The sequence below is a fragment of the Microtus pennsylvanicus genome, chromosome 6, assembly GCF_037038515.1.
Source record: "Microtus pennsylvanicus isolate mMicPen1 chromosome 6, mMicPen1.hap1, whole genome shotgun sequence".
In the NCBI taxonomy this organism is placed as follows: Eukaryota; Metazoa; Chordata; class Mammalia; order Rodentia; family Cricetidae; genus Microtus; species Microtus pennsylvanicus.
In genome coordinates this window covers 36,968,726-37,257,083 of record NC_134584.1, presented here as the reverse complement: position 1 = coordinate 37,257,083, position 288,358 = coordinate 36,968,726, and the positions used below count along the sequence as shown (strand labels likewise).

General features: G+C 40.4%; 1 protein-coding gene and 2 pseudogenes across 2 annotated transcripts; 2 read left to right on the top strand and 1 right to left on the bottom strand.

Moving 5' to 3' along the window:
* Nucleotides 1–69,226: 69,226 nt before the first annotated feature.
* Nucleotides 69,227–270,715, bottom strand: LOC142851892 (large ribosomal subunit protein uL1 pseudogene; annotated as a pseudogene).
* Nucleotides 220,949–223,860, top strand: LOC142851888 (elongation factor 2 pseudogene; annotated as a pseudogene).
* A 124-nt stretch (nucleotides 270,716–270,839) lies between the features above and the next one.
* On the top strand, nucleotides 270,840–282,276 carry Mocs2 (molybdenum cofactor synthesis 2). 2 transcript variants are annotated; one of them, XM_075976045.1, is made up of 7 exons: nucleotides 270,868–270,937; nucleotides 271,834–271,955; nucleotides 273,035–273,179; nucleotides 276,836–276,963; nucleotides 277,749–277,899; nucleotides 278,925–279,048; nucleotides 281,153–282,276. In XM_075976045.1, the coding sequence occupies exons 3-7, from the start codon at nucleotides 273,082–273,084 to the stop codon at nucleotides 281,219–281,221; spliced, it is 570 nt and encodes a 189-aa protein (XP_075832160.1). In that variant the 5' UTR covers nucleotides 270,868–270,937; nucleotides 271,834–271,955; nucleotides 273,035–273,081; the 3' UTR covers nucleotides 281,222–282,276. The 2 variants fall into 2 exon arrangements, with proteins under 2 accessions (XP_075832159.1, XP_075832160.1); XM_075976044.1 differs by lacking the exon at nucleotides 273,035–273,179 and having other exon boundaries at nucleotides 270,840–270,937.
* The last annotated feature ends 6,082 nt before the right edge of the window (nucleotides 282,277–288,358 follow it).

The window sequence follows — 288,358 nt, the reverse complement described above, 5'->3', positions numbered from 1 at the left end:
GAATTCTAATGACTCAATACGCATAAATCAGTGTATCTCTTAAACCTCATCAGAGAGACTTCTCCTTGCAGTATACAGTAATCAATACAGAGACCCTTAACTGGTCGGCAAGAACTAAATAAGAGACTGTGGAGTGCTCAGTCTGAAATTGGATACACACACACATATAATGTATATATATGTATGTGTATATATATCACTCCCCCACTGACAAGACTCAGGGTTTCAAGGAAGAGAGGTTGGTAAGATTATAAGAGCCAGGGTTGTGGATAATCTGAAGGAGATGCTGTTTCTTGAACACAAGAGAGCAGTTGCACATATGAACTCACAGCAATCATGACAGTATGCACAAGATCAACTAGCCCAAGCCAGACAAAGTCCCCGCATGTGGAGGAGGGCATGAAACCCCACCATTCGCTGAGGAGCTATTGTCATTTAATAGCTGCTGAGAGAGAAAAAAGTTAACTTTCTTTAATGGTGTGACCCATGATAGGTTGACCAGACTCTAGGGTAGGCCCTTCTCTCAAGAGTAGTTGGGCAACACAAACTGGACTTGATGGGAGGAAAAATGAGGAGGAGGAAGAGAAGAAGGAAACAACCATGATGGTGACCATGACAAATCAAAGTTGGGTGGGTAGGGAGGTGAGGGTGGAGAGTGTTGGATTTGGGAGAATCTGGGAATAGTTTGACTGTGATAAAAATATGTTGTATAAAATTATCAAAGAGTTAATGAAAATATTATTTAAAGAGTCCATGTACTTGGAATAGACCAGACAAGGAGGGGAATATGGGAGGATTTGGATGGAAGAAAGGGAAGGGAGAAATGATGTAATTATAATTTAAAAAAATAGAAAAATTTCTACTTCCAAACTTGTGTTCTATGATTACATTTGAGAATGCTGTATATATACTGGATGTATTTTCCATAAATATGATTTGTATTATTTTTTGCAAGTCTGCCACTTCTTTCAAACTCTTAAATGTCTGTATCAGAGATTTCTAAAAAAAATCATGAATCACTGTCATATATTTTAAAAAATTTCATTACTGTGCTTTCAATGTTATAAGACAAAATTCTTTGCTTAACTCAAAGTTAAAGTTTACCTTATATTTTATTTTAAGAACAACAACAACAATAACAACAACAAAACCAGGGCAACTGATAGGTTTCCCTTGCTCTAATGGTTGACTTCACACACACACACACACACACACACACACACACACACACACACACACACACGAAACAACACTAACAGAACTTAGTGAGTTATTCAAAATGATAATGATAATAATTATCACAATAAATAAAAATAAAAAGGACCTGAAGTTGGCTGGAGGAATTTGGGAGGAGTTGGAGGGGAGATATGGATATAGATATATGAAAATATTTCACTGTATACCTGTATGATATTCCCAACAACAAAGAAAAAGTTTTGAAAAGATCCTCTGCTGAAGATGTACATACCTTGGTTGTAATATGTAGAGATGCTAGGGTTGAATGGAATGCTTCTTCCCTGCTGGTTGGCTTTCTAAGTATCAAATGATAGCATGCTGTTGGAAGAGAGAAGGCATCCATTTTCTTACTTAGCTGTGACTCCTAAAAATCAACCTGTTGGGCAAAGTGCATCCTTCTTTGCAGCAGTGGCATTACTCTCTGATTGGATATGAGATCCACTCCATGGGCGGGAACTCATGGCTGGAATTGTAAGCATGGGGAGATCATAGGCCCAAATGTGGAACTGACTACTGATGTTAAATTATGTACTTTGCCATCTATATTAGCAGACCAAACCTTTTCCTAAGGTCTCCGTCAGTTATGGTGGACATTTTCTGGAAGCAGCTTTTGTATTTTCCATTGTCCTGTTCATAGAGTCAACTGTCTTTGTGCTCCTCTGGTCTGTTGTGGATGCTTTCATCTGTGGATATTTTCTGGGATTGGGCTGTGCAATGTTTCACAGTACTGAGCTACTCTTGTGACATGCCATAGCTTATCTCACCAGCAGATGAGGTGGTGTCTGATAACGCTGAGAGAACAACTGGGTGCTTAGGTTGTTGTTCTGAGGCAGAGGGCTGTGCATCGAGAAGGGAAAACCATATGTTCATCCTACATGCTTCTCTATAAGTCCATTCTATGTGCTTCTCAGTATGTCCATCCAATGTATTTTTTGGTGGATGGAGATCCGAGGTGGGGCAGTTGTGTTGGGCTACAGACAGAGAATATACAGCTGAAGCTTTAGGTCACTGTTTAGCTTAGTCTACCCCGCAGTGATGTTTGCTATCAAGGTAAGTCTTCCAACATCACAGGAGACAGAACAGTAGGAAAGGTTGGGGATCTGAGGAGAAGTCCTCCAAGAGGAACAAGTAATATACCTTTGCAGTGATCTTCTAAGATTTAATTAGAGGGAAGCTGTGATGGCAACAGTGTTAGCCTGTTACTTTCAGAGCTCCTTCTCTGCCTTTGAAAGGATAAAAGTTCTCCTTCCTTCCACAGTTCCAAGAATGGGGGCTCTTCCAGTTCATGGCTACTATTGGAATTGGAAGGAATGAGAGACAAAGGCAAAGAGCCAGCACTGGGAGAATAATAAATTCAGAGTTGAGGGGTAAGAAGACAGCGAAAAACATGAAACTCATAATGGATCAGAAAGAGTATAACTCCAAAAGAGGGAAGAACTGATATTAGCCAACTTTCTTTGAAAGATACTTTCAGGTATATATTTGGCTTTTGGACTCACATCTATGTAGGACACTGATCTAAGAATATTCATGAGAACAATATAGTTTCACATGTGCTATCTTCTTGGCGTGTAGAAGAGTCAAGGTGAATTGATAAAATTGCCAATACAGTGAAGGAATGACTAGCAGGATATGTGGCTGGGCTTATTGATGAAGGCTTCAAAGAGCTCATCAGAACAGAACTGGGTCTTTATATAGCAAGAAAATATGTAGGGTTGGATGATGTGGTGGTGTGGTTTGATGGAACAAGATGCCCCGAAGGTCTCTGTGAACACAGCCAAAAATTACTATGTCCAACAATCAGCAGGAGGTACTATGGGGAAAACTGCATCCATATTCCCAAATATTGTCTATAAATGTTTGTTTATATTTAAAGGGGGATATGATATAGATATGAATAATTTGGATCTTGGTTTGTTGATACAAATTTAAGGTCAATTTTGTTATATGTATATGTATTTCAGATCTTGATTAAGGTATTGTATTTGTGAAGCTCTTTTAAAAATGTAATGTATAATTAAAAAATATAAGTTAATAGATACTCATATATAATAGTCAAGCTTGTAGTCATGTTAGTTAGATTTTCTAGATGTACAGAGATATATTTCAGTTAAATAGGTATTCTTCAAATCTTTCAGAGACCTTCAGAATATGGCATTTAAAATGTTTTAATAACTTAGGACTTTTCATGACAAAAAGACACATCTGCTCCTGGCAGCACAAGCTACTTCAAGAGAAAGATGGGCATTTGAAGAGGCTCCTTATAGAATTAGTTAGCTCTTTGGGCAAGAAACTGCTCTTGCCCGGACTGCCTGATAAACTGGACATGCAGGACCTGCAGAAAAATGACTGCTGAACTTGCCTAAAAGTGAGATGGTCCTTTGGGGTTCCTGATACATGAAAGAGTCTGCCAGACATTCTGCAGGACACAGAAGAAAGTAACTGACAAACCGCCAATATAGGTGGAAGTGTCTTTGAAATATCCTGCTTCATAGAAAAGTCTGCTGGATAGTGTGGGCCAGTAGGCTGAAGATGGATGTCCCAATGGTTTATAGAGGAACTTTGGGTGACTGTCCATGTAGCAAGATGTCTCTGTCAGTTCTAGAATTTTGAAAGTTGCTTGCAATGCACTCCTGTTTGCTTAGGTAATACTGTATCTTTTTGGAGTCTTTGATGGAGTTGGAGAATTTATAGTTTTTCTTAGTTATGATAAAATATAAAGAAGACATAAATATTGTAACTAATTCTCACTTGGCAACTGTTTTGTTATATGTAATTTTACTATGTTAAAGTTAAAACCTTTCTTTTTACTTAAACAAAAAAGGGGAGATGATGTGGGAGTCCACTCTGTGTGTTGTGATTACCATTAATAAATAAAGAAACTGCTTTAGACCTATAGCAAGGCAGAACTTAAGTAGGCAGGGAAAGCTAAGCTTAATGCTGGGAGAAAGAAGGGTGGAGTCAGATGTGCTGAAACTTTGCCGGTAAGCCATTGCCACATGGTGATACACAGATCAATAGAAATGGCCAATAAGAAGCTAGAGCTAATGAGCCAAGCAGTGATTTAAAATACAGTTTTTGTGTGATTATTTTAGGGCTACGTGGCTTGGAACAAACAAGCGGCCTCCTCCTACAGTTGGAGTAAATGGGGAGAAGGGGAGATAGCAACATCGAAGTGACATCCTAAGTAAAGACAAAACTGGTGGAGAGAACTCTACAAATGAGGAGCCAGTCCACTCAGCTGAAGCCTATGAAAAGGCATGGTGAGCAGTGACTAGACATTAGAAGGCAGCAGGAAAAGCAGAATGTACTTTTGTGTTTGTCGTTGGATGATGCAGGGTTCTGGAAAAAGTAGAGAGTTTTAAACCTTGTAGAGTGATGAAAGCTAGGATTTTTAGAAAGATTTTTCAGGAAGAGGTAGGTACAGTGGAGGAAGCCTGGAGAATTTTGCTTTAAAAAGACATATCTGAGTTTATTTGGGGTAAGGATTTGGTGGAGAAGAAATGCTGAAAGGACAAACCATAAGAACTTGTAACTGATCGGAAGTACACAGTAGGTGTGAGAGCAGATTCAAATATAAGTTTATATTTTTCTGGTTGAGCATTCCCTACCCCAGCATTATGGACAATTCTTTCGTTTGCCCATGTATACTTTTATCTGCTTGAGAAAAGCTGATTGAGTGCCAAGTGTACCCACTAATTGAACCAAACCATTGGGCCACCTCCTGACCTCCTGGAGTGTCTATTAAATGTGTGTGTTGGGGGAGAGGAACATAATAAAAATACAAATGGGGAAACCTTTCAACTTCACAGGAAGCGGAGGGTAGAAGAGGTCAAGAGTCTGATGGGAAATACTCTCAGGGAGAAAAAAGAGAAAGTCCACTTCAGAGACCCACTGAAGTTTTATATTAAATATTGAGCACATTAGTGACAAATTCTGTGAAAAAAGTGTGTGTGTGTGGGGAGGGGAGTGGAATAATGAGTTGGGGTGTTGAAGAGTGATGTCATGCTGATAAATAGTTAAAGCAAGGGGTGGAAAAGGAGATGGTGTCATGAAAGTATGGAATTTAAGCACATCCAGTGGCATTTTCTGGGAAATCCAAACCAACACATTCTTATATGGTATTGAGACTGGAAAGGGAGATCTGAGAAGCATTAGCATGGCTGTGATAGCTGTGAGGACATTCATTGAAGAAGTAGGCTTTCTGGTTTTTGATGTAATTACAGAGGACTGGGGTTTTGCTCTCACCATGTCAGATAGCTCATAGCTCCATGTAACTCCAGCTCCAGGAGATCTGATGCCTGCTTCTTGTCACCAAGGGCAGCCTCACACATGTCTGTCTGTCTCTCTCTCTGTGTAAGATCTTATTTGTGTGTGTATGTGTGTATAAGCATCTATATACACCCAGTGCCTCAAGTCTAGAGACTCCATTCCTTGGGAGAAGAAAGAGGATATAGGACTGGAGGAAGAGTATTTGTCCCTAGGGTTAGTTAACACAAGAGAGAGAGTTAAGGAAAAGAATTTATTATTTATAAATGCTTTCAGGTTGTGTTTTGGTGATTAATGAAGACTGTAAGTTATCAACAGTGAGTGTCTTTCTGTTCCCACAATTTCATTCTCTTTCTGGTAATATCCCAAAGCAGTTCCAGCAAATACTTGGGAAATTGCTAGTCATCTGTGGTTAGAGAGCCAATATGGAGGTCTCACAAAGTAGCAGGTACAGTAGTGCAGCAAGGAATGCAGGCTCTTTAGATAGAGAAAACACCAATAAACAAACATAATACACAAAGGAATAAACAGATGACTAACGCTATCGTCTGAGGGCATGGCTTACCAATTAGGCAACCACTTCTCATTATTTTATAAGGTAACATTACTAATCCCTTCCTGGCTGCCCAGATGTCTGTTATTTGCTTCCTCTGCATTTGATTCCTTTTCTTTTTCATGTACAAGATCACTAAGATAGACGCGTGAAGCAAGAGTGTTGTAGGATGCAGAGACCGAGTTATGAGTCCTAGCCTGTGAGTTGTGAAGACACCTTCTGCTGACACTCTTGTGTGAACTTGCAGGCTGGTCTGATAAACAAGAGTGGTGTAATAGCAGGAGTATAATCCTTGAGACTTTAAACGGCGGTGACTTTCATATTACATTACAAAACTTTAAATATTAATGATTTCTGGTAAGAACCAATGTGTGTTCCATTGTACAGAAATTTAATAAAGAAAAAACAATGATGTTTAATGTTGCCAATAAGACACAGATTTATAAAACCAGTTTATTCTTTTTTTGGTCCTACTTATTGACTTGTAGGAAATTGAAATACTCACAGATGATGACAGCTACTGTAACTAAAGCTCCACGGATTGTAAAAACACCAAAAGAAAACCCAAGACAAGGGTTCTCAACATGTGGGTCGTGACCCCTTTGGGGATTGAATGATTCTTTCATAGGGGTCATCTAAGACCATTGGAAAACACAGGTATTTACATTATGATTCATAACAGTAGCAAAATTACAGTTGTGAAGTAGTAATGAAAATAATTTTATGGTTGGGGGTAACCACAGAATGAGGAGCTGTATTAAAGGGTCATAACAATAAGAAGGTTGAGAACTACTGCCCTAAGAGACAGCAAGTATTTGTATCCTTGGCCTACATAGACCATTGTTCAATAGTGGGAAGGAACAAATGGTCAGCTTTAACCTTGATGCTCAGGAGTTCTGTTTGGTTCACCTTCAGTTTTGGAAGTGGGATGGCCGATAGTATCTCTCCAAACTTGGTGACTCTGGTCTTTGCTCTTGGGAGCTAATACTTCCTTTCCCATCATTTCCTCTTCTTTTTCCTCTCTCAAGTTCCAATGATTTGGCATGATTTTGTTCTAGTGACAGAGTAACAGCATCCTTGGACAACAACAGGTGTTGGAGGACCATAGGAACAATGGTGGAGTCATTTACCTGCTTACAGGTGTTGGAGGACCATAGGAACAATGGTGGAGTCATTTACCTGCTTACAGGTGTTGGAGGACCATAGGAACAATGGTGGAGTCATTTACCTGCTTACAGTGAGACGAGACATTTCAATCACCAAACGGTTTTGTGTTTCTTTGCTGTTTACTGTAAGAAAAGGTGGTTGCTTTCATAAAGTATTTTGAAATTTACATTACCAACCTAAAACTAATGATAGTGTTGAAACCAGCTTGAATATATTTTTTTAAATTGTGGAGTTCTGTGAACTTGATAAACAGAACAAACAAAGCCAAGGAAACAGTAGTTAAGTTGATTTTCATAATCCCCCTTCACAAGGTCATCTGGGATGCATTAAACCCTAGTTCCCATCACTACAAAAACTGAGGGAGGGGGTGATAAATCTTTTCACAGAAGTGAGTCATTCCCATTTGAAGTTAGTGAAGTTGTGGGCACCCTCAGATTTCTTATTTAAAGATGCTCAAAAGATTCTTTTACTGCATGGTTTAGTCTGGCCAAATAAAAGGAGACATTGGGAACAAGATGTAAGAAAAGTGTGTGTGGTGTACAATATCTGTGTTGGGATATGCTTTGAAAGGCTCAGAAAAAAGACTTCACATATATTCCAACATACCACATATCTTTACATATTATTAGCATCTTAAAAAGCTGGACATAAAATGGAATGTGTTAAAGCCAACATTATGTCACAGGGAACAAAAAAGAAAAGCAGCAGACATTATAAATTTTCTTATATGCTTTACCAAAACTCTTTAAAAAAACACGCTAGAATGTGGCACCCAGCCATAGGTGTAAAATAGATTATAAATTAATTTGGAAGCAGGTGTTTCCATGGTTGTGGAAAACAACGCCAACCGAGCATTTTCATTGCATTAAAAGAACAGACTGTGGTTGCGCTTACAGCCGGCAAGAAGGGGAGCTAGGACCACATTCTCATTTTCTGAAATGAAACCTGGAGCCATAAACACCGCGGCTGGAAGAGTTTTGTAGGGGTTTTGATCCTGGTGGGGGAATTCAGCATTAGCGTCTTTAACTCAGGCCCAGAGCTCGCTATAAAATCCTCATCCATGAGGTAGTTTCTATTCACAGCTGTCAAGTTTCGGTTCCTCCTTCTCTTTCTACAAGAAATAAACAAAGACCAAAGCATTAATATATTTGTTCAAATCCATTTGTCATTTCTTGGAAGACACAAAGTTATGAAACAGAAATCCTCAATCCTTCTTTTTGCCTCCTGTCTCACAATGTGTGTATATGTGGCAGACTGGGATTCATATAAACAAGCTAAAGGAAATAGTTGCTTTATCCTTCCAACGGCCACATAGTTGATAATTAGTGGGATTGTCATAATTAAAATGTGCACTCACAGTTAATATAAAGTATGTATCTAAGTATATGTACACATATATTAAATATGTAAAGACATAAATCACTTGATTTTGTCATGTTTTATTGCTAGCTTTAGTACCTGCTTACATTTTAGTTTACTTAAAGCTACTTGGCAAAACAAAACAATAAAGTAAGTGAATCCCGCATTCAAGGTTATTTCCTTCCATCTTTTTCTAACTGAGTGATCATCAAGGGAACTCTCTGGCTCAATCATGTTCTTTCCACAGGTGAAGAACAGTCACACATTAGTAACATTTTGTAGTTCAATCTAATAAATTCATGCTCCATCGCTAGTTGTGTTTCCTTTTTCTGGTTCCAGCTGAAAACACTTGGACCAGGAATCTTTCCCTATGTGCATCCATTGGAACGGCTCAGCTTTCCCTCCCCAATCTGCCATATGCTTTTGTTTCCTCTTCAAAGGGCCCCCTTTCTCCGTATTAGTCTTATTTACTTTTATTCTCTTCCTTGATGTGTTTTCCTTTGACTTCATTCCCTGACCCAAAGATTTCTCACTCCTATTCCCTTTCTAAGTATTCCTGTAATCTACAACCACAGCATCGAAGCAGAGAATCCCCAGCAGGCTTCCTGCCTATGTAGTTGTTCATCCACTAATAACATTTACTGACAAACGAATTAAGACAATGAATTGGGAGAAAGATAAAAAAAGCAATATCATTGCTAATTTTAAGAATTTTAGATTCTAGTGGTTCAAATAACAGCTAACCTTACAAAAATTGAGGCAAACTCATGAGACAGTTATCTAAAACACACAAGGCAAGATAGGAACAAAGGTAGTAGGGGAAGAAGTTTCCGATACAACCAATAAGAATGAATTGATCTTGGTCAATACCCCTAATCGGTTGCCACAGAATCATCTGTAAAATCACAGTATCAACACTGAACCAGGTTTCTTCTCCATTCATAGGTTCTGACTGTGAATATAAATGCTCTGTGTATGGCTGGGCAGTGGTGGTGCATGCCTTTAATCCCAGCTCTTGGGAGGGACAGGCAAGTGGATCTCTGTGAGTTTTAGGCCAATCTGGTCTACAGAGTGAGTTCTAGGACAGCCAGGACTGTTGCACAGAGAAACCCTGCCTCAAAAAACCAAAAAAAAAATGTTCTGTGTATGTCAAAGGGAGATGGTTTGGGGAAGGAGAAAGAAAGAGAGGGAAGAAGGAGGAGGGGAGGAAATAAGAGGAAAAGGAGAAAGAAGAATAGAGAAGAGCAGGGTTAGTCAGTCTCTAAGTCTTCCCAAAGGTGCTAATTAAAATGTTTAGGTGGGTGCAGCGATCAAAAGATGTGACTCCCTACCTTCATTGATGTATGACTCAGAAGGGCAGATATTCAAAGAGGTCAGTTGTGAGCCATGACAGGGAACACAGGAGGACTGGACTACAATCCCGTGGGATTTGGAATGCGCCAACTCTAAGAGATTTATGTAGACTGGTGTAGTGGTTAATTTTGATTGTTGACATCGCTGGGTCGAGAAGTACCCCGGAGACTGGTAAAACATCTTTCTAGGTGTGTCTGTCAATGCATTTCTAGTGATAATTTGCCAAGGAAGGAAGACCTATCTTGAGTGTGGTTGACACTATCCAATGGGCTGGGCCTCAGCCTTGGATAACAATGGAGAACGAAGCTCTTGGCACAGCCTTGCTTCTTTTCTTCCTTCCTTTCTTTTTTAAATGCCATCTTGAGGGATGGGGGCAGTCATTGTTTTACTGTGGCTACTTGAGAAAGAAGCCAGAGGTATGTGGAATCAGAAGACACAGAACCTATTTATTTATTTATTTATTCATTCATTTATCTATTTTGATGCAGTGTCTTCTGTAATCCAAGCTAGGCTCAAATTCCATACATAACTAATAATGACCTTGAATTTTTGATCTTCCTGGCTCTCTTCCGGACTACTGAGGTTACAGGTGTGCACCAGCACATTTGTCTTACGTGGTCCTTGGGATCAAACCCAGGGCCTTGGGCATGCTAGGCAAGCATTTGACCACTAAGCTGCAGGCCAAGATTCGCTTTAAGCAAAGTTTGAGAACATATACAGTAGGTTTTTTTTTTAAAAGCAAGTAAATTTCCAGAATCTATTTATCTTATAAAACTGAAATTCTATACTCTTTAACTATTATCCCGACCCCCATTCTTTTTAATAAGCTTGAGAAATTCACACTTGATAGAATTCATTGGGGCAAACATTCTGCTGGGAAAGTGCTTAGAGTTTATAATGAGATTCCTAGATTACTGCCAGAATACTTATGGCCAGACGAGCACAGAAGCTCTCTTCTTGGTGGGAGAGGTGTGACTGACAAGTGGCGGCCTACTTGAATGAGGGAGAGTCAGGCTCCCTGAAGTGCAAGCTTGCTTCATGACTGACTACGGTTTGCAACCGAAACAGTAAACTGAAGAAGTCTTTGAACACGAATAGATTTCACTAGAAGCCGAAGAGGAAGTTTAGTGTAGGGTCGCGGAAGGAAGTCAATGGGAAATTCAGTGACGGCTCCAAGGCAAAGATGAGAAACTCGTGGGTCACCTTGGAATATTTGTACTCTCACCGTGTGGTATCGAAGTCTCAGTCTCCTCCATTTCTCTCTCTGTCCCTGTCTGTGGCCACCTAGCGGAGGGAAAGAAATCATGGCTTCCTGGAATTCCTCTTGTCCCAGGATTCTATGTATTCCTGTGGTAGTCTGTTAATAGACCAGATTATAATTATAACCTTTCCCACATTGTTTTTCCTTTCAGAGAGACTTTTTCTACACATTTCTATCCATTTACTCACTCTGTGGTACCGTAGTTTTTCTACTTCTATTGAAAGTTTATGCAGATAGCTGAAATTCTTTCAAATAATTTTGCCTTGTCCTTACTGATGTACCCAAAAAGACCAAAAGAAAAAGGAGTCCTACATGAGTGATGTGCTCATTTCTACCTTCATGTCTTATCCTGCTTCTTAGATGCCTTCCTTCTACTCAAATCTCAGCAACCTTTTAAAATCTAGTTAAAAGCACCCCCATATCCTTGGAATTTTTCTCTGCTTTTTTTCCCAGCCCTTGCTGATTGCTGTTCTAGCATTCATCTTGCCTTTCCAATTCTACTGAATCTTCTTTGAAGACAAGGTATGTTTTCTTTTCTGGAGCTCTGTGGGGCCTTTCCTAATGTTATACATATAGCATTTCAAGTTGGTACACTGACTAAAACTGTAAACCTCTAGAGGGTGGAGTCTCAGCTTGGCAGGCCTGACAGGCTTCCCACAGAGCAATGAGACAGTAAGGACCAGAAACTTCACTGGGAGTCTCCAGGTATGAATGCTTCCTCTGATAATCATGGATGCAGAACAACAGTCAGCTTCTTTGTAGCCATTCTCCAATGGCCAGACTTGCCGAGAGAACAATTATTACAATTGTCGTCCGCCCAGAGCTCAACTGTGTTTTTTTTTTGTTCCAACAGTCCTCTAAGAAAGCTTCTTAAAGGACTTTAAGTTCACCCTGAATTGAATAACAAATTATTATTAGAAGACACCTAAGAGTCGTGTGTAAGAAAAATCAGTAGCCCTTGCTTCATAGTAGAGCTGGAAAAAATGGAATTAAGCCAGAGCCTCTTTACTCACGCAAAGAGAGCTCATACCTTCCTTAAAGTCTTGGGTTATTAATAATAATAATAAGAAACATTGTCAGCTACTTGGATGCAGAGAGCATTCCAAGACCAACAGAAATGCGTTCAAGGAGCCAAGTGTTCAGGGTTTGCATAATTGCTAAACACTGTACTTCGCTGCTTTCTTAAGGCAAACCCATCTTCAAAATTTATTTATGAGATGAATAATTGAACCTGAAAATCTGTTTCTGACATTTCCTTTCCCTATTGTGGCCCTCTGAAGAGTTGTCTTAGTCATGCTCTCTGCAGCATCCAAGAAGGACATTCTTCGAACTTTTTTAAAAGCAGAAACCACAGAAATTTCGTAGTGTAAGTGATGGCTTCAATTTGGTAACCATTTCCTTTGGGGCAGGCAGGCAGGCAGGCAGTTGTGTGTCTTTTCCTTGTGAAATAGGCTCTGCAGAAATGGAATGATCACGTGCCTCAGTTCTCCCCCTGCGTCTTCCATACCAGGGAAGATTTGACTTCACAAAAAGCCTTGAGGCATTGTAGACAAAGGCTACTCCTTTTCATCTCCATGAAAGTTATCTTGCCTAGCGCGTCACAGAGGGAATGGTTGGGTGAGGCAGGAATGAACTGACTCATTGATATACCTCCTGTGAACTCTCTGGACTGCTTTAGAGGGATGAAATGGAGCAGTTGAATGACTGTCTAAATTCCGAGGCAGAGAACCGGCTTAAGGACAACAAACACAGTGCAGGGCCTGGGTAAAACAGAAGGCTTTCTGAGGGATCAGAGGAAACCTGTTTAGCACAGGTGCCACTCCAGTCATGATCCAGAGCTGTGCAGAATTTCACAGGGTGCACTGAGAGCACAGCTGTTATGATTCAAGCCTCCCTCTCCTCTATGTGGTGGTCTTGCATTGTTCCGTAGGCCCATAATAGCAAACCCGAAGGAAAACACGGTGAGACATCAAGGCTCAAGTGGCGGTTTCTCTCTCGCAGCTCTGTTTTGATCTGTTTAACAGGCCTGTAGGAGCTGAGAAGCCAACTGAAAACTCCTTCCAGTATGTTGAGCTAATTGTTTCGTAGTCACTAAAGGAAAGCTACAAATGCTTTGAAGCTAAGGTGGAAGGCAGAGTTGCAGAAAGCGACAGTGGCAAAAAAAATCTCATGTTCTGACATCCCAATGAACTGGACACTGATGACTGTCAGTGGTGATTCTTCTTATTTTTCACAAAAAGTGTTGGGTACTGAATGCTAGCAAAGAGGTTCTGCTAAGTCCAATGGTACGAGTGAGGATAGAAAATGTATATTCCTTTCGATTACTGGATTTATGTAATGGCACACAGGTCATTTAGTGCTCTGTTTTTCAATTGTAGCTTGAGTTTTCTTGATGAAACAAGGGTTCAGTAGAGTCTACTGGACTTTAAGTCATTTGGCTTCCTTGTTTCCTTAGTGAAACAAGATACTTAATCTCTGTAAAATTAATTCTAAAAATTTCAACTATAAGTAACTATTTCTTGGTTTCTCTTGTACTCTTTATTGAATAGTCATTCGGTTTCTTAATTTTGAAAAGTTTTTCAACATGTTATGGTTTGTATATGTTCTGAGCATGCTTCCCAAAGAGCCATGTGTTGGAATCTTGGCCGAGTGTAGCCATGTTGATATGGTGGGATCTCTAAGAAGCAAGGCCCAGTGGACGGCATCTGTTGCAGAGGAACCCTAGAAAGTTACTACTGCTTTCCTGGTTCTCATGAGAGTAAGCTCTTATTACAGGACTGACTCCTGCATGGTTTCTATCTCTCTGTCCTGACTGTCTTTCTTTCTTTCTTTCTTTCTCCTATGCCCCCTCTCCATGAATTCTTCTCCATGCTGGAATATAACCAAGAGAGTCCTTACCAAAGCCTGCAGAAAGGGATGACTGATCTTAGACCTTGAGACTTTAAAACTGTGAACTAAACAAATCTGCTTTTATTATAAAATACCCAGTTTTAGGTATTCTGGTAAAACAGTAGAAGATAGACAAAACGATATCCTACCCTAGATCTCTTTCTTTAGCCTTAAATTCTTGGCCTTGGTTATTTTTATATTTCTCCAAAGCTTTACTTTTCTTGCTGGATATGATGCAAATGACTTTATAGTCACTTTTCCATAATGCTAAATTTCAGGGATTTTTTTCCTTCCCTTTCCCATAGCATTTTGTTATTAGATTGGTAAACAGATGATAATGCTAAATTCATCAGAAAAAGGAACTGTTATGTTTTATTGCCATATATCCATTTATCAAAAACGTATTTTTTATTTCCAAGATCATTCCCTGTATGGCTTCCTTTTAGACTCGTGCTTCTTTAGATAACATGCCTTCTTCCTCCACCTGTCTCTGATGTACTCTTTCTTAGGCATTTCAATGCAGTTGTTATCAGTGAAAACTACACATCTGAGTCACTTGGAGGACTTGAGGTAAATACCAATACCTGAATTGTATCTCCAGGAGTTCTGACGCAGTTGGTCTGAAGTGTGAGCTTTAGAAACTTTAAAAAAATTACATTTATGCATGTATCTGTGTGTGTATGTGTGAACACATGTATGTCATAGGGCATGTGTGGAGTTCTAAGGATGTCCTGTGGGAGTTCATTCTCTCCTTCCAACTGTGTGGGTCCTAGGAATCAAACTCAGGTCATCAGGCTTAGAGGCAAGGACCTTTACTCACCAAGACATGTCATCATCTCTTGTTTTCTTTTGGAACGCTCCTTGTGATGTTCTAATGTCCAACTATCAGCTTCGCACTCTTTGTCACTGTGTGCACTTGGCTTTTTACAACATCTATTTGAAGTGACAACAGCAATAATTATAGAGACAGATAATAATTATCAAACATTTATTATATGTTAGGCCTTAATAATAATCATTTCATAAAAATATTATGATAAAATATAATATTATTTCTATTTAGCAGATGAAGAAATAGGAGCACAGGATCATTAAATCAGTCGTTCCAAGTCACGTAGCTAATACAGGACAGAACTGAGATGTTGACCCAAGCAACCAGGCTCTCAGCAAACATATTATGATGTTTTCTTTCCCACTTTTTCTTGAGGCAATGACTTGATTAGTGAGAATTTCTGATTGTGAACCAGCCAATCATGTAACATTTCTCCAGTTGCGTTTATTTATACATCTTTGACTCAATGGCTTGATAAATATATGTTTAGCTGGGGCATGGTGGCCCATGCCTAAAATTTCAGCACTTAGGGGGCTGGAGGAAGCAGGATTGTCATGAGTTCCAGGTCATCTCGGACTACAAAGTGACATCTTGTCTCAAAAAAAAATCAAAACCAGAAAAGTAAGACAGACCCCTGAAAATAAAACAAAACAACAACAACAACAAACCAAAACACATTCCAAAACCAACAAAGCAAAAGGAAGAAAGCAAAAGAAGTTCATAGGCTGGATATGGAAAGACAATGTTGTACACCTTTGGTTATTCTTGTGTTGACATAAATTGTGTTTTCATGAATGTACTGAGAATTTGTTTAGGTACAAGAAGAGAGGGAAGGCTTTCTAATGGGAGCTAGTTTTGAATGGGAAAAAATTTACTGATGGGCTGAGAATAGTTATGGATGCAATGCAGGTAGGTTTTAGAGGAGAGGGAAGTCAGCCTTGAGTTAGGGATGGTCAGTAGGTACTCTACATGGGTCAAAGAGTCTAAATTTAAGACTGAATTGGTGTGTGAGAATGGTCTGTATTCTGTCAACTATATTTTAAATAAACGCTGATTGGCCAGTAGCCAGGCAGGAAGTATAGGCTGGACAACCAGACAGGAAGTAGAGGAGGGTCAATGAGAACTGGAGTATTCTGGGAAGAAGGAAGCTCTTTTTGCAGTTGGGACCCTGCCACAGAACAAGCAAGATGTGACTGCCTTGCTGAAAAAGGTTCTGAGCCATGTGGCTAACACAGATAAGAATAATGGCTAATAATGGGCTATATAAATTATAAGAGTTAATAAGGAGTCTGAGCTAATGGGCCAATCAGTTTATAACTAATGTAAACCTCTGTGTGATTACTCTGGGACTTAATGACTGTGGAAACCAGGTGGGACAGAAAACCTCAGTCAACACTGAATCTTCATCCCAACTACATAGTAGCATCATCAGAGAAGTTGATTTTGCTTATTTTGTTTTTAGAGATGGCAGCTGGTTTTTTAGAGGCCTGCCTTGAACGTATTAATCAGAAAGTCTCTGGAGGTGATACCTTGAGCCTCTGTTTGTTTTGCAAATCTTCACAAGACATCTTAGTGCACAGGCATGTCTGAGAATCAATTTAATAAGATATGAACTTGACTGAATAAAGCAAAGGGAGTCTGCAATCCCACGTTTTCCATGACTCACAGGCAGTAGCGGGCCAGGTCAGGCTTCTGAGCTGGGGAGTAATATAACATCACTCAGTTTTGTAGATACCAAGATGATCGTGCTGATTTAGCATTAGAGAATCAAAAATAAAAGAGACTGGGGGTGGGGGGGGGAAACTAAATAACTCGTCCAAGTATATTTAGCTAGTTAGTACAAACTCAAGGTGCATCTCAAGTCTTTTGATTTTAGTTAAGCGACTGTGCCAAGAAGGCATGCTAGAAAAGGAATTAGAATTTAACAGAAAGTAGAGATGAGAAGATTTCAAATGATTGAAAGACTTTTAATGTCGTTCTAAAGCAACAAGAAAGCAAACTAGAAAATGAAAACCTACTGCCTGACTTGCTGTAACTCATTTAACCCTCTCAGTACCCCATGTGGTTAGTAGTGGCACAGGCATGACCATTGAGGTTCTTAGTAAGTGGGCAAGAGCTTGCCTGTGTCACATGGGCAGAAGCGTGAGGAGGATCTGTACCTAAATGTGCCCTCTCCAGCTCATGGTCTTCTCATTGTCTAATTTGGTTCTTGTCTGATAGCGACACTTCCAACCTTGGGGCAGTTTTGAACCCTCCCAGCTGGCTATTTGGCAATGCCTGGAGACATTGTGGGTAGTTATGGTTGGAGGAAGAGGGGGATGCCACAGGTGTCTAGTGGGTAGGGCGGACGTGATGCTCAATGATGCACAGAGTGGGCACGAAGACTTACCCGGCTCCAAATGGCACTGTTGAGGAGACTGGGAAATCATGAGCTAGGACAGTTGTCTGTTAGACCATTGAAAGTGAAGGACAAGTTCCTGGGCAAGGCGACCATGAGGCCTCGGTGGATTTGGGAAGTATTGATTAAATCCAGCACCGTCTCACCTCCATCTGCCTGAGAAATTTACCGCTAAGATGATCCCCTCCATGTTATAATCTAGAAAATCAGTAACTGGCTTTGAAACTTTACCTGACAGCTTCCATACAAATGGCCCTGAGTGAGGTTACCATGGGAATAGTCTTTGTGCCCGTTTCTAAACATCTGATGGTGAGAACTTTATTTTCTACTTTTTCCCTCTTAATATTAATTATTATTATTATCTTTCCCCTCTTTTTCTTTTTCTTTTCTTTTCTCTTTTCCTTTCTTTCTTCGTTTTCTGGCCCATTGAATTCTTGGCAGATCTGTTAGATCTTTGGTCCAAGTTTCTCTTTTGGGCTTTTTGTTGAAGGGAGGTGGGTTCTTGTTTACCAGGACCTGAGTGGAAACTACCCAGCCCAGAGGCCACAATAAGATGGCCATTTTTAGTCACTTTCCACCTGGGTTTAATGTGAGCCAGAAGATAAGAGGCAAAACATATCCCATTATCAACCCCCTAAGCCATCGACTCCCCTGATATCTCCCACGGATTTTCTTGTTTCAATGCCAGCAAGCCCACATGCTCTGTTTGTGGTGGCTTGGAGCCAAAACCCAGGTGCAATATTCTGAAGCGCTCCTGCAGAGGAGTTTTCAGCTGGTATTTTGTTTACCTGCGTTTTTGGCCAGTCTCAGTCTCTCAGGAGCCAAAAGCTAACAGAACTGTAACATCTCCAGTTTTTACTATCCGTGTCTATAAAATATGCATAAAGACAGACCTTACACAATGTGTCTGTGGCCTTTGGTGACCCCTCCGGTTGCCTTTATCTTTCTTCAGGAGATTCCAAGAGGCCCTGGAAACATTTCCCATGCAGCTACCGCTCCTTGGAATTCTAGGCCCTTCACAAAGTGATCTGAGGTTCTTGGCAAGAAAACAGAGTCACTGTAAAACCAAGGTGTGTTGTGCTTGGGGTAACTTCCTGTTATTTAGGAGAAGACCCTTTTCAAACGCTTACTCTCAAGTAAGTCCTGGAGGAAGACCATAGTCACTTACTAATCATAAATGAGTATTAATATCATGCTAAAATATCTTAAAGTAATTTAGAGTTGGAGTTGGGATCTCACTGTTCCTCACATTCACCACTTTGGCGTCTTCAGGGCCATTGTGTTGCTCCTCTCCCTTTGGACATGTTGTTGTGTGCGTTCTGGCTGGCTCTGCAATGTTCCTTTGCTCAACTCTACAACTGTCCTAGGTCTTATCCATTGAGAATGCAGAGTGGAGGGTGCCAGGAGTTGATAGGTGGAGAAGCACAATGGGTTTGAGGCCACCTCTGTTCCTACTCAAGCGTAATTCCGTCCTTGTACAACATGGACAATGTTCTCTTGCTTCTTCAGGTGTCAGAGGACCTGGACTTGCTCACTACATTTAGCATAGGGTCTGGTGTCTAGCAGTCACATGCAAGTATTCACTGAACAACAGAATAAACATTGTGTCAGAACGCTTAACTCTAAATTAATTCAAGGTACTGCTTCTTGGGGAAGGATGTTGCAGTTTAGTCTGTTTTTAGTATACCAGATAAAATAGAAAATTTTGATTCTCTTTCTGCCCTGACTTGCTTCTGGCCCTGTGCCACACAAATATCAGAGGAGCCCAAGGAATGAGAGTGTTGGATTTTCCATATAAGTAGCGAGGGGCCTTTCGGCACACACAAAGTCTTCTTGGTATAGCTTTGTAGAGAAAATGCTGATTATTGCTTTTTGTGTACTTTAAAATGCAGAATCATGACACAGAGATTTCATCTCTGTTTTTCTAGTCTCAGTTTTAAACAGTTTATTTGAAGAAGGAAAGCAGACACGAGAGATAGAGTCTTCTCAACTCCCCTGCATTGTGTATTTCATGAGACTTCAAAGCAGAGAGCTGGACGGCATCAACAGCCTACTCCTGATTCATAGACATGACACATGCACACACATGTGAATACATGCATGATCTGTGTGAATTTGTGCATTTTGCTCCCTCCTACATTATAAGGATATCTTTCCTGATGGCTGCATTGGAGAAGTCTGGAGAATTTGTCCATGCCTTTTTGTTAAGATTCTTCGTTGTACTTCAGTTGAATCTTAGATAATTTGAGACTGCATTAAAAAGTATTTGCTGCACAGTAATATGTGCCATTTTTTGGACATCCCTCTGATTAAGAATTAAAAAGTTAATTAAACCGGGCAGTGGTGGTACACGCCTTTAATCCCAGCACTTGGGAAGCAGAGATAGGTGGATCTCTGTGAGTTTGTGCCCAGCCTGGTTTACAAGAGCTAGTTCCAGGACAGGCTCCAAAGCTACAGAGAAACCCTATCTCAAAAAACAAACAGACAAACAAACAAACAAAAAAATTAAAAATTTAGGATGCTTTTTGCCACTTTCTTTGTCTAAACATTTAGGGATACTTGAGTCTTAACATTTTAAGATATGAAAGTTTAAATTTAACTTTCTATTTTAGATTTTTAAAGAAGGCAATAAGGTGCAATTATTGTGCTACATGGCACTCTTTTTGTGGTGCTTAGGACTACCATCGATACGGTAGTCAATAGATTTTTTTTGCAATGAAGCATATGATAACCACACTAATGGTGATTAATGAAGAATACAAACATCTTCATGGAAATCCAGGTGAAATTTTACCATCAAATGTGTTCGTGTCAGGTAAGTTTAGCCAGTAAATAAATTTAAGAAATAGAACAAACAAACAAAAACCGAACAAGCAAACTTGTTTTTTTTTTAAAGAAACTTTGGGTATTTGAATGATAAAAAGTATTGTATATTGATATTTTAAAATAAAACTATAGTTATTAGTTTGTTCTGTTTAAAATAAACTCTGTCTTCAGAGATTCCATTATGTAGAAAACATGATGGGAAATGCGTGTGTTGCCTTAGGATGTATTTCTCCTCCGTAGAAATCCTACAGTCTTTCTGGGATGCCTGCGTGAAAACAGGCTCAATGTGCTTCTTGTCGAAGGCTGGGAAAATGACCTGGATTCCACTAGAGGGCAGCTAGGCCTTGTTGCAGTGGACATATGTTTGCCAGACCTGACCCTCTCTTAATTGTATGTTTTGTTATAAATCACTACTCATGTCTTTCCTTCCATGTAGCACTCATCTGGACTGCTTGATGTCACCCACATGTCTACATGGGATTGATTCATGTTCTGGCATTTCCAGCTCTGGTGTCCCTCCAGAGGGTCTCTTCTTCACTACGTCTAGTTGACTGTTGAGATGGAGCAATTGCGACATACGTAGAATGGCCCCAAGAATCCACTACCTGTCCTCCATCTGAGTGACTGTCTTCTAGACCTCTGATGTTTGAGTTATCCCCGTCCACTTGAGAGAGCAACGCAGTGTGGATCCTCAACACACCCTTCTCCTACAGAAATTTTCATCAAGTTCTCTACTTGCTGAACATGCTGATGACTGGTTTATGGCTTTACATTCCCATCCGACCTGTGTTCCACCTCTGGCCACACTTCACTCTGTGTGTCCAGGTTTCTGGCTCATTCTCTACTTCCCTTATTCCCAACCCTTTAATCAATGGAATGCTATTTTTCAAACTGCATAAAAGGCCAGCATACTAAAATAAAAGTAACAGGACTTAATTTTTCAGGAGTAGGAATTCATACAGGAATGTGCTTTTCGTATTGCGTGAGTCTCATATGTATGAATTTCAGATTTTTAAATTATTATTTTATTTTTTATTTACATTGAAATCAGTTTTTAAATACCAGTCTCTCAACAATAAATCTCAAATTTTGGATTTTTTACCTAGATGTTCTTCTGGCTAGGGGTAATTTTTCTTTAGAGAGTATGTGTGCATATATACATCTGGAATGCACGAAGGGGCTATTAGAAAATAATACCACAGAATTTCAAGGTGGTTTCCTCTGGGAGAGGAGTGGGAAGAGCAGCATGGAGCATTTTGCTCATCATCTCATTTATACAAACATCTGCACAGTTTGGGGTAACATGGGAGTTATCTGCGTGTTGCTCGAGTAACAGGAGATGGTCAGGATGAGATTGAGCAGGGTGTTGTGACTGATTTTTAACTGTCACTTATGGCGTTCCTGAATTGCTCAAGTCATTGCTTTGGAGATACTGTGAAGGTGGTTTTAATATAATAATCTCAACGATTCTTTGAGTATCTCATGCCATGTATTTTGATTGATTTCCTTCTAAGTCCTCTCAGATCCACCCCTCACCTTCCTATCCCCTCCCAGCTTCGAGTCCTCTTTGTTTCACTTTTCAAAAATTAAAAAATTATGTTTGGAATTAAATATAGTTACAGCAATTCCCCCCTTTGCTCTCCAGCCTCCAAATCCTCCCCTCCATTCCTCCCTTGCTCTCTTTCAAAATTTATGGTTGCTTTTTTAATTGTTGTTACACATATATGTATGCACCTGTACATAGATTCCTAGATCTATAAGTATAACCTGCCCAGTCAGCATACTGTCACCTGTATGTAATCTTCAGGGCTGACCATTTGGTGCTGAATGATAGCCAGTTGGTGCACTCTTCCCTGGGTAAGACTTTCTCCTGCTTTCAGCATTCCTTAGTTGACTGTAGTTCTTTGTCTAGCCTTGAGGTCTTGGGAGCTTTCCCTGATCCACATTAGTATGTCTTAGACATGCTTTCTTCCTTTTTAAAATAATCTCCCAAGTCCAGTTTGCACTGCCCATATACTCTTGCCCATTAGAACTGCAAAGATGTAATCGGACAAATGCCACTTTCAGATCAACTCCAGCACTGATTCGCTAATCATTTTGTTATGTTTGTCTTTCCCACTTTCTCATTATGACACAAAAACCTTATCCTCTTCACCTACGGATAAATAATAAAACTTAACTTTGTCAATTGGATGTGGCTGTGTGGTAGAATGCTTGCCAAAAAAAAAGGAGCAAAACAACAACCAACTCTTTACCCAACACCTTAGAAGATCTTTCAAGCTAAGAAAACAAAAAAGGGGCTGGAGAGATGGCTAAATGGTTAAGAACATACAGCTCGTGCAGAGGACCCCGCAGTCAACGGGGGGCTTACGACCACTTATAACTCAGTTCCAGAGGATACCATACCCTCTTCTGGCCACTAAGGGTGTCACACAGTCATGTGGTTTGTATTCATATATGTAGGCAAAACATTCATAGAACAAAATAAAATTAATCAAGTCCTTAAACAAACAAACTAACTAAAGATGAAAAATCCTGGTTGCTTGTTTTTGTTATTTATCCACCCAGTTTTTACTCAGCCATTAGCGGGAATTCCTCACCATGATTGCAAGTTGAATACAGCTAATATCAGGCACACACACAAAAAAATCAAAATCAGCTAGGACATGGGGTAAGGAGAAAGAAAAGTAAAACAAATAAAAGGGTAATTGTATTTATATGTATATAGACCTTCACAAGATTTTTCTAACCTCCCTCCCTCCCTCCCTCCCTCCCTCCCTCCCTCCCTTCCTCCGTCTTTTCCTTCCTCCCTCCATCTCTTCCTTCCTAACAAATGGATAAGAGAGAAACATCACCGAGGAAACTTGAAGCTGAGGCCACTACTGAGTAAAGAATTTACTTCACTCTTCCTATTAGGATCCTAAAGTGAAAAGCCACTTAGCTTGAACTTGTGCAGCTTGCTCTGGAGTTCCTTTCTTTTGTTCAAACCTAGCCATCCTTCCCTAGGGTCTCCTTCCTACGTATGGACTCCTATACAACGAAGCAAACAAGGGAGAGTGTTATATTTGCAACTAAGTTTTTTTTTTCCTTCTGGATTTTCAAGACAGGGTTTCTCTTTACAAAAACCCTGGATGAACTCATTCTGTTGACCAGGATTTCTCCACCCTTTCTTTCTTTCTTTCTTTCTTTCTTTCTTTCTTTCTTTCTTTCTTTCTTTCTTTCCTTCCTTCCTTCCTTCCTTCCTTCCTTCCTTCCTTCCTTCTTTCTTTTTCAGATAGGGTTTCTCTGTGTAACACCCTCGACTGTCCTGGAACTCACTTTGTAGACCACGCTGGCCTCCATCATCTTTTCTTTCTAAGCTTATTGTTCTGCCCTTCAATGTGACTTTTTAAGTATTTAAGTTGGAAATATTTGCTTATATGGTTCTTCTAAAGGTTGCTTAATATTTCACTTTTGTTCCTTTTGCTCTATCTTCGCAGTGCTTCCTCAACTAGAACCAGACCCCTTACCAGCTTCCATGACTGCCCACTGCAGATATTCAAGTAAGCAAACTCAGACAAGCACACAAGTCACACAACCGCAGCTAGATCAAGTGGTATCACGATAAAGGCTAGAAGGATGTCCTAGGATGTTACTTAGCTGAGGACTCTGTACTGGAGGTCCACTATGTTCACCAGATCTGTTTGGCACCTGAAATAAGGACATTATTTAACACAGCAGAGTTGCAATTTATTTGGAGGCACTATAGAGACCAGACTGTAAAGTGAGCCAGCACATGCCCTGTTTCTGTGCAGGGATGAGGTTTGTGTATCTTCTTAATTAAAAAACTCATTTTTCTTGTTCTCCTCCCCAAAGCCAGTGATAATTGATAATTGATTCTTCAAGTAGAAATAAGGGTGAGAGATTCGGACTTACTGAAGAGTTCTCCCATGAGCTTATGTGAGTAGAGGAGTAGCTGGTTTCTTTCCTTTCCTTTTTTTTCTTTTTTTTTCTTTTTTTTTCTCTTAACCCCAAATTCCAGTCATAAAGGACAGGGAGAGGTAAATATGTCTTGTGGGATTTTCTTCCTTCTGAGCGGGCCTGTTCTAACGGCCTCCCCGGCTGAGGAGAGGGAGGCAGGACCGCGACAAGCCTCAGAATGCTACAGTGCATGAAATAGTTTGTAAAGTCCGCGTCAATGGCAATATTGCCTATAAAAATTTACCCAAGGACTTCTAATTTCAGTTACCCAACCCATTTCTAAACCATACTCTGGTCTGGTAACTTCTCCGGCACCCGTATTTGCATAATAAACACCTTCTATTTCAGTGTAGGTTTTAGGGGTACTACAACCCCAAAGTTCCCCCAAGGAGCTCCTTATGGCACCATACTGAGCCTTGCAAGGTAGGCAGGCACTGGCAGGAAGAATAAACTGCCACCGCCATCTTGTGGTGGGATTCACATTTACCAGTGTGAAGAGGTGGGAGCCGGGGAGGGGCCTGGAGAGGGTTCAGGGATTCGCCCTACGTGATGTCCCACTTGAGGACTTTGGTAGAGGCTCAGCGAAAAAAAACCCCTTCAAATGTAGAATTTGCCACCCGACAGAACTCTACCACCTGGGTCTGTGTAGGAAGTCTTCCTTTGACTGGATCTGTGTTTTTGCAATATGGAGAATCTGGGGCGGTCATGAGGGGCATTTGCCATTCCTTATTTCCTTCCTTCTTGATCATCTTGCTTTCAGGAGGTATTATTTTCCTCACATTTTTTAGACTTCAAAGAGTTTATGGAACAACAGAAACCCAATATTTGTTCTTCAGCGTTATCCATTCTATGATGAACCAGAACACGTTTTCACAACATTTAATTAGATTTCCCGGAAACGGAAAAGCTGATTTTTTTAAAAAATGAATTTACTATCAGTCTGCAAATCCAAAACCATTCCAATAACTTAATACAAGCCAGTTATACCGACTTAAATTAAAGGAATGTGTGCAATCTAGAAATAATACTGAGAAAAAGTAGCTTTTTGACATGTCCGGGACAGCACCCAGGCTAACAGGATAACATTTTGGTGAAAGTAAGTCAGACATGGTGGAGAAGGTTGTTTTCCCCCTTTCTTTCTTGAAATATTTAAAACAGAGTTTGCTTCTCACTTGGCAGAACAACAAAAACAACAACAACAAAAGAAACCATGTGGCCATTTTTCACTTCGCAGAGAATCCCTACAGATGTCTGTCTAGTTGTTCTTGGATGGCTCCAGGGCACAGACACCGCATTCATCTTCACAAGTGCTCCACCAAGTCCAAGTGGCTTTTGTTGATCCCAGGAATGGGTGAGGCATGTCTTGTTTCCCAACGAGTACAGATCTGTCTGTAACATAGCGTGCTCACGAACACCTCTGGCTGACGGCTCTACTGTGGACTGTGTCTATAACGTTGCAAGGCAACAGAAGCTGAAACGCTTATTTCCCATATCCAGACCTCAAGACGGTCAGGCTGAAAATGTGACAGCCATGCTTAGAAAAGAGCGTGGCACCCTGCAGTTGCTGGCTGGAGGCTTCAAGACCCCAGGACTATTCAACTCCAACCTACAGATGGACTGAAATCCTTGAATGAATCAATTCCATTGCCCTCCTCAAACCTGGCTCTATGTCCATTTAGGTTAGCCAAGTCTCTGTCCTGGGGAGCTGCCCTGTCCATTTCTGGGTGCTCAGCAGCCCTCCTGGCTTCTACTTATTAGATGCCCGTGCTGTGTCCCAGTTGTGAAAGCCAAAAATGTTTTGAGGTACTAACAAATGTTCCCTGGGAGACAAAAAGCTTTCCCTGTCTACAGATCATTTCAGAATCCAAGCCTGGTGGTGGGGATGAAATCTGTTCTTTCACAACCAGCAACAGAGAGCTATGAAATGCGATATTAACACGATGGGACTGCTCTTCTGACCACCGGTACCTCTCCTGCCCATTGTGTTCTCAAGGAAGAATGACCATAAACAGTTTAGACGGGGCCATTTTGCAGAAAATTGAAAACACAGAATGAGCAATCAGTCTGGGAAACAGTTCCTTTGTTTTTTAAAGAAAAGGACAGTCACCTGAGAGTCATGCAGTTACTTGTAAAAAGCAGGTGTGTCCAGGAGACTGTGTAGTGTAATGGGAAAACAAAAAAACAAAAAAAAACCCCAGAAAAACAAAACCCGACAATAACAAGTGAGAAATCAATGCTGGCTTTGGCTACTGGCATCCAAGATTCCACAGGAGAACTCTCCTTCCTCCAAAAACAAGGGCGCTATCCTTCGACTCCTAGGGTATGAAGAAAATACGAACTTGTTTATCTAATGGGCAGACCATTGCTGCTTATGTTTTGCAGAGGGTGAGCTGGATTTGAACCAGTATAGTGAAAGAATCAGGGAGGTGGAGATTTCGAGTAGAGGAAGATAAAATACAAAACGGGATGCTGTGGTTTAAATGAAGGGATTTGTGTAGAAGGAAAGTTGGAAAGTATCAGTAGAGTGACAGAGATGCAGTGAAGCTTAACCCCCCACCCCCTCCCCGTGTGTGTGTGTGTGTGTGTGTGTGTGTCTGTGTGTGTGTGTGTGTGTGTGTAGGGTGGCCGGGGAAGGGAGGGATGGAAAAAGGGCAGGGACAGAGACTGCTTGTAGCTGGGTGGCCAGGATGCTAACCACATTATGGCTGACAAGCTAGCTAACATCTCCGTAGTTCTTCCGGGAGGAAGAGGATTCGCTGAGAACACTCTCTCATCAAATATGAAAGCCACTATCGCAGGCGGCTGCAGACAGCGGGCATTCTTGGATGTCTGCTGGAACGCTCACCAGAGCCCGCGATGGGTTCATCTGCATTACCTTATTGTGCAGATACACCTGTCAAAGCAGTCTGAAAGAAAGCCACGCCATGATTCATTGTCCGTAGAGGTGAAGCGGCAGGAAAGTTTCTGGAATTTAATAGCACAACAGCCAAGGCAGGGCAGTCTAGTTGTATTACGAATGTCTGAAGGGTTTTCAGCCATTTTGGGTTCGACAAAAGAGCAAGTTCAGTTCCAGAGGCACGCTTACCCCTGCTTTCTAAACGCTGTGCTTATTTGAAAGGAAATTCAATCCATGTGTTTTTGATTAATTTTACTTAAATCATCAAAATATTATTTCTTAAGAGTTGTTTGATGTCTAAGAAGTATTTAAACCTTTTGAATAACTTGAAAAATACACATTTCCCCCTTCTTTAAAACAGGAAATCACTTCTTAGAGAGTTCAAGTGGGTTTGGACACAAATAAGGATTCAGAATTGGAATCCTGACCCTGGAAGATTAAGGGAAAGTTTAAGAACTGCCGAGCTCGACTCTTTCCGCCCCCAAATCAGTGCCCTCTGATTCTGTGCTGTCAGGGAAATACTCGAGCATGCTCTAACCAAGTGCAATGTGTTCCATTCCACCTCTGGCCCCAGCTCTAAAGCCTCAGTGAAGTTTGATGCACCCTACCCTCCCTTGGCATTGACCTTCATTGCAAGTAAAGTCACCAGGTTTCCTGCCACTTTCCCCTTGTCTCCCTCTCTGGCTTTGGCTGTGTCTCCCTCCCAAGGCTTTCATCACTGCAACCCAGTCTTAGCATTTGGCATCAGCTGCCATCCTCTGTCCGTCTGTCAAGTGTGTATGTTGATGCCTTTGAATTTGTATTAAAACACCTACTAAGTCGAAACCATTCCCTGTTCACTACAGAACCTTTGCTGACAGTTATCAAAATCCACAGATCCTTTAGACTGCATTTCAGGGCTCTCTGATCTCCTTGACCCCATTTTTACCTTCTCATACATTCCAGTCACAGCTGGCCAGAGGAAGAGGCGTCTTTAGAGTGGCTTGGTCAGTAAGTGAAGCAAAATAGATATTTGCCGGTGAGATACTTTTGGTCTTCTTCCATCTACTCACTGAGAGGCAGCCTCTCTCACCACCTTTATGATTCTCTCTGCCCATGGAATCACTCTTTCCTTAGAGTTTCTACTCTCCCCTCAGAACCGGTGAGCAGTCTTATGGTGCTGTGTGCATGCTGTGTGACAATACTCGTGAGTAGGCATGAGCAAATACCTGCTCGCTCTACGTGGGGAGCCAATGACAAATCAAAGTATGGCCCAACTTGGTGAGCTAGGTTGTGGGGTTACTTATAGGAATATGGGTGAGGAGCTACTTACAGGAGCAGAAATGACTCAAAGCCAGTTGAATCACTGAAAGTCCATCCCAGCATGAGTGGCAGTTTGTGACACTTGGAAACCTGGAGCATGCTGTGCAACCTACACACATCTCAACAGGTCGAAGAGTATTCTTTCTAGGCACCTCAGCTGACTGGATTCTCTTCTAGCAGTTCAGTGTCTGACAGTGGTTTCCATCAGTCTTTATTGCTTTGATACAGTTAGGCATGGAAGGGTCTAGTGAATCTCATTTTCAGGTACTTCCTGAATCTGAGTTGCTGGCTTCCTAGGCTTAAATAGTTTCCCCCCAGGAAGTAGAGTATTTGATTTCCCCTTACTCTATCCTGTGTCTTAACAAACTTCCTGGTAGGATGGAGTGTTTTATCTCCTCTTTAACATCTTGCAGCTTTATTTTCTTTCTAACATCCCATGTCTTAATAAGCTCCCTTCCCTCCAAGGTGAGAGATTTTTTTTTTTCGAGACAGGGTTTCTCTGTGGCTTTGGAGCCTGTCCTGGAACTAGCTCTGTAGACCAGGCTGGTCTCGAACTCACAGAGATCCACCTGCCTCTGCCTCCCGAGTGCTGGGATTAAAGGCGTGCACCACCATCGCCCGGCTAAGGTGAGAGATTTTTAACCACAGCAGAAACTACTGCACAACAGTACAACTTTTCAGTTGGTGGGGTGTTGTGTTTTGTTGCCTTAGCTAGTCTGGAGACACAGTCAGCCTTACTGAGGTGGTTCTCCAAGTACATTCTGCAGACCACAGCATCACCTTCATCTGACTCTCTTAACTTCCTCCCTAAATCTGCTGACTCAGAAGTCCCCAGTGAGATTCAGAATCTGGTATCTTAACCAAGAATCCCCCCAGCTGATTTAAATGCAGAATCAGACCTGAGAAGCATTGCGATAAAATAACCAATGTGTAGGTTTTCTTTACATCTTCTCAAAAATTGATTCATAGAAGATACTAAAATTCTAAATATGTTGACATTTGAGACAATTCTCAATTTCATGCAAAGAATCAAAATGCTTTCAAAAGTTCATTCTGAGTTTTTCCTTTCTTTTTTCTTTCTTTCCTTCCTTTCTCTTCTTTCTTCTCTTTCTTTTGCTCTGTGTAGCCCTGACTGCCCTTGAACTCACTCTGTAGACCAGGCTGGCCTCATACTCATAGAGATCCGCCTGCCTCTGCCTTCCAAGTGCTGGGAGTAAAGGTGTGTGCCACTTTCCCCCCATTATGAAGTCTCAAAATATAAAAGGTGACCCTGTCTTACTGAAGATTGAAAAGTTGCAAGTGGATTGGTGATATGCTTGGAGCGAATATCTTTTTCTTACCATCTTGGTTATTAAAATTCTTTGTTAGAGTTTTGAGTTCTCATACAAACATGGAGATTACTATAGAATAAAAAATAGGTGACTCTGAGTGTGTACACACACTCAGAGAAAGAAATTTAATCTACATAATTAAGCAGTGCACTTTATTTTTCTTTCCCCTACTTTCTTGTTGAAATCAAATTTTATACATTTCAATTCACAGACATCAGTGTTGCGGTGAGCCTTAACCCAGTACTGTGTTTTCCAAGCGTCCCCAAAAATTTATATGGTCAGGGATGAATCATACCAAGTCCCTGGCTATGGCAGATCAGACCTAGGATCAAAGCAGCAGTTGCATTGGGCCAATATGGTGATGTTTATGCACAGGGACACATGACAACCCGTGGTTGTCAACCTGTGGGCTGCAACTTTTGGGGAGCTAAACAACCTTTACACAGGAGTCACCTAAGACCACTGGAAAGCACAGATTCATCTAAGTACCGCATGATTGCACCACTAGTTCATAACAGTAGCAAAATTGCAGTTATGAAGTAGCAACAAAAATAAATTTTATGGTTAAGGGTCACCACAACATGACAGTTCCATGAGGAACTGTATTAAAGGGTCGCAGTCTTTGGAATGTCAAGTACCACTGTCTTACAGAAACCAATCTACAGTTTCCATGGTAACAGCTAGTGAACCTAATTTTATTTTATTTATTGTTATTTTTTTTGAGACAAGGTCTGATCACTATGTAGCCCAGGCTGGCTCAAAGTCACACTCATCTTTGGTCAGATTAGTTCAGAGTAGAGGGGAAGTTTTGTGCTGTGAAGCTGGGTTTGAATCTCAGGTCTTCTTCTCTATCTTACCACTTACCTCATGTTATTTTGCCTGTTTGAAGGAGAGTCCTAATTTCTCTTTCCTGCAGACTTGCTAAAATACGTTTGATAATGCATAGCCCAAGTTATGTAGATGCTCAATAAATGGAATTATTATTGTCAGTGGCTACACTTACTGTTTGCAATTCCTTTATTTTTAATCACAAAGATAGAACTAAAATGAAGGCATTGGTCCCTGTCCTCCCCTCCCCCTCCAGAGGTCTGCTCCAAACTGTTTTCCTTTTATAGTAACTGTGCTGCATTTCCCTTTCCTGCATGGGACAACACCAACTCTCCTCCATTTGTTACAAAGCTGCCCCTCCTGAGTTTCTGGAAAGCAGGTGTGTGCATCATCATGTAGCCAGGAATCACGTCGGTCCGGACTTTTCCTCTTTCGTTCCACGGCTGTTTCCAGGATGTTTATTCTCTGCCAGGCTCTGTAGAGACACAAATGTGCATGGGATACAGAGAGCCGGGGAGAAAACTAGCCCTGATTAGAATTATCCCATTGCCTCATTTTCTCTTCCAGAAATCCAGTCTCAGGAGTTGCTAAAGTAGGTATATGCTGACGTAGTGAGATTTTTCCAGGCAGGACACTTCCCCCCAGATGTTTGCAGTATTCTCCGTGTTTATTTTCTCTTCCAGAGTTTGTGCTTGGTCAAGTCATTGGGTTTTCTGTGATGGAGAGGAATGTGTTCCTGTCTCCCCTGCAACATGCTCTGAACCTACGGGTAAGAACCAACTTATCGGGTTAGCAAAGCTACACTCAGCAAAGATTAAAGAGAAGACAATATACTCACAAAAATTGCTTAGCTTGGAAGGATGCCTTCTAGAGAGAAGAGCTGGGACAAAGTCATCGGGCTAGGGTAGATGGACTCAATTAGTTGGGGTCAATGGTCACTTCCATGATTGCTCCCCTAGTTTCTAATTCCTCATAGCCACTCTCTGTAGTGTCTTCTTCCCATATATAACATAATAACATGCAATAATTGTGTTATTGTGCAAACAAGAAGGCATTTTGGGAGTGACTTCCATGGCTAGGTCATAGAAGACACTGTGTTGCTCACTCTAGAAAGGCCTTAGTCTCAGACCTTCTGGGAAAGAGAGGTGCCATGTTATGTGGAGACACACACAGCTCCATGGAGAGTTTCTTTTGGTGATGTAACTGAGGCCACTTACAACCAGCATTATGTGTACAATTCATGTGTGAATGATCTATGCATTTTCTATGTAAGTGACCAATATGTTAATAGCCCATGTTGAAAGTGAATTTTCCAGCCCCAAGGAAGCCATCAGATGATTTTAACTCCAACATGTGCGTGCGCGTGCACACACACACATATTATATTATATATAAAAATAAAATTATAGATGTATAATTTTAATTAAACAATTGAGGCAGCGTCTTGCTATGTAACTCAAGCTAGCTTTGAACTCATTATAAAACCAAGACTCACCTCAGACTTGAAGTAATCCCCTTACTCCAGACCCTGTGTATTGGGATCATAAGTGTGTACCACTGTGATCTCAGATTCTAGCAGACGTTTTAGTCCCAGGCAGAAGCAACAACCTCCAAATTCCTGGCCCGCAAAAACTCTGTGAAATGATGAGCGTTTATTATCTTCAATCACATGGTTTGGGGTAGATGCTGTGAATAACAGAAGCCCGCAAGAGGTTCCATTCTCAGAAGAAAAGAGCAAAACCGAGGAAGGTGGTTGTTGTAGTTTAGTCACAGCGAGGATGAACTACACCATACAGCAAAACCAGAATGGAAGTTTATTGATAGGGTGTGAAAAGGGGGTGTTTCATGGAGTCCTGCCTTGCCGAGGAGAGAGGGAGAGGAGAAGGGGAAAAAGGAGGGGAAGACGGAGAGGGGGAGGGGGAAGAGGAGGAGGAGGAGAGAGGGGAGTTGGGGGGCAGAGCTCACTTTTAAAGGGGCTTATCACTTGCACATAGATTATGGAGTGACATAATTGGCCCATAGATCACACAATGACCTAATTGATCTGTAGGACCCTGAGCTGACTAAGTATATTGACAATGCGTGTGTGATCACAGGACCTTGGGGCTGGCTAAACGATGCTAAAACAGTGATACTGAAAGGAAAGGGTAGAAAACCTAAAGACAGATACTTTCTTTATATTGTTTCCCATAACCAGCATTGTTTATTCTTTATAAAGGGTACCAGGCCAGGGGAAAATGATGAGCACTCGGGAGGCAGAGGCAGGCAGATCTCTGTGAGTTCAAGGGCAGCCTGGTCTACAAGAGCTAGTTCCAGGACAGGTTCCAAAGCTACAGAGAAACCCTGTCTCGAAAAAACCAAAACCAAAACAAACAAGCAAAAAAAGGCATAGAAATGAATCTGTCTTTCAATACTATATGAATTTTTTTTGACAAGGTTTCAAGTGATCCAGTCCGGCCTCAGACTATCCATGTAGCCAAGGTTGACCTTGAAGTTCTGCTCCTCTTGCTGGGATTACAGACGTGTGCCACCATACGTGTTGCTGGGGTCAAAACCACAACCACATGATGCTAGGTAAACACTCTCTAACAACACTATTTGAATGTTGGAAACTGCTTTTTATTTAATGATTTTGTGTGTGCATGTGGAGGGACAAGTTGGAGGTCAAAGGACGATGGACTGAGTTGGTTCTTGACTTCTACGGAGTAGGTCTTGGGGCTGGAACTTAGATTGTCAGGTTGGCAGCAGATACCTTTATCCACTGAGACATCTCTCTAGCCCTTATGTGAAATTAAAAAAATTAGACTTATTTGTTTATTCACTTACTTATGTATGCAAGTGCATGCAAGTTACAGGGGGTCAGAGAACAACCCTTGGGAGTTGGTTCTTTTCTGCCATCATGTGGGCCAGGGACTGAACTCAGGCCAACAGTCTGAACTCAGGTCCACAATCTTAGCAGAAGTATCTTATTTTTTTATTTATTATTTTTTGCATGAGTACCTGCTAGATTTCATCACAGTAAGACATTTTAATATAGGCAGTAGAGAGCTCAGGAAATCCTTTTATCTTTTTTTTCCGGTGCAAAACTATCTGAACTGGCTGAGCCCACCTCATCTTCTAATGATCAATATGCCAATGAAAGCAGCAACTTCAAGGCTTGACAAAATGCTCTAGTAGGTGAGCCCACACCCATGCACATACAGGCAGCGCTGAGTGAACGCAGTGGGTAAAAAAAAAAAAAAAACCAAACCCGTTTGAGAGCAGAAGTGGTGGAGGGGATGGGGGAAGAACTGGGGGGATGAGTATGGGTGGGTAGGCTTGACAGAAATATAATATATGCAAATATACAGTTTTCAAACAATCAAGATAAGCCTACAAAGTGTTTCAGACTTATTGAAATAAAAAAGGGTTCTTTCTAGCATTATCTCTAATTTCATTTGAGACTATGAGTAACTTTTTCTGTTTTTACCCTCTGAGAAAAAATGGCATGAGCATTTCGATAAGAAGGGTTTGCATCAGAGATTTAAGGAAAGGAAAAGGCCTAAATGCTTTGTGTGTGTGTGTGTGTGTGTGTGTGTGTGTGTGCGTGTGTGCGTGTGTGTGTGTCAGCGCTCCGTCACTGTGTGGATCCACACGGGGGGGGGGGAGTTGTGATTCATACCACTGTGCACATGCTTTTCTGACGAGTTTTGTTCACAAACCTGGCTCCACTTACATAACAAAAACATTAAAACGGTATTTTAAACTGCGTCTCTTTATTAATCATGTATTTGCTCTTGTAAATAATACACGCAAGTACATCCTCGTTACGTCAGTTGGGAAGCAGTGATTAACTAGCTGTTTAGCTATGAGGACAGAGCAGGGACTGTCTTGCGATTTTATATGTACTTCTTAAAAAGCTGTGTACTTTTGTCTAAATTGGATTGGGCAAGTACTTTACAACTTAGAATCTCTTTAATTGTAGTTTTAATTTTCACGGTCCTTTCTATCTCTCTTTTCCCTGAATAGCAGTTTTTGGGCACTACAGTCTGTCCCTCAATAGTCTTTTGAAGGAATGGTGTATTTAGTTGAAAGAAATATACTTTGTTATTTCAAAGACCCTTTGATATCAGTAAAGATAATTTTTTTCTCTAGGTTGGCCTTCAATTCAATTCTTTTCCTTCTTTGTTTCTATTGGAATGAGGTAATCCTGGCTTGGGAAGCCTTTTGTGATGGAAATGGCTATGACCACACAGACAGCATAATATTTACTAGGAATAAGAGAAGGTCAGATAGCTATAGTGCTGCCTCTCAACACTGGAGAGAAAAACACCACTCGGCACACTCATTATTGCCTTGAGTCTCCAAAATCTAGTGTGCACACATAAATTGCAAATCAGGATTGAATGAAGAGACTAGTAAGATTTTAAAAATCCACTGTGCAAACCAGGGAAATGGTCTGGAGTTGAGGAACCCAAACTCTTTGACCAGGCACGGTGTGACAGAGAGCTCGCTTGCACAAGAGTTACATGTGCCTGAGTACACTCAACAGCTGTGTAGGGCAGCGTGTAAGAACAGTACTTAGCTTTGTGCTTGGTTGTAGCTTGGACTCTTGACTAGGGATCAGCAACAGTTTTTGTTTTCTGTAAAGGTCCGAAGAGTAATGTTTGAAATCTAGAGGCTGTAAGATCTCTGTTACAGCTACTCAACTTTGCAATAATATCAGATTTTTTTTTTTTCTCGAGGCTGTCATGTAGCCCAGGCTGGCTTTGAACTTGCTATATATCTGAGGATATACTATGAACTTCTGATCTTTTTTTCTGGATCTCCTGAATGCTGCCATTACAGGTGTGCCCTGCCCCACCCAGGACTAGGGATATGTAGTGCAGGGTTGGAACCTCAGGCTCTGTGCCTGCTAAGCAAGAGTGAAATCATCTGAGCAATATGCCAAGCCTCTGCCTTACTAATAGAAAGCAGCCATAGACAATATGGAGATGCATTGGTACAACTGTACTTATTGAAGCAGGCAACAGACCAGCGTTGGCCTGTAGGCTGTGCCTTAATGACTCTAGTTCGCAATGTGTAATGTTTTTCGTTCATGTATTCATAATGGCTTTGAAAAACAATGTATAAAAACCCATGCAATGTTGAATCTTACCAATGCCTATGACGAGAACATGAAACACAGGGAACTGCAGGGATTTGGGTTGAAGCGAAGTCATTTCTGTATTAGAGCAGAGTCAGTACCCATTGGCTGGTTCCAGGGAATCATTTGCAGGCAAAGTCAGTGTCTGTGGACCGGTTTTCATTTTCCTGACTGTTATACATAACTTTAGAGACTAATTACACATAACCCGTATAAATGTCATCTGTATTGTCATTGGCCATTCAGATAAAGCAGCCATTCTGCTCCCGCAGTGATCATTCTGGAAAGATTATACTCAGTTTCTGCAGGATGGTATGTTTCATAGGAACCTTTCAAAGATAAATAGGAAAATAAATCAATAACATCTTAGCTTGGGTTTAAGTCATATCATTAGTACCTACAGTTTAATGAGGTCTAAGGAAGTTTGTGTTGCATTTGTTTAAAAACATTCGTACTTTAGCATATGCTTAAAGTATGTGAAAAATATAAGCGTATGTATGATTGGATGAGAAAATATAAATAAAAGTAAACGTAAATATAAAATATATAAACAAAATTATGAGCCAAAGTAATTATAAACTAGTACAAAAAGTAAAAGCTTTAGAAAATATGACATAAAGAACCATTGTGTCCCATATAGTTTCCAAAAATTGGGTGAAAAACGCCTTAGTATGCAAAATATTCAGCTCATTTTTAATCCTCCATTGTAGTATACATGAAAGTGTTCCTCTCACCAATCAGTTCTGAAATGAATTTCTTAATGTATCTTTACAGAGGTGAGAAACTGTCCCCTGCAATATCCCTGAGATAACATCAGATAGAATGAAACTTAGTGCTGCCTCAAGATTGACTGGAAGAACACCGAACGAAACCAGCCACAGGGAAAGAAAACCTAAAGATAAAGTAGAAAGGACAGCGAGCCAGTGACAATGGCTTCACCTAGCCCAGGAATTGAAACTTGCCTGTCAAAATGATTGACACATTGAATCATGTATATATAAATGACTTGAAAGTAGAAATAAAACTATCTAGGAGACAAAGGGCATTACCAGGAGGGGGAGAGGGTGAGGAAAGGGAAGGTAGGGGACGCAAGGGAGAAAACACTCAGCATATGGAAGACGATTTGAAAGGATAACATGAAAGAAAAAGGTTCCAGACATTTAGAGAGAACCATTAAAAGTGTGGAACAGTTTTGGAGGCGGTGAAGAGGCACTGAGTTTTAGGAAGCAAGGTGAATAGCCAAGGTTGCTGGGAATTCAGAAAATGAAAGTGATGGCAGTTAAGACTGCCTCTGTACGCATTAATTCATAGCTGTGGACAAGGCCAACAAAAATAGATTTGCTAACATGGGCAATGGAAAGCTCAGGAGGCCTCCACCCTCCAAGGAATAACAGGCAACTAAGCAATGTCAGAGTGGGAGAAAATAGTCTTCACCATTGCTTATCCAGTTCCAAATGGTCAGCCCTGAAAGCACATACATCCTGAGCAGTTATATTCATGTAATCAGAAATACATATGTGTGTTCATATACAAGTAACAACAATCAATAAAAAAAGAGGTCGTAAAAAAAAAGAAAGAAAAAAAAAGAGGTCGTGAATTTGAAAAAAGAGCAAGGAGGGGCATATGGGCGAGTTTGGAAGGAAAAGAGGGGGAATATTATAATATCAAAAAATAAAAGTAAATAGTTAAAATAATTCATAGCAGTTCAGTTTTCTTCCTAAAGGATACTTGGGGTTACACAGAGAAGTGTGCCTATAGGAGCAGGAATAAGCTTTATTTTTATCTGGTTTGCAACAAAACTGCCCTACCTGTGATTTGTGGGGAGATTATTTCCCCTTGCTTGTGTCTTTGCTAAATGGACCCTTGACTGTTAGTCACGGCCTGATGTTGCCCCCTGGAGCATGGGAAAAATGTTATTCATTTCCTATTTCCTTTAGGAAGAGCTCAGATGGGGAGTTTGGAGAAGTCATCTTTACCTGTATTCTGGGGTCTAAATCATGAGCACTTGACATTGGAGAAGAGAGCTCTCCTTGCAAAGAGCAGAAGATTGAAAGTGAAGGCATATATCCTTCAGTAAAAGTGAAACCAGACATTTCATCACAGTCCACAGAGAAGAAACTAGTCAATAGTGTATCAACTGGGAAAAAATTCTAGTAGCAACTTCCATACAATGTTTTTTTTTGGTCATTTGTTACAATATATAATATACTTTAATATAATTTCTATCTTTTTTTGAGACAGGTTCTCTCTATGCAGCTCTGGGTAACTGAATTCTACCCAGAGCTTCATATAGAGACCCTGTCTCAAAATAAAAAGTATTTTTAAGGTGCTAATTCCCCTAGACTGGTTTACAAGTAAAATTCAAACTCCACTAAATACCAGTAGCTTTTGATATTTTTTTTTTTTGCACAAGATATAAACTTCATAGAGAAACATGAAGTACCTAGAAAACCTAAAACAGTCTTGAGAAAGACAAATAAACTTGGATTACTTAGGTGATCCAAGGTCAGACTTGATCAGAGAGCTACAATAACTGAGGGAGTTCTATATTAGGAAAAGATACCCAGGCATGTTGATGGACTAGGTGGAAGGATGCAGACACAGACTCACACATATATGCTCATCAGACTTTCAGAGTAAGTGCCAAGAGGAACCAATGGGGAGAAAGCTATCTTCTGAATAAATGATGTTTGAGCAACTGAATATTTGTTGATAACTATTGTATCATCATCATCATTGCTGTTGTGTTTATGTGTGTGTGGAGACCAGAAGCCCATGTCCAATGTCTTCTTTGATTGCTCTCTATTTTATGTTTTGACAAAACAAGCCTTCTCTCTGAAGCTGGAGTTCACCGATATGGTTAGATTGTCTCATCACCCATTCGTACTACTGAGACCCTAGATGCTCACTGCTCTGCTCAGCCCTGAATATATGCGTATAAAGAAATGAACCTCTCCTTTCCATCCATCCACTTGTCTATCTGCCTGTCTATCGTCTTGCTCAAAATGAGTCACAAAATCTAAATATGAGCTAAAAACAGAAAGCTGTTAACTGTTACGCAGAGAGGACTTTCAGGCATTGAGCATGTAGAGACCAGGGACTCACACCTTTATCCACATCTCCTGAAAACACCTACCTAAAAGGTTCCAAGAATACTAGAACTCTCCAGGGCCATGTTCTGCAGCTCTGAACATGCTGCAGAGAGGGGCTAGATTTGTTCTCTTGTGTTCTAGAGTCCTAATGTAGTCCCTCAGGGTTTGATGCCTTCATGATGTACGGGCATGGGATGGGGTGCTTTATAGGCACCCCCACACTGGAAACTTCTTGGTGGCCCTTTGCCTTGGTATTGGGTAATAGTATTTCATAATGGAAAGAATGGGATGCTCCATCTTCAGGCTTAGTTTGGCGTCTCAGTTTGTGGTAGATCCCACTCAAGGTGAAATTCAGTGATGCCTCACTCTCTGGCCACCCATGACGAAACCCCATGGAAACATTGCAAGCCATAGTGCTGAGGTTTATCAGTGAAAGGGTGACCCAGCCCATGGTGAGACTTCCTCCAACAGGGACGGGCACTTAACTCATCGTGAGCAAGTAAAATATTTATTTTTTAAGCATGCACAGGAAGGACATGATACTCTTTCTGTAAGAGGGGCAGGTTTCCTTCATTTCCTGTTCTCTGAATTACAGGCCACCAAGCTTTTGGGAGAAACACTGCCACTGAGACCTGGATGTTTCCTCTCGTTTTCTCCCTATGGAGCTATGTATTTGCTAAGCCCTATCAGCACTCTCATTTAAGACTATCTAAAGAATCATTTGGACCCAGGAATAGAGCTAGATCTAGCTGGGTCTTTAAGGAGAACTTGCTATTTAAAGAAGAAAGAAAGATCACTCTCTGCAGGAGAAGAGTTGTGGCTTTAGTGCATGTTAGGAGAATTGGAGATAAAGTAGGGTCACTGTGGCTGTGAAAGCACAGAGAAATACTTTGAATATGTATCAACTTCAAACTCATATCTTCTTCATACAAATCTAAATGACATTCATTTTTCTATGGTAGATTTTTAGTCTCTTATATTGTGGTTTATACATAAAAAGGTTTGTTCTAATGTGATGAGTTTACTGTTAATGATTTTTAAGCTTTCATATACATAATTTATATATATATATAATTTATTGTTCTCCCATACATTATATCCTGACTGAAGTTTTCCCTCCCTCCAATCCCTCCCACCTCTCCTCTCCTTCCCATTCACTCCTCCTCTGTTTCCCTTCAGGAAAGAGTAGGCTTCCCAGGGATATCAACCAAACATGGCATAACAAATTACAGTAGGACTAGGCACAAATCCTCATCTCAAGACTGGAATACGCAACCTAGTATGAGGAGAAGGGTCCCCAAAACAGGCAAGAGTCAGAGACACCCCCAACCCCACTGTTAGGAGTTCCACAAGAACACCAAACTATACACCATAACATATAAGCAGAGGACCTAGCTCAGACTCACACAGGCTTCAGTCTCTGTGAGCTCCTATGAACCCTGGTTGTGTGGACATGTTTTCTTGGTATCCAGGACCCCTCTCGCTCTGCAATTCTTCCTTCCCATCTTCTGAGGGGGTTCCTTGTTGGGACTAATTGAGTCCTGGCCTTCAGCTGCTCTTCCCTGCTAGAGCCTTCTAATTGAAGTTACTAAAAGCTGTGCTTTGCCTAGAGGATCAGAGGATGGGATTTTCACCTGCTGGCCATTGACTTCAGGGTATTTAAGCCTCCATGGTGCTGTTAAGAAGGGCTTTTAAAGGTCCCTGTGTGGGTCTGTCTCTGCATGTGTTTCTTCAACCTCCAGCCCCTTGCCCGAGGCTGGCGAACTGGATTCTAGGGCATAGAGCGCAGACAGGGGTGGGTGTGGGCTTCTGGGAGAAATTTGACATCCAAATCAATACTAATTTCTCTCTGTGTCCTCATGGTGGAGAGGGGAAAGCCTCTGGTACCTTCTTTTTTAACAAAAGAATTAATACCATTAAGGAGGTTCTGATCTATGACTTCATCCAAAGCTTGTTACCCACCAAAGACTCCATAGTTAAGATCAAGCACACTGATAATTAAGACATTGATGCGTGAGTGTAGAGTGTTGTGGGCTTCATTCTTCAGCGTACTTCTTTTGTTGATTATTAGTATTTCCCTTCATGTATCTACTTGGACTGTGTGTATGCCTGCCTATTACACAAATATGTCAGAAGAAGGCACTGCCTCCCCTGAAACAGGAGTTACACCATATGGTACTGGGAACTAAACCTAGGTCCTCTGAAAGAGCAACAAGTACTCCGAGCAGCTGAGCCATCTCTCCAGCCCTGATAATTCTTAAGAAGAAAACATACACACACACACACACACACATTTAATTTATTTTTGACAATCTTATATTTACAATGTATCTCATTGTGTTGCGTGTATCAATATCTCTACTCCCAACTTCCTCTGCTAGTCTTCCTCGACATTCCCCCCCTTTTTCCCTTCCCCCTTTGTACCATATTGTTTCTCATATTTCTTAGTCCTTGTTGAATGTGGCTTTTCTCTTTTTTTTTTAAATGACTTACTGAGCAAAAAGGCACAGACATCTGTACAAGATTTCAATTTTTCTCATCATTGGTCCCCAGGAACAGAAGGCCTCATGGCTTTAAAATTTTTAGAAGAAAAGTTTCTCTCAACCAACAGTTAAACATTTGTGACTAAAATCTAGCAGTCAAAAATATCTATGTCAAGAATTCCCCACAATAGTATATGGGTGGAGTAATATTTTAAAACTATCAGACACTGGGAAGACTGTACCGTTCATGTATGTAGGTCTAAACAGACTTTATCCAGCACTTATGGACAATTTGACCTACATTTCACAACAACAACAACAACAAAGCTGGTGAAAAGTAGAAACAAAGAATACTGGATTTAAGATATAAATATTTATGAGTGGGGGAGTTTATGGGTGCTTCCCATCTATTTACTGATTTAAAATGTATGCAATACCAATTCAGGGTTTTTTTTTTAATATTTTATTTCTGCCCACACTTAAAACGTCTGAGTAAACTTGTGTGGTTTTACTTTCGTAAAATGTTTACACAGCTCAGTTAAACAGTGTGCAATGTCTGGGGTTAACCTCAAAATAGGGTGCATTTTTTCTAACGTGGTATGATCTCTTGAGTGGGGCTGCACAGTAGGTGTGTTTGTGCTGTGCTGATTTACTCTAGTTGGTTCCGTCGACTCTGTTGGAGTGCCAACCCAAAGCTCAGCAGATGGCTCCTTTTGCTGGATTGTATATATTGTCCTCATGTCTTTCTCCTCTGGGTAGAAGGCCAACGTTCATTGGTAATTTGAAAACATTTCGGGAGCATAAGAGAAAGGATTTCTTTCCTTTCTTTCTAATAGTGGAACTCTGGTAGAAAAGTAGATATTTTTCTGAAGGCCAAACATTAAGTGGACTATGGGTCTCTCTGGCTACAGATGCTAGGGAATTTGTTTGGCCTGTAGCCAGTAGCTTAGGAAGCCTAGGGAGAAAAGCCCAGCTATGAGGGTTACACAGTGTTTGTCCAATATTCTCACGGAAGAGCAAGGAATTGAAAATGACTCTGGCTTCAAGGCTTCAGGAAACTCTACTTTTTTTCCATACAGATTTGTAACTTATCCTCTGAGGGCTCAAAGTATATGATGACGTTTCCGATTTAAAAAACTTTGTCTCTTTCTTTGTCAGAACCATATAATTTTCCTGTTTCTTTTTATTCCTGACTTTGTTTTGACATATATAAGGGTGTATCTTTGACTTGAGATTTAGGAAACAGACAAAGTGTCAGTCAGCATGAGCTGATATATCAGAATATTATAGGTGGGATGGTACAGGCAACAAACATTTCTTTACATGTTGCTGGAGGCTAAAAGTCTGGTATCAGGGCACCAACACGGTGGGATTCTTCATAAAGCCATCCCCTTTCTTTACAGATGGCAGCCTTGTATCCTCATGTAGCGGAGAAGAGGGAGAAATGAAAGTATTCTGATTATACATCCTGTGCCTGTGGGAGCTTCAGAAACCAGGAAAGTAAAAAGGGGCTAGGGGTGGTGGTGGTGGGGGAAACAACAGAGACAGGAATAGCAGGGTACAAGAGATCTGATCTTGGGAAAAAGGGGGTGACATCAGTTAGGCACAGGAGAGGAAGATTTAAAAACGGAGTAAGGAGGGAGCAGTGTAAAATAACCATAAGGATGTCTGGAAAAGTCATAAGAAATCATACTATTAATTACTTACCTAAAAAAGAAACCTGCATTACACATAGATATCTGTATAGATAAACATATAGTTGAAATGAATCATTTTCTCTCTAGCCTGACAATGCCAAGAGCCTAAGACTATGTAACAAAAGCCCCAACACCAGACATTAGAAGCACTCTTTTGAGTTGTTGTTGGTCAGGGTTGTACCAGACACTCCCTCAAAACATGCAGGCTATTATCATTACTTTTGGTTTCCCTGCCTCCTCCCAGAAGTAGAAAGTAAGTTCTTATTATTTAAGACATCATGCACTTTTGGTACTGGGTTCAGAGTACCAGAGGGCCCTGATGTGAAACTGACCTAAATGCTTCATCTTTGAGGACGAGCTTCAATGATTAGTACCAGGAGGCATCAGTAAGCTTCCAAAAAAGGGAGGCAACGGACAGTCCGCCCAGCTATGACGCCTATTAACCATCACAATGATCATCAAGGCAGGATAACCCTAAGGGTGCAGTAGTGGCATGGATACCTTTGCAGTAAACAACCACTCTTTCATTGGACTTAAGACCCACTCAGTAAGAGGGATATCAAGTCTGATACCAGAAATCTAGACACTTACCCAGAACTAGTGAAGTCACAGATCCTGGGGGAGAATTTAAAACTACCACTGAACTAAACAACTATAATCCTTAACTACACTCTAAATACTTGTCCTTATATCTACAGACCCTGACCCCTGATCAAGGCAACTTCTATTTGTAACAGAAGGAGATCTTTACAGAAGACCACAACTAGTCAAAATGCAAAGTTGTGGAACTTAGTCCCAATGGATATATTCCTGCTCCTAAGGTTCAGAGAACCAACATGTAAGGCTCAGGGAACACTGTGAAAGAGGGGACAGAAAGATTGTAAGAGCCAGAGGATCAGGGAGTTTGCTGTGAGACTATGTTTCCTAATAGTCTCAGAAGCCACACACATAACATCTCACCAACTTGATTACTTAAACATGAACTGAACAGGTACAACAATAGATATGCCAAAGTGGATAGTATATGTACATTTGCATGTAACAACAATTAATAAATAAATAGAGGTCATGAATTTAAAGGCTAATGGGAGAGGGGCATATGGGGGATTTGGAGGGAGAAAAGGGAAGGGAGAAACGATGTTACATTCTTAAAAATAAAAGAAAATAATGCCCCCGCAAAGAGAGAATGGACTCTCATGTTTTTATATGTGCACAACCTCCCTAACTAATACAACTAGCGAGGGATCAAACTCCAAGGCAATCTATAATATCAATATATTAAAGTTTCTAGTGAATATTATCAAACTTGTACTAGAATATTTACTGTTTATATATTCATTTCTCTTCTGTTGCTGGGATAAAATACCGTGATCAAAAGCAATTTAAGGAAGGGTTTACTTTGGCTTATGGTTCAGAGAGACGACAGTCCACCATGGAGGGGAAGCAGGCCATCATACTGCAGGCACAGCAGCAGGAAGACGAGAGATCACACCTCTCATCTCACATATGAAGCAGAGAATGTCGACTTGAATTGGAGCCAGCCTGTGAACTCTCAGTGACACACTTCTTCCAGCAAGGGTGCACTTTCCCATAACATCTCATACGGTCCCGCCAACGGGGACCGTGCCTTTTCATACGTGAGCCTATAGGTAAGGTTTCTCATTCAAACCGCCACTCTGCTATACAAACATATTCACGATAATTGCTAAATTAAAGAGTCGGTCAAAATAGAGAACCAGTTTTAGCACATTTAAAGGTTGTGCACATTAGAAAAGTCTTCCTATTTGTATAAGAAAAATATCTAGAACAGCCCTATTTTATAGAAATAGTTTACATAGATACAGACACATACATCATTTAAAGTTTTCTAGCTGTTATATTTAAAAAGGTAAAAAACCAAGTAAAATTAATTTTTAATGTTTATTTCATTAAAGTAAGCATAGTCAAAATAATGTCATTTCAACATTACTAATATAAAATCATGCAGTGGAATATTTTGCATTTTTGTACTTTTTGACATTCGGTGAACATTTTAGAACATTTTAGATCGGAGTACATCTCAGTTTGTATTAATAACCATTCTGTAGTTTTGTGAGACAGGTGTTTTTTTGTACAAAGTAATGCAGACCTAGGAAGACATGCCTAGAAATATCAATCATACCTATGTATGGGGCAGAATAATGAGTCTGTATGTTTGTTTACTCATCATTTCCAGTTTTATAAAATAGCCCCGAATCACTCTTGTAATAAGATTATAAAATTATACCTAATAAAAATAATCCCCCAAAGATACTCTAGATTTTAAAGTAAAACCCCCATTCCTCTAAGGAATCTTCTATGGATAAAGATGTTGTCTATATGTCCAAAACATCTGTAATTTATGAATGGAGTTGCTCATGATAGTACTACAGGCATTTCAGAGACTCTGCATACTTGTGTGTTTGTGGACGGTGATGGAATGTGAGGGTTTTCTGTGGATCCTGGCACTCTCCAGAGTCATCCAGGCACGGTGCCTCAAGGCACAAGCACCATGGCTTTTGAATAATGCTCACTAGCCCCAAGCTGTTGTTGAGTCTTGGTCCATTTCAATTTTCTTTACCAGAATAGTCTCACACTTTATTTATTTATTTATTTATTTTTTCACATTTTTTTTTTAAGCTCAGGAAGATTGATTGGCTCAAACACAAAATGTGGGCTAGAGACCAGTTCTTGGATTGAGTGGTAGAGGTTAAATATGAACATTTCAGAGTAGTTGGAGCCAGACTCTTATCCAAAGCAACCCTTTGGGAGTGTAGTGTACTCAAATATTAGCCAAGTTAGGGTCTAGTTCAGCATTCTTATGAAATGGCACACTGGAATTATCCAGTCAGAAGGAGCTATGGAATGAATTCCACCGTGTAGTCAGAAAACTCTGAAATGTAGACAGTGGAGCTGATGAATGGCAAGTGGAACCACATGGAAATGTGTGGCACTTACCCCCCAGTGGCCTCACAGCAGACACTGCATCCATAAACCGTTTGCACTTCGACTGTCTGGGTCTGTGTTGGTGATGGTCTAAAATGGTAGCCTAAGACATTTCTAACTCAGCATTTATTATAGACATTGATTGTAGAAAAATTGTAACAAATTCATTTGATGTTAAGGCTAACACATGCTTTACTGAATCTCTCCTCACCAGTCATTATTAGCTTTTCAGGAGCTTCCCAGGTATTCCTGGGCTGGAGCTAAGTTTTAACCATGAGCTGAATCTCCAAGACTGTGATGCAAGCAGTTTGGTCGAGTTGACATTGTCTTGTGTTCCTTTATGGACAAAGCACCTGTCAAACCACATGGCCAGCAGAACGCTGGAATTCCTTGCCTCTCTTTTAGGGAGCAGGAGGCTTGGGTAGTGGGACACTCACCAAGGGACTCGGTATTTCTTTTTGGTTTTAAAAATAAAACATTCTTACAAAACAAGCCTCTGGTTTCCAAACCACAACATTCTGAAGCTGGGGTTTTCAGGAAACCACTGAGTTTCTGAATGAGATGTTTTTAAGTCTCCCCATTGTTTTGAACTGTCGTGTGCTTTTCAGAACACTCTGATGTCTATTAGCAGAGTCATTTCACGCAAGTCCTAGTGAGGACGCTAATGCAGAATGAAAGGCAGGAGATGCATCTCTTCTTTATTTGGGATTCGGGCTTTTTCTTTGATACAACGGGGGACTAAATAAGTTCCATAACTGTTCTGTCGCCTGTTTTAGAAGTATCTGTCTGAGTTTCTTTTCCTGTGGCTGGATAAAACAGACTGAATAAATGAATAATGCTTTGTGTTCAGCTTTCTTTCTCCCTTTTTTATACAGTCCAGGATCCCAGACCAGGGGATGGTTTCACTCATTGTGGACGGGTCTTCCCACTTCAAAGAATCTGGACAAGATCCTCCTCCATAGGCATGCCCAGAAACCTTCCGACATGTGATTCTATACCTTATCAAATCAGTAACTGAAACTGATTATTGCACTGTCCAAAGGGATGCTCTCTTGTGACCTGAAAGCTCTGGTCTCTGTAGACAATTTCACTGAATACTTATAAGTTACATCTTGGGCATATAATAGAAAAACCTAGCAAGCTTCCTTGACTAAAAACTCTGGAGACATTCTATTAGGCTGAAACAATTACTTTAAGAAGTGCAGTTTATGAATATGGTTTAAATATGTTTATTTATTCCCCATATACCAGTGACAGCTAGAGAAAAGTATGAATGGAAGCCTTATTTAACATAGTCATTCAAGAATCTATGTTGTTTGAGGATTGAAACCTGAGTCTCAAGGTCCCAAGGCTCACCTAAACAAGGTAAAGGAGCAAAAAGAATTCTATGGTCCAGAACTGGACATGGTTGCTAATATTTCTATTGCTTTTTATAGGCCAGAACTTAACTATGTGGCTTTACTCATCACAAAGTGTTTTTTAAAACTTTATTTAACTTCATTTCATGTGCATTGGTATAACAATGTCAGATTCTCTGGAACTGGAGTTACAGACAACTGTGAGCTGCCATGTGGGTGCTGGGAATTGAACTCGGGTCCTCTAGAGGAACAGTCAGTGCTCTTAACCACTAAACTCTCTCGCCAGCCCCCATAAAGTAGTTTTTAGCTGGATAATCACTCTCAAAGGTTCTCTGTGCCAAGGACATAAGATTTTGATAGGTTGTTATCCTTTTCCATCAAGTATCCTACCAAATTTCTCTTAAGAAACTTTAATCAGATAGAAAATTAAAATGCATGTTTAAAATAGATGGAAAAGACCATTTTACCTGTAAGTAGTTTTGGCGACAATATCTTCATGACTGCTTTCATTGTCTTCATGGAGCAACTGTAGAAGAGGGTATAATGATTATCTAAATTATTCTATTGTTAAAAAAGACTCAGAAGTCAGATAGTAGGTAGTCAGTATGAACCCGGTAGATCTAAAACATGAAAATGAAAAACTCAGCTGACTCTCATCCCTACTTTTCCAAGATCCAGAATGTCCATGAAACTCCTCAACTCCTCCTTTTTCTTCCCGGTGTCCCCCTCTCTCTATCTGAGTTGGCCTAAATACTCTATGGTTTATTCTGGTCAGCTGAGTGTGGACTCCATCCTCTGAATCAAGGTTCAGTTTGTTGACAGTTCTTCTAAGTACTCCTGACAATATACTTTTCTATAGGAATGTAGCGTAGTTCCAGTTCTACAACCTAACCAACTTTTAAAAGTATTTTTAGTTTGGCAACTCAGATTGGCACATGCATGTGTGCACACATTACTAATACACACTGTTTATGGGTTGGAGCCTTTTTGGACATTACTAGTCATTTGGATATCACTTACCATTTGCTACAAAAAAAGCATCCTGTTTCTCCCTCTCTCCCTCCCTTCCTCCTTCCTTCCCTCCCCCTTTACTTCCTTTCTTTCCTCTCGTTGGTTTTTCTTTCCCTTCTTGCAGGATCAAAGCTGGAGTCTTGCCCACACTAGACAAACACTCTGACACCAGACTATATTTTCAACCTTTCCCCAATCATCTTCATTGTTTTGTAGGAATGTTTCATGCAGTTTGGGTATCTGTTCTTAGTTAAATGCCAAAATTACATGTGTCTTCTTAGTCTATGATTTGCTATTTTATACCTTTGATGATATCATTAAATATGATATCATCATATGCAAATAACCATTCACTCTTCATTTCTTTAGGCAATGAAAGAAACGTTCTGTGTGGATAACGTTTAAGAGAAATTTAACCCCTATAAATGATGAGGATTTTTTCCCTTCGACATTTATTGTATCATCAGTAACATATACATAAAATCCACTTGGAAGTGAGGTTTAATATACTATGAAGACAGTTGATAACAATACATTTTCATTCATTTTAATGCCTAGCTTTCCCAACTCTATGCACTGATAGGTTCTCCACTTACAGTAATACAGTTATGTCTTGTTTAGCCCACTGTATAACCATCAGTGTTTCCAGATGTCCAAATTATCTGTGTCAACTACAACTTATAATTCCCTTCAGAGAATCATACTTCTTAGTGAACCCACCATTCTTAGGAAGTTACATTCCCATTTGGAGGTGGTCCTCAGCTTGTGTTCTTTACTTGGTTAGACTTTAGGTGCTTTTTTTTAAAAAATGATTACTTAAAGTCTACATATCTAATAAAGAATTAGCGTAATGTCTTCTCCAAATGAAACTCATCTTGTGTTTTGTTGTTGTCTTTTAGAAGGTTACTAGTTCTCTCAATTTCCCTATTGCAGTGGTGAAGTATGCTGAAAGCAACTTAAGGAAAAAAGGATTTATTTTTGCTTACAGTTTGAGGGAACAGTCCATGACAGTAAGGCAAGTCATAGCAACAGGAGCTCCAGCCAGTTGGTCTCATTGCATGCGGAGCCAGGGAGTAGAGAGTAATTAAGACTGGACTCTTAGAATGTTGATAATATTAGCCATCATATAAATTTTTATTCAGTTTTTTTCAATAGATATCCCTGTTTAGATTATTTATTCTTTTCTTGAGTTTTGGATGAGGTTAATTTTCAGTTTTATCTGTTGTCAAACGTGTACCATGGATCTTCTCATAGCATTTTTTTTTTACAATACCTTTACATTGTACATCCTAGAATGTAGAGTGGTGTTTATTTGTTTACTCTGACAACAGCAATTTTTGCCTTCTTCCCCACTTATTTTTTCATAGTTACTTTGTTTAGAGATTTACTGAGTTTTATTTATCTTTTTTTTAAGTTAACAGATTCTAAATTTAATTTTTTATTAATTTCTTTTTTTAAGTTTCACTGGTTCCTGGTTTGATTGTTATTATTTTTTATTATACTTACTAAGACTAAGATTGAATTTTCTCTTTGTTTCCTTCTTTTCTAAGATTGAAGTTTAGATGATTGATATCAATATCTCTTAGGTTTTAAATGCATTTTTATTTTAACTGACATGTAATAGTAGTACATTTTATGAGGCATACTGTGATATTTTAAAGCATGCATATTGTTAGTGATTGGGAAAAGCTAATTAGTATACCTATCCCATCAGATGCCATTTCTCTGTATTAGAAACAACAAAATCCTTGCTAGTAGGAATTTTCAAATATTTTACTATTGAAGTAAAATACAGTGGTCCTATTCTGTAGAACATTAGGAGTTCTTATCCAGATGCAGTCCTGTAACCCTGTCTGTCCTCTGTCCATCTCTTTCATCCCTAAATAGTTCTGAGGTTCTGGTAACCATTATTCCATGCTCGACTCTCATGAGGTTTGCTTTTCATTTTCCATATAAAGGTGAAAAATATGAATATGTATGTAATACATATGTACATACATATGTATATATATATGTGTATTATTTTATATGTATGAGTGTTTTACCTACATATATGCTTGTCTATTGCATGCATGCATAGTGTCCATGAAGCCCAAAGAGGTCACTTGAATTCCCTGGAACTGGAATTACAGATAACTGTGAGCCAACATGTGAGTTTTAGGACACAACCCTGGTCCCTCTCGAAGGCCTCTAGTGTTCTTAACCACTGAACTGTCTCTCCAGTCCCAAATTTACATTATTATGTTTATATGCATATTCTGTCTTATCAGAGCTAACATTTTTGTCCAAATAAAATCATGTTCCTTACAAATAGGATTTGGTCTTCATTTATAATTGGATATTCTTTCTTTCTTTCTCTTGTGAAAGATTTGAAGTTCACTCCCTGCTTTCCTGGCCTATTTGCTTCTTTGGCAGGCTTGGCTTTGGTTTCTCACAGAATGTCAGCTGGAGTTAGGGGCTGGGACAGCAGGATGAGTGGGGAGGAAGGCTGGAGGAGAAGATCTATGTGAGTTGCTGGAAATAGGGTGCAGAGAAAAGGAGTAGGGGGTCATAGCAGATGGTTTGCTATAGAGATGAGGTGAGCCTGTGGGCTTAGATTTGGAGGAGAGAAGGGACAGTGAAGAAATACAGTTAGTCTCCCTGCCCCCTTGACTGGAGTTAGGGGTTGACATAAAGCAATCTTGGTATTGAATAGTTTTTAATTGATTTTTTTCTCAAATTTAGAGGCTCTTTCCTTAGCCAAAGGTAGTCACTATCATCAGAGACCATCTTCATTTTTGTGACAAACCTTTCATTTCCATCATTTGTTCTTCTAGCCTTGCTTAGAATAACCATCTCCTCAATTATACTACTCATTTGTTCTTGCCTATGGCAATTAGTTTTCACTCTAGCCATCAGCACACTTAAATTTATTTCTTTATTGTGTCCCATGTTACATTATGAAGGAAATAAACAAACAAAAATCCAGAAGCCAGCAATGAAATAAAGTACATGTTGGGATTACATGGTGATATACAGAAGTGCTGCCATAAATTTCAACCCGGTGTAGACTCACTGAATGAAAGGGTGAAGAGACTCATGGGGCAATAGATATTAAAAAAGAATATACAAATTCTAATACAAGTAAATACAGTCGTAGGATGAAGATCAGAGACTATAGTGTCAGTGAACTTGAAATTGGGTCAGGGGAAATTATATAATAATGAAGAAAAATTAAGTTAATAAAGCTTTAAGGACCAGTAAAATCATCTCAAAAAATAAATATGAGTGTACATGGAATAAAGGAAACAAAGAAGAGAAATATGGTCCCACATACGAGAAACTTAAAAGTCAGTATTCTGTCATAACAAATAAAGGACTGGACAGACAAAAAGCAATAATTATTCTATCCACCAGAAAAGTGAGGTTACAGTTAAATTGGAAAGATAGACAGGAAACTACAGAGAATCATAACTTTTTGAAATGATAAACTGTACAAATCATACCAGGCTAGGAAAACTTTAGTTACTGAATTGCTGGAGACTCAGAATGGGTAAGGATTGAGAATTAACATCCAGGGAACCTGTTCATTAGAGGTCTCCACACTTTTCCTGAGTACATGTCTTCTAAAGCACTCAGTCCTCCAGGCTGTGTGGTCATGGTTAACCCAGCCACATCTTATCCACAAGACAGCATTTTGTGTAGCATTCTTTCCAGTTCACCAGCTCTTGCAAGCTTTCTGTTTTCTTCTCTGCAGTTCTTTCTGGTCCTTTGGGGCCGGGCACTCAACAGTTACTTGTTCTCAGCACTTTATCTGGTTATGAGTCTCTGCATCAACTGTTACTCCCTGCCAATAGAACTTCCCTAACTGAGGCTGAGAGCATCACTAGTCTGTAGTTACGCTGATAAATATTTAGACTGAAGTTAGACTACATGCTCACTTAGCAAAGCTTCAGCAGTATGCTTCCTTCCAGGGTTTTGGATGCCCACAGCCATCGACTTTTGACTAGGTTTATAGTACCAGACATGTTTTACTTCATATGCAGGTCTCAAATTTAATCATAAAGTGATTGGTTATCCTCTAAGTAGTCATACCACTCTTGCAGCAGTGGGCATATCATGCCTGGCAGGTAGTATTGAGTTATACAAGGTTGGCTAAGACCATTGATGACGTTTGTCCCCAGGTGGCCTACATAGCACCTTCCAGCACTTACAAATACTAGCTAGCAAAGAAGACATTGTCAGTTCAATTCCAGCTTGACTTCTCCGTATCCTGTATCCAAAATGTGTGCGGGCTTTAGCAGTAGGGTCTCACCATCTAATTCTGGTGGTAAATCAACATCAATGGCAATAGTCTGTATTGTTTTGTTGGACTCATAGGGAGGAATCTCACACATGGTACTGAAATTTTCATCCCATAGCTTCTGGGGGCACTATTATTATTTACTAGTGTGGAATTCTGCCATTCAAACTCTTTCTTTACTTTTTTATTTTCAAATTTATAGGTTATGTCTTCAGTTAGCTAATAGAATGATTGGTTTTCACATGATTTTCCATACATACTTAGCTGTGGTTGGCCCTTCCCTTAGCCCCATTTTTCTCCCACGCTCTCACTGCCATCTCCTTTAAACCTTTACACACCTACCATCATGACACACCTACTTTCATATATATATGCATATATAAATATATGTATATATTTATTATTCTCTCTCAAAGTCTCTGTTTCTAGCCACCATGATAAAGATCCTATCTTGCTCTTCTGCTTTCTATTGACTATCACTCCAATTTAAACACAGAAATCTAAAAATCTGAAGTTAAGATCCACATGGGAGAGAGAATATACACTTGTCTTCCTGGACCTACGTACCTAATTCGCCATAATATTGTCCAATTCTATCCATTTTTCTAAAAATGTTATTTTGTTTTTTAGTTGAATAGAATTCTACAGTGTCTGTGTACCACATTTTTCTTGTCTCTTCACCAGTGGAGGAGTAGCTGTGTGGATGCTGTGTACCGCTTCTTTTCTTGGTGTTTAATTTTAGAGCTGTTTGTATAGTCTAGCTATTAATCCTCTATGAGATGCAAAAGTTTTCTCCTATTCTGTGTGCTCCTCTTCATTCGGTTGACCGCTTCCTTTACTTTACAACTTGTTTCACATTTCATAAGATCCTGTGTGTCACTTCTTATTCCTATTTCCTGAGAGAATAGAGTCCTGTTTTAGAAAATCTTGACCTTTGTCTCTTGCTTGCAGCAATATCCTTTTTCCTTTAGCATTTTTAGAGTTTCAGGTCTTCTGTTTTATTATGTTTTAAGACAGGATCCCTCTACATAGCCTTGGCTGTCCTAGAACTCACTATGTAGGCCAGGCTGGCCTCAAACTCACAGAGAGCTGCCTGTGTCTACCTCCTGAGTGCTGGCATTAAAGGCACACAGCACCACACATAAGCAAGTTTCAGATCTTTTGCTGAAATCTTTGATCCATTTGGTGTTGATTTGTATGCAGACTGAGCGGTAAGGATCTAGTTTCATTTTTCCACATAAAGATATTCAGTTTTCTGAGCACCATTTGGTAGAGATGTTATCTTCTCTCTAGTGTTTATTTTAAGCGTGTTTATAAAATCAGGAGGCTACTGTCGTGTGGACTTACGCCTGGATCTGTCCTTTTTCACTGATCTGTAATATGTGTCAGTACTAGTCAGCTTTATTACTACAGTTCTGTATTTTTGACTTGAAGTCAGGTATAGTAATATAATTATTAATTTTTTTTTTTACTCAGGATTGATTTAGCTATCTGGAATCTGGTAGCTTCCACATGGATCTTAAGGATTTTTGTTTGTTTGTTTACTTCTTTTCTATTTCTGTGAAGAATGACTCACACGTTTTGAGTGTATTGACACAGTCTATTGATTTTGGTAGGCTGGCCATTTTCACATATTAATTCTTTTAATCCATGTGCTTTATTAAGTCTTTCCACCTTTTGATGTCTTACTGAATTTCTTTCCCTGGAGCTTTCAAGTTTTTATTGTAGAGATCTTTTGCTTCCTTGGTTAGGCTTCACTCAAGGTATTTTATTTTATTTTTCTGATGTTGTTACGACTAACATCATTTCCATGATTCTCAGTGTGTTTGTTGTTAGTATATGCAAAAGCTACTGTTTTTGTGTGTTCATTGTGCATCTTGCTTCTCTGTTGAAATTGTTCGGTCAGTCCTAGGAGTTTTCTGGTGGAGTCTTTATCTTGTCATCTACAAATTGGTATTCTTGGGCTTTTTTTCCCTAATTGCGTGACTTTTATTTTATTGCTGTAGCTAAGACTTCAGGAACTGTGGTGAATATGAGTGGCGAGACTGGACACTTTCATCTTGCTTGTGAGCTTAGAGGGAATTCTTGGAGTTTTTTCTCCACTCAGCATGATGTTGGCTATATATTTGCTACAAAGAGCTTTAAAAAAATGTGCATTGGTGTTTTGCCATGGGTATCGGGTCCCCTGGAACTGGAGTTACAAACAGTTGTGAGGTGCCACGTGGGTCCTGGGAATTGAACCTGTGTTGTCTGGAAGCTCAGTCAGTGATCTTAACCACTGAGCCATCTCTCCAGCCTCCTACAAATAACTTTTATGACACTGAGATATGTTCCCTTCATCCTTATTCTCACCAAGGCTTTTATCATTGAGAGATCCAGGATTTTGTTAAAAGCCTTTTCTGTATTTCTTGAGATGCTCATGTAATTTCTTTCCCTGACTACATTTATATGATGTATTGCACTTATCAAATCAAGAGACACAATCAACATCCCTGTGTTTCTTGAATAAAGCCAACTTGACCATCATAAACTATCTTTTTAATGTGTTCTCATATTGGTTTGAAAGTATTTTGTTTAGACTTTTTTATCTATGTTCATCAAGGGAATTGATCTTTAATTTTCCTTTTTTGTTGTTGTTGTATCTTTATCTGGTTTTGGTATTTGAATAATCTTGGTTTGTAAAAAGAGTTTGGAAGCGTTCCTTTTCAGTTTTACAGAATAATGCGAGAAGCATTGGTTTCAGTTCGTTAAAGGTCTGGTATAAATTCTGCAGTGAATCCATCTGGACATGGGCTTTTTATAGTTAAGAGATTTTTCATTACTGCTTCAATCCCATTGCTTGTTATAGATCTGTTTAAATTATTTATCTCATCTTGATTTTAACTTTGGTAGGTCACATGCATCTAGAAATTAACCTATTGTCTTCAAGAATTTTCAGCTTAGTGACATCTAGGTTTTTATGTCCTTATGGCTTCTTAATGTCATTGTTCTCTTTCTCCTGTTTCATCACTAACTTTATTAACTTGGATCTTTGCTCTCTTTCTTTTGGTTGACTTGGGTAAGGGTGTGTCAATCTTGTTCATCTTTTCAATTCACTGATTATTTATTATTATTATTATTTTGTCTTTCATTGTTTTCTGCCCTGGCCTTATTTCTTCCCATCTACTGCTTTTGGTTTGTTTTGTTCTTATTTTATCCAAAGCCCCAAGGTACATCATTAGATTACTTATTTGAATTTTCTCTGATTATTATTATCTTTTCCTTTTCCCCCTTCTATTGAAAATAGATTTTTTTCTCACACTATAGATCCTGATTACAGTTTTCCCTCCCTCCTTGCAGTTTCACACAATTTTTGTCTCTCATTAGAAAACAAACAAATGGGCTTCTAAGGGATAATAATAAAACAAAACAAAAACTAACACATCAGAATGGGACAAAAAGACCAAAGGAAAAGAGTGGGTCTCTGCGTCTATATCTGTTTCTTGTGCCATTTCTTGGGATCTCACAAAAACACTAAATTGGAAGCATATATGTAAAGGACCCATAAGATAAAAAGAAAGAAGAATAAAAATATAAAAGATAAAACTAAAAGAAGAAGAAGAAAAGCTATGACAAGACATGCTGAGAGAAGGAGCCTCCAAAGATGCTGCTGGGTTCATTTTCTGTTGGCATCTACTGTTGGGCATGCAGCCTACCCTTAGGAGTAACACTATTTCCCCAGTGAGACTCTCTTGGAGAAGATTAACTTTTCACTGGCAAGTAGTTATCAATTGGAGATAGCTTTTGGTTATGGGATAGGGCATTGTGCTCACTTCCTTCAGCTTCTAGAACCACATCTGGTGCAGACCCATGCAGGCCCTGTGTGTGATGCCTCAGTCTCTGTGAGTTCAGCTGTGCCTAGATCCTGTTGACTTAGAGCCTTGTTTTCTTGGTGTCCCCAATCTCTTCTGGCTCTTACACGCTTTCATGGGGTTTCCTGAGCCCTGAGAGGAGGAATTTGATAGACTCAACCTGTTTAGGACTGAGCATTCCAGGTTCCCTCACCCTCTGCATACTGTTCTTGTCTGCTGTAGGGGAGCCTCACTGATGATGGCTGAGCAAGGCAGTGCTCTGGTGTTTTTGTTTTTTTATATTTGCACTTAAGACATGAGCTTACCTCTTAGGGCTGTCTTCATTGTGGATCATAGATTTCTATATGTTGTGTTGCCATTTTCACTCAGTTCTAGGAATTAAAAAAAAATTTCTCTTCGATTTTCTCTGATTCATTCATGTTCAAAAATGTGTTTTTTAGTCTTAGTATCTTCTGTAGTTTTAATTGATGCTGATTTTTAGCTTTGTTCTACTAAACCAGTATAAAAAAACCTCTCTCATCACATTCATTTTACAAAGGAAAGAAAAATGAAGTACATAGACTTATAAGATGTCATTTTTGATTCCGAAATCTAAAAGGCTCTGAAATAGAAGTACTTTTCCAAGTTTCGACAGTCATTTGGCTGGAGTATAAGGCTTTTCATAGCATTTTATTATTGATTTATTGTAACCATTCCTATACTGAAAGTATCGATGGGATTGATAATAGCCTTTCAGACTCCAGCGGCCCATGGTTCAGTTACATAACATCATGTATTGCATTACCTGTCTCGAATAAAGAACTTCTGAATTCTAAAACAAATCTTTTCCTAAGAGCTTTGGATGAAGGATTTTTACATCTTTTAAGGAAAAAAATATGTTATAGCAGTTAAAATGGTCCATAACATGTTTATCACACCTTCCTGGAATGTGACAACTTTGCTGAAATAGTGCAAATCCACAGACGTAAGAATGTCACCTCTAAGTGGCTTCTTGATAAGCAGATTGAATGATGCATATAGATTTCTCACAGAAGTACGGCTATATTCTTGTTATATTTCATACCAGAAAATTATATTTCACAGAAGTAACTAGAGATGCACTATTGAGTTAAATAAGCAACCACGACAAATTAAATTCCGCAAGATGAAACTAAATTACCATTCATGTATATGTCCATGGAAGGAAAAAGCAGCAATTTTAAAACCACAACCTACCGAAGCCAAAGATGCATGCTGATTTCCCAAATTGTTAGAATTCTTACTTTCTGTAAATTTGCATGCACGATCCAGACTGCTTCATTCCAAAAACTGTAATCTAGCCAGCCTCCGAAAGCCGTGAGCAATGTTAACTATGAACATGAATGTTTAGTAACATTTAGATAGTAATTTTACTAGTTAAAGGCTAATTCTGCTTGATCACGAGACATATAAAAGTGAAAGTCCCAGAACTGAACTCCTTAATATTGACACAGTTTTAATATTTTCACTGTGATTTGTTTCTTTTTAATTCGTTCTTTGTGTCTTTCACATCATGCATCTCCATCCCTTTCCTCTCCCCATCTCTTTGCATCCATTCTTTGCCTTGTAACCTTCCTCCCCCAAGTTAAATAAAATTTAAGAGAAGAAAGAAAAAGAAAAGAAGGAAAAAAACCTCAATTTTGTCTTGGAAAATGTGGTATAACTCAGTGAGTCATGTAGTAAACCCCTTTATCTATATGGCTTTACCTGCAAGTGTTCACTGCAGAGTCCTTGGTCTGGGTTCAAGGCCTCTGGTTTCTGCTACTTTGTTGTTGGTGGGTCCTCACTAGAATTCCTCTTGGTTATCTTGCTCTTCCCAGTGTTGTGGAAATTCTGCAGCTTCGAGTCTGCAGGACTGGTCCCTTCACTTGTTCCTGTGTAGACTAAGCTGTTCTGGAACTTGCTTTGTAGACCAGGCTGGTCTCAGACTCATAGAGATCCACCTGCCTCTGCCTCCTGAGTGCTGGGATTAAATGCATGTGTTGCTACTGCCCCTGCTGCAAGTGGATATTTAAAAATGATTCAATAAAACAAGTCATAAGGAGCAGAAGGAGAGAGAGCACAAGCAAGGAACTCAGGACCGCAAGAGGTACACCCATACACTGAGACAATGGGGATGTTCTATTGGGAACCCACTAAGGCCAGCTGGCCTGGGTTTGAAAAAGCATGGGATAAAACTGGACTTGCTGAACATAGCGGACAATGAGGACTATTGAGAACTCAAGAACAATGGCAATGGGTTTTTGATCCTATTGCACGTACTGGCTTTGGGGGAGCCTAGGCAGTTTGGATGCTCACCTTACTAAAACTAAGTAAAATTTAAAAATTAAGTACAATCATATGAGATATTTGTTAGAGAATTTGTCAGGTAGTCTTAGGAGATGCTTGCTCAGACTTAGGGAGGAGAGTAGAGTTCTAATATGATAAAACTTAAGTCTGCAAACATTCCGAGCCTGAGCAAGCACAATCGTTTGTTCTTTTTAACATCCCCATTTAAGAAGTCTTTAGGAAAACATACCTTATCCCTGCAAGCAGTTTTGGCTTTATCAGTTATGTTGAAGTTTCTTGACTCTGAGTCACTGGGCAAGGCAAACTAGATTCCAGGGTTAAGGGGTTTCTTTTCCTTCTTAGGCTCCCTTAATTTTCTTGTTTTCCTATTTTGCCTCAATAATATATTGGATAAACCGCAGAATAAAACCAAAGTTAGGATCAGGGTCTGGTGGTCCTTGCAAGTTTCTTAGTTATCTACAAGTTATTGCTTTTTCTTACTAACTGTATGATTCTTGGGAGATTGGCTTTGCTTGAGAGAGTATGTTCGCATAGGGCATATAGGTACACAGGTTCACGAGGATAGAGGTACATATTCTAATAATGCATTAGGTATGTATACTAACATATATACTTACAGTTATTTTTGATCGTATTTATGTTTTGGATGTGTGCACACATGCATGTGTGTGTATGTCTATTTGAGGAATAACTGTGTGTATGCTATAGCATATATGTGAATGTCAGGGGACAAATTGTGGGAGTCAGTTTTCTCCTGGATCCTAGAGATTGAACAAAGGTTGTCAGGTTTTGGGGGAAGAGCCTTTAATGACTGAAGCATGTCCGTGGTTTTATATATATACATACGTATATATGTTTAATATATATTTTTAAACCTATTTTCAAGTTTATAATATAATTACAAAATTTCTCCCTTCCCTTTCTTTTCTTCAAACCCTCCTATATGCCCTTACCTATTTTCACTTAAATTAATGACCTTATTAATTAATATATTATTAAATTAATAGTACTTTAAATGAAGTACTATTGCATGTGTATGTATATGTAAATATATACATATGTTCCTAAATACACAGTGCTCAGTCTGTATCATGTTATTCGTATGCAGGTTCTCAGGGATGACAGTTTGGTATTAGGGAACAGATTGATGTGCTCTCCCTGGGGACGCCAGCCTCTCCCACTCACAGCCCTCATCAGTTCTTTAAAGTTCTTTGGGCAGTGTCGAGGCTTCATGGGTGTTTCCTCAGCGATTTGGGCATGCCAACTGGTGCCGTCTTTCTTCAGCCCATGCTTGGGCAGTCATGTTGCTGAAACTTAACGTGCGTAGCTTCTGATGTTGCCAGAGGGAACAGATAAACACAGTTGAACAAAGTCTACACGTGACCTTCAGTTCTTAGGATATATCACCTGAAGAAATGATCTAAATTCTTTCAAAAGTCAGATTCCACTTTGATAATACAGAAATTCAGGTCTCAGAGTTTGTATTTATATATTTATATGGAATTTAAGCAAAATTAAGTAAGATCGACTCCATTTCTCAGTACTCAAAAGATTTATTTTGGAAATGACTTTCTTAGGGATGCTTGATAAATACTAGGGGTCATCTTTCCTTTGGTAAAACCATACACTTGAAATACAGGCTAAGATATTGGGAGATGGGTTTCTTCAAAATTCATCATTTATTAAGCATGCATTAAACACCAGTTTATACAAATAATTGTACCAGGTGCTCACATCTCAAAAGAAATGCAATTTGAAGGAAAGAGTATGTAATAGTGTTGTCGTTATGCCTTTTATCTATCACTGAGAACTAACCACAATTTAGTGCAAGAACACAGTACAAGAACAGAGTGTCATCAGCCGTAGGATATAGAGAATGGATTCTTTCTATACAAGACTGTGTGGAGATTTGGGGAAGGCAGGTTGAGAACAGAATGCTGAGCATCCAGTCTAAGTCACCATTGCACAGCTCTACTCCAGAATGGAATGATGGTTTTATATGCATAGTTCCTCATTTTAAAGTGATCTGCTTCAATTTGAGTTCAATTTTCCTGTGGTTGAATAAATAATTTGATTTTCTTTCTTCAGGTATTATTTGCTCATTAAAAAAATGCACATCGTTGTTTTTATTGTAGGACAGTTTTGTGTGTCTGTTCACTATGTGTGAACCTGGTCCCTGTGGAGGTCAGAAAAGGGCATCAGATGCCCTGGAATAGGAGTTACAGGTGGCTGTGAGGTACTGTCAGGGTGCTGGGAATCAAACTGTGTCCCCTGCAAGAGCAGTCAGTGCTCCTAACCTTGGAGCCACCCCTTCAGATCCTGTATTATTTATGCTTACGGAGTCCATATTGTACCTATCAAGCCTGTGATGGTTAGTCCTCAGTCCTGTACAGGTCCAGGTGGGACCAGAGTGGTCCTAACAATCATTGCACTGAGAGGTGAGTGGCTTCAGCTCTTCAGTGGAAACTGTGAGACTGTCATCCTTGAGAACCAGGCACTTCAGGCGCATAAACAGCCGACTCTGGGAACATCTTGTTCTGAAGTGAAAGCTCAGAGTCTCTGCTTTCAGCAAACTTACTTAGAAAGTGAGTGGCGCTGAATCTTATGCAACTGTTTGACTAAGGCTGACATTCTTGGGAAAGATACTTATTAAAAGGTAAGTGTGCAAATGAGAGAGAAATTCCAAGGAAGGGGTTTAATGCAAAAAATAAAAAATATAGAACTCGGGAACCATTTGAAAGTCAGCTGGTGAAGTCATGGAAACTGCTAACCTTTGGAAGACAGTTCCGACCTCTGTTCCGGAAGACATTATGTGCTACTCAACTACCTCTCTGGGATTTGAATCTCCAGTCCTGTTCCTCAGCCGCTCTCAGCCTCTCACAAATACTGTTTACTCGCAGAAATCTTCCTGGGGACTGAAAACGTTATCTAAGTCCTACATCTAACCTTCTTGAATTATAACGTGGGCTATCATTTACACGAACAGCCAGAGTGTATAAAAGTGGGATAACTTGGAGGGGGGTGTCTGGACTGCAGAACATCCAAGTGCTGGATTTAAAGAAAGGCACGATTGCTTTAAAAGGAACAATACGCTGGAAATGACCAGCAGTGATCTCTGCCAAGGCCAGAGAAGGTCTGTGGGGTTTTCTGCATAGATAAGATGGCATTTGAAACAACACGTTGTTTATATACAAGTAGATGCTATTACATAGTACTTGGAAACAGTTTGTTCTCTTAAGTAGGTCAAACATCGCCCCCTGATACCTTGTTTACACCAGAGCAACTCAATGAACATAAGTTAATTTCTCTGCAAATACTGCAAAGGAAACCAAAGTTGGACCTCACAAATTCCCAAGGGACAGAGTTCAGTCGGATGTTAGCGTGTTGCCTTTTCCTTATGTATGAAAGTTCATAAACTTCTGTAGGTTTTAATTACTTAAAAAATCTGCATGGACCCACTGGTTGAAAACAATTTTATTAAATGTTTGAAATGTTTTCCTGAAAAGAAGCTTTCAGGTAATGTCATATGGATATAGATGCTGGATTCCCCCAAATCAACATTTAGTTTACTTCTCTGGTAGTTTAAAGGATATGAGCACTCAGGTGTGAGATCAAATTGCAGAATCTCAGACATGACATAAGTACACCAGGGTCATCTTCTCTTTGTGGCATCTTTACCTCTTAGGAGCAAGCAGCTCCAGACAGGAGAACCTAGGCAGTGCTTTTCTTCCTTTTCAAGTGTTCTCGCCTCACGTCTCTGGCCTTAACCAGCCATCCCAGGCAATGACCGGCACACTCTGGGCAATCGCTTTTCTGGTGAATCCTAGTTGGACGGCGCAGGGAGGACCCTGCATTCCTTGGGAACTACCCCTAGAATTCTACTCCCTTTTCCCTCTTCTCTTCTCTTCTCTTCTCTTCTCTTCTCTTCTCTTCTCTTCTCTTCTCTTCTCTTCTCTTCTCTTCTCTCCTCTCCTCTCCTCTCCTCTCCTCTCCTCTCCTCTCCTCTCCTCTCCTCTCCTCTCCTCTCCTCTCCTCTCCTCACCCCTCTCCAAATCCTGATGGTAGCAAGCAGGGTCAACTGAAGGTCACAATCTCTTTTCTAATGCTAGGCATACAATATTGTGATGTAGGTTTCATCAGAGCTTGAACCTTCTTCATGTGTTAAAAGTGAAAATCAATCAACAACATCAATAAAAAAATAACTCATCCACCAATAGACTTATAGGCTTAAAGCTAAGGTAGGATTTTATTTTGAGGCTAAAGGACACATGAGAATAAATGATTTGTTTTTTTTTTTTACCATTTCCTTTTCTTTCCTTTTTTCTTCTCTATTTTCTTTCCTCTCTTCTTACCTTCCCCTCTCCTCCCCTCCAATCCCCTTCCCTTCTTTTCTCGTTTCTTTCTGACTTTTTTCTCCTCTCTCTACCCTCTTCCTTCTTTCTTATTAAATAAAACTTCTTTATTAATACAGTGACTAAAATGCAAAGACCCAGATTTATCATATTTCCTCACCTTTTCACTCAGGGACCTTGTCCTGAAAGGTCTGAAGTCCTTAACAAAAAGCCTGCAGTTCTGTGAGGAGGAGCTCTATATTCTCAGAGGCCAGTTCTAATTTCCCTCTGGAATTTTCTCACTCTCTTGTTCACGTGTTCTGTTAACTCCACTCTTTTCTGCCTTCTTCTATCTCCTTTGGGGAGAATCCTTGTGAGTTGTCTGTTTCTCTTTTTTCTTTGACAGCTGAAGCCCACACTGCTAATATTTCTCATGCAGATAAGTTTAGGGGACTGGTGAGCCAGTGCTTTATGATGACAACAGTCCAGTAGATAGTCCCAAGCAATTGCTGCTAATAGGCTCAGTTCAGTGGTAGGTAAATATCTTCTTTTTTAAAAAAAAATCTAATTAGTTAATTAATTAATTTTATAACCCAACCAAATTTCCTCCTCCCATTCTTTTCCTCCACCTCTTCTCTGCTTCTCCCCATCCACTCGCCCCTTCAGTTCAGAAAGGGGTTGGTCTCCCATACGTATCAACAAAGCATGGCATACCAAGTTTCAGTAACACTAAGTACCTCTCCTTGTATAAAGGCTGGGCAGGGCAATCCAGTATAAGGAATAGGTTCCCAGGAGCCTGCTCTCATTGTTAGGAGTCACACAAGAAGACCAAGCTACACAACTGTCACATATACAGAGAGAGTCTAGGTTGTTAACATTCAGACTCCCTAGTTGTTGGTTAAGACTCTATGAGTTCCTGTGAGCCAGGGAGAGTACTGAAAGAGATGACTGGAAAGTGGGGTGGAGGAGACATTTTGGGGCCAGGTAGAAACCTGATGCAAGGGAAACTTCCATGAATCTAGAATGATGACTCCAGCTAAGACTCCTAACAATCATGGATGCCTAGCCTGAACTGGCCATCTCCTGTGATCAGATTGGTGACTACCCCAACTGTCATCAGAGAGCCTTTATTCAGTAGCTGATAGAAACAGATGCAGAGATCCACAGCCAATTACCCCAAGCTAAGGGAACCCTACTGAAGAGAGGGAGGAAGGATTGTAGAAGTCAGAGGGGTCAAGTACATCACTAGGTAAATATGTTCTTAAAAATGGATTGTATCCATATTTCAAGTGAACAAGGTTGACTAGATCTTTTTTGTTGTTTGTTTTCTTTCCAAAGAAATGAGTGCCTTGCTTGTGAGAATGTTTGTACTTCTCTTACATGGATGTATTTCTATTTGTATTTGGTGCCTGGCTGCGATGCTGTCCCTTGCACTATGGATAGTTTAGACCACATTTTTGATTCCTTGATGATAGAGTGATCTTATCCCCATGATTTGAAATCCTAATGAATCTAGGTCCAATGAGACCTTGGTCTGAGGTTTAAAATCTCAATGGACTGCATTCTTTCCCTGCTAATCTGTCTTCCTTTTTGGACCAGAGATATCTGGCCACTGGGCTCCTATAATGGGTTCTATCTCTCACATATAACTCTACCTCCTAACATATAGGCATTTCCTTACATAAACATAAACTTGGTAACACAGCATCCTCTCCTGAAGGTGGAAAACTCGAGTGGAGCGTCTAGGCACATCCATTTTATTTCTCCCCCAGGGGACCTTTACACATAGGTTTAGTGGGGAGTTTGTATTTTAGAAGATCAAGTCTCACTCAGAGGCCAAGGAGGTCAGTCTTTCATGGTGGGTGGGGGATGGAGAATGGAAAAAACAGGAATGTCTTAGAAACAAACATTGTTCCCCATGAGCATTTCCTGCTTCTCCAGTCACCAGTGAAGAGGTCATTTTTGGGTATATTTTTACATCTTAGACTAGTTTTATGGGAGAGTTGCAAAAGTGCTGTGAAGTTCCCCAAAGCTGGTGTCCTTGTCCTACTGTTGAAATACCACCGTGGTATGATTATCACCACTGATGAATCAATACTGACGCATTCTTAGTAACTGAAGTTTGTCCTTTGTTGGCATTTTTTTTAAGTTTTAGAATCAAAATTTATTGAGAAGAGTAGAATTGTCTATTCCAATTTATAAACTCTTCACTGTATGGTTTAATGGCAGACATCTGTAATCTCATATCCGCTTTCATTTTTAATCCATCGCTGTCACATATTAATTGCTTCTGAAGAAACCCAGTCAAATTTCAAAGAAAATCAGGACCAGAAGAAAAGCAATGGCTTAGTATAACTGAGAAATGGTTTTGAGTTTACGGAGATTCCCTAGGAAGAATATCAGAATCCAACGACAAACCCAGGCACAGTTGAGGTCTGTGTGAGTTCTGTTTTCAAGGCCACTCTCCTTATATGCAGCTCATTTTTCATGCTGCATATTCTTGTGGCTTTTTATTGCAGCAAGTGTTTGGTGTACTTTCCTAATCATGTATATATGAGCGAAAATCAGTAGCTTTAAGAAACAGAAGTCCTGCAGTTCTTATTATAGGGTTGAGACCTTCTGGGCTTTTCCCTTCCACTTTGGTATGTCTATTGATGCCATCTAGGTATAGGGTTGAGACCTTCTGGCTTTCCCCTTCCACTTTGGTATGTCTATTGATGCCATCTAGGTATAGGGTTGAGACCTTCTGGCTTTCCCCTTCCACTTTGGTATGTCTATTGATGCCATCTAGGTATAGGGTTGAGACCTTCTGGCTTTCCCCTTCCACTTTGGTATGTCTATTGATGCCATCTAGGTATAGGGTTGAGACCTTCTGGCTTTCCCCTTCCACTTTGTGTGTCTATTGATGCCGTCCTTGCTCCACTCATGCTTGGATGGTCACATTGATGAGACTTCATGGGTTTAGTTTCTGACACTACTAGGAGACACATCGCACAGCAAACTCCTTGATCTACTAGTAAGTTTGGGGGATCCATCTACTTCAGCCCTTCATCTTCTACATGCTCCTCCATATTGTGACAGTTTCTCAGACCTTACCTTCTTTGGGGATGAAAGTGTTTGGCAGTTTTGACCAAGTATTGGTCAGACTCTTTGCAGACATTCCTCAGTTTGGGTTTATCTTGACTTATTTATTTGTTTTCCTCTAGATTACATTAAGGTTTTGGGTTTTTCAGAGGAAGAAAACCACAGACCTAACATGCCATTTTTAACACACTAGGTCAAGATACCCATGGTTGAAATCATTTATCACTGATGAAAGATTTTTTTTTTTGGCAGGGGGTTGCTGTCTAGCTTTATTGTCCAGGGTAGGCTTGAAATTGTGATTCTCTTGCCTCAGCCTTCTGCATGTTGCAATTACAGGCCTATGCCATCGTTCTGGGTGTAATGCTGGCTTTTAAAATACCTCATTGAGGCAGCATCTCAATTTGATAGTCTGTATGTTTTTAGTACTGTAAGCTTTAGGAAGTCATAATGTATGTCTCACATTTGAGGGGTGTGGGATGCTATGCTATACTTTCTTGAGTGTGGAATATATATATATATATATATCTGGTATTTTCCATTCTTATGAATAGGAAGTTTATCTATTTAGTGCAGTTATTTAATGCATATTTTTTGTGAATTCAAAAATATTTATTTTTTGTTCATTCTTTTAGTTGGGCTATTGAATGCTCTTATAGTTGGTTTCCATATCTTTTTGGTATACTCCCAGAGTCTTACTAATCCTAGGCAAAGATTGTACAATTTAGATATATTCTTCTTTTCCAGGTTTTTGGGTTTTGAATACTTCTTTATACCACTTAAAGCAATAAGTAACTCCAAGCTTATCTGTGTATTCTCTGTTCTAGTCTTGGAGTTAATCATTCTTTAAAGAATATCAGTTCTTTCCAAGGGAAATAGTATTATCAAACAAGACCTAGGTGTTGATTAGCAGACAATTCTTTTGATGTATCTTAGAAGCTGTCTGTTTGTGTTAGGTTTTTTTTTTTTTGTACTGGACACATTATCTGAGAAAATCAAAGAAAGAGAAAGACTTATTTTGGCTCACAATGTTAGAAGTTGCAGTTCCTGGGACTTGGTTCTGTTGTTTCCGGGCCTGTGGGGAGGTCGAGCATACACGGCAGGAAATGCTTGGTGTTGAAAAACTTTTCACTTAATGCTGCCAGGAAGCAGAGAGAGAAAACAGCAAGGTGTTGAGGACAAGATATATCCTTCAAGGGTGTGCCCCCCAGTGACTTATGCTCCCCAACAAGACTCTTCCTTTTTTAGCTCTTGTCACTTCCTCATAGCACATTTTGATATGAATCCATCAGCAAACTTAACCGTTGATAGTTTAACCACCCTTGGACATTGCTGCATTTAGGTCAAATCTTCAAACGGTTTTCCTCCTTAAATGTAGACCGAGTTGTGTTGTTTTTTTTTTTTCATTTCATTTCAACATGTAGCCCTTGCTGTCCTGGAACTCACGCTGTAGAACAGGCTGCTCTTGAACTCACAGAGATTCACCTGCCTCTGCCTCCTGAGTGTTGGAATTAAGGCATGTACCACCACAGTCCTGAGTTGCTGTTTTTAAATTACTTGAAGTAGACACAAGGATCCAGTGATTCGAAGACGCAATTGCCCCAACTAGAATGGTTTAAGACTACCTCCAAAGAGTTATCCTGGAACAAGTGTTATGGTATGATCCTGGCATTCAGAAAAGCATAGCAGGTATCTGGCTTTTTATTTTTGGCCCTTTTGCTGGCAGCGATGTGTACTTCCTGATTGGTTGATAAACTTATTCTCATCAGCACCTGCACTGAGTTATTCTGATGTCACTTTTATTGATTTGCTATCTGTTCCCTAAGGAGGAGATTATATAGTTATTAACATATATACAAACCATTCTTTAAAATATTATAATAAAATGTTTCAGGTTGAAAAACCAAGCACAGTTGGTAATGAATTAAACATTGATTATCTCAGCCTAGCTACAGAAATGGTTTTCATTTATTTTTTCTTTTATCACTGGAAAACAATAAATAGGTATTGAATTACTTTTGCAATTTATTAAGTTTTCATGCATTTTTACACAATATAAAGTATTTTGTATATTCTTAACTTCATGTAAAGGATCTCATTATAACCTTTTAAAAAGCTTAACCTATATCCAGTTCAAAATGGACAGTCGTAAAAACATATACATCCAAGTGTCATTAAAAAGACCAAGAAAAAAGTTGTTTTTATGTATTTAGGAATATATATATATATATACACATATATGTGTATGTATGTACACGCACACACACACACACACACACACACACACATATATATATATATATACACACACATATATGTATTGAACAATTTAAGAAAGACAAGGCCATGATTTTGAGAGAACAAGGGAAGGTGGAAATGGTGTAATTATATTATAGTCTCAAAAAGTAAAATAATAATAATAAAAGAATACATACTCATTCCAAAGTTTATTATATACTTTTGACACTTTCTATGTTTCATTAGCCTATTCCTTTTCATTGCTATACTTTAATTGTATAAAACAATATACTCTTGTTGATGGCCATTTTTGTTAATGCAAATACTGCTGTAATGAAGATAAAGAAGCATTTTCATGTGTTTTTCGATGAGAAGTAGAGGCTTGGCCCCATCCCCCATGGCCTTACAACTGCCAGATCCTATCAGAGCTACATAGTCTGTGAACTTCTGATTTGAATTAGCATACCAAAATATTTCCTCATTGTTGGACACATGCTTACATTCACAGTGCGGATCGTGTACTGTTGATGTCATGATCTGTGCATTATTTTGTAAGTTATCTTGTTGAAAGCAATCATCGCTATTGATTATCATTTTCTTCACATATGCATGGGAATATAGCAGCGATCAAGTCACCATCCAGGCAGTCAAGTTGCTTATCAAGTTGTTCATCTGAAGCTAAATCCACCGGCTTGTGACGAGAATCGTACTTGCTTTGCAAGCATATTTACAGTTGGTTTTCATTATTTGTAGATTTAGTACTTACCAGATTGCCTACTTGCTAAAAAATATTTGTAATCTCTAAATGAATAGGATGTCACTTTTGCAACCATTTGCAGGATGTCCAGAGCATCACAGCCTTTGGCTTGCCCAGTTGATGTGTTCTCCCCTGAGGTCAAACGTTTATCCACCTCCGTATTTTAGGTTTCATGCTATCACTAAAAGGTTTTTTTTTTTTTTTTTTTTTAGAGTAGCAGGAAGGTTTATTGGGGCATCCTAGTAAAGACGCTGGGGCTTGCCCATGGTGCTCTTGATATACAAAGCCCGGACATTTTGCCAGTTCTTCTTGAGCAAGAACACCAAGAAATTGACAGCCAATTGGATGTTGTAGACCAGCTCGTCGTCGGTCATCTTCACGTGGCCGACAGCGACAGCCAGACACAGCACCTTCTTCATCTGGAACTTGATCGTAGACTTCACCTTGTCCACTTTGGCCACCATGTTTTCATTGTGTGTCAGCAGGGAAGGGAACTTGCCAGCCTTGTTCAGGCCTGGGCCCAGGATACGCGGGATCTGCTTGATCAGAGACTCAGAGGCCAGAAAGGCGTCATACTTCTTGGCCAGCTTTTTGACCAACTTCTTGTTCTTATTGAGCTTCTTCAGCGCCTCGATGTCCACGTGGGGGATATCCACGGCCTTGGCCTCATCGCAGTGCTGCTGGTCCCCCAGGACGCACACCGAGAACTTGGGGCGAGGGGTGGACTTGAGCCTGACGGTGCCTGAGAAACGCTTGTCCTTCTGGGGGTCGTAGTTCTTCAGGCTGATCTGCAGCTCCACCGTTTCCAGAAACTTGCGGCGCTTGCGCTGGTTCTCGTGCAGGACCTCCCGCACCGCCTCGTACAGGGTGTCGCGAGAGACTTTGCTACTCATGGCTGGAGAGGCTGCGGGAACCGGAAGGAAGAGCTATCACTAAAAGTTTGTTTTAGAGTCTAATGAGAACTATGCTTGTGTTTTCATTTGTATGTCTATTTGTTGATTTTATTGTTTATCTTGTCATACCCACTTCCAAGTATAGGAATAAAGTACTTAAGTATTTTAAATGCAAGAGGCCTGTCATGTGTCCTATGGAGAAAATACATGTGTTCGATAAACTTTTTTTTTCTGTCATGAGTCATAGTTGGCTGAGTTCAAAGTTAAAGAATCAGATATACATGTATTAAAGGCATAGAAAATATTGTACCAGAGACACAGAGGAACCTAACCTTTGTGTTTACCCTGGGAGAGATGATTTAGTGTTCACTAATTTAATATTTGCAGTAGATTTATAGGATGTAACAAAGAGAGCTGACTGTGTACATAACAAAAAATTAGGGCGAGCTTCACATTGCCAGGAATGTTCTATTTTGTGAATTTTTGTTTCAGATCCACATGTATAGGTGGGGCTGTGTGGATGAGGGGAGCTTACTATTTCTTACTTTGGCTCATGATAGAGTTGTTTTTAAGCCACTGAGCTATAATACGATTTAAATTTACGTTTTCTGGGACTGAGGAATTCACATATATCAATGAAACAGAGGTCATCCATATTCTGTGTCTTAAGAAAGAAAAACATTGCCAAGTTTCAACTAAATTTTTCTTTTCAGAAGTTCCGTTCTCAAGAGAGCCAGTGTAAGGGTTATGTCTAGCAGGAACCCCGAGGTCTCCTAACTTGGTTTAGGCTGTCCTATAAGGTTGAAAATCTAAATTTCTAAGACGTCAGGATCACCTTTGGGTTTCCCCTTAGGTCTGTTCTGCTCCAAGTGCGGTGGATATAATTCTCCTGGGACAGGGAGCTAGAAAGATTCTTTCCACATGATTTCGAGTGCATGAGAAGAACTCTGGGGGAAATATAATCAGGGAAAAGAGAATGGGAAGATTATATGGGCTCCTTGGAGAACGGTCCGCTTGACACACTGATGATCTGCCTCGTATTGGTTGGCTTGTTAGGGAGCGTTCGGAGCATATCAAATGTTATTCAGCTCATCACTTGGAGTCAATAAAACTTAACTTATGCAAACATTTTTTGGATCTCATCGTTGCATCTCATGTTCCCTTAGTATTTCTCCTTTAATATCCAGTACTAATATCCATTACAAGAGGTTTTTGCTGTAAATCTCTGTAATAGAGAGTCTAATGCCTTGATTATTGCCCCAATAAAGTGTGAGGAAAAAAAGAACCAGAACCCCCAGAGATGACTATACTGTAGATGGATTGGAACCTACCATGACTTGAAATTTGGGTTTGATCAGCCACATCTCTTGCGTCTTCTAGATGTTATTCATAATGTGTTTCAACCCAGCAGAAGAGCAGTGCTGAAGAATCAATACAGCTTTTGAAGGCTTGACTCATTGCATTCTATTATATCATCTTTGGCTTCATCTTTAAAGTTCAGTGCTCACGCTTTCTCCTAGGTAGAAAATTCTCGCCCTGAAGGGAAGCCATTAACACTGTCAGTAAATAGGTGTTAAGGGATGCAATGGCCTCTTTCTGAATTATATTAGTCAATTGCATTGCCCTTTCTGTTGGGATTCCCGCACCTCTCCTGTGTTGATTGGCCTGGTCTTTGCCTCATGACCGGTATCTGCTAAGAACAGTTCTTTTTGGGGCTGTGTTTAACATCTGAGTCCGGTCCATGGAGTTCTTCTAATGTAGTAAAAAGACAGCAGAGTTTGTCTTGCCGAGGTGACAGGTTCTAAGCAACTTCCACAGGTGTACGCTTGGGCTGCTGAAGTTCTTTGAGGAGGGAGAGCTTTGTGAGCCAGTGGCTCCTGTTAAAGGTTGTATATATTAAGCAGGTGCCTCTCCTTCCGAAGAACTGGGGCTAGAATCAAGCCCGGTTTAGAAGTTTCCATTCTTAACTCTTCCTGCCAGGCTGTCTTGCCTCCCAGATGGCTTAAATGTGTTGCTGTGTCATCAGTGCGTTGACTCAGCTAGTCTCTGACCTTAGATTTACCTCGGAGCACTCAAAGCCAAAGGAAACAGCTAAGTAGGAGCTGAAGCGAGCAAACAGGCCCACATGCCTCGTATGTTTACTATAAACACCTGCTCACATGGAGGTGCTCTCCGCACAGGCAGGGACTCTTGGTTGCATTAATAAAAATATTTCCAATCATATCGAAAGGCAAAAGTAATTCAGACAAGGACCAGCAGTTGCCTGAAGGCAGAGAAACTGGGTGGCTGGGATAGATGAGAGGGATGAAGAGGGGGACTTTTATTCTCCTGGACATTGTCCAGTGTGCATCTCTTGTCTGTTCAACAGCAGCAGCACAAGCAGCAGCAGCAGCAACAACAAATGGTGACTATACAAAGGAAACATAGGAAAGAAATGAGCAGTTCCTCCCAGTATTTCCTTAGAAAGGAAAGACAGGCATGCTGGTTTTGGGGACACTCTGTGTGCTGTCTTTCTGGACTTGAACCAAACATCGGACTGATCCCTGGGTGTGTATTTTAGTAGATAAAATTTAAGAGAGACATTTGTTCTTGCTCACAAGGCAGCATCAAGGCAAGTTTCGTTATGGATTTCAGATTTCATTTGGGTTTTTAGTTTCAGTCAGTGGGTGACAGATATGTAAACAGATAAATGAGCTATTACAGACCCAGGGGCAAGCTATGGTGGGGCACAGAGGAGGAACTGAAAATATTCTTTGATCCCTCCTTTGATGAAAGGTTCCCACTCATGACTCCCACACACACTAAACCTGCCAACCACGCCCATCATCCCAACCTTGAACCAACTTGCTTTCTTTTCCATTGGGAACCACATCAACATTTTAAAAAATCTCCAGTCCCTTATGCACTATTGGCCTATGACAAACACCCTCAAACGTTTGCTTCCTAAGTGAATTAAATCTAGGGGCGATTCCACACAGAAAGTTTGGAACCTGGTGTAATCCTGTCATTGGTAAGGTATGTTGAAGAGCAGGCAGAGTCCATCCATCAAAGTCTGTGGAAGGAGGAAGCCGTTCTGCAGCTTTGGAAAGGGTCAAGGCCAGAAAGATGTCCAAACAGGAAGTCAGAGGACCAACAAAGAAAGGAGACTGAGAGTCAGTCCCAGTTAACACAGCTGAGCTTCCTTTCAGAGAGAGTGCCACGTTCCTAAGAAGAGGTCTTGCCCCCACCTCACCCTTTTTAAAAATTATTTATTTGTCTTAAGGAATTGAGTTAGGTTTTTGTTCCTTGCAACCTCAGGAATTTCAACTTACATATCATTTGTGTATTAAGATTTTTAGAATAAGAAATAATTATATAATTTCTGAACATGAGAAGATATTTTTCAACCAGCTACTTTGTGTTTGCATTAAGAAAAAAAGGAACATATCTGGACTGGAAAAATAGCTCAGTGGTAGAATTCTTGCTTAGGATGTGTAAAACCTCAAGTTCAATTCCTGCACACAGAACACACACACACATACACTCATGTACACACACACACATATACACACTGACTAGATTGAAAAAAAACATGATACTTGCTCTTCTTGATACCTGAAAATGAGAATGACCTGGTCTATTATAGTAAGTGAAGTGACGAAATAAATAAACCATTTGCATCTTTTAACTAGATGTTGTTGTTCATGGGTCTGTTTTGATCTGAATGACCTAGAAGAATGTCCTGAAGCATCTTTCAGGGAACCCAGGCAGTCTGAAATCCCATGATAGGGAAGTCCACATGGCTATAGTCATTTAGATGTTCTAGTAAGTGTTTTTAGGCTAACCTCAGGATAGCTGGAACATCTTTGAGTGTAAGCTATGAAAATGAAACATCCTTTTATAACAGCAAGGTCAGGTGTACAGGAATATGAGTAAAACCAAGAAATTTTTTGATATCCTTGACTGGCTTATCTGATAATTCAAGTTTGGAGTCAATAAACATAAATTCATAATTAGTGCCAAAGTTTTCTCATTATTCAAAACTAAAAAAGTGTTTGGAAGGAGTACAAAGATTTCTAATTTTTTATGAGTCTTTGTCAGGAAAAAGAAAGCTCTCCTGGTTCTTGGGAAGCAGAGTACAAGCTCTGCTTATTACATGCAGTTTACAACTAATATTTTAGGTCACCTATTTCTGTCTCAAACATGTTCCCTTGCTGTCTCTTTTGTTAATGGCTTTATTATTGGTGTTTCATTTATTACAGACATTCCCTGTTCCTGTTAAGAAAGAATCAGAGGTTTGAATAATGAATACACAGACGGCATTTCCTTCTTTTGGGGCTGTGTTAAGGACCCCTTCTGATTTATATGCTTTGGAATCAGAATTAGTTTCTTCACCTATCAAAGCAGATGGAGAATCCACCATGTGCTGGGACAGGATGTAAGGCGGTTCCAAGGGCAGTAGACCTTTGCTACTTTTATTTTTTTTAAACCGAATTTTAAAAGCACTAGTATCTAAAAAACACAAGATATTAAAAGGGTAATGTGACTGATTTTTTGATGGAGGAAGGTCATTGGCTAATAAAGGAACTGCCTTGGCCCATTTTATTGGTTAGAACATAGGTAGGTGGAGTAAACAGAACAGAATGCTGGGAGGAAGAGGAAGTGAGCTCAGACTCCACAGCTCTCCTCTCGGGAGCAGACTCCTCAGAGAGACGCCATGCTCCCCGCTCCCGGGAAGATGAATGCGATGAAGCTCCGACCCAGGATGGACGTAGGCTAGAATCTTCCCGGTAAGCCCACCTAGCTGTGCTACATAGAATATTAGAAATGGGCTAGTCCAGGTGCGAGAGTTAGCCTAGAAGAGGCTAGATAGAAATGGGCCAAGCAGTGATTAAAAGAATACAGTGTCCGTGTAATTATTTCGGGGCATAAGCTAGCCGAGCAGGCGGCCGGGGTGCTGGGAACACAGCCCCGCCACTCTTATTACTACAATTTTTATTTATATACATGGTATTAACGACTACAAGTGTTTATTAATAATAATGCATGCTCTCCTGCTTGGTAACAAATATTTCAAGGAAGTAGCTGATATATTTCCTCTAACAGAGGACAAACCAAGGTTTAGGAAAGTCTCTAGAGTTGGGCTTTAAAATATGCTTCCTGCTTCAAATCAATTGTAAATTTTAGTACTTTGAAATTCACTTTGGAAACCTTAGCATGATCTTGGAGGGAGATATGAGATCCAAAAGAGAAGGCTGGCAATGATGTATGGCATATGGGGGGAAATGTGCCATTAACTCATCATGCCCCTTAATCACCAAGGTCCCTGGTGTTCTCCACTGTCTTTGGAGATTGAAGGCCTTGGTGAAACTCCAGATTTGCCAACAACCTTTTCTTTGGCTCAGAGATGTTCTTTTCTTGAGACATGTTGCTGCCTCTAGTAAGGAGTGGGTAATATTGTTTCCTTTGTTTGTTATTTTCCCTTTAAAAACTGTGGTGAGCCCCTAAGTAAGAACAAAGGTATTCAAAAGGGGAAAACTCTGCACAGTATAAAAAGTTTTCTTCTGTGATTTAAGACACAGTTATCTCCCCAGGCCGGATTTTATGAGTGTTTAAGAGAAGAAGAAAGCTGGGAACAATGTTTGAAGACACACAGCACTTTGAACCAAGTGACTAATTGATATTGTAAGCTTAAACATTATAATTGTGCTAGATGGTATGATTTTTGGCCATTGTTCTAATTAGAGCAATGTTTTGAAAATAATATGGGAACAGTTGATGGGCATTTAGGCTCAGGTGCATGGAAGTTCATTATTAATTCTGTTCACTATATTTTTATGTTTGTATTGTAAATAATTTTAGTATAAAATTTAAAAAGGAAAGCATTTTTAAAAATGCTTTACAGACAATTTTCAATCTTTTTCTTGTTTGCTAAGTCAAGCTTTAGACCTAGTAGCTGTAAAGGAACAAACCAAACACGGAGCTGGTTACTATTGGAAGTGTCCATTTGCTGTTGTTTGTGCAACTGTGTGTTACACAATATATACATATATATGCCATTTATTAAATGGAAGATTTGAAAGCGTTTAAGTGCTGTTTAATGTAATGTCTTTATTATAAACATTAAATTGCTATGATTTTTTTCCTCTTTTTAGATTTATTTACTCATGTATTTTATGTGTATGAGTGTTCTGTCTTCATGCACACCAGAAGAAGGAATCTGATCCCATTACAGATGGTCATGAGCTACCATGTGGTTGCCAGGAATTGAACTAAGGTCCTCTGGAACCAGTGCTCTTAGCCACTGAGCCATCTCTCCAGCCCCTCCTTTGCCCCCCCTTTGAAAATAAGTTACATGCAACTATAGAATAACCCTTGAGATGTGGAAATATATTGAGGATTCATTTTGTGTTTACACTAACCAGCACACTTAGAAATAAACCTTCTACTTTCACTCACTAAAAGTTTTCAGAACAATTGAGCAGCTTTCCTAGCATGTTCAGAGCAGCTAAGGCAGAATACAAGAGCGTGGTAATAATATTTTTAGCTCTCAGTTGATCACTCTTCATGTTATCTGAACATTCCCATGAATTTTATTCACAATTTTTATTTCCTACTATAACCAAATCGAATACTTTAAAACTTAGGCATCACGGAACAAGTTCAGATAATGAAGTGCCAACTGGATTTTGGCACCATTCCTTACATATTTGTCATCAAGAGTCAAGCGTACTAGGGAAGAAATTAGCCAGATGAAAGCAGTTTGGTTTCACAGAAACGGAACGACACATGGAGTCAGCGCTGTGGAATTCTGGACTCTGCCTCCATCGCCAGCCTTCCTCTCCTCTAATCAGTTTCAGCAGACATGTTGGGTTGAATTAACACCCGGAAACCTTCTACTACAGTGAAACTACATCATTCTGCCTGCGTCTCCAGCATTTAGTCAGAGTTTATGTTTATTCTTTCAATCGTCCTGAAACTATTATAAGTGGCCCATCATTGGCTTATTCTCAATTAATGTCCCCTTGTTGAGTTTTGCTAGGAAGAGGGCCTTACCTTTTGACCTGATATCATAGGCTTAGGTTTTGTTTTCGAGGGCCTTTTTGTTTTTTGTAAAAGTTTTCAAAATCAAAATTTTAATTCCATTTTTTTTGCCTGACTCTCCATTATCACTTTTTTTTCTTTTTAGCACAAAGTGATTCCATTTGGACAATGACTTCTATTAATCTCTTTCAACAGAAATTTTGAGCTCTTTTTCTTGCACACACACAAGTTCATTTGTTCCATAGACACCGTATATTTGGTATTTTAGACAGAGCTCCTAGTGTATCCCTGGATGTAGATTGCGGAGAAGTTCACAATTGTTGGTTGAAAGTCACTAATTTGTCTAGAATAGAGTTGAAACATGTATACTATATATCTGAAATAGCCACAGCTTAGAATAAAAAGTCCCGATTCCCTGAGAAAATCAATAGTCATTGGTTCATTCATTCATTCACTTTTGTTTTGCTTTTTGAGACGAGGTTTCTCTGTGTAATAGAGCCCTGACTTGTCCTTGAACTCGCTTTGTAGACCAGGCTGGCCTCTAACTCATGAAGATCCGCCTGCCTCTGCTTCCCAAGTTCTGGGATTAAAGGCATGTGCTACCACTGCCCAGCAAACAGGCATTGTTTTTCCAGCTGTGCTTTTATTATTGGTCTATATCACACATTGAGCACTGAGTTGAAACACTGTGTAGGATGTTCTGTTATGATGTCAGGAGACACAATTTTGAATAGGGAATAAGGATTATTTAAAGGTTATCTTCTCTCAGTGATAACTTTTAGGTAATTAAAAGAATTCAATTAAAATTTTTTGTTGTTCAGAATTTCATCCATATTTATATCATTTTCACTCTCTCTTTTTTTCCCAAATTCCCCCATGTCCCCACAACTGCTTCCCAAATTCATGGATCTCTTCTCCATTAGTTATTATTTTGTGGATATATATATATATGTATGTATGTATATGTATATACAGATATAGCATGGTGAATCCACTTAGTGTTGCTTGTAGGTATATGTGTTTAGAGATGTGATGTGAGATGTCCTTCTATATATGTGTTGCTTTTATTGGTTGACGAATAAAGCTGTTTTGGCCAATGGTTTAGCAGTACAAAGTCAGGCTGGAAATCTGATCAGAGATAGAGAGACAAACTAGGCAGAATCAAAGAGATGCCATGTAGCCACCAAAGGAGAAAGATGCCAGAACATTACTGCTAAGCTACAGACTTGTGACAATACATAGATTAATAAAAATGGGTTAATTTCAGATGTAAGTGCTAGCTAGGAATGCACCTGAGCGATTGGTCAAATAGTGTTGAAATTAATATAGTTTCTGTGTGATTATTTGGGTCTGGGCATTCGGGAAACAAAAATGCAGTCTCTGTTTACAGAGATGACCACTCAGGATTACATAACTTATTAGGGGGCTTTTCCCTGGAGATGGTTGCATCTCCATCTGTCAGGTGCTATTGATTTTTCATAGCTCTTTATCTAGTAGTGGGGCCTTTTGAGATTCTTCTTGCAAACTGGTATTTTCATTGTGTTGGTTTTGTTTAGGTGACCATATTGTTGAGATGATATCTTATGGCTGAATCTTCCCTGTCATGAATAGAAGGCATTAGGTGACATCAGACATCCTAGCCCTCTGACTCTCTAATCTTTATGCCCATACTTCAATGTTTCATGAGCCTCAGATATAGTGGTTGTGTTGTGGAATATTAGTTTAAAATGTGTTACCTTTATTTATGCTGTGAAATACTTGTTTAATGATACAAAGATATGTTGCTTTCTTCTATGTTGCCTTTGTTTAATTTTGTGAAGCTGTGTTCCTTTGCCTGTCTAAACCTGATTGGTCTAATAAAGAGCTGAACAGCCAATAGCTAGGCAGGGGGAATGATAGGCGGGACTGGCAGGCAGAGAGAACAGAAAGGAGGAGAAATCTAGGGAAGGAAGGGAAGATCGAGAACAGAAAAAACAAAATAGGGTGCCAGAGGCCAGTCACCCAGCCACACAGCCAGCCACAGAGTAAGAAGGAAATGAGCATGGTTCTAAACGGTAAATTCTACCCAAGTAAGTAAATTAGTCTGCAGGCGGCCCTTAGAAAAACATATGAAAAGAAAAGAAGACTACTGAAATTTTCTTTCTTTTTTTAAATTTAATTTAATTTTTTTCTAATCCAAGTTCCCATTCCCTACCATCCTCCCATTTCCTCCACCTAACCCTCCCACCTTACCCACTTCCACTCCTCAGAGCAGGTAAGGCACATTGCTTTGGGGAAGGTCCAAGGCCCTCCCTACTATATCTAGGCTGAGTAAAGTATCCATCCAAAGAGAATAGGTTCCCAAAAAGCCAGTACATACAGTAGGGATAAATCCTGGTGCCACTGCCAATGGTACCTCAGTCTGCCCCAGCCATGCAACTGTCAACCACATTCAGAGGGACTAGTTTGGTCCTCTGCTTGTTCCTTCTCAGTCCTACTGGTGTTGGTGAGTTCCCATTAGCTCAGGTAAACTGTTTCAGTGGGTTTCACCATCATGGACTTCATTTCATTGCTCCTATTCTCACTCCTCCCACTCTTTAACTGGACTTTGGGAATGATGCTTCTGCTTTTATCTATCCTCCATGTGTCTTATTTATTTATTTATTAAAGATTTCTGTCTCTTCCCCGCCACTGCCTCCCATTTCCCTTCTCCTCCCCCAATCAAGTCCCCCTCCCTCGTCAGCCCAAAGAGCAATCAGGGTTCCCTGCCCTGTGGGAAGTCCAAGGACCACTCACCTCCATTCAGGTCTAGTAAGGTGAGCATCCAAACTGCCTAGGCTCCCACAAAGCCAGTACGTCCAGTAGGATCAAAAACCCGTTGCCATTGTTCTTGAGAATGCAATCCCCATCAAAATCCCATCAAAATTCTTCACAGATTATTGTCTTCTCCTTATATGGAAAAACAAAAAACGCAGGATAGCCAAAACAATCTTATACAATAAAGGATCGTCTGGAGGCATTACCCTCCCTGACTTCAAACTCTATTACAGAGCTACAGTATTGAAAACAACTTGGTATTGGCATAAAAACAGAGAAGTCGATCAATGGAATGGAATTAGAAGACCCTCCATGTGTCTTTTAAAAGACCAAGACACTTCCTTGCATTCTAACTGGTAAAGCCCTCCCTGGAGTGTGGATACAGGTGAAAACAGCCTACAGTGATGATGTTACTCTTGAAGGCAGGTATCACCACACATGCACAACATGGGAAGGGATCCAAAGGAAAATATATCCACGAACTATTTCCTTCTGCAATTATTCTCTTAACAATTATTTCAGTGTTTATTCTGACTTGAAGCAATTGATACATTTTAGAAAATGCCAGTATTCAATGTTCAGTTAATTCATTTGCTGAATTATGAAGGATCTGGGCTTATCATCTATATGGTTTGCATTTAAATGATGAGAAACTTGCTACAGAAACATTTCCCCTGTGGTGCCTGGATACGTAATTACCTACCATAGTTATTAATCACCATGGAAAACAGGAAGGAAAGACTACTGTTTTGCACAATTCTTGACCAACCATTGAAAAACACAATATGAAATGCTTATTAAACACCTTTCTGATACATATTAACACTCTTACTAATATTAATGTTGGCTCCATAAACTCATGCCACAAAGAAATATGACATCTGTGGAACATTTAAGCTCGGTAATTGGGTCACAAAAATACTAAACAGAGACCCAAATGCACTTGGAAATGTTTACTTTTATTTAAAAACAGAATTCTCAAGTGCCTCTCTGCTTTCCGAATTCATTCAGGACAAGAATGAAAATCCTGAGCTGTGGCAGGACTTCTAAGGGAACCAGAGCCAAAAAAAAAAAAAAAAAAAAAAAAAAAAAAATTAAAAAAAGCAAGCCACCATATTTCTGGTGATTTTCCAGGATTGAGTTCTCCATCATTCATTCTTATCCCCTCTGCTGTACCTGAACATGCATCACTGGTTCTTGTCTTAGGGTTTCTATTGCTGTGAACAGGCATCATGACTATGGCAACTCTTGAGGCTGCCTCAAAGTTCAGAGATTTAGTTTATCGTCATGGTGGCAGACAGCCCTGGAGAAGAACCTGAGAGTTCTACATCTGAATCCACAGCCAGCAGGAAGAGACAGTGTGATATTAGGCCTAGCTTGAGATTCTGAGACCTCAAAACCCACCCACCAGAGACACAGTTCTCCCAACAATACCACTCTTACTCCAACAAGGCCACATCTTTTAGTAGTTCCATTCCTTATGGACATATGTGGGGACACTTTTATTTAAGCTGCTATAGTTCTTGTCACCTCAACTGTATGGCTAACTGGACGTCCATTGCTGGTTCCTGTCACCTCCACTGTATAGGTACCTGGACATCCATTGCTGATTCATGTCACCTTCACTGTCTGGGTACTTTGACATTCATTGTTGGTTTATGTCACCTCCACTGTATGGGTACCTGGATACCCATTGTTGGTTCATGAGCTTCCACCTCATGGGTACCTGGATTAGTAACGCTACCTGCTGGTGAGTTATATGATGCCCTGTCTTGGCTCTGGTTTCAGTCTGTTTCCCACAGAAAGGCACTGGGATGAATACTTTTTTCTTTTCTTTTCTTTCTTTTTTTTTTTTTAAGATCACAGTGACTCACAGTCATTCCCAATGGACTAAAAAAATTTTTCTTCTATAGTTTGTTCTCAGAGCACTTATCCCTGAGCTACTGGCTGGATAAAGAGAGATGGAAGAAGCATTTGACTTCCTTTTCTTCCTAAAGGACAACATTATATTGCTATTAATGTAGTCTTTGTTTTGCTTCTTTTTGATACATAGCTTCCATAAAATTTTCAATTTTTATTTTTGCTTTGGGTTTGTTCTCAATCCCAGGGAATAAAAACAAGCACCCAAAGCATGACTTTGAAAAAAATATTATGAACTTAGTTGCTTTAGATTAATACGTTTCTTTTCAACTCACTTATGTTATGCAAAATGCTGTTTTGTTAATTTGTTATAATATTCATTAGTACTGTTATTTAGCACTATCAGAGTAACCTCTTCTTTTATCTTTATCCTGTTTTTATGAGCAAATGTGGCAAATGGGAGCATTTGTTAGCAGCTGATCTTCTCATACCAGCTTGACATATCTGATCGCATTAAATATGACAGATAAAGAGCTTAAAAAGGAAACAGATTAGTAAATCTAGCTAAGAAATGGTACTCTGTTCTCTCTAAATTTGTTTTGAGGCAGAACGCATTAGATCCATGCTATTATTTGTTTATTTCCAGATTTGGCATCTGGTTTTGCTCTGGTAGATCACCATCCGAGCATACGTGGGTGTATCTCCCATAGTAATTATTGTTTGTTTTTGTCATCTCTCTGTCCCCTGTATCAATTTAGAACCTTATACTCCAACCGTTGCCTCCTAGGTGAGATCTGGTGACTATAGATGAGATTGTAGGATGAAGCCAGGAAAAACCTGGCCTGAGGGCTCTAGGCTCTGCCTTCGTGGTCAACTTGCTAACCAGTGAACTCGGATATGGACCGTCACTTCTCAGTGTCTATATCCGCTCCCTAGAGTGGTGCCATCTGCTAGATATGCCACTAAGATGGACGTTCCTGTGTGGTGCGCAGGAAGATGGTCCTTTCACATCCGACTGTGACTGCTCTCCCTGGTGTTTGTACTCTGTTCACATAGCCTCCCGCTCTGGTCCTCCGTCAGCTGTCTAGCACCATAGCACAAGGGATGTCAGTTTCTACAACAATTAGCGGTGCAAATCTTGTAAGAAAGTGACTCATCTAGACAGCCTGGTCTCAATTACTCAGGGAATTATTCTGATTTGTCTTCCATGTAGAGTGTTTGTTCGCCGTACAGAGACACTAACTGATGATGCTTTTATTTATGCAAATTCTTCCCTCTCCGTCAGAAGGGACGTAGAATGGTACCAAAGAATGTCTTTTTATCTCTCGGGTTGTCAGGCGATTTCATCTAGATTGCCTGGAAGTATCTATCTTCCAGGCTGCATGCTGTTTGTTAGTGTGCAGGCTTTTAACGTCCTGGTACACTCTGTTTTAAAGAGATGAAGCCAGTTTACAACGCACCGACACTGCATAAGCTCGCCTGTCATTTTTGTGTCTTGTGCCCAATCACTGACAAGCACACGACACAATGTGAACCCTCTTAACATCGTCTTCTTGTCCAGATCCTCACTTCTCTGTGCCGAGTATTCTGCCTTTCTCTTAGTAACACAGCCAACCTGCTTTCCCCCTCTGGCACCATTTGAAACCAGACAAGCCTCCGACACGTCAGTCAGAAAACATTGCCAAGGTCACTAACTGTGCCCCCTGGCCCCTACTCCTCAGCCTGTTTGCAGTTTTTGAGGCTTGACTGCTAACCTTGCTCTCCCCTGTTCTTGCAGCCTTTATGGCGGCACAGGGTGTTCTGGTTCCGTCGCTGTCCCTGGATGCCATTTCCCTCCTACCCTGTCCCCAGTCCGTGAGACTCAAAACTTGACAGTTCATTCTTCTGGCTCAGAAATCTCGGTCCTCTCGTAAGGAACTTTTGAAATAGAGTACCGATAATTACTCTTTTTCACTGCCCATTTTTTTTTTTAACCTCTCTCTCTGGCTCTGTTTTGTAAGAGCCAGACAGACCTCTTTATGGACTGCACCGCTCCATCTTTCAGGTCTTATGGTTTCTGTTTGGGTTTGGTCATGGTGAAGATTAACAGGCGGGAGGTGAGAGTGTGCAGGTAATTTCTTCTCTCTGTTTCTTATTTCAGTTATGTTTACTGAGATAGCCCTTCTTTAAAAACTCACTACGCTTTCTTTGTTCATCTGTGTGTATGCATGCATTTGTGTGTGTGTGTGCATGCATTTGTGTGTGTATGTGCATGCATGTGTGTGTGCATGCACGCTGTGTATGTGTGTGCATGCGTGTGTGTGTGTATTGGGGGAACGTGTGTGCTGTGGCTCATATATGGAAGTCAGAAGACAGCCTGTGGGGATCTATTCTCCCCTTCCACAATATGGATCTTGGTAAATCAAACTCAAGTGGTTAGGGTAAGTATGGCAGAAAGTACCTTTGCTTGCTTATAGTCTCTCAGGCCTCAGATGGACCTCTTAAGGTTCTACTTTTCTTTGTAAGGAGATCCTCTCTTGTTTTGGGTTTGGAGGTATTCTAGTTTTATCCTTCTGTGATAAAACACTGACCAAAAGCAACTTGGGGGGAGGAAAGGGTTTGCTTGACTTCCATGTCCTGATTATAATCTATGTTCTATTGAAATCAGGGCAAGAACTGAAGGCAGGAACCTGGAGAGAGGAACTTGGAGCAGGAACTGAAGGCCATGCATTGCTCACTCACTCTCCACAGCTGCTGCAGTTGGTTAAGCTCCACCACGGGTAAGGTGGTTTGAGCTGGGTTGGGTGTTCAGGGTGCAACAGAACCATTTCTCGCAATGTTTGAGACTATGTGAGTAAATATAGAGGCTATGTGAGTATATATGAGTGTGTGCATGCTTGAATGTGTGTGTGTGTGTGTGCGCATCCATATATTGGGAATCAAATGTAGTGAGCCCAGGGTGTGTGACACTTGAGACTGAGCACTGAACTTAACTCAGACTTTGACCCTGTGCCTTGTGCTCTGACCAGGGAGAAGTGCATCTAGACAAGAGTAATAGCAAATGATTTGATGGTTTTCTGCAGGATGGGCAAAAGTCTATAGACAGAACAGAAGCTGAGACATGCTGAGAACCAAATACCCTGATGTGCACTCATTGCTTAAGGATGAGACTCAAATTCAAACTTCCATTCAACCTATTATGTTGGTCATTGTTGTCTTAACCAGTTGGGCTACACCCCAACCTACCTCTGTACCTTTAAATCTTTTCAGAGTATAAGAAATTTGAAATATTGATGACAGTAAGCAGACACTGATATGTACGGGACAAACACACGGAACTACACAGCCAAGATTAAGTAGATTCTATTGGAATTATCTAGTAAATTTTTCTGTGCCAACAGTCGAATGAGATTATTCTTGACTTAAGTTAGTTTTTTTCTCTTTTGGCTTATACAGCCAGTCTGAACTGGCTAAGAAACACGCAAGCTAATGGAAGGCTGTGGGCTTTGAGGCAATGACTAGCAGTAAGGGAATAAAATGGAGTCATATCCATGGAAATCATGAAATCCCCTGTGTTTCAGCTGGGCTTTAAAAGGAATGGGAACAAGTAATATAAATGTAACTCTTTTTTGGCACTAAGAGGTTAAAAGGAAGAGAAAATTCAGCATTCCAAACTGAAGCTTCATATTGTAACATTTTAGGTTAGAGAGAAAAACTAAGAGCAAATATTCACCTTTGACTGGTGTTAGTTGAAATAACTGATAACATAGGCCCGACTTCCCAGATTTCTGCTCTGGGATGGTTGTTTTAGGCAGAGGCCATCTTTCCCTGAATTAGATCCACATCCTCTGTGTTTCTTCAATTAAGAGACACACAGCCCACACTCATGATGAACAGAGCTATTATTTAATGGAATCTTTCCACTGTGAAAAAGTTATTTTAATTGGCTTAAAATAATACTAAATGCTAAGAGCCAAGCAGGCGACCTCTGGCCCTGTTGGTGTTTCAGATATCATAGCCTTCATAGTTTCTGGTGAGAATCTCAGGCCCGTCTCTGAAGATGGTCCAAATGGAAATCAATTCATAGTGTTTAGAGCAGGGTTTTGCCAATGTATATTATAGCTCATAGAAACCCTTACTCTATAACTCCCTTCCTTGGGTTTTACAGAGTTCTTGTTTGTTGACGTTCAGGGTGTGTCTAGAAAGTGTATTTTTGATTTATGCCACTCACCTAGGCAGAGTGCCCTGGACATTAGGGGATCTGGTTTATACTTTGTGGTTTATTTTTTGTGGTTCTATGTTTCCTATGTTTTGTTCATATGTCTTAAACTTCTTAGGAAAAGCTTGACAGCTCATTTTTATAAATCAATAAATAAGTAAGTAATACATCATGGATCAAAGACCACAGAGCAGCACCAAAGAGAGAATTCTATTGTCCTAGGCACTTACATACTTATAATGATGATATCCTTGGACTTGAGGCTCAGCACATTTTTCATTAGAACTATTAGATTCCATATAAGATCAACAATTACAAACACTCTAGTCAAGATGATTAAAATTTAACAGGCTTCTTTTACAGGCTTCATAGTTTAGTATTCTCATGTCCTCTTCTTTGGCCTGGCTTCTTCCTGTATTTCAGAATTCTCTTGTTTGACTTCCAAAAGCTACTCTGTTAATACCTCTTAAACCCAGAGGCAGAATTGAGGAAGAATAAAACTTGGAATTCCTGAGGCTTTAATGAGACTTCGTGGAGCCAGGTCTAGGTTAGGAATTCTCTCCAGCAGCAAGCCTGCCCGTGACTCTCCATGGAGCAGGTCAGACTTCAGAGCATGGACGGGCTTCTCAGGAACTAGACTCCAGAACATACATTGTGTGTCTGTGGATCATCATGTGCTGCGTTCATCACTGTCTCTGATCCCCCAACATGTTCCTGGCACAGAGGATCTCAACATCGCTTGCCAGATTCATGAACGAAAGCAAGCAGAGAAATCAAGATTTGAATGGAGAGTATCTAATTTCTAGTTATAGTCTTATCGCCTGCGTTTCAAAGTGAAATAAAGAGAAATTCGTGAATAAAGGAAAATAAAAGGCAGAGAAAAGGAGGGGGTGAGAGATGCGAGGAAGACAAAAGATGGTATTCTTTCCTGACAATGTTGACTGTTTTCCTGCTAATGTGCTTGCTTTTATTTTAAATTCTCTTGCTGTCATTTCATCCTGATCTACAATGGAAGGCATGGGCAGATGCAAGGAAAATTATAATCATTGAAATTTGTTCAAAAATCATCAGCGCAACCTTCCCTTTAATCATTTTATTACCTAATAATAAGATCAACAGCAGTAAAATAGCTCCTATGTTTCAAAGCCTTATTCTTTGCCAGGTATGAGCTAAGGGTGCTAAGTATATGGATTCCTATGTCAGCCTTGTAAAGTAGATGCCTTAGTCTCTTTCATTTTACAGATGAGATCAGGAGGCTTAATGAAGATAAATTCACACAGCGTATACACGGCAGATTTGAACTTAGCCAATCCTGTCTCACTCCCCCTCTAGGGTGCTTCATGTCCTCAAAGCATCTCCGTGCCCATAATCCCCATCACAGCATTTTCTTAGGCTCTGAAGCCTTAGAAGTTCTGCATCACAGCCAGATGCGTGTTAGATATTCATAACTGTACGCTCCTTCAATCCACATGTTGATCTCTTAATATCAATATTAATGGTATTTAGAGGTGGACTTTGGGGGTTAGGGTATGAGGTACAGCCCTCACGCATGGAGTTAGAGAGCCCTCTGCCACATGGGGACACAGAGAAAAACTATGAATGCAGAGGCAGGTTTGCATCTGAATGCAATGGCCCAGGAATCTTGACCTTCCCAGTTCTCAGAACTGTGGAGAAATGAGTTTCTGTTGTTTATAAGCTCCTCTGTCTGTGCTGTTAGGTTCAGGCAGCCCAAATGGACAAAGTTAATGGGCTGTTCTAACCTCACACCCTTCGAAATTTGTTTATGCTCTTGAGAGTCTTTCTCAGAAGAACAAATCCTTGCTATTAGATTAAGAGCTGATAATGAGTTAAGTTGTAATTATTCCAAAGAAATTCGTTTATATGTTTCACAGAAGCCTTCTGAAGATCATGCTTTGCCCAAGGGAGAGATTGCACTGTTGAGACGTTCAAACTATTGGCAGATATTTGAAAAGGGGGCTCTAATTCGGTCCAGGCTGACTTCTCAGTGCCATTCACATCCCACTGAAGAAACAGATGCCTTTTCGGCTCGTGTTCTGGGAAGATGTGACAGGGAGGAAGGGGTGTGTTTGCTTTCATTAGTTATAAGTCGCGCTAGTCAGACTCATTCATATGTATACACTCATTTCCCCTTTTGGCTATGAGAGCACCTAGGAAAGTTTTGGCCTGTATCCCTTGGGGGTTTGTTGGGAAAGAGGGCAGTATGGAAGAAGAGAGACTGCCTGCTCCTTTTGATTGGCATTTGCGAGCAAACATGCCTTTCTGTGGGTGGGTATGTTCTGAATCAATGTCAGAATTCTTCATTTAGTGTTATTGTTTGTTGTGGTATATGTGTGTGGATGGAGAAAGAAAGTGTGTGTGGAGGGGGTAGGGAATAATGGAAGGGGGAGAGGGAGAGAGAATTTAAAAAGCTCTAGATTTGTTTAATTGGGAATTACTGAGTTTTTTACATCTGTGATTTTAAGTGAAACATATTGAAAATAAAAAAAATTAAACTTGAATTAACTTGTTTCAACTCTAATTATAATTGCGATGCAAAGCTCAGAAAGATATGTTCATGGTGGGCAGACAGTGTTGCCGAGCCTGAAGGCCTTGCTGTTGGGGTTGGCTTGCTGTGTGGTAGCTGTGTCTGCTTAAGCAAGGTAACTCATCTTGGGGACTCAACTATGAGATCCTCTCTTCTTGGATTTCCTGTAACTATATGATAATGACTGAATATTTGTCCTCTTACTTCAAAGAAAGACTCTGCCAGCTGTCCTAGGTTATCTAGTAGCAGGTGCTCCTTCCCCTCAATTTCCCAAGCAAGTATTTTGTAAAGGACGCACCTTGGAGACTAGAGTGAGCGAATGGGAAATGGGACAAAAGGTCGGAAGCCAAGCAAACTGTTTCAGGAGTGTCCGGACGAAAGCAGTAGCTTCAGTCTTAAACAGAGGTCTGGAGTGGAATTTTCATGCCTTAGGGCAAGGGCACTACAATTCCAAACTCTGCCCTTGCTAAACGATCCTTTGTCTCCCTGACCCTTGCCTCATTTCCCCTCAAGTTTGCCTTCTCCTGAGCAGAGAGGCTCTAGTAGCCCGAAGGCAGTTCTTCCAGAAGACTGGCGGCTGTCTATTGGGAGTGCAAGTGTCTGCTGAGGAGAATGACTTACAAGAATGTTAAGGAGCTACCCGAGGCGGTCCAGGTGGGGCACCGTTCTGTTCCAGTCTACCACACACTGAGAAGACTCTTCTGCCCTTGCTGAGCTGCCAGGCCACTACCGACAGGGACTACACATGGGCAGAGAGATGGTAACAACCACTTGAGGATAAACGTCATTGCCAGAAAAAACCAATTCTCATCCTCCAGTCTGTCTGCTTCAAAAGTTCCAGGACACATGGGGACAATATCTGCTCTGATTCCCCTGAAAAGCGATGTGACATTTTTTTTTTCACATCACTTAAAGTCAGAGACAGTATTAGGGTGACAGTTGTCGGCTCTTCTGCGTGATGTTCAGGATCTTATAAAGGAAATTTATCTAAAAGGCAGTCTACGAGAGATAAAAACAAACGGAAGGGGGTTGGGGGAGAGGGCCCCTTGCATATCCAAATATTCTGAACAGCAAATGTATTTCTGCTCAGTTTTCAGGCAACCGTTTTATTTCTTCCACAGACACACTTATTTTTTTTTAATGAGCCACTTTATTTTCTTTGAAAACACCTACATGCTTAAAATGTTTTCCTTATGAATCAATTTTTTTATTTGACAGAAATTAAGATACTTGTGCCCACAAAAAAAATGCCATGTGTTTTTGAAGTGTTAGAAAAAACAGGTCTTTGGCACTAAACAAAGCTGAGGCAGGAGCACAGGGGGAGCAGCTGCGGAGCGACAGAAAAAAATGTAAGATAATGAGGCATGTGAGAGAATGTATAATTTAATGTGGGGCCTCGAAGCAAATGGGAGGAAGAGGGCCATAAATGAGAAAACAGTTAAAAATAGCGACTAAATTGACTTTAAATCCAATAACACCGAAAATGAATCAATTAGAGCTTAAATGCTGGAGAAGGCATGACGTTGTGAAAGAATCTGGAAAAGGCGGACAGATTTCTAGTCTATGAATTTAAATTCATAGGACCAACAATTTCTCTGCCTCGAGAAATTTATATGCTGGTGTTCCTCCCTACACTCGTTGACAAAATGACTTCCTTTTCCTCCTGCTTTTCGAGACGTGACCCGATCTGTTAGAACAGCCTCAGCTTGCAGTTTTCTGAAAACATTGCCCAAGATGTATGGCAAAATGTGTTCACGTTTTAGAAAATTCCTGTAATCCTGTTAAACTGTGGCTCCCTTTGCATATGGGTATTAGAGCGTCTTCTTGACCTGAGTTAGCTCTGTGAGACAAGCTGAAGAGGATCTGGGGAATGATGGCAAGGAGCATACGGTCCTTCCTGATGTTTTATTATTATATTTTAGAAACTTCTTACTGGCTTTTAATTATATTATCCCGGTTTCTGGGTATTAGATCCTGTAGCAATAACACTTGGAGCTTTCCGGTGAGCGCTAACTCCATGGGAAGTTATGGAAAGCCTTTAAGAGCCTGAAAGCCTCTGAGGAGCAGCTTGCTGAGCAATCTGCCTGGAATTGCTTACCTGAAGCTTGCCTTCATGGAAGTAGAAGTCTGGACAACATTAGTGCTCCTCCCTTGTGGAGGAAAATACAGAGATGCCCCTAAGTTGGGAGAGAGTCATGTTCTAGCAAGCTTAAACTGCTCCAAGCCAAGCTCCACTGAGTCCGCCTAGCCTACCACCCATTCTGGTTTAACACAAGGTGTGCTAGGGATGAGCGGGTCTTTCCCTGGAGATCTCAATGCAGACTCGAGCTGCTGCTCACTGCTGTGGCTTAAGCATTGCCAGACAGTATCAGAGCCATGTGTCCCTGGCTCAAAAAAATGTTAAAATTTACAAGTTCATGTTTTTTTAACCATGTATGTGTGCATATATGGTGTATGCATATTTGAATGTGTATGGGCACACGTTGTGTGTAGGGGGTGCATTGTGCAAGTAGAAGACAGAGTTTGAAATCCAGTATCTTCCTTGATTGCTCTCCACTTGATATTGTGAAGCTAGGTCTCTTATTGAACAGAAAGTTCACCAATTCAGCTATTCTACCTAGTCAGCCAGCCATCTTGTTCCCAGAACTTCCTGTTTCTTCCTGCAGCCCAGGATTATATCCAGCCAGCCTTTATGTGATAACTTCAGTCCTCACAGCTGTGTGGCAAGCGCTTTACCAAATGCCGAGCCAGGTCTCCAGCCTGCTGCATTGTAGTTTCTACTGAATGCATAACACTCTCAAACGAGAAAACCACAAGTCTCACCGTTATACGTGTTCTCTGCAATAAGTACCTATTCATTACTGGCTGAGCATATGAAGGGATTAAAAATAAATGAAAATGAGGTTCGTGGAGCCTGTCTCCGAAAGAGTATTTTTTTCAAAATGACATTTTTATTTAGAATTTTGTAACAATAAAATATCCTTTATTTTTTAACTAAATGTCCGACCTCACTATCATCTTTCTTACTCCAAGCTCACATCATCAACCTTCCTTAAAATAACTGTGTCCTTCAAACGGTTTCAATGTCGCTGTTTTTCTTCAATTTTCTTCCAACCAGTGAAATAAAGGTACCAAAGAAAGATGCTAAGGATTATTCTTTTTAAGAGCTTGGATATTGTGCCTGTTGCCATCATTGAAAGAAGCTGTTTCGTCAGGCAATCTGCATCTGAGTGTTGTGACCACCTGTGATCTCAGCTCCAGCCCATTTATATTTGGATAGCGTTTGTGAACTAGGAACTCATGGTCTCAGGATCATCTGGTGTGCCTGTTAAAATTCAGATCCCCACAAAGAAAATGGAAGGGCTTAGGCACTGAAATCAAATCTGCACCTTCTCCAACCCGCCCTCTCAAGGTCATTGTGAGTGGGAGAAGCCAAGAACTGTCGCTCTAGGTGCAGAGTGGACCGGGCACTGTTGCCCTAGGTGTAGAGTGGACACGGAACTGTTGCCCTAGGTGCCGAGTGGACCGGGCACTCTTGTCCTAGGTGCAGAGTGGACCGGGCACTGTTGCCCTAGGTGTAGAGAGGACACGGAACTGTTGCCCTAGGTGCCGAGTGGACCGGGCACTGTTGTCCTAGGTGCAGAGTGGACCGGACACTGTTGCCTTAGGAGCAGAGTGGACACGGAACTGTTGCCCTAGGTGCCCAGTGGACCGTTGGCAAATCTGGGCCGTCTTCTTTGTCTGTTGCGACTCAGCCACTCTTTCGCATGCTATCCCTTTTTGTACCTTCGATTTCTTTTTCATCCCTTCGAATGTACCTTTGTGACGAATTCTCTCTGGCTTGATTGTCACCTGTGACTTGATTTGTCACCCTTCCCACTCTGTATACGGGATGGCTGAGGATAGAAAGGCGAAGCTGAACGATTAGCTTCCCACTGGTGGCCTTGTGGCCATTGCGATAGAGCAGTTATTGGGGACAGAGAAAGCGCCTCAGCTCCTGTCACGTGGTCAGTGGAATTCATCACCCACATTTCCCTCCTCACCAGTTGACTCTTCTGAAGCACTAAGTGTAGGACCCCTGGGGACCAGAGGCTGAATAAGGGTCGGCAAGAGCATCATGAATCTTCTGTCTCTCGTGGTTTCTTTAAAAGTTTTTAATTAGGGAAAATTCTTCTTTTGCCCCAGAAGAAAACTTGCATAGCTCTCTGACTTTTTTGGTCTTAAAAAAATGCAGTCTCACTGGAGTCATTTACAGTGTCTAATTTCATATCATAATCAAAACTTAGAACTTGAATTAAAATAGAACGCTTCCCCCTCCTCCCCCCCATAGGACAGAATAAATAGAATCTCCATTTTCCCCAGCCAGGCCTTGCTCTGGGCTGTCTGCTTGCATTGGCCTTACTCTTCTCCCTTAGCCTTGACTAGTATTACTTCTCCCATAAGGATGAAGGGAAGGGGTTGCTGGCAGACCTGAGGGTTAGCAGGATTTCCCCTTTGTTCATGTGGTCTTTGGTTGGTCAGACACTCTCTACTCGGAGGTTCAGCCTGTGCTTCAGCCACTTCCCCTGGGTCCGTGTGGGTCTTGGAACACAAGTGATGCGTGTCTCAGCTTGTGATTTTCTCTCTCCCTTGTTCCCTTGTCTTCTTCCCTTCTTCCTGCTCCCTGCTTCTTTACCCCATCTCTTTGTTGGCGCGTGCTACGCACACGTGCTTACCACAGAAGCTCCTCCATACCAGGGTCAAGAGTCCTCAGAGGGACATAACTGAGCAGAAATATATATATATATATATATATATATATATATATATATATATATAACATATATTTGTGGTGTGTATTATGGACGTGCACTAATGAAAAGGACGTATTAAGTTGATTTACGTGATATGGGCTAGGTAACAAGGCTAAAAACCTGGTAGATGTTCCAACTCCATGGAGCTGGGTGCCTCAGTGGTTCTAATCTGGTGCTGAAGGCCTGGAACATTCCTGGAGACCTGCCTTCTGGTCTCCAGTCCCTATTAGAAGGCTGGAGTCAGGTTAGTGAGGGCAGTGGCAGTGGCAAACAGAGGTAATAGACAGAGTCACCAGTAAGAAGCCAATATATCTGGACTACCCAGAGCAAGGCTCCCCACACTGTGAAGTTTAGTTAGTGCTTTCTGGAATTGTCCCCAAAGACCAACTCAGAGATATATTTTTTTAGCTTGTTCCCGATCCCATAAAGCCAAAAATTCAGATGAGCCACCTCATCTTGAGCACTATTTTATGTGGCTTTATGTGTGTGTCAAAACTCATGGCTTTCCACAAAGACAGATTTCAGGCTCATCCCACTCTACCTATATAGCCTTACCCGAAGCTCGTTTTCTATCGGTAGCTGGCTATTTCAGGAATCTATTGCCATGCAACAAATGGCTCACGCAGTAGCTTAATATAAAAAAAAAAGATTTCTAATATCCTGTTGCTCTATAGGTTTGCTAAGAGCTTCCATGCCGGTTTTGTCTGACCCGATTCATACATTGCTTCCAGTAGAGGCTTGGATGCCTGGAGGAACCAAGATAGCCTTATTCAAAACTGTATTGGTAATGCTGGCTGTTGCTGGTGTCACTTGCTTTTTTTCCAAAAGGTGAAGATGACCTCCTATGGGGTAGCCTTGGCATAGTTTTTCAAGAGACAACAGTGACAGAATCAAATGCAGAAGAGCTGGACTCCTTGATAATTGATTAATGAGTTCTGTGGTCAGAGTTTTCTTTGTCTTGACATTCTAATGTGTGTATGCATAGGTCAGAGGATGACACTGGATCTGGTCCCCACCGTCCACCTTGCCTGGGGCAGGGTCTCTGAGTTGCTTTCTATTTTGTACTGCAGGCTCGTTGCCCTAAGAGCTTCCCATCTCCATGTAGGAGGTCTGGGATTACAGAGGCTAGCCGTGCACATCCTACTTTTGCATGGGCTCTGAGGATTTGAACTCAGGTTCTCATGCTCATTTGGCAAGAATTTATTCACAGAGTCATCTCCACAGTGATGCGGCCAGAGATCTTTTCAGACATTTTGGTTTTCAGATTTATGCTAAACACCAGTTACATGTCCCTTTCCTATAATGACAGAAGAGACCCACTGAGCTCTCTCAGTGATTCTGCTGAAGAAAGTCCTTTGGGCTGGATTTGAAATCAAGCAAGAAGCCTAGATGGCCACATAAAACTCCTCCCCTTAACTCCTTCCAGATCTACCCCCACCTTCCTGCCTACCCCCCCCAAATTCATGTCCTCCTTTTAAAAACGTAATAACCCATGGTCCGCAACTTGCATTATCCACATACTTTTGGCTGTGGGGCCACCATAACTTCTCAGGGTAGAGGCTCATGAACTCCTTTCCCCTTCACACTGGAATGTTGACTGGGAAGGCTTGCTTGTGTGCAGACAACCACAGGTGCTGTGAGTTCGTGTGTCCCGCAGTCCTGTGACATCCAGAAGACAGTGTTCTGCTCCACTCCCCCCTGACTGAAAGCTCTTCTAATCTTTCCACTCCCTTCTTCCTTGATGCTCCCCGAGCCTTGGGATTGAGGTGTTTTATTGAAGTCATATTTGTAAATGGGCACACTCCACAGACACTTACTTGGTGGGAGACTTTTCTGAGGTCAAAGAAATAGGCTCCATGTGAAAATGTTAATATCAGGATCCAGTGTTTTTGGAGGTGGCCACTGTAGTATGATTAATAAAAACCCAGAGACAGAAACTGGGGTTCAACCTGAAGGTCAGAAAAGCAAAACAGCCAGCCACTGGCTCTTATCTCTACGTCAGTCCAAAATGGTGATCCCACCTCCAGGAATCTCAGAATGAGACTGTGTGTGAGAGCTGTCTCCTCCCATTGTTTATTCCTCTCTAGTGCTGGGATTAAAGGCATGCACCACTACTGCCCAGTTTCTATGGCAAACTAGTGTGGCTACTGGGATTAAAGGTGTGTGCACCACTGCCTGGTCTGTGAGAGTGACCAGTGGGGTTGTTTTACTCTCTGATCTTCATACAAGCTTTATTTATTAAAATATAAATGAAATATCACTGTAAAGAATCAACCAGAAAAGCCATCTGTTTCATTTCATAAACCTCTTTCCACCCAGTCTGGCATGTGTTACAGTTTGCACACAAAATAGCCTTTCCAAGTTAGCGTGTTTAAACTTTGGATCTCCAGATACTGGCACTGTCTTGGGAGGTTGTGGAACACCTACAGGACTTGCCTGTAGGACTCAGGGCCATAGGAGTGCAATCTGGGGGTCATGGCCCAGCCTTGTTACTGGTCTAGGTCTTTGTTTTCCAGACGCAAACGTGATATAACCAGTCACCTCATGCTTACATTGCTACAGTGGTGAGCTGCTCCAACTACCGTATACCTTCCTTGCCAGGATAACTGTACCCTTTCAAACTAAGAGCCAAAATAAATTTCCTCAAACTCTACCTTTCTAATATTGCGGTCAGCTCTATTAGCTGTCCCCTGGCTTGTCTTCACCATCTTGGCATGGTTCTCCATTGGACTGCAGATTTCGTGTTATGTCTTCTACTTGGTTCAAGAGACCCCTTTGACGAGATACTTCTTCAGGCTGTCCTGCTGGGCTATGATCAGTGTCTGTGCTCCCATACTTCTTCATCTCTGTCCTGAAATCGGTAAGTAAGCCCCCTGCTGAAGGGAGTGGGCAAGATGGTCAAGAGGTAAGGATGCAGGCATCAGATTCATAGATAGGTGCTTGATGTCATTTCAGCACCGAGCGTTCTGGGGCATGTCTCTCTGTTCTTATCATCTACGTCCTGCTGGTGGCAACAGAAGCCATGCTGATAAAGCAAGGTTATGATGACGATTATGTACAAAATTAGAAGATAGAGTCTATGAATTTTTTTTTAAGGTTATGCCCAAACAAGTCTTCTGAGGATGTCAGCTAAACCACTCAATGGGGTTTGGTTTCCTAAAGGTGGGTAAAGGAGGACTGATTTTCACGGAAAGGCAATTGGAATCCTTGGAGCAAGAATACAAGCCAAGCCGAACTTGTCTGGGAAAGTCTTTATCCTGTGCAAACTCAGGACCAGAGACGGGCTTCTCCTGGCAGTAAGTACAGTAGGTGGGGTTGGGGCCAGAGAGGGGTGATGGGGAATTAGTATGGATGAGATTTCAGAAAGTTGACAGCAAACAACCGCAGGCACCCATGACCTGGCATTACCTGCACTGGGTCTGGGATGAGTGGGCGTGTCTTCCTGGTGTGGAAGACCGGAGGCAAGGCAGATGCAGACTTTGCTAAGTTAACACAGGGTGACTCAAACCTACACGACAAGCTTGCTTTTGGAGTTGATCCAATTGTCAAAAAGATGTGACCCCTCTCCATTTTGGGGTGGGGAAGAATCTACGCCTCTTGTGGGTAGCAGCAAAGGTACAAATTAGAACCGTGAGTTATCGCAATGAAGGGGCTGAAACAGGCCCCTCCTTCGTGTAGAGAAGAGCCGGTCCATGATTGGGAGGGAAGTGTGTCAATGTGCAACTTGACCCAGAGGCATTGAGTCAGAACTTAGATGGCAGAGATGAACACAAATCTGAGAACAGATTCTGAGAAAGACATGGCCTCAGGAACACTGTCAAGGAGCAAAGGAAGCAGAAGCAGGAGATGGGGGAGATGAGCGGCGCTAGGGTGGCACCAAAGGACCCAGCTAATTGAACCACAGCTTGGTGATGGGAAGGACCCAGCTAATTCAACCACAGCTTGGTGATGGGAAGGACCCAGCTAATTCAACCACAGCTTGGTGATGGGAAGGACCCAGCTAATTCAACCACAGCTTGGTGATGGGAAGGACCCAGCTAATTCAACCACAGCTTGGTGATGGGAAGAGACTTGGGAAAAGGCGACCTGTTTTCAGCAAGCATTCAATGCAGAATATCTGCAGATAAGAGTTTATCCCTAAATAAAGGTGATTCTCAGAGAGAAGCATAGTTCTGAGTCAGGGTCAAATAATAGCTAATATTCCCCATAGTTAAGAAAGAAAAGAGCAAGCCCAGTGCGGCCTTCATGATTAACCCTGCCTGTTGTTGCCCCCTATAGTCTGAGTGACTCAGACAAGGGCTCATAGCACTTAGCACAGTCCACTGAAGCTGTGCAAATTGTAGGGCAACCTTTGCTTAAAAACACTGCTAACATTTTTGTGTGTCTGCTCCTGAGAAGTTGACCAGCCTGCCAGCAGCTGGTGTCTTCTCTTTTAGAATGAGATTCTGCTCAAATCGTGGTACCCAAGTCACCTATGTACCCCTAGCAAGCCTCCAGCCAAAGAAAAAGCCGGAATAATGGGATGAGACGCATACTACATTAAGTGTGTTTCTTTCCCTATGGTTCTCATCTAAATGTGCAGGTCACACAAGACAGGAGACAATCAAAGCACCTTACCCATAATAGAGAAAGGCCCTCATTATCTTTCGAGGGGGTGAGCGTAAGTGCCTTCATTTGCAAGGTGCCCAGATATTTATTTATTCCCAGTCTCAGCTCCAAATTTTCCCTGTCCCTAACTATCAGGGCAGCAGTCAATAAATAAAGCATGCAGCGTAGGTGGTCTAGCAGGGGCTTTAGAGTAATTGTGATCCGAGACCCAAGGGAAATGTTATGTGAGTGGTGGATGGCCGCCACATTATCTGTTGCTCGTTCTATCATGCGACACAGTGATACGCTAATTTAATGCGCGACGACACTGGAAGTAGATAGGGGATGCTTGTAGAAGTGCATGCAGCTGGTAAGTGGCCGAGGTGGGGTTCGAATGCTGGAGCTTGATTTCAAAGCCTGAGAATTTACCCTAGACTCCCCTCTTCTGACCTTACTCCCTCTGCTCACCCGCAATAAGCTCAAAAGCAGCAATGAGGAAGTGCTTCAAGATCCAGAAAGTAGAACGTTCTTAAATTTAAAGAAATAAAAAATAATGAAATAAACATTCCTTAATAAAAGCACGTAGAATTAGCCTTTAAGGTCCTTTTATACCCCAGATGCTTTCTATTTGAAGCTTAGTTAGATATCAGGGGTAGCGCTCCGTGCAGACCCTCCATCTGAGGGGGCTCGGAGTCTGAGCCATAAGAACTTTTAAGCAGAGAAGTTAAAATGTTCCCAACACACCCCAAAGCCAGAAAAGTTCACAGTTCAACATTAACATGTTAGAAAAAGATCACATTGCAGCAGCTGCTTATGTGGATTACCTAGTCTAGCCATTCTGCTAAGGCTTAAGGGGAAAAAAAAAACCCGTCTGAGTCGTGGAAAGAAAAAAGGAAAACAAGCCTTGGAAATATCAAGTTGGTGCTTGTTGATGGAGCTACGGTTTCCCATTTGTTGCTCCAGAAGACTCAGGTGGATCTGAAACAAAGTCCAGATGTTTCCGCAGACTCCAGGCAGTGGAAGGGTTGCAAGGCTGTGCGTTTTCTCCCAGGGACCAATGCTGTCTCCAGAACCGTAGCTTCCCTTGACTATCTTCCTTTCATTCTTTTTTTCTTTTTTAATTCTTGGAATGTTTTACAGCTGACCTAAACATTAGGAAATCTCAGTCCCTTCCTGTAGCAGCTCTACACATTTTTCAACTTTAATACTATATGTGTGAGGAGAATTATATATATTTATATATGCTATCTTCAACTTGAGTTTACGTGAAGACCAGTGATACCTGAAGAGAGAGGGAGAGAGAGAGAGACAGAGAGCGCTTGTGATCTTTTAGGAATTAATGTGCTTTCTACAACATTAAATAAGTTTTTAATCTTTAAAATGTAACTGCCGAATCTAGTTTTATCTGGTATTGGGGAATGGAGCCCAGGGTTTTAAGCATGGCAGGCAAGTATTCTATAAGAGAGCTACATGCCCAACCCCTCAGTTGACAATTGTGCCATTGGTTTCTTACCTTTTCTCATTTTGTGGCTATTGTTGGGCTTAATCATGGTAAGAAAACCTAATGAAGTCAGATCCCTAGTAAACGATTTCTTCATCCAGATCATGTTAAAGACCTATCTTTGATGCATGGATGCAGTTCCAACCTAGTGACTCAGATTCGGAGATCGGAACAATGTACATTTTCAGGGTCCAGATACTGTCAGAGGGGAAGAGCTCGTGCTTATGTTGTTGTGTTTTGCCACAAGGAGTGAAACTTTCAACCTAGTGTGAGGATGCTTATTGGAAGCTTATGAGTTACCTGGGAAGGACTCATGAGCCCAGAGCAGGAGGCTGTGTTCCTCATTCTGCTGTTTGTAATTTCAGTGTTTCAGGCTTCTGTTATGAACTCTTTTCTCAACCTGAAACCCTGGGGCTCCTCAGGCATGGAGAGAAGTGGCATGAAAGTACACACAGCTGATGTCACCTTACAAAAGGCCAATAAATCCACGGTGTTGCTCTTGGTGGATAAACAAACCAGAGGGAATCCAAGTGACAGATCTCTAGTTTATAGTTTGCATAGTCTACTAGCGAAGGCTTTGCCTCCCTCCATATAGCCTACACCTGGGCTGCAGTGGATAAACCAACTAGGGGGCTCCTCCAACTCCACAGTGAACACAGAGGAAGAATCCAATGCTACTTTTCAAGAATGTCCCCAAAGATCCAGGGTCCTCCTCTTTTCTTGTCCTGCCGTATTAGTACATGCTTTTTGTCCTCATTGTCTTCAGTTCCAAGTTAGGCATCAAATCCAGACTTCAGGGAAAGGACAAGAAGGGAAAAGAACACATTTTAAACATATTTTCCCATTTATACACAGTAGTATTAAAAACATTCTTTCCAGAATTCCACATAATAGAATTCCTTCTATATTTCATTGGCAAGAATTGCTTTACATGGCTATACTTCAGTGCAAGTGGGTTTGGGGAGATGTTTCTGAGTGTCAAAAAGCCACCTTGAATTTTATTTTTTGTTGGTAAAGGAAGAGTTGAGGATAATTATTAGATGTAAACCAAAATTAGTATGGTTAATGCCAGTGCCCAAGAAAGATAAACCCTTTATTTCTTCTTTCCATTTAAAATTTTAAAGATTATTTTATGAGCACTAGTGTTTTGCCTGCATGTAAGTATGTGCACCAGGGCAGATGCCTCATATCTGTGGAGGTGAGAAGAGGGCCTCGGATCCTCTGAAATTGGAGCTGTGGGTGGATGTGTGTGATTATTTGAGGGCTGAGAGGGGAAATTATGGTCCCTGTAAATGCAAAAACTCTTCTCTAGTTTTAGTTCTCTCGGGCTTTCTATCCTTCCCCTCCTTAACTTTCATCTTTCAGCACCCCCTTCCCTCATCTGCGCCCATCACCACAAAGTCTTGCCTTGTTTCTCAGCACCATTTTATCTCTGTTCAGAGAAGACAGATAATCAACAAGGACCGACATTCTTCCCTTTGGAGATATTACCCCTCACCTGGCATAGGCTTACTGCACACAGTGACTATCTCCTTTCCACTAGATTAGATGAGCTAATTCATCTGTAAATAAAACTCATTATCCCCACCATGTTTGAGATCTGGTCAATAGAGATACTCCACTTCCTAGATGGAAGAATCCCACAGTGCGAGCTAGAGGCCTGCCACACTAGGGGGCGGGGCAAAGTGCAGACTGATGGAGAGGCACGGTGTGATTGTTGTGGAGGACATGTTTATTGTTACTCATGTTTCTGGCTTACTTGTATTTTCTATCCCTGCTGATGACTATTTTCTAAGGTTCCGTTTCTATCTTATGCTTCATTTTTCTTTTCCTTCCAAATGGTTCTGTGGGCTGAATTTAGTCTGGTATTGTACACAGCCATACCCATTCAATTAACCTCAATGGGCTGCTTTCTCACCCCTCGTGGCAGAGTTTAGCAGTTACAATAGTTGCCTCTCTGGACCATAGAGTGTTAGTTGGCCTTTTCTGAGGCAAATTGTCTGATCTTTGCTGTAGATGAATCTGTATTTATAAGATTTCTTTTTCTTAAATAACCTTTACTTTCAGGGTTCTGTCCTCTTCAACTCAGGAGCTTAACTTTAGCCAGGTATACCTCTGAGACCAGGATTTAGCCATGTGTAGTGCTGTGGGTTCGGTAGGCCAAGGGTTGATCCTCAGATTTTTTCCCCTGCCTTTTGCCTGTAGGGAGATGAGAATCTTTCTAAATATCAAGAGGTCTGATCTTTTATTTACATCTCACCTACATTGGCTATTAAGCCTCCAACCTATTATTGTCTTACTCTAATGCATCATCACTGGGAACAAACACAGTCCAAATAAAGATTCTTTTTCATAAATTTTCAATGTTCAAGCTAGTGTATCTACCATTGCATTTCAATATCCCAATGTCTCAATCTACTTTACCATTCAAGGCTGGCTTCAAGGGTTTTTAACATGTAGAGTCGCAGAGAGCCTTGTGCTCATAGGGATCTCATGTTTGGTTTAATACTATGCTGTCATACTCTTGGAATTCTTAATACTTTTATCTTTGAACTGTGTTTCGTGTGTGGAGTCCAGTGAGGCTGTAGAGAGACACAAGCATTCAGATCATAGCACAATGCCTCAGGACATGAATTAAATTCTCTTATATTATATTTAACACATAGTATACAAGATAAAAAGCTCTAAGACTTGTTTAGAAACTTTGGCAGAATTTTTTGTTGTTATTTGCTTCTTTTCTTTTCTTTTCTTTTTCCTCCTTCACTTTGATTTGGGGTTTTTTGCAAACTCTATGGCTTGTCCTTTACAGCCACAACCAAACATGGTGAGGTCCATCGGTGAATGCTGCTGTTTGTGGCTGGTGGTAGGTGAGATCTTCTCATTAACGTAGATCCTGACTCTCTAATAAGATTTGTTTCAAGGTCTACCTGAAGCTGATTGCAGGATTGTCCGTGAGGAGTTAGCGAGGCAAGAGGTCAGGGGAAAGTGGCCCCACACACAGTATGATTGTGACAAGAATGATCTAGCCAGGCGCTGGAGAGCTGACATGACTCTTCAGAGTTCCAGATAAGGCACAGCACCCAGACTTTCTCTCTCACACCGAGCAGTCGCAGCCAGGCTGTGCCCGGAAGGAGGCTCTAACTGTTGGTCAGGTGTTTCTCCTTCAGCTGAGGGCAGTTCCTGGATAAGGACTGACTTGTGAAACATGACAGGTGCAAGCCACTTGAAGCAGCTGAGAAGTGGTCACCTCTATCCAAAGCAGGGTCTGAACGGTCCATCCTCCACTGAAAAGAGGCCCTGGCAGAAGACAGAACCCAGAGGCATCAAAAGATTCCAAAAGAAGCTAAAGATTTTCTCTCTACCTTCCAGGTTATAAAAACCCAGACAGTGCAATATCTGCTGTCAGATCTATCATGTAACTACTTCAGTGGTTCAACTGTAACTATTAAAATACAGACAGGCAAGATCTGTTTTAGTACCAGAAAACCAGGACTCTTTTTTTGAAAAATAATTTCTCCCCTATCTTTTTTTGGTTCCAGACGTTCAGTCTCAAGACTTAATTAACTCATCGTCTTCTCCCTAGAGAACGGTAGGAGCTAGAATGATCCGCTTCAGAAATGTTCATCTTGAGGCTTTATCACAGCAGGGAGGGACTCAATTGCATGGCAGTACAGATAGGGATAGTTAGCCCAGAGTGACAAAGTAGCCTTCAGTACTCAAAGTGGCTTTAGAATAAAAAGTTCAGCCTTCCTTTATGATTGATGAGATTCCACATGGGAGAGGCAGAGGTGGCGTGTGAGTGTGTTTGACTGTGGGTATGCTGGTTGGTGGTAAGAGAGGGGTGCTGGGGGAGGGGGGACACCTTACAAGTTTGAACTGGGCAAACCAAAAGGAATCATGCTTGGCCGAGGTCCCATAGGACAAGTTTGTACTGGGCCGGGAAAGATGATGCTGGGTTCTGTGTGTGACACCTGGTGTGCAAGCTGAAAGGAAGGCATGCCTTGTCAAGGCTTTCCCAGATGCTTTCTGGATTTCTCCATCATTGTCAGCAGCTCCTTTTAGACATACAAAGTATGTGGACCATGCATTGCCAAAACACTGTTATGGGAGCAGCCTGCTAGTTATTCTTTCTCATTGGAATAATCTTGGGTGGAGGGGGAGATCAGCAAGAAATAGCCCCTCCCCCCTCCACTAGTCAAGAGCCTTGGATTTGCTGGTTCAAAAGGAAGACTCACACTGCTTGGGCATTTAGATGGAGTATCTGAGGTAAGGGGCAAGCTCTATCTTTTTTCATCCTGTCTAGGATAGTAGGGTTGTAAGTAGAGGCCTAACAACATTGTGTAGAGAAGCCCAAAGTCCCAGCCTCCAACAGCAGAAAGAAGCCAAATTGATGACCTTTTATTTTTAATTTTTAATCATAAAAGATGTGTATTTGTGTGTGTGTTAGAGTTTATATTACTGTGGTAAAATAGTATGAACAAATGTAACTTAGGGAGAAAGGCGTTTATTTCAGATTACTAGTGTTAGGTCACACTCCATCACTAAGAGAGGTCAGGGTAAAAATTCAAAGGCAGGCACCTGGAGGAAGGAACTGGAGGAGAGACAATGAAGGGATGATGATTTATGACTTGGTCCTCATGACTTGCTCAACCTGCTTTCTTATAGCATCCATGATCATCAGCTCAGTGGTGTTAGCACCCAGATGAGCTGAGCTCTTTCATATCAATCATCAATCAAGGAAATGCATCATGGTCTTTCTCCCAGGCCAATCTGGTGGGGCACTTTCTCAGTAGGGGTTTCCTCTTCCAAAATAACTCAATTTGTATCACATTGACACAAAATTAGACAGCACAATTGACTCCTTGTCAGCTTGACACACAAACACACCACTGCCAAACCCTAACATTTCCTTTCTTGTTTATCTCTGAGATCTCGTATTAAAACAAATATCACAATATAAAACATTAAAACTTTTGAAAGACTAAGTCTTTAAAAATCTAAACACTTTAAAAGCCCAGTTTTAATTTTTTATTAATTTATTTTCTTTTTATCTATTCACCACAAACCCTCATATCAAGGCTGGATGAGGCAACCCAGTTGGAGCAAAAGGATCCCAAGAACAGGCAAAAGAGCTAGAGACACCCCACTGCAACTTTTAGCAGTCCCACAAAGACTCTAAGCTAAACAACCATAACGCACACACAGAGGGCCTAGCACAGACCCATGCAGGCTCTGTGATCACCGAAAAGTTCAGCTTTTTAGGTCATCTAAAGCCTCTTTCAAAGTTCTAAGTTTCTTTAAAATATACAAAGCCTCTCTAGAATTTCAAACTCTCTATACAAGCCCAAAACTTGTGGCTCTGTAAAATCAAAAGTAAGTTAATTCCTTTCTCACTCTAGTAAAGAAAAATTAGGGGGCAGTTGTTAAAAAAACAAAACAAAACAAAACAAAAAACCAAAAAAAAACCCAAACAAACAAAAAACAAAAAAACAAAGTTCAACAGTATGAAAAGTTCAGTGCTCAGCAGGTTCTATTTATATGTGTGTATATATTAGCTGTGCACATAAAAATATAAGAAAGAAGTTATTGCCTTGAGACAGGAATATGGGAGATGTTTGAAGGAGGTAACTGGAAGGAGCTGGAGGGAGGAAAGGGAAGAAGAAAGGGATGGAATTATATTTCTATTAAAAAAACATTCAACAAAATTAGTGCTTGATGCCTGGGACTTATTCCTAATCCTCTGGGCTCTAAAGTGCTCCACTTCTCACCTCTGCTATTTGCAGTGTAGAGATGGCTCAAGCTTGCCAAACTCCATGGCTTCTGTTGTCCCCATGGTACTGGGCTTTCCAATCTAGGGTCTCCACTGCAACTAGGATGCACCTGCACCCATAGACTTTCCTGGTACTGGGCTTTCCAATCTAGGGTCTCTGTTGCAACTGGGATGCACCTGCACACATAGCCTTTCTTGGGACCCTGACATGTGGTGCCAAGCCACAGCCTCTTTCCAGGACATCTTTAGTCCTGTTTTTTTTTTTTTTCTGCTACAGAGGCTTCCAGTGACGAGCCTCAGCTGTTCTCCATGACCCCTTCTCACCTCCAAAACCAGAAACACCTGGGAAGCTCTTACATGTTGCCAAGTTTGGATGCTAGCACAAAGTACCTGGGCCCCCCTGAACCACAGCTTCTGTGTGTTGACCCTGAGGAAAGACTCCTCAGAAAGTTTGCCTCGTAGTTGTTTTTAATACAAATTATTTAAAGTCCTTAAAGGACTCTCAATATTTCTCTCTGTCTCTCTCTGTGTCTGTTGCTCTCTGTCTCTCTGTCTCTCTGTCTCTGTCTCTCTGTCTCTCTGTCTCTCTGTCTCTCTCTCTCTCTCTCGTGTGTGTGTGTGTGTGTGTGTGTGTGTGTGTGTGTGTGTGTGTTGGTGTGTGTACCTGAGCACAGCACAGGCCTCACAGAGGTCAGAGGAGTCAGATTCTTCTGTAACTAGAGTCACTTAGCATGGGACCAGGAACTGCACTGGTCCTCTGTAAGAGCCGTACACTGGGCAACTTACCAGTGGCTGCACCCTTAAAGAATGGGTCTCCCTTTGTTGTTACATACAATCTTAATGAAAGATCAGTGTTTCTCCCATCACTTGGTGACTTCATTTGGCATTAAATCTGGTGGGTTCCATATAGCTAAGTAAGCAGAGCACAAATTGCCATTAAATGAGCTTTTGAGGAATCATGCTGCCAGAGGTAAGGAGAAATGTAGATACATTAACCCTGTATTGTATGAAAACAGTCTTGGACTTGATTCTCTTCTTTATAAAGCCAACAGCGCGTCCATCAGGTATCCACAGGAAGACTGCATCCCGGAAGCTACCTCCACCCCTCTTCCTCATGCTTGCCCTGTCCCATTAGCCTGACTCAAACCCTGACTCAAGAGATTAAGCATTCTGGTAAGTGCTTCACTCGCTAGTCCTTTCCCCTCATTGCCTCCCCCACCACTCTCTAGTTTTCTCAGCATCCAGGAAACACAAAACTGTCATACATTCAAGCAGCTTTCTCGGCTCACAAAACAATGATCATATTGTAAGCCCCAAGAGCTCTGCAATTGGTATCTTTCTGGTCCCTTATTAAATGCTGCTAGCATTTGTCTAGCCTTAAAAAAATTTTTGGCTCTATATCTTATTCATATTTTGGGGCTATAGCTTGCTAGAATTGTTGGGACAAGTAAAACATTTCCCTTTCAGCATTCATCACAACCAGAAAAAACCCCATTGTATGTCTTTTAAAGTAACTTGTGACTCATCTCCTTTTTAGGGATAGTTGCAGCCTGAGATTTGGCCAGTGGCATGCTTTTCAGTTGTGAAAGGGAAGGCAAGTGCTGTGAGGATGAGAGGTGTTGAATGTGGGTTGTTTTAGGCAGCATTTGCCACCACTTCAGGGTTCTGGTGACATGGGACAGAAACACTTTATGGACTAAATGACATGGCATCTGAGAAGAGCGCTCCAGCTGAAGACTGACCTGGTAATTCTAGGTGAAGTGAACACAAAGAGAACAAGTTCCACGTTTGCACAAAATTGTTTTTAACCAACTTTAAAATTTTTGATTTTTGGAGAAATTGAAATAGCTTCCTTTGCGATTACTAAGAAAATGCCTTTATTTTAGAGCTTTAAAAATTGTTACATTCACCAGACAGTGGTGGTGGTACCCACTTCTAATCCCAGCACTGAGGAGGCAGAGGAAGGCGAATCACTGAGTTCAAGACTACTCTGGTCCAGGATGGCCAGGGCTATACAGGGAAACAAGCCTCAAAACAAAACAACAACAACAAAAAACAACAACAAAAACATTTCATCATAAATAAGAAAAACACACTGACCATTCACGTTATAAATCTTTTAGAAGGAACAGGGCAGTTAATGCAGAAAACACATTATTATTTATGATGAATATTACCATCTAGCAATAATTTGCATTTAGGGATAGTTTAAATCCTGCCATCTTGACTGTCTATTTTCTATGTGTATATATACAGGAGTTTATTCCTTTTTTGTCAACACAGTATTTTAGCATATATTCTGGTTTCATATATAATGAGTTTCTTTATTCATTAATAAATGAACTACAACATTTCTTATCTTAAACATTTTAAATTATATTTGTGTACATGAGCATGTGTGCTCTCCTGTGTCACCATGAGTGAAGAGATATCAGAAGACAGCTGTGGAAAACGGTTCTCTCCTTCTACTATGTGGACCCTCAGTACTGAACTCAGGTCAGGCTTGGGGGCAAGCATCTTTACCCACTGAGCTTGGCCCTTCCTTTTTAGTGAGAAATACTTCATGGAAACATTTTCATAGCAAATAAATTATATGTCATTTTGTTAGCAACTTGATGGAAAGACTCAGTAAGTGAGAAGGAACAACTTAAATATTTGTTTTAAGCTTCTTCCTTAATTACAATAAAGGAAAGCATCTAGGGACAAAGATTATAGAACCAACTGGCTGATCATAAGCCTTCCTGAGACCTTAGGCACTGGCTGCCTGAGAACCTGCTCAGTGCTCTCAGGAAGGAAAGGACAGAGGTCTTGACAAGTGTTAGCCTGGGTTTCTGGTCTGAACAGCATATGAAATGTTGAAGAATTTTTTTTTTCCTCAGTATGCAGCCTTAGGTGGCCTGGAACTTGCTATGTGGACCAGGTTGGACTTACTCATTCCAAGTGGCAGGATGAAAGGTGTTCACTATGATACTGGAGATACTTTTTTTCCTGATTTTTATTGATCTCTACATTTTTCTCTGTTCACCTCCCTGTCTTTCCCATCCCCTTCAACTTTCTCCCAAAGTCCCCATGCTCCCAATGTACTCAGGAGATACTTTTAATTATTAACTGATTAATTAACCTTTTCAATGCTGAGAATTGAACTTAGGGCCTCACATATGCTAGGCAAGGTCTCTACCACTAAGCTATATTCCCAATGAAGGTGAAACTTCTTTCTTTTATGCACTCATCAATAGTTTAACTCTAACTTCAAAATGTGATTTTTTTTCCAAATTATTTTCACTTGCATTTTGCTTTCTAACTTTGCACAAAACCCAAAGTGAATTTGTATTAAGAATTGGTTGTGTAGCGGCTATAAATATGTTGAACTTTAAATGATTTGATTTATGTAAGTGGAGTAAAATTTTGTTTATTTATCTTACTTTTAAAGCCAAATATAAATTTGTATTTTTAAGTTTTTTTTTTATTGGGTCACGCATTGCTTGCACAAATTAAAGGAAATTACTTGTAACTGGAATGGAGTAAAAACTTACCTATTAGAGTTTTGCAAACCACACAAGAAAATGCAACCAAGGTAGCCTGCATTTTTAAGTAATTCTAAAGGTAGGAAACCTGAACTGGTTGACATTTGACTGTCTCTGGATCCTGAACTTTTATTGAATACTTAGCTGGAGTCATAGTATGAATGCTAGATGGAGCTGTGCACGTGACTTCCTGCTCCTCACCACACATGGTCTTCCAAGTCCATCTGAAAGGGGCTGTCTTTTCTTTAAATACGCCATGGTCACCTTGTGTAGCTTTAAAGGAAGCTTACAACACAGAGAGGGCCAAGCTCCTGGGAAAACTCGTCGGAAAACTATGCAGTTGCAGAGAGGTCTTGGCTTATTCAATCACGTGATTCTGAAAGTCCCATGTCTGAACATCAGGGCCGGAAATGACAGAAGTGTCCTGCGGTTCTTTGAGCTGCTCAAGGCACAACCAAAAACGGACTCTTGCCCGCCCTGCTTCTGGTTAAGAATCTGTATATTTAAACAAGAAAATGCTTAATTTTCCAGCTATTATTAATTGTACTTTTGGTTAGTCTCAGCCATTGCCCGTGGCAGGATCCAAAAGCGTGGCACTGTACTGAGTGATTACATTCTGCATTGAGTTAATTCGCAACACTGAAGAGATGAGTCAAAATCGTCTCATTGTATAAAAACTAAAGCACACACGTGTGTAACTGTCATCAATAGAATGTTCCAGATGTATTCTTCAAAACTAGTTTCCTTATAGGTAAGCTCAGGTCAGCATTCTTAGAAAATATGTCTGAAAATCTCTTGGAAAATGTATATGAAATTTTGTCATATATTCGTTCAACAGTGAAATAATCTACATTTTCCCCATTCACAAAACAACATTGAAAGAGGTAGTATATATTTTGAGGCTTTCCTGAGTTGAATTCATACAGTTAAAAAAAGGTTATATATTTTTTTCGTTTCTGCCTCCAAATTTTTTGATCATGAATTGCAGTGAATTTAGACCGAGCTAAACTCATGCGCAGACATTACTCAGAAGATTATAATTAGACCTGTCAGTTAAGACACAGACATGTAAGGAGTTAAACAGAAAGTTAGATGTTTAGTCTGTTGCAGATAGGGCATAATTAATTACTGGATAGGTGCTAAAAACAATTACTTGAAGACTAGATGGCAGAAGATCAATCCTAGCATCTCTGTTTCGTGAGAGCCAGGGTAGGTGATGAGCCGTAGGGATGTTCCCAGGATACGATTGAAGGCTGTGTGCTCATTCACAGAGTGACTCGACATGACTGAATTTATAGAAGTCGTACTAAAGAGTAAACTGTAAAGAAAAGGACTCTTCCTACTGCTTCCTTGTTATTATGTCCCTATGGGAGAGCAATATAGCACAGAATGTGCCTTGTTGCTGTGCATCTCCGCATGGCTAACCTTGGAACTGGTACCCAATGGAAACAATAAACACAACTCCCCCACTTTCCCTGTGGCAGTCATATGGACCCCACTTGTTTTCTTCCTTATTTCACCCCCACCCAATTATGGGGGTCATTTCTCATGACTTCCTGCTTACTCTGGTCTTTTATTTTTTTATTTTTATAATATTTGTGACTAAGTCCATAATTTGAAGTTAATGACAACTTTGGCTTCCTAATATTTAACTCTTGGCCACCTGAAGGGTCTTCAGCTTTTTATGCCTGTGGACAATTCTTTGCTGCCATCTGATCTCACCTAGAATCAGCCCCAGTGAAGTTATAATTTGGAGTTTTCCTAAAAAGTGAACTAACATCACAGAAGTAAAACAGCACTTCAAACCAATTCCACGGCATGTTGAGAGGTGTAAAACCATGAAAAAGTTATTATATTTACTCCTCTATGATGATATATTTAGATAGCAAATGGTCTTCAGAGCGTGCATGTGACTGTATAGACAATTTTCTGAGTTTTGGTATAATCCAAAGAGAAAGCTATTGTGACAGTGGTAATGCCTAGCACTGTTGTCTGGCAGTAGAAACACCATCTTAGCCCCACAAAATCACCTTCACCACTGCTGGAACATGGAATACAACTACCCTTTTCAAGTCCTTCAAATCCTCCTCATGATCATTTAGGAAGTTTTCTGTTCACACGTCACCGTTGCCACATCACACTTCAAAACCTTTCATTTTGCCTGAAGGGTCATTTTAAAGAATTTAAGGCTTGCTTATGCTGATTCATCTCTAGCCATCAATTTAACCAGCAACATGAGGGCTAAGGTAAGCCTCCCTTGTGACTATGACCTGATGTACAAGAGCATTAAAATTGCACTTAGGAGGTATTCTTTTAGTGTAAAGTATCTCCCAATACCTGATGCCTACACAGAGAAGCACCAGTCCACTTAGCTCCTCAGCAAGACTATGGAGATTTAACCTACACCTGGTGTTTAGAAAATACTGTTTCACGGTAATTATGTATTTCACCCCAACTGTTATGACTAGTTGTTGGGTGACCCTCAAACACCTAATACTGTTCAGTGAAACTTCCACAGCTCTTTCTACTCACCTTCTGCTATCTCAAGACAAATTGATGGCCACAGTCAGAATCCAAACATTACAAGGAGGAGAAACTTAAAATGACAGAGCCAAAAAGCGATGGAGAACCCTGTGACTGTATAGACCGAAGAAGAGAAACAAAGGACTGGGACAGCTGTGTTTCCAAGTCCTGGAAGCTGTCATCTGAGTAAGGACCAGATTCGTCTCCTGCACTCACGAGGGACAGAATGAGAGACAGAAGTGAACACTGGAGTTCGGCGTGAGCAAAGGATGGGTCTGTCATCGTAACTAAGAGTGAAGATAAGAGGCAGCCGTGAGCGGGATGATGCTATCTGCTGGCAGCGGGTGAGATGCTAGAAATACCAAGTGCATGAGCCATAGTTTCTGCCCTCAAGAAACTTTCAGTCTATTGAGGGAAATGCACCGAGACTGAGACAGGCATTCACCATCCAGAGCAGCATGATGAAACTGTAACACGTGTTATCTAACCTGCCCACTGGAATCTAAGCTTGCTGCGGACAAATCTCATCACTGGTTGGTGCTCAGTAAACATTTGATATATTCATGTGGGTTGATTTTATTGATTGATACAGATTTACTCTGCATGTGATTTCTGTTAGTGGGACACTGAAGAGAAGGCTGTTGCAGTAATGCAAGGAGAGAGAAGAGGATTGTGTCAATGACCGGAATGGTAAAGACAAAGGATGAAGGTTTATTTGAAAGGTATTTGAGGTATGACATTTATGGAACTTTTGTGACTGGTGTGATGTGGGGACGGGAGGAACTGGCACACTCATTACAGTGAGAAGGTGGTGAGTCATGACAACGCAGCAATATTTGGAAATATAGGGAGTGGAGATGCTGCAGTTTCGGCAGAGAGAGACTTGTGTAGGGCACTTGACATTGAATAATGGTTTGGACTAGAACACAATTACCTACCATCAGAGTTTACTAAGGAGAAGTTAGTGTGGATGGAGTCACCACAGGTAAGTGTGCAAGGTAAAGTAAAAGAGGAACACTCTGGAGATGTAAACGTGGAGGAGGTAGAAGCTCAACATGGAGAAGGAAGCGGCACCAAGAAAATTCCCAGTTGTCGATGAGTATACCCTACAGAACTTGGCACTGAAACATGGGACAGGGTTCATTCACAAAGAGGCACCTGATATTAAATGTCAAAATCATTGTTAATAGTGCCTGGGGTGAGACATAACTGGGGAAGGGACTGATAATGAATGGACAGACAGCAACTCATTTGAAAATTTCTCATAGGAAATCTCAGAGAGGGGCAACCTTGCCATGTTTAAAAAAATACCAACAATCTCCAAAGCATTGGCAACGAGATATCCATGAAAAGGTTTAGATGGATATAACGAACCATGTTATGCTATTGCTTTTTAAAAATGTGACATTTTAACATTAATGTGCATATTGGCATATTTTCTTTTCTAAGTTGTTTTTTATCTAGAAGGCTGTGAGTTCCTAAAATTTACGTATATCTCCTCCTTCACCTCCTGCTCTTGCTAGGTTGGAATTAATGGAAACACATTATTGTTGAAGTCTGTTTTATTTAAACCGTTTGCACAGGGAAAGGTGTGGTCAACCTTGGGTGCGCTGCTAATCTGCTATATCACACTGATAGGGTGTCTAACGGTGAGGCCTCATAAATTTCTAAAACTCTTAGTTTACTGGGTGTTTTATGTATCAAACCAAATGGAGACATAAGAAAATATATGTAAATATACTTGTTTCTTTCCCTCCAATATATGTACAAGCCTTTTGGTCTGTCGTTGGCAACCAGCTGGTCTCCTGGGGCATATTTCTGGGCAAAAGCCAAACACAAGTTTAGTACTGGGGGAAGAGGAACATTGTGAAATCAGTACGACAGCAACCTTGCGGATCCAAGAGAACAAGAAGCTTTTATAGTTGAAGAGTGAGCCAAATAAAAATACTTGAAGAGACCTGAGAGTTCCATCTCTCACTTGACTCCAATTCGCTTAAATTTCATTTCTGTGGAATCTCAGGCAATGAGTTGATCACCAAATGCAGACACCAGTTTGGGTAGAACCATGGCTCACTTTGGGGAAGCTCGCTCATTTCCTTGACACTTGCTCTTGTTTTTCCATGAACATTGAGTGACCCTGAACATTTTTTTCTAACATTGTAGCAACAAGGGACTTGAAAAAATTAAATTCATGAGACAGCTATCTTTCTTGGCTCCTGAAAAGGCTGCCTCTTAATTGTCCCATGGAAGATGAAATGATGTTCCTGACCCCATTTCTCAGGAATGATAAATGGGTTGCTTCAGCAATAAATGCAAGAATAGACATTGGCGAGGAATACTTTCAGAGTCTGATTTTTCCCTTATATGTTTATTGTGAATCGAATCAACTAAAATCTGAACCAAGCTAGGAATTAATACATCATTTGCTTTTTGAAGGTTGAAAATATTTCAAATGTGATGCATTTCACAAAAGACCTCTTATGCATTTTGAATATTTCTTGCTGATCCCCAAGTTCCATATAAACAAAGTATGTTTCTTGCATTGTACCATTAAGCTAGGCCAGATTATCAATTTTTTCCCAAACATTATTTGGATGCTTTTCATACACTTTTCCTGTAATATAATTATGATATTTTGAAGGCAATAAAAATAATTAGGAAATATTTTTTTAATTGTTGGCAAAAATATCTGCTTAATTCTGGAAGGAATCAAGGCTTTGAACTCAAGAGACAAAAATGGAAGAGAAAACCACATTTAATATTTGATCATCTAGAGAAGACTTGTTTGCTTTCAGCATGTGCAAACCTGGAGCTCTTTATGTCTAAAAATCATTAATTAAAACTTCTTTATGGAAGATGACAGTGATTGGAAGTATTGGAAACTTTCTTGTTATTTTATGCATTGATTTTTACCCTACACTAAGCTTTAAGACAACCAAGGGAATATTCTGGAAAGATTGAAAAACATTTATTTTTCAGAAAAACACCCAAAACATCTTGTTGTTTATAAATTGTGGTTTTGAACTGGATATGAAGTTTAAAAAAATAATTGGTATACCAAGTCTTCTATCTATCTATCTATCTATCTATCTATCTATCTATCTATCTATCTATCTATCTATCATCTATCTAACTAATCTACCTACCCATCTATCATCTATCTGATAAATAAATTTGGGCATTTATTTATCAACTGATTATTGTTCACACTCTCTGCACAGTGTATAAATAGCTATAAATTGAGGGAGTTTTAAAACCCTCATGCCTTTAGCCATTATATGCGGGAAATTAGTTGTGGAATCTTTATTTTGGTGAGAAATTCATAGCTTACTATTTATAACCAAGGAATAAATTATTCTCATGTTCATTAGATGCTTAATTTTTTTTATTGATCTAGTGTTCCTCTGAAGGTGGCTAACCAATAAATCATACATAGTAATCATAAAGATTTCTACACATCTTCCTTGAACATTTTAAGTACATGAGCCTGGGTATAAGCATGGGAATTCTGGTTTTATTAAGTGTCCAGGTGAAGAATCACCAAAGTATCAGTAGATACTTAGATAAGTATAAATAAACGAGAGTATGAACTCCTTTTAGACAGGAATCTTATGTCTATGATGGCATTTAGTGTCTAACACAGGGTTAGGCATGGAAGAGTACTGAAGAAATGTCTGTGACACAGGATAGTAGACATCTTCACCAATATCATTTCTGGGAGGACTCCTTTCTTGGTATAATTTGAACCTCGCTGCTATCTCTGTTATTTTCTTTATTTCCAAAATGGTATACATATTTCTTCTTCCTGCTCACCATATTTTAGAATCTTCATGTCATCTGGCTACATAGTATCAGCTTGAATGGAAAATTACCTATCTAGAAGGTTATTACCCAGTGTCTTTGGATTTGGATAAGAAGGCCTTTCTGTGCCAAATTATTATTTGCAGAGCTGCGTGTACAGTCACATAAATAATACTATAACTTGTCTTTGTTTTAATATCTTTTTCTTAGGACTAAACTTCTTTAGGCTTTATAAAGCAAGTACGATCTATCCAGCCCTCAAAAGGTGTGTATGTTGTTTTAGTGATGCCTTAAACAAGAGTATCATTGATTGGACCACCAAGATTTTAGTAGCGGTGATTCTTCCACCTGGCTGCTGGGCCTCAGGGTGGCTGAAAATGGTGTGTCCCAACAAGCAAAGGCATCTTCCTTTCAGACAGGTAATAGTTTGACACTTAGTTTATAACTAGGTGTTACCTTAGCTGGAGGGGTGAGACGGGGCTGGGACAGGCCAAGGAAGGAGTGTCTTGGCAAAGAGTCGATGCTGGAGGCTCATGACAGACTAACCTGAATCTCAGACGGGAGGACAGGAAGAATCTGAACCAACAGGTCAGAAATGACAGTTGGTAGACAGTGAAACTGAAGATCAGTGTGCCAAAGAGATTCCTTTGAGGCTGGTTGCTACAGCCATAGGGAAAACTGAACTTTGACCTAAAAACCAGTCACCAGACCACATCCTGTAGAGGGAAACACTCAGCATCCTCAAAGGTCTAATCAGAGAGCTTGGATAGGACAGGACTTGATACATTACTATGCTGCCTGGGCAAAGCTAAGTGAAAATTCGTCCTCTGAGAAGGACTTTTTGGTTTTTGTTTTTCTTCTATTGAGCCCTAGATTCGAGGAGGAAAACTCCTGAAGTTATTCATCCCATAGTTTTTGGAACACTGAACTGGAAGAATACTTCTGAGTGAAAAATAGATTTCTGTAGACGGTTATCCAGTTTTTCCTGACCCGGCTTGCATTTCTATGATGTTGGTTACTAACCTACAGCGGCTCGAATCAGATAATATTACATAAAATTTCTCTTTGTTTGTGGTCTAATTTTGCATATTCGGAGAAGACAAGTATGAATCACAGGTATGCAGCAAGCTAACAGGTTCCGAGTACTTTGCCAGCCTCTGTAGTAACTTAAAAATTTCCCCATTGGCTTCTAGCCAACGGGCCCTGTAGGCACCCTCAGATGCTGATCTTTGAACTTCAGGCATAGTAAATGCTTTAGTGTCGTAAAAAGATTAGGAAGGACAGCTTTTCTCCTTTCCTCTACAACACCATCCTTTCCTTCTACGGAAATCTCAGTATTTTGGCTACCCGAACTCACTAACCCCCTATTAAGGTTCTATAGCTAGCAAAGACGTGTTATTCATTTATCACTGGAGAAATAGCTGAGAAAACAATGTGGTGGAGGTAGAGTTTGTTCTGACTCATTGTGTTAGTCCATGGGCACTTAGCCCCCTTGCTCCAGGACCTGTGTAGGATGAGGCAGAAGGTAGTAGGGGCTCTGTGGTAGAGTGACTCAGCTCATGGTGGGCAGGCGACAGAGGAAGTGGCTGAGGACAGAACTCATGATTTATGGGAATGACCCCAGTCACCTACTGCCTCCCATCAGATCCATATTTCAATAGTCTATTCAATTATGAATCCACCACTGGTGAATCCACTGATTACATCATCTCTCAGGATTCAATCCCTCCTTCCCAACACCTGTATATAACCAATCTTTAAATGCACGGTTTTATGTCCAAATCACAAACGAGTTAACTTTGATATTATGAACGTTTATAATTTTCCTATCATGACTGAAACTTAGTAATATAAATGTGTAGGGGATTTTTCTTCTTGAATAAAAAGAGGTCTTGTTTTCAATATAAGGTAAAAATAAAGACTCTGTAGAGCGAAGTGTATTAGCCTAGTACCAATCCCTGCATTAATGGTGCCTCCAGTGATGTTGAACACATTCTTTTATTCCTTCTTCTCATCTTCGAGACAAGCCTACCAGGGAAAAGCCTACTTGCTAAGCATCTTAAAAGAACATGGTGTTTGCTTTTCTTTTCCTGGATCTCTTGGCTAGATAATTTTCACTACCACTTAAAAAATACCTGATCTTTAGAATAAAAAATCTTCCAATATTATACAGTAAGGAATACTCTTTTTTTTTTGGCCTGATTTTAGAACTCAAGTAGCCTAATTCTCACTAGGAAGTGGGAAAAATAGATAGGAGTCAAAAGACTATTGTTTGCTGTGTCTTCATAGCCAAATATATGGAATTAGGATGTTTTTTTTTTTTTTACCATTTTCAGCATCTATTTCCACCTAAAATTGTCTTGCTCTCTTTTGAGTCTTCAGATTTATTTGTAAAATTCTTTGGTACAGCTTGAGCACCAAGTTTTGACCATTGCCAGAGCCCCATAGCCATCATCAACCCAAAGAAGCAAAATTCAGTCACAGAGGGCAGGAACCAAGAGGTTTTCCAGGAATTCATTCTCTGTGAGTGACAATTCAGGTGAAGGCCTGGTTGTCCATTGCCTCTGTGTAGAGAATTGAGTAGGTTGGCACCGTGGACGCTGTCACTAGGTCTCTATGACACTGGTCTATCAGAACTAAAATGTTTCATTGCACATTATTTAGCAGGTGCAGTCTTGTTGCCTCTCTGTAGGTGTATGCAGTATCTTCAGGATCCCTCGCCTGTGTCTGCTCAAGTATGTGATTGAAGGGGTTTTCTGTCCTCTGGAATATTTAGAGAGGAATTCCTAGGTTTACCTGGGGAATGAAGTGGTGCTTTTTAAAAATTAGTGGTTAATTGGCAGTGGTTAACCTAAGAATTGCCAAGGACCTCTGTTAAGGCTTTCTAGATCATCATGTTTTTTTTTTATCTAGTGGGACTTACTCTAAAATATGAAATTACATTTCCGAAGCACTATATAGCCTGAAAATAGAAACATTATAGAAAACCAAGCTGGGAAATCACCATAGAGGCATGTACTCTGAATAAAAGATTAATGTGTGTCCACATTCTATTTGAGATTTCCTAGGTAACCCAGAATGGTACTTGTTTTTCCAGACCTGGCCATTCAACTTCGATAGGTCTTATCTCCCTCTCAACATGCCATGTAGCAAGATTATTGACTTGAATGTTCGAATATTTGTTTGACTCTCATCTGATAGTGCCGTGTCCCTGTGTCCCTCTTCTAATCTCTCTGAATTTTATTGTCCTTCTTTGTAAATGACAGAGATTTGACTCCTTGAAGCTTTATAGTCTCTACCATGTTTAAAATTTTGTGATCTTGTGGTGCACGATTTGGTTTCTTGGAAAATAAAAAAATCCCCACAAACAACCCCATACCAATGATATCTTTTTATTGATATACTATCCCATGCATACTATCACTCTTTTAAAAATATCTTTTTAGCCAGGTGGTGGTGGTGCACACCTTTAATCCCAGCACTCGGGAGGCAGAGGCAGGTGGATCTCTGTGAATTCGAGGCCAGCCTGGTCTGCAAGAGCTAGTTCCAGGACAGGCTCCAAAGCCACAGAGAAACCCAGTCTCAAAAAACCAAAAACAAATAAATAAATAAGTAAAATATCTTTTTAAAAAATCTTTTTTATTTTATATACCAATCCCAGCTCTTCCTCCCTCTCTTCCTCCCTCTTCCTCCACCTTCTTCCCACTCCCCATCCACTCCTCAGATAGGGTAAGACTTCCCATGGGAAGTCAACGAAGTCTATCACATCACTTTGGGGCAGGATCAAGCCCCTCCCTGCTGTATCTAAGCTGAGCAAGGTATCCCTCCTTAGGGAATGGGCTCCAAAAAGCCAGTTCATGTACTAGTGATAAATCCTGTTCCCGCTGCTAGGGGCCCCTCAGTCTGCCCCAGCCACACAGCTGTCACCTATATTCAGAGGGCCTAGTTCAGTCCTATGCAGGTTCCCTCGCTGTCAGACCAGAGTCAGCGAGCTCCCACCAGCTCTGTTCAGCTGTTTCTGTGGGTTTCCCCATCATGGTCCTTGACCTCTTTGCTCAATCCCTCCTTCCTCTCTTCAACTGGCCTCTGGGAGCTTGGCCCAGTGCTTAGCTGTGGATCTCTGCATCTGCTTCCATCAGTTACTGGATGAAGGTTCTATGATAACAATTAAGGAAGTCATCAATCTGATTACAGGAAAAGGCCAGTTCAGGCACCCTCTCCGCTATTGTTTAGGGTCTTGGCTGGCATCGTTCTTGTGGATTCCGGGGAACTTCCATAGAGCCAGGTTTCTTGCTAACCCCATAATGGCGCCCTCTATCAAGATTATCTCTCTCCTTGTACTCTCACTTTTAATATTTCCATGTTAATTGCTTCCTAGAATATTATGATATAAATCGACGAGCTGCTGGAAAGAACTTGGAAAATGTATCCTAACTTCAGTTTTTTTCTTTAAGAGGAAGATGTATGGCTCCAAGGATTGTATGAAAAAACATGTAGTATGCTTGTCTATTGATCTACTTAGCAACAGATTGGACTATCGGAAGTTGGGAGTTCCTATAGTTCTAGTCAAGGCCGAGCATTTTTATTTCCTGAAATTTTTGTCTTGTCTTAATCATGCCTTTGTTCCCTTTCCTTTCCTTTCTGGCCACATCAGCCAGCATGTTGTTTTACATAGCAAGGAGGTTGATGGTGTCTGAAAGGAAAACAGGCTGATTTGGGGGGCAGATTGTTTTTTATGGGTCAGCACTTTGGTGACTATAACAGACCGTGACTGATTAAGACGAATGGTTCTTGGATGACGGCGAGGAGAAAGGTTTTGTTCAGTGAGCGTCTACAGAGAAGAACTCCGGGCTTTGAGAGCCGCCAGGCATTTGCTGTCATGGAGCACATACTCTAGCTATGGACACCCAGGCTTGGCAAAATCATGCCTAATTTGGCCAACTGTTTACGCTGGACTATACTAGATTCTTAGGTGGAGAGGAGCAGGGTGGGCGACACTGGAACTAGAGACAAATTTGATAAGACTTGAAATTTAGAAGAGAAACAGACGTCTAAAGGATGCTCTGGGCGCAAATGGTACCACTGGATTGTGAACTCTTAGAAACTAACATGATCTGAAGAGGAAAACGAACTGACATTAATGCTGAATTTTCTAACTTTAACAATTATACTGTAGCTATGTAAAATAATGCCTTCATTCCGAGGGAATTCATAGAGGTGTGTGCCAGAGGAAAGGGTCTGAAGTGTGCAGGTGATTTTTTTTTTAATACCTAGAAAACTTTATGCCGAGAGGTAGCAATGAATAAGACAATTCCACTTGTAACTGTTTTATCAGCTTATTAAAATTAAAAATAAAACGAGACAGAGAAGGAGGAGCAAAAGAGAGAGAGGCAGCTTTGGGAAGGAATGCTTACCAACAGCCAGGTCATCACCTTCATGTGTCCAGGGCCAGAAGGTTGGTGAAGTTCTAAATGAGAAATTCAAGGGGTTAGCGGAAAATAACAGTCCAAGGCTTATGAACCATAAACCTCTCATCTCTCTCTACTCAGCATCACAACCTGGTCTTTTGTCTCATTACCCTTTGTCTGCAGCAGACTGAGAAGAGCTTGAGGTAATCAGTTCCACTCCCTGAGAAAGTCCTTCTAATACCTTGACCTAAGTCACAAGAAATATGTGTTAAATCTCCCCAGGAATTGGGGGAGCCTTCAGGAGTTTTCAAGCTAGAGGGTCCCTTTTTGTTGTTGTAAGTCAAGGTCTATAGATTATGTTTCGCCTTTCTCCCACCCTGGCTTAGTCTAGTCTCTGCTTTCTCACTGCGGCGGAGAAACCCCTATATTCTGTTTTTTTTGTGAAGCCTTGTTTGTAGGCAAGGGCATGCATGTTCAGTTTGCTGAACCACCAGGAAGAAAGCTCCACGGTCAATAATAGATCATAACAAGATTTTGCTTTCTCGAGTATCAAATTAAAATGGACACATAATCCTGTTTTCTCTGAGATTCCTGCAAGAGTTGCACCAGGGGTAAAGGGGAGCAGATACTGGTGGGCTGTTCGAGAGAGCGCAACAGGCTCGGGTCTTTTGTTTTAATGGAGCGTTTGTTTTTCCATGTGGGGCTTCATGCTCCTGGAGCATTAAGGGCATAACACGAAGGATGCACGTCTCGTATTTTCAATTCCCACCCAAAGAGCTACCTTTGATCTCATCTGGAGTTCATATTCTGGGAGTCTCGGGGAATAAAGGGCTTTTCTTGCTACTTCATCGCTGTGAAAGCATGTCTGATTGGGGAGCTTCATGCAAACGGCCTGTGAAGTGGAGGCCGCTTTGAAGGAATCTCCTCAGCTGTAGCATTCCTTCAGCGGGAGGAGGATGGTTTGGAAAAATGTAGTTTTTCTTGGAAACAAAGATCCCCACCAGACTTGCCAGGCTGAAGGAGGTTAGAAGGATACTTTTGCCTTCGGGGTGTCCCATCTCAGCCACTGGGTGCTAGTCCGGGCAGGTAACGCTTTAGTTGACACCTTCAGGATGAACAGACAGGGAGAAACTTGTAGTCATTTTTCTTGGCAGAAGCCACAACCCAGCCCAAGTTAATTATGTCTGAGAAGAAGAATAGTGTCTGGGCACCTGCAATTTTCAATTTGGTACCTTGTTTTCCTGTGCCAAGTGTTCTATCAAGCCCATTCACATGGATCTTCGCAAAGTCCCTTCCTGGTTTCGTGGTAGACAATGGGAACACTGAGTTTGTAAACGCCTGTGTAATTGTCTCTGTTTACTGAGAGCGATGTGTGTGCCAGGGCTGATTAAATGCTGTGCTTGCCTCCTGTCATTTAATCTTCGTGACAACCCTGTGAGGGATGCAAATTTATTGCTCACACTTAGCAGTGGAGAGAGAGAGTGGGGGCTTACACAATATCTTGCCCCAAATCACATGACCGAATAACGTGGAACTAGAGCTTGGAATTAAGCCTAGAAAACTGAAAGGCTCACAGGCTTTGAAGACATTTTGTCAGTACACCACACACACACACACACACACACACACACGCACACGCACACACACACACACTTGCACACACACACATACACACACACTTTTGTATTAGAAGGTAGCCAATATTAGTCTCGACATCATAATCAGATATAATTTAGAAATATTTTCTGAGAAATACAGTTTGCTGATGCCAATAATAGAACTTCTATTCACTGTTTAACTTTCTGCATTTATTGATAAACATTACTAATGCTGGGTCTTAGACTATGATACCCCAAAGTATGGCATATTGGTATACCAGATTCTTGCAGTTGAGACTGGAAGGAACATAGAAGCACACAGTTCATTCTGAACTTCTGCCCTCCTCTCCCCTTCTTTCACTTCATCCCTGAGGCAAATGTAATAGCTTGGACCTGGAGCGCCTTCAAAGGCCCATGTGTTTAAAGTTTCATAGTGATATTGACAGGTGGTGAAATTTCAAACAAATGGAAACCAGTGGAGATGCACTGAGAGTGTTTCCTCCAAGACCATCTCTCAGTCATCTTAAGGTAGGGGGCTTCCTCTACCACACGCTCCTGTTGTGATGAGCTGTCACACTGAGGAAATGGGGCTATCGTCTGTGGAAAGGGACCTGGAAAACATGCGGCAAATTAAACCTTTCTTCTTATTAAGTTGATTGCCCTATGTATTTGCTCTGACAACAAAGGCTGACAACTCAGCAGGCAACAAAAACTAGCCCTTGCTGCCCCGGGGCAGGTCGTGGGACCAAGAACTTCTTTCTTATAAAGCCACAGAATGAATACGAGAACATGATCCATCCTTCTGCTGCAAAAAAGAAACACATCTCAACCTTAAAGACAGACATTACCTCAGAGTAAGGGTTTGGGAAAAGATTTTTCTACCAAATCTAAGAAACAATCAAATGTAGCTATCCTAACATCTAACAAAATAGACTTCAAACTAAAATTAGTCAAAAGATATGGAGGACACTTCATACTCATCACAGGGAAAATCCATCAGAATTAAGTTTCAATTCTGAACATCAATGCCCCAAATACATGAGCACCCACTTATATAAAAGAAACATTGTTAAAGCTTAAATCACACATCAAATCCCATATACTAATATTAGGAGACTTCAACACCTCAATTTCACCAATGGACAGGTCTGCCAGAGAGAAACTTAACAGAGAAATTAGAGAACTAACAGATGTCACGACTCAAATGGACTTAAACAGACATCTATAGAACATTTCACCCAAACACAAAAGAATATACCTTCTTCTCAGTGCCTCGTGGAACCTTCTCTAAAACTGATCACATACCCAGTATCCAAGAAAACCTCAACAGGTACAAGAGTTGAAATAATATGCTGTATTTTATCAAATCATCTTGGCTCTTAAATTAGAATTTAGGAATAAAACTAATTGCAGAAAATTTACAATCTATTGGAAATTGAACAATCCTCAATAGAATCACCCTGGCTCAAGTAAGAAATAAAGAAAGAACTTCCTAAAATTTAGTGAAAATGAATGTACAACATACCCAATCCTATGGGACACTGTTAAGGCAGAGCTAAGAAGAAAGTTCATAGCACTAAGTGCCTACATAAAGAATGTGAAAAAATCTTACATTAGTGACTGAACAGCACACCTGAAAGCTCTAGAACAAAAAGAAGCAGACTCACCCAGGAGGAGTAGATGAAATAATCACATTGATGGCTGAAATCAACAAAATAGAAACAAAGAAAGCAATACAAAGAATCAATGAAACAAAGAGCTGGTTCTTTGGGAAAATCTACAAGATAGACAAACCTTTATCCAAACTAACCAAAAGGCAGAGAGAGTACAAGAAGCTTATGGAACACCTGAAATTAACACAATCAGAAATGAAAAAGGGGATATAACAACAGATATTTAGGAAATCCAAAGAATTATTAGGTCATACTTTGAAAACCTGTACTCCACAGAAGTGAAAAATATAAAAAGCAATGGATAATTTTTTGGGTAGGTAACACATACCAAAATTAAATCAAGACCAGATGAACAACTTAAATAGACCTATAACCCCTAAGGAAATAGAAGCAGTCATCGATAGTCTCCAACTGGAAAAAGTCCAGGGCCGGAAGGTATCAGCACTAAATTCTACCAGAACTTCAAAGAGCTAATATCTATACTCTTCAAACTGTTCCACACAACAGAAACAGAAGGAACAATGCCAAACTCTTTTTTATGTGGCTAAATTGCCCTGATAATCAAACCACACAAAGATTCAACTAAAAAAGAGAATTACAGACCAATCTCCCTCATGAACATTGATGCAAAAATACTCAATAAAATTCTGTAAAACTGAATCAAAGAACACATAAAAAAAAACCATCCACCATGATCAAGTTGGCTTCATTCCAGAGATGCAAGAAGGTTCAACATATGAAAATCTGTCAATGTAATGAAACATATAAATAAGCTGAAAAAAACCCATATAATCTTCTCATTTGATGCTAAAATATCCTTTGACAAAATCTATCATCCTTTCAAGATAAAGGCCTTGTAGAGATTAGAGATACAAGGAATATATCTAAACTTAATAAAAGTAATATACAAAAAGCTGATAGCCAGCATCAGATTAAATGGAGAGAAACTCAAAGTGATTTCACTAAAATCAGGAACAAGACAAATCTGTCCACTCTCTCCATACCTATTAAAGTATTCAAAGTTCTGGCTAAAGCACTAAAAAACAAAAGGAAACTAAGGGGATACAAGTTGGAAAGGAAGAAGTCAAACTTTCAGTATTTGCAGTATACATAAGTGACCCTAAAAATTCTGCCAGGGAACTTCTACAACTGATAAACACCTTCAATAATGTGGCAGAATACAAGAGCAACTCAAAAAAATCAGTAGCTCTCCATACAAAATAATAAAAGGACTGAGAAGTCATAGAAACATCACCATTTACAATAACCACAAACAACATAAAATATCTTGGGGTAACACTAACCAAAGATGTGAAAGACCTATATGACAAGAACTTTAAGGCTTTGAAGAAAAAAATTGAAGAAGATATCAGAAAATGGAAGGATCTCTCATGCTCTTGGATAGGTAAGACCAACATAACAAAAATGGAAATCTTATCAAAAGCAATCTACATGGACAATACAATCCCCATCAAAATCCCAGCACAATTCTTTGCAGACCATGAAAGGACAATATTCAACTTCATATGGAAAAACAAAAAGCCCAGGATAACCAAAACAATCCTGTACAATAAAGGAACTTCTGGAGGCATCACCAGCTCTGACATCAAGCTCTACTATAGAGCTATAGTAATGAAAACAGCTTGGCACTGGCATAAAAACAGACAGGTGGACCAAAGGAATCAAATAAAAGATTTCTATATTAACACACATACATATGAATGCCTGATTTTTAACAAAGAAGCTAAAATTATAGAATATAAAATATAAAAATATAAAAAAGAAAGCATCTTCAGCAAATGGTGTTGTCATAACTGGATATTGACATGTAGATCCATATTTACCCCCATGCACAAAGCTTAAGTCCCAGTAGATCAAAGACCTCAACATAAATCCAGCCACCCTGAACCTCATAGTAGAGAAAGTGGGAAGCATCCTTCAAATCATTGTCACAGGAGATCACTTCCTAAATATAACCCCAGAAGCTCAGACACTAAGAACAACAGTAAATAAATGGGACTCTCTGAAACTGAGGAGCATCTGTAAGGCAATGGACACAGTCATTAAGACAAATTGGCAGCCAACTAAATGGGAAAAGATCTTCACCAACTCCATATTAGACAGAGTACTGGTCTCCAAAATATATTAAAAAACTCAAAAACTGGACATTAGAATACCAAATAATCCAATTAAAAATGGGGTACAGATCTTAACAGAGAATTTTCAACAGAAGAATCTCAAGTGATCAAAAGACATTTAAAAAACTGGAATTGCTCTACATCCTTAGCCATCAGGGAAATGCAAATCAAAACGACTCTGAGATACCATCTTACACCAGTCAGAATGGCTAAGATCAAGAAACACCAATGACAGCTTGTGCCGGCGAGGATTTGGAGCAAGGGGAACACTCTTTCATTACTAGCACAAACTTTAACAGCCACTTTAAAAATCAGTATGGTGGTTTTTCAGAAAATTGGAATAAACCTATCTCAAGGTTTACCAGCAATACCATTCTTGGGCATAGACCCAAAGGATACACATTCATACCACAAGAACATTTGCTCAGCTCTGTTCACAGCACTATTATTTGTAATAGCCAGAAGCTGGAAACAATCTAGATGCTCCTCAGACAAAGGTTAAATAAAGAAAATAAAAACATTTACACAACGGAGCACTACTCAGTGGTATAAAACAAAGACATCTTGACATTTGTAGGTAAATGGATGGAACTAGAAAAAACCATCCTGAGAGAGGTTCAGACCCAGAAAGAAGAGTATGGTATGTACTCACTCATAAGTGGATATTAGACGTAAAGCAAAGGATAACCAGTCTATAGTCTATGAGCCCAGAGAAGCTAGGTAACAAGGGGAACCCTAAGAGTGATATACATGGCTCTCCCTGGGAATGAGAAATAGACAAGAACTCCTGAGAAATGGGAGGTTGGGGGAGAAGGGAGGGCAGAAGGGGAACAGGAGGGGAGAAGGGAGGAGGGAGAGAAGAACATGAAGGAACAGGATGGTCAAGATGGGGGAAAGACAGAGAGGGAGAGCAAGGAAAGAGATATCTTGATTGAGGGAGCCATTATAAAACTAGCAAGAAACCCCACACTTGGGAAACTCCAGGAATCCACAAAGATGATGCCAGCTAAGACCCTAAGCAATAGTGGAAAGGGTGCCTGAACTGGCCTTCCCCTGTAATCAGATTAATGACTTCCTTAACTGTAATCATAAAACCTTCATCCAGTAACTGATGGAAGCAGATGCAGAGATTCACAGCTAAGCACTGGGCTGAGTTCCCAGAGTCCAGTTGAAGATAAGGAGGAACGATTATATGAGCAAACACGTCAACATCATAATGGGGATACCCACAGAAACAGCTTACTTGAGCTAGTGGGGGCTCAATGACTCTGAACTGACAGCGGGGGAACCTGCATAGGCCCAAATTAGGCCCACTGAATATAGATGACAGTTGTGTGACTGGGGCAGTCTGCGGGGCCATTGGCAGTGGAACCAGTATTTATCTCTACTGCTTGAACAGACTTTTTAGAGCCTGTTCTCTTTGGAGGGATACTTGCTCAGCTTAGATACAGTGCGGAGGGTTTTGGTCCTGCCTCAAAGTGATGTGTCAGACTTTGTGAACTCCCCATGGCAAGCATTACCCTTTCTGAGGGGATCAGAAGGAGGAGAGGAAAAGGGAACTGGAATTGGCATGAAAAATGAGAAAAGATTGTTTTAAAAGTAATAAAAATGGCACATAATCATCGTACATGGTACTGAGTAACATAAGGGCATCTCCACACAAGTATACAATACAATTGTACCATAGGTCCTCCTCTCCTCCTTCTCATCCTCCTCCTAGTGCCCATTACTATCCTAGGTGGTTTTGCTTCTGTATTCATGTCATATATTGGCATGGTTTTATGCATCTTTGCAGAATCTGGGATCCACAAATGAGAGAAAGCATACGAGAGCTACCTTTCTGAGACTGACTTAGTTAACTTATTTATGTTAACTTTATTTATTATGATAGAATAATATCTTATTATTATTAAAGATTTCAATATTAGTCCACGCACCTATGAATACCTGATTTTTGACAAAGAAGCTAAAATTATAGAATGGAAAAAAGAAAGCAGAAAGCATCTATTTCTTTCTGTTGCATCTGTTTTCCTTCAAGTGGTAAAATTTCATTTTTCTTTATAGTTGAATAAAATTCCATTATGTATGTACTGCATTTTTCTCATCCATTGCTCTGTTGCTGGACACCTAATTTGGTTCTATAAGTTAGTTATGGTGAATATCAGTATATAGATATTGAAATTCAAGTATCCCCTTGATACTTTCAGGTAAATACCCAGGAGTGGTATAGTGGGGACAGAGGGTAGATTTCATTTGGTTTTGGGGGACCCACCATACTGATTCCCATAGCTGGAATAATTTATAACTTACCAACAATATATAAAGGTTCCATTTCCCTAAATTCTTGACAGTATCTATTGCTATTTGTAGATGGAGACTGATTATTCATTTCCCCGTCACCCAGACCCGAAATAATCACCCAGAAACTGTATTAATTAAAATACTGCTCAGCCTATTAGTTCAGGCTTCTTATTAACTAACTCTTACATATTAAATTAACCCATTTCTATTATTTTGTATTTTACTGAGAGGTCTCGTGGTTTAACGGTAAAGTTCTGGCCAGCATCTGTCTCCTTTGGCAGCTACATGGCATCTCCCTGACTCCCCTTCTTTTCTCTCTTCTCTGCTTGAAATTTCCACCTAGCTCTATTCTGCTCTGTCATAGGCCCAACGTAGCTTCTTTATTAACCAATGGTAATAAAACACATTCATAGCATAGAGCAGGGAATCCTATATCAGTTATTTGTTTTCTTAATAACTATAAATATGATTGGATAAGAAAAAATATAAATGCAGTTTTAATTTATATTTCTGAATTTTTTATGTATCTTAAAATGTTCATCTTCTGTCATATATTAGCAAGTATTTTCTGGCAGTCTGTAAACAGTTTCTTTTCTCAATTAATTTATTCTTTTGCTACACAGAAGTTCTTAATTTCATAAAATCCTATTTGTGAATTTTAGGCATTATTTCCTTTGCAGTTGGAGTCCTTCTAAGAAAGTCCTTGCCTATGCGTGTATCTTGAAGTGGTTTTATTATTCCTCTAAATGCTTCAGGTCTCGCATTAAGACATATTGTTTGTTTTGAGTAAATTTTTGCTCTCAGTGAGAAATCTGGGCCTAATTTTATTCTTCCACATGAGTCTACACTTTACCCTGCAGCTCATACTGAGGGTCCATCATTTCTCCCGTGCATATTTTGACATTTGTTAAGTCAGGTGGCTTTAGCTCTGTTGGTGTGTCTCTGGGCCTTCTTTTCTAGTTCATTGAACTGAATATCCATTTTTATAGCAAAACCATTGTGTTTTTTGTTGCTATTGGTCTATAGTATATTTTGGAACCAAGTGGGATGATTGTTCTTTTTGTTCAGGGACGCTTTCGATATCTTGTGTGCTTCCATTTGATTTTGAAGATAGTTTTTTTTTCCCACTCTTCTGTGAAGAATGTGTGTCCTACTTCTTAAACTTACATTTACCCCAGGACTACAATGTTCTTCAAAGGCCAATAACTACCCAATGTCAAATACTATGAATAATATTCCTTTTCTCAGATTCTTTACAACTCTGTTAGAGGAAAAAAGCTGAAAGAACTGTATTGTAAATATCTAGCTACCAAGTATTTACATCATGTATTTAATATTTAATTATACTTCATTACATCCCTCCAACTATCCGGTCATCCCTTTCCCCTCCGTTTTCTCTTTTTCTTTCAATATATTTTCTATCCTTTTTCATGGCTATTCCTTGATCATTTGCATATTTGCTCTTTCTGGCTTTGCTTACATTCTTCCTTCATCTCTCTTTCATCCCCCTGCATCTGAGATTCAGTTCCCTAATTTAGAGATGGTAAGATGGAGCTTAGCTCACAGCAGACTCACTGGAGAGTGATCTGAGTAACTGCAAAGGACACTGTCCTGAGCAAAGCTTTTGAATTTTGAAGCTTGATTACCTGGCAACTCATGTCAAAAGGAAGGTTAAAATAGAAACAGAAATTATATAGACTTAATAGGAAACAAATGCAAAGAAGGTATGTTGAAATAGAATGGTAGCCGTGGTCAGATCAATTGCTGTTGCTATAAATACTCAATATAAATGGCAAATCTATCCACTCTGATGAGGAGGGAAAGCACAGCTGTATGCTGTTTTCAAGAAGCTTGTTTCAAATATAAAATCTCAAACAAAAGTAAAAGGATAGAGAAATGTGTCCAGATGTTAGCCACTGTCATAAAACGTAGACACACCCGAGCAATGGTGTGGCACACATCTTTAATCCCAGCATTCCAGAGGCAGAGGCAGGTGAAACTCTTAAGTTCGAGGTCAGCCTGGTCTACAAAGTGAGTTCCGGGATAGCATGTTACACAGAGAAACCCTGTCTCAAAACAAAACAAGAACAATCCACGTAGACACCAAAGCAATTAATATTATCACGGATGAGGAAAGACATTTAATAGTGATAAATGAATCAAAGGGGGTACAAAGGTACATGTGCTTAAAACCCAAGTTGAAAACACAGGAAACAAATACTGATTGAACTTAAAGAGAAACAGGTAATCCACAAGTGTAGTTAGGCATTTCAATACATTCTATGTTAATAATGAGTCTATTTCCAACTTAAGATAGAACACACACACACTTCTCAGCTGTGTCTTGTTCTCTATGACAGCAAAGAAAATTTTACCTTCCGTCAACATTATCCGTCCATAACACTTTATATAATTCTTCACATTCTCTTTTTCTGTGTTGGGCTCTGCAATGCATCTTAAATTATTCATCAGCAATTAGATTATTAGAATGAATAGATAATATGTTATCCCCAGCTCCCTTGTTTATTCATGGGAAGAACTGGTAATTTAAAAATCTGAGCTAATGAACCCTTACCCCTTTCCCACTCAGAAGAGATGTGGCTAGGCATTCGCTTGATTTTCATGCTCAGTTCGGCCTGTTCAGCGTGTGCCCTCCTCCTCTGAGGTTAGGGTGACTCCTTCCCTGTAATGACACCACTTTTGGCTGAAGGTCAGCTACAACACCCACAGAACCCCTCTGTATTCATTACTTACATGTCAATTTTTATTCTAGCGCATGTTATCTATAGAAAAAGAATTACAATATTTGTTCAGGATTCCAGAACATGGCCCAATTCATCGGATAGGCTAATGTTCTTAAGAATATTTGCTGAACGAATGAATTAAAAAACAAAATATGAAGCAATTACTTCAGTGTAATTCCCCTAATTTTGAATGGCTGAAGAATATGTAATAGTCAGTCTTGTCCAAATAATTTTGATGTTAGAAGTAGCAATATCCTTCCAAGGACATACATAGTCCGCTTTGTGAAGACACTCTGAATATTATGTTGAGAATGTTTGTAGGGATAAAAAAAACCTTTGTGATATCTGTGGAAAATCTCCCAATGTAATAAAAATGTTGGTTTATCCCATTACATAGATGTTTTTCGATGATATTTGTGACTTTTAAACATATATGAACAATTCAGTAGAGATTAGAGGGGAAGAATATTTTTAGAAGGGGTTGAGTTCTTTAATATGTCAGGCCAAACCATGATGTAAGAGTACACGATAGGGGCTTGGAGACATGGAAGTGGTACAGATCCCTTGGGAGTTCAGGCCTATTTATATAGAGACCTCTCCAGATTGGAGCCGGCGGGGTCAGGAAATTGAGGCAGAGAGTCTCTTCTGTCTCCTCTTTTCCATTGCAGGAGTCCAAGAGGAATGCTTTGGCAGAATTTTAGAGCCCGATGACTTGTCCAATCTAAATATAAAGTTACCCTTAGGAATGAACAGTAGTCCACTGACTCTTGATATGATCCACAGAATATGTAATTTATTTATTTTGTGAACGGGGTAAAATACTCATTAGCAATTTTCACAGTTAACACAACAGAACTCAAGTATACAAAACTATTCAGAAAAGGAGAGAGAGAGAGAGAGAGAGAGAGAGAGAGAGAGAGAGAGAGAGAGAGAGAGAGAGAGAGAGAGAACGCTGCTGTATGCATGCTCCTCATGGTGTCCTGGGGTATATTTATTGGAGGTAGGCAGGGATGTTCTAAATTTTGCATAATTTAGTTTGGGAGCTGTTTGTACTGAGAGAACCTTGGCAAGGACTACAAACAATGGAATCAGAATTAAATTTATTTTTTTAGAGAAAGACATATTACATGATAATGAGACCTCAGGATTAACGCTGTTATGCCCAATTCTTGGCCACATCTGTGCTGCAGATTTGGTTTTTAGTTGAGTGGTTGCATTTCTTAGACCCTAGATCTTGAAAAACATGATCATCAGTTGTTATGATTATAAGGAAGGCCACACACATGAGTTCAAATATACACATAAATGCCTAGTATGTGCCTTCTCACAAAGAGGATCACAATTCTCACATAAGCTAGAGCCTATAGCTAATATCTACAGGCTCAAGTTTTTTCTTCTCACAGGTGACTAAACTCCAGAAGTTATTTATAAACTAACCATGGCCAGCAGCACAAACTCTGCAGCTCCCTGACTAGGGCGCATTTGATTTGGTGGCTGAACTTTCAGTGTGTATACTCTCCTCTGCTCTATTTTCCTGCCCTACGCAAACAAGGCAGATTGCACTGTAGGGGCATCCATAAGCATGTGCATCTTCCAGGCTTGTTCAGGCATCATTTATGAGACAGTAAAGGCCTCCTGCCTATGTTGCAAGATCTCAATTTTCCAACTGAGTGGGCTCAGTGATGGTTTGTATGTCTGGCTGGAGTCACACAGCTATGCTTGCATTAGGCTGTACTTTCAACTACGAGTCTTCAAAACAGAGCACACCTCATGATCAAGTGGGATTTACTCCTTAGACTACATTTTAAAACATTTTCTTTTGAGGCAAGGGCTAATATAGTCAACGTTGGCCTCTGTTTGGTATGTAGCCAAGACCGACCTTGATCTTCCTGCCTCCACCTCTGGAATACTGGAACTACCAACATTCGACACTAAAGATTGAACCCGGGTGCTATATGTGTTTAGCCGGCAGCCTACTAACTGAACTATATTCCTAACCCCATTTCAAAACATTTGAAGTCTAGAATTTTAGCTTCCCAACTTTTTAATTGTATTTAAGCATCACATTCTTGACCTTTGAATTTTTGCAGAATGTTTTAAAGAGTTTCTTGGTTTTGAAGTTAGATGACTTGACTTTGTCAGTGCCTTTACTTAGAAGGTTTTATCATCTGTAGCAATGGAGCTATGGCTACCAGCTATCCCACAATGTTATTTTGCAGGGGCCAGTGGTGTTTTCAAAGATGCTTAGTGTCAGGGAAGTGCTTGATAAACATAAGCTGTCCTCATTACAATTAAAACCATTATTAGTATACTACAATAAAGGCAATCTTTACTGGATATTTGTTCTAAGAAAGAGGTCAGGTCTGCTGAGATATTGGAAAAATATTTAGCTTTATTGAAGACCAAGTATACATGAATTACACTTCTGTGTATCTGATATACAAGAAAAGAAGCTGTGGCCATACATTTAAATAGGCCTGTATTTTTAAAGCATAATGAAACGTGAAAGCAAAGTTAAATAAAGAACATTATGAAACCAGACTTATTTTAATATCACACTAGCAATTACATGGGATTATCCTAGGGTGATTTTTCAAATGATTTACCTTATCACCTAGACCAATTCATTTTGTGCACACACAGCAAGCACCCACCTGCATGTGAACATGCAGAATCCAATTATTGATTTAGGAACAAAGACTCCCTGAAGGAGTTTAAAAAGCTGCTCTGTCCCAGCATGCCATTCAATATTTTACATCCATCTCTGAGTCAGCAGAAATGCGTGCAGAATCCCATAAAGCCGGCTAACTCCCCTGCTAGTCCATGAAGTCAGAACCCACACATGGCGGTGGTATGAGTTACTTATCCTATCCCCGGTCTGGAACATATCATTACAACTGAGTTTGTAGCCTGTGCAATCACCAGAGATGATGGTAATGCAAGAATAGCTGGGGCGTGAAACCACAGTAAACCGTCAGGACTGTCTAGCCTACAATGGGTCAGACACAGAGGTGCTGCTGTATGGCCTCTGCATGTTGTGTGCCCGAGCAGCAGACCACCAAGTCATATTTTTGTCACTAGCTGTGGTGAAATTTACAACTGTTTACTTGCTTTTTATATGTAAATGAACACACACTCAGAGACCTACTATGCCACTGCAAATAGTTTGGGGAATAAGATTAAAACAATAACTTACAGTGTCTCCTTATTGAACTACTTTGCATAATTTTGCCATGAATTTTGGATAAGAGACATTTCTTTTTTTTTAACTTTCTTTTTGTTTTATTGAGAAAAAAACAATTTCCACCTCCTCCCAGTCTCCCACTCCTCCCCCCAACTCCTCTCCCCATCCGCCCACTCCTCTCCCTCTCCCCCCACTCCTCTCCCCCTCCCTCTCAAGTCTGAAGAGCAATCAGGGTTCCCTGCCCTGTGGAAAGTCCAATTTGACCGGATGTGGGTAGTAACTATGGGGCCAACATATGTCTCCATCTTGTATACAGCATCGAGGTACGTCTTGAAGTATTTATATTTAATTGTTATAGGAGTGCTATCTGCTCTTAACTCTTCAAGGACAGGATGCATATATGATGCCCCTTTTCTTGCCACAATTTACATAACAAAACTTTTCACAGAATAAGAATTCAATTAGTGGTTTTAACAAATAAGTATATTGCCGGGCGGTGGTGGCGCACGCCTTTAATCCCAGCACTCGGGAGGCAGAGGCAGGCGGATCTCTGTGAGTTCGAGACCAGCCTGGTCTACAAGAGCTAGTTCCAGGACAGGCTCCAAAACCACAAAGAAACCCTGTCTCGAAAAACAAAACAACAACAACAAAAAAAACAAATAAGTATATTAACAATTAACATGGAAATGAGTGGATAATGAAAATCTCTCAAAATCCAGGCTGTGAAATTGATGTCTTGATGCTGATGAAATTCCACTTACACTCATATCGACTCTCAGTATTGGTTTTCCACTATTCCATTCACCAATAGTCTATTAAGTATTTATAATTGTATAAAGAAAGTATCATGTGACTTCAACAAGGTACCGTGCTAGAAGACACAACATACTGAATAAAGTAGCTGCCATAGCTGCAACAGTCTTTGTCTCAGGGATCTCCTCATTTGAAGAAAACTTGCAGTTTTTCAGGCCTCGGCTTTGAACAAAGGGGACACACCTCGGCATGCTGGCCAGTCCTCAAGGATGGTGCATGCCTAAAAAGTTAAGTGTATTTGCCTGAGAATCTATTTAAGGGTGCAATCAACTCTCATAAAAATGTCCTCCCCCAAGCTGGGTGGTGGTGGCGTACACCTTCAATCCCAGCACTTGGGAGGCAGAGGCAGGTGGATCTCTATGAGTTCAAGGCCAACCTGGTCTACAAGAGCTAGTTCCAGGACAGGCTCCAAAGCTACAGAGAAACCCTTCATGAAAAACAAAATACTCCCCCAAATGTTGTTATTTTTCAAGACTAAAGTAAGAGAATATTTTGAATTCATATTACTAGCTTGAAGTAAGTTATCCCAAGGGAACTTAAAATTAATATTATTTTAGGCACAAGAGGGAAAATTAACACTATGTACTATAAATAAACCTAAATACCAATTCAATTCAATGGTGTGGGAGCATTAATTCCCTGAAAGAGTTTCAAGAATCCCTGTTCTGGCCCTGAATGCTTAATTATGTCTTTGGAACTTCAGTTGGTAGAAAGTATTCGTTTAATGCCTTTCTTGAGTTAGTAGGTTTTTTTGCAAGTTCAGGAGTAAAAATCTATCCTCTCTCTCGGTCTCTGTCTCTGTCTCTGTCTCTCTCTCTCTCTCTGTCTGTTTCTCTCTCCGTCTCTCTGTCTCTCTCTCTCCCCCTCCCTTCCTACCTATGTATCCATCTACCTACTTATCATCTCTCTGTTTATCTGCCTATCTTTCTATCTATCATCTATCTGCCTACCTACCTACCTACCTACCTACCTACCTACCTACCTACCTATCTACCTATGTATGTATGTATGTATCTATCTATCTATGTATCTATCTATGTATCTATCTATGTATCTATCTATGTATCTATCTATGTATCTATCTATGTATCTATCTATGTATCTATGTATCTATCTATCTATCTATCTATCTTTCTACATACTTTTTTATGTATCTATATATTTATGTATCTCTCTATGTATCTATCAACCATCTATCTACTATCTCTGTATCTCTATGTCTGTCTGTCTGTCTGTCTGTCTATTTACTCACCTGCTATCTGTCTGCCTCTCTGCTATCCACCCAGTCGAGCACCTTGCATAATCTCTGGTGCACACTGGGAGTACACTGATTGTCTACTGAGGTAAAGCAAAGGAGAGTTCCTGTTGGTCTGTTCTGAATCATGCTGTGAATCCTCTGAAATCAGTTATGTGCATTTGCCAAAGAAGAAGAAAATGTGAATGACGAGGGTTGCGTCTTCCATTGTGCTTTTGTTCACTGACTAACCCTGGCCACAGGTTGTGGTGAGCTCTCATTTCCGCACACATTTCCCCCTTCGTCTGACTCACATTGTTACAACCCTCACGTATTAATCATTTTGAAACCACAGTACTCTGAATCACTGCTGAGTCCTGGGTTACAAGGAAATCCGTCCACTAGAAAATGAGAGCGCTTCTAGGAAACACCTTCTTGCCATGGTGCATATTTTGATAAGATTCTTGGCTGCCAACCTGGGCCCGTGTAAATAATGGAATCAATCTTCCGTTCTCCTGTAGGCAGCACACAAGTGCATTCTCTTTAGTGCCAATCGTTTCTCAAAGCAATTGCATGTATGTGAGGCTTGTGCTGTCTAACTGCTCATGACTTTCATGAGCAAATCATATAATATATGATTGAGAAATAAGGTTTTACACAGTGACTCTATAGTGGTCATTAAGCTCCTTTCCCATTTCTGCTTCCGATTCAATCGTACAGCATTAGAAGCTCAACTTCCAGGGCTTGTTTGTACTTATAAAACTTGGTTGTCAAAGCCTCTTAGGCTAGAAGCCTTTAATCTTCCTATCTAACCATCTCAACACGGGTTATGTTTGTTTTTATAAACATACTAGTAAAAGATTTGAAACAGTTTGGGCTCCGTGAGAGAAAATTGCTGACTGAATAACTGAATGGATTGTTGGAAGGCTCTGTAGTGGGTGTCTTCCTGGTTGTGAAATCAAAAGCTGGATAATCGTAGTTGCTTTTCTGTGTCACCATCCACTGCCTCCAGATGAAGGAGGCAACACATGTAGTGAGAGGAGAACTTGGAGGCCTTCGGCACCCTTCTCTATCATTGTTCACCATCAGTGGCTCAGGACTCTGTTTCCTGGAACAAGTAATTCCTTCTTAATTTTTATTTTAATTTCAAAAAGCGTGTGACAGATGTGCCAATGGTTTTTTGGCGATAGCTATAATTTCCTTTGTGATTACAAAGCTCTACAGAATTGCAACATCCTCTCGACCTAATTTGGTAAAACAGCATACGATGCCAGAGTACTGAAAAGTGGGGCTTGTAGTTTACATGCAAGACAATAGTATGGTTTTGATATGCCCGATCTAAGTTCATACCGCAAGTCTGGCTTTAACTAGTCGCTAGTTTCTCATTGTCCACACTTACTCATAGAATGCATGTTCTTTGTCAGACTTGCAAGACATGGCAACAGTCAGTATTCTTTTTTTTTTCTGATTAAAGCAACTGTTTAAATCAGGCTTTTTGGCCTGAGGTTTGTGGCTCCCATGAGGACATTTCCAGATTAGAGGAGAGACTCATTCTTGGTTGGTCATGTGACTATCCAAATCTGTTTCCATTTCAGATTTCAAAATTTCTTGCCACAATGGACACTCTTGGGTGGTTTTATTGATTGAGTTGTGTTCACTCAAATGATAATATGAAGTCCTAATTCGGGTACTTGTGAATATAACCTCTTTTGGAAATAGGGTCTTTGCAAATAAAATTCACATGAGATGAAATCATTAGAGTGGACCCCAATCCAGTGTGAACAGTATCATAATGCAGAAAGATGGAAATTCATACAGAGAACAGGACAAAATGACAAAGAGAAAATGGGCTGATGTAACTGTAAGCCCTATATCCCACTCAATGCTTAGAACAGCAAGGCCAAGAAGGACCTATGTTAGAATCTTTAGAAAGAGCATCCTTCAATACCCTGCCTTTATAGTGCTAGCTGCCGGAAGGGGACTAGAATAAACATCAGTGTTCATGCCACAGACTTTATTATAGTAAGGAACATAGTTATTAATATTTATGTAGATTGCATGACATGGCTACTCTCATCTGTTTACAACAGTTACTAGAATAGGCAAGAAGACACTCAGAGTTAGCCAGGTTGATACCGAGTCAAGAAATCTAGCTCCCAGGAAAAAGAGATTTCTGTTGTTTTAGGTATTTGGCATGTTTTATGTTGTAGCAGAGGAAGACTGATACAGATGGAATCATTTTTGAGATGATGAAAATCATGACATTTCCTCTGTAGTTTTCCCAGCTGGTCTTTAGGTCAGTGGTTCTCAACCTTCCTAACGCTTCAACCCTTTAATACAGTTCCTCATGGTGTGGTGACCTCAACCATAAAATTATTTTGTTGCTATGCCATAACTGAAATTTTGCTACTGATATGAATCTCAATGCAAATATCAATATGCAAGATACCTGATATGTGACCCCCCAAAGGAGTCGCAACCCTTGGGTTGAGAACTGCAGCTCTAGGCATTATGGAATAGAATCTTCTAACAGTGAGAAAGCAGTAACTCCTTTGCCTTTCCACTAGAGTTTATCTTCATGAGTGGGTCAGATACCATCCTGACTATGGTGGTATAAAGGCAAGTGAGAGCCAACAAACACTCTTATTTCCAAAACCACCAAGTCTTTCATAGCCTCTCCTTGGAGTTAGGACATGAAGGAGTCAGGGATGTTGCTAGGTCTGCACTGGTCATTGAGAACCTCACTTTGGAAACCAAAGCTATGTACTTTTTATTTTATTTTTTTCATTTATTGTCTTGGAGCCTCTGCCAAAACTGAAATCGAAGCACTTCTACTTCTAACACTCCAACTTAAGCCTAAAATAATAATTTCTGCTATATCAATTTTACTGACATTACATTACATTACAATGTTTTATTAATTTGTTAAAAAAAATCTGTATTGCTGGGTAGTGGTGGTGCACACCTTTAATCCCAGCACTCGGGAGGCAGAGGCAGGCGGATCTCTGTGAGTTCGAGGCCAGCCTGGTCTACAAGAGCTAGTTCCAGGACAGGAACAAGAAAAAACAAAACAAAACAAAACAAAAAAAAAAAAAAACTACGGAGAAACCCTGTCTCTAAAAATCCAAAAAAAAAAATCTGTATTTAAATATATGTTTCATCTCTGGTCTGTATACACACACACACACACACACACACACACACACACACACACACACACACACTACATCGCTCTCTTTTATTTGATGAAATTGCTGACCTTTATCTTGAATACTTTATCAGTCTTTTTAGAGTCATTTTTCTGTTTCATTGGTAATTCACTAATGTCAATATCACTAATATCACTATTTTTCTTCTTTCTCTGATTTACTTTATTGCTTCGTAGCTTCTAGAGTTCAAAGTATATTTAGTTTTTTAACATTTTTTATAATTTTTTTTTAATTTCACAAACCCAGTCATCTTCCAGTCTCTCCATATCCCCGCCTCACTCTCATAGCATCTTTTCGGAAAGAAAATTTTAAAAATACTATTAAAAACAAAACCCCACCTCTCACTCTGTCTTTCCTGCCTCTCCAACACCTCCTTATTTGATTTAGTGGCATTGGGAGCTGCATTGAGTCACACGTACCCTTTGGTCCAGTTAAAGTCTCTATTGCTGTGAAAAGACACCACAGCCACAACAACGCTTATAAAGGAAAAACCATTTAATCTGGGTGGCATACATTTTTGGAGATTTAGTTCATTATCATGGTGTGGTATAGTGTCATGCAGGCAGACATGGTGCTGGAGAAGTAGCTGAGAGTCCAGCATCTTAACAGGTAAGAGGAAGTGGTCTGTGTCACTGGGTATGGCTTGAGCATATATGAGACCTCAAAGCCTGCCTCCACAGAAACACACCTTCTCCATCAAGGTTACACCTACTCCAACAATGCCACACATCCTAAAAGTGTCACTCCCTTTGGGGACCATCCTGTTTCAAATCACCATATCCACTTGATTTTACTTGTAAACGTTTGTTGCAATGAATTGTTGGTCTTCTTCAAGGTCTCTGGCCTCTGGCACAACATCAACACTGGACCCTCATGGGAACTCTTCTCCTATATCCTTGCGACTATGGTTCCACATGAATAGTCCCTTCACATACTTGGGCATACACACTTCAATAGAACACAGATAAGATACCTGTTGGGGTGGACAAACTCAAAGCTCATGGGTCTGGGGGGGTAGCTGTGCTGGTCGGTCCAGGTGCTGGGACTGACCCACCTCAGGCGAGGGGTTAAGGCAGATCTGCACCCATGTCATCCAGGCCAGATCACCCATGCCCATGGTGAGCATGAAGTGTATTTAGTTTTTTTTTTCATAAAACTTATCACTGATCACTGCCCATTTTGTGAACATTGGTTTGATTGCACAGCAAATGTGCTCATTCAGTGTAACCCTTATGCTGTGCTTTTCTTTCCAGTTCCTAAGACCGTAGTGATTTCTCCTACATCTAGATGTACAGGGCTTTCCCATGAATCTCTTTCAGTGTTTCTGGTTCTGTTTGATTTCTTCTTTTACTCAAAGTTTCTGTTGCTCTGGGCATTTGTTGTCAGCTTTTGGGTAACTAACATTTTGATGTGAACTTTGAGTTTTGATTGGATTTGTTTTATAGGATTTCAATATAATTATATTGGAATCCAACCCATTAAAATGGCCCATTTGACTTTTGCTCTGAAACTAACAGGATAAGCAAATCCAATGGCGTGAAGAAAGCAGCACTATCTGAAGATGAGTGATGGAATTACTGAGCTGAGGACCACAAGTCACACGGAACAAAAGGTGAAACCAGCCTGGTAAACTCTGGGAGCACTTTCAAGTTGACACTGTAGAAGTTCCAGGAGACAAGTAGAACAGGGAACTAGCATCTAATGATGGCTACAAGCTTCCTAAATTTGACCAATGGCACCAGTATTACATTCCAGAGTGTCTCCTTGCTCCTCTGACCATGGAGGCAATGTAGCCAGCTGTTTCAACCGCATGTTGTCTTAATGTCTCCATCACTATATGATGGACTATGTGCTAAACAAACCCTTTCTCCCCTAAGTTGCTTTTGCCAAGCGTTTTCTCACAGCAGTAGAAAAAGGGACTAAAACATTTGGTTATTTCTCATAATACACAACAATCCCTGACACCTCAATGTAACCAACAAGGTTATCATTGCTAAAGACTAAACTTGCAAAAATAATACTCTGGAATATTTAAAGACATGCCTCTTTCCTTAAGTTATTGCATCGATGGCCATCAAATGCAGCTCCATAACTGCAGTGTGCCCAGTTCTTTAGTTTGTAAACCTCTTAACCAGCTTGTCATCTGGTATATCAAAAATAGTTTCTTAATAATGATCACTTGAGATGTTTGACACTGCTAATAATTTAAAATTTTAATTTTTTTCTTAGTTAAAATGACATTAAATAGTGAATAAAAGCACTATGTCAAATCAAGAGCAATATATTAAAGAAAGTGGTTTTACACATGATCATTAATTAAAAAATAATTGATATAAAACACACATGAAAATGGTATAGTGTTATAATTAGATATATGCACACATGGAATTATCAGGTAATATTTCCATCTTCCTATTGTGATCATTTCTGTACAATAAAAATGCACACACTTTTATCTGATTATTTTGAGTTGTATAGCTGTCATAAAACATTAGAACTACTTTTCCCACTCTTACAGTATTTTGATGCCCACTATACACCCTCCCTTCCCATTGTAAATCACTAATGACCTTCATTGTACTCTCTAATATTATGTGATCAACTAACTCCTTTAGTCTTTACAAGTTAGAACATGCGGCATTTAGTTTTCTGTGCCTGCCTTATTTCAGTTAACATAATACCGTCCACTTCCTTTCATATTACCACAAAAGGTAATATTTTATTCTATGATATACATATACTACATTACAACCTATTCATCTCTCTATTACTTATCAGTCGATTTTATGTTTTAAAATTATTTGTAGTGATACAATAAACATGATATTTATGTTTGATATAACAACCTTATTTTGTTTGGATTATACACAGCAGTGATGTTTATCAAGTTCTATAGCAATCCTGTTATCACTATTTTGATAAACTTTCACATCCCGTTCCTAATGACTGAAATTACTTACATTCCCACCAGTAGTGTATGAGAATTCTCCTTTGTCTATGTCCTTACCAACATTTATTAATTTTTGTCTTTTTTTGTAATAGCTGTTTGCACTATGATGAGATGATTTTGTGGTTTTTAATCTGTTTTACTCTGATAACCAGTGAGTGAAGCTAGTACTTTTTTTCATATGCTTATTGGTCATTTGTTTTATCATTTTAAAGAAAATATCTATTCAGATCACTTGGCTATTGCTTCATTATTTTTTTTTCCCTGTATGGATCCTTCTTACACAATTTGCTGAAGGATTTTTGAAACAAGGTCTGCTAAATTTTATCAAATGACTTTTTAAAATCTACTGTAAACTATTTTGTCATTCAGTTTGTTGGAATGGTGTTATATTTATTGTTTTACATATGTTGAACCACTTCTGCATGCCCGGATGAATCCCATGTGATTGTGGTATATGAAATTTATGATGGTTTGTTGGATTCAGTTTCCTAGTTTTTGGCTGATAATTTTTGCATTGATGTTTATCAAGAATGCTGGGTTCTAGTTTTCCTTTGTTGTAACATCTTTGATTTTGGTATCATTGCAATGCTTACTTGTAGGCTAAGTGAGACAAAATTCTCCTTCTCAACTTATTAAAATAGTGCTGTGGGAAAATGGTCTTGTACCCTGTAAAGACTTGTCACATGCATTGTTTAATAAAATGTTGATTGGTCAGCAGCCAGGCAGGAAGTATAGGTGGGACAATGAGAACAGGAGAATTCTGGGAAAAGCAAAGTCTCAGTCTACAGTTGTCACCCAGACACAGAGGAAGCAAGATGAGAATGCCTCACTGATAAAAAGTATCAAGCCATGTAGTTTTCACAGACAAGAAATAAAGGTTAATGTAGGATGTAAGGGTTAATAAGAAGCCTAAGCTAAAAGACCAACCAGTTTATGATTAATGTAGTCCTTTGTGTGTTTCTTTGGGATAAACAGTTGTGGGACTTGGCTGGACAAAAACCCTGTCAACAAAATAACTTTAAAAGAATTGTCATCATTTTCTTTAGACGTTTTGTAGACTTAACCACCAAAGCCATCAGGTTCTGCCTAGTCTTTATTGTATTTTGTCTTTTTGTGACTTCCATTTTTTTGAAGTTCATGATTTATAGATTTTATGAATTCTGGAGTTTGTCCACTTCTTACAGGCTTTTTAAGTTGGTTAGTGTATAGTTGTTTATGATAGTTCTTAACAATCTTTCATGTCAAGAAGGTTAAATATTGAATATGTAGTATAACTTAATATATTAGCTGTAGTGGTTCCTTTTCAAGTCTAGTTTTATTTTTTGAAATCGTTTCCTTTATACTTATTGTATGTTTATTCATTTTGTGCCCCCTCCAGTCAACCTTATTTCATTGTTCTTTAGTACTTGTCTTTTTTGTTTGTTTCTACTCTGATCTTTGTTTTTTTACTCCTTCCACTAATGTTGTGTTTGTTTTGTTTTGGCTTTTATTTATATGGTGGTTGGTGTTAAAATTAGTAGCTTGACAGAATCCAGAATCAGCTAGGAGATGGATGTTTGATTATGTCTGTAGGGAATTATCTTGATTTCATTAATGTCATTAACAAATGTTGGAAGGTCCATCTTAATTGTGTGTGCATGTTGGGGGATATTTTAGGGCAAGGAATCCTAGGTCATATAAGATGGAGAAAGAGAGCTGAGTATGAGCATAGTTACATTTATTGTGCTGTTCATGGTTGTTTGCCATTGTGAACCTTTATTTTACTGTGAAGTAAAATAAACCATTTCTCCTTTGAGTTACTTTTGTTACAGAATTTCATCTTGACAACAGCAAAGGAAACTCAGTTTGTTTGTTCTCTCTCTCTTTATGTCATTGATTAAAAACTTTGTTATAATATTGCTTTGTTTGTATCCCATAAGCATTTGTAAGTTGTTTTTTTTCTGTGATTTTCCTTTTTATTTCTTCATTGACTCATTAGTAATTCAAAAGCGTATTGTTTTGTTTTTATGCATTTTTATAATTTCCTAAGTGACTTCTGATTCTAATCTTTAGTTTCATTTTTTTACAACTAGAGAAAATAATATGATTTTATTTTTTTAAGTATTTATCAATATCTGTTTTGTACGAATAGTGAATAGGTTCTCTTGAGTAATTCACTCTGTGCTTATGAATATTATATCAGTTATTTTACTACTGTATAAAAAGTTTTATAAATGTTTGTTAGGTGCATTTGGTTTATAGTGTAATTTATTTTTGCTGTTTAATCATTGACTTTCTTTGGTCTATATGATTTGTCCACAGATGAAAGTAGGTATTCAGGTCCCCAAAGATTATTGGGATCTTTCTCTCCATTTAGGTCTTATAGTGATGATCTTGTATAATTGAGTTTTCCAGAGTTGAGGGTTCACTTATAGTTGTCATCTCCTCTTGATAAGTTGATCCACTTATCACTGTCTATTAACATTCCTTATCTTGTTAATACATTTTGATTTAAAAGCTTCCTTACTTGATGTGAGTGTAAAACTACTCTAGCTGGTGTGTGTTTGCATTTTTGAAGAATGTAGTTTTCCTTCTGTTTTAGTCTATATCTTAAGAGAGTTTCTTGCAGGTAACATGTAACTAGGTTGCATTTAATAACTCCAATCAAGTTACCACATTTCTTTTGATTGAATAATTTAATTTTTTGCATACAGGGTTAGTAAAAAGTAAAATTTATTACTATCATTTTCTTCATTGTTTTAAAATTATTTTGTATGTTCTGTGTATATTACTGTTTTTTTTATGTTTTGGTGTTTTCTGTAGAAATAAGATTGAATTATTTAGGTTATTTCCAGGTTCTGTCTATGACAAACAATGTTGCTATGAACGTCCTAAATGCCCCTTGACTGAAGAATGGATAAGGACAATGTGGTACATTTACACAATGTATTACTTACACAGCAAAAAAAAAATCTTGAATTTTGCAAGAAAATGGATGGAGCTAGAAAACATTATTTTGAGTGAGGTAACCCAGACACAGAAAGACAATTATCATATATACTCACTCACAGGTGGTTTGTAAACATAAAGCAAAGAAAACCAGCCTACAAACCATAATCCCAAAGAACCTAGACAACAATGAGGACCCTAAGAGAGATATACATGGATCTAATCTATATGGGAAGTAGAAGAAGACAAGATCTCCTGAGTAAATTGGGAGCATGGGATACTTGGGGAAGGGTTGAAGCAGAGAGGGGAGAGGCAGGGAGGGGAACAGAGAAAAATGTAGAGCTCAATAAAAATAAAAAAGATTGAATTATTTTATTTTTTTCTTTTGTATATGTCTTTTAACAGTGATTTTTGTTCCTTTGTGTGTTATCATGATGGTAGCTACTGTATGTTGTTTCCTCATGTAAGACTCCTTTAAACATGTTTCTCTATGTTCATCTGGGCAATGCCTTCTCTTTTCTATATATTTTAGAAATAATTATCCTTTTTTTTCTGAACACTTTTTAAGAATAACTTTCTCTTTCAGGCACATGTTATTCTTAATCAGCACTTTTATTCTTTCACAAATTCAAATATGCCTTTCCATTTCTTTCTAATCTGCAAGTTTGCTGCTGAGAAATCTCCTATTAGCTTAATGGTGATTCTCTTGAAGGAGCTGGATCATTTGTTATTTTCAGCATTTTTTCACAAATTCACCATTGTATATATGGTGATCCATGTTAAATGTCAACTCAACAGCCTTTAGAATCAGCTGGGACATGGGCCTCCAGGCGTGTCTGTGAGGAATTATCCAGATGCCGGATTTGAATGTGAATGTCCCCATGGGCTTATTTGTTTGCACACATGACCCTCAATTGGTGGCATTGCTTGGGAAGGTTGTAGAACCTCAAGCATGGCTGGGGGAAGTTTGTCACTTGGGACAGGCCTTGCAGCTTTATAGCCTCACCTCACTTCTTGTTCACTCTCTGTTTCCTGTGTGTAAATGGCATGTGACAAGCCAACCTTCTGCTCTATCATTTGGGGAGGTGACAGAGACAGAAGCTGAGGCAGTTAGTCATGTGACATCTGCAGTTAAGATGCAGGGTGATGGTGACAGTCCTCAGTCCCCTTTCTCCATTTCAAACAGCACAGGATTCCTGTCCAGTGAATGGGCCCTACACAGCTAACATGGGTCATAAATTAAACTAATCCAGTGTCTTCCTTACTGTCTTGCAGTGGCATAAGATACCCTGATTAAAGCAACTTAAGGGATACAGGGGTGGCTGTGGTTTATAGTCACAGGGGATATAGTCCACCATGGTGGGGAAGATGATTTAGCAGGCATGGTGGTCATGGTGGCAGGAACAAGAAACTGCTTGCACAACTTTTCAAAATAATTCAAATGAGAGACAAAATGTTTTAATCAGTGGTTCTCATCCTGTGGGTAGAAACTCCTTTGAGGGTCAAATGACCTTGTCACAGGGGTTGCCTAAGAACAATAGAAAATAGAGACATTTACTTTATAATTCATAACAGTAGCAAAATTACAGTTATCAACTAGCAATAAAAATAATTTTTGGTGGGGTATCACTACAACATGAGGAACTGTACTAAAGGGTCACAGCATTAGGAACATTAGAACCACTGGTTTGAATGCATGAGACTATAGTGCATTTTACATTTGGACTTTTACAAGTAATTTGAGACCCCTAGAACTATCTGGCCACCAGTTCCTTTCCAATAATTTGGTTTTCTGCATTTAGCTTGTTGAATGAATTTTTTGTCCTTTATCTTGAATAATCCTTCTGGAATATTCATAATTATTTCCTTGATTGTTCTATAATTCTCATAGACTTTGCTAATTATTTTTCTTTTCATTTCCTTCTGTCCCTCTTCTCTGAACCTTCTTTTATTCATTTCTTCTTTTTTGATTACTTTTTCAAAAGACATCTTAAATTTCATAAATTATTTTTCCTGTTCCATCAAGTCTGTTGTTGAAACTCTCAGCTGTATTTCTTCTCAGGGATTGAATTTTTCAGCCCAAAGATTTTGATGAATTATTTTTCATGATCTATATTTCTTTGTTGAATTTGTCATTATACAGCCCTTACCTGTTCTAATTTTATAGGGCAACTTTCATCAGGAGAGCTGTTTTTCTGTGATGGGTAGTAGGATGTTAGTGGTTGGGGTACACTGGTCTTGGTTACAAGGAAGCACAAAGGAGCAATATCTGTGTGAATTCACCAGATGTTGGCAACATTACCAGTAACTAGGTGTACCAGTATAGTATGTGATATATAGCATTGGATGTAGACTTCCAGAAGTGAATGATTTCGAGAACTTTGGGCAGGCTTGAATTTTGGTAGTAATAGAGACAATGCTAAGGTATAGGCTGTAGAGGCTTCAAAGGGAGTGTTGATGGTAAGGGTATGAAACATGGGAATGTGTCTACTTGTTTGAGCAGAGAGAGAGAGAGAGAGAGAGAGAGAGAGAGAGAGAGAGAGAGAGAGAGAGAGAGAGATATGCTTCTACCCCTCATGGTAGTAGTGTAGGGGTTCTAATTTTAAGGTAGCATTATACTCCAGCCTATCTATACCCTGGAGCTTAGAAAGGGTTAACCTCCTTCTGAGCTACTCTGAAGCAAAGCTACTTGGAGGACTTTAGGCAGCTCCTTCCATTTGGCTCCATGCCTGTGTCAGTTGTGAAACCCTCCTGTGTCTAGGATTTCTGCCATCTACAGCAATGAGATTTGAGGACTCTTCCATTTGCTGTTTATCTGAGATCCAGAGCCCAAAGTCCCCCTGACCTGAGACCGGGGAGTCAGTGTTCTGCTTGCCCTGCCGGGTCTGTGTACCTTACAGGATTTCCCTTCTCATTTCGGAGCTCCAGCACACTCCATCACCTTCAAAGGTGATTCCTCACATTTTTACAACAGTTCTTCGTGGAGAAAGTGGTAGCTGGGTACCTCTATTTCACCATCTTGGATTCTCTTGTCTCTAGGGTGCCTTCATATCATCCCTTTGTAAATTGTGTAGACAATTCTCTTTCTTTTAGCAGAGGTCCAATGAATAAGCACAACAATCCCCCTTTAGGGGTACAGGATGACGGGAGCTGGTGAGGGTAGACCTGGAGAGTGATCTGAGCCGCCTCACTGATCTTTATTTCAGTGACTGAGCGACAATTCAGTGCCAGGCTAGAGGAGGAGATTCTTGACTCTCTGCCACGTTCTTCCATCTAGCTGTACCAATAACAAAATGACAGTTGGATGAGAATCTGACTCTGCTGTTGCTTTCTGAAATAGAAATGGAGAACAATTTCAGTAGAGAACTTTAACTCCTGTTTCTTGAACAGACCTTAAGGTCTGAGGATGGATTTGTTTATTCTTAGCAAATGACACTACCCAAGCCTTTTCAAAGGGCTTTTCTACTTACTACTAGAAGAAGAAGGCAGATTTCTGTAGGAAGACCTGAAGAAATACATCACTCTCCGTGATGAGTCTTTCTCTGTCTCACCAGCTAACTCTCAAATAATGACACTGAGACTTATGAATTATGAATGCTTGGTCTTAGCTTAGGCTTTTTTTTTATCTAGCTCTTATAACTTAAATTAACCCATTTCTATTCATCTGCACTCTGCCATCTACACCCGTCCTGCTTCTTCTGTGTCTCCTGGCATTTCTCTCATGTGCCTAGATTTGTTTCCCACTCCCTTTTCTCTGCCTGGAAGTTTGGCCTATATCTCCTGCCTAGCTTTTGGCCATTTAGCTCTTTATTAAACCAGCCACACTGTTATATTCTCACACAATGTAGAAATCACCTCAAAACGTGTTTTTGCACATTTCTCAAAATGGAGATTTGAATCTCCCTGCCCTCAAATTGTCAAACAGAAGCTCAAACTTAGTTTTTTACTAGAGACAGGTGTTCACGATGGCGCAGGATGCCAGCCTGCTCCTGCCATCAGTCCTATGGACTCATTTCCAGCTGCTTGCTGTCTTGGCTGATTGCCCAGAGTGAAGCCCTTGTCCAGAAATTTCCCTCCTTCAAAGAGATTGAGAGTCCTTTCCTGTACTTCCTCGCTGGGGTGAGCGCCCTTCCTGTGACTTGTCAGCGGAGCCAAAGGCCTGGCCCTTTGCTGAATTTGGGGCAACTCTCATTGGCTATCTGGGCTCCAGGGTGTAATGAAAGGTATTGGCTGTCACGGCACCTTATTTTAAACACTTCTTTGCCCTATCAGGTTCCCTTAATGCATTTGGTGACGACTATTCCCCCAAACTCTCTCCCTGAGTTCTTTCACGTACCTTCTACCTGCATTCATCTTCCTATTCTTTGGTGTATACAGCATGATATTCAGGAAATGAGAATTGGAGACTAGCTTGCAATCACACAAGTATTTAGAATAAATTGAGATAAGAAAAATAATCTTTCTCCTAAGTGATTTTGTTTGGTGTTTCATATATTCAGAAATGGTGAAAACACTAATATTATTGTTTCCTACTTTTGTATTAACTGATTTTTGACTGTGTTCCTAGGCTTCTTGAGAAAAACCTACCTCAGTCAAATGTCCTCATAAAATAGCAGATTTTTATCAAACACTGGCATTACCTCATTACGGTGACTCATCATCTGAAGCCCTGGACTTCCCTTCCCTTTACCCAACCTCTGCTATTTGTTTGTGGAAATTCCACACTGGTGGAATGAAGTTTTTTCCCCCAATTCCCAATTTGGCTATCAAGTCACACTTCCTTTACAGATAATATTGATATCTTACTCAGCTGCAGGTGCCGTGCGGGATAAAACCACAAATGAGAAGGATTTGCTTCCCAGTTATTGTCACCCACTTTTTGTTAGCTGGGGGCTGGGACAGAGGCAGAAGTCAGGTGGGGAGGTGAAGGCCCAGAGGCTGGCCTGTAATGTGGGAGGTTGGGGGTCGGTACATGCAGGCTATAAGAGCACATAACAGAATTATCCCCAGGTGAAACAATTCCCCTAACTGGTGCTCGAGAAGAGTAAGTATGGGAAAAATGAGCAGTTATAATCTATGGAGATTAGACATGACTAACAGTGAATGTCTTGAATTTCCTAGTCCCAATCTGTTCTCCAAATAACTACAGACACACAAGAGACAGAAAGTACAGATAAAACTTGCCAAACACTACCCCGGTGAAGGCCTCAGATTGCAGAGCAGCAGACTCATAGATGGTGGTTGTTTTAGTCATTAGTTTTTGGGGTGGTTTGTTATACAGCAATGAATAAGACAAACACCTGGGTTAATTATTCATCCCAGCACAAGTCCCTTTACAAACCAAGCTCCCAGTACCTTTTGCCTAGAAAATCTGGTTTACAGGACATATGTACTCTTACACTGTTCAAGCAGCCCAAGGTGTGGGGACAAGAGGCTCTCGCTATTCTCCAGATCTTCCCCGCATCATCCAAGCTCCAGAAAACACTGGCCTGAAACACTATGAGGGGAGAGAGAGAAAGATTCAGGATAGAGCCCAATCCCAAATGGAATGTTTTCCTTTTGGTTTTATTTGAATATAGTTTGCTTCATTCCAACCAGAATTGCAACAGCCAAATAGAACTGTCTCTAAACGATTAAAGTTCTGTATTAACGCCAACAAAACAACTTGCTGGGGAAACAACAACAATCAAAATCGCTTCCACATCGAAGCTTGGTTTGCATGAGTAGCAACCTCCAGAAACAACTCCGGCTCCATCTGGGTTCGGAAGTGACAAAGGATGTCCAAGGAAGAGCCCAGGATGGCTGGCATAGAGGGGGCCCTCTCAGAGGTACCAGGACTTGTGTTAGAGTAGGAACAATTGGGCTAGCTCTTAAAGGGACTGCTTCCTACATACGTGAGTAGTTTAGATGGTTTTAAAGGACGTCAGGTGTAGCTGATAGTAGCTGTATGAGCCTTTTGAAGAGGAATGTTTTTAAAAATTCTCTAACCACCTACCCTCAGAATATGAGTTATCTTCAACATATTTTGTAAGCGTGAAGGGCAATTTTCTCTCCAGGGGAGCAATGACAAGGTGGCTCTCCAGAGTCTTGTTACACAACAGATTACAGAATCAACACTTGCTCTAGAAGTCAGGAGTCATTTGTGCTGAACTGACCCTCCCTAAGCCTGGAGGACTTGGCAAGCAGAATGAGATATAAAAGGCAAAGCAGAGTTCAGCTATTTTATTTCTTTATTAACTGAATGTAGCCTAAACAGACTCCAAATGATGACTCAAAAGCCACAAACTAGTTTTGCTTAGCAAAGATTTGATGAAATAGTTGATCATATGATAATACTTACCATTACATCACTGAAATTTGAGACAAATTTGAAAGGGTAGGGTGGTCTTATCTCTCCTAAGCCTTAGTATAAAACAAATTTCTTATCTATTTCTATTTATATGCTCAAGCAGTTACACTTCTCTGGGAATAAAACAGTGTTCTCTAAATTCTGTTTAGGGAGATTTGACTTAAAATTCTTTCCCAGTGTCCTTGATAACCTCGGTCATTTCTCTTCTAACACCCACCTACTCAACAAATCTTTAATCAACTCAAATGTTTGCCTTCATTCCGCTTACAACTTGGTGACCATAAGTGAGACCGTCACAGGAATGATGCTACTGAAAGTGTCTAGAACTCAGTGCAGCAAGCTGTGTCTTCAGATCTTTGATCATTTCTCGCTTTATATGGTCCTCATCCTTCACAATCATGAGACCCATCACTTGCCACCTTCTTTTCTTTTATCAAATGACTTTTTCAGGCACAGCCTGACAAGAAAGCAGAAGCCATGGTAGGTGTTGGTTAGAGGATATTGAAGGTATGTAATTGATTACAGAAAAATAGAAAAACAAATAACAACAACAACAAAACCCAAAACAAAACCCACAAACAGAAGGGGAACCTGGAGCTAATCCAGGGAAAGTGACTGCAAGAAATATTTCTTCTGTATTTTTTTTATTTTTATTGAGCTCTACATTTTTCTCTGCTCCCCTACCTGCCTCTCCCCTCCTCTTCAATCTTTTCCCAATTTACTCAGGAGATCTTATCTTTTTCTACTTTCTACTTCCCATGTAGATTAGATCCATGTATGTCTCTTTTAGGGTCCTCATTGTTGTCTAGGTTCTCTGGGGTTGTGATTTGTGGACTGCTTTTTTTTGCTTTATGTTTAAAAACCACTTATGTGTGAATATATGTGATAATTGTCTCTCTGGGTCTGGGTTACCTCACTCAAAATGATATTTTCTAGTCCTTCTATCTAAAACGTAGGGAAAGTAGAAGAAAGGTTGGGGTATTGATGAAGCTTGCTGACAGGGCATCTGTTGCATTCAGGCCCCTGAGGAGAGCTTGTGGCCAGGATGCTACCATATTTTTGAAGGGCCCAGTGAGGCTGAGGAAAGTGCCACAAGAAGCTGACAGAGAAGTCTGGAGAAATGATTTGGCAGATCCGTCGTGCCGTCATGATAGGAACATAATGGAAAGAGCACCATTTGGAAAGGCAAGTAGCTTAATAACTGGGACCATCCATCACTTTGGTCCACATGTTAGCCTGTCCTCTTGAAAATAGTGAACTTCAAAACAAAACCATATGGACTCCGAACTAAATGAGTAGTAGATAGCAGTGAGCTCTAGGAAAAAAGTGTGGCATACTACAAATCTCCATTTAGATTTCTTTGTTGAGGCCATTCCTCAGTTGCTCAGCACCCCAGCTTTTAAAGGCTCACAATTGTCCTGTGCCTTGATATTGTCCTTGGGCAGAGAAAATTGCCTGTCCCAAGGTTATTCTACCATGGGTAGCTCAGAGTCAATGTCTAGCATCTAAAACCCTCCAAGCCCTTATTTCAGTTTAAGACTTCCTTGGGGACACATCCTGACTCTCTTTAGATTGTCTCAGGTCTCAGCTGAAACCATATTGAACATCAGCTCCTGCCTCCCTATCATTCTTCCTCATGTCTTTCAGCCGTATCTTCCGAGAGAAGTCTTCTATAGTCCCCACTGACTTTCATGCAGCCTCCCCATCTCTGTTTCCAGAAAATGGATGCAAGCTAGTGGCACAGGACTAATCCTGGGAATCAGTTTCTGGAATGGAATCTTGTGGATGGACCTCTCACAGATGCTTTGGTTCTGAGAACACGGCGACTGGTGGAGAGTGGAATGACGGTAATCCTTGGCATGCAAAGGAATTGCCATCATTAGAATATCTTTTTTAAACCAGCAATGAACCAGCAGAGCATATCGGTGGAAGGGGACACACCAGGTAATAGACTATTTCAGGCATTTCAAGAATATGAAGGAAATTTAAGGATAAGAACTATGGAATTGGTTACCTCTTTGGAGCACGGTTAAAGACATGGTGGCATGTATAATGTTCACTGAGTCAAGAGAAAAAAATAAAAGCTAGATTGTCCCCTGTGAGCATTCCAGGAAACCTTTAAATGTCCTAGAGTCAGAGGACAGAACCAAAGGGCAGGGTGAGTTAATCATTGAAGTAGGAAGGCTGAACAGAAGATTGAATTACTTTCAGCAGATTGTGTTGTATTAAGCTCATAGAAGGAAAGGAATAGACAGGTGACCCTGATATTGGGGCTGGTAAAATCCAAGTACACACACTTTTGAACCAAGTCCCCAGAAACCTAAAGTTTTATAGAGTTGGTTCATCATTCCCATTAGCAATTGGGGATTTCTTCTTGTTTTAAGGCCATGCAGAGGCCCGAAATGAATCCCAGACTTTCAAGAGTGGGGTCTAGATCAAATTCCCTGCTGGGTAACTGGTGTCTGGCAGCACGTGCCACATACCAGCATAGCCAGACTGGAAGCTGAAGGTCTAGTAAAGGAAAAGTGTTGTTATGCTAGAGAAATGGAAGGCTCTATGGCAGCGAGTCTGAAAGAGTGTAGACTAGAATAAGTACTAAGGATGTTGGGTCAAGGAAAGTCATGCAATTAGATGAGCGAATACTTGACCCTGTCAAGATTGCTGATAAACAAGGCTTTGTGCCCACTGCCCCAAATCTATTCACTCACTTTCTCTCTGAACCCTCTTGTTCTGAAGTGTTTACCTTTGTTCCTGAAGGGCACTGATCCATGAAAGGAGGCAGTGGGGCAAAAGAAGGAGGACTTAGCTTACAAATGCTTTAAAAAGCTGTTCATATAGTAACTAAAGATGTATAACTTGAAACAATAGTGATCGATTCCTCCTGTCAAATGAACAAAGACTTAGTAGACTAAGAAAATGATATGTGAGAATGTTGGGAATTAGATGCTTCCATCAATAACTAATAAGATTTCAAAGGGCTATGACAGTTCTTGAGGGGGAAACTGGTGTTACTTTATCAAGACGTTATATTATGATGGGGCAAGGCAGTGCAGACATTCCTCCACTTTGTATTCTTGCTGAGGCCATTCCAGGCTTAACTAGAATCTATTCTCCTTGGTGGAGAATCCCATGGAAAACTATCCAATTCTATTCTAGGAACCAAAGTTTAGGACGCCCAAGCTAACTTATCTTAGCCTTAGTTAAAACTGCCTGTTTGTGCGGAACCTCCTCCAGGAACCACTTATCTCACATGCCTGTTTTTGTGGTGCCTCCCCTCCAGCTGGCTAACTGCTTATCCTGGCTTCTGTAAAAACTGCTTGCTTCAATCTACTTACGTACCCTCCCCAGCTGCTGAGTGAAATAAAGGCCTGGGTGAAGTCTCTAGTCTTCAAAACCCCATGTTCTGAATATTTGGGGCCCTACCTAGAACTTCAAAATTTTAGGTGTGGTCCCAGGTAGCTGGAATAGACGTTCAATCAGCTATACACTGTGTCTGGGTGGTTGGTTGCCTCTGAGGAGCTCCTGGAGCAACATATGTACATTTTCATATTTGACCATGACGAATAATAGCTATTGCACTCTTTTTCTTTGTCTCATTTTTCTTTTAAAATTTTAGGAATATATATAGTGAATGCCAAACTGTTGAGGGAGGGGCGGCTTGTTTGTCCTGGCTACCTGTCTAGCTTAGACCCGAAATAATCACACAGAAACTATATTAATTAATTCACTGCTTGGCCCATTAACTCTAACTTCTTATTGGATAACTCTTACATCTTAATTTAACCCATTTCTATTAATCTGTGTATTACCACATGGCTGTGGCTTACTGGCTAAAGTTTCGGCATGTCTGACTCTGGCGGCTCCATGGCTTCTCTTAACTCTGCCTTCCTCTCTCCAACACCAAACTTCGGTTTCTCGTATATTATAAATATTTGTATAGATTTACTTTATTTCTAAATTGTATTTATCAAGACTGCAATTAAGATGAGAAAAGGAAAATACTTACTTTGAAAATCTTAAAGAAATACTTGGTTGTTGGGGGTGATTTTGTGGTGTCTGTCTGGTGGGACCTTGTGGATAATTTTTCAGTGAGAAGAACCCCCAAAATATATGCCATTGCCTGACTTGAGAAACCAGATTGGAGTTTACAGCAGGCCAACCACCTACTGACAGAGCTCTGTGATCCTAGCTACTCAAGAAGGCAAGAGCAGACCGATCATATAGTCAAAGTATATCAAGGTTACAGAAAGAGTTCAAAAGCAACTCAGGCAACTTACAGAGACCACATCTCAAAATGAAGAATTAAAAGAAGACTGAGGATCTAGCTGTGGTAGAGTACATGCCTAGCATGCACCAGGCTCTGGGTTTAATCTCCAGAATTCCCTCCCACTGGCTAAAAAAGTTTATGGTAGTTTAAGCAGTTGGAATTTTTAGCACAGAGGACCAGAGGAGAAAAGCTCCAGACTTGCAGAGGTGTTTCTTTAATGATCTCACTGCTGAAGGTCGAGGCATTCATGCATATGATGACAAAGTCACATGGGCCTAAGCACAGAGCTACTGATGAATGATAAGGGTGGACAATGCATGACTCTCAGGGGGCAGAAAAACATGTTCACTGTATTTCAGCACATTTGAAAAACAAACCTTGAAGGAATCTAGTTTATCTGCCAATAATATGATTGCTTTTTTTTGTTTAATCTTGGATTGTGTGTGTGTGTGTGTGTGTGTGTGTGTGTGATATGCATGTGTTTGCATGTTCCTATGTTTGAGGACTAGCATGATACAGCACATATGTGACCTTTAGTGTTGGTCCTTGTATTTGGCCTTGTTTGAGACAAAGGCTTTTGTTTTTCACCTATATGTCATTGTAGCTGGCCCATGAACTTCCATGACCCTCCTGTTTCTACTTTGCCTCTTGTAGTAAAGGGACTGTAATTTTAGATACCTGCAACCATGTCTGACATTTTACATGAGTTCAGGGTGTCTGACCTGAGTCCTTGAGTTTGGCAAGCATTATACATACTAAGCCATATCCATTGTCCCAAACTTTGGCAACCTTTAAAGGAAAATAAAAAAATCCAGATATTCATAATACAAAATCACAATGCCTAGTATTAAAACCCAAATTACTTGATGGTAAAGAAGAATGCACATATGATTAATAGTCAGGAGAAAAAATATCAGTCTGGAAACATTACCCAGAAATTGTAGATGTTAGAACTACTGAGGATGATGGACTTAAAAGTATGGAGAACCATGAGGAAAATCATGGATGCTGTAATAAAAACCAAATGGGCTTCCAAGAAATCAAAAACATAATATCCAGACTAAATAATTCATTCATGTTCACCACAAATTTGAGTCATTTATAGAGGATATTTGGGCTAAGTACCTAGTGAATTGACTGAGAATAATAATCACCTATTGATCATAGAGAACTTTTGAGAAGTCAAAAATTAACATAAACTTTCATCAGTAATCACAGAACCCAAAGGCAGGGTCTCTGAAGTAGAAATGGGGAGATTGAATAAAATTCTGAAGATGTAGAAACAATAAATAAATCTTTATGAATTTTAGAATTTCGAACCTAGTGAAAGAACACTTTAAAAATGAAAAGGATGCAAGCAATTTCTCAGGCAAAGAAAGGAATCCACCACTATTACGTTTTCACTAAGAAAAAGAAAGGTTTTCAGAACAAGATCAAGTACCGGTAGATGGAAATTTGGATCTATGTGAAGGAAAAATGGTTGCAAAGTGCAAATATGAAGGAATATATATATATATATATATATATATATATATATATATAGATATAGATATATATATAGAGAGAGAGAGGAGTAAGAGAGAGAAAGAGTCTGTTCCTAAATTTCTTTACAATTGATATTTTAATGTGAAAGAAAAAATTTATTCTTTTAATATGTAGAAAAACTAGAGGATGAAGTTTACACAGCAAATTGAAGGGTGAAATGAAAACATTCTCTTCTTACATTTTCTGTGAAGTAGAATATTGGAAAATACATGTTGCAGTCTTAATAGAAAGTAGAAACCATGGAGCAGTCACGAACAACACCAAGATCAAGTTAAATACATAGTAGATAAGCCAGCTGGTGATAGTTAAATTCTCAACACAAAGGGAGTCAGAGACAACGATACCTCAATTAGGAGGAGCAAATTAGAATCATGAAGCAAAATCTTAGCTTTAAACCCAAATAGCTGGGACTGTGGCTCGGGATAATCCCAGCACTCTGGAGGCTGACACAGAGTTTAGGCTGATGCAGGCTATAGAGTTTGAGGGTAGCTCATTTTACATCATAAGCCATAGGTCATTCTGGGCTACAAAGCTAGACCTTTCTCAAAACAACAACAAAACGAATCCCTAAACAACAACAACAAAACACTAAGCCCAACCAAACCAACTTTATTTTAGTGGTTTAAGCATTCTTTTAAAATGCTGGGATTGTCAGACTATGTATTTGAAAGACTGAGTAATCCACTCTCTATAAAAGTTGTTTTAAATGTAAAAACAGATTGCAATTAAAAGACAAAGACAATGCAATATGCAAACATTAGCTATAAGATGTTGCTGAGATCCTATTAATAAAAAAACAAACATCAGCACATTGTTATTACCAGAGACATATAAAAAATGATCAGGAAGATGTAATTCCAAATGTGTATTTGCTTAATAAGAAAGCTCTTAGAAAGATGAAATAAAAACTGACAAAGTGCAAGAAAAAAAATTTTGAGGCAGGCTTACTTATGGGCATGGAGCTTGCAGGGTAAGTCAAGCTGGTTTGCCTGTGAATCTCAGCAACCCTTTTGTCTCTACCTCCCATGCTCCAGTCCCCACTACATCTCTGGGGCTAGAGGTACGTGCAGCCAGACCTGGCTACTCTTTAACCTGAACACAGGTACCTATATGTGCACAGCAAACACACTTTTCTAATGAGACATCTTTCTCACCCCAAATTTCTTAAAGGAAATATCAAAAAATTCTTCTGTTTTTTTGTAACAGTGAAATACTTTTGCAAATTAGATATCATCAAAATTTAAAATTTCTTGTTTCTGAAAGAAATGTTTTTCAAAACTAATAAAACCATAGATTGGGAAGACAACATTTACAGATCACATATTTTTTCAAAGGGCTTGTTTCCAGAATAGTTAACAAATACAAGTATACAAGCACCTTAGTTGAAAAGATAGGGAAATGACTAGTGAGCATGAGAAAATATGTTAAATAGTATTATGTGTAATAAAAATACAAAGTAAAGGCATAATAAAATACCAGTAGATGTTATGTCATGAAAGAATGTTTGAAATGGAAAAGTCTGACAAAACCTCCTGTTGATGAGAACATAATGAGCAAAAGTTCTCACGTCCTGATGGAAATGCAAAATGGAAAACTCATTTGCAAAATGGAAGAGTGTTCGACCTAGTATATAACTAATGGATCATTATTATTCTACTAACTATTCTCCAATACAGTTACCGAACAGGAATAAAAATTTATTCATATATATGTTGGCTAGTTTTTATGCCAAGTTGATGCAAGCTAGAGTCATTGTTGGAAGAGGGAACGTCAATTAAGAAAGTACCCCCATCAGATTGGCTTGTGGGCAAGCCTGTGAGGCATTTATTTGATTAATGATTGATGTGGAAGGCCCCAGCTCACTATGGGTGGTTCCAACTCTGGGCTGGTGGTCTTGGGTGCTGTAAGAAAGCAGACTGAGTAAGTCACGAGGAGCAGCCAAAAGGCAGCAGCCTTCCATGGCTTCTGTATCAGCTCCTGTCTCCAGGTTCCTGCCCTGTTTGAGTTTCTGACCTGTCTTCCTTCAGTGCTGGACCGTGATGTGAAACTGTAAGCTAAAATAAACCCTTTCCTTCCCAATGTTGTGTGATGACTCCACCAAAGAACACGCATGGGAACTCCTAAAGCAGAATAGAAAGTTTGTATTGCTGGCTCTAGCATGCAAGGGGAATTTGCTCACATCATGCTGCTTAAGCTTCACCATTTTTTTTTGTCTTTTATGCACAAAAATCATATCCTGGTTGACACACTTCATTTAACAAGCACAGTTAGGAATATATGAAACTACGGAAGCACAAAAGAAAGCTTAGTACATTTAGGGACTTTCCTTGATCCTGGAACCATGGACTAGGTCTTTGACAGATTAGGTATTTATTTGAGTTTTGACCGATGTTGTGGCCTAGGACATTTAAGGTCAGAATGGTGCCTTCGATGTGATGTCAGTTGTGCTAAGGTCTGGGGACCTGTTTCACTAAGTTGCCTTTGGTAGTGGTACTTTATCAGAGTAATAGAAACTTAACTAAGACAGTATACAAAGGTTAACATACAAACAAAGGAGTAATAGCCCAATCTGGCAGTGACCCAGATTTCTATGAGAAGGTAAATGTATGCACAGACATTGTTATATTGATTTTATGGAGTAGGAATAAATGTAAAAAATACATGAGCTACTGACAAATGGAATAATGTAGCTGTATGACAAAAGCCGTGCTGAATGAAAGAAGCTAGATTCAAAAGGGGTGCTTGTGTAGGAGTGCATTTCTGTGAAATTCTAGAAAAAGGGAGTGAGATTAATCTAGACATATCAGTGATGAGATGAAGTTAACTGTAACGATCATAGAAGAATTTTATAGTTAATGCATTTTGTATCTTGATTATAGTAGTTATATGAGTGTATCTGTCAAAATTTGTTGGTCATAATACATACACTTAAAATGGCACATTGCATATGTAAATAACATATCTAGAAATTTGATTAAGGTAATTAAAGATGGGTAGCCTTTGGAATTAAATTTCCTCAGACATTTCACAATAGGTTAGACAGTTCCTTATTAAGGCAAAACGTGTTTATTGCAATAGTCTCTACATTTTTTGCAAACCAAGTTTAGTTTATATTCAGGATGACATTAAGGTTATTTTCAACCTGACAGAATCTAGAGTGCCCTAGACGTCAAACTACTGAGCAAATTGTGAAGAATTATTTAGATTAAATTTGCTCTGAGCATACCTGCTTGACTGGGTTAACTGAAGTGGAAGACCCAACCTTAAGGAGGACAGCACCATTCACTGTGCTTGGGTCCCAGATTGCATAAAAAAGTGGAAGTAATTGAGCATTCATCATTGTCTGCTTCCTGATTGCAGATGCAATATGACAAGCTGCCTCGAGTTCCTGTTGCCATGACTTCCTTCAGGGAATGACTGTTCACTCAAACTGTGAGTTAAATAAAACAAAACCTTCTTTCCTTCTGTTTTTTTCTTTTTAAAATTATAATAAAAATTACAATAATTATACAATTATTTTCCCCCCTCCAAACCCTTCAAGCTCTTTCTCAAATCTATCTTTCTTTTTCAATTACTTGTTGTTACCCAGAAATATGTATACACACACAAACACACATACACACACAATGTAAAACAGAGAATCTGTGCCTAAACTGTCAAGTGTGCTTTTATCCGTCTCTATCTACACACACATGTATATTTTATTGTTGGTGTTCTTTGTTGAAACAGAACCAATGCAATATGTAATGGTTTTTATATTTTATTCACTTACATTAAGGAATTGTTTAACTGATTATGGAGGCTCGGTGAGTCCCACATATGATGGTGAAAACCAAAAGGTTGTAAGACCAACAGAACTGCAGTTCTCTTTTAAAGACAATCTGCTATGGAACCATGATGAACAGAGGTTATAGTTGTGTCTAAAGTCTTTCTGCTGGAGAATTCCCTCACACAGGGGCATGGGCAACCTTTTGTTCCATTTAATTCTGACCGATTGGACAAGGCCACTCACCATTTTGGAGGACAATCTGCCTTGACCAAATTCCACCAATTTAAATGTTTATCTTATCCAGAAGTGATCTCGCAGAAACTTTCAGAATAATGTTTTAACAAATATCCAGCACACGCCAAGGTATACACAAGATTATCATTAGAATATCAGTTTTCCATTTAATGCTTTTACAGTTATTGTTTTTTGAAGCTGGGGTATTTTTTAAATGTTTAGTCAGTAGAATTATGACAGTTCTGTTTGTTTATTAATCATTTTTCATTTCATTTATTTTTAAAGTTATTTTTACTGAAGTAGTAGCATGCACAAAGCATAAAATTTATCAGTTTTAAAATTTAAAGTGCATATTTCTTTGAAATTAAGAACATTCACATTCTTGTATAACCACCCCACCATTAACTATTTAATAAAAACATTATCAAGGAAAAAGAGATTCATGTAAAATGTTATGATCTTACTTTGCGTATTTATTTTTGATTGTGCTAAGATTGAACCCAGGCCCTGTGTGTGCTGGGTAAGTTTACTTAGTGAGCCATAAATTCCATTCCAAGTTGATATTATCATTATCATTATTTTTCTGAGTCTGGGAACTGATACTAGGACCTCATGTATGCTGGTCTAACACTCTACTCCTGGACTACATCCCCAAAATTCTACTAAAATATATTTACTTATTTATTTTTTACTTACATGTCTGTGCGAATATATGCCATGTGTGCTGGTGCCTGAAGAAGACAGAAGATCATTGGATTCCCCTTGAGCTGTGTTTTTAGGCAGTTATTAGCTTCTGACATCAGTACTGAGACCCACACTCAGGTCCTCTGCAAGAGCAGCAAGTACTTTTTACTACTGAGCTGTCTCTCCTGCCCTCAGATTCCACTTTCAATATGAAAGTCACACGTGAATGACTTATTAATTGGGATTTAGTAATCTTACTTTACTTGTATTGTGTCTCCTATGTTTTCATTCATTGATGTTATTCACAATACTTGAGTAAAAGAGATTGGGGAGTCTGCATTGGAATTCATTGGGGGTGATTTTCTAATTCCTGCTACTTTCTTTCATATAAAAGAATCCTCTATTAAAATAATCTTAGTCCTTTTCTCCCCCTTTTAATCTTTAGTTCTCCAAGGAAGGAGAAATGCCTACCCTCTCTGACTGGTGAATTTGGATGAAGTAACTGGCCATTTGTCCTTGAGATCTGCCTGTCTGCAGAGAATAGAATACATCCTCTTCTGTCCTTTGTCCATTTGAAGTAAAGGCCATTGATCCGATGATCAGATGTGTAGGTTTCCAGTCTGATTAAATCTGAAGTTCAAACTTAGAAGCTGATATCGTGGCATATGGAAGGCATGCTCTCCAGCGTCAGCTTCCATGTTGCCTTCCTCTGTGTCACTTCTGATTTCTATGACTTGGCTTTGGACACCAATGTCAAACTGAGGGTTTGTGTACTCATCTTCTCAAATTCTAGCATATAACATAGATCACCCTCCATGTAGAATGTGAAGAACCATGAACTTCCCAATCCTATAGCTCGTCTTGGTTAAGTATCTGTTGAAGGTGACTATTCTGCACAAATATCTTTGAGTCCTAGACCTCCTTTTAGGGACTGTTGAAGGCAGATAATGGTAATAGAACTTCATTACTGTATCATTTTAATGTAAGTTTTTATGCCTATGAAAGAACAAAGTCTTTATATCTAAGAATTGATTTTCATAGTATCTGCGTGGTTAATCATATCTTTTAATACATTATAACACTGAAATGCAGGGTAAGTAAAGCTAGATGCCTGGTCCCTTTAAAGAGTTTTCTGAGGCCAGGTGTGATAGTGTACACAATTAATGCCAGTACTATAGGGAATCCTACAGCTACTAGCCTTTAAGTTACTTGCCCACTGGGGAGTGGCCCCTTATACTATTTATGTTGATGTAAAGCTCGTGCCCAGCCTCTTTTCCAGTTGCAGGATTTGGTTGCTGTTCTCCATTCCAACAGAGGATTCTAATTTGTGAGTCTACCCCTAAGTAAATAACCACCTATTATTCTCAATTCTGAGTTAGTGTGGGATTTCTATTAAGAGTCCTTCTTCATCTGGTGCCCAACATGAGATTGGTGCCCACATTGCCAACTAAATTCCCATAAAACCTAAGGGCTTGAAAAGGAATTCTAGACAAAAAAAATACAGAGTTTAACACAGCTTCTTGCTGTTTGCTGGTGGCATGCTACAACTCTTTTAAGAGAGGTTTTCCTGACTCAGCAGCAGCAGCAGAAAAAAAAGCTGTGCTGCTGTTTTGAAATGCAGGCTTTCTGGGATGTGCTGCCAGTGCAACCTCTGGCTCTTTTGGGAGAACAAGTATTTGGATGGAGTTTGTGAGAAGCATACTATGGCTTGCTTAATGGCAATGTGGACCAGCCAAATGCCTGGAAGTGGGGTGGTGTGTGTGGCTCTCAGGAGCAGAGAGCATCTCTGTCATGTTGGAAGGGGCACAGCAAGCAGGAAGTACTGTAAGTAGTACAGTCATGTAATGTCACAGCTTAGATTCTTAAGCATTTAGCATTTTAAGAAGCACTTCTGGTCAGAAAATAATTTCAGATATGCAATAAAGACAAATCCAGATGAGTCATAGTGTTGGATAAATGTACATTGGATTGGGAGAGTATAGAGAGACATAAAAGTCTTTAAGGAGACTGAGTACAGATAGTCATAGATTAAAAGGAGTAAAGAAAAATAAGCCAGTTAAAAATTGAAAATTCACAGAGAGTCTGGATAATGTGTATTTTTGTGTTTTCTTTGAGTCTTTTGACTGTGAAGGAGCTAAGTACAGAGAGACATTTCATTGTAATGGGCTGCTAAGCTAAACCAGCATGTATATTATAAAGGTATCATGACTTCCAAATTTGGGTCTAAGGATATGCTGCTTTGGAAAAGAGGTTTTTCTTTTGTTTCCACAGAAGATGATAACCTGTGGATTGCTTCCAGACTGATGTGGTTTGATGGAAAAAGACCCCCTGAAAGATCACAATTAACACCCTTAAAAAATTACCTTGCCCAACTGGTGACTGAACCTAGCACACAGGATACACCATAAAAGACCTGAAATCAGCAGGAAGCAGTATGGAAAAAACTACACCCATATTCCCAAATATTGTTTATATATGTTTGTCTACATTTAAAGGGGATATGCTATAGAGTTTTACATTGGTATAGATCTTGGTTTATTGACACAAATTTAATGTTTTGTTATACGTATATTTGTTATACGTATATATCTTGATTAAGGTATTGTGATTGTGTAGCTCATTTACAAAATGTAATGCATAATTAATAAATATAGGTTAATAGATAATTGTAGGGTTAGCCCAGCCCATTAGGGGGTGTGTTTGCCTTGGGCTAATGTTTACATATAAATCTGGTGGGCGTGAGCCCCGCCACTCTCTTTTTTTATATCTCCTGCTCATCGCTGGATCCCTGGTGTTGTAAGCTATCCCTTCATTAAAATTTGCTGTTTCATATTAAGCTAGCCTGGTTATTATGCCGCTTACAGATAATCACCTATAATAGTCAAATTTATAGTCGTGTTAGTTAGAGTTTCTAGATATATAGAGATATACTTCAGTTTGATAGGTATTCTTCAAATCTTTGGGAGACCTTTGGAATATGGCATTTAAATGTTTTAAAAATTTAAGACTTTACATGACAGTGACACAATCTGTTCCTGGCAGCACCAATCTACTTCAAGAGGAAGATGAGCATCAAAGAGGCTTCTTATGGAGTTTGTTAGATGAACTGGACATGCAGGATCCACAGAGAAATGACTTCTGAATTTGCCTGAGGGTAAAATGATCCTTTGGGGTTCCTGCTTCATGAAAGAGTCTGCGAGACAATCTTCAGGATACAGAAGAAAGTGTCTGTCAATCTGCCAATATAGGCAAATCTGCCTTTGAAATTTCCTGCTGGATACTATGGGCCTATAGGCTAAAGATGGATGCCCCAATGGTACAAAAGAACTTTGGGTGACTGCCCAGGCAGCGAAATGTCTCTGTCAATTCTAGAGTTTTAGAAGTTGCTTACAATGTACTTCCTGATTACTTAGGTAATGTTATATCCTTCTGGAGTCTTTGATGAAGTTGAAGAATTTATAGTTATAGTTTTCCTTAGTTATAAAATAACTATAAAAGATAAAAGATAAAGTAGATATAAATGTTGTAACTGTAATTCTTGATAGAATTTTACTCTGTTAAAGCCTTGCTTTTAGTTTAAATAGAAAAGGGAAATGGTGTGGGAGGTCCTTCTGTCTGTATGTTACTTTTTTGGTTAATGAATAAAGAAACTGCCTTGGCCTGTTGATAAGGCAGAACTTAGGTAGGTGGAGAAGATGGAACTGAATGTTAGGAGGAAGAAGGCAGAGTCAGCGAGAAGCCATGGAGCCACCACAGCTGGAGATAGACTTGCTGAAACTTTGCTGGCATACCACGACCTCATGGTAATACACAGATTAAATGAGATGGGTTAAATTAAGATGTAAGAGTTAGCCAATAAGAAGCAAGAGCTAATGGGTCAAGCAATGATTTAAATAATACAGTTTCTACGTGATTATTTTGGGGTTAGGCTAGCCAGGCAGCCAGGAACTGAATGAGTGCTCTCCTCCTACTATATGCCAGCACTCAGGAGGCAGAGAAACTGGTGAATTTTTGTGAGTTCAAGGCCAGCCAGGGCTACATAGTAATATCAGTTTACTTTATTTTCTTACAAAATTATGGCCCTTATGCAAGAATATATAATTCGATGCAAACTATTTTCAAAACTTGTGTTCTTTGATAGCAACTGTGGTTAGCTGTATAAGATTGTGTACCACTATATGGACAAAATGGAGTAAAGAAAGACTCAGTGCCTTTGTTGCATCCTTAGGATCTTTCAGAAATCAGTGATTGCTGGGAAAAAGAGATATTTCTTCCAGCAACAGGGCCTTTGGTAAAGTACCCAAGCTCCTGTAAGCAACCCTGATTGTTTCTCCTATGAAAAACTCGATCTGAAAGTGAAAGGGAGGCTGTTTGGAAGGGAAAATGGATCAGCAAAAGTAGGAGGAAGTGAGGTTAATGGGAGAGAAACTGGATCAAGATACATTCCATCCATGTAGGAAGGTATTACAATAGATTCCTCTCTTATTACGGATAAGTAATCCCTGCTAATTATATTCTTGAATCAAATCATAAGAATATCAACCCAGTAATTTATAACTTAGGGTTTTGTCTACTTTAAGCATTCATTCAAAATTTGAATCAGAATATGAACGTTCTGGAGCAAGAAAGATGGTACACCCCTGTAATTCCATCAGCTGGGAAACAGAGGTCAAAATCTGAGGCCAGCCTGGTCCATAGAACTAGACCAAAAATCCAAAATAAATAAACAAATACAAGACTATGAACGTCCTAAATTTATGTGTAAACTATTCCACTACCCTGTTTTCTTAAACGAATCAAATAAAACTTAAAATTTTCCATCTGCATTGTTTTCTTTTTGCACTCAAGAAAAGCTTGCCAAATCTTATGTGTAGACATCTAGTTTTATTGTCCATCAAGTATTTTTGAGCAATCTACACTCCGATGAAAATGTCCCTAGGTACTAAAAATGAAAATTGATATTATACAGTCAGCCAACACATATCGTTAACATTTGAAAATCAGTGGGTGGCTATTGGTAAGACAGTACAGATTTAAAATGGGAAAAACAGAGAAACTAATTTTAGTATTGTTAGTAACTGAGATGGGTAATACATGCATTGGGAATGATGCTTGCATTACACGTCAAATCCCATTACAAAATATGTCATTAAAAGGGAAAGGTTTGTAGTAAAAGGGATGTCCACACCCCTGGCTGATGGCCCATTTGTTTCAAACATCATTCAGTATAAAACAGAGACATTTCCCCTACCTTTGGAATTCACTAATGAATTTGGCTTACATTGCCATATGCCTCTGGCCAAAAGATTCACATCTAGGCACATTCCCCAATACAGAGAGATCCTAAAGCTGCATTCTCTACCATCCCTTACCACATTCCCTTGAATTCCCTCTGCATTCCTGTTGGTCTCCTGACCTGGACCACAGATTTTACTTGTATAAGTTTTAGAAATGGGGGAAAGCATTTGAGACAAGTCAACAGTTCTTTAAGAGAAGTCGACAGTTCTGTAAGAACTCTTCTGTGATCCGATTATTCCAGCTGATAAAGCATTGCCTTCCAGAACATGTCAGGCTTGGAGCATAATCTGCAATGTCTCAGGAATATGGCTGGGTAATCACTTTGTTCTTAAGAGTTTTCAGAGGATTGATTTAGATGGGTTCTAGTGAGAACCAGAATCCAATCTTAGCCATGTCTGCATCTCTGGGGATACAAATGGAAACAACATATGATACAATTGCCTAAGTTGAGCTGATTAATTGAACAAGTCCCCCAAATAAGCAGAAATAGCTAGCTCCTGGAAATAGACTTCTTCCCGAATTGAATAATTTTACTTGCAGAGATTGTCCACCTAATTTGGGAAGTACCTCAACCTGAGTACAATAAACTAAATCTCAAGGAGAATACTTTCTGGGGTTCAGATATCCATCTGCACACAGTAGAATCATGACTTAGATGATCAGTTTGAGAGTCAGTGAAAACTAACAGGGCCTGCACTTTAAACTCTCGGACTCTTTCTTCAGTACAAATGATTGGCAGTATTTTGGAAAAGATAGAAAGCATGCCTTCTTAATTTAGACTTAATACATTGTATTATCCTCAGCAAAACATGTAACGTTTGCCTGCCAAACGAGCTCGAATCCTCTTTTGGTTAAGGAGTAGTCAATTTAATGATGTTTTGTAGTTGTGGGTAGGTCTTGTTGAAAGACAAGTTGAAAGAAAAAAAGAAACCTTTTAAGATTTTCTTCTTCATGTGCGATTCTTCAGTTATATCACATGCAAGCTGCAGATGGGATGATTTAATTCATTCATGTGGGGGGGGGGGAGCAAATAGGACAGCTGAAAAAGGGACATTTCCAGGCCGGCATTTGCCCCAGTGGGACACTATTTTTTTTAAATTAATTAATTTGTTTCAAAAAACAATCTTTTCCCATTTTACATACCAATCCCAGTTCCCACACCCACTCCTCCTCCCACTTCCTCCATCGTCCCCCTAGTCCACCCCTTCCCCACTCCTCAGAGCGGGTAAGGCTTCCAATGGGGAGTCAACAAAGTCTAGCATTTTGAGGCAGGATCCTCCCCACTATATCTAGGCTGAGCAAGGTATCCCTCCAAAGAGAATGGGTTCCAAAAAGGCAGTACAAGCAATAAGGATAAATCCTGGTCTCACTGCCAGTGGCCCCATAGACTGCCCTAGCCATACAATTGTCAACTATATTCAGAGGGCCTAGTTTGGGCCTATGCTGGTCCCCCACCCCCGTGTCAACCTAGAGTAAGTGAGCTCCCATTACCTCCTGTAAGCTGTTTCAATGGGCATCCCCTTCATGATCTTGACCCCTTTGCTCATATAACTGCTCTTCCCTCTCTGACTGGACTTTGGGTGCTCCTCCCAGTGCTAACTGTGGATCTCTGCTTCTGGTTCTATCAGTTGCTGGATAAGGTTCTGTGATGACAATTAAGGTAGGCATCAATCTGATTACAAGGGAAGACTAGTTCGGCACCGTCTCCATTATTGGTTAGGGTCTTAATTGGTGTCATCCCTGTGGATTCCTGGAAATTTTCCTAGTGCCAGGTTTCTTGCTATTTCCACAGTGGCTCCCTCAATCAACATATCTCTTTCCTTGCTCTCCGTCTCTGTCCTTCCCCCATCTCGACCATCTAGGTCTCTCATGTTCTTCTCTCCCCTCTACTCTTACCCTCCTCCTCCCCTTCTGCCCTTCTTTCTTTCCCACTACCATACTCCAGGATACCTTGTCTATTTCCTTTTCCCAGGGGATCCATATATGTCTCTCTTGGGGTTCTCCTTGTTATCTAGCTTCTCTGGGGTAATGAACTAGTTATCCTTTGCTTTACATCTAATGCCCACTTATAAGTGAGTATATACTCTTTGTCTTTCTGGGTCTTGGCACCTCACTCAGGATTTTTTTTTCTAGTTCTATACATTTGCATGTAAATTTCAAGATGCCATTGCTTTTTACCACTGAGTACAACTCCATTGTGTAAATGTATCACATTTTCTTTCTTTCTTTCTTTCTTTCTTTCTTTCTTTCTTTCTTTCTTTCTTTCTTTCTTTTTTTTTTTTTGGTTTTTCAAGACAGGGTTTCTCTGTGGCTTTGGAGCCTGTCCTGGAACTAGCTCTGTAGACCAGGCTGGTCTCGAACTTACAGAGATCTGCCTGCCTCTGCCTCCCGAGTGCTGGGATTAAAGGCGTGCGCCACCATCGCCCAGCTGTATCACATTTTCTTTATCTATTCTTCAGTTGAGGGACATCTAGATTTTTTCCAAGTTCTGGCTATTACAAATAATGCTATGAACATATTTGAGAAAATGTCCTTGTAGTATGATTGAGAATCATTTGAATATATTCCTGAGAGAGGTATTGCTGGGTCTTGAGGCAGATTGATTCCCAATTTTCTGAGAAATCACCATACTGACTTCCAAAGTGGCTGTACATGTTTATACTCCCACCAGCGATGGAGGAGTGTTCCCCTCACACCACATCCTCTTTAGCATAAGCTATCATAGATGTTTTTGATCTTAGAATTGTGACTGGCATAAATTGGAATCTCAGAGTTGTTTTGATTTGCATTCCCCTGATGACTAAGGATGTTGAACATTTCCTTAAAGTGACACTATTTCTTACTCTCTGTGTTCCCAATGCCCTGGCTTTTAGCTGATCATGTGATTTAGTGCTCTTGCTTCCCACTTAGTCATTGTCCCAGTTTTCTTGTTCAACACATGAAAGTTCTTCTGAATACACTTTGCTCCTTCCTTAGCAAGCCTGTTTGGTTGCAACAGCACCATTTTGCTGTTGTGTTTCTCCTCCTAGTAATATTTATTATGACTTCATGAATGTTGCTTAGCTTTAATCTTTCTAAAGTGTTATCTTTCTGGTTTGTCCTGTAAAACATTTAAGTTGGACTCTGTATTTTATGTCGTTATTCTTCCTCTCTGAGAATTATCACTGAATGATCCAGGTTATTATTAAGAACTTAGGACAAGCAAAAAGATTTTCAATATAAACCAATGAGGCACCTGTACATCCCAGAGTGATAACTTCCTATTCTACTGTATGACTTAATGATTCTGAAATAAAATAAAGAGATTTGCTTGTACAGCCTAGTCAGTACAGTGCTTGCTATGTGAACATAACAACCTTAGCTTGATCCCCAGACACCATGTTAAAAAAAAAAAAACAACTGGCCTTGGAGGTATGTGCTTGTAATCCTTGCACTGCACTAGTAGAGACAGGTGGGTCCCTGAGGCATACTAGTTGGTGTGTGTGCACACACACACCCTAAATACCAAGGTGGATGATACCTAAGAAATGACATTCAAGCTTGAACTCTGACAATCATATGTATACAATTCCCTCCCCAACACACACACACACACACACACACACACACACACACACACACACACGCTACATTACATGCCTTGCATGCGCTCAGCAGCCCATGTGACTTGTGGTTTTCTTGTGGAGTAGTGCAGATAGAGGACATTTGCTTTGTCACAGAGACACCTACTGAACAAGCTTTGCTCTTTTATGAGAAGGAACCAAACAGGCATTCACATGTATTTTATGATCTCAAAAAGCAACTGATATGACACCCAGTTGTCAAAATTCTAGGCAACCAATAAGAAATCTTGTACAATCATGTGTTTAACTCTGCATTTTTTCATCTTATTTTATACTACAGGAAACACCATGTGGTTTCAAGCTTGTCCCACTCTTTCCCAAATTTAGTCAGTGGTTTAGGTAGAATTAAAACTGACATTCCAGACCACTTAATCTGTGGAAAATCCAGGGGCCAGACAAGAAGTGGCTAAGTACTGCATGTGATGTGAGCCTTCGAATGCCCTCTGGAGACCCCGCCAGAGTTTCTTGTGACCTGCGTTATATAGAATGAAGTGCAAGTCTGTTTATTTTGTCTTCTTTGTAAGTCATCCTTGGAAGGGAGGGCTTATTTGCTTCAGTGCTAGCAGCAGATTTGTGGTGACTACAGCGTGTGTCCAGTTACAATGTGTGGGAACTTAGAAATGGAGAGACAACTTTACATTTTTAACGAGTGAGTGCAGAAATCCTATTGACGAACTTGTGTGATTGAAATGAAACCTGAGTGTATGAGCAGATGCCTTCGTGGAAAAATCACATACCCTCGTCTATTTTTCATTTGGAAGTTTATGCTTATATATAAAACTCAGCAACTGAACTTTGGCCAGAAATCCATAGAATTTCTGAAGTTATAGGCTAGCTGAAGTTATGGCCAGAAATCCATAGGAAAAGAGTTGTAAATACCAATTGGCAAGCAAATAGGCTGATTCCTCCCCTAACGACCTACTACAAATTCCTGGGGGAACTTTACTCTTTGCAAAAGAATAAGCCCTAATATTTCAAGGGCTGACGAATCTGTCTTTACTGATTCTAATACATAGGGTTCAAAGTCTCTCACTCCACCCCTGTTAGAGAAGAGACATTTGATGTCACGTAAGAAAATGAAGTCTTGGTCTTTGTCCATTTCTGTTCCTTGAGGTTAAAGGACTCACCCCGTATTCACCTCCTCTATCTGTGAACGCACATTCAGGGTTAGCGTATTTAATTCGTATTTCATTTACTTTTGTGCAAAAGCCACAGTATCAGAGAAGCCCCTGAGACTGTCTCCATTTTGACAAAAATAATAGATAACAATGGCAGTTTGGAAGACAGTGGAAGATTAAAAATGTAAGCAGTGCAGGAATGGTAATCTTCATTACATCCCCAATCACCACACCAGTCTGGCTCCTGCAAAAACTTATGGTGCATGACAGGATGACAGTCGGCTAATGAAAACTTAACTAGTCACAGCTGGCGTGCCAAATGCGGCCTCTTTGTTAGTGCAGAATGGCACTCTCCTGAGCAAGTGTGATGCCACCGAGCTGACGGACACATTGTTTTCAGGAGCCACCAGAAATGTGCATCAGGCGTTCACACTCACCTGGACTGGGCGATGGTGTTCATCAAACAGTCGGCCCCAGCCTGTGAGAATCCTCTCTGTATCACAGCACTGCTAATTAGATACGACTGAGAACAAAGGCAGCCCACGCCTGCCTTCACGAGACACTTACGTCCCAGGTGAAACAAGGCAAATCATACACAGTTTCAGGACCCTGTTATGTTTGTGATTTTGCAAAATAGATCTCAGCGTTGGAAGGCATGCTGTAGCATCTTCACCCAAGTTTACATTTTAACGTTAGAAAGAGATGCTTTCCTTCATACGTTATTGCACATGGGAGTACCAATGGAACCTATTTATGGATAATGAAGAAGACTGCTTTTGTGAAGTGAACCTATGAACAAGAGGCTGTTTAGCAAGCTGAATAGATAACCCACTACCATTTGGGCTACCGAACCTGCAGAGTCAATTGTGTTGAAGATAGCTCTAGAAGAGAGCACTACTTGGGACTTTTTCTGAAAAGCTTCAATAAAAGAATTGTACCCAGGAGTCCTGAAACAAGACCATGCTACCTAGCAGAGAACACTAGATACTATTTTAAAACACAGGCGCATGCTGTTAGACTGTGGGAGAATTTGAGCAACTATTAGCATAATATCAAGTGACCAGTCCATCATACCTTGCCAGTCTGAGCTGGATACCACCATAGTAAGCAGTAAATTTAGGTCCAGCAGCAAATCCATTACAAAGTGGAAATAAATCCATCATGGGCCTCAGGCAAATGTCAGGTGAGTACCACCTATTCTCATTTCACCTGCCAAGGTTTCATTAGTACCCCTCCCTTGGCTCTCAGAGAAGGGATCTGGAAGAGACAGATGCCTGAGCTTGATTCATGATTAGTCAGCCTGGTACTTATGGGGAAGCAGGGAAAGGACTGCTTGCCGCTCTACGTGACAAAGGGAAACTGAATGGCAAGCGGACTTTCCTTCAGGCAGTAATCTATTTCCGTCGTTTTGTTGGAATGGGTAGTAGTAGATGGAGGTAGATATTTTGAGAACCGTATGTGATGATGAATAACTTAGCCAATGGAAATGCATAAGCTAATAGACAGTAATGAGGGATTTAGTTGGTTGTTGAGAAACATGGAATGAGCGATACTGAAAGATCAGGGATAAACAGGTCTATATTTGGGTAGCCCTAACAGCCAGCATAAAACGTACATAACTCTTTGCCACGTGATGCTGCTAATATGCTAAACAACTATGTGGACATGATCTCAACCTGCCTCTAGCCCCAGACACTTCAGGCTTATGCACTATTAGGACTTTGAATGATGGAGACATGGTAGGGAAGAAGAGGGCTTTGGATGAGCCCAACAACATGGGTTCTCTCTCATTCATAAAAGATGCTGGTGTTACTGATACTGAGCCTATTGGTACCCAAACCAGTGCCGCATCTCTACCAAGAACTATTTCTCAAGAAGACCAAGTTTCCCTTTCTACACTAAAGGGCAAAGTAATTTATTCTGACAAGACTGTCTCGTACTACATAAAGGGCTGAGATGAGCCTTGGAGAGCATCGCCGATGGCTCACAGAGTATCTACTGCCATGGGCGCTCACACCAGCTCACCTTAACAAAAGAATCAGTGTTATGGAAGAAGAGATGGAATGATTATCTCATGATCATGGAACCTATTAGCCCCGCCACACAACACATCATCCCCAAACTAGATGTCTGATAAACAACGGAATGGAATTTCTTCTTGCCAACTTGAAAGGACACCCACAAGGTGAGGCTGCTATCCTGCAGGGTGTAGTGTGCACATTAATCAGAGGTATAGGAGAACAAGCAGATACAGTGGTTTCAAGGGTCTCAGACTTCTCACTGGTAAATGAAATGATAAACCACTTAGATGAGTGTGGATGCCCCGTGGGGGAGGGAGAGCTTTGAAATGTTTTAAGTCTCGGAGAGAAGCTATCCCTGGGAGAAGGGACCTTAATATGAGACTTGTATGACCTTGAGCTCTATGGGAGTTAGATGGCAACGAAGTTGCTGAGGTCCTACTCAAGTCCACTGTAAAGGGAGGTCTACTTAACTTCCAGGGACTGTGCATGTTAGACAGCCACCCTCTCCTCTGGAGTCTTGTCCTCAGCTGATGGAAGCCTTCTTTCCTGGGAGGTGGTACTTTTTCTCTGGAAACTGACGCAGGGTAAAGAATGGTGGTTTTCTTGCCTGGAGATGGGAAAAACTGTGGCTGGGTGTTTACTATCATGCTTCCCATGGGCTGGGTAAAAACCAGTATCCAGTCTCACTAACATCTTTGTTTACGTTCCCCCCACCCTTGCCTTTTGCCATTGGAAATAGTATATGCTATAATAATTTGTCAATAACTGAAACAAAAAGGAGAGATAAAAGAGTTCCTGTATATATTCCCGTTATCCTTCCCTTACACCATGTTTTCAAAAAGTCCTTGCACAGGAATCATCCCAAGTTCTGTTTCTAGGGAACCTGTACTAGGTTGAGGCATGAAGCGAATTTCCAAGAATTTCGATGGGTACAAATCCCGAACACAACTATTTATAGTCAAATGGATTTCTCAGTAAAGGAAGATACATGCCCACACGTATATTGTATATTTCAATGAGTAAGCCAACTCCAACCATCTATCCTCACTAATGGGCTGGGAATCCTTTCAATAACCAGGAAAAAGAAAGCTTCAAATCCTGCCTGGTAGACATGCCTGCTTCCGTGGCTTGTGGGTACATGCATCTCTTTGGAAAGGCATGTGGCTGTACGCTTCTGTGGGAGTGCCTGGGATGAATGCATGACTCAGTCACATGCCTTGGAAAAGAACCAGTAGACATACAGGCTGTTGCGTAGATCACAGGTGAAGCCCTTTGGAATTAAAAAATGTACTTTAGGAAGATTTTGATCTTAGACAAGAAGCAGGACCTTTATGCTAGGCTTGGATCTAATTCCTTGGACTTGACGATTAGTTGATTTTTACTGTTAGAAATATTATATTGGGACAATAATTTACAAATAGCTGAACGAGAGAAAGGAGAGATAAGATCATTTTCCCCGTAGACAGAGATATGTGTGCACTCTGCAGATGAGAAAATGTGTGCGGTGCCTTACTCTGCAGCAAGAATAAATTTTTAGATCAGAGGATCTGGGCCACAGAACACACCCAAATAAAAATGTAAAAACCCACTTTATTTGTCTGCTAGAAGCTTCCCTGGAGCCACATGTGTAGTTATTGAAATATTTGATAAATGTCAGGGTGACTTTGGCACAACGTTTTAGTACATTTGGTTTAGTTTCATTACCGATTTAATTTTGAAGTTGGCCTTGTCGGTGACCTCTCATATGCTAAAAATATCAAAAGAAAACTTAGAAAATTGATATTATCTAATAATAAATAAAAGTTTGCTCGGGCAGTTTTTCATGAAAGCAGGGATATTTTAAATCCCTTGAAGGGATTAACCAACAAGTGACTTTGGTTGAGAACAGAAGACAAGAATGTCCAGAAGGGGCTGATTTGGAACATACATAAAACTTCACAGGAGCAAGGGGAGGGAGCTACAATCATATCTAGCTGTTTGTTCTGGACAGGTGAAAAACTGAAAGACAAATAAGGAGCTGTATGTTGCATTTTTTACAGATTCCCCCTCCTAAGCACACTTGGGATTTGTTTCAGGCTTTTGGAACCTGGTGCCTAGCAGCAGCCCCAACCCTACTGGGCTTGGCTGTATGTAATTGCCCGGAGATTTCTCCGTGTATGAGGGGCACTCTCTGACCTGATTTTGGAAGATTGTTGCTGCAGGCTTTCCCTTTGGCTCATGGGGCTATTTGCTTCATGTAGGTCGTGTTCTCAGAGTCAGGCAGCATGAGCTGGAGGTTTGGAACCTGGTCAGGGACTGATCCAGGCGAGCGGTACGTGGACATCAAAAGACTTGGCACTCAGGTCTATGGAAGCACCTATGAGGACGGAGATGTCTCCAAACCCCATGTGCTCTCAAGTGCCAAATCTGGACTGGAAATCTTACAATGAGATGATTTCCCATGAAGTGTCTGGTACTGTACTTTATGTTTCCCACCAGGTCATAAATGCCAAGACAATGGATTTGGAAAAAAAACACATTTTAGGATTGCTAGTTCTAATTATGGCCTAGTCTCAAAGACAAAACTCCAAAACGCGAAGCACTGACAGAAGAGAAGGTATTTGATTACATTAGAGGAGCCCAGAATGCTTCAGGGCATTCTGGTCCAGGAGATGCTGAGGTGTTCCAACTTAGAGTTCTCTAGTTCCTCTACCAATCGAAATGAGGGTTCTAAAGGATATGGCTAACATTTCTCTACTAGAGTTTTCCATCTGTTGAGAAGTAAGTCTCCACTTGACAAGGTTAGAAACCGGACACTAGAATCTCAACTGTTCTAGACCACATTTTGCAACCTTAGTTTAATATAAACCCATAACTGAAGATGTCATTTGCTTCAGAATAAGAGGAAATCACTGTCTGCAGTGTGGAACTTTCCTGTAGTGATGATGATGATGATGATGATGATGATAATGAAACCAAGGCAAGCTGGTGGAACAGTTTGCTGAGAAGGTAGAGGAAGATAGGTTGGGAATGGAGAGCCTATCCTGGTGGGGAGGGTGTCTGTGTGTGTGTAGCACATCTATACTGATATACTGATTATCACCCTCTGGATTCCTAGAAAAATAATAGATTTAGTTCTTTAGAGACCAGCACCTGTTGGGATCTCCTTTACTACTTTAACTCATCTAAGAATCTTTAAAGAAACAACTCTCTAAATAAAAGAGTTATAATTGTAAAGAGAGAAAAACCCCTCTAATTGAGCTAACCCTTTGTGTCTCTTTTCTGTTGCATTGATAAACTACCATGACCCCAAACGACTCATGCAAGAGAGAATTTCTTCTGATGTACAGTTCCAGAGGACTAAGAGTCCATCACACTTGGGAAGCATGCCACCCAGAGGCAGGCGTGGCAGCAGGAGCAGGCAGCCAAGGGATCACATCTTTGAACTCAACCATGAAGGAGTGAACTGGAAGTGGGGTGAGGCTATGGACTCTGAAATCCTACCCTTACTGATGTACCTTCATCAACTAGACTTTATCTCCCAAATCTCCCCAAACAATGCCACCAGTTGGGGACCAAGTGTCCCAATATGTGAACCTATGGGGCACATTTCTCATTTAAACAACCACATCCTTCATTTTATCTAACATGAATCAAGCAAATACCTTTCTAATGAGGGCACAGTCTTCTTTTTGCACTAGACAAGCCCTACCTTTTTTTTTCCCCTATAGAATACTGTAAAGACTGAGGGCCTAATCATTATCTCAGTCCTTCGGCATTTATTTAATGAAGGTTTATTCTCAGGTACTATGATTCTCTGGAGTCACAAATATGAACAGGAAAGAGATGGATGCCCTCAAATGAGTGCAGGATTTCTGGATATGAATACGGCAATCCCATAAAATGCCCCACTTAAAATATCAGGCATTACTAATGACTTAATTCTCAGGTGCCATTGTCTAAAAATTCTTAAAATATTTGAGTCAGGGACCTGCATTTTCATTCGTGCTGGGCCTCATAGATCATGTAGCTGACCTTGTTAGCACAGCTTATAGGAGAACAAAAGAAGCCTGCATCACTAAGTAACTAAGCAAAGGAATATTTCAAATATTGTGTTTATATAAAAGGAAGAAATGAATTCCAGAAGGACATGTGTCTACATGCATTCGCTAGATGCCAAACGCTTTAATATAAGATGTGCAATTTTAGCGATAATTTCATAGAAATTTGCACCTTATAACTGTTAAAATTTTGCCCAGACAGTGAAACACTGTGTTAATTTGTGTTGATTAGTCTAGTCAAGCCCACTGCACAAAGAGCCAGAGCTTATGATTTGGAACTTTATTTCTAAGTCATCTTAGAATATTCTCACTTCCCAGACCCTATTCAAAAGAATAAACCTTTAGGTCTTGGTGCCGAGGAGAAAATATGATGCAACCCCCCCTCTCTGTATAAATATTCATACAAGCATTTCAGCTGTGGACAGGTCATTAAGCATTTTGCTTCAAGCTGCCATTGTCTGGTTACAAAGTAAGCATGTTTTAGTCATTTTAAATGATTATACTATTGTGGGAGGGGGAAGATCCAAGAGAAAATGTAGCTGGCTATGTGATACCAATGAAGATTCATACACAGAGACAGAAAAGTAGCCTAAATAAGAATAAAGATAACAAAATACTAAAAACAGTATTACTGCATCTACAGTAAATCCCTGTCTTATATCCTATGAGTTGCTTTTGTCAGTTAAAGGTAACCTTTTGTTTTCCATCAAATGAGTGGATTTTTTTTCTCAAGAAGAAATTTAAATGTCGGAGTTGAATGCTGGAGTACCCAAAGTTTCCACTTGCCATTAAGATTATTTTTGAAACTTCAGGCATATAGATTATCTTTAAAAAGATTTCTAGTACATTATGTAAACAATTTAAATTTCTTTTTATCATTAGAGTTTCTTTTCTACCCTGTTCAACATGAACCCTTTTGAATAAACTCAACCTTATTAATTTTCATCCTCTTTACAATAAAAAAATAAAATAAAGGACAGGGAGATGATGAGGAAAGAGATGGAGGGGGAAGGAGAGGAAGAAGGAGAAGTGGAGAGGGGGAATGTGTGTGTGTGTGTGTGAGAGAGAGAGGGGGGGAGAGATAGAAAGTGAGAGAATAAGCATGTGCCCATGTATGTGGCATCAGAGGACAACCTCAGGTGATGTTCATACTGGTTGGGACAGTCTCTCTTATCAGTCCAGCTGGCCTACATTTTGAAAACTATTTTCACCAAGCTGTACTATAAGTACTAAGAACTATGTTTGTTGAACAGACTAAGATTGGAGTGTGAAAGAACAGTTAACCAAGAATGAAATGCAGAAATCAGAAAAATTATTGAGACATAATTTGGAAGGCATGAGTGACAGGGAAGATATCTGAAGACTGAAAAGGAGGCCAGAGGAGAGACGACGTCATATGCATGGCCCATCAGTTTGGATAATAGTAATTATAGTAGGCACCATAACATGCTAACTAACACTTCAGATCTAAATTAGGAACTAAGAAGTTTTCCAGAGAGCTTTGAGGAAAGGAACATACTGAAAGATGGCTCCTAATGTTCAATCTGGAGAAGCCTTATAGAACATTGCCTGCGTAGCACAGAAGTGCAGTGTCTGAACATTAAATCCTCGGAAAAGAAGTGACAAGAATAGTTTTTTAAATATCAATTTTTGTATATCAGAAACATGATGGATTACAGAGCGTTTTTCAGAATGTACTAGAAGTATCAGTCCCAGTTCCATAGATAAGTGTGAAAGCATTTGTGGTTTTAGGACCAAAGGGCCTGGAGAGGTGAACACACGGTCGGGATAGTGGATAACTATCATCATTATGATAGTTTCTACCAACAAACAGCCAGGAAACCATGCCTTTTAGGATGTTGAGCCCCATGATGTGATGAATACCAGCTGCTTGGATGCTTCTTAGTCTTCCCAACTATTGAAACCTTTCTTAATGATTGCAATCATGTCAAGCTCCAGTGCTAACTCAGAAGCTTGGGTCCTCTGCGATGTTCATATCTTCAACATCTCTCTGGTGTTTCCAAGGTATTTCTTCTCGTCCCCAGTCTCTACCCTGGAGTTTCTCCAGCATGACAGCACTCTCCAATCTCTCTATCACTGCTCCTGGTGTTTCTCACTTTCCCTGATTATTCTTCTTTGCAAAATGCTAATGACTTGAGTTTGGATGTAGGGTGAATTTAGATTTTGGGGATGATTGCTGTAGATTGGATGCTTTTGTATGCCCACCTTTCTAATTTTGGAACCCTAAGCCCTCATGTGATGGTTTAGAGAGATGGGGCTTTGAAGCCTTCATGATAGAATTATGTCTTTAAAAGTAGAGACACAGGGTAACTTGCTTCTCTTTGTACATGCTCAAGGAAGAGTCCGTGTGTTGACATAAGGAGGGAGTGGACAGCGTCCTCATCAAATCCCCAATCACGTGGAACTCTCATCTTGGACTTACAGCCTCCAAAATCAGGTAAAAGAAACTTCTGTTTAAACCATCCACTCTCTGCTCAAGCTAAGGCTACAATCACACAAAACTACTAAAGAGTTAAGCCAATAAAGAGAATATCAGCTATGGCCGCTTTGACACCCACGGACAATCGCCATCTGTCCACATTATTTCCTGACTCTATGGCTTCCTTAACATCCTTTGTATTGTCCCTGGTTCTACTCTACCTGCTAGTCTCTGGTGCCCTCAAAGCCATTCACTTTTTATTATAGCATAATTTAACCCCTTGCTTCCTGCCTTTAACTAGTCACACCATAGAGCATGTTTTTTTTTACATAGAGACAATCTTATGATTGTCTTTATTTCAAATAAATTTCTTTATGCATAATATTTACATTTTTCCTAGAAAACCTGAAACAGACATTTTTTAAATGTTAACTTACATGACACTATACACTTTATAATAGTCAAAGGTGAGTAGCTTATTTCATCATAGAAAGTGAACTTTTTTTTTTGGCATGGTCATAGGAAATATTTTATTTTTTCCAAATTAATTCATTATGGAAATGTGTTATTTAGTAAAATTACACAAGCATTCTTACATACATAGAATTTAATTTTCAATATTAATGTATTAAAACTAGTTACATATAATATATAAAACTGAAGTGGTAAATTTATTTATTTATTTTGTTGTTGTTGTTGAAAAAATTTCTGCCTCCTCCCCTCCTCCCATTTCCCTCCCCCCACTCCCCTCCCCCTCTCCCCACTCCTCTGCCCCTCCTCCCACTCCATTCCCTCTCCCTCTCAAGTCTGAAGAGCAGTCCGGATTCCCTGCCCTGTGGGAAGTCCAAGGTCCTCTCCCCTCCATCCAGGTCCATAGAGCATGTTTTAACCTAAAATGTTTTCTACTCTGGGTCAATGCTGCCTCCCAGCCCAAATGTTTTGCGGAGCTAGCTCTGCTTGTTTAAAAGGCAGTCTACTGTTGGTGTAAGACTTACCAGTGGGGGAAAATGTGTCAAAGCAAAACACTAACAAACATAAAAATAGTAGAAGCTCTGGAAATTTCATTTTTTAAAAAAAATAAATGAAAATTCACATGTAGAGATAGATATGAGCAGTGATTTAGATCAGATGTCCTCTCCCTGGTTAGTGTACAGGACAAGGACTGTTTTGTATTCTTCCCTCTGAATGTTCAAACCAAACATGATCTTGTAGTCTTAATGATACAATGGAAGCAATTGCGTGCCAACTGGATAAACCCGAGAGTCTATAAAACGTCTAACTGAATTATGTATGCATTTCAATTATGTATAAAATCACGAATGCTGACATTTCAATTTATCATAGGCTACATCCCTATTCCCAATTGCCATAACATCTGTGATCTGTGTACTTGGTAGTTAGAAATATGTTTGTCATTCTGGAATCAAGGAAATTGAGGGTCAAATTAGTCATCAAAAAGTTGAGACCCAAATAATTATTCAGAAGTATGTAATAGCAAACTGTAGGCTGTATTTTTGGAGATATTTTACCTCTATTCAGAAAGTTTCTGACAGACTTTCACTCTTCCAATGTCTCTTACAAAAAGATCTTCTTTAGTTCAGGCCAACATTTTTCCTTTCACTCACAGTTTTCAAAGACCAATTAATTTTAATTTTAGTTATATATATATTTGGACATGAGAAACAATTTGCTCCTCAGACTTCTAAAGTTGCACCAAATCATGATTTTTATATAACACAGAGGAAATGCAGGGCTCTGGTCACGTGACTCGGGGTGCCCTGGTCCTGGAGTTGGGCTTTGATGGGTTTCTATCATCTTGTTCCTTGTTTCTTCCACAGCAGCTTTGATGCTATTCAAGAGGTGTTCTGGGGGATGGGTAGAAGCAGTGTGGTTTAGTTGGCTCTTACCTAAAAAGAGGGATGAAATTTTTGATGTATAATCACCACTACATCACCACTGCATAGAGTTTGCTCAGTGCTCCCACTGGGAGAGAGGAAGAGCAGCTCTTTTCCATTTTCATTAATTGCTGGCTCTCCCTTTAGGGTAGAGACTTTCTTTAATGGGCAAGTCAGATAAAAGTGAAAGAAATCTAAGAGCTTAAGTTAGTCGATTTACACAAGAAATTTACACGCTGAAAGAGCGTGTGAAGGAAGAGAGAAGGCTTGGTATGAGGGAGAATGTATTTTGCTACAAACTGGTAAGTCAGGAGCAAAGAATGGAGGATTCCAGAGAAGATTTGATGAAACAGAATAGAAAGGATGATGAGGAGTTGAGTTGCTGGGAATGATGAGATGAAGCAGACAAGCAAAAACCCAACATTCTCTGCAATAAGTTCTGGCTGTGTTACTCGACTGTTAATTTCAGTGAAACATCCTGGCAAGTCTGGGACCCTGGAGCTCTGCAGTTCATTCAGATCCAGGTTAGAGGAAAGATATTCTGTTCCTTTAGATTGATTCATGTCAAGGTGTGTGAGTACTGGGCTCACGGGTGTGTGGCCAGCACAGTGGCAGAGAGGGTCTTAAGGTTAGAAACACCCCATATGTAGTAGATCTGGGAATGTAGTAGAAATATCTATGAATCTATGTTTTGTAAAAAAAAATTTCATGGATGAAGGGAGCATGTTTTGAAGTCTTTTTTTGGGCAAAGAAGAGCTTTGTTTGGGAGCAGTTGGTGATTGGTGGCAGGACACAGCAGAGAGTCAGTAGGGAACAGTACTACAGGGAGGAACCTTTTGCTGGCCCTGGATCCAACACTGAATGATTACGGTATGTGGGTGCCTATCTTGTTTGAATTGGGCAAGTCACAGGAGAGATGCTTGAAGAATTACCCCTCAGCAGCTGGTGAGAGGGGGACCTAGCCCAACAGACCTGTGGGAGCGCACAACACCTCCCATATTGCAAGTCCAGTTTCCCAGATCCTGGAAGCCAAGAAGAGGAAAGCAGATATATTGGTTCTTGGAGAACATTCCAGTGGCTTGGGCTGATCGCTTGTGGGGACCCACTCCTTCTTCTTCCATCATTCCAGGGTCTAACTTGTCCCTCTCTCTTCTGCTTGGCTCAGAGAATCTTCGTTGCTAAACCACTGCCAGTATTAACCAGATAATTCCGAAAATTTCCTTCCCTGCTAAGTATTCTATTTGTATTTAAAACTGACACTAAAAAATATGCAGTTAGATGTTAAAATCCATATTAATAACTTAAAATTTTTAAAAAAATTCTGTGATTAACATCAAATAACAAATATTAACTTTAAAAATCTTCAGAAGAAAAAAATCTTAGTCAAGCAGCCCTAGGTTTCCACTTTGCCCTGAAGCTAAGAAATGAGGTAGGTGACCTTGAGAAAGGAAACTTGGGACTCGCAGTTGCCATATAATGAACGTGTTGGATGAAAATGGAGTCATCATGCTCTGCTGGTGGAGATGATGGTGATGTGGAGGCTTTGGATGGGGAAACTGATGCAGAACACAGGGTTACTCTTAGACTACGAGAAGAGCAAGACATTGCTCATGCTATATTTCTATGATTTAGTCATGCAACCTCACCTTTCCTGGGCATGAACCACTTTTTTCAATTCCAGCAATGCAGTTTCTAATACCAGAGGCCATTTGATATGTTGGTTTGTTACTCAGTTTCCCTAACACTTTCACTTCCTTTCATAGCAACAGACTGTCAGTAAGATGGTTGTTTGTGGGAGTGAGAATCTGAGCAAAGAGGTCAAGACCATGATGGGGACACACATGGAAACAATTTAATGGGAGCTCAGCAGCTACAGCTTGACAGGAAAGGAACCAGCAGAGGACCAAACTAAGCCTCTGAATGTGAGTGACAGTTGTATGGTTGGGGCAGACTGTGGGGACACTGGTAGTGGCACCAGGATTTATTCCTACTGCTTATACTGGCTTTTTGGGAACCTATTCTCTTTGAATAGATACCTTGTTCAACCTAGATATTGTAGGAAGGGCCTTGGTCCCTTATCAAAGCAATGTGCCATTCCCTCTCTGAGGAGTGGATGGGGGATGAGATAGGGGAAGAAAGTGGAGGGGATGGGAGGAGAGGAGGAAGTGGGAACTGGGATTGGTATATAAAATGAAAAAAGATAGTTTTTTTAAAAATAAAATAAAAGATATATAAAATAATAATAGTAAGTGGTTGTTGTCTTTGCTCACTTGTGGGTGATTTTTAAAAGAACCGAAAATTTAGGGAAATGTATCGACACAGATGAGGGAACCCTGCTTCCCTCTGTGAACACCTGGAAGAGGGTTTCCTATAACGTGTTGACTGGAACATAGAGATATCATGCAAGATAAATTCCTGTGTTAACTGTTAATATTTCTAACATTGGAGATTTCTATTATGATGAGAACTGGATAATAGCTCTCATAAAGATCAGATAATAGGCTGGTTAAGGTCTTTCAAATATTCTTAAAAATTTTAATCTATATGTCTAATTTTATACCAGAAGTAATCAAGATCTTATAAGTTAAATTGCTTTCATGCACACATGTAAATAGATATGTGGGCCTTGTCTTCTGACTTAGTTCTTTTGTTAGTGATTCATTTTAGAGAACATTTCTTCTGGTAAATATTTTTACTTGCCAAGCTTTCAGAAATATTACTAGATAGAAAATGACTATAGTAAATTTCTAATGGTATTAAGCGAATCAGTATATTCTTTTATATTACCTTATTTTATGTCAGCCATACAGTTAATTTTTTTCTTGTTTTTTGAGAAAGGGTTTCTCTGAGTAGCCCTGGCTATTCTTAACTTACTCTGTAGTGGACTGGCCTTAAACTCAGAGTTCCACCTGCATTTGCCTCCCCAGTGCTTGTAATAAAAGAGTGCACCACCACCACCATCACCACCACCACCATCATCACCACCACCACCACCACCATCATCACCACCACCACCACCACCACCATCACCACCACCACCACCATCACCACCACCACCACCATCACCACCACCACCACCATCATCATCACCACCACCACCACCATCACCACCACCATCACCACCACCACCACCACCACCATCACCACCACCATCACCACCACCACCACCACCACCATCACCACCACCACCACCATCATCATCACCACCACCACCACCATCACCACCACCATCACCACCACCACCATCACCACCACCACCACCATCATCATCACCACCACCACCACCATCACCACCACCATCACCACCACCACCACCACCACCACCACCACCACCACTACCACCAAGTTAATCTTTTCCTTTTAAATGTAATTTTAAAGGTTTCATGAAATTTTAATTTTTTGTTTTGCATGTTATTAAATTCTTTCAAATAAAAATAAATATCAGTTATGGGTGTTACAACTTTAAAATGGATGCCACTTTTGGAGAAATGTCTGAAAACTTTATTAACCATGTTTCAGTGCCTTCAAACAAAAGGGTCAAAGGAAGAAAGAGCACAAAAGAAAGAATTGGAAGCAGTTTTTCTCCCCAAACATGTACTGTAATAGTTAGGCACAATGCTAGTTACCTTCTGAGTTTAGAAGATGTATCTGTTGATGTGGTCATATATTAGAATATTGGAACTCTTTCTTCTCTCTCTCTCTCCCTCCCTCTCTTCTCCCCCCCTCACACACACACACACACACACACACACAAACACACACACACTTGGTAATTGAATGAGAATGATAAATAAAATAGTATCTTGCTTCTATGGGGGGAGTGGAAATTTTGCTTAGAAAAAGTCTATAATACACCTTGGTTCATGTGCAGCAAATGTATTTTGTGAGGGACACAGTGAGCTACAGTAAATACTGAGGCTTGTCTATCAAGATAAAGGTGAGGAAATTTTCATCTTCTATGTCAAATTTTCTGTAAAAATATAATTTTTAAAATGAATAATTTCTTGTATAAACGAAAAGAAGACCAAACGAGAGCACACATTGTGTCAGCTCTGCAGGAATGGATTGAAGTGTTCTAAAACCCTTCCTCTCGTAGCCAAGCGAAGCAGAAGACTACGTTGGGGGGCATCAAGGTGTGTGTGCGACAAGTTCACAAAGCGGTGGCACGTGGAGGTGTCTATACATCAGCATCCGCTGGCGTTTTGTTTGTAATGCAGGCAAGCACATTTGCTGAAATAGTCCGCGTATCTAAACTTTGTCCTGACTAGTGTCATAGTGAACACTGGTTTCGCTACATTCTTGGAATGGGGTTGGGAGGAGACAGAGGCCAGAAGGAAGAGGATGAACCGGAGAGAAAGCATTCCTCAAGGCAGGCTGTGATCTGCAGAAAAATCTCAGGAGTGTCTCTCAAAGGTACTCCTGTTCTTAATTTTGCTCGAAACCATGTGTACGCTTTGATGTGCTGACTCTAGTAATACACACCTTCTTCCTTTCCAGCCAACCATATGAACTTATTTAGATCACAATCCCCTGCCAGAGGCCAGGAAGGAGATGTGTACAGTAATTCCAAACATGGCCAGAGAAAGGAAGTGGCTCGGTGGTTTTCATAAAAGTCAACGACACCTATCAAATGGCATTAGAAATATGTAGAAAGGAAGGTTCACAGTTGCTTCGAATTGACATGATAGTACCTGCCTCACACGAAACTGCGTATTACTGGCTGGTCTTTTAAGCGTTCACACAAAGCCACGCAGTCGGCAAGATAGTTTCAACTGCCCAGAAAAACAGATGTTAAGTAGTGATTGCTCTTTGATTCAGAAATGAAGTCAAGGGTCTTCGACTGCTTTTGAGTAAGTCAAGCTGCCTAAAAACGAAACAATTCAAATGAAAAACATTCTTTTGGTATTATGGGTTCTTCCCTTGCGACTCGTATGGTGTTGTCTTTGTGTGCATTTAGATTTATTACATATAGCCAGAAAAATTCTAAAAGCAAAAATCGAACTTAAAATTACTAGCAATTGTAAAACACTGGGTTCCACCTCCTTTTTTACACTGCAAGGAAACTATCAGCGATCAAAGCCCGCCTCTGCTGTAGACGGGCTGAAAGTCATCTGCTACCTGTTCTTTGTACACATTAAACAAAAATAATGGTGTCATTTTCATTATATGTTGCTGGTTTCCTCTTTTAAACAAAGTTTTTTCCTAAATTTATAAATAGAAAATATCATATTATCAAAAATAACACTGCCTTTCAATTTTCCTCATTAATATTTAATTAATTCTGACTCCAGACAGATGAAATAGCACCAGGAAACATCTTTCTAACAAAGCATTTATTTTCTACAGAGGGTTAAATTATTTCAGGAAGTCTTGGGATGCAAGTCTTTAAAAGCAGCTTAGTCTGTTTTCTGCAATCCTTTGGTCCAACTGCTTGGGGAATCTTCCGTTCATCCTCTCTACGTGCAGAAATCACCACCCACCTTTTTTAAATGAGAGCAAAAGGCTCACTCAACATTCTCTTCCGTTTTTAGCACAATGACCTTTCCTCGAGTTTAATGGCAGCCCAACCTCATGATTAAGATGAGAAATAATTATCAAGAATGTAGGACTAATGTCTTATTACATTTTTGACTACCCCAGGGAGTTTGGTTAGCTCAAGTATTCATATGTATGTATGTATATATACAGACACACACAGTATGTGTATGTTTGTATCCTTAAGGAACAATTGAGATTTACATAGCATTGCTGATTGTAAAGGAAATGTTAATTTTTAAGCATTAATATTTTCTCCATGAGCATATGAGTCCCTGTGGTACAATTTCGTCCAATACTGCTTGGACTAAACTGCTAAGCAGTGACAGCCAAAATCCTGTTTACCAAGTCTTAGGCTGTTGCTCACATGTTTCAGACAATATTCCATATTTTTTAAAAAAAAACATCAAATTAGGGTACTCCCTTAGAGACTGAATTAATAAGACTTTCTAGAATCTGAAAACCAAAATTTTAAAATAATCAGCAGAATATTTCCAAATACCCAGATGTTCGGCATTATATAGCTAAGACGCCTGGGTGTTTTTGCAGGAAGCCCTTCATCCTATTGTTTGAAGTCAGGTGGCAATGGTCTATGTCAATTATGAAAGTAAGCATGGGGCTAGGATTTGCTCAGGGTTTATATGTGGTCGTTGTGTGCTCAAAGGAAACAGGCAATATGCTTAATGGAAATCAGGTGTCATGCCCTAGAGACATGAAGTAGCCCCTCGTTTCTAAAGCAGTGGATTTTACATGTGGATGGAACACAAGCTGCTATTGTTACCTATAGATAGCAGTGTTTTCTTGAATTAGTCTCCATGAAACGGTAAACGCATGATGCCTTGTCTACCTCTACAAAACCACACATCTATCTCATGTGCAGCCGCCCTTTTGCTTTTATGTCCACCTTTCATCAAATTTCACTGGCTAATTTCTTTTTCTGTTCCATCCTCCAAACTCACAGAACTTTTCATTCTTCTGAGAATTTGGAATTGAGACCAAGTAATCGCCATCCAGTTGGGCTAGTCATTTCATCAGAGGAGAAAATAAGCTGGGAGACTTGGACGGCCAAGTTGAGGGCAAAGGAAGCTGCTCAGAAATAAGGCAAAGTGAGAGCTATGAAACCTACTCTGAGCTCCTTGGGCCCCCAGGACCTGTCTCTGGGAGGCTGCCTTTCATGGCATCGTGGGGATGATGATGTGAAAATGTCTTTTTTTTTGTCTTGAAGTTTGGCACACATTCTTTAACCAAGATGCTTGGCCGAGCACACAGTAGGTGTTCTGTGATGATCAAATCATGCCTTGAATCCCAATGCTTGGGAAACCTTGAGACTCACAGTGTTAGGTAAATACTGAGTTTGCTGTCAGAAAGTGGTCCAGTCCAAGAAGAAGACCAGCTGTTATAGCAGGCCAGGTCTTTTCGGGGCACTAGCATCTTTAATTAGACTCTCTCCGTTGTGTCTTGTAGATGGGCACTACTCTGCCCAGACTTGTCCACACTTTTGATTGGGTAAGAAATAAAAATAAATTTGTCCTAATGTGGAGGAAAGTAGCCTTGAAAAATTTGGGAATAGGCTGATTCAATGTTTTTGTTTTTCTTGTGATAGGATTTCTCTGTTGCTCTAGCTGCTCTGGAACTTGCTTTGTGGACCACAATGGCCTCAAACTCACAGAGCTCCTTCTGAGTGTTGGTATTAAAGACATGCGGGCACCACAGTCCAGCTAATTTAATATTTTTAAGCCAAGTTTTTCATGTTATCTAAAGATTTTTCTAAATACTTAAAAAATTCCAAATCAGAATAAACTGAAAACTTAAGTTCCCAATTCTTCATATATAAATGTAAACCAACTAATAGAACTGAAACCAGTGATTAAGATATACTGATAACATCATACCTGACAAACAGACTTTTAAGTTATTTTGTTTATCACCAACATCTGTGTTTCATGTCAATGACCTCATGTCAAGAATGCTTAGTTTAAAGTTGTGGAAGGGCAGAGTGGATTTGAATAATAAAAAAAAAACCCTCCTTAAATACGTACTTACATCAGGCATTATCCATAGATTCTGTAAATATTTTACGATGGAAAATATTTATTTACATGTGTTCTACAATTTAAATTTTACATCTAGCCAATAGACAAACTCACCTTGTCAATAAATATCTGGAAAACAGAGAAAATTGTTCCCGTGCTAAACGTGCATGAGTATTTATGTTGCCATTATTCCCTAAACAATACAGCACACCATTTATTCAGCATTTATACTGTATTAGTTATTACACATAATCTAAGGATGACTTAAGTTAAAGAGAGGATTATGTAGGCTATATACATGCACAATGTCATTTTATGTAAAAAAAAAAAAAACCTGGGATCATCTTCAGAGTTTCACATCTGTTGGGTTTTGGAGCCAATCCTCTGAGGTAGGATACTGGACTGAAAATTTCTGAGCTGGTCACAGCTTAAGATACACACAGTCACACAATACACAATACATTACAGAGGTAGCTTCTTTTATACACCGTTCTGGAATTTGTATGTCAGTACAGCCTGGTTCATTCTCATTTTCTCATTCTCACTGGCCAAAGTTTTATCCTTCCTGTAGGAAGAGGTAATTCTTGTTACCTGAATCTGGAAGTCATATGGAAAGCCAGATCTTCAATATGTTGGGTTTGACCAGTTCACATCTGATGTGGGTTCCAAATAGCAAGACATGAGGGGGAGGCCCGACCTTCTTTTCCCCATCCCTTTGTGTCAATCATCACTAATACCTACTGGCCATTCTGGCCTGGGAAACAAGTAGGTGATCTCTATTCTTCTTTCTGTCCTTCATTTCAAAGTCCTCAGTCTCATCCTCAGTCCTTGAGCAGGGACCTGTCTTCCCTCTCCGTCTGCACTCTCTGGAAACTCTGCCAAATCTTGTGATGGGCTCAGCTTTCTCCTTCGTGTGGACCCTTCCAGATCCCCTCTTCTATCCCATCCCATTCCTCTGTGTCAGGCCCCAATAATAAAAGAAAGTCTACCCAGGATTCCAGTGGACACACAAGGCAGGGGCTTAGAATCACCTCCTAACAGGCAACCCACATTCACTACATATTCCTAAGATCCAGAAACCAAAGAACAGAATACTCACCTGACAAAGACAAGAGCAGATGTCAACACTGGAATCACAATCATCCCAAACCCAGTAAAGCAATCATTAACATCCAAGACAATATGCCTTGACCAGAACCCAGCAAGCTTATTACAGTAGGCCCTGAGAAATACTTAATAGCTGAAGCACAAGACAAGGATATCAAAAATAGTTTTTATGAATACATTCAAGGCACTAAAAGAAGACATTAATAAATCCATTCATGGAGTCTGTGAAAACACAAACAACAGTAGACTGAAATTATAAAAACATTCAAGAAAGTAGAATATAGAATCACTAAAGAAAACCCAAACAGAAAATGAAAATTTCAGGAAGTCAAACAAAACCTCCTCACCAACAGAGTAGAAATGATGGAAGAGAGAATTTCTGTCACTGAAGACATAATAGAGATACCACAGTCAAATAAAATACTCGATAAAATAAAATCATGGCACAGAACATCCAGAAAATATAAGATGCTGTGAAAAGACCAAATTTACAAAAAATAGGAATAGAGAAAGAAGAAGAAACCAAGGACAATGGCATACAAAATGTTTTCAACAAAATCACAGAAGAAAAATTTTCTAACATAAAGGAAATGCCTGTAAAGATTCAAGAAGCATATGGAAATCCAAATAGATTGAAGCAGAAAAGAAAATCCATTCAACATATAATAATCAAAACATTAAATGTAAAGAACAAAAATATTAAAAATTGCAAGGGAAATAGATCAAGTAATATATAAAGTCAAACCTTTATATATTACGTGAGAAGCTGAATTCTCAATGGAGACTCTAAAAGCTAGAAATGCCTGGATATATGTTCTATAAACTCTAAGAGACAACAACTGCCAGTCAAGATGCTACACCCAGCAAAACTATCACTCACAATAGATGGAGAAAGTTATGCCAAGATAAAATAAAATATAAGCAAAATCCATCTATGAATCCACCTCTACAGAAGGCACTAGAAGAAAAACTTCAACATTAAGAGATTAACCTTCCCCAATAAAATACAAGAACCAGCCGGCTTGTTAAGTGGTTAAAAACTAATAACTGCTTGCTGCGCAGGTGGGATGGCTCAGTCAGCGAACACATTTGCCACCAAGACAAAAGACCTGAGTTCTAGTCTGCCATGGGTCCCACACAGTAGAAGGAGAGAACTAACTCTGTATGTTGTCTTTTTACCTCCTCATGCTTGCTGTGGTCTGTATGTGTGCATGTGCACACACACACACACACACACACACACACACACACACACAACTTTTTTTTTAAATTGCCTTTTGTATGTGATTAACTTTATATCATTCTTAATGAAACCGTGATTCACCAATCTTAAGCTTCTATAAATAAGCCAGACCCCCCCCCCCTCCTTAAAACAACAGAGACAAACTCAGGCTGCTATGTAAGAAAGATGGATTAGGAATATTATGTGATACAATAAAATGAAGTTGCATCATTCATAAATGTCCAGAGCTTGTCTCCATTTGAGGAATGATCTTTGCTATTTTTAAATCCTTCCAGAGACTCTGACTTTGCCTTTTCTCTCTCTGGGGGCAGTACCTTTCGTTACACAGTGCCCCAAACACTGCCGGATGGACTCACCCAGAGGAGCACTCAGTTCCCCAGACAGCATCTGAGCATGCTTCTGTTGTTGTTGGATGAGTCCCGTGGCTGGCTTGACCTTTCAGAGCTGATGCATTCTTAACAGCCCATGGCTCGAGGTGTTAGGATGTCAGCCAACTTGAAAGAAATATAATCCTAGAACACAGTGTATTGTTAATTTTTTCCTCTCCCTCAATAGACTTTTTTTGAAAAGAGCTTAGGAATAAGAACGTGGAGTGAGGAGAAAGCCAAGAGGAAAAGAAAGGGAAAGACTTGGTTCACAATCTCATGTTGTGGAGTTGCTACTGCAGTGATCAGCCATGACAACTACCTCCAATGGTCTTTCCCTTAACACCTAGCCCCAAATATTGCTTATCACAGCGTCCTTAGGTAGAGAAGCAATGGCAATACAATGGGGTTTTTCTGCCCAAGAAAGGGGACAAACGTAAGAGAGATGCCACATGTTTAGAAGATCTTATTTGTGCTTTTCTTCCCTGAACAGAGTTCTTGTTCCTACTTGAGACCTGCTACAGCAGAACACAGTCATGATGACAATGTTTTCTCAAGTTAAGTGTCTTTCAAAACTTCACCAAAGGTTGTAATTGGAAGACTATCGGTTACCTGTAATTGTAATTTGTTCTGGAGCTGGCTACAACTCACTAGCTAAGAGGAGTAAAAGTAAAAACTAAAGGTCACAATAGAATTACATAAGGAATGGGCAAGCAAGCTTGGAATTGGCTCTGATTTTTGTCTTATTCTTTTATGGCCTCAGATTTGAGAGCTTTTGGAAGTTAATAGTAGAATAGTTTTTGAAAATCTGCAAGGAGGAAAAATAAATCTAATTCCCAATATTCTGTGTGATATGACAAACCACAGTAAAATTTTAAGCTATTCCTGAGCTGTATCTCTAGCCTTTCTGATTGATTCGTGAAATCAGGTATCACAAAGTTGCCTAGACTGGCCATCCTGGTGATCTCCTTCATCATCTTCCTAAATAGCTGAGATTTCAGGCTTACATCTCTATGCATGGCCACAGCATTATTTTATTCCATAAAAGAACTAGGGTAATACATTATTTCCCCCTATAATTTTCCATTCTTAATTATGCTACTAATTTGAGACTGTTTTAGTTCTATGTATTCATTAATAATTAAAATACCAAGGAACACAGAAATGGTCAAAATGTTCATGGTTTAAAAAAAATGACTAGGACCAAAGTATCTGAGTGTGGTTTGTTGATCAAGTCATGACGAAAACTGAGGTCTAGAAATAGCACAAACCAAAGTTTTAGAATCTTATGTAATTTTGTAAACTGTTCAGTTCCTTCGCTTAACCTCCTGCTCCTTTATCCTCCCTCTACCTCCGTCTTCCTTCCTTCTCTTCTCCTCTTATCTCCCCTTCCCTCTCCTCCTTTCCTGTCCTCTCCACTTCCCCTCCTTACCTTCCTTCTCCTTCCTTCCTCTTCTTCTCTTCCTTTCTTTTTCCTGTGGCTGCTTAGTCAGGGATAGGAAAAGAGACATCCAACTCTGCCATTGCCCTCAAGTCAAACAACACACACACACCCTTTGTCCAGGCTAACCTTCAATTAACAGCAATCCTTCCACTTCAATCTTCTATGTGCCAATATTGCAGGAATACAAACCAATATTTGGTTTTCACTTTATTACAACGGACGTTAAACCAGGAATTCTGTAAGCATGTCTGAAATACTAGTCACAGCACACTGAGGACACTACCTGGAAACTTTGATTTTCTAAGGCCTGCCATTTCCAACCCTAGACTGTGAAAGGATGTACTAATTTCTTTCATGGTACTCAGACTATAGCAACATATGGAAATAAATAAGAACCTCAAGGATGCAAAGATAAAAGCTCCAGGCCAAGGAGCTGCTCCATCACTCTGAGAGCAAAACTTCTAGAAATGGGGTGTTAATACTGGCCATCAGAAACTGTATAAGTTAGGGATTCAAAGCCTAAAAACTCTTTGCTTTGGACTCAAACTCAGCGTATCTATAATGGGCAAAGAATAAGCTGCCTCCCTTGTAAGAGAAGTCTTCAAATCTCAAAAAAAAACTCACTTGTAGAGAATGCAAATGCACAAACCACTGAGATTTCATGAACAGCTTACAATGTTGGCACAAACACACACACTGAGTGGTGATTTGTGGCCCATGTCACAACATTGGCACCAATATACTCACTGAACGATATTTTCTGGTCCATGCTACTTTACGGTTTAGATGTGTAAAGTAGGGTTCAGAGGAGCTAAGTAGATGCACTACTAAACAAGGGCTATAGACTTATTTATCACAACATCAAAGCATATGAGGTTAGCCAAATGCTGTGTTCAAGTCTTTGTGTGTGTCTGTGTGTGCATACCTAAGCAAGTAAGTGTTCACGTTGTATGAGTGCAGGCACATACATGCATAAAACATATTCAGATACCGGAAGACAGATTCTGGGGTCACTCCTTGCCTTCCACCTTGTTTGAGACAGAGTCTCTCATTGTTTACCACTTGTGTGCCAGACTAGCTTGTTCAGTCTTTTGGTAGTTCTTTAGGGCCAAAGAGATGGCTCAGCAGTTAAAAGCACTGCCTCCTTTTCCAAAGGTCCCGAGTTCTATTCCCAGCAACCACATGGTGGCTCACAACAATCTGTAATGAGATCTGGTACTCTCTTGAGGAAGAGACCTGGTCAGTCATTCTCATCAATTGAGACCAAGAAACCCAATATGGACAAGTTCAACAGAACTGCCATATATGGGTTGCCCATGCATGCTTCAGACATTTTTTAAATCCCCATCTTACATCAGGAAGGGTGTAGTTACAACAACATGTTACTGTTCAGATTTATATGGATTCTAGAAATCAATTAGAATTTGGGTCCTTCCCTGGCAAGCATTTTACCCCACCGTTCCAAGTCCCCAGTCCCAACAAAGGCTAATTCTTACAATTAACATCCTCTCTTCAACTCCCTAAAAGACAGCAGAGGGAATAGATCTTGAAGGAATCAGAGAAGAGCTGAAGCTAAGTGCCCATGAAACCAGATTCTATGATGTGGAGATGGACCAGACAGGTAAACATGTAGGCAGGATGCACTCTCCACTTCTGAGGGAGGGGAAGGTTCTACTAATCTTGAAATCAAAATTATCCGAGCATGATCTTCCTGCAAACTCATGGGTTTGACACATGGGAAACCTTCTAACTGGAAGTTCAGCAGTGGTTCTGTGTAGATACAGAATTTGATGGTCCCACCTTCTATCTGGAGCTCACAGCTGTGGTTCCTGTAGATACAGAGTTTGATGATCCCCAAGCACAGCGGTGCTCACTGGAGAACCCTTCTGAGTCTGACTGACACAGCCTTGGTCTTCCTTGCATTGAGGTCACCTCTAGGAACAGGATTATTACATGGATAGGTAAAGATAAACCACAGTGTTTTCACTGGGTTTTCTGGAATATGGAATATGAAAAATTTGTAAAACTCTATTTATTGCTCAGCTTTCTGTGCTTGTGGCAAATAGCTGAGAAAAAAAATCAAGTTATAAAAAGAGAAAAATTTTACTTGGGCCATAGTTTTGGAGCTTTCAATCTGTGACACTTTGGTCCCTTTGCTTTTGCAGCTTAGAGCAACATGGAGAGGGCCTGTGGAGGGAGCTTCATGGTCATGTGTGAAGAGACCCCATAATCCTCTCCAAGAGCACACCCTGACTACTAATCTCTTGGACTATATCCCTTCTCTTACTGTTTCCTTCAACATTCATTATTACACATGTTGGAAACCAAGAGTTTAACTCATGGACTTTGGCACTAACCCAAGCAATAGCACCATGAGATGCAGAAACATGGGCTATTGTGTGTATTTTTGAAGGACAAGCCTGTTTAATCAAACATTTCGAAACATAACTCCTATTTAAAAAGTATTGAAATTCCTAAATTTACCGAATCTTCATAAACTCCTTCCTCAGCTTTGGGTGTTAGACACATGCAAGCCCATCATCATGGATCGTGCAACCTATGTTGTATACGAACCTGTCAGTGTTAGACTCAAATAGTTGTCCAAACCAAGAAGGGGGCTTCAAAGCAACTGAAGCATCACTCAATTACTGAAGAGCAGGCAGCTATGTGACTTCTAAATAAAATCATCCCCAAATTGATATGAATATTTTAATACTTTCAGATAGCACCCAGCTAAGGAAGCAACAATTAGAGTAGGCCATTGCATTGGCAACATTTCATCTTTTTTGCCGTGCTCCCCCTTTATTATCTGTTTGTTTGTTTATTTATTTATTTATTATGTAACAGCACTCTGCATGCCTGTGTGCCAGAAGAGGGCACCAGATCTCATTATAGGTACCTGGGAGGCACCATGTGTTTGCTGGGAATTGAACTCATGATCTCTGGAAGAATAGCTAGTGTTCTTAACCTCTGAGCCATCTCTCCAGCCTCCTGTGCCCCTCTTTTTATATACACTAGAAATATCTATCAGTGAAAAGTAAAATGTTGTAGAAAGCACATCGTTCTTAGCATGCTAGAAGGACCATTGTGATCAATGTATCATACTTAGTAAAACTGCTTTAGAGCTTTCCCCATAATTCAGATTATAATTAAATAATAGAAAAATGTAGGCAATTATGAGTGCAACTATTCTGTCTCTGGATGTAGGGCTCATGAACACACAGTTGTTCACTTATGAGCTATTACTAGAACAGGAAATCAGGATGTTTGAGACTAAACCTCTCTAGCTAAACTGACTTGTGCAAGAAAATTGAGGTAAAATGAATAGCAGTGATCCCAAGATTAGGGATATTGAAGTATGAGTTTAAATTTCTCAAATCTTTTCCTAAATATGAATGACTAAAATTTATACTGTATGATCTAGTATCTTGAATTTCAGGAATAAAAATGGAATGTTTATTCTAAGTGTTGTGATCTGAGACAGAAAATATATCCTTTGTGATTATGAATCAATAATAAAAACTGTCTCTGTCACCACAAGGAAATGCACACATTTTGTAGTTACTATATTGCATAACATGGCTATAAATTCTACATCTACAGGCTTTTGTTAAAATATGTTTCCTTCTATGTGTTTGTAAAGGATGAATTGATCTACTAGTTTAGATGTAATGAGTTGGACAGAGACATTTTCTATTCAAACAGTAAAGCCTGGTTTCTCTTGCTTCCAAATGCCAGTTCAATAGCTAACTTTCTGCTCACTTTTGGCCCTTCCCTCAACAGTCTTTCGTTGTTAAAATACCATTTTTTTTTATCTTACTGACTACTGACAATGTTACTCTTGCAACATTGTAACAAAGAGAACCAGTGCTTCCAAATGTGGTATAGGCTAGCAAGGCTTTCATGACAAAAGAGCAAGATTTTTTTGTTTATTCATTAGTTTTTTTCTATCCTGTCCAGGTGAAATATTTATGCCAACATATTTATGTTTTAAGGTGTCACAATCTGGGGACAGAACCTGTATAGTCCATTTAGATTTGAAGTGTGTACTATTAATTTACACTAAAGTAGGTTCCTCACAAATTATACTCAGAGTATTTGCAACACCAGCAGAGGCCTTGCAACACCAGCTGCATTCAAGTCTTTTCATCTTTATCTGTAAGACCTTAGATACGTGGAGTGGTGGTTTGAGAGAATGGCCCACAGAGGTTCATATGATTGAACACTTGGTCTCCAGTTGATAGAATTGCTGAGGAAACATTAGGTGTGGCCTTGTTGGAAAAGGTATGTCACTGGGGGGGGGGTTGAACTTTGAGATTACAAAAGACTCAAGTCATTCTCAATGCATTCTGTTTCCTGTTCAAAATGTTAGTTCTTAGTTGCTTCTTAGGACACCCGCTATTACCTCTCCAACATCATGGAATCTAATGCTCTGAAACCATTAGCCCCAAATAAACTTTCTCTTCAATAAGTTGCCTTGGTCATGGTGTCTTATCACTGTAATAAGAAAGTAACTATGGTGATATGCAAGATATTCGTCAGTATTGCTATAGGATAGAGTCATTTCAGGTTCCCTATCCTCAGCTGCCCAAGGAACTAACTGGGGACATCGCCTTGGGCTCCTGGGAGCCACTCTAGGTTCAAGTCTCTTGCCAACCCTAAGGTGGCTCCCTTAACTAAGAATTGTGCTTCCGTGCTCCCCTAACCAACCTTCCTTTATCCCAATCATCCTTTTTCCCCAAGTTCACCCCATCCTCCCCTTCTCCCTTTTCTCTCCTCATCTCCCCTTACCTCCATCCCACCCCACCCCCAAGATCCCTATTTTTTCCCCGGCAATTTTGTCTACTTCTCATAGCCAAGAGGATAACTATATGTTTTTCCTTGGGTTCACCTTCTTACTTAGCTTCTTTAGGTTCACCAGTTGTAGACTCCGTGACACTTATTTATGGCTAGAAACCAATTATGAGTGAGTACATCCCATGTTCATCTTTTTGGGTCTGGGTTACCTCACTCAGTATAGTGTTTTCTATTTCCATCCATTTGCAGGCAAAATTCGAGAAGTCATTGTTTTTTACCGCAGTGTAGTACTCTAATGTGTAGATATTCCACACTTTCTTCATCCATTCTTCCATTGAAGGGCATCTAGGTTGTTTCCAGGTTCTGGCTATAACAAATAATACTGCTATGAACATAGTAGAACAAATGCTCTTGTCATATGATAGGGCATCTCTTGGGTATATTCCCAAGAGTGGTATTGCTGGGTCCAGGGGTAGGTTGATCCCAAATTTCCTGAGAAACCGAAACACTGATTTCCAAAGTGGTTGCACAAGATTGCATTCCCACCAGCAATGGATGAGGGTACCCCTTCCTCCACAGCCTCTCCAGCAAAGGCTATCATTGGAGTTTTTTATTTTAGCCATTCTGATAGGTGTAAGATGATATCTCAAAGTTGTTTTGATTTGCATTTCCATGATTGCTAAGGAGGTTGAGCATGACCTTAAGTGTTTTTTGGCCATTTGAACTTCTTCTGTTGAGAATTCTCTGTTCAGTTCAGTGCCCCATTTTTTAATTGGGTTGACGAATATCTTGCATATCACCATAGAACCTTCATCTGGTGATGGATAGAGATAGAAACAGAGACCCACACTGGAGCACTAGACTGAGCTCCCAAGGTCCCAATGAGGAGCAGAAGGAGGGAGAACATGAGCAAAGAAGTCGGGACCACGAGGGGTGTACCCACCCACTGAGACAGTGGAGCTGATCTATTGGGAGCTCACCAAGGCCAGCTGGACTGTGACTGAAAAAGCATGGGATAAAACTGGACTCTCTGAACATGGCGAACAATGAGGGCTGATGAGAAGCCAAGGACAATGGCACGGGGTTTTGATCCTACTTAATGTGCTGGCTTTGTGGGAGCCTAGCCAGTTTGGATGTTCACCTTCCTAGATATGGATGGAGGGGGGAGGACCTTGGACTTTCCACAGGGCAGGTAACCCTGACTGCTCTTTGGACTGGAGAGGAAGGGGGAGAGGAGTAGGGGGAGGGGGAGAAGGGTGGGAGGAGGGGGAGAAGGGTGGGAGGAGGGGGAGGGAAATGGGAGGCTGGGAGGAGGCGGAAACTTGTTTTTTTTTCCTTTTCTCAATAAAGAAAAAAAAGAAAAAAAGTAACTAAAAACTTGGTCTAGTTTGGCTAGACCAAGACTCTTCTGTCATCATCATGGTATAATTTTGTGCTATTATTACATCTAGAATAAGAGGAGGAGAGAGATGTTGCACAGTAAACTGTGGTTGGTTGAATATTTCCTTACCCTGTCTCCACCCCAGACTACTCATACACTGTATTAGTTCACTACTCTGCCTATTCTTACTAATTCTCATACTTGAGACTAACCCCCATGGAACCCCAGGAACCACTTTGGATGCTCCAATACTAGGTTCTGTACTCATTGTGAAAGTGGGTTCTCCATCTTCTAGAAGATTTAGCTTCTTACATTTTTATAGCATCATAGAATGTAACTGTTCTAATGGTGTCCCATTGTGCTCCTTCAGAGGACACTCCTTTGAAAACAATATGTTGCTTAACAATGAAAAGACAGCTCAATTAAAAAATTGGCAATGTATTTGGATAAACATTTCTCCAAAGATGATGTATAAATTACCAGTAGGCACATGAAAAAAATTCCCTGCATTAGGAGTCATTAGGAAATTCAAATCAAAACCACAATATGGCAACACTCACGCCCATCAGGACATTACAATAAAATAGACAGACAGTAACATGTGCCAGGGAGGATGTGAGGAAACTGGAACTCTTCTATAATGTTGGTGCCACAAAATGTTGTAAATGTTGCAATCGGTTTAGAAAACAGCTTGGCAGTGTCTCAAGAAGTTGAACATAGTGTCACCGTATAATCTATCAATTCCATAACTAGTTACGTGTGGGAGAGAAGTGAGTGCCATGTCTACTCAGAAGCATGTACACAACCACTCACAGGCTCAAACTGAAAACAACCCAAATGCCTAGCATTTAATGAGTCCATAAATACAGTGGTGCGTGTCCATGCAGCAGAATGTCAGTCAGACAAAAGAGAAAACAATGTTCAACCCATTACTACTCTAGAGGTGAATCTTGGAAATGTCCTAAGAGAAAGATCTGAAAAGACAAATAGAGTATAATTTTATTTCTATAAAATACCCACGTGTCCAGAACACACAAATTTATAGACATAAAATAGATTACTCATTCTCAAGATCTAGGAAAGGGGGAAATGAGGGTGAGCGCTTAAAGGCGTGGGCTGGTATAGGGATAATGAAAGCATTTGGGAATTAGACAGGAATGGTGGCTGTACTAGTCCTGATATACTAAAAGCACTGGCTTTGAGAATGACCAAGACCCCTTTTATTGGTGATATCCAAGCAACTGCACCCTGGCCCCACTTGGGCTCCAGAGCCTCAAATGTCTTTCAGAGCTGTTTGTAATATCATCAAGACGGCAGGAGCACATCAGACTTCTGTATTAGTAGGTCATTAACTCTCAGCTGCCTCAGCTGCAGGCGCGACTGCAGAAGGAGACTTTGCGCAGGTGATCGGGAGCCTGGAGGAAGTGGCAGCTGCTGTTTTCTACTCGTCCTTCTCTGAAGCCTCAAGTGTGTGGTCCAGCACAGTCACCACCAAATAATAATTGACAGGTGGCTTACGCACAAAGCAGTGTTTGGGTGGTGAGGACTTCACTTTTTCAATTACATGATTGAATTTCTCTTTCTTTGTGTCTCTATCCTCCCGCCCTTCTGTCTCTGTTTGTCTCTCTATCTCTGTCTCTCTCTGTCTCTTTCTATCTCTGTCTCTCTTATCTCTCTCTCTCTCGTCTCTCCTTTGGCTTTGTCTCCTTTAGGCTGGCCATGGAAAGTACAAACTAATGCAGATTGGAATGCCAACCGACAACATATACGTCAACTCTTAGGAAATCGTAATTAGCCAGTCCAGGAATCCTCTCACCCAAATACCAACACCCTTATTAAGGCTGGGCAGGAAAACAAAAGGAAGCCAATAAAAGCTGCTCGGGGACTATCCCTGAGCTGGAGAAGCACGCGCTTTTCAGGACATGTCTCAGTCCTGAGACATCCGCGGTAGGCCTCCAGGAACGGGGCCCTGCAAGTCTGGGTGATGCTGAGCAACGCAGCAGCTTTTCTCAGCTTGACCTGGGTTTGCGGAAGCACCGTCTCCATCTCTGGACTGAATGAGGACCAGTAATTTCTTTGCTCCCTTTAATCTTCCTTTCTCCTATTGTCATTTCCCAGATTCCCCTGTTAATATATTCTATCATTTATTTCTTCAGTGCGTATATACTTTTATTTGCTTAGAAAATACCCTTTTATTTCTCAATTGTTTCCCCTTTTATTCCTCGTTTGAAATGTATGATGTAGAGTTTTCTTAAATAATAAATATGTAATTTTATTTCAAAATTGTTTCTCAATGCATGTACTGTCTTTGTAAATGTCTTTTACGTAAAGCTGTTTCCTATTTTATAGACACTAAATGTGTACCCATGAATCAAAATTATCTTATAATGTGAAGTATTATTAAACTTTCTAAAAATTTATTTTAAACATATTCTGGATATTAGCAAGTTTGAAATGTATGTAGTCATTTAAAATGGCTCCCAACATAGATTTATAATCAAATTTAAAATCCAATGGACAGTAAAACCATAGACTATGAATTTAAGCCAGAGAGTATGCTTCCATGTCTCTGTGCAGAAAATCTCCTTGTATATCACTAAGTATGGATTTCATGACTTTTCTTGTCTAATTCAAATCCCTTTGATAGTTTTGAAAAGAATCTCTTGAACAAGATAAGCTCTATGTCTCTCTAATAGAATTTAGAGTATAATGTCCAGTCTTTTCCCACAGATTCCTTTATAGTTCTGTTACCTCTGCAGTCCATACTACTTATCGGTTTCCATTAGAACCCACAGTCTGTTCTTCGTTAAAATATCTCAAAATTAAAAAATGGTGAGTCCGTTTGGGCTACGCATTCACCTTTGTTCTCACAATGTCTTAAATATTGACAGAGTAAAATTGAAAACAGTTTTGTTCACCATAAACATCCTTTCATTCGCATGGCTACAATTCATGGTGTATGTCATTTATGAAATAGCAGGAGGAGAACAGAAAAGGCAGTATTAATTAAATACAGAGAAAAGTGCCAATGAAAGTTAGCATGCTATGGGGTATTGGAAGGCAGTTTTTATTTAAATTTTTGCCTGAGGTTGATGAGTGGGCTGAGCTGTTATGGGAACATGTTGTGTAGTTTAAGAAGAGAGGAGCCAAATGACAAATAGAAATTGTTCATTTATTAAGCGCTGTCATGCTCAAACGGCAACATTTTAAAACATTTTCGTTTTATTGCATTTGCTAAGCTAGAATAACTTCCACCCTACTCCACACTGCAGGGCCATATTTGAGTCTTTCCTCATCTCATGTTCAGGGAAATTCCAGGCGTATTAGAAGAAAGGAGATCCTATCTTCCATAATCACTGTTCTTGGAGGGAATAGAAAGGGAAGAAGGTTTACGGATGATCATAATTTCCTCCACCAAATCACCGAGAAAATATTTCATTTCCAGGAACACTGACACAAAGCGAGAGCAAGCTCGTATATTGCTGATGAGTCAGGGCTGGGCAAGGAAGTCTGCGAAGGCTTTCTCCAGCAGTGAGTCATGTGCTAATGGCAGGTTAGGTGGCGAATTTTCTAATTGCTCTTTGTAATCAGCAGTTCCAGTGGTCAGCTCATACTTTGCAGATGTGAGACACATTAAACAATTTTCATGCTATTGCATAACAGTTTGAATTTGTTTCCTTCCTCCCAAACCGTAATGCTTTTCTCTGTCTTCTGCACATTAGAAATACAATTTTAAAAATCTACTCCTTTTGTACTTTGTTCTTTGTTTCTTATTGTACATCTATGATGTCATTGATTCATTTAAATCTTCAAAAAATATCTCAAACACTAAGTTTGGAGTACTACTAGGTTTTGAAATTCTTTTTACATATCCAACTGACTTCCAAGTATTAGAAATGGTTCTCTAGAGAAATATAATCAATAACATGATAATATATTATAGAAAGACATTTACTGGATTGACCTACATAGCAGAGACTTGAAATTCCAACAATGGCCATCTGCATGCAATAGCCACCGAGAATTCAGTCCTTGAAGCTGGATTCTTTAGTGGTTCCAGTTCAGTAGGAAGGCCTGGAGCTCCCTGCACAGGGGCTGGTATAGAGGCCATATTGGACGCCTACAGAAGGTGGAGTGTGATGTCCGCAGAGGAAGTCAGCCCTAGCGGATGATGTGCTTTCTAGGGAAGAAGAAGTAAAGACAGGCAGATGCACACTGGTTCACTTTGAATTCTTTCTCAAGATGGGGCTTCTCTTTATAGCCCTGGTTGTCCTGCAGCCCTATCTGTAGACTCAGAGATCCTCCTGCCTCTACTTCCTGAGCACTGGAATGAAAGCCAAGCACCACCTGTCTTGAATTCCTTATCTGGAAAGGTGACCTACACTTTGATTGCTTAAGGGTCTGGCATCACCCTGCCTAAATTGGTTTGTTATAATTTCCTATTAAACTTAAGCATGGTGTACTCAAACTAAGAAACACCCTCATGGATCTATTATACCCCCTCTTACCCTTAATGTGGTATAGAAGTACAATTGCCCCTAATATCCTGGGTGTATTAGGCCTGTTAACACTGTAAGTGCTTTCTTAGTCTGTTGACTCACATGCATGAGGAGACCAAACTGGCCAAGGGGAAGCCAAGCGCTGTGTTTCACAGGGAGAACAGTTATCTGCAGATGATGGTAAGACCAGTGTCAAGTCTGAAAGGTTTCCACTGGGATTCACTCAGCAGAGCCCACAAAAAGCCATGACTAGCAGCCCCATTTACCACTGAGGTCTAAGTGGCAGAGCAGCCTGTCCAGCAGCCTGTACCTGTTTCAGAACCTTCTTTCTGAGGCCTCATTCAGAACTCATAGCTTTCTAGGTCACTTGGTATTTGGGACAGAGGGACATACTCAAGTGAGAAGTATGCTGCTTCCAGAATCAAGGCAGTCCCAGCGAGTGGCTGCTTGTTCTTTGATGGTACAAGGGGACAAGGTCAGTAATTCATTCTGCATGTGCCTCACTTTGGATCTCCTACACATTTGATTATTATTTCTTTCTCTCCACTCCTAGAAATTTTACTAATGTGTGGAGCTGTTGGTTTTTTTTTTTTAGATTCATTCCCTATACTCTGCTCCACGAATGCTTTACCAACAAGTCTGGAGTGGAAGCTTCCTACTATTCAGTGGGTCCATTTACTGTAAGACCATCTGTGTAATGGATGTCTTGTAGAAGAGACAGGCAATCAAGATCCCCGAAATTGAAGTTAGGGCACAGGGGTATGTAATCAATTACCCCTGAGGTAGAGCCATAAAGGTATAGCTGAAAGAAACTGCTTCTGGTAGGCCTTGTGGAGAGGTATGGAGAAAAAAATAAAACACTTGCTATATTGAAAGCTGAATATGGAGAGCACCAGATGGGTTTATTCACGTGGTAGGACAGTGCATCTGGTGCGGCAGTTGCAACTGAAGCCATCACTTGACTAAGTTTATGGTACTCACCATCATTCTCCAAGATCCACGTACCATCTTCAAAGGCCAAATAAGAAAGTCCAGTAGATACGTGCCAGGAGCTGCCATCACTGCATTCTTCTAGATGATTCTGTGATGGTGGCATTATTTCTGCAAACCTCCACGGGTGTAATATTGGTTTTGATTCACTGTTTTTTCAGTTAGATGCAGAGCTAATGATTTCTATTTGGTCTTTACACCATTATAGCCTCACTTAACAGCTCTCTCAAGTGATATCCTGCTTGGTATCTTCTTTGGTGAAGATTACTGCTGTTTCCATAGATATAAATTACTTCAGTCAAGGGTGGAAAGGCCAATACTGCAGGGGTTGAGAGTAGAGTTGGGGGGGTCCATCTTCTGCCAAAGGTGGAGATGCTACTTCCTAAGGCAAAAATCAGCTCATTAAAACCTGAGAGATCAGTGTTGTAGACTTCAACAGGGTCCTTCCACACGCCATCCTCTCTAGTTACAGTATCCCACTCTTTTCCAACCAATGGCCTCAATTTAAAGGAAAAAAAAAACACTTCAGACAAACAAATGAATGAACCTGTACCATAAGCCAGCTGATCAATAGTTAGTGCTTGAGTTTGGTTTTTTGGCAATTTTAGGTCTATGGTTGTTGGAGAGAAGGGTCTTTCTCAAGACACTTTGGGCATAGTCAGTGGGCCAGCTCCAGAAATCACCAAACACATTAGATAAATTTATCCTTATAATTTTGCTTTCCTAGAGTCACTCCTGAGACCAAAGTCTGTGTTAATTAGGCTACTCTAGAGAAAAAGAATAAATAAACTATAAATGCATATACAAACACACACACATATACCACATATCTATGTATTTATACATATACATACATACATACATACGATTTACTAGCCTAGCTTATGCAATGGGAGGACATAGTTCAACAGTGGCACACTGGAGAGAAAGACTCACGTAGCTGTCACAGTATATAAAGCTGAGGCCCCTTGTAAAGTGTAATAGCTCCTGTGGCCCGTGTTGTGTCTCAGGAAGAAGCAGAAGACTTTCCAAATGCCCAGCAATGAACTTTCTACCATGTTGTGCAAGCGTGGGTTCAACCTTGGTCTAGTTAAACCCGAAAAAGAAAGGAATGTTTTGGAAGTTACACTAAATATTCCGAGAGCATCTGCTCAAGTGATCTCCAAGAAACTACGTTTCATGTCACCTTCATTTACAGATGAGGAAGCTGGACTTTAGAAGAGTTCAATAGTTTGTCAAAGCTCACAGGCTAGTAGATGGCAGTGTCTACCTTCAAAGCGAGACAGGCACCACAGACGTTTTCTCCTGTCTGCCCTATCCGCCATCTAGATCCGAGTCTTCAAATTTTGCACCTCATGATGTGCTGATAAAATCAGCAAGCCAGCAGTTCCAGAAGAAAAATGGAAGGATTGTTAGGATTTAGGTTGAAATATTGCTATTAGAGATAAGACAAAAAGGTAAACCCATTATACATTTATTCCTGCCATTAGTAAAACTAAATTACGTATAATTCTGTCTTGTTATGTAAGATATAACTATATACAGTGTTTTTTGAAGGTAATAATTTTCAAAATAAACAAATCATGACATCATAAGAGCAACTCACAAGCTTTTGGAGGCCCTTGAAGCCTAATGATCTTCTTTGCTCATTGATGCCTTTTTCATTATTATTTAGTTTATGCCTTTTTTGGTATTGCCCATCAGTGTTCCTTTGCTAGGGCATAGATATGGGTGGGGGATAGGCAGAAATTGGGTGTCAATTCTGTTGTCTGGGAAACATACAAGATTGGGTGAGTGGAGATACTCATTCTAGATGGAAGGAGTTTGACTAACCCAGGGAGGCTTTAGGGCATGATCTACAAATTCAGAGAGTTTAGTTTACATTCTCTTGGCCTTGGTGCTTTGGAGCTGTGATAGCACATGCAGAATGGTGGGAAGGCATGGTAGAGGAGACCGGTTTCCTTCCTCATGTAAGGGAGAGGGATGGAAAGGGAGAGAGGGAAAAGGAGGGGGAGAAGGAAAAGGGGGAGAGAAGTGATTAGGGATGTGGAGAGAGAGGAAGGAGAGGGTGAGGAAGAGGAGCAGAGAGGCACGCACAGGGTCTCAGTATTTACTTTGTTTCCTCCAATAACATAATTCCTTCTGCCAGGCTTTGGCTCTCAAATGTTCTCTCTATGAATCCCAACTGATACAGTTTAGATCATTTCGGCATGGAACCCTCTAGAATACCTTCTTGATTGTTAAAACTTTGGAAAGGGATAAGAAGGTTAAGGAACGAGCTCTATGTTTTCATCATTCTCCCGCAGTTATTGGCAGAGCCAGCCACACGGCCTTGCCTAGCTCTAGAGGAGGCAGAAAGATCCAGGAGAACAGAAAGAATTATGGTGGGCCCTGTTACCTTTGCCCAGGCAAAACATTTCTGAGATATTTTCATGTGTTTGTATTGGCAGAGGGCATACCATATTGCCTGATACACGGAAAACTCCCAGTTAACACACATCCCATTGAATTTGTTGAGCAGTTCCATCCAATCCCTTTGCTTTCATTGTACATACCACTAGCCTACTTCAAGGGGAAACCTGGCTCTTTGAATGCCAGATTTTTTCTGAACAACTGAGCTTTTATGTATCAGAAACAAATGTCTTAAAATAAAACTGAAAACAAAGTTGAGGGAAGGCTGGTAACCGCCTCTCACCGTGAAATTCTGCCACCCATCAACACATGAAGGCACTCCCTTTTTTTTTTTTGCCAGAACATCTGTTTGCTGTTGTCTTGACATGGCATCTCCAATGTGATCTCCACTTAAAAGCATGTCATTACATACTGATCCATACTGAAGGTTACATGTAGAATCTTGTGAAGCTTACTGACGGCTCTATCACCGGGAGGGGTTGCTCAGCATGCATCCAAGATGTCCCATTTCCGGCAGAAAGAGCTGCAGTGAGAGCAGGGATTTACTCTGTGCACAGGTTTCTCACATGGGGTACAGAAGGATCCTAGTTCTTCAGGCTGAGAGGAGTTCATCTCTGCCTCTGAGCGGTACTGAAAAGGAATTGAGGAAGAAATGATTTTTGATACTTTTCCTGCTTTTTGTTTGGAATTTCAATCCTGCTCCTTCTATGATCCTGTTTCCATTCTGATCTCTAATCATTTAAATCACCTTTTACTCCCTGGCTCCCCATCCTCAAACTGCTCACTTAATGCAGAGAGTCTCCAAGGGAATCTCACCAACCTGAATGATGTCATGAGCCACCTATCTATACATATCTAGTCTATACTATGAGCAACAAATGAAAGATTCCATCTTCCCCTCGTACACCATTTAGAAAACATTAGCATAAACGTCAGAGGGCACAAGTCTGGTTCTAGCTTTAGTATCATCTCCCGATGGGGTCATGAGGTAATTTAACTGCTCTGGTCTTTGTTTCCCTTTCATTTAAAACAGAAATAATGGAATTTGCCCGGGTTGGTCATACAGAGCTGTTGTGAGGTTAAGGAGTGAAAATGATAAGAAAACAATATAATGTCCAATGCTATAAAAATACTCAAAATAGTTACAAAAGTAATAAACACAGTGTCATTACTATGACTGTACTCCTTGGGTATCAGTTCTGAATGTGCCCCTCTTGTAAGGCATCTAGTCTTCAAGCACATGCCATTCAATATTTTCAACAATAGAGTCTATCTCTCCTTCTCCATGGTGTTAGCCTCCCTATCCTATGCCACCTGGATGTCCTCTGTTAGTGTGTGACATTACTATCCATGTGCTTTCCTCACCGGGACCTTCGAGTCATTGGTAGCTTATCTCCCTTTTACATTAACTATATATAACCAATAGGTAGTCTTATGTTATTTTCCTCTCCAAATTGCCTCTTCATTACACTGACCATTGCATTCAGACTGGTATGGCTTAGTCCCGTTCAGATTCTTGCTTATTCTTTTCTTCAGGTCCATCATGACTGCTTGGTTCTAAACTGACTATGGTTCATCACGATTGAAGGTTGGTGTGTGTCCTGGGACCCTTGTCTTTGGTAATGTCTCAGGAGATAGTCTGTGTAAATAAGACAGACGGAGTAGATACTCCTCTCTGACAAGACCATGTGCTTCATTGTTTGGGGGAACAACAACAGCAAGAAACCCTTCCTGGATAAAATAGAGACCCATTTTTGGGATCTTGGAAAGGGATTTGGTGCTTGTTAGACAGGAAGGATGGGCTGATATGTTCTGCCACTGCAATCAACATCTACAACCAAGAGCAACCATGATAAAACTACAGAACTGTACTGCTGATCTTACTTCCAAGTTACTAAGGACCAGGACTTGGCACAGAAGTTGTGTTCACTTAAGGTCAAGCAATAGACATTATACCCTAGGTCTCAATCGTCTATCTGTGTTCCCCCAAACACGTGACACTAAAAAGCAATCTGACTCTTGCTGTGTGAGAACATAAACAAAAAAAGATAACACCCAAAGTAGCTGCAGAGCTTCTCAGTATATTATTTTTTTATCCGAGCATCTTCTATGGAGATCTTTGTTTTCACTTCTTACATAAAAACTTGTGAACCAATTAAAAACAACGCGAGGTCTCGTGCAGGCAGACAGAGGAGGGTTTTCTTCTCCATGTGTTTTAAATTAGTCCAATTTGTTCATCAGTGGAAAACAAAGCAGTAGACTGAATTCCTGGCAGGGGCTAATCTAGAAATATCAAAGTATTGAAAGATTAATACAACATTAAGACAGAGGCCAAATGCTGAAATCTACCACTACGGGAAGGCTCAAGTATGATTTCGACTAGGGGTGCCTGCTACCATTTTTGACATGCTAATATTTCCTGAATATGTGAACGTGTAGGCACTGACCTTTCCAGTTTTGAAGTGGCTGTGGGTGCATAGCCATGGTGAAGTTATCTGCTTGAGAACGGTTCTGTTTTTGGCAGAATGACAAGATTATAAAAATTCATTATAGCTTTTAAAGCTCTTCAACCATTTACTTATTTATTTATCAACCTTCTTCTCTTATGAGTTTAAGTCACATGATAGAAATTGAAAATGGGAATATTTGCATAAATTTTAATCTGTGCTAGCATCATACAATACAGATGCTAACTCTGTAGGTGGCCACCTCGTACCTACCTACATAGAAAGAGAACAAGGCAGTGAGGAAAAGGAAAGCCCTTCCTTGCACACACTTTGATCATACGTAAAACCCCCAAAGTGTTCGTTTTTGTTTTTATTGACCTCTTCATTCTTATGTCTTTTAATGCATAATTTACTGATTCAATGAATATTTTGGAAGATTGGGGTGATGACTCAGTGTCTCTTTGAGTTCCCAGGACTCATACAGAGGTTGGATATGGCAGCATTTTTCTAACCTTATTGCTGTTTAAAGGGGAGAATGGGTGAAAAGAAGTGTAGGACTCAGTGATCAGCCAGTCAATGAGACTGAGACCCTCTCAAGAAGTAAGATAAGAGAGTGGAAGATGCATGGAATCTCCCCCTACGCACACATACACTCACATGCATGCCCCCTGCACTCACACACATTTGCTCACCCACAGTCACACATGCATGCCTGCCACAGTCACACTGTGGTGGTCAAGTAGGTCAGCTAGAAGAAGGAATGCAGAAGAACATGGGAGTAGATAGACAGCCTGTGTGGCAGTAGTCCAGGCTGTGATAAAGAGTTGGGGTTTGGGAAGTCAGCTGAGAACATGAAAGGTCTTTGTATTGATCCCTTATCGGCCAGACACTTTGTGTGAGCCTCAATTTCCTCCCCTATAAAACAGAAGGTTCCCAGGAGACTCTAGCAAGGCAGTGTATATGTGTATTACATTCCCGTGGCTGCTATAAGAACTGGCCATAATCTTATCTTGTCACTGTAGAATACATTTTTTAACAGTTAAGGAGAACAAAAGTCTGAAATCAGTATCATTGCATTAAAATCAATATGTCCTCAGGACTAAACTCTTTTTAGGAGGCTTTGGGAAAGAAGCCATTCTGGTCCTTGTTTCTTCCAACTCTTAGGAATTGCCAACATTTTTGCTTGTTTGTGACCGTATCTTTGGAATTGCTATCTGCATAGCCCTACCTTCTTCTGATGCTCTCATGCAAACTCAACTGTGATTGCAGAAACGAGACACCTGAACAATAAAGGATCATTTTCCCTTCTCAAGACTCATGAGCAAAGATCCTTTCCCCAGGAGAGTCATGAGCAGAGGGAGTGGGATGTAATGATTTTGGTGGCAGAGACTGCAGGGTGGCATTCTTCAGCTTAGTGCAACAGGTAAAGGAATCTGTTTACATCAGAGGTCCTTGATACATGCTAATTTTACTATGTCTGCATTATGCTTTTCTTGGGCCATTAAGAAGGCCATCCATTACCTTTCAGGATGCTTTATCCACTCCCCCTTCTTTCCATTTCTAGGCAAGAGTTATACAACTTTTGTCTTTCAGACAAGCCTGTCACTTAAAAAAAAAAAAACCTGTAAAACAGAATCCACAAAGATAAATAGCTTTGGGTTAATGCAGGAAATAATTTCTGTTTGTTTGGCTAATGAGGCCTAACCCATTAAGGTGATGGTGTTGAGGACCATCTTTCTCACAAGTCATTGGGCAGGGATGGCAATGGGCTTTTGGGGCATGACTTAGAGTTGTTACGCCTTGATCTCTTCTCTTTCCTCTAAATGTTGCTCTCCGTTGCCCATCAGCATAAGGGAAGAATCATACTTGCAGAGGTCAAGCAGCACTTAGGAGCCACGGAAGAGTCAAAGCGCTAGCCTGCAAGTCATTGTTGCTTAACTCTACACAGCCGCGTCAACCCTTACATTTGTTTGGGCGGAGACAAATATTTTCATACCTCGCTGATCCTAACTCAGAAGGGGAAATCACAGGTTTTGACATGAATGCTTATTGGTTAAAAAAAGTAAAAATTGGTATTCACTTAGAAAATGTAATTAACTGGAATAATGAGCAGCATGTCCAGAATAAGTAGTGACTAAAGGAGTATAGGAGGCAAGGGGGTGTGTGACACTCCCCGGGTTCCAATGTTCGGCTGACTTGAATGCTTTTTTGGTCACTGGGCTGAACTTCCCACACTCATACCTTGATAGCTGCTTGTTTCCTTAAGTGTACTCGTGTCTAGTACACCTGTCTCTCAAGTGTAGCACATATTGGTTGACATCCTTACTGCTTCCATTTCTTTTTAATCAAATTATATCCATAAATATGTCTTTGGTACCCTCACTGTTCTTGAACCAGTAAGCTGACTGACAATGAATGCTTGGCCTGTCAGAACTGAATATTCCCCAGGATGGAGAAACTGAGGCAAAAGGTTTGAGACCAGGAGTGTGTCCGGGCAAGAGATTTTAAAGAGCCTGTCTAGGGAGCTGAAAAAGTAAAATACACACATTTGCAGCTAGTCTAAGAGGCTGGAAGTAACTTGAATACCATTTCTGTGAAGACACATTGAGAACTTATAGAGGAGAAGAGTCGGGGGCTCTCTAGCTCAGGAGGCAGGACAGTGGACTGTTTATCCACTGCCTTTTGTTCTCCACTGGCTAGGGGCTTCTCATGATTTCAGGACTGCCCATGCATCTGAATGCTTAAGACTGCAAGTGATGTGGAAAGAGAGGCTCTAGGGCAGAAAGAAAGTTAGTCCACATAGGGTAGCCCATTTGTTCCTATGCCTAGCTAGTTGTTACCCTAGAGCCTAAACTGAGATGACGGCCCACGAGAAGGTGAGGCTACACGGACACCAGGGTATCAGTTCTTTTTGCTGCTTTGGTAAAACACCAAACCAAAAGCGACTTATGGGAAAAAAGAGTTTATTTTGGCTTATGACTCCAGAGGGGAAGTCCAAAATGGCAAGAGTGGAGCGGCCTGACAGCAGGTGCCGGGAGCAGGGAGCCGAGAGCACATCTTCACCTGTGAACACCAAGCCCAAAGATCAAACTGGAAATGGGGCAAGGCTTTGAACTCTCAAAGAGTGATGCATGATAGTTGTCTATTTTTTCCTCTCCATCACTCTCTGCTTCTCTCCCACTTTATATTACTTCTTTTCCCTTAATGAATTTCTTACTTTCATTTCTTATTTATTAAATATAGACAAACATGGTACATGAGAGAAAGCATGCAATATGTCTTTCATTATCTGGTTTCATTTTGCTCAACATGATCTCTAGTTCCATCCATTTTTCCAGCAAATGATAAAGTTTCGCTCCCCTTTATGGTGTATGTACATACGCCACATTTTCTTTATTCATTTGTTTATGGATACTTAGGGTGTGAATAACACAGGAACAGATACGGACTGCACACAACCTGGTGGTATGCTGACTTAGATTCTGTGATGATTAACTTGAGTTCTCTCCTGGACATAACCTAGAGTCACCTGGGGAGAGTGCCTCTATGAGGGACTGTATAGATCAGGTTGACCTGTGGGCGTGTTTACAGGGACTAACTGTCTTAAGTTAATTGACATAAGAAGACCCAGCTCATCATCGGCACCATGCCTTAGACAGGGCTTTCTGAACTATATAGGAGTAAAACTTTCAAGCTGAGTGCAAATCAGTAGCATTCATGCATTCACTCTCTCTGATCTTGACTTGGGATGTGATGTTGCAGCTGTCTTAAGCTCCTGCTGCTTTGATAATTTCGCTGTGATGGACTGTGGCCTGGAAGTGTGAGCTAAAAGACACCCTTGTCCTCTTACGTTGCTTTTTGTTGAGGTATTTTAACACAGCAACAGAAAACAGACTAGGATAGATCCATTATATTACACACTCAGGAATAGTATAACTGGGCCAAATAGTGTTACCTATTTCTTGGTTTCAAGAAACCTCCATATTGATTTCCATAGCGGCCATGTAAATTTACACTCTCATAATGAGTAAATAAGGATTCATCTTTCACCACATAGCCACCAGCACTTGTCATTGCTTTCTTGATGATTAGCATTCAGTTTGGGGAGATATTAAATTCTCATATAATTTTGATTTGTATTTCCTTGGTGACTACGGATGTCGAACATTATTCATATCTTTATGGGGAATTTATATTTCTTTTTAAAACCTTCTTTGTGCCTCTCATATCATACATTTCTGTTCCATTCATTTCTCCATCCCTTCATAACTGCACTGTGCCCTTGTAACTTTTCCCCAAAAAAGTAAAATAAAATTTAAGAGAAAAAAAAAGAAGCAAAATCAATCTCTCCATGGAAGCTGCAGTGTGACACAGTGAATCACACAGTAAACCCTGTTGTCCATATATTTTTACTAGCAAGCGTTCACTGCAGAGCCATTGGTCTGGTTCGAGGCCTCTGGTTTCTGCTACACTGTGGATGCTGGGCCCTCCCTGGGACTCCTCTTGTTATCCTGTTGTTGCCCTGTGTCGTGGAGATCCTTGCCACTTTGGGTCTGTGGGTCAGGTTCCTTCTCATCCTCCAGCAGATCACAGATGGGTGGATGTTGGAGTGAGTCAACTCATAACCCTGGTTCTGGGACTGGGAAGTTGCAGGGTTGGTCAGCATGCCACCTTGCCCTCACCACCAGAGCAAGCACTCCTTCATGGTCATTGGCTAGTTCACTCTTTGGGATGATGATCAAGGGATGGAACACACCCTTCGAGGCCAGCTCTGCTGTGCTGCCCAGGTGTGGTGCAGGGGCCACTCTCTGGAGTGCTGCAGTTGGTAACAGCCAGAGCCAGTTCTCCCACCTGCCTCTGGCATTGAGGGACATGGGTGGGGGTGCAGGAATGGGAATTCATATTTCTTAGGGAGGAAATATTTAAACAGTAACTAATAATTGCTCAGGATACAACATCTATGCTGTATTGTTGATTCTGTTGCCCAGAGACTCAAAGAAACAGTGAGAATATTTGAGAATGAAGTGTGAAGTTCAGAGAACAAGAAAAGGTAGTTTTAATCAAGACTTGGGGGAAAAGAAGTGTAGTAGATACAAGCTGTTTGTTAGTTGGTATCTCTCTGCCTTTTGGGTAAAACCTGAATTCTCTCTAAGCAATGACTCCTATCCTCTTGGCCTAGGTACCACGGCTTTCATAAGCTTTTGACATTCACCTAGGCAAGCTGAAGCATGGTGCTCTTAGCCATTAGCACTGACATGTAACTTATGCAGAATTGTTGTGATGAAACACACTTTGGCTGAAACATCTAAAAAAGTTTCCCTTATGTCCGAATTGACAGCAAAGAGAATGGAAAATCCAGCTTTGCTGAAGTCACACTGTTCCTTCTGAGTCTGGTGTTGCCCAAGGAGATGAAGTTGAAAAATGGAAACAAAGAAACTCTGAGTCTCTCCATCAGTCAGCTTTAGAAGCCAACCTTCACTAAGACTCCTCAAATATACAAGCCAGTAATTTCTTTCGTATGTTTATGCCAATTTGGGGTGGATTCTCCGTGGCCTCCATGACAAAAACAGCAACACATTTTGTAACTTAGGTAACTTTCGGGTATTTTTTTTTCCTTTTGGTTCTCTCTCTCTAATTTATTCTGTTTTCCTTAGTCTATTTTTAATGAGCTCAGGATTTGATTTCTTAGTTCTTTTTCCACTGGAGAATAAATAGAGAAAAATGACCATTAGATAACAGAAAGACTCAGAATAGAATAGGGCAATAACTTACACCCATGTGCTGCTCGAAGTGGGGAGTAAAGTGGAGAAAAGAGGATATGAGGTTGGGAGAGGGATGGGAACGGAGATGTGGGAGGGGAGTAAATGTACTCAAAACATACTATACAGATATATGAAACAATAGATAAGTAAAATAAAATGATAAAAGGGGCAATAAAATTCAGCCTGGAACTTGACTGTTGAATGGTGGCAAGCAGATTTGTGTGGGTGTCCTAGCTGTGTCTTTTAGTATTATCATGTAGATGAACGGGCCACAAACTACACACCGCTTCCTTGTCATTGCCGTACTTGTTCGTATAGGGATTGATTTTATAGGCAGACTATGAAGGTTGATACACTGACCTGGAGTCTAATGCTGTCTTCTAAGGCTCTACCATTCCAAGTAGGATACAAGAAGAGTGAATATGAGTTTGCTGAAAGAAATTTCAATCTGAATGCCAGAAAACCATGAAGTCAGTAAGGTCATTACCTGCCTTATATAAGTATTGGATTGGTCTACCATTTGCTACCTTCTAGACATAACTGTGCGTAAAAGTCTGCCTATGTCTTACATTATTATGCAGCAGAGCATGGTTTGTAGTCGTTACTTTCTTCATTGATGTGACAAAATACTGAGCCAAAGTGATGTGAGCAAAGAGGGAATTATTTTGTCTCACAGTTTAAAGGGAAGTCACATGGAGAGGAAGTCTATCACAACGAGGAAGGTTTGGCAGAAAGAGCTTCAGTCTTCCCAGGTGAGCCTAGAACCTGTCAAACTGATAATCCTGTCAAGTTAGCCACCTCATAATCTATGGCAAACAGAACACAAGGAAGCAAACAACTTTTCAAATAAAGCCAGGCAGAGTCAAAGGGTCCGGGAAGGAAACCAGTGAGAGCAACAGTGGCCCAGGATGCTCAGTTGGGAAGCCACCCAATTAACCACAACTCCATCTTGCTGTGGGAGCACATTCTGCTCCTTCAGCCAATAGCCTTTAAGATACCAGCCCACTTGGGCGTGGTCTCTTATACTGTAAAAGCAGCTGTAAACGACCAAGTTCTCCTGCATCTGGTTCCTCTTCTGGCTGCTAGACTCTGTTCCTGTATGTGTAGAGGACTGTTATATAGGACAGTGAACTGTAAGTTTTTCCCTTAAATAAATAACCCTTTTATTATTCATATTTCTGAACTGGTGTGGGATTGTTTTGTGACTTCCATCATCACCATCTCATTTCAGATTCTGAGGATGAACTCAAAATTCCAGAGCTTCGCACTCAACCACTATGTTTATCCTCAGAGTTTTCAAAGCTCCATAAAAATTATGGTATGGTCTATCCAGTCTTGGTCTTTCTCCTAAGTGGTAGGCTCCACACTTAACATACTATGGCTGCTCAACACCACATAAAAATAGCCATTTGTGGTGATCATGTCTTTTAGAAACATACTTAATGGGTGGGAATTAGCTTTGCCTAAAACCGTGCAAAAATAAAAATATTACATTAATTTAAATTCAGAGTTTGAGTTACACTGGAAGAATGGACTAGGATCTTTGGCCCACAGTCTTGGAGCATCTGGTTTAGAAACAGCTGTCTAGATCACTTCCTGTCCAGTATTTCTTTCTCCACCTCAGGTCTTTGCCAATACTTATCACTCATTACCTGATTTTCAGGTAGATTAACGATATGATGGGAACTCGCTTTCAGTAGCAGAAGTTGACTTCATGTCCAAATACTTCCAATGCTTTTTTCCTATATATTTTAAAATTAGATGAAAAAGATATTTTTTAGAGAAAATCTATTTTTTTAGTCTTTTTCCTGGTTTATAGGTCCTCAATATATATTCAGTTATTTTAAAATAAAAGAGCATTTCAAAAGTAACTCCCAAAATCTTAAAAAAAAAAAAAGAATGTGGTGCAACACTTAGGATGGTACTCAAAAGTCAGAACATCAAATGGCAATTCTCCCTCTGTTGCTCTACCCCAACCAGGAGGGGGCCCGGTTAAACACAATGATTTAGGTTTGTTTAGGCCGTCAGATATACTATGTGAATACAGGGAATCATTTTGAAAATTATTGGGGTATTTAAAACTGCTCAGTGAATTACTTTAATCAGATTTCACTACATCTGAGAGAGGCTTGATTTTAGTAAACTCCTAAGTTCTGTGCTTGGCCACAGCAACCTGAGCGCATGATTAGAGTGGGGAAAGAGGCTCTGGAGATGTCACCTTCCTGCTGAACCATAGCTGCAGGTCCCCTTTTGTCTCCAGATCGCATCTGCTTACTGACAGAGACTCAGCCAATGTTCTTTGCTCCCATGCCAGCTCAGCAAGGGCTGTCGGTGTGTTCTCACAGTACGTCTTGGCCTCCAGCACAAGCTGCACTCCTGTCAGTCTTGCAGTCTGTACCGCTAGGAAACTGGCCTGGATTTTATCCTTTTTGTCTAGAGGCTAGGTACCATGCCAGCTCATCATGATAGTGAGAATTCACTCAATGCTATTTACTGAGTGCATGTTTTGTCCCATGCACTGTAGTGCATGCTCAGCATAGTTTTGTTAGTTACTAATATCCTTGCTGTGGTTAAATACCTGACAAGGATCTACTCAAGAGGAAAAAAGGTTGTCACTTACAGTTCAAGAGTTCAAGCCATTATGGTGAGGAAGTCATGGTGGCAGGCACCTGATGCTGCTGGTTACATTGTGGGGAAGCAGAAAGGGGCGGGCACTGGTGCCCATCTACCTTTTTTAATTCTCTGGGCACAGCAGCCTAGAATGGAGTTGCCCCATCTTAGGGTGCCCTTCCTGACTCAGTGAACCTAATTAGATAATCTCTCTCAGGTGTACCTAGAGGTTTGCCTTCTTCGTGGTTCTAGATTCTGTTAAGTTGACCGTCAGTAATTAGCTAGAAAAGTGAGTGCAGAGGAAGCTGATATTCCTGCCCTTGCAGAGGGTCAAAGTTTAGCTCCTAGGACTCATATAGGTAGCTCACAACTTCCCGTAACTCCAGCTCTAGAATATCCAATCCTCTCTTCTGGTTTCCACGGGTACCCACATATGTGTACACATGCACACATGTGCACACACAAATAAAAGTAAAATCAATCTTTTTCAAAAACGAATATTGATTTTTATAAAATGGAATCAATCTTAAGCTCTTGAGATAAATTATAAATTTTCTTCTCTTTTCTTTTTTCCTTTTATTTTATACTTCTCTCATAAAATATAGTTCAACCACAGCTTCCGTCCCTCTACTCCTCTGAGTACCCCACACTTCCTGTCTCCCCCAGTTCACTGCTCCCCCATTTCCCATCAGAAAAGAGCAAGCCTCCCAGGGAAATAAACCAAGCATGGTATAACAAGATACTCTAAGGTGAGTTACAAACCCTCATATCAAGGCTGGTCAAGACAACTCAATAGGAGGAAAAGGGTCCTAGGAGCAGACAAAAGAGGCAGGGATACCCCCATTTTTTTTGTTTTGTTTTGATTTTTGTTTTTCCAGAAAGGGTTTCTCTATGTAGCTTTGGTGTCTGTTTTGGAACTCACTCTGTAGACCAGGCTGGCCTTGAACTCACAGAGGTCTGCCTGTCTCTGCCTCCTGAGTGCTGGGATTAAAGGCATGTGCCACCATCGCCTGGTGACACCCCATTCTTACTGTTAGAAGCCCCACAAACACTACAAGAAAACACCCATAGCATGTATGCAGAACCTACCACAGACCCATGTAGGTTCCATGATTGCTGCTTCATTCTTTCTGAGCCCCTATGAGCCCTGCTTAGTTGATTTTGGGGGCCTTGTTCTCCTTGTATCCTCAACCATTTTGTCTCCTACAATACTTCCTCCCACTCTTCTGAAGGGTTCCCTGAGTTCCACCTAATGTATAAACTTTGCTTATCATATCGTATAATGGAAAGATTTGGTTTGCTATTATTTTGCTGGATATTTGCTTATATGTACATAGAGAACATTGAGATTTTGTTGTCAGAGTAATACCTGTCTCACAAAATACGGGAAATGTTTTCTTTTTATGTTCTGGGTCAGCTTGCATAAAATTGGTATTGTTTCTTGAATATTTAGTAAAATTTACCAATAAAGAAAAAATATTAATTTGATTTATATATTATATAGAATGCTATTTAGATTATATTTTTGTTGAGAGAATTTGAGGAGCTTTGCCTTTTCATGAGCTCATCGCCTTGCCTGCCACATAAGTTTTATGCTTGTGAAAAGGTAGATGTGGAAGGTAGTTGCTTATTACTTTTGAGACATCTGCAGAATCTACAATGATGAATTCTTCATCCATGATATTTGTAACTCATCATTTTTGTCCTTTTTCCTTGCAGTATTTTAAAGCTAATGCTCTCCTATCTTCTGGCTCATATGGTTGTTGAAAAGGAGTTAGCTGTGATTTTTGTGTCACTTGGCATAGTAATTTTTTTTTATTCTAAATGTCTTTAAGGTATTCTCTTTATTTTTGGTTTACAAAAGTTTGTCTAATATGTGCCCATTTGTACAGGACTTTCTTTATATACTTTCTTCATAGGTTTCTCCTAGATCCTTAGTTCTGTAGCTTGCTGGCTCCTGCGAATTTGGGAAAATGCTACCTGTTGTTAATAAGTCAAGTTAAGCTCTTCTGCCGCAGCCGCCGCCATTGCCGGCGTAGTTCGTTCTTCTGTTCTGCTCGTGAGAATCCGGCGCCATCTGCAACCATGGTGAACTTCACGGTAGACCAGATCCGTGTCATCATGGACAAGAAAGCCAACATCCGGAACATGTCTGTCATCGCCCACGTAGACCACAGCAAGTTCACGCTGACGGACTCCCTGGTGTGCAAGACCAGCATCATTGCCTCTGCGCGAGCTGGGGAGATCCGCTTCACTGACACCCGCAAGGACGAGCAGGAGCGTTGTATCACCATCAAGTCCACCGCCATCTCCCTCTTCTATGAACTGTCTGAGAACGACCTGAACTTCATCAAGCAGAACAAGGACGGCTCCGCCTTCCTCATCAACCTCATTGACTCCCCAGGCCACGTCGACTTCTCCTCAGAGGTGACAGCTGCCCTGCGTGTCACCGATGGAGCTCTGGTGGTGGTGGACTGCGTGTCTGGCGTCTGCGTGCAGACAGAGACGGTGCTGCGGCAGGCCATTGCCGAGCGCATCAAGCCTGTGCTGATGATGAACAAGACGGACGGTGCTCTGCTTGAGCTGCAGTTGGAGCCTGAGGAGCTGTACCAGACCTTCCAGCGCATCGTGGAGAATGTCAACATCATCATCTCCACCTACGGCGAGGGCGAGAGTGGGCCCATTGGCAATATCATGATCGACCCTGTGCTGGGCACCGTGGGTTTCGGCTCTGGCCTGCATGGCTGGGTTTTCACTTTGAAGCAGTTCCCAGAGATGTATGTAGCCAAATTTGCAGCCAAGGGTGAGGGCCAACTGGGGCCAGCCGAACGGGCCAAGGAAGTGGAGGATATGATGAAGAAACTGTGGGGAGACAGGTATTTTGATCCAGCCAATGGCAAATTTAGCAAGATGGCAAACAGCCCTGATGGGAAGAAGCTGCCTCGCACCTTTTGCCAGCTCATCCGGGACCCAATCTTCAAGGTGTTCGATGCCATCATGAACTTCAGAAAAGAGGAGACGGCCAAGTTGATTGAGAAGCTGGACATCAAGCTGGACAGCGACGACAAGGACAAGGAGGGCAAGCCGCTGCTCAAAGCTGTGATGCGGCGCTGGCTGCCTGCAGGGGACACGCTGCTGCAGATGATCACCATCCACCTGCCGTCCCCTGTCACAGCGCAGAAGTACCGCTGTGAGCTGCTCTACGAGGGGCCCCCTGATGATGAGGCCGCCATGGGCGTTAAAAGCTGCGACCCCAAGGGCCCTCTCATGATGTACATCTCCAAGATGGTGCCAACTTCCGACAAAGGCTGCTTCTATGCCTTTGGTAGAGTGTTCTCTGGGGTGGTGTCAACGGGACTCAAGGTCCGCATCATGGGCCCCAACTACACACCTGGGAAGAAGGAGGACCTGTACTTAAAGCCCATCCAGGGAACCATCCTGATGATGGGGCACTATGTGGAGCCCATCGAGGACGTGCCCTGTGGGAACACTGTGGGGCTGGTCGGTGTGGACCAGTTCCTGGTGAAGACTGGGACGATCACCACCTTCGAGCAGGCACACAACATGCGTGTGATGAAGTTCAGTGTCAGCCCTGTCGTCAGAGTGGCTGTGGAGGCCAAGAACCCTGCCGACCTGCCCAAGCTGGTGGAGGGGCTGAAGCGACTCGCCAAGTCCGACCCCATAGTGCAGTGCATCATCGAGGAGTCTGGGGAGCACATCATTGCCGGAGCAGGGGAGCTGCACCTGGAGATCTGCCTCAAGGACTTGGAAGAAAACCATGCGTGCATCCCCATCAAGAAATCGGATCCTGTTGTCTCATACCGGGAGACAGTGAGCTAGGAGTCGAATGTTTTGTGCCTGTCCAAGTCCCCCAACAAGCACAACCGGCTGTACATGAAGGCCCGGCCCTTCCCTGATGGCCTGGCTGAGGACATCGAGAAGGGGGAAGTCTCTGCTCGCCAGGAGCTCAAGGCTCGGGCACGCTACCTGGCTGTTAAGTACGAGTGGGATGTCGCCGAAGCCCGCAAGATCTGGTGCTTCGGGCCTGAAGGCACCGGCCCCAACATCCTGACGGACATCACCAAGGGTGTGCAGTACCTGAATGAGATCAAGGACAGCGAGGTGGCTGGGTTCCAGTGGGCCACTAAGGAGGGCGCTCTCTGTGAGGAGAACATGCTTGGTGTGCGATTCGATGTTCATGATGTGACTCTGCAAGCTGATGCCATCCACCGAGGTGGTGGCCAGATCATCCCCACAGCCTGGCACTGCCTCTATGCCAGCGTGTTGACCGCACAGCCCTGCCTCATGGAGCCTATCTACCTTGTGGAGATCCAGTGTCCTGAGCAAGTTGTGGGTGGCATCTATGGTGTCCTGAACAGGAAGCGTGGTCATGTGTTTGAGGAGTCCCAGGTGGCTGGCACCCCCATGTTTGTGGTCAAGGCCTACTTGCCTGTCAATGAGTCCTTTGGTTTCACAGCTGATCTGCGCTCCAACACGGGTGGCCAGGCCTTCCCCCAGTGTGTGTTCGACCACTGGCAGATCCTGCCTGGGGACCCCTTTGGCAACAGCAGCCGCCCCTGCCAAGTAGTCGCCGAGACCCGCAAGCGCAAAGGCCTGAAGGAGGGCATCCCGGCGCTGGACAACTTCCTGGACAAACTGTAGACGCTTGGCACTGCTGGACACTGCACGGTGCCCGCCCATCAGAAGACACCTTGAGACTGTCCCATAGTGTCGCTCCGGAGATTGTGGGGCCATCTGCCATAGCTGCGCGCTAACACGTGGATCCTATTTATTTTGGAATTCCAAGGCAGCAAAGTCCCCTCTGCAGGCTGGACTGGCGGGCCATGGGGTGGGCGGGACACCACGCTATCATTCTCAGAAATGCTCGGATGTCAAAAGTCTATAAATAAACACATTCAGAGGTTTGTGGGGTCCATCTATGGCCCAAGTGCAGTTCCCCAGAGCGGAGTGGGAGGTGTTGCTCATGGGAGGTGGGCAGCCTCCTGGGGACCATGACTGTGACTCTTTGGAGTAATAAACTCAGCTGTGGTTGATCAAAAAAAAAAGTCAAATTAATATGGTCAGGACACAAGTTTGAAGAGAAAGACAAAAATTAAAGAGATCATACTGCATGACATATATATGATATCATATATATGTGTAAAACACACACACACAAACACACACACATATATGACAGAGAAAGAAAGAGAGAGAGAGAGAGAGAGAGAGAGAGAGAGAGAGAGAGAGAGATCAAATAATGTACTATTGGGTGGAAAAAAGATTCCCAGTGTATATATGCCAGTTTTGACAAACAGTGAACTAGAATGCGAAGTATCCATGCTAGATATCCTCTGCCGTAGAACTGGCCCCATTTTAGTTCCTGCCTCTTAAACTGCTATCACCATTTTTTTGTTCTTTTTTTGGTTTTTGGTCCAAACTTAAATATTATCCTTAGTTCTTCCTTCCTTCTCCATCTCCTTTAAGATCATATCTGCCATAAGATATCATAAGAGGAAAGCACACCAATTGTCACTTAGATATTCTTCATTAGGCTATTTCAGTCAGGTCCCAGAGCTGCAGGTGCCATTTATTCTAAAATCCTTACCAAATTCCTGTTACAGGGGGATTCATACCCCCCTCTCAGATTCATTTGCCAAGGCCACAACCCCAAATGTAGCTATATTTAGAGATAAGGCCTTTACGGATATATTTAAAGTTGAAGAAAGTCATATTTTTAAGGCTGTAATGCAGAAGGCATATCCTATACTTTATATGGAAACTGCACTTTCATTTCCTGGCCATCCAGATGTGAATAATTACACAGAAACTATGTTAATTATAATACTGTTTGGCCAGTGGCTCAGACTCATTCCTAGCTAGCTCTTATATCTTAAATTAACCCATTTCTATTGATCTATGTATTGCCACAAGGCTGTGGCTTTACCACTAACGTTCTGGCATCTTTCTCCTTCTACGGCTACATGGCATCTCTTTGACTCTACCTACTTTATCTCTGTTCAGATTTCACTCCTGGATGACTCAGCATTAGTGGCAAAAACATTGCAGCTCTTCTAAGAGGCTCTGCCACCAAACACTTAAATGGGGTTTATGAGCAGCCAATATCAGACTTTTTAGTGGGATCATAGATCTAGAAACTCCAGAGTTGGGACAACAAATCTAGCTCCCACCAGTACCTCCACCATGAAGCTAGACTCTCAAAAAGCTAAGGAATGGTGTGGAGCAGCCAACAAAGCTGCAGCCTTGATCCTGGCCATAGTACTTAGCAGATAAAGCCTCATGTGGTAGGAAAAGGTGTATACAATAAAGAAAGATTCAGACAAAAAAGACCTCTAAACAGAACACAGTAAGATTAATAAATGAACATGAGCTTAAGACAGAGAGGATAAAAGATAAGCAGAGTCATAGATTAAAAAAATAATTTAAGTATGTTAAACAGGTTCTTTTTTCCTTTTTTAATTGATTTTATTGAGCTATACATTTTTCTCTGCTTCCCTCTCTTCCTCTCCCCTCTCCTTCAACCCTCTTCCATGGTCCCCATGCTCCAAATTTACCCAGGAGATCTTGCCTTTTATGACTTCCCATGTAGATTAGATCCATGTATGTCTCCCTTAGGGTCCTCATTATTGTCTAAGTTCTCTGGGATTGTGATCTGTAGGCTGGTTTTCTTTGCTCTTGTTTAAAAACCACTTATGAGTGCATATATATGATAATTATATTTCTGGGTCTAGGTTGCCTCACTCAATATGATGCAAATTTCAAGATATCATTATTTTTCTCTGCTGTGTAGTACTCCATTGCATAAATGTACCATCTTTTCCTTATCCATTTTTTTGTCTAGGGACATTTAGGCTGTTTCCGGGTTCTGACTATGACAAACAATGCTGCTATGAACATAGTTGAGCACATGTCCTTGTAGTACAAATGAGCATCCTTTGGATATATACCCAAAAGTGGTATTGCTGGATCTTGAGAAAGGTTGTTTCCTAATTTTCTAAGAAATTGTCATACAGATATCCAAAGTGGCTGTACCAGCTTGCATTCCCACCAGCAATGCAGGAGTGTTCCCTTTACCCCACAACCTCTCCAGCATAAGTTGTCATCAGTGTTTTTTATCTTGGCCATTCTTACAGGTATAAGATGGAATCTCAGAGTTGTTTTGATTTGCATTTCTCTGATGACTAACAATGTTGAGCATTTCTTTAAATATCTTTCAGCCATTTTAGACTCCTCTGTTGAGAGTTCTCTGTTTAGGTCCATACTCCATTTTTTTTTAATTGGGGTATTTGTTCTTTTAATGACTGATTTTCTTGAGTTCTTTGTATATTTTGGAGATCAGATCTCTGTCTGATGTAAGATTGGTGAAGATCTTTTCCCATTCTGTAGGCTGTCATTTTGTCTTGTTGACCATGTCTTTTGCTTTACAGAAGCATTGCAGTTTCAGGGGGTCCCATTTATTAATTGTTTCTCTCAGTGTCTGGGCTGCTGAGGTTATATTTAAGAAGTGGTCTTCTGTTTCAATGCATTCAAGTATACTTCCCACACTCTCTTTTACAAGGTTCAGTGTGGCTTGCTTTATGTTGAGGTCTTTGATCCATTTGGACTTGAGGTTAAACAGGTTCTTAAAGAAAATAAAATTAAAAATCATAATGGGCCATGAAAAGATGGAAAATACACAGAGACTATGGATACTGTATGTTATTGTGTTACCTTGAGTTGTTTGACTGATGAGGAAGGAACAGTAACTGCTAAAAGATGTTTGATTATTAATGCTACTGGATTAATCCAATCTATATATTTTGAACAATGCCTTGACTTTAAAATTTAAGTCAAAAGATATATTACTTTGGAGAAGAGGTTTTACTTTTGTTTCCACAGGAAATGTGTTGCTGTGGATACATTCTGGGTTAAGAAAAATAGAGTTTGATGGGGAAGACACTGAAAAATTTCCAATGGAAACAGATGGTCCAAATGATCCAGTGTTTCAGTCACCTTTGTTGCAGTTTCCTCTGAGTTCTATATCTAGATCAGCCTTAAGACTGCTGAGTGAGATGACCCAGTCTCACACAATACTCCAGTCAGGACTTGACCACAATCTTAAAGTTTCTTTGGGTTTTCAGAAGTTCATCAGTGCCCCCATTCAGTAGGGATTCACCTAGAAAATTACAACAGATTCTCAAAAAAAAAATGGATTATAAACACTTGTCTGTTTAGAGCTTTGGTTGCAAGTTGTTATGCATAATGAATGATCAGGAAAAAAGCTAAACAAAGGAGAATAGATTCAGTGTCTTGCTTTGAAAAGGAAAAAAAGGGGAACTCCTGTGGGATAATGCTTTTGTACACTGTAAAGATTTGTCACTCGTATTGGTTTAATAAAATACTTATTGGCCAGTAGGCAGACAGGAAGTATAGGTGGCGTAACCAGACTAAGAGAATTCTGGGAAGAAGAAAGGCAGAGACGCAGTCACTAGTCAGATGCAAAGAAAATAAGATGAGAATGCCTTACTGAGAAAAGAAATGTACCAAGCCACGTAGCAAATTATAGACAAGAATTATAGGTTAATTTAAATTGTAAGAACTTGTTAATAATAAGCCTGAGTTAATAGGCCAAACAGTTTATAATTAATATAATCCTCCAAAGTGCTTCTTTGGGACTGAACAACTAAAGGACTGGGTGGGAGAGAAACTTCCATCTACACTATATCATAGTTGCAAACTTAGAGATAGATAGTGTGTTTGTCTCTAACTACATTTGGGGTTATGACCTTGGCATATGAATTGGAGGTCAGATATGTGTAAATGGATACTGCTCGTTCATTTTTTGGCCAACCAGACCCAAATAATCACACAGAAACTTTATTAACTACAACAGTGATTGTTCTATTAGACCAGGCTTCTTATAAACTAACTCTTACATCTTAAATTAACCTATTTCTATTAATCTATGTATCACCATGAGTTTGTGGCCTACTGGTATGTTTTGGTGGCATCTTCATCCTTCGGCAGCTACATGGCATCTCCCTGACTCTGCCTACTCTTTTTATCTATCTCTGTTCGAATTTCCTGCCTGACTTTATCCTGCTAAGCCATTGACTGAAACAGCATTATTCATCAACCAATAAAAGCAACACATATATAGAAGGACAACCCACATCAGGTATGAATGTATCTGCAACAGAGATGTTGAGAAGGCTTTTTGAAGAGATGCTATCTGCAAAGCTGGGGCTGAGCAAAGTAGCCTGGTGGAGAATAAGGAAGATATGTGAGACTCTTTCACATATTGGATTTTGGGGTTATCAGTAGTAAAGAAAGTAAATAAACCCAGCTCTTTATTTCTTTATCGACGGTAAGAAGTTTGGTTTGCAATCCGATCCATCATTTTCAGGTATGTAGTAAATCGAGCATTCAGGCAGCGCTGGAAACTTTACAAGGAAACTGATCAGAATTAAGTCTTGCTTCTAATCCAAAGCTAACAGTCCTCACAGAAACTGGTTCCCTTGTTCTGCGCAGGGTAAATTCTTGGGATGTCTTATTAAGTGGTTATATGCCTGCACCATTAATGGTGACTTAAGAATGTTTCCCAAATCTACTCTGAAGGGAACTATCCTCAGAATGGCTTAAAAGTCTCCTTCACTGACATGCATGGAGATTCTTAATCTTAGTCTTTCTAAGTCAACTGAAAAACTATTTGAGAGCACGTGTAGGCAGAATCTTTTATGGGCTGCCAGTTGCTGCTTTCCGCTGTAGCTTTCCGCTGTTTACCTAAGTCACAGCAGCAGACAGGTTATAGTTGAGACGTGTTCCCAGGCAGGAATGGGGAGTGTAAAGCGCTGAAATCCTTCCACATGCACCAACCACACCCCGTTTTCATTATCTCCGAGGAGGGAGGTGAACCGGGAGGACTACTAAACACAATAGGCATGCTTCTCGCTTGATTCACTCTTTCTCACCTCAGACAGTCACTATCACATGTATCAGAGAGCACTCTGCCCAGTGCAGACCCAACAGTCTCTCCCTTTTCCCCACAGTTTTCAGGGACTGATATCTGCCTCGTTAGCTCTGTGCCTTTTTCCAGGGCCCATGGGAGCATCCATTCTAGCCCTCACTGGATCGAGAACTCTATTTTGAAAACATCTTAAATTTTATCAAAGTACACAGCTGTCTGTTGAAAGGCACACAGAGAGAACACACATTGCATATCTGGCTGCCAAAGCACATGTTCCGTTCTCGTCTGATGGGTCCTCCGTGACACACTTCCCCTGTGTGCAGCATTGCTGGGTGGTTTTCAGGAGCAATGGCCAAGGGAATCTGACAGTTAACTTTTTTGACATTGCAGTCTATGCTGACCATAATTCTACAAAGGGGTACACTCATCCATTGCTGGTGGGAATGCAAACTTGTGCAACCACTTTGGAAGGCAGTATGGCGGTTTCTCAGGAAATTCGGGATCAACTTACCCCTGGACCCAGCAATACCACTCTTGGGAATATACCCAAGAGAGGCCCTATCATACAACAAAAGTATATGCTCTACAATGTTCATAGCAGCATTGTCTGTGATAGCCAGAACCTGGAAACAACCTAGATGCCCTTCAATGGAAGAATGGATGAAAAAAGTATGGAATTTATACATATTAGAGTACTACTCAGCAATAAAAAACAAGGACTTCTTGAATTTTGCATACAAATGGATGGAAATAGAAAACACTATCCTGAGTGAGGTAAGCCAGACCCAAAAAGAGGAACATGGGATGTACTCACTCATATTTGGTTTCTAGCCATAAACCAAGGACATAGAGCTTATAATTAGTGATCCTAGAGAAGCTAAATAAGGAGAATCCAAAGAAAAACATATAGGCATCCTCCTGAATATTAACCTTCAGCAAGCGATGAAAGGAGACAGAGACAGAGACCCAAATTGGAGCACAGGACTGAAATCTCAAGGTCCAAATCAGGAGCAGAAGGAGATAGAGCACAAGCATGGAACTCAGGACCGCGAGGGGTACACCCACACACTGAGACAATGGGGATGTTCTATTGGGAACTCACCAAGGCCAGCTGGCCTGGGTCTGGAAAAGCCTGGGATAAATCCGGACTCTCTGAACATAGAGGACAATGAGGACTACTGAGAACTCAAGAACAATGGCAATGGGTTTCTGATCCTACTGCACGCACTGGCTTTGTGGGAGCCTAGGCAGTTTGGATGCTCAACTTACTAGACCTGGATGGAGGTGGGGGTTCCTTGGACTTCCCACAGGCCAGGGAACCCTGATTGCTTTTCGGGCTGGGGGGAGACTTAATTGGGGGAGGGGGAGGGAAATGGGAGGCGGTGGCGGGGAAGAGACAGAAATCTTTAATAAATAAATAAATTAATAAAAAAAATTAAAAAAAAGAAAACTAGCACGGGACTAACTAAACGTGTAGCTTACCTACTTTTCTGTGGTGTAGCTTGTACACGTAGCTTAATTTTCCTCAACTGAGCAAAATTACAAAAGGAGTCCTTAAAAATTCCTATGAAAATCTATGTGATTGTAACTATTGCAATAATAGGGAAGAAAAATTATATATTTCTCATCATACGATATGTAAAAATGTCTGTAGATGCTGGGTGGTAGTGGTACATGCCTTTAAACCCAGAAGCAGATGCATCTCTGTGAGTTCGAGACCAACCTGGTCTACAAAGTGAGTTCCAGGACAGCCAAAGCTATGCAGAGAAATCCAATCTTGGAAAACAAAAACAAAGAACCAAAAGACCCCAAAAGTCTATAAATACACAGAAGAATTTTTATTATTATAATTTTTAAGCATGTATATTAAAAGTACACATGCTGTTATTCTCACTCAGTTTCTTTTTAGTGAGCTGCAACTTCTGACTATTAAAATCATTAAGAATTGTTTAAGCAATATCTAGTGGACTTTCAATGACAGTTACTTAAGTAAACTATCTGCTGGTTGTAAATATTTTCAGCAAAACCTGCTAATCCTCCATATTTGCTCCAACGATTCACTTTGAGATCATTTTCTTTACAGTATGGGCTAATAACTTTTCCCCCTTACAATAATTCCAGGCTTACTTTAATATGGGTGGTATGTGTCTATGGACAGAAATACCTTCTAAGATGCACGCTAGCTCAATAAACTGTTTCCAAAAAGAATCTTCAATGTAAATAAACAGCCACCAAACAGATGCAGAGAAAAGAGTGTCATTGCTGACTTGTTCCAATGTACTAGTCTGAGTAGCTTAATGCTTAAACATCAAATCTAGAAGACGAACATGTAAGAATTTGAAAATTGAACCAATGACTCTTCACATGATTCAGGGGGAATGGTAACTTAGCAGCTTCCACCTATACCATGCTGAAAACAAGAGCAGGTAAACCAAGATCAGATAAAAATGATCATAGCCTTTAAATTTGCTTAGATACCAAGTATGGTGATCTGAGCTCTAGACACTCGATGGAAAAGACTGGTGAGTTCATGTTTCATAATTCAAATTATTATCCTAGATCTCCCACTAGCATAACATTAGTTTTTAAAAACATGAAAGTCAGAAACTGGAGGAGATATTGGTAATACAATAGTGATGACATATATATCTGTATCTCTGAATTCTGCAATAATTAATTAAAATAAGCATCTGGAAACCAGTTTAGTTCTCATTTATCTCTTGTCAATTACATAGCTAATGAATTGTTGTCGTTGTTGTTTTTCCTAAAAAGGAGGATTATTATGAGAATTTATAAAGTGAACTACCAGTTCCCTTTTGAAAATATTGCTAGCTGGTCTTGGTAGCTTGTTCTGAACGTTTACTGCCACCCAATGGAGAGGTGCCCAAATGACACCAGCGTTCAGGTTCACACTACACATTCTTGCCCAGAGGTTCAGTCAACGTGTCAGTGTGGGGGCTACAGTCCAGCTGGGATGGTGTGCTCTAGGTCTTGAGGTAGAGAAGAACCCTACCTAAGACACACTTCTTCTGTAAATCCTAGCCAGACAGCTACAGTCCGAATGTCATCTAAGGTGACTGGTGAAATTGCCTGTGAATGGCTGACGCGACACCAAGCAGCAATTGATCATTTCACGGAAACTCTTCAGGACGAGGTAAAGCTGTCCTTACCAGGTCATGGTAAAATTGTGTCTTGAGGAAGTGAATCTGGGAGAAAACAATAAACCAACACAAAACACAAAACAAAATAAAATCCCACTGGAACAAAGCATGGATTACCTCATCGGCGCTCTCGAATTTTCAGCTCTAATTTCCTTTTCAAGGATGGTACGTGAAGGTCAAGGTTGCTTGAAAGGCTAATTGGCTAGGATGCTTCACAAGGTCCCTTCGTGCCAGAAGTAGTTTAAAAGGAAAGAGGATACCTCCTCTTAATGTTTCTTATAATCTCTCATAAAAGAGATCTAGTATGCAAGGTGTGGAAGGGTCCTGGTGCTTCTGAGTCTTCATTCAGAGCTTGAGATTGCTAGAATTTTGTTCTGCAACAATCTTTCAGGGAAAAAGAAAGTCCCTCCTGCCAGAGGCATGCTCTGTGTAGAAAATTCATGATTTAGAAAAAACAAAAGGTGAATAGCTAATTGAACAAAATCCTTTGATGGAGGCCTCTTTTATTCAAAGCATCATTTCATGTTCATAAAGCAACAGAGGGTTCCAAGCGCTGGGTGGGACCCACACACCCAGGAACCAGAGATCTCTACATGTTATAACTATATCTTTCTGAATTTCACAATTTTACCATCTTAACACATAGCTCTCCAAAGGGAATGAGTACCTAATACATAATATATCATGCGATAATTCCAGTTATAATGCATGACAGGCAGGGTTAAACTGGTGGAATAAAAATGCCATGGTAATTTGTTTACCAAGCATCTCTGAGCTGGAAATATGTGTGGTATTAAGGAAAAAGTTAAGTAAAAGCACAGAATGTTCACCCACCCAAGAAAAAATACTATTACAGTTGGACCAGCATCTGCGGTCTTGAGGTCTAAGATAGGAATTACAGCCAGGCGGTGGTGGCTCATGCCTTTGATTCCAGCACTTGGGAACTAGAGGCAGACAGATCTCTATGAGTTCGAGGCCAGCCTGGTCTACAGAATGAGTTCCAGGACAGGCTCCAAAGCTATACAGAGAACCCCATCTCGAGAAACTAAAAACAAAAAGAAAAACAGAAGTTACTTCGGATTATGAATTCCATCTTATTATATGCAAGAGTAATGGGCCATTACATTATCTGCTCACCACGTGACCTCATACCTTGTCGCCATAATCAGAAACCAGCCTCCTGTGCTGAAAAAGAACTCTTAAAATGGTAACAAAAATGGTGACAAGGACAGTGTCTTTTTTGATAGAGAGAAGACTAGATTAACAGTAGTAAAACACCCCAGTAAAAAGTCATAAAAAAATTCTACACCTGTAAGATATACAGCGAACTCTGTTAACAAATTAAACCCAAGAGGATGCAATTTCTCTGCTGGACCCTTATGAACAAATTTGCTTCTAAAGAAGTGGCTAGAGCATGACAAGGACTCTCGATGCTCATCAGGTCAAGAAGCTTATCAGGACAAGAAGCTCTTCCAGGCCCCATTTGGAATTCACAGTGATGGGGAGTAAGTGGAGAAGGGTGTGGACATTTCAGTCTTGCCCAAGTCACAGAAGGATCTCTCCTGTCCCCTGTTTGTCTTACACTTGACTGAATTCTCCAAGTGACTCCCTTTGAGTCATTCTCGTCTTAATTCTTACGAGCTTCCCAGGGTTGCAGTTATTAATCCTAATTCTGCATTAAAAGCTTTCAAACAACTTGGGAGTTGAAAAACCTCCCCAAAGGCACAAGCATCTTCCAGGGAGTAATTTGTGTCTAGGAAGTCACTGATTTGAATCTGTGTGGGGCTCACTTTATAGACATAAGTTGAGTGGACTAATAAATATCTTCAGACTATTCGTATTATGCATGTTTATTCCCAGGTCTAGGGCTGAGTTTAATTTGCCTATTTTATTCTGTTATCTACAACATTGTCACCCATCATTAATAAAAATAGCTGCATATTATTTGTAGAGCCCTCTGTCATCTTTTGAGTTTTCTAACCCCTTTGAAGGGAGATATTTTGTTTTCACTTGTCAAAATTTATTTCTGCTCTTCTCCAGTGGAGTGAGAAAACAAAGTGTTCTGTGGGAGAGGACAGAGTCTGTCCTGTGACCTCATCTGGACCCTCTAATTTGAATAGTATACAATAAAAGTTGATTGCTTGGGATGATAAAGAAGTGGGGCTTAGAATAATGATTATGTGATAAATCACTGCTTTATGAAGGAGGGGGGGGCAAATCCCAGAAGTAGTTAAGAATGGAATGGCAGTGGTTCAAAAAGCATGTGGTATTTCACCCATACTTAAGAACACAAAGAAAGCCTTTTGAGCATCTGATATGTCTCCAGATCTCCCCCTCATCATTGACTCCCCCATGTCCACTCACAGAAATCACCTGCTTTTTTTTCTGACTTTGAAGGGTTTTCTGTATCTTTAAGACCATGCACTGTTTCTTGTTTGTCTGTTCTTTCCCATGGTCATTGCCCAATGACACCAGGGCCAGCCAACTTCCATCCGCAAGGATCTGAGTTTGCCCACAGCTATGTCTCCCAACTGTCCTTGATTTCTGTTCTCTTCTGTTCTGTGTCCTCAGCTGCAGCCTGTCCCTGGAACCATTCCCAGTTTTAGGAAATAGTTGGGAGAAGTTTACCCACAATACAGGAAAACTAGGAGAAACATTTCTCCAGCTTTTTCTAACTCTTTGGACCTGCGCAGGGTAGCGGGAGGACTCAACATCTGGCAATGCCTTTCTACTGGTCCTTGAATCTTCGACAACAAGATCCCACCGAGTAGAGAACCGTTTTCTAGAGAAGGGCATGGAGGTGCCAGGAAGTTAAATTGCATGTCCACAAGGATACAACCCATACGGCTCAGAGTCAAGACTGAAATCCAGCCTGGGACCCGGAATCCTGCTCTTTGATCTTGCCAGGGCATTGCATTGTAGACATTTAGTGCTTACCCAGTAGAAGACAAATGAAGTGAAATCAAAATGACTAATCATTTTTGTTTTACCTAACATAAGTAAACTAAGTGCCTTGTTAATCTATTGTATATAGTATTTAAAAAAATAGCTGTATGTAAGGAATTGGTCTATGTACTTTATCTCACAAATATGTTGTAAAGTTAGGTACTATGCCAGGCAATGTTGGTGCACACCTTTAATCCCAGCACTTAGGAGGCAGAGGTAAGTGAATCTCTATGAGTTCGAGTCCAGCCTGGTCTATACACCTAGTTCTAGGAGAACCAAGGCTATCAAAGAAACCTTGTCTGAAACAAACAAAAACAAGCAGCTAGATATTATTATTATTTTTATTATTGCATTAAAAAAACAGAGGCACAGAATTGTTAAGAAACTTACTCAGATTCAGAGATCTGGGAGTAGCCATGTGGACAAAATGCCTTGTACCCATTGGACTTTGGTTTTAGTTGAGTCTTATTTGGAACATTCTAAAGTTTGCATTGTGGAAGGAATTGTTTGTGCACTATTCAATAAGCTTTCTTAAAATCAGCTTTGAGAGGAAGAATATTACCTATTTTTTTTAAAAGCTGAAGAAATAAAAAATGACCTCAAAAAACTTTCAGGATGACTTGAGAGGGTATTAATAAACCAAAGAGAAAAAGAAAAACTTCCTCATTCGCCTGGCAAGCCCATTTATCTTCGGTTTCTCTTGAAGTATTTGAATCATTGGAAGAAAGATATTTATTGGACTGAATTCTGACTATTGGTCATAGTTATATTCGTGGTGTTAGCATTTTTTATCTTCTCTTTGAAGGACTCTGAAAACCATTTTAATGTTTTGCATTTTCATTGCGCACAAGTTGACTGTCATAGGCAGACCATCAAAATGTCTGTCAGCAGCCACCTACTTCATCTTCCTGGAGTACAAAACTGTTTCTACCGTGACTGGTTCCCACTAACCCGGGGCTATCTGGTAGACCTGGACCGTGCAATCCTGCTGGCTCTCCTGGAAGTGCCACAGGCTCTTTCTGTGGTCTGATGAGAGGAGCTCATGTGATTCTTGACTGCTGGACTCAATTGTCTTGTCCGGTCCTCAGCTCCGCCCTCTGGCTTGCATGCTCTTCATCCATAGGTAAAGGCTGAGCTCTGCTCTTAAAAAAACGGCACATCCTGGCTGGGAATGAATGCTTCCGAGATTTTTGTTCCTTGCTCATTCCCCCACCCCTTCTGCCTTCAGGCCAGATTCTTGGACAATTTCCCCGCTTCATATTATAATTCCCAATTGTATCGGTGTTCATATTTCCAAGTTGAACCTCATTTTCTGTTTTTATGCCATATTTCTAGTCTCACTTTTCCATGGTGCGTTATATTTTCTATTGTTGTAATTTCTAAACATCTGCCAACTTGATACATTTATCATACTAGCAGGGGATACTGTTTACCCCTCACCCTTTACCAGAACTGGAATGAAGATATTAAATTAACCTGGTTCCACTCCAATACTTTGGAGACCTTACTGGACACCTTCCCTGCTCCAGGGATAGCCATTTATCACTGCTTTTGGAGGTCATATCTTGGCTTGTTTGGGGCCTATGTGACAGGGCTTCCATAAGAATAAATCTAGTTCAAGGGAGATTTTGTGTGTGTGTGTGTGTGTGTGTGTGTGTGTGTGTGTGTGTTGCAATGTATTAGCTGTGATATTAAAGGTCGGCCCTCTTAGGTCTACTGAATTCTTTCCTTCACACTAATTTTGGTAATTCATTCAAAAAAGGGATTAAGTGTGCCTGGCATTATGCACACGCTGTATTTTGTTTAGCGTTCCATTATCCCAGATGTTCAGAATAAGCAGCTGTGGGCATTTTTCAGGAGGAAAATAAACTATTCCCAGGAACCCCATTACGTTCATAAATTCTAGAACTGGCGGGTGACTATAAAATATGTTTTTGCATGTGCACACACATATCGTCCTATGTCACTTAAGTAAAAGGATACATTCTAAGAAATGTGTCATTAAGAAATTTAGCCATGGCGGGAACAGTAACTAAGATGGTTTCCATGTCTCTAGGCAATGTTATCTCACTGGACCAGCATATATGCAATCTGTTATTGAGAAAAATGCCATATGCAATGTGTGTTCATACTTGTGCTATGTCAGAAACATAGCGATTTGTCAAACTGAGGTAACTATAGGTCAGGAGGCCCTGCACATCATGTCTGGAGATGGACTTCTAATCTAGGCTGAGATTCCCTGTCTATGTAGCTGTTGATCCTATAGGAAACAACTAATCTTGAAGAGTCTCGTACATGAAGTCCCTAGATGAGTCCAAACTGTTTCTAAAACGCATCATCTAGCATCTGGTTCAAGTATTTTATTTTAATCTTTTTTAAAAAAATTAATATGTAAACATTGTTTTGAGATCGACCCAATAAACTCATGTGTACCTGGTTCTGTGTCTTCTTTGAAGTAATAGATTGGGGGGACTCAGGCTTCCTTTGTATAGTGAATATTTTATCCCAGAATCAAACCACACATTGAGAAGAAGAGGATAGGGTTGTGAAAAACAGTGAGGAAGTAGAGCTCCATCACTAAGCCTGGACTGCAAGGTTCACCATTAAACTTGCTGCTAAGCCTTAGTAACTACTCATTTCTGAGAGTAAAGCAGAAACTTCCTTGTCTCTGCACGGCTCCTGCTGTAGAGATTCATAGAACTGGAGATGTGGGGGGATATGTGAAAGCCAGTTTGTGAAGTCTCCCAATTTAGAAGGTCTCCCTTAACTCCCAAGGCAGGACTGTCCTCTGTATGGAAGGACACAGTGCAGACGTGGTCCTTACCCTCCAGTTCTGCATGCAGGGGGCACTGGGGACCTGCCTTACAGTGTGCAGAAAGCACAAGGCACAGAGGAAAGTCCAGAGACCCTCCATCCCTCGAGGGAGGGGAGAAAAATGGCAAGGCCAAGCCAAGTCTCTTCCCCCCCCCCCCCGCTTCTCTTTCCAACCCACAGCAGGGGATTTGGTCCCCTGTCTCGGTCCTTTGTCCTAGGGTTTTCATCAGGTCTTAATTCACGATTTAGCAGGAAGACAAATGTCCATGACCTCCCATCTTGGTACTTTTCTTCGAGTTAGAGTTCAGTGAAAGCAGAGAGGGACAATATGGAAAACTCGGGGATCACGCCTGCCCCCAAAGCACAAAGAAGTTGCCAAGTGGTTTATTCACACAGTCACCAAAGAGAAGTATTCCCAGTATTCAAACAAAAGGCGTGGCGTTTGCAAACCATTTCCCTGGGCAAATTACAACCATTTCTATTACCAATGAAATACTCTGTCTCTTAATTAAGACGTTTGCAATTCACAAAGTAATAAAACATCAAATATTGCAAAAATGATATAAAGCCCATGCAATCACTAGATTCTAACAATGTTTCCAGAAGCAGCTGAGTACACTCGTAATAGAATAGAAGGATACTCACTGAGGCACAGGGTTTGACTTGGGCTTGTCAACATTTGAAGAACTTTTCCTTTTCTTCTTCTTCTTCTTCTTCTTTTTTTTTTTTGGTTTTTCGAGACAGGGTTTCTCTGTGGTTTTGGAGCCTGTCCAGGAACTAGCTCTTGTAGACCAGGCTGGTCTCAAACTCACAGAGATCCGCCTGCCTCTGCCTCCCGAGTGCTGGGATTAAAGGCGTGCGCCACCACACCGCCTGGCTTTTCCTTTCTTCTTACACTCTCTGTATATGCCTTTCATAGCCTCTCAACACAAAACACATCTTCGCCATGGAAAAAGGCAAAACTAACATGATGTGGAATAATGTTCATGGAGAGCTACTTTCCCAGTGTCTGTGGAACCATACGAGATCCTCTGCTTCCTCTCCATCCCATTTCTTGAACTTATATTCTCTGGTTCCTTTTCAGCACCAATCTGTTGGAATTCTCTCCTCAAAAACCTTATGTTATTTCATTGGCCTTAGATCTATGTCCCTGGAAGTTGAACATGTATTCTTTGATATGCTTTCTAATTTTCAAACACTCTGGAATGTCTTTCTGTGCTCTACATTACATTGTACTCCATTTCTCTGCTCTCACTGATGGTACCTACGTTCTTTTCCTTACTTATGAGCTTACCAGCTCCACTATTCCACCCAGGATCCTTTCATCTGGAAATAGAGGATCCATTAGGTGCCAACACTGTCCTCAGAGATGGAGATTCAGTTGCAGATGTGACGCAGCATCCTCAGAGAACTCTGCTTGCTGAGGTTAAAGATGGAATCCAGTGGAGGAATACAAGAGATACCCGGCCTAAGCTCGGTGAGTCTCCCTTGAAGGAGAGGCTGGTTATTTTAAACAGAATACAGGGTGAACAAGGGCACAAATGCATGGGACTGAAGGCACAATGTGCGTAGGGACCTGTGGGTGGTCTGGTGCTGTCATCCAGCAAGGTCTGGGACAAACAGGAAGCTGTTGAGTTTCTCTAATCTGCTAAGGATATGGCCTGAGTCCTGGCCTTGCCAAATTCTCACGGTGAAGTCCTTGCCGCCCACGTGACTGTTTTGAAATGGAGCCTGTAAGAACAGAAGTAAAAGTCAATGATGTCATAAGGATGGGGTCTTGGTGCTTGAGGGCTGGCTTTCTAGGAGGATACATAACCATGAGTACATGTTCTTCTCCACCCACACAGAGATACACAAGGTGCCTTTGCTAAAAGCCTAGGATTAGCAGAATTCCACTGCTGTTTCTGAGGCCCATGGTCTGTGCTATTTTGTGAGGCCACCCAAGCTAATAGTAGAGCCTTGATACTGCAAACTGTAATGTCTCCATGGAGAAGAACTGGTAATTCATGGCAAAAAAAAATTTGGTTATCACAAAAGGTCTTGCTGGCAGTTACTGGATTGGGTGCAAGGAAGCAGGGTGTCTTTGTCCACATCAAGTGTTACAGTGTAGAGAAAACATGTCCCAGATCTGCCAGGCACATGTATAGGTGAAGCATCTAATTATCATCATCTGGGTTTAGAAAAAAACATCTTTATTTCACTTACAAGTGTAGAGTGTTTTTAGGGAGTTGAATATAGACTCGAGTGTTCAGAAATATTATAACTGTGTAAACTGAGGGAAAAAGATGTATTTGAATGGTATTTTGGTAGGCAATCCCACTGCTTAAAGGAAACAAATGCAGAATGTGTTCTGTAAGATTAATATGTTAGTTCTTAATGTACCTCTGTTTTAATTTTTAAACTATATCGTGCAATATTGTGTGTGCACGTACACACATGCACACCTTGATATGTATGTAGAAGCCAGAGGACGAATTTTACTCTCTCCTTCCTCTATGTGGTTCCCAGAGATGGACGTTACGTTGTCAGTCTTGACAGCAAACGCCTTTACCCATTTAGCCATCTCATTGGTTCTTGTCCACAGTTTTTAATTGTGACAAAATATGCATAGTATAAAACATACCACCCTAACCATTTTGAAGCTCAGTGGTATTAAATAGTTGTTACGTTAGGGCAACCATCATACTGTTAATCTTTGAAACTATTTCCGTCTTATACTAGTAAAACTATGCCCACTAAACACCAAACGCCCCCGCCCCTGGTTGCACCATTCTGTCTGCCTTTATGAGTCTCACTGTTCTATTTCACATAAGTGCAATCAAGCAGTAAAAGATTTTTTACTAAACACAATGTTACCAAGGTTCTCTCATGTTTTGTAAATATTCCAAAATTTTCTTCTTTTACTCAGATTAATATCTTGCTATATATGAATTCCATATTTGTTTTTCAATTTATTTGTGGATGAATGTTTGGGTTGGCTCCATGTGGACAATGATGCTGTGATCGTAGATGAATATGATGGTTCATGTTGTTGCCTTTTTGAGAATCTAGAGTCACTTGAAAGACAAATCATCAGGAAGATTTGTGAGGGGACATTTGACCTCTGGGCAAGCCTGTGAGGCTTGCAACATTTGTGTTAACTTGGAGAAGTCTGTCCATTTGTAATCTAGTGTTTATGTTGTTGAGTTTCAGGATTTAAGATACTAACAGTAAACTATGTATTGTTTATTATTAAATACATGGTTTACAAATATTTGCTGTTATGCTATTTTGTTGTTGGCTTTTTTGGGTTTTTGTTTTTGTTTTTTCGAGACAGGGTTTCTCTGTGGCTTTGGAGTCTGTCCTGAAACTAGCTCTGTAGACCAGGCTGGTCTCGAACTCACAGATATCCACCTGCCTCTGCCTCCCGAGTGCTGGGATTAATGGCATGTGCCACCATCGCCCGACTGCTGTTATGCTATTGAGTTGTGTTTTTGTCTGTTGATATTGACTGTCTTCTGGAACATACAAAACTTTACATTTTATGAAGTACAGTAGGTATTTTTTTATTTCATAGCTTATGCCTTTCTGTCATAACCCAAGATCATTATCAAGTGCCCTATAGCCTTCCCTTGTTTTACTCAAGGACTTTTATAGTTTTAGGGAATCTGATTAAATTTAGTTAATTTTTGTTTATATATTAGGGGCCCAAATTTTGGCAGGTTAATTTTTTTTTACATATCCAGTATTATCCTTCCCAAGTAAATATTCAGTTTTTCCAGATTATTGCAAACACCCCTTTCTTTATTGAACGGTCTTATAAAGAATCATTTGAACATGTGAGCTAATGTCTAGACTTCCTATTATATTTGCCATATTTCTCTCTATACCAGTATCACACAATTTTTGATCACTTTTTATTTGGTTTTGAAGTTGGGTCCCCCGTTTTGATCTTTTTCAAGATTGATTTTGCTATTGGGAGTCTCCTGGAATTTTCCTATTACCTGTTCACACACCCATAAAAGAATCACTGGGATTTTGATAGGAATTTCACTGACTATACATTGCTTGGAGTAGTACCAACATACAAGCAATATTAAGCCTTCTTATCCATGAACATGGGATATGTTTATAATCATTCATCTTCTTTAATCATTTTTAGTAGTGTTTTATAGTTTTCATTGTGCAAGTCTTTGTCTCACTGCTAATGTTACCTTCTGAATATTTTATTATGTTGATGCTTCTTGAAATAGAAATTTCACTTATTTATAAAGACTGGTCACTGTTAACATATAGCGATGCAGCCAAATTTTGCATGTTGACTTTGAATCCTGGTAATTTTGCTGATTCTAGATTTTTTTTTGATGTGGAATTTTTAGGTTTTTCAACATAGAAAATTATGCCATCTGTGAAAAGTAATTTTTGATGTCTAAACATTATTCACAGTTTCAGAAAATCATGCTGCCACAAGACCATTCTCGGTGTTTTGTTCTCAGTATGTACGTCTGTGTCAGCCAGCATATGTAACTGTCACATGCAAGATTCAACATACAGCTATGAGCATCTGGCTACTTGATTATGTCTTCTATTGTTTCTTGCTTTCCCTAATGGAACCTATAGTCTCTTATTGTAAGCTACTTTCTTTTTATTTCTCTTTCATCGTATTACTAGGAAAATTTTAGTTTTGTCTTTTCTTTATGTGAAGATTGCATTTGTCTATGAATTTTATTAATAAAAAACATTACAAAGTATTTCTTTATTCTTAAAGTTTAAATATATTTAAAATTTTTAAAAGAGATAGTCAATGAATAATATTGACCAAACAATAATGTTAATTCAGTGATTTGTTTATATTTTCCTGCCATCTATAATACTTTTTTAAACCATGGGTTCAGATATCAGCAAACCCCTGTTTCTATCTTCCTTCTTCTCATCAATACTATTGACTTTTATTGAGGAAATAGGTCAAGGGTGCTAGATGTCTCAACGAAAAACTATTCCACATCCATGAGACACATTTGTAGGCGAAACATGTTTGTGAGAAAGCTTTTCAACTCTACCAGTTTTGGGTTGTGATCCTAGCCTTGAACAGCTGAACCACCTCTCTAGCCCTATTTTTAATTCTTTCTTTGAAAGTTACTGAAATTAAAGGCAGGGGTTTGCTGATATCTGACTATCTCTTTTTTCCAAAGAAAAATAAGTTTGTTCATTCTTTTTACACATAGGGGGTTCAATAACTCTTCAATTCCACCACATTATATTGCTCCAATTAATATAGTAAGTGACATCAAAGACTGATAGATTTGAGAGAGATTCAGAGCAAGAAATATCTCTGTAGCAGTTCCATGTCTCAGTGCTAGCAGGTCTACTGATCTCATGGTATGATCTTACGATAGTCTATCATCAAATGTACATCAGGTGGGAAAAACCACTTGCAATGTGAAGCTATATACTGTTCAAGGATCAATTTTAAGAGGGCTCTCTGGAATCTAGTGGAGCATCTGACCATGAGATATCAAATTATCATCCTACCAGATCTACCACGAATACTGTGAAATCTACCGAACTCTAAAGATAAGTATGTTCATCATGAACCAGTAATAATGTTTTAATGCTTTCATGGTATTAGTCTAGGTGGTACTTCCAGGACAAAACACAGGTAGGATCTACAGGAGAAATGCAAGTTCCCAGAGCTTGTAGTCCAGACCATCTACAACATATTATACAACTAGTAAGAGGGCATCTTAATAATGAACAGAGATTTGGCTTATAGACCAAGTTCTCCATTTCTTGGGTAGGAAAAAATATCCTGAATACAAAACATTCACAATATACTTGGACTGACTCTCAGTCCTTACTCATTTGCTCTGAAATCCCAGAGATGAGAATGTTTTAAGTCAGAGATGAGTGGATTCACAGGAGCAGAGATAAAGTGTGAAAATTTTTAGCTCATTTCAATGCCTGCCATAGAGCATCTATCACAAAAAAAAGGTCCGTTAGGTAATGACCATGGAATCAAAATTCTCTGGCAAGAAATATCAGACAGATTATATCATTGACTTCTTCTTGGGGATCACAACGAACACAGGAACTAAGAATTTTAATTTGGAAAAGACTCTGTGTGAGTTCCAGACACAAGTTCTTCTTGAAAGTAAATGCCCCAGCCAGAAAGAATAGACAGATCTGGAACCTAGGAACAAAGGATACCCTGATAGTAAAGATTCACTATTTATTGATATCCATTTAATATATTATAGCTGATGAACTAGGGAACAATAAATGGTACGTCCCAGCAAAAAACAGTGGAAGACAGACAAGAGAATAACATCAAATGGATATAGAGAAAGTGGAGAACAGGACATCTAGTCAAAAGAGGAGCACTTCATAAGATAAGGGGTCATGGAAAAGCAGTCACTGGGAATTTTATTTGCAACAAAGGACACTGCCGTCTTCTCTGGAACAATTTCAGAGGTCACTACAGCACAAGAGAGTTGAGATGAGACTGGTAACTGAAGAAAGTAATTCAATGTGCATAGATTAAGAGAGAAGTCGTAATGCATTGTGGGAAAAATTGATGGACTGCAAAGGGGAAAGTAGTTATGGGGCTAGTTTAAGTGAATTTGCCATGTACGTTCACAGAGCTCATCAGACACTGTTAAAACAAGCTGAGGCTGAACTCCACACATTTGCAGCAGCAACAGTCAGTGAGATGTGTGTGTGTGTGTGTGTGTGTGTGTGTGTTAACTTTCAGGAGGCAGTAGTTTTTAGATTGGTTAAGAATTAATATAAAAACCGAGACTTTTTATCAGCAATATACTGATTTCACATCATCTAGCACGGCTCATGTCATAAGGAGCCTTGCTTCTGATTTATTCTGCCAAATTCTACAGCCTATGAGAAGAGCACACCTTCCCAGGAGTGACGACTAACTTCACAGGTAGCTTTGCTGTCCCACTGTCTAGCTCTGTGTTCTTGCTTGCCACTGTTCCCTATGTTATTCTGACTCTGGAGTGAAACCTGGTCCTTGAAGTTTTCACTGTTAAGTCACCTGTGAAACAAATAAATGTAATCATTGTTTTTATGGAGTCAAAACTTAGAGCTGGGCAGGCGGAAAAACAATAGAAAAGTAGAATGCCTTTACAGGAGAGCTAATCCACGGTCTCAGCACAGGTGAACTTGACTGATTCTAAGACATCATATTGATATCCAGGTTGGTTAATATTTCCTGTAAGTACTTACCATTGTAAATAACATTTATTCTTGACCCCTAGGAATGTTTTTTTCAATTATAAGATTTGTATAAAGAACCAATAGTAATAAGTAGATTTTTGTGGACAAATGAATAGGTACAAAATTCGTGCTCACATCTATGTAAGATTTTCTTACGGAGAAAGTAATTTTCAGGCCAGTCATATCCACTGTTCTCTTATCTAGCCTGAACAAACGGAAAAGGGCTAAATTGGCAGTGCCAAGTGCTGGCATTCTGCAACATTGTTATAGGAACAAAGGACTTCGAATAAATTACCACTTTTATCCTATGAAGCGCTGGGAGAGAGAAAAAGGAAAATCATGTTACATCTGATTCTTCTAGTTCTACAAGAGGGGATGACTGCAGGGACTACGTGTTGCAGCCAGGACTGAGAGTGTACCTAGTGGCATACCGCCTCCAGGAGAGAGAGAGCCTGTCATCTCTCAGGCAGAGAAGCTCCATAAGGGAGTTTGTAAAGAGAAAAATCTATCTATTAAACAAGTACATTTTACTTTCAACTTCTGTCCCAATAATCGGATTCCTCCTAAACTAATCAGTGGTGCTTTTATTAGTTTACGTAGTTGAATACTATTTTGGCAAATTATGAAACAGTCTGTTATACTTTTCAAAAAGCCAATAACACAACATCTGATTCTTTTTAACAAAAAGTTTCTTCCTTTGAATACTTTCATTACTTTTTTTGTCTGTGGATTATAACCAGTTGTTATTTCCATTGAATAACCCAACTTTTCCAGTTTCTTCCTCTGCCTAACTAGGGCCCATTCTACTTAATTACATTTAAGGAAGACTGGAGTTGAGGAGCTGAGCTCTGCTGTTACTCGAGACTGAGTGTAAGTGTGCCTTGACACACGTTAGCTGCCAGCCACTTCTCTGGCTGTATATGGTACTGTAAGGGAGCTCTTCTGGGTCCTGTGAAAAATAACTGCACAGGGTCCAGGAGAATACCCAACAGATTCCCAAATCATTAGTCTTTGGATTAGGTCTTTACTCTGGCAACATGCATACAAATAAACAGACATGACTGAAATTAATTGATTGCATTCATGAGACATCTGTAATTCTGCAGTTACTTGGGGAAAAAGGATTAAACAATTTCATCGTTGCCCATTTCCCTTACTTTCCAGTTAAACAAACCTTGCCTTCCTAATCACTCACATTGTCTCTTCCAGATGATAGGAAACTAAAGGGCCTTATAGTGGGTCACTACATTTGTAAATCTAAGGACACAGAAAACTGCAAGATGACAAAAATATATCATGCATTCCCAGAGGAAGAAGGAATTAAAGATTAGTGCTTCCTTCCTGAAGTGGATCTTTCTTGTCTGTGCCAAAGTTGACCCAAGCCTGGAGACAGACAGAGGTTTGAGATCATCCGTTTAGAGCTCTGGGACTGTGGAGACCGGTGGCATTCCATCCCTGCAACAGCTCGTGCACCTGAGGAGTTAAATTTAACATCGCTTCATTCCATACTTCCTTTTAAAATTTGCCTTTTCTTTCAAAAAGAGTAAAAACCATAGAGGAGAAACATGAGACAGTATGTCAAGCGCCCTTTGTCTTTTTGAGACTAAGCAAAGCTGCAGGGATGGCTGATGCCAGTGTCAACGTTTTTAAGTCCAGAAAGAATAAGTCCAATGAGAATCTAAAATAAAGAAGGATACATGACATTCCTATCCTAGTAACTATCCAGCCTAATATTTAGAGATTTTATTATTGACTCTGAAAGATTGAGATTACTCCCAAGTCAGTGTGGTAGTCTGAATGAAAATGATCCCCACAGATTTATGCATTTGAATAATTGGTCTCTATTTGGTGTGTGAGAAGGATTAGGTGTGACTTTGTTGGAGGAAGTGGGTCACTGGGAGGTGGGTTTTGAGGTTTCAGAAGCCCATGCCAGACCCAGTTAGCTCTCTTTCTCTCTCTGCCTTGTGTTTGTGGATGAAGATGTAAGCTCTGAGCTATTGCTCTGGGGCCATGCCTGCCTGTCTGCTCTCCTGTTCCCCACCACCATAGTCATGGACTCACTCTCTGAAACGGTAAGCCCCCAATCAACTGTTTCCTCTGTAAGTTGACGTGGTCATGGCATCTTCACAGCAGTAGTAAATAAGAACGTAAGTCAGCAAAATTTCTAAATGACTATTGGAATAATGTTTATGGTTCTCATTTGTAGCTACTAGAGGGCTTTTAGGAACAAAAGAAAACAGGGGCAAGGAAGAATACATCCAGGCGGTAGAAAAAGGAAAGAGAAAAGAAAGAAGCCATTCATATATTGAGAACTGTATTGGCAGAGGGAACATAGAACAGTAGCCTCAGAAGCCCAGGGACGACAGAACTGATATGAGGCTCTCATGGCCAAACACTATCATTCATTTTCTTATTCTGGCTGAAAGGAACATGCAAAGGTGGAAAGATATTTCAAAGGAATTTTTCCTTTCTGCATAAGAACTGTTTTATCCTCATGTACTTAAAAAATATACAGTTATGCCGGGTGGTGGTGGCGCACGCCTTTAATCCCAGCACTCGGGAGGCAGAGTCAGGCGGATCTCTGGGAGTTCGAGGCCAGCCTGGTCTACAAGAGCTAGTTCCAGGACAGGCACCAAAGTTACAGAGAAACCCTGTCTCGAAAAACCAATATATGTATACAATTACATTGCATCATGGACTTCAAAAATAATTTATAAATCATCTCATTCCAGAAAGGATTGCAAGTCAAGTATGTGACTTGAATCACAGCTTTCTGTTTTTCACTTAATATTTAGCTTAAACACCTAAAAGCTTAACATTACATCAATCTACAGATAAATTGTACTATTTTTTCCAGACATTCACTGAAAAGTGAAGCAATTGCATGAAGCTGTGTGCTGTGAGTTAACTCACCCCCGCTGTTTATCCGTCAAAGGGACAAGCTACCTGCATTTGTGTAAGGTAGATGGCTTTGAAAACAGCTTTGTCCTTTCCTGTAAATTACAGTAAGAGTTTTTATGGTATTAAATATTTGTCGTTCTACAACTGTTTAGGGTAAGTTAGGCGGGGAGTTGGAGAATGAGCTCTTTTTCACTAAAGCGATCAAGAGTTTTTTTTTTTTTAAAGTCACTGCTCATCTACAGCATTAAATTAAAATTTTAAAAACTTTCTAAAGCTGCCAAACAAGGAGAAAATGCCAAACACCAAGTTAAGCGTCATCTAAATGCCTATGCTAGTCCACATATAACTAAATTTTGGAGAAATTTAAATCTTTATTGAATTCCATTCCCAGTGAACTTCTAGGCAAGTTCTTCAATAATTCTTCTCTTTCAGAATGGTGGAGGATGGTAAGCTATGTAGCTGCCAATTGTAGCTATATAGCTACAAACTATAAGAGTTTGTAGGTTCAAAGTCATTTCTAAAAGACCACTGATAACTTCCTACCATTATAACGAACAATTTTGCAGCAAGACAGTGACTAGAATTTATGCCTGGCATCAAGCGTAAGTATGTTGGGGTGGAGCATAGAGAAAATTAAGTATCCAATACAATACTCATCATACACTCCCTTCTCTTTCTATGAGCAATGTGGGATTTCTTATCTCCTCTTCTTTCTAAGTCTTCACTCTCCTTACAATAATAATATATGATCAATGATGCAATTTGTTCCTTAAGTAAACGTGACTTATAAAAGTCAGTCAGGACTTAGCATCATATACTGCTCAGGGTACCAGGAAATATATTTTAGGCTTTCTGTGATTGTAGAGCAAACTGGGGTTGCCCTTCTGGTGACAGGCAGTAAGCAGTTTTCATATACTACACTAATATACACAGTTATCTTTATTGACTTATAGAAAAGTTTCTAGGTAGTCACCCAGCTAGTCAATTGCACAGGGATTTTTGTTTGTTTGTTTGTTTCATCCATCAGTTGGCAGTAAGATATTTGTTAAACAGTGGTTGATGATGCTAATAAACTCTAGAAAACATACTTTAAATATATCTATGTCTTTTATAGAAACCAGTATTGAGAAAAGAGTCAATGTGTTTTAAGTTTGTCCCCCCTCCCACTCAAAATGTGAGAAGTCAAACTTAAAATTAAAATTTAAGCATTTGTTTGTTATTAATATTCATATTTTAAGGGAAAAAACTACAGATAGTAAAGGGAACAGGCAAAAGCACCTTGTACTGAGTTCTGCCATTTTGACTTCAGGCTCCGTTTTACCTGTATATAAAACAAAGTTCAGGTTCCCAAGCCTTAAGGGAGCTGAGAACTTTTCAATGGCTGATCAACCTCTTCCCTATACCATAGAAATAGTAATTACGCATCTCTAATTTTCTAGAAACATTATAACTGCTCCTAACAACAGAAAAAAACAAATGAATCTGGTTGGTTATACCGAAGGCTTACATTGTGTGTCAGTTGACAGTGATGGAACACTCAAGGAAAGTCCCTAATCTTTGAATTCTGATTGGTGAATATTGTAACTGTAACTTGGCAACAAATGTTTGTGATTTTTATGCTTATAAACACTGCTGCTGCCCTTGCTTAGGGCTGTCAGGAGAAATAAGGCTCCCACGTCCTTGTTCTGTAGCCCTGAGTGATCAATGATCTGCTTACGTGCTGATTTATTAAAATCTTTGGAATTCATAAGTGTCGTCTCTCTCCTTCCTTGTGCACAGCAGACTGGGTGTAACGATAGTTTTAATGACTAAGTGCATGGTTGTCTATGTCATATAAATATAGTTCTCTTGTAGTCTTTCTAACAACCTACTACACAAGTGTTGGGTGTTATAGAAAGAGGACTAAAACTTTCTAGAGAAGGGATTTCCTGTACTGGAAGCCTGATTCTTGGTAAATTTTGTTCTCACAGCTTATATGCAATTCTGGCACTCTGTCTCACGAGAAAGCTAAGACATTCACAGTTTCTCAAAAATAAACAAAGCAAAGAGCATTATCCAAACTGTGGTCACCAAGAGATCTGTAACAGTCAGATGATGAAGGGCCACTGATGGGCTATTGGTATACATGCTCTCCACCCTCTAAATCCAGCAAGAAGTTCAGTCCTTGACCCAGAAAGCAGAAAAGTAACATACATGTGTATCAGAACGTGGATGAGAAGACTGAAATGTGATCGAGAAAACAAGCAGGTGGAGAAATGTGGCTGCATTGAGCTTACCAGAAATCATGTTTGTGATAGCTAGAGATCAAATGGACCCTATTGAGAAATAGTTATTTTTATAAATGTCTTTCCCACTTAAGCTTTAGTTTCTGCATCTTTACAAAAAGCATAGTTGTCCAGGACACCCCCAGGGCCTCATCAGAGTCAGATGCTGGGAGGATTTTACGGCTCGGTGAAATTGGCAGCAACTGTGCTCTAGAGACACTACTTGTCTCTTTAGAAAACTGAGTGGACTTGGTTGGTACCTGCAGCCATGAGATTGAATCTAGCTTCGAGTTGCTGGTTCAAACCAGGGAACAGTGTCTTGTGTTTGTAGTGATCTTATTGCAGGTATAGGAAGATTATGATTGAAGGTTATGTTGCATGCATCTGCTTTATATAAATGCTCTATTTCACTTGGAAAACATTCAGATAGATGTTCAAGAGACCACATTTTAAAAATAGATGTTATAGACAGACAAATGATGCTTTTGGTCTTCAGTAGATAATAAGGAAGTGTTTAGCTTTTCAGGGATCATTGAAAAGTGTCTCTTCTGTTTATACAAGACGTGGTTATTGTAGAGGGAGCATTTTGTTTTCTTTCTCCCTACTTAGAGCCAATATACACATCACTCTGATTGCCTGAAGTCTCTTCCTCTTTCTTTTGCCAAATTTCATCCCAGTATCCTTGAAAACCTATGCTTGAAGTGCACATCTTTCAGGAAATCTTCTGGACTGACCCCCCATCCTCCAGACACTCACAATAGTCTTGTTGGGTTTACGTTTTATTTTATAAGCCTCATTGATTCATTTAATCTATCTGTCAATCGTAAGTTCAGGCACTTAACATATATTACAGAACAAAATAAAAGAGTTTTTTCCTCAAATGACTTACATTTTGATAAAGATAGTGTGGCAGATTCTAACTGTTAACTTGGCAAGGCCATGGCATACAGTAATTGGTCAAATGCCAGCTTAGATCTTGCTATGAATGTGTTGTCTTAAGTAAAAATTGCTATTTAAATTAGTAGATTTAGAGTTGGGCAAAGTGCTTACCTTAATGCTGCTAGACCCATCCAATTAATTTAAGATATGAGGAAAAGACTGAAGTCATGCCAGGAGGTGGTGCACACTTTTAATCCCAACCACTGGGAAGAAGAGACAGCTGAACCTCTTTGAGTTCAAGGTCAGCCTAGCCCTCATAATGAGTTCCAAGACAGCTACAGCAACAAAATGTGGTCATATATAAACATTGGCCCCCTGAGTTGAAGGGATTTTGTCTTCTGATTGCTTTTAGGCTTAAGCAATCATACCAGCCCTGAGACAAGCTCTAAAAACAAACAAACAAACACAACAAACAAACAAATGTTATTTCTTGATGCACCTAAACACTCACCACCACAGCAATGAATCTTTTTATTAATTGGTTATACTCCTCTGAAGGTCCCTGATGGCCCAGAGAGCCATATGTTAATGATGAGCAAAATAACTGGGTACAAATTCAGAAAGTGATAGGTGTAAAAGAACAAGTCAAAAGGAGATAGGTTGTTGGAGATGGGGTTTGGGTTGCTCTATAGAAGAAGGAAAAGTCTCCTGAGAAAGGGAGACATGAGGGATGATCAGAAGATACTGGGAAAGATAACGAGCATTTCAGGTAGTAGCATCAGTGGAGGCAAGGGTCCTAAGGCAAGAGTGTGCCTAAGTTGTTCAAGAAATACCAAGAGAGCTGGTGTGGCTGGCATGGGAAGTCCAATGGATTGAGGGACTGGAAATATGTGAGTAGCAGTAATACGAAGGCACATCTTTAGAGATCACCGTGAGCCCCACTGTGGAGGGCATCAATGACGTGATTGGCACTGTGCTTTTGGAAAGTTCATTCTGTCTTCTGAACAAAGGGTAGACTTGAGTTGACCAAGGTAGCAGCAGAGATATGTGCCAGGAAGTTTGGTCCACTAGTTTTGCTGAGTAACAAGCCATCTCAAATTTTACCTGCTGAAAGAAGGAACCACCATTTAGCTTACAATTGTGTGGACTGGAAAATTAGTGTGGATTCAAGCAGGCAGCTCTTTTGGTCATTTAACAGTGAATATATTTCCAACAGGAACTCAGATCTGAGATTCTGTAACCCGGTGTGTTTTTCATTGTTTTTTTTTTCCTTGCCATCAGTCTCTTAGTTGGCCAAATCCATTCTGTAAACCATTTTATTAATCATATTAACTCCTTGCTTTTATGCCATTCCTCTTCTGAAAACCTGCAGTAACTGCCTCTTTCCAGCACAACCCATTTGATCCTCACTCGTTTGGGCAGGTTGGCTAACACAGGCAACAGCATTTCCAATTTTCCCTTTAACATCCTTATCCCAAAGGCTGGAAAGAGCACAATTTTCTTTGCTCTATTTCAGCTGCAAAAGTCCATTGACTCGGCTTTGGACAATCTGATATAAGACTACTGGGAAATGGTAGGAAAGCCTTTGCTTTTCTCTTCAAGGAATTTGTGCCTTGCCTTCTTTCTCCCATCTTAAAACGATGCCTGAAGCTTCTATTTTACAACCCTAAGGAGGCAGATAGAACAGAAAGTCCTTGAGAATGACATGGAGAAGTAGAAAGCTTTCGGTCCTTGAGAATTCTGTTGACTTGCTAACACAACCCCAGATTGCCTAATTCTGGATTTTTTTAATTAAGAAAACAACAAACATTTGGGGGCTTTAATCAGGTTTTCTGCTTATTGAAGATGACATTACTCCTAATTAGTTCATCCTGCTACTCAGATACCTACCCTATGTTTTTCAAGGCTTCCTTTCCACGCACATCCACCATTAACTTCATTCATGTTCAGACTATTCCCTGGTTTCCATTCTACCTGGTCTGCTTCTGGATGTAGATTAGGCTACTGCTTTCCCAAGCGTTCTTCTTTGTATTCCAGCAATGCCACCCGCTTCCATGTCTATAGTTTGCTATCTGGTTCTCAATGTCCAGCCTACATCTGTCTCACCTCCTCCTGAAACTTTCCAGATGTTATAGTTTAAAAGAATGCCCAGGGTGAATTTTTAAAAGACTTTGTCTTTATGTGATAAAGTTAATAACAATGCAAAAAATAATATATGTGTAGTCTCATTTAACAAATTTTAATCCTGGACTGAAGTTTGATATATCAGAATTACCTCTTGAGGAGGCATTGAAGTGCCACATCTAAGCATGTTTCCCCCTCAATAAGTCAGTGAGTGGATAAAGGAGAAAGACAACAAGTGTCTAAAACACAAAGTTAGGTTAGAAGCAACAGAATCGGGAAATGGTAAAACCCACAGGATTCCATAAACAGGATCAAAGAACAAAGTATTTGTCACTATCAAAAGGTCAGGGTACACTTCACAGAGGTACAGGACAACTTAAATGACATCAGGGTCAATGGCAAAAAGTGAAATAGCCCTTTGGTCCCAAGTTCCATTTTCAGTGCTGTGTGTGGTGGGCTTTTGTGCATTCTTCTTATTATGTTTAGTGGAAATTGAGTACATAATTCTATATATCGTACAAGGAAAACTGGCCATAAAATATTCTAATTAAAATTGTATTCTTTGTGGCTTCATTCACATGTTTTCTTCGTATTATAACCTAATGTGATTACTTAAGAAAACACATTTCATTGTTTTTGAGTCATTTCCCCATCTTGAGTTTATTAAACTTGAATTAAAATAAATTATCCTAAAAAACAAAGCAGAGAATTTTTTTTTTGCACTGGCACTTGAAAAACCTTTGAAACTAAATAAAGTTAAAATACAAAACATAATTTAAGCTTTAAAAATGGTAAGGTCTTGCCCATCACAAATATAGACATTCATTGTGGTAACATGGGAGTCACTTTTGTCTCCTCGTCTTTTCTGGCTGAGGCTGTTTGATTAACATGATGTTAAATGGCTAATATTAGGTAATAAATTAAGTTACTCGTACTATTCCTAGCCTCTTCCACCATCTTCTAGCAGTGAAGGGTAGCTGAGGGGATATATATATATATATATATTATAGATGTGTACTACAACATGTCATTTATCTTAAAGAGAAAGAGAGGAAAAAATAGATTGGGGAGAAAATACTTCAAATGTTTCTCTCTCTCTCCCTATTATGTTTTATAAATATGTATTACAGAAGAAAAGAATTCTCAGCAAATTAGGCAAGCCCACTAGGAATCCCCAAAGACTGCTGTCACTACTAGATCTCGATGACAGCCAGCATTCTGAAGAAATATATCTAAATCATGGGTTTTTTTTTTCTTTTGGAAGTTAGGAAATACAGAAAAGTCATAGGTCCTGATTGCAGGTTCTGGCAAAGTCTCAATAAACTTGTAGACATTGTGTCCCCTCTGTTGCAAGCCCACATATGGGCTCTTCTGCAGCCAAGTTTTTCATGCAAGCCTGGAATCCTATCTACTCTTTTCTGATCTTTCAACAGTTTCAAGGAGTCAGCCTTCCTTCTTTCCAGAAAGCAACCACCCACCCTTTCAACTCTGTGTCACTGACATCGCTCATCACAGGAGAGGAATCGACAACGACAATGATATGTTTTTAAGTGTTGGAGCTACACCAAGCTTCTAAATCTTTCTGGAAAACTGTCAGAGTACTTCCCCGGCCTCTGTTAATTTACTCAGATGTCATTAAAAGTTTCCTTAATTTGTTCTTCCTTTCACGGCTTCACTTGACACATTTATCAAGCACCTACTATGTGCCAGGCATTTCTCTGGGATTAGGGGATAGATCAGTAGATTAAAAACCCTAGCAGAGCATGTGTTCTTAAGGGGGATAAATGGTTATAATAGTAGATAAATGCAAAGAAAGTGGACCAGGCAGTGGTAAATGGTGTGAGAGCAACGATCACAGCAATGTGGAAAGAGACGCAGGTGTGGAGCTGCTTATGGGCCCTGAGAAGTCAGTGGAGGCTGATCTGAGCAAGACCCAAAGAAACTGAAGAGCTCCAGTGGACAGATGTTGGAGACGAAGCAAGCAGAAGAGAGAGGAAGTGCTAGATATGTTCAGGACATGACTGGGGCCAGTATGGATGGATGAGATGGTCAGGGTTTGAACAAACGACACAAAATAAGGACACTGAGGACCAATCAGGGACCTTGACCTTTTAATGGCGCTGGGATTGGTTTCAGAAGAAAAGAGATGCCAGGGAGCAGAGACAATAATATGAGAAGGTTTAAGTCTCTAAAGTATTACTTTGGTTTTGAGTTTGGAACTGTAGAGGTCAAGTTTATAAACAGGGAGAAATTTTAGGAAGCAATTGAGTAATGCAAATACTAGATGTTAATATATTTATTGATGTTAATATATTAATAATATATTAGTTGATGCTAATATATGTAACAATAATAGTTAATGGCAAGGAGGCCATAAATTTGATAGGGGTCAGGGAGGATGCAGAAGGAGTTTGAGAGAGAAGGGGAGGAAGAAAGGATGTAAATAGGGTACTCATATAGAAAATTCTCAAAAAATAAATGTAAGAATAAAAAGAAATACACATATCTAACCCAATCTGGGTTCAGTGTCTAAAACATGGTGCTCACCTCATGGCCAGTTTCTCAATGTCACATTTTCTTAGAACCACACGTAGCCTGCTCTGATCTCATTTCTGTACGTGGGCCAGCATTTGTCCAGTCCACCTCCACCCAAAACACTATCCAAGGAGAGGAGAGAAAGAGATTTGGCTTTTTGGCTCAAAATGCTTTCCCTGTGTACTTTGAAAAGTTGTCTTTGTAATGTTTTCCTCTTCCAAGGAATCCCTGATACGCCAGGCTTTCATGAAATTCTATCTTGTGCCTGGATTTATCTTTTCACTTTGCATCCTTTGGGTCTCAACTGTGGTACATGCAGCTGAATGCCACCAAAGCACATTGCTGCTTCAGCTGGCCCTTGATCTCCCTGCCTGTGCTGGGGATGTCTGAAAGAAGCCTTCCTGCGGCTTACATGTGGTGAGTGACATCATCCTATGGGTACTGATACCTCATTCTTCAGCATTAGTAGAATTTGTCTTGTGTCTTCTAGTGTTCAGACCTCCTACAGTGTTCTTATTTCCAGCCGGAGAGACATCCAGAGCCCATTTAGCAGCATTAATGATCAACAGTCTTGGAGCCTTCATCCCATATTTCAGTTCTGACCACCTTCTCCCATTGCCTATGCCAGAGGTTGCTGGCAACCCACCAGCCGTATCAGCCCACAGATGTGCTTTGTTTGGCCCTGATCAGGCTTAACGTTTTTTTGAGTAGTTGCCAGTGCTTAAAAAAATAATGAGATTTATATGAAAAAGTGAAATTTTCATTTATCTTGAGAAACTGGAAGACTTGGCTAAACCAGGTGTGATGTTCACATTGCAATAGTCAGCAGGGGTGGGGGGTAACAGCTGGATCCTCTGTCAGGCATTCTGCACTTCTCCGCAGCCCACCCACGTCTCCCGCGTTCTGTCACCAGCCCAACAAGCGAAGAACTAACTCCCTCCACATCTCAATGAAACACCTAGGGCTTCTACTTTTATTGGTCCTTATCACATCATCCTTTCCAGAATTATCCCACGGGTCAGCGATCCTAACAAACTACTGGGAACAGTGAGCACAATGTACTTTTGTAATTAGGCCTTACAGTAAAATAATAATAATAATAATAATAATAATAATAATAATAATAATAATAATTTTTCCTAACAACCAGAGACATAAATTACATACAGAAAAGTGATCAATTTCTCATGTCTTCACCAAATGAAGTTCTGAATTGATTCTTGAGCTGTTCACTTTAATGCAATCTGAGCAACCACTAGACATATAGTAATCTCTCCGTGGCCTCCCCTCGCTCTTTTCTATCAAGACTTTCTTCAGCAGGTTGTCTAGGAAGACAGACAAGGCAGGGAGGCTGTGAATGGGAAGGCATTGATGCTACACTCACCACATCGCTTATAACCTGATGCCAACGTTCCTGTTGATTGTTGGGCCATTTTCAGCTGCCTGCTGAAGGGGGAATTCTCCAGGATCCCATTAGAGCAGATGAGCATCCACTCAGCGTGGTGTAAATACATAAAGGATTTATTTCTTCCAGTCACTGCCTCCAACCATGCCTAATCCATTCTTCATTTCTTGTCACTTAATACCATCTGGGATAGATCCCATAAATTTCCAGTCACTTTGAGCCACTAAAACCCATTAGACTTACTTTGAAGCATTAATCTCAATTTTGATTTTAATCCTTCCCGTCCCTTGGGATCTCTCTTGTGTGGTCTACATACAAGTCTCCCGGTGGCTTCTGTAGGACCCTCTACTCTATGGCTGTCTGTCCAGGAGACCCAGCTGTTAACTATACTGCTTTTGCTTCTTTCATAATCATATTCTAGTGACACAAACCTACAGCTTTGTATTACCAGAATTTTCTGTTTGGAGCAATCATGGCCATAGGCAGGACAAAAGATCTGGATGCTGCCTTCTTTTCACCATACCAACTTGGCCTTGAGCCAGCTCCCTTGTCTTTGCCACGAGTGAATGTAGGGTTGATCTCTCTCTATCCCATTTTCCGTCATCTCCTCTCCCATCCCCATCTCTCGTTTATAGTATTGATTTAACACACCTGTAGGTAAGCGCTCTATCACTGAAATATATTCCCAGCCTACTTTTTACTTTTTGAGACTGGTGACCCTAAGCTGCCTAGATTAGCTTGAAATGCACTCTAGGTAGACCTTGAACTTGTGACTCTCTACCTCAGCCTCCTGAGACACTTGGATTACAGGCCTGTATCTCAGGTCTAGCCTTGTTGACTCTCTTTGGCTGGTTTCTCCCCAACCCAGACAGAACATGTGCAAGTTAGGTAATGGGGCTTACACTGGCACCCAGCTAGGGAACCCATCTTCCTTGAGAGTAAGAGTCTGCAGGCCCCCTTCCCAGGCTCTGAGCAGTTCCTCTGCACCTTCTTGGTATTTGTCTTGGTGGAGGAGTACCTTCCTCTCTCTGGATAAAAGAAACGAATCATTTCTGACGGGAAACCTTACAGTTTTCTCAACGATAGGGAGTTCACTGAGCCCCACCCTTTCCTCTCCTCAGTACTCTTGGTTCATACAGACTAGAACATGGGGCGGCTTCAGTCCTTCAGCCTTTCTGTATATCCAGAGACTGATCTGATCCTTGACTGCTCTCCTCCAAGTGCCAGGTCTGAGAAGGCATCGCCAAATATCCTCAAGTGCTCTGCTTGAGTTTGGTGAATCAGCTGGAGGACTTCTCACTAGGAGGAACAGAGAATCCAACCAAAATGGTTCTTCCAGTGAAGAAGGATGTTGCCTTACCTACCTTACAAGGTAAGCAGTAAACCTTACTTCATGTCCCACTGTTTCCTAGCTCCCCATACCCCGTACTTCCACTCTTCCTCTAGATGAAAAGAGAGTTGATCAGAGTCACAGGGTTTTTGTGGGAGCCCCAAAAGACTCATACCATCCAAAACAAGCTATCCTACTGTCCATATAAATATCCTGGAATTTAACCTGGCTTTTGGACATGTCCCTGAACACAGTGCTGTACTACATAATAAATTTTGCTACTCCATAAGTGATTTGAAGTTTGGAAATAGCTTTCTTCCATTTCTCCCCTACTTCCCATGACATCCATCGAAGGAAGTCATACGTTTTGCGCATCCAGCCATGCCCAAACATATTTTACTAGATACATACAAATCTAAGTTGTGAACTTGTCGGTATCATCAAACTGCTGCTGTTGAGCATATAGGAACAAGGAATAAGAGTAATAAGATTGAATATATAGGAATATGAGCAATTTATTCCTTGGAATAAGGTTGACCTAGATCTAAATCCTTGCTTAGAGCAAGGAACCCCTGGCAAGTACTTTAGTTTCTTAGAGACTCGGTTTTCCCAGTATTCTTAGGCAATGTCTAGCATAACAAGGCACTAAGTATTACCATTTCTATGGATATAAACACTCTAAATATGAAGGAAGCTCCTCTACTTCATAGAAATGGCCAGTTTGATAGCGTTGTCCTACACAATAAGCTTGTTTTCTTACCATTTCTTGTTTCTCTTTTTAGACAGCAAATGGAGGATAATGTAAGGGCTGGAAGGTGGAGGAGACCTAGACATATGCATTGTCTTAAGTAATGTTGTTTGTGTGTGTTCATATGTAGATATGTATTTTCATATATGACTTCCTGTCCTTATGTGTTCATGTTGGTCATTAAGACACTCAAATTAGGACCAAGGCAGTAGGCATTCATAATTTCCAAGAGCAATACGTGATGCTTTGGTGGTTCCACAAATGTGAGATGCCTATGAATTTAACACCATCTCGATACACAAAAGGAGCCACTCAGCACACATTTATTTTGTAAGGTAATACAGTATTTGGCCAAATTTTTTATTTTAGCAAGTTATAATATTGGTAAGAATGTCAATTCTTTTTCTAAAATGCATTTTTAAACACTTATTTTTCATTTTCTAGGTCTCATAGCAGAAGCCAGCTGGCCTGGAACTCACTATGTAGTCAAAACTGAGTTCAAATTTCTAGTTTTCCTGCCTCAGCCACTCTGCTGTTGTTATTACAGTTATGCACCATCAGGGTCTGCTTCACATTTCCTTTAAAATGAGATAATGGCCTATTTAAATTTCAATTTTAGTGATCCGAAATGTTGCCTTGAAGGAGACAGTACTAGCAAAGCTAATTTTCTTAAGTAACATGTGTGAGCATTGAACACTTTGCATTACTACCTAAACACAGTAACAACACATTATTTCCGATTAGTCTTCTGAGGATAAGATGCCGCTAGCTCCCTCTTGTGGAGCTGACTATTTTAACGGCTGGAGAAGAAAATGTATAAAACAGTATTACAGCTGTCTCTTTTCCCAGACACTTGATGGCTTTGAATTAATTGTATGGTTTTTTTCATATACACAATATAGAAAAGAGAATTATCATAGCAGAATGAATGCATATACAGATTTACACTCTAAGAGATTTTTTTTTTGGTTTTAGCTGGTATAATTCGACTGTCCTAATTTGAACTAGACCTTATTTAATTAAGTATATTTATATTTCATCACAAAATATTGACCAGATTAAGTTCATTGCAATGGCAGTGAAATGCCCTATGAATCCTGTGGTATAAATCCTATGGGGTCTTCATCTGTTGTTCTCCTGCAGCGCCTGGCCTGTCAAAGACTATTGTGGAAACCATTTCCTAGGGGAAGGAAACGGTTCCCACCCAGGTCGGAAGGAGTTCTCAACAAACATTCAATCCTCCAGGAATATCAGCAACCACGTCTTCCTCCAGCTTCTGGGCATATAAAAAATAGTTCTACTTGCTCAGAACTGAAAGAAATTCTCAGACTGTAGAATTGACAGGTATTCAAGAGACTTGATTGGAGGGTGGTCAGATGCTCAATTGGCACTTGGGAGAGCATATTCAAGTTCCGCCAGTTATTTGGATCTGAAAATCTTCCCTGTGTCAGTTTATTCCTGCGCTCCGCTATCCAACCCAGCATGTAGCCTCTGAGTGAGCAGATTATTTCCATTGCTGGCTTTTAGTCCTAGCATGGTTAAGATGTTTCTGCACCTTTCTCTAAAATTATACTTTTAAGAAAACCCTTGGGATCTTGAAAGGGGTAGGCCCAGTGTACACCGACAGCTGCTGGGCTATGGTAGTACTGCAAGACCCTTTCATCATGTCTATTTCTAGCAGCAAGTTTTCAGGTATGACGAAGGGTGGCAGTCAATGCGGACTGACCAAGGGCGATACAGAAGGCAGAAGTACCCACATCCTAGGGTATCGCGAACCCCCCGGGGGCCAAGGGTTAGTGTGGCGCTTGCACAAACGGACCTTTGCTCTGTGTTTTGCTAGATAAAAGGCCCTGCGTGTTTGTGTCTCCTTTCAATTATAAAATAAAAGTGATTACCTCACCAGGCTTTTGTGAAAATTAAATATTACTAAATATTGGCTGCACAGAGCATGGAGCCTGATTTAAAAAGGACTTGTTCTCAGAAACGGGAGGAACAATAGAAAAAGTGGGGTCATGGCAGGAAGTCCTGCTGTTTAAGACGTTAATAAGCAAGGATGGCAGATGACACACCAAATAAAAATTTCTTGGGTATGATTATACTGTGTCCATTCATTTTCTCTGATAGTATATTACCTTGTGAATCAAGAAGTGATATCTCAATATTCCACATTATTTTGAAAAATTCAGATCTTGGCTTACTGTTTGGAGCATTCACTTCTCATATTTGGATTGGCTCTGTGGAAAATCCTTAACTGACCTGGAATTTATATCTGTATGGAAGAATGATGCGCCATGTATCCCTTTCCTTTGTTCTGGGGGCGGTTTTGAACAAACTTAGCAAAACCTTTCAGGAAAACTCAGCTCCCAGTCGTCATGGAGTGGGGGGGGGGGAATTTAAGTAATCTTGATAGTTAAGAGTTAACTACTAAATAGACTTATGGAGTTGGTCAGGCCTACAAATGGATGCTCGCAGTTTATGCTGGGGATTCATGTATGAAGATGAAGATCTAGTAGCATTCAAAAGATGCAGAACTAAAGTCAAATTTTGGAGGCTGGAATTTGTAATTGTTAGTTGAAGTGGCGCCATCATGTGGTGAGAGTAGAAACATCATGCCTTTGGCAAGCCAGTACTGCAAACAGCAATTTCTTTTCAGTTTTTAATATATTGCTTTCGATAACTTGGTTAATTCATAACTCAAGTAAATTAATTCTTGTTTTACTTTAAAATTTTATTTTTTTAAAAAGAAAACAAACTATCTTCTTTTCATTTTACACCCAGTTCCCACTTTCTCCCCTCCTCCCATCCCCCCCAGCCCCCACCCCATCCACTTCTCTGAGAGAGTAAGGCACAAGGACCTCCCTACTATATCTAGGCTGAGCAAGGTATCCTTTCAAAGAGAATAGTTTCTCAAAAAGCCAGTAGAGGAGGTAGGGATAAATCCTGGTGCCACTGCCAGTAGCCCCTCAGTCTGCCCCAGCCATACAACTGTCACCCACATTCAGAGGGACTAGTTTGGATCTATGCTGACTCCTTCCCTGTCCAGCTGGAGTTGGTGAGCTCCCATTAGCTCAGGTAGACTGTTTCAGTGGGTCTCCCCATCATGGTCTTGACCTCTTTGCTAATATTCTCACTCCTCCCGCTCTTCAACTGGACTTTGGGAGCCCAGCCCAGTGCTCCTCTGCTGGTCTCTGCCTCTGTTTCCATTGGTTCTATGGTGACATTTAAGATATTCATCAGTCTGACTACAAGGCAAGTCCAGTTCAGGCACCCACTCCACTATTGCTTAGGGTCTTAGCTGGGGGTCATCCTTGTGGATCCCTGGGAATTCTATAGTATCAGATTTCTTGCTAGCCTCATAATATCAAAATACCCCTTTCATTGTTCTCCATCTCTGTCCTTCCCCCATCTCATCCATTCAGTTCTTTCTAGTTCTCCTTCTTCCTCCCCTTTCTACCCTTCTATCTGCTTCTTCTCCCGCCCAAGATGTTTCTTCTTTCATTAACACTCTGTTAAAGGGAAGCCCCCGCTCCCTGCAGAAATGTAGCCATCTCCTCTAGCTCCAGGGAAAAGTTGTTACTTTTTACTGCCTGGCCTTGCTTAGTTCCCCTTAAGGAGCATAGGAGCAAGGTTCTGTTCTGCTCTGCCTTGCTGAGGCCCCCTAGGGAGCATCTCAGCAAGGGGTTTCAGCTCAGTCCCTTAAGGGACATCCCAGCCAGGTTCTTCTGGTTTGTGCAGGTAGAATGAACGTCATCACCCAAGATTCTTTGAGAAAGAAATTTGGGAAGGAGGAGTCTAAAAGAGTGGCTGCCTCTGCCAGGGAGGGAATAATGGCAGCTTCTAACTGAAGGGGCAGAAAGGCTTCTATGGGGCTCCTTAGGGGTGGAGTTTTTCCAAAGAGAAGGGGGAATTGGTTAGTTTTTCCCTGCTCGGGGATTGGTCAGTTTAACTTTGGTTGGAGTTACCCCAAGATATTTTATGTTATTTGTGGCTATTGTAAAGCGTGATGTTTCTCTGATTTCTTTCTCAGCCTTTTTTATCATTTGTATATATGAGGGCTACTGATTTTTTTGAGTTGATGTTGTATCCTGCGACATTATGAAGGTGTTTATCAACTGTAGGAGTTCTCTCTTAGAATGTGGGGAGTACTTATATGTACTATCAAATCATCTGAAAATACTGAAAGTTTGACCTCTTCCTTTCCAATTTGTATCACCTTAATGCCTTATTGCTCTAACTAGGTCTTCCAGTGCTGTGTTGTGTAGATAAGAAGAGAGCAGACAGCCTTGTCTTGTTCCTGATTTTAGTGAGTTTCTCTCCATTTAATTTGATGTTGGTTGTTGGCTTGCTGTATATTGCTTTTATTATGTTTAGATACATTCCTTGTATCCCTGATCTCTCCAAGACCTTTATCATGAAGGCATGCTGGATTTTGTTGAATGCTTTTTCAGCATCCAATGAGATGACATTATGTTTTTTTTTCAGTTTATTTATATGGTACATTACATTGATAGGCTTTTATATGTTGAACCAACCCTGCATCTCTGGGATGAAGCCAACTTGACCATGGTGAATGATTTTTTTTAAATGTGTTCTTGGATTCTCTTTGCCAGTATTTTATTGGGTATTCTTGCATCAATGTTCATGAGAGAGATTAGTCTGCATTTCTCTTCTTTAGTTGAGGTTCTGTGTGATTTGGGTATCAGGGTAACTGTAGCCTCATAAAAAGAGTTTGTTTAAATTGTTTTATCTGGTCTTAATATAATTTTGATATGTGGTACCTATCCTGTGGCTTACTTAGGTGATTGCTCTTCCTCCAGGTGGTTGCTCTTCCTCCAGGTGAAGCTCCTCTGGTGGGCAGCGCCAAGGCTCAGGTGGTTGCAGTGGGGTCCAGAAGGGACCCAGACACCTCTCTAGGTGTATTCAGGGCCAAGACTCTGGTGGTCACAGATGCCGTGGGGGGTGGTTGTAGGGAGGCTGCTCCCAGGTCTCTGGGACTTCACTGGTTTGTGGTACAGCAAAGGATATATCTCCAGGTTCTGGGGCCTAAAGGGTAGGGCCTTCCCGCTGGGGACCCAGACACTTATCTCTCCAGGTGTGGGTGGGACAAAGGCTCTGGTCATTGCAACTGTCTTGGGTAGGGGTTGGGGGTATGGGGAGTCTACTCTCAGCTTTCTGGGGTTTCTCTGGGTGGCAGTGGGGTGCGAGATTTGCCTCCAAGGGCTAGAGTCTAGAGAGTAGGGCCCTCTAGCCAGGGACCCAGATTACCTTTCCATAGCAAAATCTTAGGGATGAAAATTTAAGTGCTTGAAATGAAAAATAAGCTGGATTATATCAATCATAAGTTAGGTATTAAAGAAGAAAATTTTAGTGAACTTGAAGAATAATGAATGGTGAAAGATAAAGGAAGGAAGGAAGGAAGGAAGGAAGGAAGGAAGGAAGGAAGGAAGAAAGGAAGGAAAGGAAACTAGAAAACCAGTGAACATGGGGGCAACTTTCAGTATAAATAATATTTTTATATAATTATAATCCACACAGGAGAAGAGAAATTGTTTAAAAAAAATAATAGGATGACTCAACTCTTCTAAATGTGACCAAAACTTCAAACCCACTTCTAATGAAGTCCAGTGAACCCCAGGAGTAAGAACAAAGGAAAAGCTACTCCAAAACATGATATGCCTGAGGGGAATCCTTTAGAAAAGTATCTAGGAGGGGATGAAGCGTATGCAGATACATAGAGAGGATTGAAGGAAGCTTGTGAGGGAATTAATGGAAAAATCACACTGGAGCAACCTTTCTGAAGCACCTAACGTCATTAATGAGAGACTATCTAGTTGCTGGAAATGGTTTTTGTCAATTACATCAAGTAAGTTGCTAATCCAGATAGTATGCCCACCAATTTTTGCTTGCTGGTTGACTAGTTGTAGATCTAGCTTTCTTTCTGTTGCTGTGATGAACCATTCTGACCCAAAACTCCTTAGGGGAGAAGAGGCTTTCTTGGCTTACACTTCCAGGTTACAGTTCACTACTGAGGGACATCAGGGTGAGAACTCAAGCAGAAACCATGAAGGAATGCCACTTTTCTGGCATGCTTGTTGGCTTTCTTCAAGGCTTCTGCTTGCCTAGCTTTCTTATAAAGTCCAGGACTGCCTCCCTAAGGAATGACGCCATCCACAGACCAACCTGACCTAGATAGTCCCTCTATGCACCTTCTGTGCAGCTTCTCCTCCCTGATGATTGAAGGCTGTGTCAAATTCACAGTTACAGCTAACTTAAACAATTGCAGACAGATATATGTAAAATACACAACTAGTATATTGAATTTGGCTTTGGTTTGAGGATATTGGTGTTCGTTTTATGCAATTTGAGACCATTTTAATATGGCATATACTAATTTAGCTTTGGTATACCTTCCAAAATTGAATTGACTCTTTTATTACATAATTTCCCTGTTTATTTAATATTTCTTATAATCCAATAGCTCTTATTCTGTGTGGTCACTGTCACATCAACTTTCTTGGACAGCACTTACACCATGTGCGTCTTTCTATCTTTTTATTCTCCGTCTGCCCGCTGTTTCCCAATCTTGATTTCCTTGCATCAGAACTAGAAAATACCCTCAAAAAGAATGTTGTTTCGTGACACGTTTTTCTTCTCTAAAGGACCATAACATTTGCTCGCTGGTATATAAAGGCATTTGTTTAGTGTGTCTTTCCTGATTTTATGATCTGCGCATGTAAGAGAAAGAGAGAAAGCTTGGAACCAACTTACCCACCATGATCGGAAACTTCTCTACCTGCTGCCTACCATTCAAACTTCCCCCACGGTCTCTCCTCAAGGCCTCAATTCCCCTGGATATTAGAAGGATGTTTATCATAAAAATTCAATACATGCCAGGCACAGTGGCTCACTCTAGGAATCCTAGCACTTGAAAGGTAGAGGCAGAGGATCTCTATGAGTTTGAGGCCAGTCTGCTGCATATAGAGAGTTTCAGGCCAGTCAGAGCTCTATAACAAAACTCTGTCTCAAAGAAAAAAAATCAACACAAATATGAAAGGTTGTCATTATACATTAGAATACTTCCATATTTTATTAGAGCACACACTGTCCTTAGAATACCATATAAGTTCTTTACTTGGCAAAGTCACCTTTTATTACAACTTCCAGGGCATGTCAGGTCCCATTTACTGTTTTCCAAAGACATCGATAATCTTTATATTCTGTGATGTAAACATCTATTCTGCATTTATTATTATTTAGTATCCTTTGTTTAATCTAATCCCCCCCCCCGCATGTATCCTTCTTACTTGGAATTCAATACATAGCCACAAGCAACATGGGGCTGCTTAATCTTAAATTGATTGAAAATTTAAGGCCATTAAAGTTCAACTCCTTGCCTGCATTTATGCACATTTCCACCAGGCAGTAGATGCCTGTGGCAGTGCCAAGAGCCACAGAGGTGGAACACCCCAATTATTTCACTTGTGGAGACAAAATCTAGAGCAGTGCAGATTTCACCCTACGGGGTGTCGAGGTCGAATGACCTTTTCATAAGGGTTGCTTAAGACCATTGGAAAACACAGAAGTTTATATTATAATTCATAACAATAGCAAAATTAAAGTTATGAACCAGCAATGAAATAATTTTTATGGTTGGGGATCACTACAACATGAGTAACTGTATTAAAGGGTCACAGCATTACAAAAGTTGAGAACCACTGGTCTAGAACAATAAATGACTAAAGCGATATGTCATTTGTATTTTAATAAGTAAAGTTTGCCTGAAGTTCAGAGAGTAAAACAGCTGCACTGATCAGTCTTACAGACCAGGCAGTGGTGACACACATTCAATCCCAGTAGCCACACTAGCTTGCCTTAGAAAATGGGCAGTAGAGGTGCACACCTTTTATCCCAGCACTGCCATCTTTTCGGGAGGACTTCAGCTGCAATTCTAGCCACAGCAGGTTCACACGTTCCCGGTAGAGGCTTGAGGATTGGAAATGTTAGGTAGGAGGAACAGAGATAAGAAAGAAACACAGAGACACAGAATAGTAACAGGAAGGCAATTCAGGGCCTCCTGCACACTGAGTTCTGAGTGCTGAGTTCACCCATGTTTAATTTTCCATACATTTTATACCCCAATACAAAAAGGGGGGTGGCAAAAGGCTGCTTTAACATTATACAAAGGACAACCAGAACAATTACTTGCCCCAGTACTTTGAGACATCAAGCCTTATTTCTTGAGAAAAGAATTCATTTGTTTAGTCAGTGAACCCATTCTAGACCAAGTATCCTGAAAGCAGCCACTCCCTAGGCCAAATCTCCTATTTCAAAAGACGGAGAAGTGCGATTGAATTCTCTGACCTTTGGTCAGGATGGAGTGGAGCTATCTCCAGGGGCCACCTTTAATGTCCAAAACACCAAGCAACGACACCCTAGGTCAGGGTGTGTTTGCCTGAAGTAGTCTTCAAGGACTTTGCTTAAGCTCAAACTCTCTGACCTTCAGACAAGGTGGAACAGGCTCACAGTTTTGGGCCTCCACTTACTAGAGAAGGGTATAAGACGGGAGGAGACAGCTGTTATACACAGTCTCATTCTAGATTGCTGGAAACAGGATCACTATTTCAGACTGAGCCATTAGTTGGCTGTTTTGCTTTTCTGACCTTCAGATTGAACCCCAATTTCTGTCTCTGGGTGTTTATTAATCATGCTACAGTTGACTCTGATTCTAACCGTGGTTTTCTTATTTAATGTTTGTTTCTCAAATGGTATCAGTATTTCCTTTAGAATTTCATTTCTACTTTGTGGTTCTGCATTATTCTTACTTGTAAATGTTTACATTTATGTATTCGTGTGTATGTGCGGGTGTGTGTGTGCTCATGTGAGCTGTAAGCAGTAAGTCAAGACCAGAGGACAACCTGCATTCGTCAGTTCTCTGCTTCTACGGGATCTGCGAACCAGCGAAAGTCGTCAGGCTAGGCCATAAGAATTTTAGTCACTGAGCCATCTCATCACCGTGCTTTTGTCTTATTCCTGACGTATTCTTGACATAAGTTTGAGTTCTAGTTACACAGCACAGCAACAATGTGTACTAGTAATGGTGGAAAGTATTAAACAATTTTATTTGGACAGGGAATGCAGTTACCTCTGTATTCAAAGATTGTTAGAAACTCTAGTGAATTTAAGTCCCTCCCCTGAGAACCTGCCAGGTTCTATCCACAGAATACGCTAACTGCAGGACCCTGCCCCCACCCAAGATACTCTATCCAGGTTGCTTCTGTTTCTGTTTCTCAGCTGAGCCAAGGGAGCCACCTTCCTGCTTCTCTCCTCCCAATAAATCTGTGGGAGGTGTGTTATGCAGAGTGACTTTGGAGAGCTCCTTGGTTCTCAGCTGCCAGGATAGCTCTCCATCCTCACCGCAATGCTTACAATGTCCTGTCAGACATTTCTGAGAAATCTTATTTTTGGAAAAGGAAATGCACACTTTGAAAATCCTTTCCTAAGATCAAGTTATCTTTATGAAATCTTCACAGAGCCCATTGTGAAGAACATAAATACGCCTATATTTCTAGAATCATAGAATTTAGCCTTTTAAAAAAATTTGGAAATAAAATAGAAGTGTCTTTATCTGAACTCATGTTCTTATTTTTAACTAAATGCCATTTCTATAGTACAGGGAGAAAATGGTGGTTCTAGATATTATTTATAATAAATTCTAACTTAAGCAAATAATAATCATGCTACTAAAGATGTTTTGCTGTTTTTAATTAATTTATTATACTCCATTCTGATCACCCACTTATGCAACTAATGGGTTTTTAATTAAGATATCATCAAGTCTTTGGCATAACATGAAAATATCCTGGTGTTAGTCTTGCTTTAAATCCAGAGCTTAGAGATAGGGCTGTGTGCCTTTTATTCATTTGGAAATGAAGGAAAAAGTAAATAGAAGCTCAAAGTATAAGAGGCCAAAGAAACATGAAAAGTCATCCCACTAATAACTCAGAAATGAAACAGCAAGATTCTCAACATTAAACAGCGACAAACCAGTTTTTATTCTAGCTCTTAAAAGATTTATTTAAATTTTATTTTTTCAGGCCTGTGAATTGTGGTTTTAAGCCAAACTACATCCCCAGCCCTAGAATCTTGTAAAATAAGAGGCATCAATATGAAAACTATAGAGAAACTTGATGATTTTTAATTACATACTTCAATTTTTGGCTATTTTCATTAATGTTTTCAAAATAAATGATAGTATTTTGATGTCAGGAACACTTTAGAGTGTAATCATGGTCTCACAATCGGCTTTTATATATTTAAATGGATTAAAACTTTAACACGCTTTGTTTTTACAATTAATTTATTATGGAGCTATTTATTTTAGTCACATTCTTTAATGAAATCTTTCCCAAAGAAGGGTTTTTTGTAGTTAATATTTTATTTTTTTTAATGTGCGTGGGTGTTTTTCCAGCATGTCTGAGCACCCCCTATGCACCTGGAATCTGGTGAGCCAGAAGACAGCATCAGATCCCCCTGAACTGGCATTCCGGGGGTTGAAAGCTTCCACGTGGATACTGGGAGTTAAACCTGGGTCCTCTGGAAGAGTAGCCAGTGCCTTTAATCTCTGACTCAGTTCTGAGGCTATCTGAGAAAGTTTTTAGTAAGCGTTCTTCTTGGGTAATTTTCGAGCCCCTTCCCACCAAGAATAATAGGGTCTGGCCTATATGTGTTCCAGTTCGGTAGCATAATCACATTAAACCATGATTTATTTTTTAGCCTTTTGTAGATATTGCCGTCATTGGACACCACTCAGGATCCTAGGGTGACTGTCACAGTTTTCTTGTTTTTCCAACACGATGTGGGCATAAACCTTCAACCTTAGTGTTTCGCAACTTTACCAAACTATATGTTGATGTAAACCATAAATCTTATTCTGCCTCCAGTATTTCTTTTCCTTCATCGAACTGGAAACACCCACCTTACCAACTATTTTCCTCTTGGGAACTTATTACCCAATTTTATACTACTATTGCTTGACACAGAAACATGAAATGCCCCTTCCTACCATATTTTTTTACTATTTTGGCAAATTTATTTGGTACAAGAATCTCCTCGGTGAGACTTCTCACAGCAAGTGGCTCTGACACGCCCCTTTCCACTGTCATCAAGATTTTCTCCCCCTAGAATTACACTTGGAACACAGTTACCGTTTAACCTTTACGAGTGTTTAGTCTTCTCTCAGGAATGCGTGCCCAGCCAGGCCCACTGAAATCCAAGTACCCCTGTGACAGCTATGGCAGAGGCTTGCGACTAGGAAGTCTGGATCGAGTCGCTGACTCAAAAACTTCTGAGCGCCCATAACACTGAAGTGTCAGTCAGATATGGTCCCCAGGCTGGGAGAAGAACCCGAATCCCACCCTGGATGGAGATGGAGGGTCGCAGAGGAGAAGGAATGGAGATAGAAGGCTGCAAAGCGGGAACACCAGCTGACCTGCAGATCAGAGACACAAAGGCAAAGGGAACTGCAGCAGAGAACTTTTGTGAAATCAGGGCGGGGAGGGGACGGGGTGGGGCGGGGGCGGGGCGGGGCGGAGTGTGCGCACGCACAGGTCCCGAGCTAGAGGAGCATCTGACTGCGCATGCGCCTTGAGTTAGCCGGTGCCTCTGAGGTCGTAAACCAGCTCTCTGTCATGCAGCGGGATGATTCCACGGTGCCAGGTAAGCGTTTTCTGCGTGCGAGAGCTAGTCTGGGCTCGGGGCTCCACCACAGGCCCGGCCCTGCTCGGGAGGCCCTGCCTCTCCACTCCGTCCCTGCTCCGGGCCTTGTGCCTGCAGCTCACCGAAAATCAAGTTCCGTTCCCGGACTCTGGTGTCCAGGTCCCGGCCTGCAGGACCGATTCCCTGCTGAAGGCTCCTAGACTTTGTTTTCCTGTCATTCCTCATGGATTCATTTCGATAGAGAAAATTGCTTTTTTTTTTTTTTTTTTTTTTTTAGTTAAAACGCGAGGAATGTGCCACCTACCTCTTTTGGATTGACAGGCATTGGATAATTCGCAGACTCCATGATTATTGCGTAGAGACTTAAGTGGTATTGAGTGACAAGTGAGCTGTTTTGCATGGTCAGGTCCCTTAGTTCCCAGGCTGACTGCACAGGTTTGGCCTAGGCACTACCTGTTTATCCTGTAATTCAAGACCATTTGCTTTGCTGGATGCCAAGTTTTGTGTGTTGTGTAACTTAACCGAAATGTAGACCGGAATCAAAGGTCATTTGACCACCGTGAAATCAAAGCTGGACCTTTGCTGATTGAGTTATTTAGTTTACTTGTGTAATTCACCCCTTGCTCCAGTGAACCTGCGTTCACTGCTTTATGATTTATGGAAGAATCAATTCTATGTCAGTTGAAGTCAGACTTAACCATGTTTTCTAAGGAAAGAAACTAAGATTTAATGGTGCCACACAAGCTTGTGACAGGTTTAAAAAGTATGAAGAAATCAGAGCTGGGTTTAAAGCGTTTTCCTCGAATATGAATCTGTGGATATGTTGAAGTTTTACGAGCAGTTACATTGGGAAACTTCCCAGTGCGAGCCATTTAAAGCATCTCTTCCTGTTTCAGATTGAAGTGTTGTATTTTGCAAAAAGTGCTGAAATAACTGGAGTTCGTTCGGAGACCATTTCTGTGCCGCAGGAAATCAAAGCGTCGCAGCTGTGGAAGGAGATAGAGACTCTGCATCCTGGGTAGTTAAAGTTGTAGAATCATAGAATGGACCCTTTGATGTTTATGAAATGTGTAAATTATGTGTGTGTATATGTGAGTGTGTGTGTTGTAACATAAGAATACTAGTTTTATTTTTCTTGAAATCTTAAAACTCCCATATTTAGAAATGTTTAACGACATTGCAGGTAATTTTCTAAAATAACGACACAGCAAAGTGGACGCCCCTAGACTTGTTTATATAATTTACCACCATCTTTATAGCTTCTAGGGCAGAAAATGTAAGTTGTGCCTTTTGTAACCTAAGGTGAGAATTTTAAAGATGCTTTTAAAAGATGTTCACTGTAAGTGTTTCTGTCCTTTTCTTTAGAATATTTAAACTTTTCTGAGTTTTTTTTTTTTAAAGAAATGTAACAAACACTACATGCTGCTGAGCTTGGCGTTTTATGAAATTTGAGAAATGTCCTCCTGGCATGTGAAAGTCTGAATGTAACTGCCATCATCTTCATCTTGAGCCCTTCTCTGATGAGATGTAGAGGGAATTTATTTGACAGTGTCCCAGGAATGCCAGGAGTGCTGCTTCTGCTCTGTAGACAGGCTTGACCCAGAACTCAGTGCTTGGTACAGAAGGCAACTGCCCTCCCTGTGTGCTCAGCAGGCAGTACTTCCCCTGGAGTCTTTCAGATTGCTTTTACTCTCAGTGAAAAGTTGGCCAAACCGTTGTGCTCTTTTACCTACTTTCAGGGACACAACTGTCCTCGTGGGAGACGTCTCAGCTAGACTATCGCTGTCTACACTTAGGCCTGAGAAAACACCATGTTCTGATTAGGAAGTTATTTTCTCTCTCTCTCTCTCTAAAGGTTTGAATATTGGCCTCGTCTAGTTTGGGGGTATTTGTTTATTTTCCTCCACCAAACACTTGGCTTTTCAGCAAATAGTAACCTACCACATCTTTGTCACCAAATATGTTCTTCGAGGGCTATGCCCTCTACAGAATGAGAGTTAGATTAATACCTTTGTGAGCGATGAGTTCCTCAGTGCAGCCGAGGAGATGTGAGGCGGAGCTCACTTTGCCCCTTCTAACAGACTGTTTCTCTTTCAGACTGGCCGATGTTAGAAATCAGGTGATCCTTGCTGTTCGTCAAGAGTATGTCGAGCTTGGAGATCAGCAACTCCTGCTTCAGCCCGGAGATGAAATTGCCATTATCCCCCCAATTAGCGGAGGATAGGGCATTGGAGCCAGCTAGGTGTGTGGTGTCTCTTTTTCCTAGCTAGTCTTGTGCTGCAGGACCCTACGCATGATAGCTTGTATTTGGTTTGCTGTGTCCTTTACTGATGCAACATCAATGGGGCAGCTTCACTGATGGTAGGTAGGGTTGTACAACAGTCTCCCATCTCCCGTCACCTCGGTAGTGAGCGGTTTAATGTCAGCAGGATGCGTTCATTATATTTATTTTACATTTGCTTACTGAGATCTTACTATGCTTGTATTTTGACGGTGGGAAAACAATTTCAGAGAAGTTAAAAAAGAAACTCGTCTTTGGGGGCTGGGGAGGTGACGCTGTCTGTAAAAAGCTCTCGTTTGAGTGATTTCTCAGCTGATTTTAGAACCTGCACGCTAAGTTTGGGTAGTCTTGTACAATCAGAGGGAAGGGGTCTCTGTATGGTGGGAAGCACATAGGTGACCTGTTGGGGTTCTGTGTTATCAGAATCCAAAAGGGTGTAAAGTAGTGATTCTCAACCTGTGGGTCATGACCCCTTTGGGGGCCAAATGACCTTTTTACAGGGATCAATGTATCAGATGCCCTGCATATCAGATGTTTGCATCGCAGTTCATAACAGAAGTAAAATTGTCACCCCAGCACGGGGACGTATAGCCAAGAGCCACAGCATTGGAAAGGCTGTGAAGCTCTGGTGGAAAGGGGCCGGGCACCCCAGATGGCATGTAGAGAACGTGAGAAATCCCGGGAGTCAGTTGCCTTCTTTATTTTCTTAAAGTTGGATAATAGGGAAACACCACTGGATTAAGACTTCATGAATTCTCAGTACTTCAGATACATCTTTAATGACTTCTCCGAGCCTTCTTTCACTTTTCTAATCAGTGAACTGGCACGGGACTTCCAATCACACTTCTTGTGCCTATAGGGTAAGGTCCTTGTCCCTGGCCTCCTCAGGTTAGCCTCTCCCTTTGCTCCTGTGCTGCCAGGCATATCAAGCTCTTTATTGTTCCAGAGTCTTGACATTTGCCACTCCCTTTAGCACCTGCACCCTGTTCCCATTTCTTCACGTGCCTGCCTCTTATCTCTCAGGTATGAACTTGCAACATGATCTCCTTAGAGAGACCTTTGTGATCCCTGAGACCTGTTTCAGAAATTCATTTATTTCTATTAAGTTATCAGTGTGGTAGGTTTGCATTCCTCGTGTGTGTGTGTGTGTGTGTCTGTGTGTCTGTGTGTCTGCGTCTATGTGTGAATGTACACATGCCACAGGGTGCATGTGGAGGTCAGAGGTCAACTTGTAGGAGTTGATTCTTTCCTTCCCTTGTGTATGTTCTGAGCTTGAAGCTTGGTAGTTAGGCTTGAGGAGCTGCTGAGCCATCTTCCTGGACCCGTGCTTCTTTATTGGTTTTCTTGTTCTACTCATATATGAGCTCTCTGAGGCCAGGAGCCTGTGCTTTTGTTCCCTGCAGACCAGTGCCTGGGTAGTCTCTGTCTTAGGATTTCTGTTCTTATGATAAAACACCATGACCAAAAGCAAGCTGGGAACAGAAAAGTTTATGTCTGCTTAGAACTATCGGGTTGTACTCAGTGCTGAGAGAAGCCAGGACAGGAACTCAAGGCTGGAACTGAAACAGAAGCCATGGAGAACTGGGTTGCTCCTCATGTCTTGGTCATCATGCCTTGCTTTGTCCAGTCTCTTAGACTTAGGATCACTAGCCTAAGGGTTGCACCCCACCACAGTGAGCTGGGTCCTCTCACATCAATCATCAGTCAAGAAAATGCCCCCAAGGCTTACCTACAGCCCATCTGGTATGGAAAGATTGAAGTTACCTCTTGTTGAAATAGGAGCGGCGGGGCTGCGTCCCCAGCACCCCGCTGCCCGCAAGGCTAGCTTTACCCGAAATAATTACACGGAAACTGTATTATTTAAACACTGCTTGGCCCTTTAGCTCTAGCCCTTACTGGCTAATTCTGATATCCCGATCAACCCATCTCTAATAATCTGTGAGCACCGGTCTTACCGGGAAGATTCTAGCCTATGTCCATCCTGGGTCGGAGCTTCATTGCGTGCGTCTGCCTGGGAGCTGGGAGCATGGCGTCTCTCTGAGGCGGCTGCTCCCGAGAGGAGATCTGTGGAGTCTGAGCTCACTTCCTCTTCCTCCCAGTGTTCTGTTCTGTTTACTCCTCCCACCTATCTTCTAACCAATGAGGGCCAAGCAGTTTCTTTTTATTTAACCAATGACCTTCCTCCATTAACCTCTTTACACATAACTCTAGTTTGTGTAAAGTTGACATAAAACTACCCAGCGCAGTATAAAATATGGCATTGCATATTACTGTTTGGTGAATAAATGAGATACCAAAAAAGACTTTACACAATATCTAGATTGTAGGTCACAGTCATTACCTTCTTTCCTCCATGACTACTGCGCTTGAGCCAGACTGTGAAGGGCTCCTTGTTCCTATGGAATCATTGTCTCCTCTCTCTTCCCATGTCTTGCTTGAATAAACGAAAAGGACATTCTAGGTGTGGGGCTTGGGTTCAGGGTGGTTAGTGTTGTTCTAGGTGGTGTGGACTTGGTCATATGGTGGTTGGTGGTGATCTAAGTGTAGGGCATGGGTACATAGTGGTTACAAGGAAGGCCACTTGTTTGTCCCGGTCACCTAGAACTGAAATAATCACACAGAAACCATATACATTAAAACATTGTTTGGCCCATTAGCTCTAGCTTCTTATTGGCTACCTCTTATATTAATTTAACCCATTTCTATTAATTTGTATATCGCCACGTGGCAGTGGTTTACCAGCAAAGATTCTAACCTGTGTCTGTCACAGGCGGAGGATCCATGGCGTCTCCCTGACTCTGCTTTCTTCCTCCCAGAATTCAGTTCCATCTCCCTGCCTAACTAAGTTCTGCCCTATCACCAGGCCCAAAGCAGTTTCTTTATTAACCAATGAAAGCAACACAAAGATCAAAGGACCTCCTATACTACATAGTGTTTAGTGATGTTCTAGGTGGTGTGGGGCTTGGTTACTTGGTGGTTGGTGATATTCTAGTTGTGGGACTCTGTTATATAGTGGTTAGTGATGTTCTAGGTGGTGTGTGACTTGGCCACATAGTGGTTAGTGACTTTCTAAGTCATGTGGGACTTGGTCACATGGTGCTTGGTAATGTTCTAGGTGTGGGACTCTTTTACATAATAGTTAGTGATGTTCTAGGTGTGGGGCTCATTTACATAGTGGTTAATGGTCTTCTAGGTGGTGTGGGGATTGGTTACGTGGTGGTTAGCGGTATTCTAGGTGTGGGACTTGGTCACATAGTGGTTAGTGATGTTTTGGGCTTGGGGCTCGCTTACATAGTAGTTAGTGGTGACATACATACAGATGAAAGTGGTGATACCTCAATTGTATCGTATGAGAGAGAGGAACAATAATTACATTCTTGGTGTATATTGGCACATGATATGGACATGTCTAGATGATTAGGACCATGTAGAATTCCTGTAGACTAATGAGGGATAGTAATAGTTGTATTAGTTTGATAGAACTTTGAACTTATCATTCAGATCAAATCCTCCTCTTCCTACCTGATAAAGAAGAAAATGGGACATGGAAACAACATGTAAGTCTTATGTGTTACTTCTGACACTCTCGCTGAAGGCTGTTGACATCTTATTTCTAGGAAAGATGTGGTTGAGGTTGAAGAGAAACCTAAAGACATAATACTGTTGACTGCAGAGAAGCTCTCAGTGGATGAAGTCTCTCAGTTGGTGATCTCCCCGCAGTGTGGTGCGGTGTCTCTCTTTGTAGGTGAGTTTGTGATTTCCTCTGCAACAGAGTAGGAACTAGTGACACTAACTTCTGTGTTAGTGTCAACAGTCAAAGGGCACAGGGTACTGAGTGGCAAACCAGGATTGCCCTTGGAATTGGACAGAAACTTTTTAATATGTATGTAGTGTATGTATGTATGTATGTATGTATGTATGTATGTATGTATTTGGTTTTTTGAGACAGGGCTTCGCTGTATCTTTGGAACCTGCCCTGGAACTAGCTCTTGTAGACCAGGCTGACCTTGAACTCACAGAGATCCATTTGCCTCTGTCTCCCGAGTGCTGGGATTAAAGGTATGCACCACCACCACTTGGCTCAGTTCTGGTTTTATCTTAGTTACTTTTTGATTAACAAGCTGTATTAAATTACAGGGATAATAAAGGCATGATAAAAAGTCAATGCTAAGAGAAAAACTTGCATTTTCCAAATATTGAGGTAAAAATGTGTTTTTTGATAATACTGGGAACGCAGATATTTTTCTTTTAAGTATGAAACACTATTGGTAAGAAGAGGAACACAGTGTGTTTTGGAATAAATGCTTTCAGGGAGCTTGCTTAATTATTATTATTTCTTGACCGTCTTGGAGGTGGTTATTGTTTATTTTCCTAATCAGGTTTTTCCTGTAGAAAATTTAAAGTAGGTTTTAGACAAATGTACAATACTTGTTTGTAAGTTAGAAACAATCCTTTTTTAAAAAAAAATATTCTGTAAATGAAGTATTTCTAGTATAGGAAAAATGTGGTTTTGTTTGTTTTGTTTTTTAGGGACTACAAGAAATAACTTTGAAGGCAAAAAAGTCACTAGTTTAGAATATGAAGCTTATTTACCAATGGCAGAAAATGAAATCAGAAAAATTTGTCTTGACATCAGGCAGAAATGGCCAGTCAGACACATCGCGGTGTTCCATCGACTTGGGTAGGGTTTCCTTGCCTTTTGAATGTTGAATTTGGTTGCTTTTTGTCTGTCTGTTGATACTGACTGTCTCCTACTGAGAAAGGAAGGCTTGTGTTTTTTCCCCTGGAGGACAGCGGAGAGGTCTCCCAGCATCTTCCTGGACTGCTTATTGGACGGCAGTTTGGGTGCCCTCGATCCCTCTTTTGCTCTAATGAAGACCTTCAGGTCCAGGCCTGAGTGCCTGCGGGCATGCCTGCTTAAATCCTCAAGGCCTTAGACAGTTGTTCTGGGCCCTGGGCTTGGCGTTATATTGAAAGTTGGCTGTAGATCTGAAGCTGTTAAAGACAGTTTATTTTTCATACTACCAAGAATAATGGCCTTCCAGGATTTTAAAAGAAGCCAGCAGTTAAGACATCTGTCATTATTTTGTTATTAGCTATAATTTTATTACTAACTGCTAATGCTACTGGGTGTTGCCAGTTATGTTACTTAAGATTAATTGGTATGTATTATTTGTAATTATATGTTAAGTTTGTGTGGTCACTTTGGTCTTTAGATACCATCTTACCCTGTACCTTGTTTGAATTAGATGTCTGTTGAATTAGAGCAGTGGTTCTCAACCTATGGGTCTAAATGACCCTTCCACAGGGGTTGCTGAAGACCATTGGAAAACACAGATATTTACATTGCAATTCATGGCAGTAGCAAAGTTACAGTTATGAAGTAGCAATGAAAATAATTTTATGGTTGGCAGTTACTGCAACATGAGGAACTGTATTAAAGGGTCACAGCCTTAGGAAGGTTGAGAATCACTGAATTAGAGAGAGGACCTTTTCTTCTTAGTCCCCATAAAGAAATTTTATGGCTATATGCTAATTTCCACTGACTCTGACATGAGTGACCATTTTCTAATTAAACTAAATATTTAAATAAAAGAGAATTACAGTATAACTATAATTTATAAGCAGATTTTCCCACCCTTTCAGTGGTTTCTCTACTATGTGAATTAGGAGATAATGGTAATTGTTTTCATCATCTTGTTAAAGTTTGGTTCCGGTGTCAGAAGCAAGCACAATCATTGCTGTGTCCTCGGCTCACAGAGCCGCGTCCCTGGAAGCCATGAGCTATGCCATCGATTCTTTGAAAGCCAAGGTGCCCATATGGAAAAAGGTAAGTGATGGAAATAGCTCATTTGTGAAGTAAGAGGACGTTCAGAATTTGGTTTCATATGCCTTGCATGCCTGCAGAATCTGGTTTTCCTTATCTGAAATGATGCATTTATGATCTTTCTGTTTTCCAAGTTTAAGTATAAAAAATATATGCCCCAAGGAATGTGTAGTGTGGAAAAGGCCTCATGAGTGCTGGCAGCTAGAATTTCTAGTCCACACTCTTCCTGCCGTTCATACGGTAATCTCCTTTCAGTAAGGACTCTGTCTACTAGAGGAAAGTGAGAATGATGTCTGCTACTTAGTCTTTGCCTAAAACAGAAATCCCTTAAGGCAGAAGAGCCTTTATCTAGTGGTTCTGTCTTAGGGTGGATAGTATGTCTGAGAAAATGTTACCGGGTGGATTAGAAGACTAATAGTGACCAGACATGGTATACATCTATATTTTCGGCACTGATAGGGACATCACAAGCTTTATTCTCTCCTAGGCTACCTAGACCTCATCCCCAATATATGCATATGTATGTGTGCAAAATAGAAGCAGTGATAGGACATTCTGTCATTTTTTTTCTGCCAATAAGTCAAGCTAAACAAGAATGAGTAATTCTCTGGTGAAATGGAGCATTCTGAAGGAACAGCCCTCACCGCCAAGCCTGACTGCAGCAACATTGAACAGACAGTTCTGTACTTGTAAATCTTGGAAATATGTACTTATGCATCCGAGTCTAGAATTCCCTTAGCAGTGTGGCTGTTCCCAAAGCCAAGGAACTAATGCCAGCTCAAAGGATCAGAAGAGCTGTACAGGGCCAGGACTATCCTCAAAAGAGTGGCTGGCCTCAGCCATTGGGAAAGATGATCAGGTGGGACCCTGAACCAGGGTCTGGGAAATTTAGTAAATGTATTTTCTGGGTAAAATGTGATCCTCTCTGTGGGCTAAAGAGTTTAGAAACTGCTCTGGGATTACAAGACAGGGTATGTGTAAAGACCACGTGATTCTGAGAGAATAGGATAGGAGGCAAGCCTGTGCATGGGAGAGGAGTGGAGAGCGTTCCAAATGAGGTTCAAGCCAGATGGCAAGGCTGCTTTCTTCACTGGAGCAGAGCAGACAGACATTCAAGACAGCTGATGGGGGCAGGGGCTAGCCCTGCAACTGAGCAAGAAGCAGCGTGGGCAATGCCCTTGGTTTATTCTTCAAGGAATAGCTGGACTTTCTATTTGCTGGTCTGTAGAGAAATGGGAACGTGGAGGTGCTCAGAGGCAATGAAGGGGAGCAGGGGCCGCAGACCTTATCCAGGAACAGACAAGGCATTAGTGGCTTGCCATGGCCTGCAGTGCACATCTTTCAGGCCAAGCATTTAAAATAGCTGCTGTGAGGAAACTGAGAGAACCCAGAAGAGGCAATTTAACAAGGTAGTAGAAATGGGGAGGGTGAGAGAAAGACAGGACCAGAAGAGGTGGGGCGGGAAGAGGAGACGTGAGAATGACAGGGATGAATTTAAGGGCAGTTGGAAGTTGAATCTGGATTTCTCTCTCTGTAGAAGTGAAATTTGGCCAGTGTGGGAAGATGCTATAACCTTTCTCTTCCTGTTGGGTTGTCTGCGTTCCAGTCTGATTCTTTGCCTAGCTCACTCTTGAAGATCATCTGAGACACAGGCAAGGGGGCCACAGGCAGGTAGAGAGCACTGCACAGAGGTCACAGCGGGCAGCGGCACAGGCCTGTGGAAAACACTTGCCAGCTTCCCACGTAACCTCAGAGCTGGTGGAAACCCAGCCCACCCCCAATCTTAGGAATGTCCAGGTCGGTGAGTTTGGAAAGAAAAAAGGGTTTGAAGCTAAAGGCCTTCCATTTTCTCATTCCTAATCTAACCGCTAGTAGATAAAAGTAGAGCAGGCAGCCGAGGTGGAGTTGCTTACTCTTTTCTCTAGTTGCATCGTGTGACAACCTCTGCCTGTCATCTATGCTGGTGCTCGTGGATGTGTCGCGTAGATTGTTAAAAGTGGTGGGTGGTGGAAGTAGACGTCCTGGTCTCTTGTCTGAATTGTCTGAGTGTATTTTATTCTCTCTTGTTAGTCCATATTGAAGACCTGTTGTGGTTCTGTTTTCTTAGGAAATATATGAAGAACCAGCATCATCTTGGAAAAGAAACAAAGAGTGCTTCTGGGCTGCTGGAGATTAGTCACTGGATGTTTGGTGGTGCCCTAAATCTTAAATGCGGCAAACAATCTCTTAGGTGATACGAACGGAAAAATAGCAGAATGCATGAGCGTGTGGGATGAGGGGCTGCAGGAACTAAAGGCTTGACTAAAATATGAGATAAGGTCTGCTGGACCATCCTGTGACTAATTCCCAGTTGTAGCCAGCTCTCAAGGACTGTGACCTTCCTTTTACGGTCATCTGTCCCAGGAAGACCTCCCTGTCCCATGGGCTATTGACAGCATCATTATCAGGCATGTTTTACAAAAGATTGGAAGGATCAGAAAGTCATTGTTAGTTTTGATATTATATATTTTTACATAACTTAAACGTAAAACCAAAGAAATCATGATTTTAAATAGCCTAAAGTAGATTCTATTTGTTTATATTCAGTGATAATATCTAAGAAATTTTATATTACAGATTCCACTATGACTTCAGAATCTATAACTACACAGTAAACCTTCATTAGTTACCAGGATCTTTATGACTGTAAAAATTAGCATAAAATTGTTGCAAAACTAACTAGCATTAAAATGGTTTGTGTTAAAATGGTATTTGATGTTTGAAAGTTGGCCCACAACTACTTAGGGAGATTATGTGATTATTTATTAAAATAGTTTGGATAGTTTTCATAATGTTTATATGACATTAGCTTGTGTGAAGTTATTACTAAACAAATTAAATTTTCTGCAAGATTTTTATATCAGACATCCTGTTTTTGATTGGTCAAGCTGTCATTGCAGGCCGAGTACAAAAGTCCCATACAATTTGTTGTGAAAATCTTTTCAGCTTTATTGACCTATATTTGATAAGTAAAATGTATTTAAGTTCTAAATGTGGTGTTTAGATGCTTGTGTTGTGATCATCACGACCCAGATGAATAACACATCTGTCATTTCTGTAGCTTCAGTAGGGGGCGACTTCAGGTGCCTTCTGAGCTCCTAAATAATTAAAATCCCAGCATAGTTGGTTGATAGACGTCATCGTAGAATTAGCAGCATTTATAATAAAAATAAAGACTACCATTAAACACTAGATTGAAGCGTTTTTCTTTCTTTCTTTTTTGGCTTGAGTAGCTTAGTAATTCTATTCATTATACCCAGGAAAACCACATTTTACCTAGTTAGCTCATATATTCAACAAATGTTTTATGAAGCCGATCATATGACAGACTTCCACCCCTGTCCCGCATCTTTGTTATCATGAGAAGATTGTCTTTCTTGATGGCTGTGAGCAACACAATAGCCCTGCATCCTCAGGGATTTCTTGGTTCCTTGGTCTCTGTTCCTTGGTCCACCACTAATTATTGGGTCAGAAGGACACTTGGAAGAGAGAAAAATCTCCATCCTGCTGTGGGATGGTCTTTCTGTGAATATGTGTTGCTTCCTATAGCCAGGAAAAATAATACTAGGTGGGAAGGCCAAGTGGAGATAAAGGCAGAAGGAGGACAAAGTAGAGAGAGACGCCAGCAGCCACCCAAGAAACAACATGCCAGCTAACGGACAAACGCCATGGCAACATGGCAATCATAAATTAATCAGGGCTATTTTAAATGTAAGAGCTAGCTAATAATAAGCTTGAGCCATTGGCCAAAGATTTATAACTAATGTAAGCCTCTGAGTGATTATTTGGAAGCAGCTGTGGGACTGAATGGTGTGATGTTAAGTTGGGAGCATCACCCCAGGCCCTGGCATCCATCCCAGCCCCCTGGCCTGGGAGTTGCGTTGGTCTGGACTCCAAATCCCAGCATGCCAGGTCCTGATCCCTCCCCGAGGGAGGGGTCAGGACCACTCCCACAGGGTATTTAAGTGGGAGCCCCCCCCCCCCAGGAGAAACGTGTGGTTATGGGTTTCGCATGTGCTCCCCATGCTCTCGGCCACCTGAGAGTGCTGCAATTATTAAAACATGGGAATTTTAATTTGATTTAATTTGGCTTGATTGGATTTCTGTGTGCCTGTGTAGAGGATTTTTCTTAACAGGTGGGACAGAGAGACTCCGTTTACACCATAAACTTCCACTAGTGATTTGGGGTAGTCTGTCTATCTCAACCTTCTCTCACTTTAGAACCTTCCTTTCTTCCACAGGTTTTAGTCTGCATCTCAAGAACTTGGTGTTGGAGTCAGTTACCCTAACCCTGAAAACACATTAGGTTACTGGGCCACTGTGTATCTGCCTAGGATTTCACACTCCTGATGTTAGCATTAATGTGAAATACTTTCCATTTCTAAGGTATCTCTACTAGAGCTTAGAGTGGTGGTGCACACCTTTAATTTCAGCACTAGAGAGGGGCTTGGCTATGTGAGGTTGAGACTAACCTGGTCTACATCTTGAGTTCCAGGACACCAGGCTTACACAGAAAAATTCTGTCTCTAAAAACCAAAACCAAAACCAACCAAAAACAACAAAAAAGATTCACCATTCAAATGCTCTTAAAAAGGCCCTTATTGAAGGTAATTATGTTTTTAAAGAGCATAGAGCAGACATTAAAAATGGTTTTAAAGAATCATGTCTTCATTAAGCAGGCTTGATGCTGTGTGTGACCTGGATTACCGTGCTTTTAAGTCTCCAGCATGAAAATGTAGGGCTAGATTTGGGACGCGCTGCAAGACCCAGAATGGAGCATCCTTGAAAGTTTATAGTGCACGGCACGGGAATTCAAAGGAATCTTCCCTAGTCCCCGACTTCTCAGGAGGGGCAGAGTTAATTGGTGGTTGGAGATGAAAGGCTGATGTCACCGTCGCATGTAGCCATTGCCAGCTGGCTGTTAAAGTAGAAGAGTAGCCTTGAAAACAAACCACAGCCTTAGCACATCGCGTGCCCTGGACTGTAACTGGGCCTGAGTGAGTTCCCCCAAGAAGCTCAATAATCGTGAGCTGAAAATTTCCAAACAAAACACAAAAGTAATAGCAGATGTTTAGTCACCGATGTAGCCTCTAGATTTGTATCTTTTGGATATGATCTGTAGAGTCACAATATGTCTTCAGCACGTTTCGAGACTGGTTAAGAAGCACTCGTTCGGATTTTGGTTTTGACTTCCTGAGTATGAACGTCTTGGCTAATAGGATTCCTGGGTGAGTTTTGAACCCAGTTTCCTTACTTCCCCTTCATGGTCCAGGCCTTGTGGACTCAACCATCACCTAACAGTGATTCTGCCTCTCTGCCGTTTCCAGCCTAACTCATCTATGTTTCTATAACGGCCTTCATGTGGGTGCTGGGACCTCCTAGACTCCTGCGTTCTCACCTCTGCTATCCAACATGGTAGCCTTCCTCCCCACCTCCCATCCTATTCCAGCCATTGCTGTGACTAGTGTGGGCAAGCCACTCGCCTCTTCTAGATTGTTCTTCCTTGTGAGATTTATGTACCCTGCTTCTTGTCTTTGTTCCAGACTCTGAGTGTTATTTGCATACAGAACTTCCACAGACTACCCTGCTTAAAAGTGGACTCCTGTCCATTTCCTCAGCCTCATTTTTTGTTATGGTGTCTGATGTCACCTGAAGTACGACACCCAGCCATTTATCACCATCATTAGCTTCAACTCCGTGAGATCAAGGGCTTTCTCACCGAACTGCATGAGCTTATAGCATTCGGCTAAATGTTTGTGGTGATGTTAAATACTGGTGCTCTTGGTTCCATATACTGTCTCTCAAATTAAACACACCTGACATGTACCACATACAGATGTGAAAAAGCATCTGGTTAAACAAACCAGGAAGCAAAGGTAGCTATTCTAGTCCATGGTGCGTTGTAATTAGTTGAATCATCCAGCAGAGGGCAGTAGATCCAGGCCTATAATTGCGAGTGACTTAAATCAAATTTAATACTGACCACAACCAAAAGGTTTGTTTGTAGTTTTTAGTACTAATACAGAACAGTAATTATTATACAGTTACCTGTATGGGACAAGATGAGGGCTTCCATACAGGTTTTAAAAAGCCATTGATAAGAAGGAAGCCCTGCTCTGACCAATAGCGATTTCCAATTATCTCTGTTGGGAAATGGAAAATTAATAGAGTGTCATTTGGTACATCAACCACACTCCAGGGCAGACCCGGTGCCCAGGAGTAGTTGGCCAACACAAAGAGAGTTCCATGCTTTTCTGTGTTATTTTTATTTATTTATTTATTTAGAAGGGGAGGAGAGAGAGAAGAGAAACAAAACCAAAGTTGGTTGAGTAGGGAGGTGGGAGAGTCTAGGAAGAGTTGAGTGCGGGGAAAGAGTGTGGTTGAAATACATTGTCGAAAAATTTTTAAATAAAGAAATAATATGGATCTTTCTGTAAAGAAAAATAAAACAAAAAATAAAAACAACAGTAACAAATTTTTTTTCTTGCTTGTATTTTAAACACATGTACTCGTTTTTCTATAGAAAGTTATACATTTTGGGGGTGGGAATTCACATGAAGGAAGGCCTGATACCAGAGTGGGAGGTGTTTCAGCATTGGTGTAGACGGCAGCACGGTCACATTCTCCCTGCCGTGCACATCGTGATGGCAGTCTGCGCGCTTTGGTCTATCGGCTTCCGTTCTTCAGTGTGTGAGACACTGTGATTTGCACATTGCGGCACATCGGTTGCTTTGATTGTCTGTCAGGCCACAAACTTAGGCTACCGACAGCCCGCGTCTTCTTAAATGGAATCTTGAATGTGTTCTGAAGCAAAAGGACTCCCTAAGACATATTGAAATGTGTAGCTTTGCAATACAAACCCAAGTAGAGGAGCTTACTTTCAAAACATTTTTAATGATATTTAACAACAGGTTATGAAAAGAACGATTTACAATTAAATAAGACTTTTCTGTCCAACTCTCGTGCTTTGATATCGGGAAAGTTCTTATTTATGTCAATTACTATAATTTGATTGTTTCTAAGAAATCAGATAAATTCACCAAATTGGGGTACAAACAAACACATTCATCTTACTCACTTTTGGGGAGAGTAAAATGGCAAAGCACATTTAGTTCAAACCTGCAAACATTACATCTCAGCAAGACTAATCCTGTGTGGAGGGAATGAGACACCCTCCTCTTTAAAAATAGACAAACCTACTCCTTGTGCAATATATACATTTACATTTTGGCTTCATTTGCCAAAACCAAGTACATACAATACAATCTATATATTTACACATTGACTACATCTTTCTACTTGAAAATTCAAAGTAGTAAATATTTTACTCCCAAAGTTGCCCCTGTGTTTATCTTTTAACTCTGGGTGTTTATTCTTTCGTGTTAATGAAAAGGAACCTCTCCGAATGTACATAAAGGCCATAATGCTCGGGGGTTGTGTATAGAATTGTGTGTGTGTAAAGAGAAGGGTGAGGGAGCTCTGCTAAGAATCCCGCCTCCTCTTTAATGTATCAAGATAGATGCAGCATAACACTGTACTTTAGAATTATAGTCACGAGTGTGACTATCATAAATTGGCTTCAGTTTTCTTTATTCTTCACAGTTAAAGGCAAGGTTCGCTGTCTTATAAAGATAACACCGCTAGCTAGAAGAACATCTGACCAGTTAGGCATTCATAGTTTGCTGCTAAAATGAGTGCTGCATAGTTTGAAATGAGTCCAGTTCCTTTATTGCACTATTCTACCTTGCTGCTCTTTACAGAGCTGTGTGCTGAGCACGCAGGAGGCAACTCAAGTGTTTAAGATCACATTTTTTTTTTGTGATCCACCATTTATGAAATGGAAATTTTAACCTGAGTCCTATACTTACTATTAAAGCAAAAGATAGGGTTGAATGGACCACATAACTTCCTTCTCAACCCTGCCTACCTGCCCCCAATAATTTCTTGAGAACATTCGGCTTTGCTAAAAATTTCTTGAAAGATACAGGAGTCACTTAGTAAAGACTGGGTGTGGGGGACATGTGTTGGTGTCAGGACCCCAGGGGGGAAGATGCAATCTTTCCTTGAGTAGGTAGAAGCCAAGGATGCTGCTGAAAACTCTGGGAGGAGCAAGACTGCTCCTCCCCTCATGAAACTGCCTGCTCCAGAATTACAGCATTGCTGACATCACAACCCCTGGGCTAGCGTGAGAAATGGTTTAGAGACTGGGTCTAAGTGTGGTCGTAAGCCAGCCTTACCCCTTAAAAACTAGTCAAAGCTGATGACCTAAGCCAAGGCTCATCAAAGGTCTCAAGCTCTGTGTGTATAGTAGTAGATGGCCCTGGTTTACTGCCTATAGAAGGAGAGGGAGGCAGTAAAATAAAGGAACTGTGTGATATGAGTACTCCTAAAATGCACTAGAAAACGTGCGTGCGTGCGTGTGTGTATGTGTGTGTGTGTGTGTAGTAGGTTTGTGAAGGATTCTCTGTCAACCTGGTTTCTCTACTTCAAACTAAAAAATTTGGTTAGAATGCCACAGTGCCTCCACACAGCTGTTAAAAGACTTGGACCCTGGATCACGTAACTAAGAGAGTACCAAGCTGGTTTTTCTGTGCCTCCCTGACATTTGCAGCTAATATTTTTTCCCTTCTGTTTGGCTTTAGACAAGGATGAAGTAAGCCAATAACTGGTCCAATTGGCTCTGGCCCGCTGCACTCTGGCCATGGGGACAGTCAGGGCCATCCATGCACACCCGGGCAAGCTGCTTCTCCTCTGACCTCCCTAGGTCCCATTCCTGGAGGTTGTATAGTAGGAAATCCTTATGTTTAACTTTTAAGATTGAGTCACTGCTGAGCCCTAACCCTGACTTCCCCTTTCCTAATGAGAACAATGGAGTTCCACGAGGTTAAGGACTGGGCCAAAGCTCTGTGCCTATAGTGTGTGACAGTGCTTCTACTGTTTTTCCCTGGACCCGTCTTCCCGGTGCTCTTCTGGAGAATGTATAGGCTCCGAAATAAGGTGCCAAGGGTGGAAAAGGGTGTGCAGCTCCCTGGAGCACAGTCTGTTTACATCACAATGCCTGGGTGCTTGTCAAAATTCAGGCCATTGGGTTTTCTATCAGCCCGAGCTAGTCAGAGTTTCTAGGGTCGGGGCTGAAGAGTTTTGCCTGCCCGAGTCAAGCCTAGAGGGTCTGCTGCTCGTCCAACCTGCGAATCCCTGAGCTGTTCCGTTTACCTCCTGGATAACTGCGACAGCTGCAATCCAGGCGTAGTCTTTTTACTGTGTAGCAGCAAAT

What these genes read in the sequence shown, in the direction of transcription:
- Mocs2 (XM_075976044.1), top strand. An exon ending in ATAGAGACTCTGCATCCTGG is followed by an intron (nt 271,956 to 276,835) that starts GTAGTTAAAGTT and finishes TCTTATTTCTAG; the next exon opens with GAAAGATGTGGTTGAGGTTG. An exon ending in GCGGTGTTCCATCGACTTGG is followed by an intron (nt 277,900 to 278,924) that starts GTAGGGTTTCCT and finishes ATCTTGTTAAAG; the next exon opens with TTTGGTTCCGGTGTCAGAAG.